Here is a 246,488-nt window from a genome sequence, read left to right on the forward strand (position 1 = left end):
TAATATCTTTTAAAAAGAATACTGTCAACTTCAGTGATTGACGATTTCACCTCATCTATCACTGACAACTAGAATTATTTTTTCAGCTGTGGATCATGTTAATTGTGGAAGCTAATAGATAGGAATGTAAGGTAAATGGTCTCAATAACTTCAATATATGTGATGACTTTACCAGACTTGCAGTACTGTATCTATTGTAACCAAAAGGACATGCCTATACTTTAAAGGTAAACAGTGAACTTCTCTACACCAGTCACACTTATGCAAATTATATACAAAAATATTTTTAGAAAAGGCAATTAGGATTCTCTCTCTTTTTAATTAATCTTGGTTTCATATGCTTCAGAAAAGGCAATCAGAGAAGATTGCAAATATCGGGCTGGAAAGCAAGGCATTTTAGTAAGGGTGAACTAAGGCTGTTATAATTTACCTTACTGACAAGAAGTGCTCTTTTCTGCAGAAAGGTAAATATTGAGGAAATTGTGAGATTCCATTGTTCATTTGAGTATTAAATAGAAAAGCAATTTCATAGGTATATGATCCTCTTGTTTTTGATGCAAGATATATATTAGTGGAAAACAGCTATGTGCTTTCAAGTAAGTGTGATGAGGTGACACTGGAAAGGAAATGCTGTTTTTGCTAACAGAATGAAGAATGGATTAATTTCTATAAAATAAATTTTTAGAGCACCAGCCTTAAAACACAGCAGGAATTGTTGCTCTAAAGGAGTTGTGTCAAAGTTGACAGGCCCAAAACGTAACCTACCATAAAATTAAACTTTTTACAATATGCCCTTTTGATCCTGAAAAATCTATCAACCTTCCAAATCCAAGGCTGTCACATTGTTAAAATACCAGATACTTTCCTGTGGACATTAAATTTAGGCTTGGTTTTGCAACATATACATGCAAGTCATAATTTTGTTCTTTCCTCCATGCTATCTTTGGGACTATGCAAGATATTCATAGCACCAGATCTTTTATTTGGGACTTTCGTGACTTAAAATTTCAGTTAGCAGCAATTTATAACAAGGCGATAACATGAGATCTCTATATTGCAAAGGTAAATGTCTCCTTAGGAGGAGGACAGTTGTTCTTATTCATGAAAGTTGCCAAACAATAATAGGATTTATTTTAATCTTGTTTGGCTTAACACATGCAAATACTTTCCAAGGCATGCTGAAATGCAATAATTATAGTTATGTGGCAGATAAAAAAAAAAAAAAAGGCAACAGTGTTTCACTTCTTTTCCCTGCCACTTTGACTTTGAAACAGAGAACTGTGATTGCAGGTTTTATTTTTTGGTATTTTTAGTTTAAATTCTAGTAGGGAAAATTGAGAAAATTAATTGTGAATTGCTTTCCTTATATTACACTCAATCATAATAAAAAGCTACAATTCATGTGTATTTTATTCTTATGTGGACAGGTTCAAAAATACATACGGAATTTTCATATGAGAGGTCATGTTTCTGTATCTGGAAATTAACCATACAAGAACTTTTCATTATAAATATGCTTCTTATCAAAAGGAAGCTTTTTTCAGGCAATAATTTTCTCCATTCCCATAATAGTAATATTGTGGGGCATGTATTACATATCACCTTTCCTCTTCACACCTTAAATACCTACTTATTTTTTTCCTATTTATCCTAAATGACACAGGACCTTTTGCTAAGCACTCTTACTGGTTTTACTATAAATCTGCCAATCAGCTGATTACAATTTGTCCCTTTTGTTTTCACAACGTTATTTGCCACAGACAGTGGATAGACTGCTAGCACCAAAATTCACATTTAAAAATCTACCTTCTCAGTGATATAAAACTGATCTCAGTTTCAGTGATATAAAAATGAAGCATTTGTAAGACCAATCGTGAGTGGGAGTGCTCAGCATGCTTGACGCACAAACGCTCATCCTATAAAGCAAAACCATATCCTAAGTAGCTAGGATTAAGCACAAACTTGTAATAATAACTAATTAATTTAGACCTGATATTCAGGCCAACCAACTCAATAAAGTTACTCAGCTCAGCCTTGGTAGCTGAGGATTGAAGAGAAATTTCTTCATCTAACATAACTCAGCAGCCCTACTTGATTTCAGGGGGCCTTTTTGACTCCAGAGACTGAAAAGGTAGAGTTTTTGTTTTCACACAGGAGATGGGGGGACTCTCTCATCCCTGTGTTAATCTAGGCCCTGGATGACTAACCCCCACAGCTGACACAAACAGATGTTTTTACTCGTTTGAACTATTAGGTCAAAGGGCTAATGAACTAATGACAATTCTTTAAAGATCTATCAAATAAGACATGATTAGTAGATTTTTTCAGTCCTTATTTATATGAGAGAAAAGAATGAAGAAAATATTCTGTATTTATAAACCAATTTCCATCCTAGTCTTGGTTAAGTGGCAGATTTAGAAATAATAAAATAATAATAATTTTTAAAAAAGCATACATACCTCAAGAGCTGAATCAGGAACCTCCAGTCTGGCTGAGCAGTGCTGCGCTTTGATCAGCTGTGTTACGACTTGCATTGTGAATATCTTTTCTACTCAAATAGTATGTGATAGAATAACAGTAAGATTATGTTGTCTCAGCAAGTTTTTAAATTTTCCCCATAGCATTCTTCTTTGCTCAACTTTTTTCGTGTTTTCCTCGGTATATGTCCTCTACCGTGTCAATGTATTTGAAAATATGTTCTAGTCATATAAACACGTCCCTCAATTTAACACTTGGGACAACTGCATGAGGATTATTCCAAGCTGTGTTCCAGCAATAAATCCACAATGTATTTCAGAAATATTTCTAGAGCAGCAACACCTTACTACAGAAATAAATCAACCAATTTTTGGAGGTTTATGTGTACTTATGTATAATTCAGCACTTACTATATAGTAATCATTTGTTTTCATCTAGAAGTAAATAACTTATTTTGAAGATTCCATATCAAGGTAATAAACGATGCTCCCAAACCAGTTAATACTGAAGAAATCCAAACTTAACAACTCAACTCTACACAGTGTTTATTTTAATTTTGTTTTTGATAGTGGAAATCATATATAAATCACAAACAGTAAAAGTTTCTCATGTCTGGCAGCTGTCCCCATGAATGGGTCAACTACTGTGTATAGACACTGTATTTTTAGTATAAAGTCAAGATAATATGGCAGTTAACTAATACTCTCAACTACAGTAAAGATACAAACTTTTGTAATATAAATTAATTGCCTTTACAAAAAGGCAACTATTAAGTAATATGGTACAAAAATCTGCAACTTCTATAAATATAATGAAATGCAAGAAGTTAAATGAAATAATACATCACAGATTTCTATAAAGCGCATGGGAATAGGCAAGCTAAGATACACATGGAACATTATACAGCAAAAAGGAATATCAAAACCCACTAAGATTTAACTTTTTGTTTCTCCATAGAAATGCTAGAAGTACAAGTACAGGACACAACATGGAAGCAGTAAAGTTACCAGATGAGAAGTGGGAGACAAAGAAGTCTTACTGACAAGTTGTAAAGCATCAGGCAGCAGACAGAAGCTTGTCAAAACCAGCTGTTGTTGGATACTGATTGATAATGTTTTCACTCTGACGGCTGAAACACTGCAGACAGCCACAGGTCTGAGAAGAAGCCCAATGTGGGCACATACACACACATACGCACCCAGAGTAATTCAACAGATGTCTAAAGAACATTAAAGCACAATATCTTTTTTTAAAAAGACAATGTTCACTCCTTAATGAACTTGCATGGAAAGTAGAACCTAGTGCCCAAGTTTATTTCACCTAAATGATGAACACATATGAAAAGATAAAAAAAAAAAAAAAAGCAAATAGGATTGTTCATCTGAATAAAAACTGCATGGTGCTCATATATTCTACCATAGCCATAGTATTCAAGAACACTTTAGACAAGGAAGTGTGAGACAGGAGTTGCTATGAACATTTTTAATCCCTCCAGAAAAAGGTGAAGGTATTTAGACATTAAAAAGTACATATCCATTTAAGTCCATCCACAACACGAAACCACAAAAGAACTACATTCAAAGTAAAGTTAAGTGTTGTTCTTAGCCATAATCAGTTATGAGGTATTGTTTCAACCTGTGGTAAGGAATGATCACTATATTAGTAAGAATAAGCAATTTTAAAATCATTCATTATGAAACAATCACTGCTCCTGTGCAGTTGGCATTTTCCTAAAGAAAAAGCATTAAGCATCGAAAGGTCCCTGTCTAGCTACATGGGCATATGCCAAAGCCATGTCTCTTGGACTAGTTGGGCCTTTTAGATGGTAGCCACGTAGCACCTTCCAACAGTGCAAAGTTGGGAAATCATAACCAAAATATGAATCAAAGAGCCTAAAATCTCTGGGCCAGACTCACTGATGATACAATGAACAGTTCCAAGAATTCAGTTCAGTTGGGATAATTTTCACTTGTGACGACTTTGGTCCCTCACTTATATATGGGAAAGCAGGGGAAAACAGTAAAAACATGTAACCTCTCACCTTCTAACTAATGTTAAATGAAAAAGCAGTAAAAGCTCTGAATCCCTCTTTTTGCCTCTCTAAACTGCCTGCCTACTCCTGGGAAACACTTTGCTCACTCCTCCCCACCACTTCTTACTTGTCACTGTCCCTAACAAGGACAGAAATCTGGGGACCTTGGGGAAACCTGGGGACTCTGTGTGTGCTCACATTAGCAAAGAGGGAGTGTGTGAACTCAAATATCAGACACAGTTCCTCTTTAAACTGAGGAAAAGGAGCCTTCTTAAGCCACACAAGAGAAACTGGTAGCTGAGTTATTTCTAAATTGTACTGAAGAAAATGGAACCAACATAGGGCTCCTCAGCCTGTATTTTAAAATGAATTATTCCAGTTCTTGGGTATTTCCAAGAGGACTGAGGAGACTGACCTGGCAGGAAAGTGAAGAAAAACAAAGCAAGAAGAGATGTCCTTCAGGCTTAGGAGCAAAGCTTTCTGGCTAGTCTATAACAAAGTTAAACAAGGAGCTTACCAGTTTTCCCAGCTTTGTTCTGACGATAGGAAGTGTGTTGAAATAGAAATTATTGGGCCATGCATTTGGGCAGATATAATTCTGAAGGAGCAAGCCAAGAAATCCATGGAAATTAAAATGTAAACAAAGAGCTATAAAAACATTTTGTTTAACAAATATTATAATTACAAATAATAGAGAAATGGCTTTTATAAGCCTTTATAAGCTGATGCTTGATTTTTTTTTTGTTCTCAGATAAACTAGTGAGAAACTACAATGTATTTTAAACTTAAAGAATAAATATTCAGAGTGAAAGGGTACGTTGCTTAAAGCCCTGAAAAATGATTTACAAGTTTAAACACATGAGAAACAGAATCTATGAAGGACCATTGGCACATCATGCGTTTGCAGACACTCGTGCACATGAGGAGCTGAATGCACAAGGCAAAACATTCAAGGCATGCACCAGTCCAGAGACCGGTTTGCACATACCCTGTTGTGACTAAGCTGTGAACCACTGACCTGGCACGTTTCTTTAACAGACCAAACTGGTTTATATGGTTTTAAAAACCAACAGAAGGCAGCCAAAAAACTGCAAACCTACAATGGGGAAAACTTGGAAAGAGTATATATGCCCTGTGTTACTGGAACCAAATGGGATTTTTCCAAATGTATTACAAATGTGGTATCCAATGAATACTATTTTGTCCTCTAAGTAACATTCAGCCCAGAGGAAGTTTTAGAGAAAAAGTTATAAACCTTTGAAAAGAGAAGCTTATAATACAAACACTGGCAGGCCCTTAATTGTGTTATAGATGCCTTGGCACTGTTTCGATAACAGTAGCCTTTAGGAGAAAATGATACAGGAGGCAATCCTTATTTAAAATCAGCCACACTTCAAGCCAGCAACAAAGCATGCCTCCTCAGCTGATTTATGAGAGGCTTGCTTTGCTTCTCCTCATGAAAAAATAGCTTCAGGGAAAGTTATTACTTTATCCCACTTCTGTATATTTTCTACAATGTTGTTACATCATCTTTTTGTCACCTATTCTTAACAAATACTATTACCTGCACATACATCCGTGCCCTAATTTCCTCTTCAGGAAAATTCCATCAAAACAATGTTTTCTGCCTTTGACAAGGTTATGCAATATATTTGAGAAGACGAATCAACCAGCACGTCAATTATATTTTCATTTAGCAAAACTCCAGACTAAACCGTGCATTTAGTCTGAAACTCCTTGCTTTTAAGGTATCATACATCAAGATTCTCAGTGGCTGTGCTTTCTAGACAGACTGTGGGGTCAGTAAACAAGCTAATACAAATTAGTCTTATAAATCCCTAAGACATTAATTATTTTTAAAAGCCAAGGTAGCAGTTAGAATTCCTCCTTTACAGACTACGTTATATTTGTGCATGCAAAATTTCATATCAAGGATGATGACAACTCAAGAAAGCAACATGCAGTGTTTAGAACTAGTGGCAAACAAAGAGGAACTCCCTATTTCAGTAGTGTAGACAATTTTACTGAAAGTAATCATATACCTGATTCACAGAGTGTTTAATTTAACAAAAGGGTATTCTGCACTGTGTATGAGCAATGTATCATAGCACAGTCTTGATACCACACCATAATTAAGCTGTGAGCAGAATGAACAGGTACAGTGATGACCGGAGAACCACTCTTCTCTCTTGCATTTCACATTCTTGAAGGTTCAAAGTCTCTCTCTTCTAGTAAGTTTATTAGAAGGGAGAAGCTGTCTTTTACTGCCTCCATATCATCCAGGGAGCAGGGTTTAAGAATCCAGCGCTTTCCACGTGCAAGTGGCTCAAGTTCAAAATATTTTTTGATCTATTAAAAAAAGAAGAGACAAATCTATTAATAACACAATGACAACATACTAAAAAAAAAAAAAAAAAGATGAGCGGGACAAAAAAAAAATCACCCGAAACCAACATGAAAAAGAGATCAAGGATACTCATTTTTAGAATCTTCTCACAGCTGTTCTTATAATAGAGGTTATATGTTGTAACCTGAAAGTGTTTTCTTTTGGGGTGAGTGACCTGCTTGGAAGCTACCATTCTACCAATACGTTTAACAGCATGGGAGGTCTGGGAAAGAATTATACACACTTAAGGCAGAGCAAAGCACACGAAGCAAGTGTTCAGAGAGAGAGAGAGAAAAAAAAAAAAGGCAAAATGGCAAAAATAGAAGTAAGAAATTTTAGGGTAGGTTTGTACTTGAACATTAAAGCTGTATGTTTCCTTGGTAAACATTCAAGATAAATAGAAAATTTGTTGCCAAAGTAATCAAACAACAGTAACTCTCAAAAATTTACAAATCTTAAACATTCTATTCACTATAGTATGGGTTTCTTTATGACTTTCAGAGAACTAGAAAAAATAAAAAAAAAATCCAAAATCAGTTATATTTTTTAATTACACAGAGAAAGCTGGAATACTAATTTGATTATATATGAGATATAATGTATTTCTATGATATTCTTCATTCAAAATCCAGTATATTCCAGGAGCTTAAACTACTTCCTAATAGGTAGCAACGGCTATAAAGGAAACCCTTTAACTTAAACTACTTCCATTTGTTTATTATGCAGCAACCACGCAGCAAGGAGACATAAGAATAAGATGCTGCCTTACAGAGTTACAAGTTATAAGGTTATTATAAACTTTGACAAAACATACTGAGGAAGATACAGTTTCTTAGAAAGATCAATCATCACTGACACTAATTACATCAAGTATCAAATCAGAAACACAGACCCACCAAAAGAATGCAAAATAAAAGGTTTTAACTTGATATCATACTCCAATCACTTTTCACATTAGCAAGCATAGTGTCAAATCTGATTTTGGATCCTGTTCATGATTCTTAGAAAAAGACGTCTGTTTGCAGGCTATTCTGATCAATAGATTACATTAAGCTGTTTTCATAAAACTTTTAGTCTTTGATAGTATTTGATCCAATAGCCTACTCATATCTGACTTGTCAAAACGCACATTTAGCTTTTATATTGAAATTATATCCATCAATACGTGCTCTTGTCAACAAAGCAAGTGAACTATTTGGTCCTAACTTAGTTTGCACATTCTTGTTCTTGCTACATTTCCTGCCAAAATATTCTTAATTTTCTCCTATCACAGACTGAGCCACAAATACGCACAAGAGGAACAGTTACTTGTATTGGGGTAGCAGCAGAGGCCTGGGACAGGCAACCGTGCAATGCTGTGTGCTGCAAACAGAAAAAGGCTTTGAAAGCTCCAGCAAACTACAAAGTCTCAGAGTATCTACACAGCAGTTTTATTTAACTAATAGTTCAATCTAATATAAAAAGATTGTGTTAACTCACATAAATCATAAATGAATTGTGACAAAAAGGTAGGAAGATTTTCTTATATTGCCTATAAAGAACTTGGATAGAGCTTCTAGTAACAGAAAAAGTGGAAAAGAAAGTTTGCTTTTGAGCTGGGAACTACTGTTTCCCTCTGCCAAGGGGCAGATGAAACCTTTTAAAAATCTATTTCTAACAAAGCAGAAGTGTCTCAAAAATGACCTGCAAACATGCAGACACTTGAAATTCGCTCCTCCTTAGAAAAATTTCCTGTGGAAATAAAGAGGTCCGACAACTACCAGGATTTAAATGTCACTGTAGCTATCCCTTAGCATCACTGCCACCATGCCACAGTAGTAACTGATACATTAGCACGGTTACATGCGACCGAAATATAAACACTAATCCACATAACGGGGATAACGTGATATCCTCTGCAGCTGAATTAACACCCGGTTCCACGCATTCCCTCTAACATGTTAAATTATCGGCGCCGGGAGCCGAGGAGCTAGACATGGGAGCGCTCCGGGCTGCAGCAGCATCCCCCTGCTCACACGGCGAGCAAAGCTGCACCGTAAGAAGGACTCGCTGGTGTTAGGCCGACAAATATGGCTGAGTAATCAGAGATTTTTCGGCCCTGTACCAAAGAGGATGCATCCACCACACCCCCCTCTACTGGAAGCCTATGGCCAGCAGCCCCCAAGCACACCGCAACCTGCCTGGCATAAGGCTATGCCATATGAAGAAATGATTAGGGAAAGGTCATTACATTTTAATGAGGCTACTTAGATTTAAAAGCATTAAGCATCTAGAAGCGCACACATAAGGAAATGAGGGCAGTAAGCACAGTAGCGCTGAGTCTTGTGCCTTGGTGAGCAAATACAGCCTTGCTTACCAAGGCAGCCTCTCGCCAAGAAAAACACAGCGGCTTTAAGCTATATTTCAGTGCCTCCAGACTCCAAGGATAATTGTTATTTCAGCAGTAAAAACAGCATCCATTTATTTGGGAAAACAAATTTTGCAGAGAAATTATTTACATGGATCTGAAATCTTGAATTTTTTTTTAACTATTTCTTGGTATGTAATAAAATGTAATAAAATCAGCAATGTGATGGCATCATTTTTCACACCTGGTCATCAGGTCTCTGCAATAAGAAGCCCTAAATGAACATAAACATGAAAAGTGATCATTAAGTGGTGGCTTTTTGAGATGGGAAGTTTTGATAATGCCGTCATAGCACAATGGTTGGTATCCACATAAGTAACAGTTATTTTAGGGTTACCTACAGAGAAAAGAATGTGCTAGATGACTTGTCTCTAACCCAAACGTAGGAAAAGAACAGCAATCGGCTCATCAGTATTAAGTAACTAAAACAGAAGTAGCACAGAAGTGATCTTCCACAGCCCAAGAGACACTTTGTGGCATGTTACTCTATTTCTTCACTTGGACTTCACACTACACTAAAGTTTACCAAATACCTGAGTTTTGCCAAGCAAACTGTTTTGAAACTCGCAGAAAGAAGTCTGCACACAGGCATATTTTCCCCTACAACTTACTACAACATCCCTCTGCCCTTAAAAACAGAAATCATTCAGTTCTAAAGCCAAAGGTAAAAAGGAACCCTCTGCTATGTGCGCGAGAGAAACAATCACACACCTGGGCACGGCCAGACGCACGATGCCGTTTGCGCAGCTGAGTTTCCCATGGGAGGTCTTGCTCCTCATCCACCTTCCTCCCCACTCCCCTGTGGCTGCTTTCTGCATTACTCACACTTGCTCCTCACTGCATTTCCTGAGGAGGATTCATGCTAACCAATCACCAAAACACCCAAAGGAAGCTGAAATTCCACCACCACTTTACCCAGGCAGTTCTTGAAAATCAGACCCTCAGTAGTAACTGTTTTACAACTTTCTTAACTGTGCCAGTACAAAAGAGGTCGGCTACAAGAGGCGCTCACTGTCTTCCTCTGTGGCATAGTTGGTGAAAAGCTTTCTGCCTGTTCCCAGATGCTGAAGCAAAACATGACGACTCAAACATACTTCACATCACCGATGCATTAGACATACATTTACATAGTAGCTTTGCATAATCACGTATTTGCTGCAAAGTTTTTAAAATATAACCTTAGCGGAAAATACAATCAATTAAATCACATTATTTTAAGATGTGTTTACTACTATTTTACCAAACCTCACTGTATGTCTTGACTCCACATGGAGGACTTGTTTTATAGAGAAGTCGACATTGTATTTTTGCCACATTTTGAAGTCAATAAAATCCAACAATACATGTTTGCAATTATTCCCACTCTTCCCACACTCCACCTTCTAGGTCATATTCTACTGGCACAATACACAAAGCATATGGCTATCAAATATTGCTTAATCTATGTGCTAGAAAAGTCAAGACACAATAAAAGGATAGATGCCCAGAACCTCAGCTGGTGTAAATTAACATAGCAGCATGGAAATGATGTTACTAAATTGATCTACGTAAGCCAAGTAACTAGTGGTGATGAAAGCTTTTGCATGTTCTGTTAGAGAACCTCATCTATCTAGTTCACAACATACACAAATACAAGACATGCAGGAAAATGTAGTGTCTCTAACACAGGATTAAAGTGTCATTTCTGGTTTTTTATTCAAAATCAATAAAATCTGTTTGGAAGTATTACCTTCCATCAGAATTCAAAAGGTCAATACCAAATTTCCTCAATATTAAAAAAAATTGTAATCCACTCTAATCTGTTATAAACAAATGCATGATGCAAACAGTACCATATACTAGTAGACTATTCAGAGAATTTAGTGGATGAAAAAAAATGCTGTTATATTGAACAGTTTTACTGGGAACACTGAAATAATAATAATTAAAAGAAAAAAGCAACAATATATGATACTATATGTATATGACACCTAATCAAAAGCAGCATAATCATGTCATTCCTAAGGCAGTGTTCCCACTGGTCTGGATTTTTCAAAGACTTTTATAGGATTAAGCAAGGATCCCTACAAGCAGGTGACTAGTGGAGATGAAGTAAACTAAAATTTCCTAATTTGCTGAGTCCCCAACCTCAACCACTAAGGAATGATGCACTCATTTCCCCCAAATCTGCATGGACAAGAAGTGCAGTAAGAATGGGAGATTTGAGTTCCCCATATGAACAGAGGAAATGTTGCATTGGATTATGATGCTGAGATTACATTTTCAGACATCACAAAAATCTGCCTTTTGGAGCAACTACTTAGAAAACTTAAGAGAAAGAGGAATTCTTTTTTTTTTTTAATACCCTGGCTGTAACAGGGATTAAAGCATGCTCATATTCAAAATAGTTGGAGAAAACAAAAACAAAAACAAATCCATTGTGTAAAATTGTTTTGAAAAGGGAAACTATATAAAATGAGGAACTTAAAGGAAATTAACAGTGCAGCCAAAAAGGTAAAATGCTTGCAGGTGGCCTAGGGGGGAAAAAAAAAGCCACATACAGAAACATAATTAGACTCAGACTATATTTATATTGCTATAGAAGACTTTAAAAGAAACAAAACCAGAAAAACAAAACATCTTTTACCCGTTGCAGTAAAGGATGGTATTAGAGGTAACAGAAGTCATGTCTAAAGAAGGAAAATAGAAAAGCAAGGAAATTCTGGCAAATTAAAAAGAAACCACAAATGTTGACCTACTAACCATAGAGTGCAACCCATTGCTTAAAACACCACTGATGCTAAAAAGTAAATTGAAATCCACTCCTGTTTATGTCAGCGTGCTGGAGAGCAAACTGCACGGCCCCAGGACCAGCTACACATACTTTTCTGCTGATCCTGCTCTGAATACAGTGACTTACAAGTGTGGTAGAACAAGTAGGTAACCGCTTCATCTTAAACCAGCTAGTCAAAAATTCACAACAAAGGAATTAAAAGCTTTCCCATGATAATGGGAATGATGTAACTGAGCTGCTTTATTGTTTTCTAAAGTATGACCTGCTGAAGTAAAAACAAAAGAAAACCCAAACTGTCTTCCTCATGATTTCTCTAGACCAATTTCAAACCCACCAGAAACCTTTTGCAGACTACCTGCTCTCAGGTAGTCATCAATGCCTTAGAAATTAGTAGTACTAATTTGTTCATCTTTTAATCTGTTTTTGAATTTGCTTTTTACAAAAGATTATCCAAAACACTTCCAGCTGAGCATTATACTTAGCTTCATAATAGACGTGGCTGTTATTTTTGGCTCACAAATCTCTACAAAGAGAAATACAATCACAGGTACACATAATCCATAAAAAATAACTTACACAGCAGTTTGTGGAACAGATGCACTTTTCCATCCTGATTATCTTTAGTGGCTACGAGACGGTACCCTTTTCAAACTGTAAGCGATTGCTTAAAGAAACGTATTTTAAAGAAGATTCGTAACTGTCTAGATGAGGAAATAGGATGCCTGGCAAATTAGCATAGACATGCTGTTCCAAATAGAGAGTATGCCATACTGGCACATGCAAGTGTGAGACAAGAGAAATGGAGAATAAGATAGGAGCTGGATGAAGAATATGGAGGGATACTTATGGGAAAATATAAAATACTGTATAATCTATCACTGTGGAGAGAGTGGAAGATCTTCAAAATGGATAGGCATTTTGTATACAGATATATAGAGATACATTATGACAGGCTTGGACAAATGAGATGGATGAGAATGATGACAGAAAAGTGCTGAAGGTCCAGAAAATACTACTGAGATTTGCAGGAGATGCTGTATTTTACGTTAAAGCAGATATAGGCTTTGGGGAGCTACTAGCGCTTATTAACTCTTCATGTAAGTCATTACCACATGACAGCTTACTAGTTTTGGTTTTTTTTTTTGTTACATTCTATTAATTTGTTCAAAATAAACAGTAAGAATCAGGTAACTAGTAAAAAGGCTTTTTATAGTCTATAGTCAATCTATATTCGGTCTTTCGTGTTTTCTTCACCCAAGAATATTCTGTTTATCTAAGCATATGCTTTTCCTAGAACTGGAAGATGTACACATGAAAATGGTGGCAGCATATCTACATAGAGAAAATCAGACGTCCAGGTCAAGATTCATTCAAGCTGTGTTAGCTGGATAGCCAAGAAAAGCGTTCACAACCTCCAATCCCATATCAAGCAAAACAACATCCACTCTGGAATGAAAAATGAAATAATGAGGAGAGGGGAGGTGTATTACATGAAGAGTACAATTAAAGGGCAGTAAAACATTTTTCCCTTAACATCTACAGCTTAAATTACTTATTTTAAAGAATTAATCAGGAGAGAAGTGGAATTCAGGCCTCAAAGCTTTAGATGCAGTATTAACCTCACATTTCTCTGCACTGGACTACACATTTTAGGCCCACAAATAACCCTGAAAATCATTGCTCCCATATCTTGACAGTTAGGGTGAGAGAGCCCTGGAACAGGCTGCCCAGAGAGGTTGTGGAGTCTCCTTCTCTGGAGATCTTCCAAATCCGCCTGGATGCCACACTGTGCCACGTGCTCTAAGTGACCTTGCATGTGCAGGGGGGTTGGACTAGATGGTCTCTAAAGATAAAGTACTTGGGGACATAACAGATACTACCTGGCAGTTCTTTTATTTCACCAATAAAGTATTAGAATAAAAAAGAAAAAAATCGAGCAATGCTGAAAATTAGCTATGGTCAATTTGAGTTATTTTGAGGTTGTCTAAAAACTCCATTTTTTGCATACTATATAGAAAATTGACCTTTTTTGACTAAGTATAAGGATAATTTTATTAGAGCACTCGACATATCCAAACATATTCTTAGATTCCTAAATTAACTGATTGAATTTAAGATCAATTTACATTTTGGATATATTTTTAAATAGCTATCATTGCACACATCTGTTTAAAAACAATGTGGAGCCTATGCAAAAATAATTTCACATGAAAACTTTTAAAAGCTTTTATTATACCACCATTCATCTCCCCTCTACCTTCTCTCAACCTGTTTTGGTTCTTTGCTACATCTTTAGTTAAATAACTTAAGGAATACAAATAGCTAAGAGAAACACAACATTTGAGACCTTTAATCAGATTTCTATTAGACTTTCAGAGTATTTGTAGCATTTTTTTTTAACACAGACTATAGATATTCATGGTTCACTTTAGAAAATTATAGCAACAATGTACATGCTGAATTCAGCAGTAAAACATGCTAGCTTTATATACAGATTTTTGGCTTCAACTAATAAAAAAACCATGAGCCACAGGTACACAAGTGCTGATTTTTATTGAAGAAAGAAAAAAAAGCTTACCTGTGGTGTCAAATGCCAAATTAAACTTTAGAATAATCAGAACTCCAAAGATCAATCCTTATTATGACACTCCTTCTGCAAATGACACGTTTTCTCTTCAGATAACAGTTAAACACTGTTTTCTGGAGAGGTTTATATGTGATGATTCATCTGCGTTTTCCTGAACATGTGTATGAATCAAGTACTTGAATAAAGAACATCTCTCTAATGTGCCCACGTTTGCAGAGCACCAAGATACTCTATGGACATGTATTCTTGTAGCAACAACTAAACACTGAATTTCTAAGGGCTCTGTGGTTGGTTTCCTATACCTACACTGCTAAAACTATTCCAAGCAAACAGCCAAGATGAATGCAGAGAAAAGCCATTTATTAACTGAAACTGTTTTTTTGTGATGTGATCTCACATACGTAAGATCAGAGAGCAGTCATGCTATGTTGCTTGTTCCATACCAGGTAGAGAGCAGGGTATGTAGAAGGCAGGATGGCTTCCACCTCCCTTTAGTTCCTTTGATGATTCTCCAGCTTCTCCAATGCTAGAGATGACTTCTACATATGAAGGTATTAAACTAGAATGTCTCTTTTTCCAAGCTCCAGTGTTATTCCTTCTATTATTATAAGCAGCAGAACATAGTTGTTCTACTTGTCTCAGAAGACATTTAATAAGACAGTTTCATGGGAAGGGACTAGTAACAAGAGCACAAAATATTCTTTGCTCACCATTTCAAGGAATCACTTGTAATACATTATTCTGACCCACACTTTAAGAAAAAAAGAAGAAATAAAAGACAGGACGTCAAGAGATGCATATACATAAAAAGAAAAATCCACTGATACTTTAGCTAGCATATCAGTCTTTACAGAAAACAAAAACAACAAAAAACAAGCTCACAACATCTCCAAAAATGTCCATATTCTAGGGCAGAGAGCATCTATGAAACTTTCCTTTAAAGGTGTTTGCTGAGAATATTATTATTGATGATGCTTACAGGAGGATCTGTAATATATCAGCTATTTTTTAATGAAGAAGTGAAATAAGGTTTGCACTTGTATGCCTAAATGTGGAGTGCATTAATGGTGTCACTTAATAGGAAAACCTCCCATACAACACCAGGCATCTGGAGAGTAGAATGTTACATCATGGTGATGCCCCAGTTTTCACAATTATATGACAAACGAAACCAAGTATTTGTCCACCGATTCCCACAGAATGGAAAAGGAGTAGCAAAAGCAGGGTTCTGCCTGCTGAGAGACAGCTGCTTCTCTCTGCCTCTGAATTTGACTCATGATTCTACCAACATATCCTAGCAATACCTTGGGTGAACTTCTTACTGTAATGAAAATTCATCAAATATATAGATGACATCATTTTTTGAATCATTTAAGATAAAATTAATGCCAGTAGACTAAGATAGCTTCTTCACACAACAGATTTTTCTATTCTCTCCACACCTCAGGCAATAACCTGTTTTTTTCAAAACTGTGGTCTAATGAAGGTATAATCGCCTCTTCAAATTTTGAATTCTTACTGCTCAAAATAAGTCTCGATTCTGCACATTTACCATTACTAATTGAGATTTCTTTAAATTAGAAATCACCATATTATAAATTTGATGACCATTGCCAATCTATAAGGGTATAGTGCATCAATGGTTTTTGACAGTGTCCTCAAAATTTACACATTTTACCACTTCTTAATGATGAACTTTTAAATATAAACACAGCTAAGAAGAACTTAAGTATTTTATACCAAGCCAAGAAAGATTCTGTACACTTAAATTAATGAGTTTAAGTAAGTCCCAAGTTCACATATAAGAAACAACCAATTATCCTGTCTGAAACACAGGCTTGTAAAACTATCAGTTACTTGTAAAATGGTCTGCTACACATGAGTAAGATGTTGTTTAAATGACTCGTTTGACTAGATGCATTCACCATGAAATGGATTCTTTTAAAGCATTATTTTTAAACTCGATGCAAGTTAACTGCATAAACTGAAAATGGGGAAAAATCTGGCATTATAAATGCAGGTTTCAGTATGAGTCTAGAATTTTATGAGGTCGAAGGTTACTTGAACGAGACACTCATCAAGAATAAACAGTCATTTCTAAGGCAGTAATTGAAAGGTTTAATACAATTAAACTGTTCTGCCATTTCCATGCCAAGATGTATAAGATCTAGTGTTACTACACTGCAGCCTGTGCAGCTCCAAAGTAGCACAGAGATAGTAAAAGAATAGATAGGCCATCTTTCAGGTACAAAGATGAAAAATAAATCAGAATTGTTACTTTTCTGAAGTATGAAATTAACACTGTGTTAGTGATATTACACCTGATACTACTGAGTTCGATTTAGCATTACAGTCCTGTCCTGCTTTTAAGCAGAGGGTGGCACAAAAAGGAGGTAACTAGCAACCGACTACTGAATATTCCTCAGTCACCAGCTCACTTGCTCAACTTTACACCGATCCAGACTTCAAAGAAAGAGAAGAAAAACCTGGCAAGAAGTCATGTTGTTGTATACATAAACACATAGCTAAGAATACATTCTTTAATAGCATTTTAGATCTGGATGTTTAGCACAGTTTTATAAATACAGACAGTAATGTTATATGTTTCCTTTCATATGAAGGTTACTGGATGACATTACTACTGGTTTATAATGAATCAATGTATTAATGGTACATTGCTAATAATTCACAGATGCCGTAATGACTTAAACTAAAAAAGAAATCTACTTGGTAGCCATTAATGCTTAAAATCTTTGTTATTGAACATTTCCATTTTTTTCTCTCAGAAACGAAATGACCTCATTTCAAGATAAAGCACTAACAACATGTTTTAAAAATCAGCACAACATAGCAAGTGCTTCATGTATCATCTTTAAAAAGCTTTCGAAGATACTATGTTTACTGCAAAACTTCTCTTTGGAGAAGAATCAAACTGTTAGATTTTAAATAAAGCATCTGCATGTTGCACAACTGTATATTTGACACCAAGTACAGTGCCATCCACCAGCCCCACTGCTTTACAAGCCCAGCTGCAGACAGATTAATAGAAAGGACAGTATCCTCATCATGCCAGTCAGACCACAGGCAGCGTGGAAGGAACTGAGAGGGGAAGTAGAGAGATGTAAAGAGATCAGCCACATGAAAGGGCTTGAGATAACTTACAAGTAATAAAACATGTTGCTTCTGAAGATGTCTGTTCCATCTCAGCAGTAATGGCATTGTACTGAAAGATAAAAATTTCAACACACCTGCTAGATGTTTGCCACCTGGAAAGCACAAACCAGCTAACAGCCTGGCTGGTGCTGGCACTGTGCTGGAAAGGTGGACAGTGCTCAGAAAGTCGAGGTGAAACACTGACATTTGTCTCAGACAACCCAAAATAGTTCACTTGTTCTTTGCTAAAAGTTAAGATACATTAACTACAGTTGTCAGTAAAAATCAGGCATAAATTCAATCAACTGGGTTCAGATTAAAGATGAACACAGGATGAGCAAGTAAAACTGGATCCTATCAAAAATCCACTGGCTGATAGTCTGCCTGCACCTTCAGCCATTCTTGAGGGAAGTGATGGATCAGTTACATTTATTTTATACAAACTACATGCAATAACATAATGTTTCTAGTATGATTTGCATATTTCATTTTTATTAAAGGTTACCATGTTTGAGTTTTATGAATTTTATGAATTTTACCAAAAGCAACAGTTAAAAGACTGTTCTTTACTTTTTAGCTTTGACTATACTTTTAAAACAGTATGTAAAGATAAAAAGCCAATTAAATTATTTGTTGAAGACGCACTGTGTTGCTAATTTAGCAAGTATGCTCACGAGTGATACATAAACCAATCTTTCTTTGAGCACATTCAGTCATTTACTTTGCACAACATATTTTCTAACCTAAAGGGGAAAGAAGAACAGCTCCATTATTTGCTTTTCATTATTCATAGTGCATGATTGATCTATTCAGTAGTTTGGTTTTCCTCATTTACTGGATGACATTTTAAACATGGCAGTAACAGACAGATAACCTATTTAAAGCATCTAACACTTGTGTTTGTGCACAAATACCCTGGATTACATGGAGCCTTCTCATTCTCTATATCCCTATCAGTAACAGTCAGAAATGACAGTAATCTAATTATCAGTTTATTTGCAGTTGATATAAGAGCACGAGAAAGATACAGGATTGCACTTGATTGATACATCAAGTACAGATGTTTGTCTACAGGTATGAAGAACATCTGAATTTGTATTATATAAAAAGAAAACTTTAAAACAGCTGCATACAAACATTCAACTTAAGCAAGAGGAGAAATGAGGAGATATGCCTTGTTAATGTCATATCCAGTACTGTTTAGTCCCATTAAGCACTCCCAACATCCTGATGGCCCAATAAAGCAGCAAAAGCACTTGGTCAATTTGCTTTCCCAAATGGTTTGTCTACCTATCAGCAATCCCAATTAGTGGGGATATGTATGCATCCAGTGTAGCAGAAATCCATTTTAGAGGAAGAATAAAATGTCTATCCTCTTATACTTTAAGTTGATATTGGCACATATTTGTGCATGGTGTATTTTTACCAGACTGCAAGCTAGACTCAAATTCATTTGTAATCACACACCTGTGCAAACTGAACAATATATACAAGTGAATGATTAATTGCATGGAAAATGTGAGGAGAAGGGAGAGAAAGCAAAACAGTTGTTGTCTGTGGGGTATAATAAAAGAATTGTTTGGAAATTAGACAATTCAAGAAGCTTTTAGAGGCCTTCTTATAGGTATTCTTTGGGAGGGAATACTGCTATTTAATTTAGTGACTCTTTTCCCATTCACACATATTTTAAGGTTACTCCTTCTTACTGATAAAAACCGTTCAGACAATAGTGCACTGAGCTTGGCCACACACTGTTTTCCTCACAGCAGGTACCCTTCCAAATCCAGAGGTGGGGAGAGAAGAGGGCATTAGCACCCCTCCTAGTCAACAAAGGGTTATTTTTATTTTTTTAATTTTTATTAACACTACAGTGCTGTAGACCACAGCAGTACATGAATCTGGAACATTTTGAATCCTGTTTTTTCACTTGAAACTGGGGATATTCAGAAACAGAAAACAGTGAAGAGAAAATTACTAGAGGAACATCAAAAAGAAAGAAAATCGCCTTTCAATACAATTGCTAGCATTAATATATTTTAGGACCAGGATTTAGGCCACCTTCTTGCAGAAGGAAATTTGCGCAAAGAAGTGGAGGTCAAGCCCAGAGTGACATGGTTCGCTGAATGTTCAAATGGAGGTTTACATATTTTCTTTATGGCTACTGGTTATGTTTTTGGCCTAGAAGCCTCTAATGAACAGAGAGAGCTCTGATCCCTTCTGTAACCATTCATATGTGATTAAGATCCAACAATACAGCACTTTGATCTACTTAGCTATAGAAGAAGTGGATGTTTCCTGAAGAAGTCATTTTGGGTGAAAGAGGAGGAGAAGAAAAGGAGGAGGAATTTTCACGATCAGGTCAATCTTACTGAGACATCACTCTTCTCACATCTAATACGCACTGTACTCTCTTGAGAGTTTTGAAGCTTTGGAGAGATGACAGATGACTGAGGTATGAAAAAGAGAAGTGAACTGTGGTTGCAGTGTCTCAAGAACAAAGAATAAATTTATCTTTTTGAAGATGGAATAGGATTCCTTTTCAAGAGAAGGAAATTGAGTTAGTTGTTGCAAGCCATACTGCAACAAGAAAGGTTATAAAAATGGTGAACATTACAGCAAATTGTTGGCATCTTTCACAGATATATTTGGACGGCTTACAGTACCACAGCCACAAATACACAATTCCTCACTCTGATAAAAAACTCAAGAGAATGAACACTTGGTTCCTTGAAAATAATCTTTCTATCTTGACACCAATATACTTCACATAACCCAAAAGAACTAAATGCCCGTTTGAAGTTAGAAGAGCATGTAACATGACACACCATTTGGAGGAGTATTTACTTTTTTCAACAGACATAAATATTAAGCACAGGTGATGGATTCAGATCCCCAGGAATGAGCAGAGGATGGAATGTCTAGACTATTTGGAAAGCATAACACAGGTGTGACAACTCTGCTCGACTATCACATTCCAACATTTTCAGTATAAACTAAGTAACTTCCATCATCTGTTGATATAAAAGCAGAAGAGGGTAAACATATTTGGCTTTGTCTACTACAAACGTCTACTCCTGATAATTTATCTTGGAAGCTTACACTCCTTTTCATATTTGGATTGGATGCTTACAAGTCCACCTGGGGATGGCTTAGCTTTCTGACTAACTAGTAGAAGTTTGGGGTTCAGAAAACACTTTAAATTCTCTGCCAATGGTTTAGCCAGATTGTTCCTATTTGTGTACCTTTTATGTGGCTGTCCCTACTGGACAGCCAGTGATTTTCAGCTCAGGATAAAATCTTCATATCTGGTGTCTAAACTTTTGCGTCTTGAATCCCTTGCCAAAGGTATGTGTACTATGTGTGTGCTATAGCATGCGTACTATGATTTCCTCACATCCTAGTGAAGCAAAACATAACATCTTTCCCCAGGTGATTATGAAAGTAAACATAAAAATAGAGATGCACAGACAGCCAACTACCAACAGCAGAAAAACAGGAGTGAAAGGAAAGGGAATCAACAAAGTGGCAACTGCAGAGCCAAGATCTACTGTCAGTATTTGCAATAAAATGGGTTTTGCTACCAATCTTTTACCATGGAAGAGGCAACCACTTACAATAAGCTACTCAATTTTAGTTCTCCAATGTTAAATGCATATCAAATAAAACTTGAACTGCTGTGCTTCTACACACAAGTAAGCCAAATTAAAATGCACCAATTACTTAAAAGAGACTATCAGAAAAAAATATATACATACATATATATGATATAGATATATATGTGTGTGTGTGTGTGTGTGTGACATTTTGCTGGTTCCATTTCTATCAGGACTTCTCCAATTCCAAGAACTGGTTTTCACAGTATAAAGACGGAACTTACTTTAAAAAGCTCACTTGCAGCTGTCCACTTTAATTGCCGACATTCATGGAATTTATGGGGGTAAACATCAATCTCAAAACAGTGCAGACCATCTCTGTCCCTGAACACTTTTCACACAGTTGTATTGGAGATAGATAGAAATTTCTGTGATCTGTAGAGTCATAAAAAATCTCCTGTGAGAAGAGGCCAGACCTTGGGAAAGAAGATGTTTGCCTGCCTAGGCTGAGCGATAAGGAGCACGAATGCGGCTGCTCAGCCCAGTTCACAGGCAGCCCCCCCTGGAAACCTGTTGAAGCTGGCTGCTCAGCCGGGCTTGTAGCCAGCTTAACCGCAGATGTCCTCCAAACTAGCTTTGGAGGCCAAATACCCGGAAATGAGGAAGAGGAGGAGGAAGGCAGGACCCTCGAATTGAGGGCTGGGACCCCCGACTGGTATGCGCGCCTGCGCACCCAGGGGGGAGAATTGCGCAACTTGAGGCGGAGTTTGTCCGCCCCCCGGCCTGCCGCCTGGGTCGTGCTGACCCTGCGTGCCAGGATGCACCGGGCATAAAAGTGGACAGTGCGGAGAGTGCGGGGGGAGAGGAGAAACTCCTCACTGTGAGGCCTACACTGTCTCCGCGGGAGCCGGTCAGCAACTCTCTCTCTCTGATCTGCCAGCTCGAGAGGATGTTTGGGTCCAGATCGGCAGGTATCACCTCGTGAGTAGTTATCCATACTTTGCTGCTTTTATGCGCTTTCACCTGAATAAATGCTTGATGTAGTCACCTCGTTCTGGCGTGATTATTGCCGAATCCCAAACCCATCCGGAACAACAGTATGGGATTTACAATACCGCAATATCAGACTTACTGAGCTTCAATGTCAATAGCGCAATACCATGTACTCTGAAATGACAGTGTTTCAAATTTTTTTTTATAATTTATAGTCAAAACAACTTTGTCTCATTATTAAATTGCAGTTTTGCTGCTTGATAGATTCTAGTCACTTTTTATTACCCTCAACAGTCATTTCACCAACATCATTTACATACTGTCATTTATAAAAAGAATTTGGAAATAATGCTTTTCCAAAGAATAAAGCAAGAAGAATACAAAATACTACTCCAAATTCAGAAATTTCTTTCCAAGTTACATCATAGTTTTCTTAGGAGACCACACAGCTTTTTGATGCATTTATTATGGAGAATTGCTCAAATATACAAAAGAAGCTCAGTTTGGTGTCATTTATTTTTAAATATATGGATCTCAGAATTGGAAACTGTATTTCTTAAACTAAGATGCTGGCTATTTATGAGAAAGCAGAAGGGTTAAAGAACCAACTAAATATCAACTGATATGGGTAAAATCTACATGTTGTGGAGCTGCAGTTCCAGAAAGGGAAATTTTACTTCTGTACAAATTTTACATCTGTAGCAATACATGCTTTGCAGAAGGCTTCTCAGTACAATCTTTTTCAATAATTAATGTTTGATTATTCATGTTCTAGTTTCATTTGTTTAGCAAAAGATAATCATTCTCAAATAGATTCCTTTAATTTTCATCAACTAATTAAAAAGTGTTAGAACACATTTACTATTTAAAAAACAGGCAATTGAGACAATTTAATATATTATATATATAAGATATATAAGATATATATATTATTATATAATATAGGATATATTTGAGATGCTTGACAGTGAGTTACTTTTCTTCACCTCAGAATACTCAGTTTTTCAGACCTGTCTGTATTATAAAACCAGCCCTCATGTAATTGCTTGACAATTAATCTTAAATATTTCCATTATCACTTTCAGAAAGTCTGTGCCACACTAACTGCTTGGTTCTACTCTAGTGAACAAGACACTTTTTATCAACATGAGTCTTCAAACAAAAAATTGCCGTGTCTTAGGTTTTGTTGTAACAGATTATGATAATCCAAATGTATGTAGAGAATTGCTATATTGCAGCTGTATGGTTATGCCCAGCTTCTTGATCAAGCTTTACCAGAACACCTTATCCTTCCTTTCCTACTTTATTTACATTCAAAGCCAAAGCCATAATGAACTTTTGACTGAACTTGGGTAGCTGCTGGTTCACCTTTGGCTCACAGTGACAACCAAATATCCAGCTGCAGCAAGGATGACTGATAAGAATTTGGCATATCTGCAACAGCCAAATAGGGGAAAGTCTACTCCAGTATCTAGGGCAAAGGATCACCTTCTTCTCTTCGGCCAACTGGAGGAAGAGGCACATTTTCTTCGCATTCACTGGCCACAAGCTCAATCTGCTTCTTTTCCAAGTCCAAAGACTTGCATACATGACCACTGGGAAGATGATGAATGCTGCAAGACTGAGGGCCAAAGGCTCTCCCCAACGCATGGTAACTGTCATTCCAAGTGTGGGATTATGTCGAAATTAAGGCAGGTTTGGTCAAAAGAATTGTTAGTGAAAGCAACTAAGGGCATTACACAAATTAGTTTGTTTTCTCTCTCCTCTCATTTAGCTCCAAGAAGAGCCTGCAGGTGGTGGGAACAGGGGGAAAAACCCCTGAAGGACAGCAGAGTCATCCAGCAGATAAAGAAAGATATGATGCTTTAGGAATGTGTCAAGACAGAAGGAGGGACACAGGATTTAAGGAAGAAGGAACTTGGATCAGCATAGTTCGTACAGCATAGTTTTGTTGCTGTACGACAACTCCATCTTCCTTTAAATCTACTCATATGCTACTCCAAATATCCCCAGCAGGTTCCTGTTCATTTCAGAAGTCAATTGAAAGCTCTCCTTCATTTAAACCCATGTTTTGGGATGCAGTCCAGAGGTACCAAGACAAACAAATAAAACAAGTAAAAAGCACTTTTATACTTTACAGATAGCGCTGAGGTGTTAAAATAATCCTACTATTGCAGATCTTTCAAGTCCACTTTAATCTGAAAAAGCTTCAACCACATGAGCAGAGTGTTTTTTTAATTCATTTTTTAACTGTGTTCAACAATGCTGCTATCAATTGCAAATCACCATCAACACAACCCCAGAAAACACAGTTAAAAAACATGGTAAAAATTACCATAATCATACCCAAGTACAATATCTGCTACTCAGCTAGCAGAATATCTAGAATCATATACCACAATTAGAGAGAAGGTAAAACATTCAAAACATGTCTTTCTCTAAGATTAAATTTCAGATGAAAAAAAAATAGCCCCTGAGCATTATGAGTTCAGCAAATTTGTTTTATTTATTGCTACATTGTTTCTTTTCATATTTAAGGGCACTTCTACTTTTGGCATCACTTTTGTCAGGCATAAATATGCTCTATGTTGATATTAATTATGATAAGGACATAAGATCTTCTCAAAACGAATCATTTCGACTTCTGTAATGTTTTTGTGTAAGAATCTCATGTGACATTAGAAATATCACTGAAGGAAATTTCATACATCTCTGCGAGCTTAGTAAGCATTACTTCCCAAGTTTTTCAGATGTGAAGCTCAAGTTAGAGATTAAAACCCTTGAGCTGGAAAGTTACTTTATCAAGTGTTTGATTATCAGCTGTGAGCAATCCCACTCAAGTGAGTAAATAGTTCACTTCTGGCCTACAAGCATTTTTTTTTCCAGTTCTTCCCTCTCACCTCCCATTAGAAAGTATCTGAAGAGCCTCAACATAGGGCCATAAGTGCTGCACAGACTGGGAAGCCAATCTTCGTTATCACAAATATGTTAAGCACCTTGGAATAAGTTCAGCTAGGTAATGGCCAGCCATAAGAAAACCAAAACTTCTTTTCAGGAACCAACACCAGCTCAGGCTTGGTCTTTTCTTTGTTTGTTCCTAAGAGAAGTTCAGGAAACACAATTTCTTCAGTGAAACAGCCTCCTCCATAAAGAGCCTAGAAAGAAGTACTTGCAAATGCCCTCTGGCAGCCCTGGATCTGGCACATCCTATGACCCCAGAAATAGAATGAGGCAGCTGAGCTAGTAAGCAGAGGTGATGTATTGCCTGATTTTCCTTAGTCCCCCCCCCAGGAAATCATGGGGAATTATTGGTGCTATTCATCTAGCTTTTCAGCAAATTCCTGCGAAGGAGTGAACGTACTCAGGCACTCACTCTGCTAACTAGCCAAAAGCTTGTCAGGCAGGCACAAAAGAAAAAGGTGGAGAGGGCTGGTATGTGTCAAAGACAAACATGTCCCCTCTTTTTTTTCATCAAACATGGGAAAGGAATAAATTAGAACAATTTGAAATTATGAAAAAAATGAATTTTTAATCTCTTCTCTAGTCTATATAATATGAATTATACCACAAACAAATGGTATGGTTCCTTATCATGTCTCAGCTTTTCCCATCATTGTGATATGTGTACATAAAGTGTTGATTTCCTTTTCCCTTCCAGATAAGTTTGAATACACAAATTCAAGAGTTTTAAAGGAAAATAAGATCAAATTTATACAAATGATGTCTTGTTGACAAATACATTATTCTTCTGGGTGAGTTTATGTAGAAAACACTACAATATGGTGAAAACATTTTGTTCCATTACCTCACATTTACAGCTGTATTAGAAGTCACAATACTTACTATGTGTTTGCCACATAAATAGCTGTTCAAAAGACAGCTTAGACTTCTGCTTGGCACAGAGCCAGGGAGACAAGATACTAAAACCTATTAACAGTGCATCATGACTGTGAATTAAAGAATCCTGTGGAACCATAAACTGTCTAGCAAGAAAATGAAAAAAATAATAAAATTTGATCAGAGGGTTAATATATTTTTTTATTAGTGCCTGGCAGCAGACTAGCAATAGACCATTTAAATGTTTACAGCCGTATAACTGTCTTGTATCAGATGCGTAGTGGTGAAGAAGCCTGCAGACAGTCAAGTATTTATAGCTAATAAAAAAGATGAACCTGACTGGACTTAGCATAGATTTTATCTTTATTTTTCCAACTGATATTATATGGAACTTGGAGATTCTCTAAAGGAACCAAAGATTATAAAATGCTTCCTGGGTGTTAGTGACAAAAACTAAATAGCAAGTATTGTTGAGCAACTAGAATTCCCTCTTTAAAATGTTCCCTAACAAACTAAAATGCTCAAAAACCCTAAATCCACTGCAGAACTCAAAATAAACAAGGTAAAAATATCTTTTCCTTGCACAGAAGCTTTGCCTCGTCTGAAAGATGAATGTCAGGAGCTAGAACTATATCTCTGTCAGTGACCACAAAAAGTACTATTTCTAGGTATGTCCATCCCATTAGTCAAGAATATATAGTAAGTCTCAGGAATAAAATGGCTACTTTTTTCCTACTAGATTATAAAATGTGTAAAAAATATTTTGCAAGTTAGCTTTTATCATTCAACACTAAATCCAAAGAATCCTCAAACACTTCAATCTGAACCCAGACTTTATGGATGTAGAAAAGTTTATATTTAAATAAAAGTTTCAGGTCCTCTTTCTGGCTTTCCCATTTATACTCTGTGATATCACAAAGCTAATATTAGTTTATTTTTGTTAGCAACACATTTAAGAAGTTCCTGGACAAAAAGCTTATGAACAACACTGAAAATTCTCTGAATAAACAAAACATTAGAATATTATTGTTTACTTGTTAAGATATTTATATATATATTCACACAGAATTAAAGATAGAAAAACAAAAAGAAAAAGGAGGGGGAAGAAAAAGGGTCTTCTCCCTCCCCCCCACTTTTCAGTTGGAAAATTCCCTTTCCTCCTCAGCTGAATGTCTTTCCTGTGCTTACCTTGCTCTGATCTTTTAAATCCACCCAAGTGGACAAAGACCATCCGCTGCAGCACCACAGCCCACAAGAACAGGAATAGTATGGAGAACCTCAGCATCACTTAGCCCACAGGCTGTTTTATCACGACTGCTGAAAATGTGTCCAAGAGCCAGGTCATACTGCCTTAGATCTCCCACAGAACAGATTGCAATGACTCAGGATCCTTCTGGATCAAAAGGAGTCAGCTAGGTCACCTGGTCTCCTTTATTCACCCCTCTTATGACCACACTCTGTGTAGCCTATTTTTGAATCATTTAAATGTGTTCTGATAGTCAGCTATGATAAATAAGTGTCTGTCAGCAGCAGACGGAAATGAAACTTTGGGACATTCAGCAAGAACAGGCATGCAATTCAGTATATCAGTGGGCAACTAGAAGCGGACACAGTTTAATAGTTTTTGTTTATTTGTGTGTGCATTGTTTTTTTTTTTTAAGCAATTCTTCAAGCTATATCAAACAAAATAATGGTATCAAGTAAATATCTTTTGTTGCATTTCTTGAGGATCTCTTAGAACAAGTACATGTGCATAACCCAGAGATCTAATGCCTTGTGGTGCTAAAGCAACAGTCATGGTAAAGATTTGACCAGTTAGTAAAGATTTGACCTTGTCAGTAAAGCCTGCACACATTTATGTGAGTTGACTCTATGAACAGACTGCAAAAATGAAACGCAGAAGGGGACCTGTTGCTGCTAGAGACAGGACATCTTTATATAATAATAGTAAGAAAGATGTTTATATACTGAGCTTCCCTTATGTCCACCTCATCTTCTCCCTGAATACACACACATACAAAAGGAGAGAGTAATCAATCAAAACACAAAAGAAACTCAAAGAAATTGCCAAACCATTTTCTTGAAAAACAGCCGGGAGTACTACCCAAAGTTTACAGAGGGCCTTTGCTATTGATATTTTACTTGGGTGTGAACTCTCCATACAAAGAGACAGCTACTCAAGAGAAATGGCACCAGGGATTTATTGCTTTCTTTGGCATTCTTTCATGTTCTCTACAGGACAGGATCACCAGAGTCCCAGGCTGGTACTGCTCTAATGACAGCAGCATCAAAGCTGCCTCTAGAATATCTAACATAAAGCAATCCAATGAGTAAACTTGGTATCATAAAGAGTTCATTTTTGCAATCAAAATTTTCTAAAATATTTTGTATTATAATTCATACCCTAAGAAAAGTTGGAGATACATGAACTGAAAAAAAAATCTCTGAAAATAATTCCAGCAGTTTCAGAAGTACTTATAAAAAATACAACTTTGCTCACTTCTAGTCAGTCTCTTGCTCAACATGTGTTTCCTTAATATAAGCAATACAGTAAAATTGATTTGTAGAAGAAAAAAAAGCAAAGAAAACAAACAAACAAGATGAAGACTCAAATCATTGCTAGTTAACCTGAACCTAAGTGTCAGGAAACACTGGATAAAACATTGGGACTCTTCATCTGGGACAGGATGAGGAGAAAAGCATGGTGCAGGTCCTATTTCAGCCAGTAACAATGTTCCACCACAGAGTTCTGTGGTCTCTTAATGCTACGTGGTACCTTGAACGACAGCAGCCTTCTCTGGGGCTAAAGAACCCCAGAGATAGAAGTTCAGTATCTGTCCTTACAGAAACAGCTAAATATCATGGGTCACATGTGAGAAATGCCAAGGCAGCATGCTGCAAGTGAGCAGGATGTGTCACTAATTTGCAGCAGGTGGAGGTTATTATGGCTTCCCTACCAGAGCAGCAGGACATGAGACCTTGCCCTCTGTCAGTCCCGAGGAACATGGAATGGGTGGGCACAAAGCAGCCAGCTGCCCAAAACCAGACAGCTACTGTGCTACCCAAGTGATCATTGCTGCATATTGGCTTCTTATAGCTAGACAGTCATATATCTAAGAGGCTGGCTATGAAACTATGTTTTAACGCTCAAAGGAGCTTGTTTCTGTTTTGAAGGCCCTGATACTCCAAAGGAAAGGCACTGAAAAAAGATTTCTGAGTCTAAGCAACTACCATAAATCACTGTGACAAGAAGGGAAGCATCATTCATAGAGACTCCATGTCCTCTCCTGCTCCCTTAAAAGGCAACTACGAGCTCAGCTCAGCCATTCACCTGGGAAGCTCTGCCATGTTCTGCTCGCCTAGACGGCTCATGGAAAGACAGCATGAGCAAGTGCAAAAGCTACCTGCTGAGGATAAAGAGCTCTTAGATGAAAAAAAAAAGAGAAATGTCAACCTGAAGAGCTGGGGATTTTCTGATGGAAATATCCCCATGGAAACTCTTCCAAGTAAGACTCTCTAAGAGTTCAGTAGGGTGATGTTAACTTTTCGCATGAAGAACAACTTGATAAACATACATATATAGGAACTCCATGAAAAAAATAGTTAGCTTATTCATTTTATAGCAGTTATCTTAAAAACGTGAGCTACTGCACTATATGACAGATGTGTTCCTTCCCCAGCTCAACCTGACTTCTCACAGGTAGCCCTGTTCAGGTGTTAACTACCACATTATCTGATCCTGATAGTTGCCTCCCTGATTTCTTCCCCTACCCAGACATTAACCATCAATAACAGTCCTGATGGCTGCATCCTGATGGGGAGATAAGGCTAACTGTGTGTACATCAGCCAACAGTCATTTCTGAATTGAAAGAATGACTATCAGTCAATCATCTTATCCCATAAATATGGGGACAGCCCGAGAGCCCATTGAGCTCTCTTTGTATGGCAGTGGGCTGCATGCTGGGATCTCCCCTTGAGCAGGGACGCCTCTCAAGGATACTCCTCGAGGTTAAGAGATCCTTCCCACTACAGATTCATGGTAAGTGACTATAGCATGCTTCTCTCTCTGAACTCGTAAACTTTACTTTGTAACTGCACAAATCCCTTAGACATAAACTGTTGACCAGGTTTGGGAATAGGACTGGATCCAGCTGCACCCAGACTCCTCTCAGAAGGAGTTTGGAAAGCAAGGGGGTCCAATCTGAAGCTTGTGACCCAATGGGAGGGTGTCCTTGGTAATTCTGTGTGTATCTTGAACCTCCATGCAGTAAATAATAAGTGACCTTGCCACAGAATCTCGTGAAACCATTGTCATTATCAATAAAACCTATTCCTATTTCTTTCCCATGAGTGAAGTGCATTGTGTCACTCACCCCCACCACCACTCATTCCGTGACACACTAAAGGACAAAATTGTCTTCTTATTCTAAATTTGAGACATTAATTGTCTGATTTGTCTAAGTTCTTAGCTTTTTTATAGCACTTTCTGGATTCAAAGTGCCTACTGTGTGATTGGCAATATTTAACATATAAAAGTTCTTTAAAGTTGGGTATCAAGGAAAGAGAACTGAAAGAGCACAGAATTAGGGAGCACTCATACAAACCTAGGTTTTAGTTACTTACTGAGCATTAGACAGAGATTCTATGGCAAAGGGACTCAAATGGAAAAGCACTGAATTACTTAAATCAGGTACATTCTGTACTGCCTTGTGGATCCTCTCATTTTGATCCTATTCCCATCTCCAAAGATCTCAAAGGATCTTGTATTTCCCATTGCGCCAGGGAACACCAAAGACCAGAATTAAGTAAAATAATAAACAAAATTACCGTATTCAGTAATGCTTTTAAGTGCATGTTGAACTTAAGTACATTGAATTCCTATTAAAAACAATGGCAGTTGGAAACACACTGAAGACCTTTAAGGAAAAGAGATGGAATTCTGTTCATCTCTAAAGATCAAGGCTTAAATGCTACAAAGTATTACTAGCTGCTGATCCCCCAAATTAGCTTTGTTGAGTCCTATTTTCCTTTACCAGAGAAGTAGCTTCATGCACTTCAGCCTGCCCGATGGGCCATTTTTGGCTTTCCATGTTTGGTACTAAGCTCCCTGGAGAACATCTTTCACATAGATGCTGCAGAGGAAGCTGCAGGAGGGAGGTGACATCCCAGAATGTCAAAAGCACAATACCACATTAGATACTAACACTTCACAAATTTTCCTCTTTACTGGATGGCCAAATTATATTATAGTCGTAATTCATACATAGATATGTTATACAACCTTCTCTGAGATTTGAATTAAAGACCATAAAACGACAAGAATAATCAAGAATGAGTTTGGGACAGATTTTTCAAGTAAGATGCTTACAATCACACTGAATGCTTAATCCAGATTCAAACGCAGGCTTGACTGCTGTCAAGGTGGTGCCAAGAACATGCAGCATTTCAACATTTTTTTTTTTTTTGGAATATGATTGTAAATCATTCAGATAAAGAAAACATTTCCATAGATGGCCAAATCACCCCACAGCTGAAATGCATCCACACAAAAATTAAAAATAAAGCAGGAATTACGCATCCAACTAACGTGTTATCTATTACAAAAAGCAAAAAATGTAGCTTACAGTGATCACAAACCATAGCATGCTTAAAAGGAAGACCACACTAGTCTACATGTTACCAACTAAGTTAAGAGCAGAAGTTACAACTACAAAACATGACCATACAAAACTCCCTTAGATGCAAGTCCGTGCAAGATTTTAGTATAACTGGTCACTGTCATTTACTGTTGATACAAAAGATTAGCAGAGAAACAGAGCTCTACAGTCAGAAATCTGCCGGAAGCCTAAGCTGCATCTCCCATGTATCAGCAAGATCCTATCTAGTGGTGTGCTGGAATCCAAGCACACAGGTCAGAACCTCAGTGCAGGATCCAAAAAGTAAATTAACTATTTCTCAAAATAATTTATAGACCAATCAGAAGCTGCAGAAAGAATTTCTACAGAACAGGAAACCATTTAATGTGGCCATATTGACCACCAACCCCCACCCCAAAATGTATGACACATTAAGATGAATCTGGAATCAGTTTAGCTTGCATGAGGGTGACGAGATGAAGGTGAGAAAATTTTCTCCTTAGAAACATTAATAGTGTAGCTAATGTAAGCAGCATTCCTTCACATTTTTCTTTATATTTACCTATGTATGCAAAAAATATACTATTAGTTTAGTTTAGGAGGGAGAGAATTTCTCCTTCACACAAAAGTGCTACCTACATAGCAAGGCAGTTTCTAATGCAGTTGAGAGAATATTCTCTCCCCTCCTACTCCTTTCACCCTTGAATGACCTATTATCCATAATACCAACTTACACATATCTATAGAGAATTAAATGACTTCATATACTGTTGTATCCAAAGACACCTGGAATGTTTGTAATATTCTAATAAATTGCCAGTTTTAGGAGAGCCCACATATTCGAACATTTGTTTCACTTCCATCTGCCAAAAATGTAACACAATGAACGTTTGGTGCCTAGCTTTATTTCTTGATTCATATTTGTAACTGAAATCCTAAATGCTTTGTTAGGAGAAAGAGCACTTTTAAAAAGTTCTTCTCTTTGGAGAGAAACAACTATAGCATTTTTTTACAATATTCTCTTTCCCCGTATTCAAGCAGTACACCTTATAGCACAATGTAGCTTAGCGGATGCAGCTTAGAGGAAAAAAAGTTAAGCATTTAAAACTAAACACAATCAGCTCAGACTGATCTAATTAAAAGAGATTACATCTTGTAAACTTATTTTTCTTTTTGCTCTTTAAGTGAAATTCTCAGTGTCTACATTACCCACACATGGTACTAACCTATGAAACACACTGCACGTAGTGTTATGGATGCCAGGAGTACAAGTACGTTCACAAGCTAAGTTGCAAATTCTTGGAAGAAACATCCTGTTAGAAAAACGTGAATGCAACTTCCACGCTCAGGAAAGCCCTGAACTAAAGGGAAGCTGGGAGAGGGGGAAGTATCCCTGTACACTTAATGAGCTCTTATACTCTTACAAGGAGAATCTGAGACCAGAGATCATCAGAAAGAGGACCCTGGAAAAAATATACTGTGCTGTGACCCAATGCAGATCTTCTATTCTTCATGCAAATGGCCAATGCAGGCATGAAATTCCAAATTAAAGTTTTTATCGGATGCGCAATCTTCTTACAAAATTAGTAAAGGTGCTTCAAGTTTTGATCAATAAAACTTATTATATTGTCCTGCAAATGAAAATGCCTATATTGTATCCACATTCACAAAATGCAATAGTGTTAAACATCAACCAAAACAAGTAATTTTGTATAATTATTTCTTAAAGTCTTTTCTAATCTGAAGTCATCTTTGCAACAATGCAAGACCATAAGGAGACATTTCTATAAATATAAATAAATCACCCATGCTTTCCGATAAAGGAATTGATGCTTTCTCTGAAAAGATTGCAGAAAAGATAGAGCTCTGACCCTGGGAACATGTGAAAATTCTCAATCAGAGAACAGAACACCTGGAATCCAGTGCGGAAAACAGTGTTGCTCAAGTGGACCAAATATCAGTTCCCATAAACAAGAAAATACAGATACAAATTCCTGTGTAGTATTTGAATATAAATTAAAAGTAACCCTTATGAAATGATGTTTTAAAAATCCAATTATTTCAGAACAAGAAGATTACACTAAATGGTAGGAGTCAAGTATAATTTTGATTGACATTAAAATGTCACCCTTTTAAAAGTGCAAAAACCCAATCAAACCATGACACATACCAAAGTAAAATTTATATTAGGAGTCACTTAAGGAACACAAATTCCGTAAAAATTAAACTAGCTCCCCTTTATACCAAAACTGACAAGTTAGTTATACTGAACTGGGAGTTAGGAATCAGAATTTATTACTTGCTTTCAAAATTTTAAGAGAAAAAAATAAAGTGAAACTTGAAAGAACTGAATAGCATGAAAGGCCTTTTTAAACAAGGAAGCAAAACGACTACTTGTTGTCATGAAATAAAAAATAAAGATTAAAAATCGTTAGCACAAATATTAATTTGTGGAAGTCACTTGCAGGTATCTACCAGCACAAATTAATTACAAAAATTCCAAAAGTGCTAGTAGGCAAAATCATAAAGTGATATAAATCCCTACGTTTCAGGGGATTGCAAGGTTGAGCTAAAACAAATGATACTGTGATAGGGTGCAGTCATTCATGAGTACTTTTGCAGGGAAGGAGGTAACATTCCTCAGTTGAAAAACTTTAGTAATTAGATTGCTACATAACCAGCGTGACAGCTTCTAGGTTTCTAACTCACAGCATTTGGCATTATCTTATTACAATTATATTGGTCAAAAAACAATAATAGTATATGTCTTACTCTTGCATTCTTGATAGGTGCCTGTTGGAGTTGACTTTCAGATGTTTTATGACTGCAAGATATTCCACATAGCATGAATAGCTGTAAATAGTTTAAACCACTCAGAGCTACCTAAAGAAATCCACAGCTGAACTACAAACTGAAGTGGAAGAATTCATGTATGCAGCACATCATTTGCAGTCAACAAAGTTCAGACCTCCCTAACTTCTGGGATTATTTTTCCCTAGCTTTAGGAAAAACAAAACAAAATGTTTTAAATTTACAGAGTGTTACTGAGTTTCTTAGCAGTCAGCCCTGGGCCTATTATGGAAAGATTATTTTCACATGATGGATAACAGAAGTAAACTAAATTTAAGTAAAGCATTATGCAAGAATCCAGGCTAAATCTTAACTTGTTTTCACAACAACAGGTTTGGGAATCAATTAGGTATAAAAAAAGAGCATAAAAAGGAGTGAGCACAGGCCATATGAGTGCTGTGCAGAAAGCATCGTTGCCAGATCAAAACACGGAATTCCTTACAGCCTTCCTTGACTATATTTCTTCCGGTTTATCACTTTTTTTTTTATATAATTTTGGTTGGTGCATGGGCAGAAAAAGTTAAGCAGACTGAAAATTCATGACTCATAGAGAGGCACAGGAATGATTAGAATGGCAAAGGGGATGGTCTGTGATATTTTTGTTTTAGATTTTTTGTGCATTAATCTTACACATTAATAGAAGGAAACAAAAAGTCAAATTAACTTTCCTTAAAAATACAAAACCCCCAAAAGAGTAACAGGGAATGCTTTCCATTCCCTCTCCACAGAAGTATCTGTTTATCAGGATGACTTAGCTGAAAATGAAATACATATTGATGGAGATAAGAGCTCCAGTTGGCACAAGTGGGTAAGCACAAGACCTGCTCGTTTCATACAATCTTAAGATGATGTTAAGAGTCCACACATTTTTCTCCACTTATTTTCAACACTTTATAACCTATTCACCATAAGTTCCATTTTACAGTTTCACATTACACAGATTTGTGAATCAAGAGCCTTTTCCCTCCAGAATTACTTTTCCAAATCATGGCATAAATACCTGTACAAAAACAAAAGCCTATGGTATTACACAATATAATTTTGAATTCAAAACTTGCAAATGGAATCATTTGAAAGGAGTACCTTGATTTTTCAGAGGTATCCTTCAGCAAAGCGTATTTGCAAGTACTCTGCATTTTAGAAGGCTGTTCTGTAGATGTAATCCATCCCGTGCCACTGTGAATTGCTTTGAATGAGTTCATTTTGCATGGTTATCCTAACCGTAGCAAAGGCAACTGGAAACTGTATTTCCCTGCCTGCAATGCATGAATAATGCTTACTTTAATCTACCTCTTAGAAGTAAAGAATAAGTTACATTCAACAAATGCTTTGAAAATTCAAAGCCCTTTAAACATAACTTATTAGAACTTGTGAAAAACAGCCACTTTTTGATATATGCTGAAATGGTACAATATAATAAATGAGTAAATGTACCATCTTCAGCTAAACAGTTAGCCTCTCGTACTGGAAAGAGTCAGTGGCATGTTTCAGGAAAATACTTTCTGAAGCCTTTTTATCACCATGAAGCATATGGCTAAGAATCAATGCAATGAGATCAGACTAAAGTTCACTGAGTTACATACTGATCTAATTTATCTTTGTTTTTGGAAGACAAGGTTAGGTAGGCTATATTTTCATATTAACATCTGCAGAGCATTACAAAATCCTGGCATAACCAATGACACTTAAGTTCCAGGTCTTATGATTTATCTTTCTCCATTACACATAAATTAGTGCATGTAGATGAAATCCTTTCACTTCGACTAAAGTATATAATGTGATATAGTTTTAGATGAAAGATTTTTTTCTTCACCTGTTTTGTTTTAAAATTAATTTACAAGTCATTATGATTTTTTTCAGCATTAAATCCATAAATATATCCACAGACATTCTACGCTCATCTATTTGGCAAAAATTAAGACAGGAAACAGCTGAATAGGAACTATAACACATTTGTTTATTAAATCTCTGAGTTCAATAGGCAAAAAAATCTATAATAAATAGTAAGAATAAAATGAGTACACATATGCATGGTGAGTTTGATCATAAAACACATAGGTTCAATCATATGCTTCTATACCTAAATTCCTATTACAACTGGGTAGAATCTGTCCCATTGTACAAGTAGGGCAACACTGCTCAAGTTTGTCTAGACAAATAACTTCACTGCAACCTTTTCATGTGAAGTGGAGACTATTCATATGTATATGTAACTCATGATGATTTTTGTTCAATTATGTTCTTAATTTGATGGCTTTAATATTCAAACTGGGAAAAATAAAAGCTTAAACAAACATATTTGTCAAAAATTGAGCTTTACCATGATGTTCCATCGAATATATTATTCCATCATATATGGAATAATACACAGCAGAGCTGAACATCAAAATACCTTCCTTTGTCGTTTATACAAAGGCCAAATACAGAGACAAATGCACAAAGTATGACATTAACCATACTGGAGCTATTAATGGGATAAATGCTGCAAAGACTCTCTGAAGATAAAAGCATCACTCTCTCCTGCCTCTGGAACTGTGTCTAAATCACAGTCATATTTTCATATTTGTCAGCTTTCTTTTTTTCCTGTAATCAAAGGGTTTCCTTTATAATAGCAAATAAAAATTGTGTCCCTTCTGTACTTCAAAGTAAAATGGTTTCAGTAATCATGCACACAATAAAGTTTGTATCTTTCTAAGAAAAGATTTACTGCTTCAGTTTCAATTCAAAAATTTGTATTGCCTCATAGTTAAAAACACTAGGACATATAATTATGCAGAATTTTGTACAAGTGAATTGGTTGCTTTTTCTAATTTCTAGCTTTATGATTGAGAATAACTATATTTACTAGTTAATTCTCAAAGAGGCTTTATAGTGTAAATATAAATGGAGTAAAATTGTCTTGCACATTCTACACTAAAACAGTGTTAAAAACTTCAATTTAAAATGTTAACTAGAGTTGGCTTTAAAATTCATTCCACAGGAAAAAGAAATTGAGCTAGAAAGGATAGTTATGTCAATCATTGATTTGACAGATTGACAGATATGCCATTTATGACAATCTCAGGTCTTATTCACAGTTTAAAGAGTTTCTGTACAAATCTCAGCTATTACTGCCTAAACTGGAAACAAACTTTAAGCAAGCTATCTGGTATAATTTTAAAAGTTGCAGAAGCTTCACATAGGAACAAGTTACTGTGGAACAAAGAGTTACTATATCTGAGAGCACCCATGCCAACAATCCGTGCAGTCATTCGCTTGAATTTGTCAAGTCCATGACAAATTCAAGATAGTTTACATCCTCTGAGAACTAAGCTCATTCAAATTACTTTGTATTTGCTAAAGGCTAAGTGGGCAGAGCTCATACTCTGATGTAACTTTTTTTCCTGAGCCCATACTGGAGTAATGTAAATTATTTCAGTTGTTAATACCCCACGACACTAAAGATACCTCTTCTATTTAAAAACCTCCATGTACTTACTTACGGATGACAATAAAGTCACTTCTTAATGTTTCATTTGATTAAGTAGGAGATTAAGCTTCTTATCTTGCCTAGTAGCAAGGGTATTTTGCTATATCTCAAATCAACTACTCTAATGATTGAATCTAAAAAGCTGTCTCTGTTTTGTTGCTGCAGAAGACCATGCAAATGCAACTTCTTGCTCTGTTGGAAACAGAGACAAAAACACTTTTGGACCTAGAAAGACAACGCTTTCTTTAGTCAAGTCAGGAATGGCATTACAGTCTTTGGTGTCCAAAGTAAGTCTTGCAGTCATCTGTTGGGGCCTTAGTAAGAATATATAGGAAAGTGGAGTTTGTGGGGAACTGGACCGACGCCTAGCAACCGAACACCTGGAGGAGAACCAATCAGCTGGGAGCCTGTAGCCAATGAGTGCTGCTCCTCAGCGCATGCCCACCTGCATGGGTATAAAGCCCTGCTACAGACAACAGCAGGGTGGAGTTGACTTCACTTCCCAGAGAGGTGTTGTTCTCTCCAGCTTGTGGAGAAGGCTTTGGCACTCGCCACAAGTTAAACCACCTTCATATTAAAGTCCTGCTCACTCTGATTTGTGGAGTGTGCCTCAACATTCGAGTGACCCTCGACATCTGGTGACCCCGACGTGATCGTGCGAGAACGCGAGGGATCTTACTGGAGAAAAGCGGATTGTGACCACGACCTGGTGAGTCAGAATGGGAATTGGCGCATCTAGAGTGAAAGTTGCTGCAACAGCAATGGAACATGATACTGTTGAACGCTTCGTAAGGCTTGCTCAAAAAACTAAGATTGAGGTCTCGAAAACCGAGCTAACTGATTTATTACTATTTTGTAAGAAGAGAAAAATCATAGAAGAAGCTTCCCAAGCATATAAATTTGAATCGTGGGAGCGAGTAGGAAGAGAACTATGGGACGGTGTACAATTAGGCTCGGAGGAAGCGTGGCGCCTCACAAAGACATTTCGTCTAATATGGCCTATGTTTGAGCGGTTAGTTGCTATTGCGTTTTGGGAAGCGCTCCATGGAGAAGAAAAGGAAAACGGGTCTGAAAGTTCTGAATGTACCAACAATACTGAGCCAATTCAGTGTAAGAAAATAGATAATAAGAGAAAGGTAACCTCACCTAAACAGGCATGTCCAGTAACTTTGGCCGAACAAGAAGTATGGGGGGGAGTGGATGAATATCTCCCCCCATGGGAGGGGGAGGAGCGACCACCCCCCACAGCACCCGAATGGGAGAAGCGACCACCTCCCACAGCGCCCGAATGGGAGGGGGAAAAGCGACCAACCCCCACAGCGCCCGAAATGGAAGTGGACCCAGTTAAAGTACCGATCCCAGATGGATCGGACGATGATAATGCCGTGGTTCAAAAAATGCGACAAGAACTTCGGGGACAGGCAGAGAAAATGACAGAATTATTAGAACAAATGCGGCGACTAGACGGTGGGTCCAAGGCCAGAGATGTGAAGGCAGCCTATAAGGCTGCCCATAGGGCTATAGTCGAAGGGTTGGAAAATGTAGACAAACAATTAGAGCAGTGGGAGGCACGAAAAGATGCTCCTAAGATTCAAAAGAAAGCAGCTGGAAGAAGTGACCCAGCTGAAGAAGGATTGTTGCCGGAGCTCCCAGCCACTTCCACTGCAGGTGGAAGTAATGATGAGGAAATGCCACCTGTTAATCCAACATTTAATGCGGGAGCACGGTATAAAGGGCTCATAGAGAATGCTCAGTTACAAGGAGAATTTGTATTTACACCACTAGCAGCTCCTGTAGTAACGGGAGCCCAGGGCCCCAGGTGGGAACCTCTCGATTGGAAATTTGTTCAAGGCATACAAAAAACAGTAATGCAGTATGGGCACGACAATAAGTTGGTGAGAAATCAGGTCTCTGCCCTGTTTAAATATTCCCATATGGTACCTGCGGATAGCAGAGCGATAATGGAGCTCCTGCTTTCCTCTACCGCTTACATGCTTTGGTTAGCAAAATGGCAGGAAAGATTAGAGGAAAAACAGTTGGAGAATCTAAATCGCAGTATGGACGATCCATTAAGGGTTGCCACCCTTGATCAACTGATGGGCAATGGGCGTTACCGGGCAACCGAGGCCCAGGCAGCGCTCCACCCCAGGATACTACAGCAATCGAAAAATGCAGCGCTAGCCACTTTTCTTGCACTACCACAAATAGGAACGCCACAGTTGCCATACACCAAAATAACACAAAAACCGAATGAGTCTTTTTTCAACTTTGTTGATCGACTGAAGGAAGCCTTGGATATGGCACCTAATGTGCCTGCGGAAATGAAAGCAATATTGGCAAAGGATCTAGCAGTTCAGAACGCAAACCAAACTTGCAAGCAACTGTTAGCTACTTTGCCACCAGGAGCTTCAATTGTCCAAATGATAGAGACCTGTGCCCGAGCGCCATTGATGGAGGAAGAACAAAAAGCAAAAATACATGGTGCGGCTTTGGCCGCAGCAATTAAAGGAGAAAGAATGTCTAGAAAGGAAGACAAGAGATTCCATGGGACATGTTTCCTATGTGGTCGATTAGGACACATGAGGAGGAACTGTCCTAATAGATTCAGGATGGAGGATATGGGCCCGAGAGGATTTAATGGGACCTGTACGAGATGTCAAAGGTTCGGGCATAAGGCAGCGGAGTGCCGATCACGGTTCCGCAAGAACGGCACGCCGATACGGGGAAACGGGAGCCGCCGCGTTGTGAGGGACGCGGCAAACAAGTATCCCCAGACAATGGCTGCCTCCACGAACTCTCCGCCGCAACCCGAGGAAGTGCAGGGGTCGACCTCTCTGTGGCAAAATCCACAGTGATTAGAGATTCTGACGTGCATATTTTAGAATCAACATGCACTGGTCCTTTGGGGAAGGGCCTATCCGCTCTGATAATTGGCCGTTCATCAGCCTCAAAAATGGGTATTTTTGTGTTACCAGGGTGCATTGATGCTGATTATTCCGGCAATATTGGCATAATGGTGAAAATATTTAATCCTCCCATCACTATTCCGGCATTGAGCAGGATAGCTCAACTGATACCTTTTCGAGCTGCAATCCCCAATCCTGGAAAGGCCCGACGGGGAAATAAGGGCTTTGGATCTTCCGGACCCCCTCAGGTTGCTTTCTGCGAAAAGATAACTGCTCAGCGGCCGACAAAAATTGTGAGCATGGAAGGACCAGGCGGCACTCGTCTTACCAATGTGGCCATGATGCTTGATACCGGTTCTGACATTACTATCATCCCTAAATTCGCATGGCCACCACAATGGGATCTGCAGGAGATTGACACCCCTGTGACAGGGATCGGGGGGCAATCTCCTACGCAGGTTAGTCAATATTTCGTGACTGTTATAGATGACGAAGGAAACAGGGCCAAGGTAAAACCGTATGTGATGTGTACCTCACTGTGGTTGCTGGGCAGGGATGTTTTAGCCCAGTGGGGTGTCACTTTGCAGTCACATTTTCCCTAGCGGCCATTGGGGGCAGCTTCCGCCCTACTTTAAAGCTAAAATGGATTACAAAGGACCCTGTATGGGTGGACCAATGGCCGCTACCGGAGGAAAAGCTGCATCATCTAAGGGAATTAGTTAAAGAACAGTTAGATCAGGGTCATATTAAGCCGTCAACAAGTCCCTGGAACACTCCTATTTTCACCATCAGGAAAAAATCTGGAAAGTGGAGGCTGTTACAGGATCTGAGAGCCGTTAATGCATGCATGGAAAACATGGGAGCTCTACAACCAGGGTTGCCCTCACCTGTTATGCTCCCACAGGCATGGAGTTTGCTGGTAATCGATCTAAAAGATTGCTTCTTTAATATACCGCTTGACCCAGAAGACAGTGAAAAATTTGCATTTACGGTGCCTACAATTAACAGGGAAGGCCCATCGGAGCGATACCAATGGGTAGTTCTTCCTCAAGGAATGAAAAATTCACCAACCATCTGTCAATGGTTCGTGAGTTTGGCCCTAAAACCCTGGAGGGAAAAGCACCCCGACTTGATCACATACCACTATATGGATGACATTTTAATAGCAAGCCCTGAAGTTTTGCCAGCTGAGCAGGAAGAGGAGCTAATTAACTGTCTAAAGGAATTTGGCCTGGTCATTGCCCCTGAAAAGATTCAAAGGCAAGCTCCTTGGAATTATCTGGGTATGGTCATCACAGAAGCCAGAATTAGACCCCAGAAGCTTAAATTGCAGACGAAAATTGACACCGTTAACTGTGTACAAAAATTGGTAGGAGACATCCAATGGATTAGAAATTTTTGCGGCATTACAAATGCGGAAATGGAACCGTTGCTTCAACTGCTTAGGGGAGCTAAAGGGCCTGCAGAAAAGCGGAGCTTAACCCCAAAGGCTGTCGCAGCCTTAGAACGAATCGAGGAAAAGATAGCAGAAACAGCGGCCTACAGGTTCCAGGAAAGATTACCAATATCCCTGGTGGTCTATAATCGGGAAAGGGAGGTGGCGATAATTATCGCCCAGATAGATGAAAAAGGAATCCTGTTTGTACTGGAATGGGTTTTTCTCCCAAGCCACTTGCGACGTACCCTAACTCAAAGGCATGAAGCAATTGGATTGGGAATTTTGAAAGCCCGGCAACGCGTACGAACAATTGCCGGCAGAGAGCCTGATAGTATTATCCTGCCTCTAAAGACTCTGGAGTTAGTTGAAGAATGGTGTTTAAAAAGTGCAGAATTTGCTCTAGCTATTCAGGGCATTAAAGTGGACAATCATTATCCCAAGCATCCTCTCTTCCACACCTCTTTGGAGCTGGAAGAACGAGAAATCCAGAGTTTAAGACCATTATCGAACGCGATTACTGTATTCACAGATGCTAGCAGCAAAACCGGGAAATATGGGTACGCTTTCCGGGAGTCAGATCGTTGGAAAACTCAGATTCGACGGGAAACTGCATCCGTGCAGGTTCTAGAATTAAAAGCGGTAATTTGGGCATTTCTAACTTTTCATGATCGGCCCATGAATATAGTTATTGACTCTCTATATGTAGTAGGCATCGTTCAAAGAATTCATAGGGCAATTATAGGACACGTAAATAACCATAATCTTCAAGCTTTGTTCGTTCAGCTATGGAACATCATTCAACAAAGAAAGCATGCCTTTTGGGTATCGCATATTCGTAGTCATACTGCATTACCGGGCCCTTTAACAGAAGGTAATGCAGTCATAGACAGTGCCGTGTCAGCAGCGGGTATTTCTTGTTCGGCGGAACAACAGGCATCAACGTCTCATTCATTCTTTCATCAATCTGCTCGAGCGTTGCAACGTGAATTTAAAATTTCCCGAGCGGCAGCTCGTGCTATCATTGCTGCCTGTCCGGATTGCGCAAGACTGACCCCTTTACAGGAGATGGGTACCAATCCAAGAGGACTACAACCGAGGCAGATATGGCAAACAGATGTTACGGAATTCACTCCCTTTGGCCGACTAAAATATCTACATGTTACGGTGGATACCTGCTCAAAGGCTCTCTGGGCGACCCCAGCCACTTCTACAAACGCTAAGTCAGCCTGCAAACACTGGGCTCAGGTAATTGCTGTTTTAGGGAAACCGGACATCATAAAAACAGATAATGCACCGGCGTATAAGAGCAACATCTGTAAAAACTTTTTTCAGCAATGGGGAATAACCCATCAGATGGGTATCCCGTATAATTCGGGTGGTCAGGCCATCATCGAGCGACACCATCAAAATTTAAAACAATTACTGTCTGTTTTGAAAAAAGAGGGGGAGATGGGTCCCTATGAGTTAACAAATAAAGCATGCTACGTTTTGAATTGGCTCAACCCTAGAAATGATGATAACGTACCTATTTTCACTCATTTTTCAAAAAATTCAGCTGACCTTTCGGGAAAGAAAGTACAGGTGGAAGTCTTTTGTCCACAGAAACAGATCTGGGAAGGTCCAGTTGAGTTAGTTACATGGGGACGAGGATATGCGTGCATACTTGGAAGAGACGGAGCGACCTGGGTACCAGCCAAGTGGGTACGACCGTGGTTGCGAAAGGACAGAAACAATTAATGGACCATGAATTATAGAAATTGTTACACTTATGCGTAACCAGAATGGTTATATTTATGCTTGCAACTATGTTACTTTGTTTTTGTTCATAATATTTTGATGCATGGTATTGCCAATTTTTGTTTTTTGTAAAAAGAGGGGAAATGCTGAGGTTTACAGCTATGTTAATTTGTTTTTTGTAAATGTTGCAATGTTTATTGCTAATTTTTGTTTTTTGAAAAAAAGAGGAGGAGATGTTGGGGCCTTAGTAAGAATATATAGGAAAGTGGAGTTTGTGGGGAACTGGACCGACGCCTAGCAACCGAACACCTGGAGGAGAACCAATCAGCTGGGAGCCTGTAGCCAATGAGTGCTGCTCCTCAGCGCATGCCCACCTGCATGGGTATAAAGCCCTGCTACAGACAACAGCAGGGTGGAGTTGACTTCACTTCCCAGAGAGGTGTTGTTCTCTCCAGCTTGTGGAGAAGGCTTTGGCACTCGCCACAAGTTAAACCACCTTCATATTAAAGTCCTGCTCACTCTGATTTGTGGAGTGTGCCTCAACATTCGAGTGACCCTCGACAGTCATCACTGCCCAAGGAAGTTGGTTGTCTTAAGGCAAAGCTTAAGCAGCAGAGAGAAGATATAAAGGCTGAAGTTACAAACCTCACCTCTCTTTATGCTATGTTATGTCTTACCGTGATTGCACATCAAGTTAAATTATATGCTTGACTGCTATTCTTCATTTCCTAACTAGCCTCTCTGTTAAAAAAAAAGAAAAAAAAAAAGAAAAAAAAACAGTAAAAAAAAAGTATTGCCTTTTCCACATACAGCAAGAGTGAGCTATTTTCCGTCCTCCCACTCTCACCCAGGAGCAATGTCTGCTTGTCACTTAGATAGCTGTTCAAGAGGGATATAAGTAGTAACAAGTTGCTGATTTCAATATTTAATTTATTGTCAAGAGTAGGAGCAATAAGCAAAATTCTATTTGACTATGAGCAGTCAGCAGATTAAATACCACCACAAACAAGCCTGCACCCTTTAAACGTAGCTTAACCACACCTTAGAGCTCTTTAGCTTTATGCCGCAAGCCTTGACATAATGAATGTCTAATGAAGCTGCAATTTCTCTACATTGGCCTAGATACCTCAAGCACTTGACATAATACAGTTAAACTGCTTCTGGCTTGCTAATTCTTTATTTTTTTAAATTATTACTAGCAAATTTGGAGTAGATTTGGTGACACACTGTGGCCAATGCTCACTGAGCTGGCACAGAGCAGGGTGCTCTCTTGCTCACACACTTTTCTTTTGAGCCTGCAATCTCAGCTGAAGTCAGTTCCTTCCTTTGAGCTACAAGTGTGAAAGGACTTCTGAGGTCTCAGAAACTGGTAGTAGGTATCTAAGTGCGTAAATGCAGGGCTTGAAAGATGTGTACTACACACTTGGAGAGGGATTATCAACAGTTCCACACCTCTCAATCCCAGAGCTTCTGTGAGGGACGTGTGATGTTAATCAGCCTCAAAAAATGAGACTATTTACAGCAACAATTAATTAAGCTTTGAAAATTCCTTTAAAAGTCAAGGGTGCCTTGACTGTATTTTAAAACCATTAATTTCTCATGATATCTGGAAGTTATAATCTCTTAATGGATACTATTTTTGGTCTGAACCCAGAGTGAAATTCATCTGAAACTACTTTTTCTTAGGCATATGTTTCCATACTAATTGTACATTTTAGTAATAAACATGAACCTTCTGAACTGAAATTCCATTTAATCACAGTGATCTCACTGCAATTCACAAAAAATGCATTAAAGCACATTTTCACAGCTGCCTAAGGCTTTTGATTAATACTAAGATCTTTAATCTTATTTGCATAATAAAAATATGCCATAGACATGTACCTAAGCAAATACATATTTACTGCTTTCAATCTGTAGAAATTTTCTGCAAATCTGACATGAAGACAGATTTAGAATTGCTAATGATATATACTTCTCAGTCTAGCTGTAGGAAAACAAAATTGAGGTACCTATAATCCCTGCAAGTGTGCCTAATTCCAGAAATAAAGCCAGTAAGATAAAAACAAGGGCAAAGCGAAAACAGAAGCTCAGTATTGATGGAACTTTGCCAGTAGCTCCTTTCCTTTAAATTGAGATCTTTTGTTTGAGCTCCCCTGTTGATCACCACTGGAATAAAATGCCTAGACAAGTTTCAAGCCTTCAGGTGTTCTATAGGCCAAAGACAATATTTTAAATACCACCCCAATATAACAACAGCATTACTAACTTACGATTTTATCATGAGTCTCAGGATATTTGTTGACTTTTTTCACACCCCGTCTTCCAGAGTCAGGCAGTGACATGAAAAACTCACCTGCTGTATTAAATGAAATGTGTCGTTGCTCATGAATACTTAAACAAATTTTCTAGCAGCTTTCCTCAAATTAGAACCACTATTTTTTTTTCTCCTCTTGCGATGGAGCTTCTGACAACCAACTTTTGTGAAACCACCAGTTCTCAGGATAGTGTGACAGACAGCTCAGACCAGCTTAAAAGAAAAAAGCTCATGTTGATAGGACTATGACAACACCAGGTCTGTAGCTCTCTATTTCTGTTGGATTTTGATGCCAGGAGAGGGCCCCTAAGAGAAAAGTATTTCCTTAAATTGCCTGGGGGAATGGTTCGCAGGAAAGGCATATTTGAAGGCAGATTTGTCCACTGAATTAACAGTGCTAAGAGTCTGCTCAAACACTGTAACAAACACATGAGGTACAGCACAGCCAAGTAACGTTACTTTATAAATCAGATCATTTTCATTTCCTAAATTCATAACCACAGTGATGCAATAATGGAAACTTGCATGTTTATAAGTTAGATGTCCCACAATCATTCCCTGCAGTAAGCGCCAGTAATTTCTGACCATTAAAATAATTGCTATATTCTATTGCTATGTTTTGCTTACCATCGTAAGCCAGTTTTCTATTTAACAAACTGTATTACATTGGTAGCAAGATTTCTTACCTTAGCCAATGGTATTGGATGTGATTAATTTTTAACATTTTTTTTTAGAAGTCAAAATAAACATCTACTCAATTTTCTTTGTTTGCCATCTCAACATCCTAAGTAGGCTGGCCTTCTCACAAATTCATGTTGGTTGTCCCTAATTAACTTTTTCCTCTTAAAAATGTTTGAATTACATCCAGTTAAATTCTTTCCCTTCAAAATCCCTTTCACCTAACATGAATCCCCAATTGTTATATTTCATTTAAATGACAATTCCACGTTATTATTTTAAATTAAACTTTCAATTAAAACAGACCGTTCAGATTTACAATAAAAATCCTTCATGTGGCAACTGAAAAAAAGGAAAAATGAGGCTACTTTTTACAGTACTCTGTATACATACTATTGTACAATAGGATCAGCTCTTAAGACATGGCCACATCTGATCAAAAATCTAATAAGGTTTTGGAATATTTAGAGCGATTGCTTTGGGATATTATTTTGTAATCATATGCTTCTTTTTAAGTTACTGTCATCCCAATATTCTTGGGATGCTCTGGTTAGATGTAAAACTTAATTTGCTTTCTTAGCTTCTGCCATAAATGCCTCACCTATGTAATTAGCAAAATGGCTGAAAAGATCATCTTGCAGATTTTCTCAGTCTTCCTCTCAAGTGAAACAAATCCATGCATTTCTAGAGTAACACACAAGTTAGCTGTGCAAGTTTGATTTTGTTCTGTACACTGCACACTATCTAATATTCATGTATTTCCTTCACACCTTCAATTTAGTAGCTGCTTTTCAGAGACTTGAAGAAAACCTACGATCTCTCGCAAGACAGACCAAACTACTAGTGTCTTTTAAGCAAAATAACCACAGAATGGTTTGCTGGAGGTAATCACATTACGAGGCTCTACAGATGAGATGCAATGAAGTTTTGTCTATACAATCTGCTTCATCCATTTCTTTCATAATTTACCTTTTATCTTCACATCCTATGCCTCATACTTAATTTAATTGGTTGAAGTCTAGTATGGCCTCCAGCTGTCTAGACCATTGAACAAAGAATGCAATCCTGCACTAGCTTAAGTACTCTGCCCCAATTTCTACTCTTGGATCTTTAGATTATCAGTTATTCACACTGCTTTCTAGTTTGTCTTTGTAAGGTATTTCCTGTTCTACTTGTTTTATTCTATCCAAGAATTACCTGACTACTAGCATATTTACCATAAATATACATCGGTTTTGCCCAATTAATTTTTTTTTGTGTGTGTCTATGTAGAACTTCCACCATTCATGTTTTAATTTCACTTACAAGGTACTTTTTATGTTCTTCCATCATATTAATTTTCTTAGATCAGCCAAGCTAACTACATTATTGCATAGACTTGCCTCCATACAACTAAATACATCCTTCTTTCTCTCTTCTCCCACATCATACTTTTTCTTCATTAGGGGTACATGACTCCAGCCTCATCTTAACTTTTCTGTCTACGTCTGCTGAAAATTTAGTATGTGTAACAATTCTCTACAGACAGTTCTTTGTAGCGCTAATGTAAACAATTATTTAACCTAGATGTCTAAGAACCTTGGTGATTGTACAACACCCATTGCTACAGGTGTTGTTTTTCTCGGTCAAAACAAACATTCTTATCATAGTTCCTAAAGAATTTCATTTGTTTTTCCACTTCATAATGCAGAAAACACATTCGGGCTGTGTACTTGTGGCACTGGGTGTATGATTCAACATTCTCACGGGTTTCGTGCACAATTTACATCTACCAATAATTACTCTGAAATGCCAGCCACTGAACACTTAAAGATGATTCAGTGATAAGGATCTAAGTCAAATTAGTTGTCTCATTCTGCCTCTCTCTGCAGCAGAAGAGAGACTTGGTGCATTAAGAGATGTCATCTGTCTGTCTCTGTCCCCCTAGTAATTTGGCACAGGGGAGGTGTCTCCAAATATACTGAACTTTTGAGTTTTGTGAAAATGAACAACTACGAAGACAACTGTAATCCCATTAATGGATCCACTCCTGAAAAGAATGCAGCCCCAATCCAGTCTTCATTAGAAACTGGAGAATCCAAACAGGAATGTAACAGAGTACATACTTCAACCATGGCAAAGCCTTGGACAACGTTCAGATCAACTGTAAGACTCAAGCCCTCCAGAACCCTGTAGTTTATGGGACACTTCTTTCCAGAGCTTTTCTTGTCTTTTCCTTTTTAATTTAGAATCTGAGGATTGCGTATCTCCCTTCTTGTTTCCATCCATTTTGTCTGCTATCTATATTGTGTAACAATTTGAAACTTTGTTTTCTTGGATTTGTATATCCATGAAGCCAGTTACCCTTCTGTATGCCTCTCCTTCCATTACTAAGCAGTAAAACCTCAATCAAGTTTTTAATCAGTTTTCCTTCTGCTTATTTTTTCCTTTTGATTATATCTGCCAGATCTCTTTACATCCCTTTTCCCCAACTCCCCACAAGTTAGAACTTCAGTTTTATCTACATTTTCATACTTCCCAATTACATTTACCAGATTTAAAATCTATCTTTACATGTCCCAGAAAACCCATAATTTTTTCTTCCAGCTTATTCTTTCTATTTGATCCTTCCCACTCTTCCGTTATCTCCATACATTGTCAACATCTTTTGGACAGCCTGTAAAGGGGTTACTCACTTTCATGACATTGTTATTTCTACTTACTTAAAAGTACAAGCTTACCACATGTTAATTGTGCAATCCTCCCCCCTTCAGTTTTAGTCATCTCTTTTTTCTTTCTTGGGTCTCTGCATAGAATTATTTCCTCTTTACATTTTACATGATCTCCTTACTAATTTAACTAAATATTCAGACACTACCCTTAAATAAAACTAACAAGACATGTCCCATGTCTGTTAAGAAAAAAATTTCAACCTACAACCAGCATCGTATCCAAGAAAGAACAAATTATTCTAGTGAAGTTATTTCAAAAAAAAATACTGACTGGAGAAAGTTTGTCTCCATTAATATAGACAGAGGTGTAAATCTGCGCATGTTTATGAATACGATCAACCAAAATGCACAAGAAAACCTAAATCATGTACACATGATCATTAAAAACATCTGAGTAGGAAAAGAGCTCTTGAGCCTCCTATTGTCCTTGTGCATAATTACTCTCAACCTTCCAGAAGCTTATCACTTATTTTCAGAGTATCTGTCTTCATATATAAACAGAGGGAGAAAAAAAAAGAATCTCTTTAATCGATCCAAAGAGGACAGGAGACAAAGAAGTGGTATGCAAAAATTCTAAGTCTCCACCTTTGCATAAACATCACACTTGATCAGACTTGATCAGGAAACTGACAGGGTATTTGGAATTGTAAAGAAACTGATGAGAGGAAAAACTGGAAAAATGTTTGAAGTCAGCCTATGGCAGTATTGATAAAGCAGCCAAAAAAAAAAAAATACAGACCAAAAGACTCACATTGATTTGTTGCTTCGTTTTTCTAATAATTACAAATACTGAACTAGCAGCTAGCCACAATATCTACCTCAGACTTAATGAATTATTATTTAAATGAAATCATTATAAGAAAGAAGATACACATGTATTGCATAAGAAAAAGCTATGTTCATTAGAAATTATGCTCACAGTATTTGATGCATTTAACTGTAACAGTATAGTCCTTGCTAAGAATGGTTTCTTTCAAAAGATGATAAGACTTTAAAATGCGAAGGCTCGAAGTGAAACTATAATGGTACTCCTAATGCTTTCCAAAATACTAGGTCATTATTTACACTGAAAATATGAAATCTGTAGTCTGATTCAAGCCCAAATTTTGAAAACTGATGGGAGAGATTGATCTGGAGCAACCACTTGATTACTATGTGAACAAATAGAAAATCTATGATCCCAACAGCCTGCAACTTCTATTATGGCATGTAAAAAAGGACAGAGGAAGGAGACTTGTATTTAAAGAATGCGGCTGGTAATGTGATATGAGGTTCCCAAGCTTTCAAGAGAACCAACTGCAAATGTGGAACACGGGGAAGGAAACAGCAACTACAAAAGCCAGCATACATAAAAATGTTCAGACAGTGAAAGAGTTTGCCTGCCTGAATCACCAAAGCAAGAATAGTTTCAGGACATAAAATATTGTTGGCATGCACATCCTATAGCTCTGAATATTACCACCACCCTTTGAATTTTCTTTGAATTAGGGGTGACTAAGTGGCAGCTTTTCAAGACTGAAAGTTTTATTTAGTTGTGATAATTTTCATGCATATTTTAAAGACATTTGAAGTCCCCTGAGGAAAAACTGCCAAGTATACTACCAATACATAATCTGGGCTCTCTACCATATGGAAATACAGATGAACTCTAAATGGATAACTTTCTCTCCAACACTTTTGGAGTTGGTTGTGAATAGTAACTAACTATTTCTGATTGTAATGCTAAATGGAATAAAAAAAATGAAAGCAGAAACTGCGAAAAAATGGTATCACCAAGCCTAGGACTAACAGCCTAGATAATAGTCCAGAACTAGTCCAGTCCATGTTTTCAGTAGCCAGGTAGGTACCACCTACCTATATTTTTTGTTCAGATCTAATTAATATTTTCCAATTTAACAACCTGGCAATTACTTTGGACCTTCTGCAGGTTTTGCTTAAGCTAGTACACATTTGGACCCAGTAAAATATTCTTCTCTTTTTACTGAAGCCAATTCCTATTCAAAACAACATTATAAACCAGAAAAAAAATCCAAATATCAAATTGGAAGACAATGATCTGCAGTAAATATTACAGAGACTTTAGTGCAGCTCAGGATAGTTAATTGTTATCACTTTTCTTTTCTGAAGAGCTGAAAGTAGCTAGAAAAACAGTATGATGCATTTATTATGAACAGAAGGAACATAATCATCACTCTCTAATCTTCAAAGAGGAATGTGTTGCCCAGCCACTTTCTATGGCTCTAAAGTAGACATGAAAAGTTGAGAATAACTCTATCTACTAATATTATTTCTTTCATAAATATGCATGTTACAACAATTCAAGGTGGTGGGTGTAGACTTTTTTTTCTACAGATGGATAAAGCTTATGGACCTCATGAGAAGTTAGCATTTAAATCTAAATCCTAAATGCTAAGACATATGTTTTCATTTTGAATTTTTTTCCCTCCCTCCCTGATTCAAAGCACTGGCAACAGAAATCGCATCAAAAGATTTTTGGCATAGCCATGACAGATCCCACATTACAATGAAAGAAAATCCTCAAAAAGTGTGACATTTTCTTTTTGAGATCAGTGAAAGTCCACTGTGTCACAGCCATGACGTCAGATTTCCAATATTACTGAATCAAATGCATAAACCCAAAGTGTTGACGTGCCTGCTAAGACTACAGCCCTAATATTTAAGATTCAGAGATCATCAGATCAGCTGATTTGACAATCTGCATAATGCGCAGCAGGCATTTCAGACTGTGTTTCATGTAATCACTACAATGACATGTAACTTGTACACAAACCTCCTTGTGTAGGCAGACAACCGGTACAAGAAGACGCAGGCAACACATTCTGTTTCTTCGAGGTACAAGCAAACACTGTCCAAAAGTGCTAGGCGAGGGGAGGCTGGAGAATTAGTAGCATGAAGGACAGAATCATACTTTGGCTTAATTTTATCACCTCACATGAGCACACAGTGCAAACACAAAGTCATATTTTAGGCTGCCATGGTAACCAGCACCAGATGAGAAAATTTCCACCAGATTCATTTTTTTGTTTGAACACAGAAAAAAAAATCATGATTGTCATGAATTTCTGGGTCTATTTCCTATACCACATATACAGAAAGCCAGGTCAGAAAAGACATTAAAACTTTGCACTGTATATACAAATAATCCGCATCCTCTTTCTAAAACACTTAGTCTGACCTGAAAAAAAGACAAGCTGTTTAGCTTCTCAAATAAAATTCTACTGTTTTACAAGTGTAGTAAAGAAAACAAAAGGGATGGGCACCTAGGAGCCTCTTTCAGTGCACAAACAGCATCTAGAAAACCTTCTTAAAGTTGTAAGAAAAGATGGATCAGGACAAAAGGTGTATCTGAGAAAACTGTTTTACATGCATCATTCTTCATTTTATATAGTTTAAAAGGGAATTAGATTTTAAGAGTGCTGACTAACACATAGATCTGTTCATTTGCATGCTACAGTGCTACTTTACATTTAGTATAAGGATAGTAAAGTAAGCAGATAGGTTAAGTGGATACACAAACAGATATTCACAGTATGGCAAGATCGGTTCAGGGCTGTAAGTTGAAGGTGACTAAACAAAATTATATTTTCAGTATGCCTGACAAATTATTTATCATGACAAATGGATAGAAAATCTTATCTTAAATGACAAAATTAACTCCGTAAAGTGACAATTATGAATAAGAAATCCTTAAGAATATCTTCACATCTAGCACAAAAGGACAAGACTCTGAAAACTTACTTTGAAAAGTTTTATCAAAAATGAAAAAAAAGGAAAAAGAACACACACACAATAACCATGTGTGCAACACACCAATAGCTATGTGTGCAATTTAAGTAACATTAGTACAAGATGTACCCCAAAGTATTTTTCTGCTTCAAAAAGTAACCCTCACTGAGCAATTCCTTGTTTGTATACAACAGTCTCTAGATGCAATTTATTCAGTTTGTAATCATGGGCTCCAATTCTGAGAAAATGTCTGAGAAATGAAATATGCTTCATTTTTTTATGCTCTATAATGAAATAGTAGTCCACTGAAGCTAAGATTTCAATCTGAAAAATCCTATCAAAGAACCTCGGATTACTTAAAATTCAAAAAGGTAAAAGAGCAGACATGAGATGAAGATGCCAGTAATGGAAACTAAGAAGGGAATTTGATGCTTAAGTACATTTTGTTCTTATTATCAGTCAGAACATTTGCATATTTCCTACGATGCTATGCAAAAGTGACCCGAGTTTGGTGGTACAAATGACAAAATACATAGTTTTATGTTGATAGTATAGAGCCAACAGGAAAAGCAATCAAAGAAAACATTTTATTACATGGGCAAGCAGATGCAACTCTCAGTACAAGGAATGGATCTGTTGAGTAAGGTGACATTTTTACATAGTCACTTTTCAAAGTAGAACTACATTTTAAGGGCTTTTGCATATGTTTTACCTAGAGACCTCTGTGATGAAGTGCCAATATCATCTTCCCCTTCTCTTTAGTTGCCAGTTTTGATTTCTTTCTTCAGATATGTGCCAACCAGTTTCACCTTGTTCAACAACATTTTTTTTAAATCAGCTGCCTTGCTGGAATGCTGAACTAATGAATGTGTGGGTGTTTATAATACATGCAAAAATACATTAAAGCAATATAAAGGGTCTGGTTTAAGCCTATAAAAACAAAGAAATTAAGCATTAAGGCAAAAAACTGGAGCAGGCGCCTCTTTACATATCACGATAACTTACAAATACAACTACCTAACTTACAGCGAAACTGTGAAAGTGGAAGTTCATTTAACACTGCTGTGGTTTATATGGTTGAACTGCAAAACTAATGGAATATCATATGCCATTATTTTCAATGGAAGAGGTTGTGTTTGCAAAATATCCTCAAATATCATAACATGCAATTATGTAATACCATATATCTGAAGATTATTATTCTGTATACTAAAATGAAGTTCTTTCCAACTAGATTATTTAAGAAAATGTTAACAACATGAGTGTAACAAAGGATTTGAGACTTGAATATACTATTAAAGCTATCAAAGAAGTATCCTGATTTGGAGAGGTGTTAAGATTTCTCATTTGAATGAAGTTATCTTTAGGCTCAGAATCTTGGATATTTCAGTCCTTGGTCTTTAAGTTGCCCTAAGTCAGCATTTAGACATGCCTTAGGAAATTTCACTTGTGATAACCAACCCTTATATATTATATTGTAACACAAAAATGCTTCAAGATAGAGATATTTCATAAATCCTCATATAAAATGATACGCACACTGCCCCAGTAGCACACACCTCCAACTAATATCAGTGTTCACACTAACGTTAAAATTCTTCTCCTTAGCTCAGTATCTAATATTCTAACAAACCTTTAACTATACAGCTCCTTGGTTAGCTCTTATTTTACAACTACTCTGTAGCTCCCACAGTGATAGACCATGGAATTTGATGCAATATTAAACAATAAATATTAAGGTTTGCCTTGTGAAACGTTGGAGAAAGCAAGGGAGAGGAAGAGCATGTGCGTTAGGACTGCTAACTGCTTAACTGCTATAAAACTGATGTTTTTATTTAATCTCTTCATTTTTACAGGACCTATGGGGAAAACACAGGCTTTAAATATCTGGATGATCATCATCTTTCCTCTAAACAGTAGCTATTTGCCTAACTCTTACGATTTGTGCCTTCAAGTCCTGTAGCATGAACAAGCTTGTTTGCAAAAATAAGCACAAGTGTTTCCCCCATCATAAAAAGAGAACTATTCAAAAGAAACTTCTTTTTATGACACTTTTCTGTTGTCTGAATATTTTCACTGTAGGTCAATCATATGCCTATGATCTTCAATGTCTCTGATTTCTACGTTTTCCCCCAATATTTTTATGCAGCAGCTGTCTGAAAGAATTATGCAGTTTCCTTTGTTGCATTAAATGAATTGCCTCTGTTTCCACAAATCATCACTGATTTCACTCACCTTAAGTGTTTAATGATTTTTTCAAAGGATCTTGCTTTTCCTAAACACTGCTTGACTCTTCCTTATGTGAAAGCAATTAGCTTCTTTAAATTAAGCACTTTCAATATGTAGAGGAGATCTTGCATCAAAAACATTTTAAGTCTCCTCCAACTCAGTTATTTTGCTTGCCTATTTTTACCTCACTAGAAGAGTGAATTTGAAGGGAAAATGAAAAGATGTTTCATCTTGTCTAAGCCTTATTGAGGACATATGGACAAAAGAAAATGGTGGCTGGTGGGGTTTTTTTAAAAAAATATTTCTGTATTTTTGCCTTTCCTGCCAGTCACTCAACAGCGGATCCAGAGAGCAGTAACTTGAGCTTTTGCTCATACTGCAGCAGAAGTTTCTGCCACACGGATTTCACAGAAAAGTCGTGGGGAATGTAAACCAACTAGCAGTTGGCCCAGATTGGCCCTTCACGCTTACATGCCTTCCTTTTTTAAAAAGATAGAAAAGTCTACCAAGCAACCCTTAGTGACTTCAGGCACCAGCCTAGCATGTTGGAAAGGTAATATGCCAAGAAATGAAGCACGAACCATGCAAAGCACAACTCACTGCAAGGAGGAACTGGCAGGGCCCATTAACTGCTGAACAAGTGTCAGGGGAGTTGAGCTTTATAGTCTCAGCTAGCTCTAGCACCGACTTCTGCAGCACCTTGGAAATCTTCCTGTCAATTTGACCACCACAATCTCCCTTATACAGCTTGAATGCTTTCTGTGTCCCTCCAGCATGTCTCACCATCCCCATTAAAACCTATTTCTCCACTAACTACATTTCTTTTTCCAAGCAATATGACCATTCATCTCCTTCTTAAGTGTTAGAGTAACTGAAACCAGGCTCAACATCTCTGCTATTGAAGAAGTGTCATATGTAGATAGTCACATTTTTAACCCCACAGCAGTATCTGAAATCTTATTCTACAAAAATGCTACCTAAAATAATCCATTTAATTATTTCTATTTTACTACCATTACTGTAAAGGATACAGCTCTGACAAAATAAGATTGTACAATTCTGTACATAAGAACTAAAAAGCACATTTGATATAAAATAGAGAGGAAGGTTTCATATACATTCTTGTACTGATAATGTCAGAGTTAAATTTATGTCAGGGCTAGTGATATATGAAGATGCTTTATCATATAACATTTTTGCTAATTAGTTTTTTGTTTTAATGTAATTATAATGAATGAATTGATATTAAAAAGATCAACTTATTCTTTTCTTTATTACAGATTATTTCTAAAATAAATAGTGTGTTTCTAATAGCGTGAACAATTTATGTCAATCTGTGCTTACTATTGTCACATAAAATATACCTATTGAAATTACTGAATAATAAGAGGGAATTTAAATCCTCAAATAATATAACAATTTAATTTTTATAATGTATATTTCTACCTGTAAAATAGCTCATGCATTAAGTTTAATACATTTTTAAAAAGCTTGTTTTTTCTAAATAAAGATATGTTAAGACCTATTTTAGCATTCAGTTTTGTTGGTCTCAAAAATGAATGCCAGGCACTTTAGGCAATGGCTTTTCTTTTCTTAACAAGTAAATGATAGCTCCTATTTGCCTCCATTGATACCTTAGTTCTGAAAACAAAAAATACTTGTGATTTCAGCAGAAGATGGCAGACACTCAGGAACTTTATTTCTATTATTTAGCTGTCCACAGCTGTACACTTATTTTTTTAAGCTCTGGTTGTTCTTATTCAAACATTATTTGTCTATGTGGCAAATATATTGAACAACATCCTGAAGATTCTTCAGGGTCACACAAAAAGAACAGCATCATGGGTTTGCTAAAGAAAGAAATATTTGAAAAAAAAAAGAATGCAGAAAGGAGCAAACAACAAAAGGATAAAGGAGGAAACAACCCATAAAACTTCTCTGCATAAATAAAACAAGACATACTTTTCCATGCCGAAACTCACAGCACTTCTCCTGCTTAAAAAAACATTGATATTTTAGTTCTGGCAGAAAACTTAATAAAACCAAACAAAATAGGACAAGCCTGAGATCAAGATAATAGGCTCAGATGTGTTTAGAAGTCTGAATTTTAGCTAGCGGTCTTTTAAAAGGGGTTGCTGCTTAAAAAGTGCATTAAAGAGTGTGTTTTCCCCTGAACCACAACATCCTGGAAACATATCCTCAAAATTATATTGGAAAGCATTCATCCATTTCATTAGGAGAGCAAATGGTAACACAAAGAGCTACAGAAATATTAGTAGTAGGTGTTTACCAATGAAACAAACCAAAACAAAATCAAGGTGCCCTGGGACAGAAGGACCTGATGATCCTTTCCCATTACTGCAAGTATCAGTAATAAGAAAAAAATACTTCGTCTCACAAAGAATGCTGGTTACCACCCTGTTCTGTTTTAATTTCACAAATTGAAACAAAGACTGAACACCTACAGTTTGGTAATTTGGTGGAATTTCAGGGCACATTCCAAGGTATTACTAAATTCAGTTTAAAAGTCCTCTCCTTGTTTTTCACTGACAGACCCTGGCTGCTTAACCAATTTTAAAATTATATATATTTAATTTTAAAAAAATGTTCTTTGGTTTTCAAAGACAGACAACTTATTTTTGGGAAGACTAAAAATCTAACTGCAAATGATCATTTATATTTTAGGTAGAGGATTAAAATAGTGTCCACATAATGATACAAATGAATCTTTTTAAAGGAAACTTCATCAGCTGTGGCAAAAATGCAGAACAAAACACAGGTTATAAAAAGGAGAGCAGGGCAAGCGGTGCCGCTACCCAACAGCTTCCCATGGGCCTGCGTGTGAGGGCTGATGACATGACCTGTCTGGGACAGCAAAGGCAAATGGAAAATTTTACTGTCATGTGAAAGAATCTATGGAACGTCCGAGGCAAAACCATCACAAAAAGGAGACAAAAACAGAAAGTAACAATTACGCGGAATATCCAGCAAGCAGAAGAGCTTTCTTAGCTTTCCCAGGACCAAGGCAGGCAACGCAAGGAAGAGAAAAGAAGGAGCTAAGCCCAATTCAAAGGACAAATCACTTCCCATACATTCAGCTTTAAGTTGACACTCAGAGGCACGTATGGCGGAATAACAGGGCTCACAAGGATGTACATGTCAGTGGCTTGATAAGCGTAAAGGAAATAATACAGAATTTGTATTCATGGTATCAACTAATACATCTTTAAATAAATCACATAAAATCTAAAATACCTTTAAAAAACAATAGAAAAACAAAACAAAGAATAGATGCTGTACTCATTAGCATTAGACAACTGTCCACACTTGCAAGCAGCAGCATGGAAGAAAGCTGGCAACAGCACTAATACAAAGTCTATTTAAAACTGAAGCCAGATCTCCTGGCTTGCACGGCTGTATGAGAACTAAATCAATCATCTCTCAACTCCTCATCCAAGTAACCCAGCCTGGAACAATACAAAGTCATGCAAGAATCGGTTTAAAAAGAACAATCATTCCCAACTTGGAAAAGAAACAAATTAAATCCATATGTCACATAAGAAACAAGTGGTTCCATAAGCTTGAGAATCTTCTCCTATAAAGCACAGATTTGCGTCTCAGAGATGACTTCCTTGCACCGATTCTCTGGTATCTAGCATAGGCTTTTCTGCCACAGTGATGATATTAATAGAGTCCTTTCTATATTTGAGGAACCTGCACTTTTCTCAGGAGAGCGCTCAGAGATAATGCTGAAACTGGACTACATTCAAAAGTTATTGCTAGTAGACACACGGGTGGGCATATCTATGCAGAAACAACAGCAGCCTTGTCTCCTTAGGAAACTAAGTTTAAAAACAATTTCTCAAAGGATATTTATCTTAAAATAAAACCCTACCTGGGACATAATGTTCCTAAGATACAAAGAAATATCACTTACGTAGTTCTTTAAAAATGAATGTTCTCACAAATTCCTGGAACAAAAAAAAAAATCTAAAAAAAAACCTCTATTATTAAATTGGTTTAAAGAAGAAAAAGAAAAAAAACAAAAATTGGCATGACATTTTTAGGGCCTGAAGAATTAAATTTCTGAATAGAGAAAGCATAAAAAAATATAATTATTTTACCTATTTAAATTTATTTAATGATTTAATTAATTTAATTATAATTATTTTAGTAACCAGAATCTAAATCTTTTAAATTAACTTATCTGAAACTCCTAATTTCCTCTGTGGACTAAATTAAAAAGGATTGTACATATCAAAAAAGTTTTAAGCAAGAAACTTCTTCACTGCTCCGAACTGATTCTTTACTAAATCTCATGCCTTCATTATCACACTTTCTGTAATTAAAACTTTAGTCACATTGGGATTTTTATATTCATAGAAGAAAACAAAAATCTATATATCACTGATAGATTTCACCAATATTTACTCCATAATGTCTCACCTACTGCACAAGTTAAGGGATATCAAAAACTTTATAATATTTCTTTCAGGAACTAGAATTTCTTCTTATTTCAGTTAATACCAAATTTTGGAAAGCTTACAAAAGTTGATTCAAAACTTGTAGAAGCTTCTGCCACAAAACTTGCATTACTAATTGGTTTTGAAAAATAGATAGCTTTAGGCTTTTGGTTTCAAAATGTAATTTTTCAATTATTATTTAAATATTTTTTTCAACTTCAATATTATGTTACTAATAGTGAACATTAGAACAATCTTTTCAACATAAAATAAAATGTTATGCTTTTCAATAGGTAAGAAACATTTAAACTTAAAGGTTCCTACAACATATTTCACTTTCAACAGAAGTTCATTTGTTAACAAAGCACCATTCCAAAATAATGTTTTTTTTCCCCTTCAACTTTATCCAAGACCGAAGTAATTAAACTTGATATTACTCCAGTATGGTGGCCAAAATGGAAGAAGAAAGAGCATACAGTAGGTCCAATGTATTAGTTGAAAAGACATCAGCCATGTGGATGTTTAAAAATAAGCCTAAAGCTGCAGGCACAGTTCCTAGATTACAATGACACATTTAGGCAGGGTTCACTAGCTGCCAATTAATTTTAAATTATTTATATCAAAAAGTCTCTTAACAAGATAGGTAACGTGAAAATAGTAGTTTAAGACTGCTAAAGTATAGATTGTCACTGATTTAAATTATGAATAATATGAAAATTAATATTGTTTAAGGTTTAATCAGTTTCTATCTCACAAGAATCAAAAATGTGCATGCGCGCAAGCTCTCTCTCTATATATGCATATATATATAAAGGAAGAATTGTATTTGACAAAAAATAATTTATTGCTTTTTCATCCTAAAGAAATAAGTCGCCAGTGAATGGCAACGATAGTAGCCATTAGTGAAAAAGATATGCCTCCGTAAACTTATGCAAGCTCAAGACATTACCATAGTGATAAAAGAACCTAAATTGATAAATATATATATAAAATAAAACATCCAGTAGTTACAATCTGAAGAAGCCTGAAAAAGAAACTAGACAGTGGCACCATCCATCCTAACCCAAGGGGAGGGAATCATTCATTATAGGAGATACAGCAGCACCAACAGCTTTGGTGCAGGCTTGACTCGGGAGTCAGCTGTAATTCCTGCTCCTCACAGCTTGTGCACTCAGTTATACCAGCAATTGCTTTCAGAATATGCTCCATACATACACTTCATAGGACTGTGGTCCACACAGAACATGTGTGACATTTCTTTGTTGTTATTTTTAATAGATTTTTCTTATTGTAGAGACTACTTTTAGCTTCTGGCAGTATGTAGAAGTCATTATTGTCGCATGTTTCTAATTTCTGAAAATTAATCTTTTTAAGATAAACATGGAAAGAGAAAACTCTGGACATTTCATTAACAGGAAAGTAGTTGAAGTTCTACCATAGGTGCTTATGAAAAACTGTATAATAGTTTGGCCTCATACAACTTTCTTGGGAATTCAAATCCTTGAATAAGTAATAGTAGTTTTCTAATATTGTGATAGATGGACATGCTTGTTATGTAAACATAGTTACTAAAGATACCAGGATGCATGTGTTTAATGCTATAAATCGAGCTTACTTGAGCATAACAACTGCTATGGTTATGGTTGTTCTGCATAGAAAATGAGATTCAATCTACATTAAGAAAAGTTTATGGGTTGATTTTCTATGATCAAGTACTTTGCAACTTGAGACACCAGGCTTAAAAACATGTACTTGAGACAAAGGCTTAATAAAGGTCAAAGATTGAGTTAAATTATGCACTCAGCATAAGCATTAGTTGTATTAGAAAGTATTCAAAAGGACTGCAGTTGTTATGGCTAGGGGATAAGCTTATTTTTGCTAATTGAGATGGAAAACTTTTGAGGCCCAATTCCCACCTTAGGCTGCTTACTAGGTAATTTGCCAATCTTTAAAGCTGTTACAACTAGGTTTCTATGACTTTGCCAAACAAAATACACAAAGAATTAACTGAAATGTTCACAAATGTGTTCTTTTTTTTTTCAAAAAAAATTTGACTTACCTAGTTTGCCAGAACTATATTTAAAATAGAACATCTACCAAGAGTTTTATATGGCCCCCATAATGGCTGTGCACCTATCTGAAACCAATTAAAACAAGTAGTAGTCTATTTAGGAATATGGTTGGGAGATATTTTAATCTATAAATAATATATGAAACTGTCTAGGGAGGATTTTAAAAAGGGATTAGTTGACATGGGTAAGAAATTTTGCACTAGCGAATAGAAACAGTTGAAAACAATGCAATTTTCTTTGGATAATAGATCATTTTATTGCCCAGTCTAAGTATTGTAAAGAAAACCAAAGAGACTCAAATTATTGGCTCAGTTTAGAAATTATAACATCGAACAAATCAAAGTTGAAAAATAAAAGCCCAAAACAATACTGAGAGATGAGAGGTCTGGTCAGGTTTTAGACAGACTATCCAAACAACTGGAAAAGATGTTGATTCTCTGAGGGAAATTTGTAATGTATTTGACTCGTTTTTGTGGAGCTGTGGATTATCCTGAGGGGTTTGAAAAAGAGAACATATGCCAAGAAGTTAAGAACATTATCTGGAAAATGATAGTATTTTACTAGTTTTCCAATATAGCCAGCAATAGAATCTAAAGATACATTAAAAAAAAAAAAAGTTAAAAAAATAGACGGATGTGATGGTCAAAATGAGAGATTACCTTTTGATGAAGGGGATTTTTTGCTGTGGTTTTACAAAATACAAATAGGCACATGTTTTCAAAAAGTAGTCTTTCATTTCAAAAAATGCTTACAAAATTAAATCACTTTAAAAAAAAAGATAACCCATTCTTTCCTGACTTTCACAATTATTCCATTTATAATCTTTCAAATGAGATATAAAACTCATCATTAATACAGCTCACACCTACTTTTTCAAGTCACATATGTACTACATGCTATATGTGACAGACTACCCTTAACGCATTACACTGTCTTCACAAGCAAAGCTGTTTTAAAATGATTATTACTTTACAAACTACTTATTTTTAGAGATTTGCAGTATGCTTCCCTCACCATTTTGAAGTACTTTATGAAACTGGTAATTATGGAGAAGTTTTGTTTTGTTCTGCACTTCCATTTGTTCCAGAGGCAGCTTTATACCATTAAGATAGGGCAAGAATGGCCGACGCATCGTTTTTCCAGGTGAGCTTTGCTGCCTTCCCTTAAAAACAGCAGCTGAATTTTGTGAGGTGTCAATCTGAGGTGAATAGAGCACATCTGTAAAGTTAGTAATAAAAGTAAATACTTGGAAACTAGTGCAGGTTACTACTACTTGTTACAGTGATGAGGTCTGGGGGTTTTACTTCTGTTTACGTGATCCAGGAAATAATGAGGGATCCACTGTGGCCTTATGCACCCCACTGGGAAACCAACCTACAGGCCCAAGCCCCCGCTTAGCCCGCAGAGAGCTGAGGACAGCAAGAGAGACCATGATGGCATGACGGCAAGTAGCACCGAGATCAAATGCGTAAGGAATGATTAATCCTCAAGGATTCGCAATTCTGCGATTCTTGCAGAATGAGGCACTCAACAGATCTCGGGCCATGCTGGAGCGAGATGTGCATTCTTTTAATTTTTGGTAAAAGATAAAAGTTAATCAAGTCATCGAGCAAGCCAAAAGTTATCCTTGCTCATTAGAAATGTGTATTCCCTTTTAGTAAGGAAAGCCTACAGCTGTATCTTCCACCACCACGGGTGCACTACCAACAGCAATGAGACTACTACACAGACGGTATCCTGGCAGCTATGGGCATTTTAACTGGAAGAGAGCTAAGCATTCTCTTAGCTGGTATAGCCATATTGGAGGCTCAATGACCACTTGGCCTGACCAATTCTGACAAAATTTAGAAAAAATACACAGGCTGAACGAGGTTATAAGAGCCTGATTCTGTTCCCAGAAAAATTCGAAAGCATTTTTTGCCATTAATTTTATTTGGAAAAGGATACAACTCTGCAGAAGAATAATCAAGTTCCAATTGTTTGCGAGTTTAACAGTTTTAAGGCTAAATGATGAACACATCTAAACCTTCAGGGAAAAATTCTACTTGCTCTTTTAGTCCAAAAATGACAATCAGCTTAAGCGGCACAGTTGAGCAGATCCAAACACCAATTTAAAATTCAATCCAGAATCCAAAACATAATAGCCAACGTAGAAGTATCTGGGGATATCCAGATCAGTCCAAAGAATTTATAACACAAAAACAGCATTTACTTAATAACCATAATAAATGTACAAATGCATGCTAATATGAAGGCCAAAAAAGTCATTATATTTAGAAGCTATTAAATTCTGACTAAATTCTGTAGCAGATCTGTTAACTTGAAAAAGGTAGAATTTAATTTTCATTACGCCTTGCAAAAAACCTAGTCAAATAAACAACAGAAAATTAATTCTGAGCAGAAAACTAGCATCAAACACAATCAGAATGCTTCAAGAAGGACAAGATAAATCTATTTGAAAGTCTTTTATTTTTAAAATAACACTACAAGAAAGGCTCACTGATTCACAAAGAAAATCTTTCAAAGTAAAACCTGTTTTGCTTATGCTCTTGATTTAAACCACATCTCAGTTTTGGATCTATTACAGAAGTAGAGGCAATTAAAAAAAGAGTTTAAATCCTTATGCACAAACATTTCTGTATTTTACTAGTAAAACGGGTCTGTTTTTAGACAATAAGACGTGACAGGTAACACATTTGTGGGCGATCAGTGAATCCCTTGGTTACCCAGCAAGATGCAGGTCTAAAGGCAGAGTGACATCAATCAGTTGCGAAGTGCAGTAGCTCCCTGGGACAAGCTGTCATGTCTTATTGTTGTTATGAAAGAAAAATGGTAAACAAGGAAGCCAGTCTGCAATTATGAACTTACAGACGTGTGTTAATGTGCACCCTAGTCAGACAGCTCCTTTTGGAGCATTTTTCAAATTTCACAGGCCATTTCAGAAGCTCCTTCAAAATTGATCGAAAATGCCACCATCATTAGAGTATATGAGAAAACACAAGCTGTACACAAATACAAAAGTACCAAAAGAACCCAAGAGAGCGAGAGCACCGCATACAAGAGCACGACAGACCACAAGAACACGCGAGCGTGAGAGGGAGAGAGAACGAGAAAGGGGACAATTTAATTCATAAAGGCACAAAAAGAACGACTAAAGAAAAAGACTCAAAGGAGCAAATTTAATATATTTCTGGTTTAAACCACACAGACAGAAATGAGGTATCAAAAATCACGCATTGTGATTTATGCTAAAGGAATCCTTCATAAAACCCCCCCAGACAATCACACAAAAAGATAATGAGGATGATACAATTTAAATGCAGATCACCCAGACAGATACCCTCTCAGTCATTTAGTAAGTCCAGACAGATGGTTCTTGCAGCAGTTCTCTTAACCTGACTATCCTTAAAATCAGGGTAAGACATTGGATGGAACATAATTTAAATGCAAAACCTAGCAACAGTTTTGAATACACACACATATACACATATACGCACTATATATGTATATAAATATGTATAAATGCATTTCTCAGTATGAACTTCAGGATTAAAAAAAAAAATGCAACTGGAGCAAGAAGATACTGAGAGAAAGGAAAACACTTGATTATTTATAATGAGTGCTGGTACCAGTTATGGGAGTAGGTTTGTGATGGCAATGGATAAGCAGTTCATAAAAGTGTCTTGGGCTACAGGTCATATACAATATAACACAATATCTTTTTTATGGGAGAGATTTAATTGCATGTCTGTTTAATCCTTTGCTGAATGCCTTGGTATACATACTATTTTTAAGAGAGCCAGTACAGCCATGTTTCATATATGGTGTTTAACACTATCCAGGAACTATTTTGCAGTTCAAGTTTTATTCCTGAATAGAATGTTTCCCCTAAATAAAAACCATTCTTTCCATGACTTTTTGAATAGTAAACCCAAACATCCACTAAACTATCTGAAAAATTCTTAAGAGCATTCTGTGAAATAATGATGAGTAGACACAAGGACAGCACTTCTTGCAATAAGCTAAGATCCGACTAAGTAAACAATTTTTGTTTGAAATTGCATTTCATTTGAGTTATGAGAAAGACTGTTATGTTACTAATCATTAATATTACGCTTGACTCCCTGCAGATTAATCCAGGAGTTGCATGTTGCAAGACTCGGAACGGTTTCAGAGCCGCATGTCAGTGCGTTAGTAGATTTGAAGACATTCTGGTCTGAGGACACGAGAGGCTCCATTTCTTCCTCCGTTTAGTATTTCACTTTGAAAAGTCATAAGCAGGAGGGGGAGGATGACATTGCAGCTGCAATATATTTCCAGTTACTGGTTATTTCCAGTTACTCTCCCTCTTCCCCCAAGCCCGTCTCTGCAGACCCTCCATCTAACAAGCTTCCTAGCAGAAGGAAGGCGCCCGCGAGCCGAGCCGAGCTGTCCTTCACAGCAGGGCTGTGCTCCTGGCTCAAGCAATCGCACTGGCTCCGAGCACGCCAGAGGAGCGCCGAGCACAGACACAGCGTGAGCCTCACAGAGCAGTGGAGCAAATCTCTGCTCTATGTTATTTTACACATCCAGGTCACCAAAGCTGCCTTCACTCAAGCTCAACGCGTTGCAAAACCTCGTCACCTTCCAACGTGCAGACGGGTAAACAGAAACGCCGCTGCTGGACATAAGCTACCCACTTGTGCATGGCTTGTAGTAACAGACACCCTGCTGGTCTTCTCCCCAAATCCTGGCAATACTCTGGACAGATTTATGAAGGGGCTTATTCACAGTCAGGTAATAATTGATCCTCTGCTTCACATCATAACTTAGTCTATATGTCCCATAACAGTCAAACTACAGGAGAAAAAAACCTCAAAGTCTAAGGTTAAAATCTAACAGCACCCTTGGGAAAGATAAAGTATTCCTCTTTAACATAATAATTTAGAGGACAGCACATGACAATATCTGTCTCTCTCAAATTCCAGCCTAAGAGTTTTTAAAGGTTACTTCTGAACAAACCACCTACACTAACACAAGCTTTGTAGGTCACAGTCAGTCGTCACAGATATGACTAGGCATTCTTAGAGACTCACGGATGAACCTGGCTGTACTCTTCAAACGCGTGGGGCATGACATTTTGCTGCACAACTACTCGCATTTACTCATTTTTATGAAAAACATCTGACACAAAATGCTTATTGTTTCTAAACACTTGTGTGCAGAACTAGCATAAGTGACCCAGAAATACTAGTTCATTTTCAAAAAACACTTTCAGTTACATAATCAGAGTAAAAACATGGTGCACTGCACCATGAAAAAAAAATATTTAGAGTATTTCAGATGTAATTATATGAATTATCATTAAAGCATAAGAGGGAATCCAATCATATTTTAAATAATAGCATTTCCTTTAGAAATAAAATTACTAAGAATGACAGGACCAGGGATCCTGTATTTGTAGGATGTCATTTTATAATGCTAGGATGTGGCATGTTCCTGCTGTTACACAGTATTTGATGTAGACACAGAAACAGATATGGAGGAATCAGTATTTTCTTGCTAACAATACACAAAGTTACCCCGCTGCAGATGTTTTTACTGCCATTCCCCCCATCAGACACTAGAACAAGATAAAGAAGGTAATTTTGTGAGCTCTACTACATTTCAGTCCAGAGGAAAACAGGTTAGTTCAAACTGTCTTCGTGGGTGGATTACACTAACACATTCTACTTTGCTTGGAAAGTAACGAGAAGAACTCACTGATGGTTATGTCATCTTGGTTCAGGGGACTGTAATAAATGTTTTGTAGGTTAACTTCAGAAACCACTTGTGGCTGTTTCACACAGACTGACTTGGCTCCATTCTCATTTTGGTTGTTGCAATTACATTCTCAAGCTGTAGATAGCAAGAATGAAAGATGGCCCATTTTTACTAGAACAAATTCACTTTTTTTTCCTTGGTGCGAACAAATGGCGCACACATGCTGTTGTCAAAAAAATAAAGTTATTAAAGGAACATTAACAATAACATTCCTAAAAGGAAGTTCTAACCATATTTCATTTCAGGAGTCTTATCAGTCCAAGATTTTAAATAAATGAAGTTAAGAGTCTGAAACTCAAGCAAAAAACTCTGCACGCAAGGCACCAATATTTCTCCTAATACAAAATTGCATTTTCTTCAATTGCTGGTATTCACTTTATTAACAGCCTCCACTGATGCTTGCCAAGAATCATTCATATTGATTTTTATGGTCCCTATAAATCATGCTCTACAATGGTAAATGTGCACACAGTGTAGGGAACTTCAATTCTATTGTCTTGAGAAATACTATAGTTAAAGAATTTCCAGGAAAGTGGGCGTTTTTTTCCTCTCAAAGCAAGCAAAAACATTGCAGAAAGGTAGGGGGTGCGAAGGCAGCCACTGCGTGACCTTGTAATTTAAATCAAAACCTTTATTCTTGCCTCCAAGAGTGATGAACAGCTTGCTGAAGGCATGGAGCTAAGGACTCGAGACAAACTTTACCGGGAAAATCTGCTTCTGCAGTTTGTGATCACTTTGACTTAAGCTACGGAGAATGTTCTTGTCAGAGATGAGCGGGGCTTTTGCAGACACCCAGCACCCTAAGAAACAAAAGGGCAGCTACAGAGCAGGAACTGCCTAGACAGCAGAAACTTGCTTGAGCATTAGCAGGCGGCATCAGCATGCCTCTGAGCCCTGACAAAGGAGGATTTTGCTCTTTCCCTAGAGAGCCTCCTCTCAAGCATGGCTCCCACCTAAGAACAAAATGCAGAACCACTCTGAAAGCTTCTTAGCTCTCTTGTCATGTGTTGCCTACTGTGCAATCTCAGGCTCCGTGTGAATAATCACATCCCGATTTTGAAGACACTGACACAAGCACTTAAAATACTGATACTGTGTACCTTGTCTGCTATTATAGCAGCATGTACACAATAAAGGAGAGGGAAGCAAATGGTTCTAGTTTCACATCCAACCTTTGCTCTTGTTTGGGATGTGGGCATAACATTAAAATGAGCCCTGAGTGTCCTGAAGAAGGAAATCTAATTGCATCCTAAATTCTCTAAAAACTAAAGAGTCAGGTTACTTCAGCTGCAATGGTCGTGTTTGTTCTATAACAAAACTGCAAGTTAATAACAATAGAAGCATATGGAAGTATACTGAAAAGAATGTTAATCTTAAAAATCTTTAGGCAAAGAAGTATAACTTGTTTCTATTTTTATTTTGGCTCCTCTTATTCTTTTTTTTTAATTAAGAAAAGGCATTGGGTTTTCATGAATACATTTCTTCTGCAAAGTGATTCTACAGATGTTTATAATTTCTTTTAAAAAATAAAGTAATATTGCTACAGATCAGGCTTGGGAAAAATCATTGTAGACTGTTTTCACCAACTGCATCACAAAAACATTTTAATATTGACCCTTCACCAACTGCAAACTATGGGAAGTATTGACTGTATTTGCTATTTCCTCCTGCTGGTACCTCAGCCTTGAACATTAAGTGCACTAACATGACAGTCAACTGAGTCTACAAAAATTGATTTTGGTAGATTACTCTGGTGGTATGAACTGTATTCAATAGATTAGTATTTATGTACATTAGCATAATATTTAAATATATCCAACTTGGTTTTCTTTTAATCTGAAAAACTCAGCAGCTCATTACTACTGGCAGTGAATGTGATTGCAGGCTCAGTGGCAGCGTGCCCAACTTCAGGCGCATCGAGCAAGGTTCGCGCTCAGCGCTGTGTCCGGTGGGGACAATCACAATTGTGCTGATTGAGAGGAAACTACAACTAGGATACAAAAAGGTCACCACACCTAAACAAACATTGTGGCTGAAGGCAATTTAAAACTTTCTATGTTTTGTAAAGCACAAAGATTTTTTTTTCTTGAAAGGAAAAACAAAATGAGATTCATCTTTTATTCCATTTAATTTCTCTTAAATCATCTGGTCTTTCTAGTATTTATTTTTCATGCTCTGCCAAGCAATATTATAATTTGCAGGAGTTTTTGCTGATATAAGAAAAATGGAAGTCCTCTCCAATGCCAAGTGACAGCAGTTTAGAGAGTTTAACTGGCGAGTAATGCACTGATGCAATACCACAATGCAATTTTTTTTCAAAATATTTAGGACTTGGAGATTAGTTGCAGAAACGGTGATGTTTCCTAACAAATCAAGTGTTTCAAGAACAGACCACCCAAATGTATTATCATAAAAAGATGTCAGTTACTTAATTACATAATAGGACAACACATTTCTACTTTTTTCTCCCTCTCCCCTCCCCCTCTTTCTTAAACACAAAACGTATCCTCTCTAGAGAGTAAAATGTTTACAGCAGGAGGGGGGGGCTGACTTAACTTTGCTAGCAACCAACTTCCTCATGTTCCAATTATCTTGGAAATAGTTTAACTTGAACCATGATAATGTACATATAACACAAGGGAATGAAAATATTACCCCTTTTCTGCATCTGAAATGGCTTTACAGAGACCACCTACAGTGACTTAAGCTGTGTGTACTTCCAACTAAATTTAAAAATATTTGTATTCTCCAATTATTATTTTAGATGATTTCAGCTTACTTGCACAGATTGGTCAAGAACTTCTGTATGTCCATGTCTGTACAAAAAGTCAGCCATTTTCTTGGGGTATTTCAGAAATTTTACAACAGGTTGCTTAAATGATACTGTAAACTACTACCACTTCAAGAAAATATACAACAGAACATTAAGAAAAATGCAAGCGAGAAATAATTTGCATCAAAACTAACCTGTGCCATGATGCGTATTCTTTATTTACATCAGTTTGCCGACAAGTCAGCCATTCAAAATAGCACTCCTAATTATTAATGCAAGTGCAGTTCTTAATTATGCAGAACATCTTCACAAATATTGTTTTAATTTACACACACATTACTGAGCTTCCTCTTCATATCTTAATTCTCTTATTTAAAAAGAGTAAAAATATTTGGCTAAAATGCATGCAGCAGTAGCGTGCCTAAATGTTTAGTGTGGTATCTACTAGCAACATTCTTCACACACCTGGATATCCTAGTAAATATTAAACAGATGCAGACTGTATTTTTCTATTCAAGAGCAAAGTGCTGAAACAATTACTTTGTACTTCACTACCTATAAGCCAGTATTCTGTGTTCATCATCATTTTACTGGATAGTAAAGTCTACTAAAGGGATCATCAACATTTGATGAGAACGCAATATGTATTGGCAATCCATTAAAAAAGGGTAACTAAAGGACAAAGTATTTAAACGATTGAATTTCACAGCAGATAACTTTAGTGGGTGTCATAAAATGTGCTATATCTGTAAAAACATGAGCATACTGAAGGGGAGCATGGAATAAAATTGGATCAGAGGTGCTCTGGCAGAGAAATCAAGTAAAGAATAGGGATTTTGTAAAAGAATTCAGCCTCCTTTTCTAGGTGATTATTCTACATGTCCTTTTGGGGTTGTGACAAGTTGTTGTTGGTTTTTTTTTTTTTTTTCCTTTCTTTCCTTGGTTTCTTTTTTTTTTTTTTTTTTTTGCTATAGACCTACCTTTTTTTTCAAATATTCAATGTATGACTCTACACATTTCATGGGTGGCTGTCCCACAGTTGTACCTTTTACATGAATCTGAATTAGACAGGACCTCATCTGAAAATAATCTACTGTGTAAAGAAACTTCTATTTATCTCCTCTCTGCACTAAAGCTGTTTAAACCAGATGTGTCAAAGTTATTCTGCAAAAAAAAGGGATCTGAATTTCATTTTTAATTATGCCCCATGGAACAGGTCATAAACCTTGTGCTATCACTGACAAACTGTTTTTGATCCCTCTTGAAGAGAAGCTGCTTTGGCCCAATGACTAACTACAGAAAGCAGACCTACACAAATTAAAAAATGCTTTAGACTAGCTTTGTAAACACACTGAAAATAATCTGGGGAAAAAATGGTAAGGTATCACTGACTGGAACACTGGGAGGCAAACAGTTGGATAATATAACTTGATAGGAAACACCTACCAATGTAGGAACAGAACTTACTCCAAACTTCACTTTTCAATAGGTCTCCAGTTTGCTGCTTGCTGCAGTTAAGGGACTGAGAGAAGCTCCAGCCCTTTCTGTGCAAGAGCGCAATGTGGCTGCACTGTGAAGGGGACCATCAAACCACCCTAGAGCAGAGGTCTCCTCTGAAAAGACGTCAGGATGCAGGATAGGGAGAATTCCCTTCACAAATTCCCTTCCCTTCAGCAAAGACCCCTCAACAGCTGTGTTTCTACAACTATCAAGCACTGCACATTTGGAGGTTGGGAAAGAGAACAAGCAGCCAATGAAAGGGCTTGGGGAAGGGGAAGAAGAGAAAAAAAAAAAAAAAAAACAGGCTTGCTTGTCAATGTCAGTAAGCAACTGAAACTTCTCCATCAACCTTTTCCACCCATGCATCACTTAAAATTGTTTGAGAATTCTTCGTGCCTCGCTACAGTACATCAGCTAATCATGGCTGCTTCATACCTTATTTGCTGTTAACAGCCTCCCCTAAAACTGTGCTTATTTCAATTTATTGTCTGGTTCACAAAAAAGATTTGCGCAGTGAATATGTCTGTTCCTATTATCTGTACTACAGTGTCCAATGAACATATGAACGAAAGACAGTCCACCCAGTCAAATAAATTGGATAAAGTTTACATAGTTAAGATATAAACTTTAGTAACCCAAGTGCTGTCTATTGTAATGATGAGGTCTGCTTGCAACACATCTTCAGGTAAGAATTCCACCCTCCTAGTTTTAAACACTTAAGATTTACATAGGGAAAAGCAGAACGGGCATGTCGACTTAGCTTTAATGGTATCCATTTTTGAGGCACTACTAAAATCCAGTAGAAACTGGAATCTATTTAATAGAGAGAAAATGGTTGTTCAAATACTATAATCAGATAAGCTCATATGTTGAAGCAGCTTTGAAAGTCCTAGTTTGCCTATCCTGTGAAAGAGACAATCCTAGGTCTCAAAGTCACTCCACTTTCTACCAGTCATTGGGGAGAATGTAATTGTTTTTCCTAACACTAGTACTTTGCAAGATCTTGGATCCTAAAATATTCCTTTTGCTGCTTACTGAACACTTTACTACAACAAGCCCTTTGACTTGGACCAATGACATTTAAAAATCTCCTGTATTTCTGAGAGCTTTCTGTAGACCTTTCAGAGGCAATACTGCCTATCTGAATCCTTATTAGGCACCTAGATAGAAGCCCTTTGTTTTTTACTGATTAGGGCACTGTGTCATGCCATTCCATGTTGTCTAGTTTCACTGTTTTACCACAAGCTATTCCCTGAGACATTCTGTTAAGAGCAGAAAACAACTATTACACTACAACACTGAGCCAGAAAACTAGAACAGAGGTAAATGGTCATGTTTCAGAGAATAAGACGTATCATCGTGGCAGAGTACAAGGACACGAGAGACTTAGCAGCAGCAGAAAGCACACAGAAGCACCATGTATTGCAGTGTTACCTCAAGAATTAAGCACTGTTGCCTTATCTGCATACCTATAACAGAACCCGTTGCCCAAGCCCAAGAGTGCCTTCAGTATAGACTGAAAGCTTTAATTATGATTCCCCAAGGCAAGGCACCCCTTTGCCTGCAAATCGTTATCCTCTCCTCTCACATTCCACAGCTAAACTGGATCCGTCTGGTAGTTGCCACAATTCCTTGGCATGCCTTCAGCAGAAGATTTTGCCTATAATTTATTGCAAGGAATGGGAGGTCTCACAGAGGTCTTCCTTACATGCATTGGAGGACACCAGCAAGGAGCCACAGAAACAAGACCTCTGGAGATCACACAGTCCAAGTGCCTGTTTGCTAGACTATTGCCACCACCAGGTCAGGCCAGCTGTGGCTTTACCCAGATCAGTCTTGAAAGCCAACAAAAAGAGAGAGCACCAAACCCCCTCTGTTTCAGTCCTGCACTATTTGGCTGGTGCAGATCCCCTTCCAAGCCTCAGCTCCTGTCCATTACCCCTTCTGATATCACCAGGCTCTACCAAAGAGAGATTGGCTCCGTTATCTTTGTAACTGCCCTTCAGGTAGGCAGTTATTTTGATCACCTTTTAGCCTTCTCTTTGCCAGACTGAACAACAAACCCAGTTTCCTCAACCTCTCTTCCCAGGAGAGGTAGCTACAGGCTCCTGGCCACCTTGGCAGCTCTCCACTGGACTCTCTCCATTTTCTCCAAGCTCCTGTTGAACTGGGGCCCTTGCACACTGGAACACCACAGTATCTACAGACAACTGCAAAGGACATAACAACCTGAATATGGCTCTACAGTGCTGCTGCTAACACCCAAAATAAAAAATGGACATTTAGCTAATGGTGCTAATCACTCGTGCAATCTGTGCAATCAAAATGTAACCAGAAAGAGAGAGATCCAGATGGTAGTGACTAGAACTGAAATCTAATTAGTTCTGTCAATACAGTAGTGTATTTTTAGATCTTCCGCTAGTCAAAAAAACAAGAGATGCTGCTCAAGGAAACTTAACATTGCTTAAAAAAAAAAAAGGAACGATTGCAAAAACTGTATGCATGTTAATTCTATAGAGACTTTTCTGACAACTTAGGCAAGAGCTGGAAAGCATATTTTAATTCATACAATGAATAAAAGTAAAAGCAGTGCCAGAGAATATGATTTGGAACAATTCTTGGAATACAGAGGTTCATCTGTTTTGCAAAAGAAAAAAATCAGAAGCACAGAAGTATAAGCAGTTATTTTAAACTTGCCTATTAAGCAAGGACACCAATAGCTAACAGATGCGCTTATTTGCAAATTATTTCAACAAAACGTACATAGGACACGACAAGCCTTTTTTTCTTTTTTCAAACCCAGATTGAATCCTGTATCCTGGTACAGACATGAGGAAAACACAAGCCTGCATAGAAAGTCAGCATTTGTCTGAGGAATGTAAGACTATATAGTTAGTGTTATGGTAACAATATCTTTCAGATGATTTCACTGCAAAGTTGGAATATAAAAAAAATTAATCTAGATGGTCATTTCCCAGAACAATTGAAACCATTTGATAGATACCTGCTTTTGTTGGCATTTTTCAGTCTGGAGTAAGAAATAACCATGCAGACTTGGAAGGATCTCTCTCTCTTTAAAAACAGACCTAGTTATATGCAAATACAGGTTACACTACCCATGAAACTCAAACCTTAGCAAAGTGTTTCTAGCACTATAACTTTGATTATCATTGACACGTAACACCTATCACATTATTCGGGTCTGTTTCTGTTTTGTAGCTGCTACACAAGCATGTAGGAGTGAAAACGCAAAAGGAAAGCATATTATGTGGCAGGAAAAGAACCAAAATAGCGAGCAGCCAGTAACAACTCCCTACTGGAGGTCTCTAGCTGCATAACAGGCAAACTGCAAGTGCCAGCAGTCAGGTGGGAGCGTGGGAACCTCGGGAAGATGGGCAGCTAAACTACCCATCTCCAGAAATGAGCCAGCACAAAGAAAAGTAGTGCAAGGAGACATTCTCATCCCTGAGGCAAGCAAACTGGTTAAAAGCAAGGTAAGAGCTTCCTAATAAGAAAACAACTTATAAAGCTCTAAATTTTAAAATAAACACCTTGACTTTTCCATTTTACATGTTCAGTTTTTACTTTGCTGTACTTAGGATGCCATGAGAGCAACACCGACAAACAAAAAACAAAACAACACAACAGATGGGGCCCCTAGAATATCAGGCAAGGCAGTACGGAGTTCTGTCTTTCAAGGATGACCTAGGGTAAGCCACCCTAAGCCTGGGTAGATTTGGTGTTATTTGCCTTTTGGTGATTAGAGAGCTTCAATGGAGTGGTGAAAAGTCCCATTGGCTCAAAACAGAGCAATAGCCAAAGTGACAGTGACAATAGCACTTTAACAGCTCCAGCCCACAGCAGCTTCTATGACTTGCCAGTTGGGTTTCAAACACATATCAAAATGGCATGGCAACCTGACCATTAAAATTATTCATTCACAACTCATTTGATTGTTTTCATGGGGCCAGTATTAAGAACATGAATGATTATCTTTCTTCTTTAAAAAAAAATTTTTTTTTGAAAAGTTATAAACCCTTTCACATGCAGTTTGAACATAAGATTTTTTTTTAATTCATGCAAACATTGTTCAAGTTTTGAACTCATATTTTCTCATACTGGTTTCTCATATTTGGGTTTCCTTCTTTCCCTCAACAGTTGTAGGAAACACCCCGAGTTTCTGCCACCTTCTACCCACATTGAGCAATCTGAGATTTGAACCCGGGTAGAGTTTTCAGGCTGAATACAGCGTATTCTCCACTCCCCTAATCCTGCAGAACCTCCTCCGCCTCACATCTGCAGCACTGGAGCGTTGCCAGTGGCAGGTCTGCTCTTCGCGGCACCGTTCCTGCTCTGCCTGTAGGGAGTTTGCTGCGCAAGATAATTCTGACTGTATCTTACTAAAAGTTGATGCCATTTGATGACAGCTTGATAGCCTGCCCAAATTTAATCAAGAGTCTTGCGTAATTTCTGGAATAGCTAGTGTTCTTGAGAATAAAGAAACAAACCCTCGATTCACACTGCCATAGTCAGGAGTGAATTTTGGCAGGCTCAACTTTCCGACCCAAGGCTGGAGTGGCATAGGAATACTAACAAACTCCCCTCATCCTGCAAAATGACTTGGACAGATAACAGGAGGAAGACTGTATTGAAGGCTGCCTGCTCTGGGCAACTTCTGAGTCTAAACACATGGCAATTTCCAGGACTATGAACCACCAAGTTTCCACAGATTCTCAACTGAGTTTAAAAGTTCATTTGCAGGTCCAGAAACTATACATATAAACACTTATAGCATAAAAAGGGCTAATCTCATGTTGTATGGCTGGGATATCGCACCTGAAATTCCTCAGAAAGTATGCACTTTTCCTTAATGTAAGATTAAGTTTGGGTGGAACTAATATATACATTTCAGCAGAACCTCAGAACTATTTCTTCTTGCTAGACACTCTACCAAAGTGTCACAAAAATTATGTTCTCTACACCCACAGAGTTTAATTTTAGGATCTAAAGGCTCTTGAAAATCCCAAAGGAGCCAACAGGTGACTCTTGTCTTCCTCCAATAGCAAGTGGAAAGATGGAAGCCCTAAAGCAGCAGCCCTAATGTTGTAACTCCTCTATGTCTCTTTTCCCCTGCCTTCCCAATGCCAACTCCCTTAAGCCGAGTACATTTGCTGTCTCTGTCTCTTTGCTGCTGTTGGAAGGTAATCATCTTTGGAAAAGTTCCTTCACTTTAGCTACTGTCACAGATCTATCTTAGATTACTGATTTTTTTGTTTGTTTGTTTTTGCTTTCTGTCAGAATCATACAAGAACAGATCCTAGATTTTGAAGCATAAATTCACTTTTTAAATACTGTTTGTGGTTACTCATTTTTTTTCTGCAATATTATCATATTCCAGGCTTTAGCTGCTGCTCCATTTCTACCAGATGCTGCAAATCACTAGGGAATATTCTGATTAATATTTTTGTCATATGAATAATAGAAAAAAAATTAACCAGTTCCCATGCTTCATCTTTTGCACTTTTTAAAAATAAAAATTGTAGTATTTCTGTCAATTTGAGCATATCCTCTATTTTAAATGAGAAATAAACAGCTCTCGTATTAAAAGTACAGGCATTAAAGGTACTAAAACAACAATTTTGGCTGAACTGATAATAGCTAAATAACTATTTTCTATATATCTGCATAAAAAGACAACACCCTGATACTAAACTGTATTTTCAAGAAGATTCCCCTGTATTATTTTTATCATGGTAAAATTTACAAACCCCAATAGAGCCTGGGGCCCCACTCTACACTGTGCTGTACAGGCATCTATTAAGAACTCAGCTCCAGCACGAGCGAGCTCACAAATCTGTGTTTCTCCTACAGCTGACAAAAATATGGTGTGGCTGTTCAGTTCTCCAGGACTAGCCTGGATAACACACTTGAGAACAGACTATTAAACAGTGACTGTTCTTCTGAGTTCGATTAGAGGTAATATTTTAAAAGAAGGCAAGGTATTGAAATACAGTATTCATGCTTGGTCTTCAGACAGCAAAAGGCAGACCTTAAAATTATTTCTCCAAATTATTTACCTCTTGCTGTGTGGATAGGTCTCAGGCAATAGGCATAACTCAAATCAGTTTTCTTACTGTCATTAACAGTCGACTAAAAATCACTTTATGAATCACATAATCCCAGAATGGTTGAGGTTGGAAGGGACCTCTAGAGGTCATCTAGTCTAACCCTCCTGCACACGCAGGGACACCTAGAGCATGTGGCACAGGGCGGCATCCAGGCAGGTTTGGAAGATCTCCAGAGAAGGAGACTCAACAACCTCTCTGGGCAGCCTGTTCCAGGGCTCTGTCACCCTCACAGGAAAGAAGTTCTTCCTCATATGGAGGTGGAACTTCCTGCGTTTCAACTTACACCCGTTACCCCTCGTCCTGTCACCGGCCACCACAGAGAAGAGCCTGGCCCCATCCTCCCTACAATCACCCCTCAGGTACTTGAACATGTTGGTCAAGTCTCCTCTCAGCCTTCTCTTCTCCAGACTAAACAGGCCCAGCTCACTTAGTCTGTCCTCATACGATAGATGCTCCAGTCCCTTAATCATCTTTGTGACTCTGACAAAGATGTGACATTAAAATGGAGGACTGGTGCAATTATGTGAATCCTCATTTTGCTTATCTAGTTATTACAGTATTTATTAACCCCTATAGCCAATTACATATACATACAGTGCAGCCATGCAAAAATCAACCTTTTTTTGTTTGTTTTGTTTTTTTCTTTTTTTTTTGCATTCTTCTTGTTGTTGATTTTTTTTCCTAATTGAGTGGAATTTAGCTTAAAAAAAACATCAAGGAACATGCTCTTAAAAACTAATGCCAATGTCAGATTGACTCTGGAACTTTAGAAAGTTAAACCCTACTGAAAAAAATCAGGCAACCTTATTACTGCTAAATAGTCAAAAAGCAGTGCTTCTGGAATGGCAAACTTTTTTCCATATTGGAAGACGTGGAGTAAATGTTTCCATCCACCTTTGAACTGAGAGAAAACAAGCAAACACACCATCCCTTCATCCCTTTTCTCATAGTATCAAGAGCACCAAAGGGAACACCAATTCAGTGCTTTTTTTTTTTTTTTTTTTTTTCTAATTCACTCATCTCATGGTATTTCTCAGTGCTGCACATGAACTGTGACGGTGGTTTGTGTGACACAAACCACTTGTCCATCGCTTGGGTTTACTGCTCTGCCTGCTGTGCAGCTGTTGCCTTTTACTCGTTGTAGTGGGTGCTGTATATACAAGGCGGAAGCTCAGCCCCAGAGCCTGCAATGTGAGAAGAGCACAGGCAGATGGATGCAGACAGTCCTCTTATTTTCATGAATTCACTTACTTAAAAGCTTCTTCTACTCAAAATGCATATGAAGCTGATTTCCATTACTGTGTTAGCAAAATACTATTTTTTGAAATCCATTGTTTTTAAATGCTTAAATTGGTATTCAGCGTTCAGTCTGATTTCTATTAACTTGTCTGCAAGTGTAACAATATCCTTATCATTTTTAAGCTGTTTGAATGTGTTTTTTTTTTTCTTCCCCCCAGAGTTTTATTTAAAAGTTTAACTGGCTGTCTTATAATTTGTCACCTTTTGTCTTCTTTCAGCGGTATGTCGTTAAGTCTTTAATTTGGCATTTCCTGTCGTCTGCAGTGGGATATATGCTGTTTTAATTCCAAAGGAGTTCAGACATAGATGGTGGGTAAAAATCTGTGAACCATAGTAAATTCTTATAAGGAACATACAAAAAAAGATTGTTCTTCAGTCAGACTTAAGCCATTACTTTCTTCAAAAGAAGAAAAGCCACAAGTTAAGAAAAAGGTACCGCCAAAGACCTTCTGCCCAAATGTGCATCTTCATGAAGTTTCCTGCTGAGTGCATATGAATGCACTGTGATCTGGGAAAAAGATCCAAATAGGATTTCAAACATCCAAAAATTTTAACTCAAACATTTAGGTATTTCACCATGCTGCTACTCATTCATTCACTGCTTTTTTTTTTTTTTTTGTCTTAATTTAAAGAGATGTTAAACAAAAGAAGAGCTCTACATGTATTTACATTCCAAAACTAAGCTCCCCTCACCATCCCCCTTGTCTGTCATCCCTTCACTAAACTGGTGGAGGAGTGGGCTCAATTTCTTACTATTTTGGCTCAGCTGAGCTCTTTGTTCTTTGACAATTTTTCAGTCATTAATAGCTGTTCGTATCCTATCGCTAAGGCTGACTGCTATGCACAAATGATAAACTTCGCAGAATTATTTTGCAAACGGAAATGAAGGGCATTTTTGCATGGAAAAAGTGGCAGAGAACTGTAAGAAATGCCCCAGCCAAGGGGCTTTTGGAGCCCTGGCAGGCCCCAGGGTGCTGCAGCCTGGGGAGCCCATGGGGACCCTTCCTGCAAGCAGGTGGGAGCTCAGGGCAGGTTGCACGGCCCAAAGCCTCCAGCTCCATCCCGGTGGCCCAGCCAGCTGCTGTGGTGGTGGCCATCCCCTCAGGGTGCCTTTGCACCAAGCGCTTTGTAATTTGCCAGCATATTGAGGAAGTCCCAAAGGTCCCAGCCTTTGTGGAGGTCCCTTTCCCTTTGTCCCTTTCCCAAGGAGCCTGGACTCCAAATAAGATTAAAAAGGCACCACATCCCACTAGCTCGCTCCAAACTATTTTCTGCCTGTGCTGAACACTTGGAACAGGAGCTTTCTGCTGTTGAACAGGTGGGAATATCCCTTTGGAAGCAGGGAGAACATTAAGAACAAAACAGCAATGAGCTACTGGAATAACAAGGAAGTTCCTTTAGGCACAGGAGAATAGATTTAAGTGACTATTTTAAAAAAATCATTATGATTTATGTTATCTACTGTTTGTGCTTCATATTTTGAACCTTCACCATAAAATGCACAGTTGAAAGCTTTTAAGCATAGGATTTTTACTATAAAGCAATTAAACCTTGTCAATATGTAAAATGATACATTGGAATAATATATCCACCTAACCAGGTTCTGTTGATGGAAATGGTGAACCTGATTCTTGATGCACTTAGAACATTTTGGAATGTCAGAAAGATCTGTTGAGACCATAATGACATGGAAAAGAAATTGAGTTGCACTGCTCACAGCTTTAGTTCCTCGGGTGAGCCATTACTGATCACCAGCTTGTTTTTGCTTTCTGAGCATTAAATGTGCAGTTGTACTTCTTTTAATGGCTGGTGCTAAAGTGTATTAGGCTACTGTTTCCAACCCTTTTTATGGTATGTGTTTTACTTTGTTACTGAGACTCAGCCTTACGGGCTGGAGAATTTCAGGACCTGACTTTTGAACCGGCTTATTTGAAAAGTTTTGGCCTCTTCCATGCTAAAAGAATAGCAATATTTGAAAACTGGGGCTCCTTGTATTCTGCTTTTAAGTGTGTGGTAGAAATTTAGAACCAAAATTACCAGAGCATTTTTAACTATTCATGCCCAGCTTTATTTTAAGTTACATTCCTATTGTTTCTAAGAGGCTTCAATTATCCCTTAATTACTTCATAAATACAAAGTTTGAGCAGTTGTATGCTGCTGGAAACTCAAAATTCTCATAGATGGTAAAAAAATAAAATCAAATAGGGGCAGAGAAGGAGTGGTCATAACTCTTCTATAGTTTGTCAATACAAAAATGTAGAAATACAGTAACGATTCTATCCTAAACTCTGTGGACATTCTTATTAAAAGCCTTTCTTAAGGTTTAATCTACAGGCGTATTGAGGAGCAGGGTCTCTGTGATGGTGAGCCAAAGACCTTTATTTAGGGTTAAACACAACTTATATAGTTTCCGATCCGGAGCAGCCCCTGCCCCGCCCGGCAGCACGCGGAGCCCAGCAACCCAACCAGCCAATCAGCGAGATGATCCCATGCCGACCACGCGCGAGGCCGCCCAATGAGCTGCCTGGTCACACGCTGGCCGCGTGGCTGCAGCTCCCGCCTCTCCTGCTCAGTCCCTGTCTGCCGAGGAGACACTGCCCAGCACCGGCCCCAGGCTGACTGCAACATTAATTCACTTTCAAAATGGACTAAAAAAGACTCTCTTAACATCCACTCAGAAAGCTACTGTATGATAGCTATTCTGTATACTAGCTCGTCTGGATTATTTCTCCATGCAGACAAGCCGTAAATGACACCTATCTTGGCAGTATTTCTTAATGTTACATCATGCACCATGAGGCTTCACAGCCTTTTGGAAACAACTTTGTGGGTAGATCCAGGTATTCTGCATTCCAATTCCTGGAAACTCTTCTGTACTTCTAATTTATAGAAGGCTTGGTATATAGAAGTGGGTTTTCATCAAGCATTTGAACAGGAAATGTGAACATTTATCTGTTTCTGTTCTGAAGGTTTTCCCCATTATCCTTCCATCATACCAGGAAATTTTCCATCCAAATTAAGAAGAAATGTGCCAGACTTGTGTATTTTTTTTTATACAACAAGCATTAATAAACTTGCTGTTCTAATTTTTGAAATGATACATTTAGAATTTCAGAAACATTTACAAAAACTTTTAGGTCTTGACTTAAAATCATTCTTTTCTCTCACCTCCGCAAGAGGAAATTAGTAATTTCGATATGGTAGTTACATTACTTATCCAAAACCTGTGCATTAAATCTACTCTGTGATGATACAGAATACATGTAACTCTGCAAATGCATCCATCAGGAGAGAGGCATGCAATAATTTTAAGAGTAAGGAACAGCAAACCTTGGACTCTCAAGAGAAAAAAATATTCTATAATAATCCACTTTATCAAAAGAATCACTGGTGAATAGGTACTCAAAATCTCTCTCCCTTTACAAAAGCTTAAGAAATTCTGCCAGGCAGTGAACTCCAGCCAGATACAGAAAATTATCACTAAATAACACTCATTTGTCATATAATAGCCCAACTTAACTGCCAACGTTATCACCATAAAAATCATCTTATTTCACTTAATTTTAAGTTTAAAACTGTTGACATGGGATTGCAATGGTTACTTGTGTTTCAGATATTCCATCAAATACGTTGCTACATACATTCAAAAAAGCAACACAATCAAGGTTTCCATCTCTCCATAAACAAATCTAAGACACCCTGGCACATCATTATTATTTTTGCACACACTAACCTAAGTTTGATTACACAAAAAGCAGGTCTGCTGGGAATGAATTATTCAGTCTCAAAGGATGGTAAGGCCAAGAAACTAAAACAATTTATTAGAAAAATGTTCCCAACATGACAAGAAATGGGGCACTGCAGAAAACGAGAAGCATCCTGGACATCATCACAAGGCTCTTCATGACCTGGTTAGAGAAGATGCTCAGAGTCATGACATGGGGAGTCTTGAAAAATACGTGGAGTCATGCTCAATGGCAAAGTGATTATTTTCCTGGTCTGTTCCAGCCTGCATGATTTCCATCTGCTGTTTACTCATTTGCTTCACCTTTATCTGCTCGTTCACATTTTACGAGGAATGGACAAATTTCATTTCTAACTGTTCAAGTTAACTGGTTCAAATGTTGTGCTAATGTTTAGTGATTTTGGCAGCAAGGCAGGAACACATTGTACAAAGCAAAAACTAGATGGGCAATGACAATTTTCAACGGCTCATAACTTGTACGAGCCTCAGAGTTTTCAAGGGGCCAGAAAAGAGACTCCCTCATACCCATACTACTTTCCAGTCTTCTTTTGCAGGAAGGGAGTAACTGGAAGGTCCTCACAATTATTCAAACCAAGAACTATAGCCACATAAAGAACTACCTAAAACACAGCAACCTGGCACTTTCCCCAAAAAATTTGGAGATCTCTATGGTAAAGTATTTTCTAAAATCCTCACAATAGCCAGCTATCATCCTGGAAAATCCTCATGAATATTCACCTTGTAAAATCCCAGTTCTATGGTTCTGACAATGCATTTGTAAAAATACCAGAGGCTTTTTAAAGGTGAAGGACTTCTAAGGTGAGCTTATTTTGCTGGTAATAAAACTATCCATCAAGATAACAACTTAGAACAACTAACTACATACGGCTACTCACAACTACGAAGAACCACACACAGTAGATTAAAAACAGGGCTTACCCTCCCTATCTCACTTTATGTATTTAAGGGAAGAACTCCATCATATAAACAGCCAGTTAGATACTTTCGCAAGGCATCTTAATTAAGAAGGAGGAAAAAGTATCCATTAAGTTACAGTAGTGGCCAGCTGGATGACAAGAGATTCATTACTGTACAGTGACCTATAACCATTGGCCAAGCCATCATATTTTCAAAAAATGTTTTCTCTATATAAGCCTTGATTTGACCTAGTTAGAACCTTAAACAGATCTGGAATCCTTCTGTAAACTGGTAAAGGTCTTGCCTGCAGAAATCGGCCTGCACGACTGATATCATCGCCCTAGAACTGCATCTAGGCCAAGCTATAACAAATTGACGAATGCTGGCAGTAAGTGTTCCAGAAAAGACACTTGTTTGTTTAGAAGTTTCAAATCCAGGTAGTTTAATTCCCAGTGAGGGCACAATCTTAAGCAGTTTGGGAACTCGGAACTCAGGCTTCTAAAGAAAGCAGTGACAAAGGCTGAAGATTTCTATAGTATGCAAAAAAGGGTTGCGAGAAAGCAACTGCCAAGAGAATTCAAGCTCTGGACTGATCCCCAAGGGAGTCCAATCGACTGACTTATCGGTCTTCACAGCTCTCCCATTTAAAAGTAAAAGACAAGAGAGCATATATTGCTCAAAGACAGCACTTAAGATTAATAACAAATATTTCAAAATCTGTGTTGAGCATTTAGTTCCAGACAAGATGCAAATTTCCTCTCATGTTTCTAATTTGGCAGGAGATTAAGCACCGGCAATATCCTAACACCTGTCTCACATAATTCAGTTCTTAAAATGGGCTCCTGTTATGCCCAGCAGCAGGTAAACCAGTCTGGTTTTATTTTCATTTTCCCTTTTTTTCTTGAATAGACTATGACAAGAGCTCTCTAAACAAAAAAGCAAAACAAAACACGGAATAAAAGCCTGAAGCACTTTCATGCATTTCTCCTATTCAGCTTCTTATACAGAAGCAGATGAAGAAAGAAGCAGGAACCTTTCCTGAAGATAAAAAGATAGTAAACAAATAACTTGTGGGGAAGAGCCTGTAATGTCAGAGGTTTCCCTAGGAGAGAAAAGGGCCATGATACGATCATTGGATAAAGCTCTGAGTTTACAGTCAGCTACCTATATTGATGTTTATCTCCTTTTTCTGATAATTAATCTATTTCCCAATAGCCTGTATTGAACATAAAGTTCTTTTTATTCATTCAAAATCTGACAAATTTATTTACAAAAACATATTGTGCCTTGAAAATGCAGCTCCAGCACAATATATCTGTCTTAACTCTGTGAACTACTCGGCAACAATATCCTGTTCATCTCAATACAACTTTAGTCTTACAAAAAGCAAACAATAAAATTGGTTTGGGGGGAGGAGGGGGAAAGAGGGAGACGGAAGGGAGAGAAGGGGGAGCTGCATCCCATCTTGCCCTAACCAGTCTGAAGCAATTCTACATGGGGAGATTCCTCTGGATATTATTTTGGCTTCCTTAATGAAATTCAGGTGTAATCCCTAAGGCTTTATAGCAAAGAGTATCTTTAGCTCAACTACAGAATATAGTATTTGCCAAAAGGGGATTAGTTACGTTTAGATGTATCTACTATGAATACCAACAAGTCTAGAGCCACTATTTAGAGCACATCTTGAAAACACACTCTGAAGACCTTAACATTCAGTAAGGAATAAAATATAAACAGTTTAGAAAATGCAATTGGAAGTATTCTTTAAGATTAGAAATACTTAATAGGAGTGGTAATCAGTGGCACAGAGTCTAGTTGGAGGCCTGTGGTTAGCGCTGTCCCCCAGGGGTCAGTCCTCAGTCCTGTCCTGTTCAATTTATTCATCAATGACCTGGATGAAGGCACAGAGTGCTGCCTCAGCAAGTGCTGCCTCAGCAAGTTTGCTGATGATACCAAACTGGGAGGAGTAGCCGATAGGTCAGAGGGCTGCGCTGCCATCCAGAGGGACCTGGACAGACTGGACAACTGGGCAGTGAAAAACCTCATGAAATTCAACAAGGCCAAGGGCAAGGTCCTGCACCTGGGGAGGAATAACCTCCAGACACCAGTACAGGCTGGGGACTGACCTTCTGGAGAGCAGCTCTGCAGAGAGGGACCTGGGTGTCATGGTGGGCGACAAGTTGACCATGAGGCAGCAGTGTGCCCTGGTGGCCAAGAAGGCCAATGGGATCCTGGGGTGCATTAAGAAGAGCGTCTCCAGCAGGTCGAGGGAGGTGATCCTGCCCCTCTACTCAGCCCTGGTGAGGCCACATCTGGAGTATTGTGTCCAGTTCTGGGCTCCACAGTACAAGAGGGATGTGGAGCTGCTGGAGAGAGTCCAGCGCAGGGCCACAAGGATGATCAGGGGCCTGGAACATCTGCCCTATGAGGAGAGGCTGAGGGAGCTGGGCCTGTTCAGCCTGGAGAAGAGAAGGCTGAGAGGGGATGTAATCAGTGTCTATAAGTACCTCAAGGGAGGCAGTGAGGAGGATGGTGCTGGCCTCTTTTCACTGGTGGCCACTGATAGAACTAGAGGGAATGGCCAGAAACTGAAGCATCAGAAGTTCCACAGGAACTTAAGGAAAAATTTCTTAACAGTGAGGGTGACAGAGCCCTGGAATAGGCTGCTCAGAGAGGTTGCGTAGTCTCCTTCTCTGGAGATCTTCCAAACCTGCCTGGATGCAGTCCTGTGCCACATGCTCTAGGTGACCCTGCGTGTGCAGGGGGTTTGGACTAGATGACCTCTAGAGGTCCCTTCCAACCTTAGAGCATTCTGTGATTCTATGAATAGTTTTATGAAAATCAGTGATAATATGATCACCTACTCTTGCCCTCTTCCAGTGGGGATGAAATTGAAATTTTCTATGACATATAGTGAATGCCAAGCATAAACATATATGATCAGTTCATTGAGATAGAAACAGATTCTAAACTTAAATATTAAAACACTTTTATACGCTATGAAAAGCACAAATGGGGAGCAAAAGCCTCCTTTGTACTGCTACATCGTCCACAAGGCCGTAGTGAGGCACAGGTTTTCCAGTAGTGCCCAGTGGGTCCTGACTAGTGTTGGTCTCAGCTTGTTCTTTCTCCCATCCTTTTCTTGAGGAGAGACTTTTATGCAGGAATACCAGGCTTTGTTTCCTCAATAGTTTTCATACAGTCCAGATTAGGTGCAAAGCAGTCATGCCCTATATCTTCTTTGAGCAACAACATATTTCCCAGCAGCTTCAGTCTTCAATTTTGCTTTTTCTTATACTTCAGCCTGTCAATCCATCCTCTCCCACCTGGGATTGAAATGTACTCAGAGCATTCCACCAGTCCATGGGGTCTGAGACTGTTATTTGTTGCCAGACAGAGCATGTGTGTAAGTCAGAAAAGTAAAAATATTGACAAAATGAAAATAGAGAAATAGCTCTAAATGTAAAACTAAGTGGACATTAACCTAAACATCAGCACTTCTTTTGTTTCGGTAAGATGTTGTACATGCTATGTAATTCAGACAAATATCATCAAAATCAGCTGATATTTCACAGATTCTAAAGTCCTAAAATATTGAGGCATTCTACAGTTAACTGTTCATTCTTTAGAGAGAGATTTATCAGGGGACTGGTAAAAGGCACAAACAAGACATCTAAAGAATAAGCTAAGCCATGTCTTCCTGGTTTTTTTTTTTGTAAGAAAAAAATACTATCATTTTTAAAATCAATCTAGAACTTTTCCAAGTTTTGGAAATTAGCTGTTTTATTACACAGACAATGAAAAGGCAGAGACAAATTTCCAAAGCTAGCTAACCAGTATTATGTTCAACTAAGATACAAAATCCTAACACTCATTAAGTCCCAATTGTATTCCTACATAAAGATATCCAGATTTAAAAGGTTTAAAATGGCAGGGGGAAAGACAAAAACAAACAAACAAAAACCCAGAAGAATCAGTGCTGAAAAAACTTAATATTTGTTGTATAGACTACACATTCATAAGCTCTTTATGCCTTGACAAGTAGCAACAATGTTTTCACTTCCCTCATCAATTTAGTATCTTTATTATCCTTTTGCAAACACTTCTGATAAAATCTGCTTACCTGACTGTAAATTGTATCTCCATGAAGGGTGAGGAGGGGTTAGTTCAAAAGCAATGGAGTGGAGCAGATCAAATATTTCGATATGTACTATGATGGTGAAGAAAGTCTAATTTAACATTGAAATGTGTTTTAAACTTTGACCACAAATCCTTCAGGTTAAGTGAAGTTATGTGCTGCATCTACATTTATAAGACTAGCAAAATCCTACACTTAGAATATTTCTAATTATGCAGACCAGAGAAGTCTGACTGAAGTGATGCCTGTGCATTTTAAATTTTATAACAGTATTAACAACAGTGTGTTGCTTACAATTAATACAAATCAATATTCCAAGTTAACAGTTGGACTAGGGAGTACTCCAAAGCCCACCTGCTTTTTTCAACTCTAACAGTTATCTCACTGCAAAACTTGCCTTGCTATAGACTTTCAGGACTCAAAGACACACAGCTCCTTGTGCTGGTAATGGCTTTTGTGTATAATGAATAGATTAACCAATCAATTCAGGATTATATTTGATGAAAAAAGGGCAACAATACAATTCAGGTCCTTTTACTTAACTACCAGGATAAAATATTCCCAGGCACTCTGTGATACAGACTCACAATGAAAGCAAACAGATAAGAGGTCTGCAGAAAAACATGAGGAATGCAGCAGCTCTTCTCCCTCTCACTTACGTATATGAATGCACACACTGCATTCTGCTGATAGAAATATATTTCTCAGCTCCCGTGTCAATTCTATAGCCAAACTGCCAAGTTCTAGAGGGAGCAACTTTACATGGATCAAAAAGCAAGTCCCAGTTCAGTGTTTACCCAAACAAGGGTGAGCAAAAGGGTAATACAGTTCTGCTTCAGCACCACAGCTATGGAAAAGGGCACCTGTAGTGACTGATGAGAGAACCAGGTGACAGAAAGCAGCCTCGTCTCTGCTCTCTTCAAACAGAAGTCCAGAAATAGAATCATAGAATCATAGAATGCTTAGGGATGGAAGGGACCTCTAGAGATCATCTAGTCCAACCCCCCTGCATACGCAGGGTCACCTAGAGCACGTGGCACAGGACTGCATCCAAGCGGGTTGGTCTAATTCATGCATATGCTTGAATGCCAAATCCTGCAGGCCAGCATAATGCATAAAATACACATATGTTAGTCTAATAGCCAAAACCTTTTAAAACTAACAAATTGGTAATAAATCAAACTGTCAAATGGCTATTAGAACGCATCATTTTTTAATTTTTAAGTGGACTCAGAGGAAGCTTTTGTCACCCAATTCCTGTATCAAATATGTTTTAATTTAGCAGCTATTCTGATGGCTATAGTGTGTCCCAGCTTGCTAAATAAAAAGCTCTCACAATGTAGCAAATAAGGATGGACATATTTACAAATTGGAAGCAATAGACACTACCCACACAGTTCAAAGAGTACAGCCAGTAAAAGTAATTAGACAATATTGTAGTATGTTATACACAATAGTAAAATGTGTTACAATTATACAATAATATAAAATGTTAAATGCAACCCAAACAGTTTTGAGAGTTGCAAGACTTGATTTTTTTTTAAACAGATTTTGGCTCCTTATAGCCAGATCAATTATAGTATTTTATTTTCTTTTTTTTTTTCCATTTTTTTTAAATTTTCATTTTTCATTTCATTTCATTTTTTTTCATTTCATTTTTCATTTTCATTTTTTTCATTTATTTTCATTTTTATTTTCATTTTTGTTCCAGAAACCTCCCCACATTTGACAGGATTAAGCTTGGATTTTCACAAGGTGTTTTTGATCAAGACACATAGAGCAATAAGCAGTGAGCATTTGAGATGGATTCCTATAGCATGCCACAGTTTATTAAAACTGCAAAGAAGCCAACAGAATCAGGAGGCTTTTGCAGAAGGCAAGCAAGCCTAAAAATGCCTCCCCCCCCTCCCAGACACAGTGTTTGAGGAACACCACGTCCATGCTATTATGCAGTATGTTCTGTATTTTGAATTTTATGTTCTTTCCTATAACTCTAGGACCATACATCACCATCTGTGTCTGGAAACAAGAGTATCGAGCAATTAAAGGGTTAATAAATAGCTCCTTTTAATTTATGTTTTAAAGCATCTTCTTTTTGCCAAGTCAATAACAGCAACACTCCAGGCTTTTAAAAAGATTGTCCTAATTTCTGCCATTTTAGCTAGAAGATCAGGCCAAGTAGGTTGGATGGGAGAGAAAAAAAAAAAAAAAGGGGGCAAGGAAAGAAGTTGGAAGATGCAACTCTTTAGGGGAGATAGATACAGGGGAAAAGTTTCAAAAGTTCCTTAAACAAAGATGTCTAAAGCATATTTCTCTGCAAGGTATTTAAGACGACATCCAATCCTGGTTGTTCTGGGGGCAGTGGACCTTGCAAGACCAGGTTGCCCATGGCTGCTCTCAAGGGCACACACAGACAGTCTGCACAGTTAGGAGGCGTGGTGAGCTTCGGATTCCTTCCTTTCTTCCTAAGGACCCGCATGGTCCACTCAGCTGTTTATGTTCACAACGTGCACAGCAACTTAGTTCGTTTTCCCTGAAATCTTGCAATCTCTTTTGCATAAACCAAACAAGATTTAAGTTCGGATTCAGATAAAAGCTTAGCCCAACCAGAGGGATGTATATTGACATGTGAGCATGTCACATGCCTGCAAAAGCCTTTGCACCAACTCAAACCTCTTGTCCAGTCCATTTGCTCTTATTTGGATAACTACAGCAAAGTACTTTCTAAATCTGGCCATCTTGACACTACACAAACATCCTGCAGCCAACATCCTACTCCAAAATCATACCAACGTAAAAAATATAGGACCTTTTATCTACAACTTTTTACATCTTTACCTCTTCTTATCAATTTGCATTTTGTCTTTCGAAAAAGCAGAGGTGAGAAAGGAGGAGAGTTTCCACTTTCTTCCAATAGTTTTTTTGTCAAGGAATGAACTGGAAATGATAGAGAAGAGTGATGGTTTTTATCTACACATTTAGAAAAGAGTTGCTGCTATTGTGCAATGTGTGTGTCCCAGCAAAGTTATAACAGCGTAGTGCCCCAGCCACACTGTTATGTATTTGGCTCTGTATATGTAAAAAGACTAATACCATGGTAGCACAACACAGGAGAAAAAAAAATCTGTAACCTAGTAATGAAAAACAGTGAAATAGTTAATTTTGATAGGCCTTTCGGTACTGTTCAGGCACTTGTATTCAAATAGCAACCCAAAACAAAAATATGCTGTGCGGATATGTCTTTAGGCACAGTGAAAGTTCCCTCCCTTTCCAATCAGAATGGGCCAGAAGTACTGTTTTTTTTTTACTGTGTTTTGCAGACACCTTATGGAGTTTCTTAAGCTCAACACGTCATACAATCAATTATTCTCCTTAACCGTGATCGCTACAGAACATAGATACAGGAGGAGACATCCTCCCTATCCTGGGATCTTGGAATCTATGACTCTATAAACACTTCCATAAAGGAGCTTCTTTCCTCAGGGAGGATACTTTATTGACTTTTGAACTCAAATGTTTGATTCCCTGCAGAATTCAGTCTTATATATCTACTGTTCGGTCTTCCTGTAATTTATTTAATTCATGTTCTTATTCAAAGTTCTTTTATTTCCCCCCACTGACACTTTGTTAAAGTGTGAAAGGCTTTCTATTTTTACAATATGCATTTAAAAATAATCTCTACAGATTATCATTAAAAATTCATATTATAGTTATTATAATTTATAAAAAATATATCTTTGTAAATGAAATTGTGAACTGACACCTCACTTTCCATGTTGCACATGAAAATTTTAGTCATTATATAGACTGCTCTGTTTCTGGATGCTGAAGCAGTGATCACTGAATTCCTAAAAAACCAGCTGAACACATTCATCATGATTTTGAAATGATTCCACCCTAATAATTATGCCAAGTGAAAAATACTTCTAAGATCTCTGAAATAGAGAGATAAGGGGGGGAAGACTTCATAATTTGTGTAGTAGATTCTGTATAAACAGGAATTTTAAAAATATTATCTATCATACAATGTGATTTTTTTTCAGTAACACACTAAAAATGTTTGTCATAATAAAATGCTAGCCTGATATAGTAAAGATGTTTGAAAACAGCAATTGAGATGTTATCTTAGCAACTCTGTTGATACTCTGCTATGGTATCTCAACAATATAAAATAGGACAGCTTTTGGAACAAGCTAATGTAATTTTTTAGATCTGTTTTTCTTGTTTGGAAAGACACTGGGCTAATCTGACCTCTTCCAAAAAGCTTGGCATAACCTAAATATATCCTTATAATGCTATGTGTCTATTTATTTAGCTGTTACAAAACCTGTCTACCATCCTCTGCTTGCTTTCCTTTTTTTTAGCACAACTGAATGCAGTTCAGTGACAGCTTTTGATAATCTTGAGTAAGAACTGCATAATTTGATACAGAGATACTTCTTAATCTTGGCTTTAAGAGATAAAGCTCAAGTCTCAATTTTTTAAGCACAAAGTTTCATATGAAATATTTCATTTAAATGACAGACTAGTGATGAAAAGCAGAGGGGAAAAAAAAAAAGCTAGCTATATATCACCAGCATCCTGAGAACTATCTATAATATGCTAAAATATTATGAAGGACAGTGCTTGACAATGCTAACTGCTAGAGTGATATAATTAACCTCATTCCATGTGTGTGTGTGTATATATATATATATATATATAAATACGTGTGTATATATAACATTGTGTCAACTCAGTCACTAGATATTTGAGATTTCCCTTTCTATAACAAAAATACACAGCCTTTTAGAAGTTTTGCTTAAATTTAAATAACTGTACAAAAATGCTTATTTCTATGCAGAATAGGAAATCAGTATTCAAAGAAAGAACTGCCATCCCATTCAACATGCACTTAACTAAATTTGTTATCCAATTGTGGATAAAAACATTCTTCCAGTTTATCAGACATCATGAGATGCAAAAGTGAAACAAAAAGGATAGTTCAGAACTGACAGGACAGAAACAAACTGTTCTCTACTACTTTTTGCTTTTCCAGAAAGCTGAGGTCTTGAGAAAATACAAACATGGACTAACCTATGCTTTTTATGTCTTAAAAGCAATAAGCACATGATACTATCTCCTAGTTGCATCTGTTTGTTACAGAATATCTTTTGAGCCACAGGTAAAGAATTTAGCATCCTTTGTAAAATTATTAGGGTGATGCAACCTGTGTCTGTCATTCACAAAGCAGAGAAGAGCAGGCAGTAAAATATTTACCTCATTTGAAACTAATATGAGGTTAAAAAGAAATATATGGGATTGATTTGAATATATTTTAAAAGTATGATCACTAGAGAATTATGCAAAGATTCATTCATATTGATTCATTTTTTGATTATACAGAGTATCTGGCTATCATACTGAAGACAGAGATTATAATAAAAGGTGGTGCAAACTGAGAAAATGGCAAGAAAGTGGGGAATGTAAGGCAGTTGGATACATGTGAATGAAAAGCTTTTAGGACAAGATTACTAAGTCAATAACACAAGAACAAGTTACACCATGAAGGTGTAGGTATACTATCGAGGAAGGTAACAGTTGATGAAGGAGGAGATCTGTTGTCTAAATCTAGTTGTTCACAGCAGTTGAAAAAAATCTAAGCCTTCATATACAAGAAAGTGAGCTTTTTAAAAAATCATTCTTATTAATGGAAATCTGAGTATATATTAAAACCATCAAAAACTAAATATTATATTCCAGAGCTAAGGCATGGGGATTCATTTGTTAACTCAGACAAGAAAGCATTTAGACATATGTTCTATGGTACTCAACACATCCCTTGTCACAAACAAATGTTTTCCTCTTTCTGTCATAATTTTGACAGACTACAAAAACATTCTATTATTCTCCCAACTATAAAGAAATACAAGATGTAATTTTACAACAACATATAGCATTAAATCGGAAAAGTTTGGGTGGGAGGGGAATGATATTTGCATATATTCAAATAAGTTTTTCTAGACATTCTTCTTTCACTCTACTTATAACACCACTTCCTAAAACAGAATGAATATAGTCAGACCCATTTCCTTAAGTTCACCAAAATATTCAAGATGTTGCCAAAAGAAATAAAAAGAACGCAAGCATATCACCCTTACTTCTTAGGAAAATGTTGCCATTGGTGATAAGGAGGTTTCTTGGTAACACAGAAAAAGAACTTCATTGAGAAAGAGCACACTATTTTTCTAAATATTTTCTTCCCTATGTTGCTCTTAATCAAAGCCTTCAGAAGTGTTTTTCCATAAAACTGGCTGTCATGAAAATAATTTTGAGAACCAAAGGTGTCATTAAGACATAATTCTCAGCAAATTTTGGATGAATAATCCAGGGAGTGTCTTGCTGGAATCATGCCTGCTTTCTTGCCAGTTTGCCAGACCACTTAAACTTGAGTCCTTCAGAACCAGTGGGTGCACAGCACCCAAACATGCTCCCCACTGAGGCAGGGAGAGCTAGGGCTTCCCTAAAGGAAAGTTCCTTTTCTTCCAGGAAAAGACCTGCACAACCACCTCCTTCCCATGATTTGGGAACCATCCATTTGGAAGTTTAATTTACTAGTGGGATTTCGCCCCAACTATATGAAGCTGGAATGTTGTAAAAATCGAAAAGAACAATTGTAGCAACCATTGACTGCAACTAAGTCCTTTCTTTAGAATGAACTTTCTTTAGAAAACCCAGTATTGCCATGGTTGCCACGGGCTCAAAAATATATTATCATTTAGAAAACACTATTTCCATGTCGAAATGAAATTTCAGAAGTTTAGCATTATGCCTTTTTCCCAATCCCCTCCCAATCTATCTTGGCATTCACCCCAGTTTGAAGGGAAGAGTTTTCAATTCCCTCACAAAAGCAGTGGGATTAGTTTTTATTTTTAACTTTTATCTTTAATGTGGAAAAAAAGACAGCAAAAATGGTTCTCCAAACATTTACAGCAAAGTAAGCTGAAGAATATATTTCTTTGTGCCATCTTCCTATTGCAAGACAACTTACAGTATAATTTTATAGTTCTCGTTCTTTTCCCACTCTAATTTTAAAGGTTGTAATTCTTGGGCTGTCTATCATTTCTCTTGAGATTCTCTCTGTGTCCTTTGAGAGAAGAATCTCTCAAAATAATTATAGCACTTCATACACGGTTTTCCTTCTTTTGTTCAATGTCATCAATATTAATTTTAATCACTATATTTATCAGAACAATTCTTTGCTTCCTTAATACTACTCTTCAAATATTTACAGACAGCTGTATCCTTCTTAGTCTACATTTAGCTAAGCTGTATATATTAAGTTCTATTACTCATTCCTCACAAATCAGTCCCAGAATGCTCTCTAAAATGGGCTCCATTTGTATGTAAAATGCAGGTAGTTATCGTTCTGGTACTGAAATGTTTGAAAGCATCTGGGCAAGATGTGCAAGCTGATCCTGAATATTGTTGCTTATTGTTGATTATACTTCATTCTTGAGTAGGCCAGACATATTTTACTTCCTTATTACTTTCTATTAACTTTTTATAGACCAAAGTGAGACTTATTGGCAGCAATTGCTAGGGTTTTTCAAATACTTTTGAAGGCCTCAAGTATGTTTGCCTTATGTTAATACCCCCCCCCCTTTTCCAGATTCTTTAAAGCATCTGTTCCCCAAAGTTCATTAGCCGTTCATTCATTCATTAGTAGTAGCACTATACTTAAACAAAAAACAAAAACATACTCCTAAGGACTAAAAAAACCTGACTCCTTCAGAGAAAGAAATACTGATATAGGTGATTTTATATATATACTTTCAAATACTACTACAGAAAAGTCTTTTCAATGTACGATGCTTCTAGGACAGACAACTATATTACTACATTAAAAGTCATATCTATTATAGAAAATACACCTTTTTAATAGGGCACTTGTGTTGATCAGATAGTAACAATTGAATAACTGATTATTAAAACATTTCATCAGCATTTAACCCTTTAAGCCTTTAATAAAATATCATAGAATAGAATCATAGAATCATAGAATGCTTAGGGTTGGAAGGGACCTCTAGAGATCATCTAGTCCAACCTCCCTGCACACGCAGGGACACCTAGAGCACGTGGCACAGGACTGCATCCAAGCAGGTTTTGAAGATCTCCAGAGAAGGAGACTCCACAACCTCTCTGGGCAGCCTGTTCCAGAGCTCTGTCACCCTCACTGTCAAGAAATTTTTCCTTAAGTTCCTGTGGAACTTTTGGTGCTTCAGTTTCCAGCCATTTCCTCTAGTCCTATCAGTGGCCACCACTGAAAAGAGACCAGCACCATCCTCTGCACTCCCTCCCTTGAGGTACTTATATACACTGATTAGATCCCCTCTCAGCCTTCTCTTCTCCAGGCTGAACAGGCCCAGCTCCCTCAGCCTCTCCTCGTAGGGCAGATGTTCCAGGCCTGCACCTTTTGACAGCACCTTTTGCACCTATCTGCACCTATCTGCACCTTTTGACAGCATTTTATTTTGGGGAGTGAATAGTTTCACTAGAAATGAATAAAGAATTAAACTGAGAGTAGTATAAACCATTTTAAGTATATATGCTATCCTTCACTTATGTGATCCATAAGCAGGTCATTTTCTTCCCCTGTCAGTTTACACTTCTTCCTCTCCTGGATAGCTTTCAACTATGTGACAACAAAGAAATCAAACACCAAAATAGCAGCAGCTACATATCCTCTGCATGACAGTGTAATTTCTTCTGCCTCAAGGCAGTGTCTAGCACTTCAGTCATAGCCTGTTTACTTCTAACTGGTGCTATATTACACCAAAAACTTTTGCTTATATAAAACTTGCACAAAGACCAATTTATTCACAATGGTCCTATTTAGGGTTTGGAGTCCAAACCAGCGCTTCCTTTTACAGCCAAGACGGTGACAGTAGTTGGACAGAACTCTAGGCCTCATACAATAGTAGAGAGGAGCTCAGGCCCTAGTGCTACTTGTATTTCTATAAATAAAAAAAATGAAAAGCAAATGTGTCTACACGTCCACCCTTCCCTCCCCCATTCAGAAGCTGTTTAAAATGTCTTAAAAGCAGTTATCGTCTAGAGTTTATGCTTTTGCCTGAAGTCAAATTTATCTGCAACAGAACTTTCATGTGTTAACTGAAAAGTAAACATTTGTATGAAGGGGTATTTGTATGCTCATCAGAACTGGGATGCATGCCTTCTGAAAACCATATGAGCGCCAAGGAGGAAAAAACAGAACTGAAATGAGATATTACAACTTCCAAAAGGGGAATTAAAAAAAAAAAAAGATATTAAGCTGCCTGCATTCTGAGAGCCTCCTCAGCTTCACAAGAGAGTAGCAAATAGAATGAGATTGGCAAGAGACAAGAGCCTTAATGCAAGATGGGTGAGCAAAGCAGTCCTGCATATGCAGTTCCACATGTAACAGGAGAAGCTGCATCCATGCTCGCTGTGCCCTCTCCGTAGCATTCAGGTGATGTTGCTGGTGACTACCTGCTCATTAGCACTAAAAGTCTGGAAGAATTTCAAATCAAATTTCAACCAAAAGGCTTCTTTTATAACAATTTTTCAGATACATCTGTAACAGTAAGTTAAACATGTCCATGAGTATTCCAGGGAGCTGAGGCCAACTGGTACAAAATGACACGTCTAGGGTGGTAAACTCCCCTAGTCTGCAAAACAGAGTGGCCTCACAGAAACTGCCTTTTGGGAATGATCCCTGGAACACTGATCCCCAAACAGTGTCCAGGAATTAGCTCACCAGTTCTGTCATCGAGTTAATCAGGACATTTTTCTGTAAAATTTTTAGTTTGGACATAGCTGAGGAAACGCAGAATATTTCCAGGTCTAGCTTGCATCCACACCAAGAGAAACTGCAGCCCCATCCAACCATTTTCAGTTGGTACAGGGGAAACAGGTCAATGCCATATTAATCACAACCACACAAAACTGAAGTAGAGAGCTGAGGAATCCAGTACTACTTTGGTACCCTAGTGAAATGGCAGGTAACAGTTAGAGACTGTTCATGTCTCTGAGGGTATCAATAGCACATATCAGACACACAGCTATCATACAGCCTTAGCTAAAAGAGACAACTGCCATGAAAAATCTGGTTAAAAACTTTAACTTATAGTTCACACGCTGAAGAGAGGCAGTGAAAGGTTCTGTCCTTATGCTCATAGTACACATGATTATCCTATTTAACATCATTACCCTCCTCCCCTACAGAACACAACATGAGCATCCTACTTGAGAGGAACTACTCCATCCTCCCCTATTTCCCCAGCTGGACAGTGAAGTCTCAGGGACCAGCTGGGATAAACAGTGCCCAATTTGCCATCTGAAAACAATTAGCAAATCATCACGATCATCACAAGTTACAAGGACCAGAGGAATCCCCAGCCCAGGGTATCCCTCATGTCTCATTGTCCTGTGCATACAGTAAAAGAAAATACTAATTAAAAAAAGTTTGAACACATTAAAATAAAATACTAATTTAAAAAAGTTTGAACTGCAAAGCATGCACTTCAAAAAACTGTGCTTTGTGCATGTAGCTTAAGAGTGTTACTTGGGCCATATTCCACAATATTCTTGCAGTATGATTGCAGTATTTTCATGTGCAATTCAGAGACAGAGCAGAAACATACATACCCAGTCTAAATACGCTACAAGACTGATAGTGATGCTAGAAAACTCTGTTGTCCTAATTTAGCAAATCCCTATTTTGCCATTGGTTATAATCTATTTTACATAAACTGTGCTCAATTAGGCATACATAGACTTTGTTACATTAGGCTACCTTGCACTCTCGTAAGGCAAATTTCATCAACTTATTTTTTAACATTTAAAAATGTCTTTTAGTGATATCCTTTATCAGTTATAACTGCTGGAGAATAACTTTCTGCACAATAGCCCATACTATCACTACTTGTTTACAATTAGTCTATGCAGGTGTTTTGCTATTGCCGGCCATCTTAATATGTATTGCCACCTAGTATTGGAGAAATCAACACACAAAATATATTTTTACATGTCCCAGTAAAACCTATTGTTTTTCTCCTCCATGTAGTTATTTTGAAAACAAAACCCTCATCTTCTGTAGGTGTAAGATGAATAAACAACATCTGTGTATTAAAATTATCTTGAAGCAAGCATTGATTTTATGGCATATTTCAAATTTTCAGACTAACAAAATATGCAATGTATATTTTATTGTACCAGAAAATTAGGACTGTTTCCATAGCTAGCAATTTGGTCCTTTAACTGAACTCTTGTCAATGAGCATTGTGAATGTTTAACTCTTGCTTCTCCCTTTTTAGGCAAAGAATCTTTTTCCTTTATACTTTTAACACAAATGGTCTCACAAACATAAGTTCAGAGGTCATTGAGTCAGCATGGATTCACCAAGGAGAAATCACGCTTAAGCAATCTGATAGCCTTCTATGATGGGATTACTAGCTGGGTGGATGAGGGGAGAGCAGTGGCTGTTGTCTACTTTTGTCTTCAGCAAGGCTTTTGACACCATCTCCCACGACATCCTCATAGGCGAGCTCAGGAAGTGTGGGATAGATGAGTAGATAGTGAGGTGGATTGAGAAATAGGTGAAAGGCAGAGCTCAGAACATGATGATCAGTGGTGCAGTTGGAGGCTTATAGCTAGCAGTGTCCCTCAGGGGTCACTACTGGGTGAAGTGCTGTTCAATTTATTCATCAATGACTTGGATGATGGGACAGCGTGCATCTCGGCAAGTTTGCTGATGATGCAAAAGTGGGAGGAGTGGCTGATACACCAGAGTCATGCTGCCATTCAGAGGGATCTAGGCAGGCTAGAGACATAGGCAGACAGGAACCTCATAAAGTTCAATCAAAAGTCAGTGCAGGGTCCTGCACCTAGGGAGGAATAACCCCATCCCCCAGGCTGGGGGCTGACCTGCTGGAGAGCAGCTCTGTGGAGAAGGACCTGGATGTTCTGGTGGACAAGTTGACCATGAGACAGCAATGTGCCCTTGGAGGCCAAGAAGGCCAATGATGTCCTGGGGTGCACTGGGAAGGGCATTGCCAACAGGATGAGGGAGGTGATAGTCCTCCTCAACTCAGCCCTGGTAAAGCCACATCTGGAGTGCTGTGTCCAGTGCTGGGATCCCCAATACAAGAGGGACACAGAGCTACTGAGTCCAGCATAGAGCTGCAGAGATGAGCAGGGGAGTGGAACATCTGTCCTAGGAGGAAAGGCCGAGAGAGCTGGGCCTGTTCAGCCTGGAGAGCAGAAGGCTGAGAGGGGATCTTATTAATGTGCATAAATACCTTAATGGAGGGTGCCATGAGGATGGGACCGGACTCTTTTCAGTGATAAGACAAGTGGCAACAACCATAAACTGAGGCACAGGAAGTTCCACCTGAATTTGAGGAAAAACTTCTTTACTGTGAGGGTAACAGAGCATTGGAACAGGCTGCTCAGAGAGGTTGTGGAGTCTCCTTCTCTGGAGATCTTCAAAACCCACCTGAATGTGATCCTGTGCAACATGCTCTAGGTAACCCTGCTTGTGCAGAGGATTGGACTAGATGAACTCCAAAGGTCCCTTTCAACCATAATCATTCTGTGATTTCCAAGCAGCAATGCAGTTCCTCACAGCAATAATCTAAAAATAACTGTTAAAATAAAATCTTACAAACATGCTTTCAAAAATCAGAATCAATAAAAAGTGCTCTTAGTGCTGCCTCTCTGGAACAACTTTATCCTTTGACATTTGCAGTGAAATAAAATCCCTCCAAAACCTGAAGCCCCATCAGTCTGAAGTATCTCACGTGGCCAGCTCTAATTCAGCAAAGTCTGTCTATTTTAGGGAAGGGAGGCTACAAGCCTCATCAGACAACCACTGTCAACTTCAGACCTGCAAGACTAAACTTTGCTAGCTAGTATGAAACAATTAAGCTTCTATAAAGAAACTAAAACCACATTAAAAATAAATCTTAATTCAAATCACCAGGCCAAAGACAGCAAAATGCTAAGTATCATCAGTAGTTTCCAGTAAAGGTGACCTATAATCTTTCCTTTTCATATTATAACAACACTCATTCTTTCTCAAGACCATTAGTTTCTATATTTCTGGGAAATATCAAACCCCCTAAACTCCCCCAAGCACATAAACGTTTTCAATCACAATAACTACTTGGGATTGAAAGTGTTCCAACTTTTATTTCAATTAATGGTTCTGATAATTGAAATCTGACACCAGCTTATAGCAATCATTAACATTCACATTATAAAAATAACAAATTAAGAACTATGAATAGGGACAAGTTGCTGATGCCTTCATTTATAAAGTTTTGCTGCTCAAATGTATAATGTTAGAATAAAATTGTACTACAAAAGCTAATTTCTGAATTTAAACTGTGCCCTAAGCATAAAATGAGGGTGCCATTCTTCAGGTTTTATTCTGTGCTAAGTATAGCAATATTGAACAGAAACGGTGATACACAAAAAAATTAAAAAAAAAGTTTGCAAAATACCATGGCAATAAAAGTTCCTCCAACAAGATCACCTTATTGTTAAGTCTTCCTTTTGCTGGGTCACAGGACTCAGTAATCAACATCAAGGGTCTGACACTGAGTAAAGCCACAGCTTTCGTCTATTTCAGATGATCTTTTCAAAGCTTCATTTTAAGATTTACTTGCACTAATTAAGAGCAATCTGAGTCAATTAGCTATTTGTAGGCTGCATATCACATGACAAGACGACTACGGTTGCAGTGATGCTGCATGACAGCACAGATCAATTAACAAAACACAACACTAATTCTCTCTGCAGAATGGGTTGCAATGGCTGCTGCCCGGTGAGGATTGGGATAGAGATTGTTTAGGCAAACTGGACACCCATGAATCTATGGGCACAGATGGGATGCACCCAAGAGTGCTGAGGGAACTGGCAGGAGTCATTGCTCAGACACTCTCCATCATCATTGAGAGGTCATGAAGGGCGGGGGAGGTGCCGGAGGACTGGAAGAAACCAACATCACTCCAGTCTTCAAAAAGGGCAAGAGGGAGGAGCCAGGAAACTACAGGCCGGTCAGCCTCACCTCCGTCCCTGGAAAGGTGATGGAGCAGCTCATCCTAGAGACCATCTCCAGGCATGTCAAGGAAAAGAAGGTGATCAGGAGTAGTCAGCATGGATTCACCAAGGGAAAGTCGTGTCTGACGAACCTGATAGCCTTCTACGATGAGGTGACCGGCTGGCTGGACGATGGGAGAGCCGTGGATGTTGTCTACCTTGACGTCAGCAAGGCTTTCGACACAGTCTCCCATAACATCCTCATAGAGAAGCTCAGGAATTGTGGACTGGACAAGTGGACAGTGAGGTGGATTGAGGACTGGCTGGATGGCAGAGCCCAGAGGGTGGTGATAAATGGGGCCGAGTCTAGTTGGAGGCCTGAGGCCAGTGGTGTCCCACAAGGGTCAGTACTGGGCCCGGTGCTCTTCAACTTGTTCATCAATGACTTGGACGAGGGCACAGAGTGCACCCTCAGCAAGTTTGCAGATGACACCAAACTGGGAGGAGTGGCCGACACCCCCGAGGGTTGTGCTGCCATTCAGAGACCTAGACAGGATGGAGAGTTGGGCAGAGAGGAACCTCATGAGGTTCAACAAGGACAAGTGCAGGGTCCTGCACCTGGGGAGGGATAACCCCAGGCTCCAGTACAGATTAGGGGTTGACCTGCTGGAAAGGAGGTTTTTGGGAGGTTTTGCTGGAAAGGAGGGACTTGGGAGTCCTGGTTGACAACAGGTTAACCATGAGTCAGCAATGTGCCCTCGTGGCCAAGAAGGCCAATGGGATCTTGGCCTGCATCAGGAGGAGTGTTGCTAGCAGGTCGAGGGAGGGGATCGTCCCCCTCTACTCAGCTCTGGTGAGGCTGCACCTGGAGTATTGTGGGCAGTTCTGGGCTCCCCAGTACAAGAGGGACGTGGAGCTTCTAGAGAGGGTCCAGTGGAGAGCCACGAAGATGATTAAGGGACTGGAGCATTTGTCATATGAGGAAAGTTTAGTCTGGAGAAGAGAAGGCTGAGAGGAGACTTGATTAACATGTTCAAGGACCTGAGGGGTGATTGTAGGGAGGATGGGGCCAGGCTCTTCTGTGTGATGGCCGGTGACAGGACGAGGGGTAACGGGTGTAAGTTGAAACACAAGAAGTTCCACCTCCATATGAGGAAGAACTTCTTTCCTGTGAGGGTGACAGAGCCCTGGAACAGGCTGCCCAGAGAGGTTGTGGTGTCTCCTTCTCTGGAGATCTTCCAAACCCGCCTGGACACCACCCTGTGCCACATGATCTAGGTGTCCCTGCTGGAGCAGGAGGGTTGGACTAGATGATCTCTAGAGGTCCCTTCCAACCTCAACCATTCTGTGATTCTGCAAGGTTTTGGTCACAAATATTGTCAAGGCTTCTACACACAGCATACGGCAAATTGCAATAACGTTCTTAAAGTGGTGTTTGTTTTTTTTTTTTTCCTAATCTTAGTGACAACTTCCAAGAATCACCCTGGAAAAAAATGATTAAAAAAAAAAAAGTATTCCTTTACGATTCCAAAAGTAAGGATCAAGCTTAGTTGTTTTTTATCTCCATTTCAGAAAGTACTTAAGAGAAACTGAACAAACCTGAAGTAAATGCTAAAATAATTATCCTGTGATAACCCCTCTACAGTGTAGCTTCATCTTGAAGCTAGGCTGCGCATCAATAGCTCAGTACCAAATCCTGCATTCAGACCACAGAAGAGTTTCTCTTGGCAAGAGATTGCACTGTAAGTGCTGAGGCAGCTCTGTCATTCATCTGCCACTTCTGAACTTTGCAGAATATTTGTTTCTCTGAATACAATGTAATCTTATGTTCTCTATTAATTACAGGCTCAGCAACCAGTAGTAGAAAAAGTCTCTATGCAGTATATAAAGCTAATGATGTTAATCAATCACCTATTCCTTCAGTTAAGCCAGAACATGCAAAAATGAAGGTCATGTGCCTCAATTCTGCCCCATGAGAATATGCATAGAAATATAATCCCAAATTATTTATTAATGTATTTTGCATATACAATACATATATAGATTATATATAAAATATGTATTATGAAATATAAGTGATGATATCTTGATCATAATGCAAGTTGAGTAAATTTATTTAAGTGTTGATACAACATTAACATATATGTAAGTAATCTTGAAAACAGAAGGAGCAATGAGGTGGCAAACTTTGCACCTAAAACAAAAACATATGTTAGTAAGGAGAGGAAAGATCTGAAGGACAATTCAGAGAGATCCAGCCAAAGTAAACAAAGGGCAAATATGTCTTCAGTTACAATAATTATATGTGAATGGCTTCCAAGGGGAGTAAAATTAATTACACATATACCTTACTGAGCTCTAAATAGACCGTCAACTTCAGAACTAGCTTAGGAACAGAAGACTACATGGAGCCTGCTAGGCTAATCAAGCACATTCCTCTTTTCCTGCAGGCATTGGCAATCTCTGTCCCAGCTCTTAAAGACATAGTTTCATCAGCTTTCAAAGTAGTTTGCTCTCTTGACCTGATTATGATTGTAGGTTTATTAGCCTAAGACATTTGGGAAACATTGCATTCATATACAAACATTTCCATTCTTGCCTTACTAGCCAAGTCTCGTTCCAAGGTTGGATCACACAACTTTTCTGACTAATCTAAGCCTGACAATGACACAGATCATGCCTACACTGCTTTCTCTGTATTTCCTAGAATAATGCTCAAAACAAGTGGACAGCTCAATGAAGACTTCTGCTACATCTGTGATTAAATAACAAAAAGAATTGTTGGGAAAAAAAAAATCCCCCAAATACTACCTGTATGCCATAATTTGCTAAGATCCTATTCAAAAAGAGTGGTGTTTAGCTTATTGTCTATCTCTGAAGAAGGCTTTCAAAAGTAACATATACCATAGTATCATACATATCAACAAGTAAATGTCATATTGGACTTTAAACAGAATGTAAAATCCTAATTAATTATATTATTTTCAAATTTGGGATCTCAGGTGCCAAGCCATTAATTCGTGTTTAAAAAATGTCTCAAAAATAGTAGTGCTAAGAAAGCTTTGAGAAATATGTGAGAGAAGGATCAGGGACATGGCAAAACCCGTATATACTAGTAAGTGAAATTAAGGATCTCATGTTTGTGAGAGATGAACAAGTATGCAGTATTTTTTTTTCCCCAAAAAAGAAAAGATTGAGATGGATAAAATGAATAGGGCCTTAAATGGAGGGGGTATTCTATTATTTAACAAATTCTAAATCCATAAAAATAAAGCTCATGAAGGCTTTCAAAAACTCAACAGATATTATTGATCTCTTCTTAACATGGTAAGGGCTTTTCTTCAGAAAACTGAAACCTCAAAGCCCACCTTGCATGGCAGATTCCAGGCTAGGGGTTTTTCCTTGTATTTGCAGGAAAAGGGTCGGCTGATGGGCTTGGTCACATGTGCACCATCTCCCTTCCCATGTCTACAAGAGGGGCCGGGTTGCTGAGAAAGAGCTTCTACAAGAAGCCATCCCAGACGTTCAGACAGCTCTGAGGCTCAGATAACTTCGGGCGGCTGGGCTCCTCGATTCCAGAAAGAAAAGGAGCAGTATGAAGCAGAGAGGAAACAGAAAGTACTTATGTTTCCAAGGCTTTGAAACCCTGCTGGATTGCAAACAGCTGCACTTCTTTGCCTTGCACTTTTTATTTTAATAAAGCTGAACTTGGAGGTGTTTAAGCATATTTTTTCCTGTTTAATGGAACTAGCTGTGATGCCAGGTATTAGTTATAAAACTAGATTCTTTCTCCTTGATGACAACTAGGGAAATTTAGTAACCTTCAGTAGCATTTTCTCCTCGGACCACTTTTACATTTTACTTTTCAAAATTATATATCTGTGGCAAGAAAATGCCCATTATGATCAGCACCTTTTTGCAATATCAAGGAAAACAAGCATGAGGTATGAAAAGTTATTTTATAAACTTGAAGAACTTGTGCAACATTTTCTCCAAAAGCATTTTGTGTGAAGAACCTGACAAAGCTTTTTCCAGTATCTCAGAAAGGACTCCCTGCGCTGGGCTGCACCATGCCTCTATAAAATCAGGCAAAGCTGCGCTGCAAGAGGTTCTTAAGGGAGGAGGCAGAAGGAAAAGGAAAAAATAAATAAAAGACAACTAAGTGAAAATTTTCTTCAGAAAAGTGGTACAACTTTGGTGCTGATGCTGCCCCCTTCCCTGAACACAGCTAATGCCTTTTGAAAGCAAAGGACATTCAATAAAAAAGCAAAGATATGGTAAAAAAATGAGGAAGAAGAGAGAGGGAACATGGGGCTAGGGGAAGAAGCACAGGGTCAAAAACAGCACAGGAAACCCTGTTCCTGCCCATATATTGTCACACACTAAATAGCAATCAGAAGAACAAACTATTTTAAATGCATTTTTAAACTGAACTGCACTGTGAAAGAAGTCAAAGATGTGCAGCAATGAAACTACTTTCTTGAAAAGCTTGCTCTGTGCCTTGACCACCAGCCCTGAGTTTGCATTTTTTTTTTTTTTTTAACCCCACTCTCGCCCTTGTGGAGGAACCGGTAATGATGCTTTCCCAGAGGCTTCTCCTCTGCCCCACGCCAGCCGAGCAGAAGCTCCCTCGCAGCCACAGAGCTGCAACACCTCGGCTCTACTGGGCTCTTCAGAGAACACCAACTCCCCTCCCTACCATCTCCTGCACCCTGAGGCAAGCAGAGACCTAGTGAGAGTGTTTTACTGCACTTTCATAAGCCTTAAAAGTAGTTCTGAGAAACACCTTTGAAGAGTAAAGGTGTTTTACTTCCATAGTAAGTGGCACTAAGAGAAAGCAATACTATTGACAATTGGAGTAAAGTACCACCAAAAGATAAGGTGAATCTTTTTCTGAAGTTTTTTAAATGGGCCAGATCACATTCACAGTTCTGGAAATCATGATTCAACTTCCATAATTCATTTCTGTCATTTCCATCTCAATGCATAATCTTGCTCATTTGGCCAAAGTCAGCAGTTCTCTACTGAAGTAAGGAGGATTCTGAGGTCTCGGGGCTGCAGTCATGGAAGAGCATGACCATTGACTGGTCTTTTCTGTCCTGAATGTTTTGATAACATTAGCCTTTTTTAAAAGATAAAAGTGAAATGCATACTTCCATTTCCATTCCTTGGAGAGAATGGATTTTTTTTCTACTATAATTAAAAATAAAATCACTATAATCATTGGAAATCTCTGAGAAGAGATACATGAATAGTCTTTTTTTTCCCTTAAATGTGATTGCTATAGATTAATACTCCTTTTGGGTCTCTTTCTCCTCCTATTTTCCCTTCTATATTATTTGGGATGAGCAGTTTAGCTAATGAGTCCTCAAGCATCCTCTTAATCCCCTAAAATCTCCCATGCTTTTCAAGTCCCTTTTTTCTCTGCTGGCTGTCTTGTCCTCCTTCCGCATAAAGTAGGAAAGCAGTTTTCTTCCAGATGCCATGATGTTAAATAATCATGTACTGGAATTAGAATGGGATTTTTTCCCATCAGTAGCTGATTTAAAAAAAAATAAAACAAAACAAAAAAACCCCACCTTTTTTCTGGCATCATGAAGACACTAGCATTTAATGGAATATTACTTGAAGATAAAAAAAAAAAAAAGACTGATTCCCAGAGATAAATAAATGAAGTCTGAGATTTCTCTGATGACTTCAGAGCTACCCCTTCTTAACGACCTCTCCCTCACTCAGAAAGGAAAGATTTAAAGGAGATGAGTCACAGGGTAGACTGAAGTGATTCTACCCAAAAGTTTTTGCTCCAACTATACAATCCTGCACTGAAATCAATTAAAATGCTCAGCCTGCATGTGAGAAAGGAGCAAGACAACAGCATTTCTCCTCAGAGTTAATTTGTGTCCAACAATTTAAAGCATCTGTATGTCATTCACTCTCTCTTGCATCTTGATTAAAATGAAGACATTTACAGAAAAGTGGATCCTTTCCAGTATAGCAATCGAAGATGTTAATCTCAAAGGCAATCAAGGTTTCCTTACACTAAACAGCAGATTTCCTTGAGTAAAGTGAAAATTCATGAAGACCAGTATGAAGACCAGCATGAACATTTACATTGCAGCACAGATGCAACAACAGGTTTTGTTATAAAATCATAGACTTTTTTTCAGCACATGAAAATTGATGCCACTCATAAAAACAGCTTAGGCCTTCATTATAATCTATATCTCCTTTAACTCTATGAGGCCACATTTTTTTCACACCATGTTATTTGTATATCTTTCAATTCTTCTGCCACTTTTCACTTCTCTAGAAGGATATTATTTTCCAAACATCTGGATCTGTTCTTTTCTCCATAATCTAATGAACAATATTTCATGGGCTGTATATTTGTATAGAAATACTGTATATGTCTGCAGTTACATACACTATATTGAATGTAAGAGAGTAAAAGGTATTGCTTATGTTCTCTCTACCTGATTGTGTTTTATGTTTCTCGTGATGAAGACCAGGACCAGCAAACTCTACACACACTGTAAAGGCCTGTTTAAAAACTACTCACCTCCTGATCTAAACTACTTGCAATAACACATTATCTAATTAAAGGTTCCTCTAACATAAGTAGATAAATTTATCTATCTTGCCTACAGGCATAAATGAGAGCGCATCTGCAAGCTTACAATAATGTTTATCTATGGGTCTCTTTGATAGGTCAATAACATAAACTAAAGAAGCATTTGAGTAAATTCATCTGCCTTTTATACTTTGAGGGTGTGGGGGAGGAGGAGAAAATGCAGACATCTCCAGTTTTCATGTAAGCCAACAATTTAAAAGGGGTCTATTACAGTACACTTGGCTCCTGACAGAACTACTTGAGAACCTGTCATATGGCATGACAAGTTCTTTTAAACTCTCTGAACAGGTTTATTATTACTACTCTACAAGTCTGCAACAAGTCTTGGCAAACCTACCACTCAACGTGAGGAACATTAGACCAGATGTGTTTAGAATTCAAAAGAGCAAAGTTGCCATTTTTTACAAGTCACCTTTAATCTTTTAAACTAACCTTCCAAACTATAGCCAATGCAGGGTCTTGTCTACTTTAGCAAGACAGATACATGGCAATGTAATGAGGCAGCGCAGTTGTCAGGCAAGCTCTTCTTTGGCCAAAACACATTTCTACTGAGTTAATTAGCCTTTTAGTAAATCACAGAATGTTTAAGGCCGGAAGGGACCTCTGGAAATCATCTAGTCCAACCCCCCTTCACACGCAGGGACACCTAGAGCATGTGGCACACGGTGGCATCCAGGCAGGTTTGGAAGATCTCCAGAGAAGGAGACACCACAACCTCTCTGGGCAGCCTGTTCCAGGGCTCTGTCACCCTCACAGGAAAGAAGATCTTCCTCATATGGAGGTGGAACTTCCTGTGTCTCAACTTACACCCGTTACCCCTCATCCTGTCACTGGCCACCACCAAGAAGAGCCTGGCCCCATCCTCCCTACAATCACCCCTCAGGTATTTGAACATGTTGATCAAGTCTCCTCTCAGCCTTCTCTTCTCCAGACTAAACGGGCCCAGCTCGCTTAGTCTTTCCTCTTAAGATAGATGCTCCAGTCCCTTAATCATCTTCATGGCTCTCCGCTGAACCCTCTCTAGAAGTTCCATGTCCTTCTTGCACCGGGGAGCCCAGAACTGCCCACAATACTCCAGGTGCAGCCTCACCAGAGCTGAGTAGAGGGGGACGATCCCCTCCCTCGACCTGCTAGCAACACTCCTCCTGATGCAGGCCAGGATCCCATTGGCCTTCTTGGCCATGAGGGCACATTGCTGACTCATGGTTAACCTGTTGTCAACCAGGACTCCCAAGTCCCTCTCTGCAGAGCTGCTTTCCAGCAGGTCAACCCCTAATCTGTACTGGTGCCTGGGGTTATTCCTCCCCAGGTGCAGGACCCTGCACTTGTCCTTGTTGAACCTCATGAGGTTCCTCTCTGCCCAACTCTCCATCCTGTCCAGGTCTCTGAATGGCAGCACAACCCTCAGGAGTGTCGGCCACTCCTCCCAGTTTGGTGTCATCTGCAAACTTGCTGAGGGTGCACTCTGTGCCCTTGTCCAAGTCATTGATGAACAAGTTGAAGAGCACCGGGCCCAGTACTGACCCTTGTGGGACACCACTGGCCTCAGGCCTCCAACTAGACTCGGCCCCATTTATCACCACCCTCTGGGCTCTGCCATCCAGCCAGTCCTCAATCCACCTCACTGTCCACTTGTCCAGTCCACGCTTCCTGAGCTTCCCTATGAGGATGTTATGGGAGACTGTGTCGAAAGCCTTGCTGACATCAATGCTGACATCATCCACGGCTCTCCCATCGTCCAGCCAGCCAGTCACCGCATCGTAGAAGGCTATCAGGTTCGTCAAACACGACTTTCCCTTGGTGAATCCATGCTGACTACTCTTGATCACCTTCTTTTCCTTGACATGCCTGGAGATGGTCTCTAGGATGAGCTGCTCCATCACCTTTCCAGGGACGGAGGTGAGGCTGACCGGCCTGTAGTTTCCTGGCTCCTCCCTCTTGCCCTTTTTGAAGACTGGAGTGACCTTGGCTTTCTTCCAGTCCTCCGGCACCTCCCCTGCCCTCCATGACCTCTCAAAGATGATGGAGAGTGTCTGAGCAATGACCCCTGCCAGTTCCCTCAGCACTCTTGGGTGCATCCCATCTGGGCCCATAGATTTATGTGTGTCCAGTTTGCCTAAATAATCCCTAACCCAATCCTCCTCGATCAGCGGAAAGTCCTCCTCTCTCCTGGTTCTCTCTCTTGTTTCCAGGCTCAGTACATGGGGACTGGCCCTAGCAGTAAAGACTGAGGCAAAGAAGGCATTTAGTAACTCTGCCTTCTCTGCATCCTCTGCCACCAAGGCACTCTCCCCATTCAGCAGCAGGCTAACATTTTCCCTAGTCCTCCTCTTGCTGCTGATGTATTTGTAGAAGCCCTTCCTGTTGCCCGTGACATCTCTCAATGCAGGGTCTTGTCTACTTTTGCGAGACAGATACATGGCAATGTAATGAGGCAGCTCAGTTGTCAGGCAAGCTCTTCTTTGGCCAAAACACATTTCTACCGATTTAATTATCCTTTTACTAAATGTAACAGGAGACTAAAGTAAATAAGTGCTGCTGGGCAATAAAAGAATAGCGTACAGATATTTCTGTTGAAATTCACTGCAGCAATGCCTGGAGGATGTATGTAAACATACATGCCCACCTCCAGTTTAATTTTGAACGATCCCCTCCCCTGTTTTCCCCCTTTTCATGTACCTACCAGATATCATCTGGAATGACAAAACTATCGTGTTAGAAGTAGCCAGCGATGCTACTGATACTCATTAGATGACCAGCTATACAGTAGTTTCAAAATGCTGCAGTCCTTTAAGTTTCTGAAGGTATTACCACATTCGTTAAACTCGTTGCATTTGTATGCATTTCCAGCTCCCAGAATTGAGATAGAAACAGTTATAAGACAGAAAATTAAAAACAAAAATTCCAAAACATAACTTAGGGTGCTCGTTGTTTGCCACAAGTAAATGCAGTGTACAAGTAACCTGAGCAAAAATAAGCTTCTCATATAAAGCCATATATGTCAACAGCCAGTAGAGGCTGAAAGCTTCTCAGAAGTTTATTAAACTAGCTAAGCTGTGCATAGCAGAAAATTATCACACTATGGCAAAGTGCAAGAGTAAGTATATATTTTAAGCTTCACATGAGCATTTTCTAAAGAGAAAACAACTATTTTCTCACATAAGAGTCTTATTAAAACATTGTTTTTTATCAATTAATTTATCTAAGCAATCAAATAAAGAGTGCATCTCAGCAAGTTATTATAAAACAGAGGTGGGGTGCTATTCTGAATCCAGATTTATGTTGTGAATTAATGCCTGAAATACCTTGCCTGAAAGAATACAATCAAAAATTACTTTTCTTTCTTAATAAATAAAAAAGTAACAACACCCATGCTTTTACTAAGGGTTAGAACACAGAGCCCAAGGAACCAATGATAAACAAACGTGCTGAATATTCTACAATCAATTCTAAGTTTTCAAATACGTGGATTTACACTATTGAAGAAAACTGGCATTAGACTACAGACATTAGACTAGTCTGTTTTAAAACAGCAGAGCCTGGTACAGTAGCTCTAACATGACTTAGAGGGAACAAAGTTCAAGCAGCTAAAACCTGTGATCAATGAGCATTTTAACTAGTGACTTTACAAGAGTCTGAACTGCCACCAACACTCAACTCTGAAGAAACCTCCACGCTTCATACTGACTAACAGGATTTGCCTGAGGACATTCTGCCAGACCATATCCATGCCACCCAGAACTGCCCTTTAACTACAGCAGTATAAAATCTCAAAACATTGAATTAGTTTTTGCTAACCATTGGGATCACATGTGTGTTGGTCAGAGAGTTAAGTGGAACTCTAAAATTTTAATGTACAAATAAGAAGGAGGTAGCATTATTCTACCATCTTCACAATGATGGATGCAAACAGGATGGCAGCAAAAAAAATGCATGCCAGATTCCTGTGTTTAGCACAGTGGCCTAATTTCAGCACATAATCTTCCCTTGTGCAAGCCAAGATGAGTTGCCCAAATCAAGGTGACTTTATATTAATAACCATCACGCAGTCAGGCCTCGCAACAGCTTAGGTACACATATTCTCGTCTTTATGACAAAGATCAGCAGTTGGAAAGGTCACGACAGACCTCCCAGGATGATGAAGAGGAGCTGCTAATCATGCCACAAGTTATGCAACTGCTGGGGGGAGTGGATTTCAACAACCAAAGCACACTGCTACAAAGACAGGCCTATGTACAACAGATAGATATCTATATAACTGTAGGGATAAATACTTACCTGTATGCACAGGCACATCAGATAGAGCCAGACACCCTTCTCCTCAGGGGAAAACACACAGCCATGAGATACTAAGCGTACTTTGGTCTACATGACCACCACACACCTCCTTATAGGCCTCAGAGATGAATCTGGGAATCTGACTCAGAGACGGATGAAAGACAGATTAACCTCATTAATAGTGTGATAACAGTACGCTAATGGAGTGAAAGAATAAGCATACAGGAAATAAGGGAATATTTCTGTGGATTGGTGCTTCCTTTGTAAAGGAAATTTGGGGACTGCAAACTGCTGGGAATGAAAAACTGCCTGTATAAGAGTTTTTTCACTCAGGTCATGCAGTAAAAGTAATCAATAAGTAACTTAAAGAACTGTTGAATAACACACACACAATGCTGTAAAACAGAGTTGTTTCTTCTGATGATATAAGGAAAACAGACACAAGCGTCCTTTTCCAACTCACTATGAACATACTGCCAGAACAGGTTTGGTTACTGCTTGTCGAGTTCATTTTCTACTGTCAAAAATCACCTTAAAAACAAAACAAAAACCAAAACTCTTCCTAATTATTGTTGTTATTCCTTAGCAATTTCTTTCACACTGTCACAACAAAGATCTGTCCCATTATAACGAGATTACGTAAATATATATAACACCATCTAAAATGCTCTTTACATAAACTTCTTTATCAATGTTTTTTCTGAATATGCATGCCTTTTGGACGATCAAAAATCCAAATTTGCATTCTTTAGTTTTAAAAGGGCTGTTTTTATGGTTTTGCTGCTGTGTAACTCCTTAAATAACTTATTAGCATTATTCAAAAAGATAGTTGATAAAGAACATTTAACTGTTTAACAATACTCAACAGACAGTTGATTATAGAAAGACATGTCAGTGCACATATGGCAGACGGATAAATTATGCACATCTGGATTACTTTTGGCAAGAAACACAGCTAAGTGTCTAAAGCCAAGTTTAGCAATCTGTCACTATCAATATGTGCATTTATTTAAAAGACATCAAGGATTCAAATTCATATTTTCTATTTCTTCATAAATGTTCCAGTTCTTCATGAGATGGCAAAGCAGGTGACAAAACACATTGCTTAAATTGCCAAAGGCTGTATAAACAGGGATAATTTTGAACTCACTATGCACATAGGAGTAGCCAAATTCTCAAGTCAACTCTATACTTCAACAGTTTATACTAAAATCCAATATACAGTCAAGACCCATAATCAAGTTCAGCATAGCCACCCTTAAAACTTAACAGAAAATTGTTAAAATAATTTCATAATTTCTAAGAAAATTAACCAAAATGAAACTATCCTTAAAACTGCAACCACAACCAAACTTATAGCAATAATTCTTTATGCTTAGTGATAGCTCAATGAGAAAATACTCCACCTGAAAGCTAGCTTTCCAGACCAAAATAAAACAACAGATACTAACTTACACCATGTAATGCAATTATAAATCTGGAGGTTCAGAAGTCACACTTGCTCATAATTTAAATCTGACATGAGGAAACAAAACAGACATACTAAGATAAAGACCTAATAAACTTAACAGGTATTAACATGCACATTGGGCATCAATAGCTATATAACAGCAAATTAAGTGGTTAAGGCAAATCTGTTTTTCTCAAATAAACAGTGAATATGACCAACAAGGCCTTTATAAAGCCAAAAGTATTAATAAATATATAAAAAAAACGATTTTGTGGCAAAACTCTATAAGTTTTCTTTGATATTAAAACCATTCAACTAGTACAAAACCACCAGGGTGGGGGAGGAAGGGGCAGAGAAAACACTGCCTATCACTTCCCATTTTTAAAAAAATAAAAAACTACGGAAGTATTTTATAAGAATTCTAAGACTTCTCATCCTATAAGAGAAATTGAAAATCCCTTTGGCAGATATTGTCCCTTTTTTGGCATAGGTACATTCATCCAGGTTTAGCTGAATGATCAACCATGCTTATTAATTTCATTAAATTCATCCACACTCCTGTTATGATTTATATTTATAGAGGAGAGCAAGTCCAGTGTCCCATTTACACAGGCTATATACACACAGACACAGCATTAGTGTAATTAAGCAAGCTAACATTCAGTGCTTTACTACAATAAAGTTATTTGCTGTATATTTTGCATGCAAGGCTCACAGCAACTCATCCTCTTAGCTCTGTATTAGTATATAAATACATGCATATAATGGATAACGGATATATACAGGATTTGACTTACAGTTATAATTGATCTTTAATTATATTCATAAGAAAAAATTATTGAAATGGATTATAAAATTTATTCCAAGTATTTAACATTTGCCACACCAAAATTATTTATTCTTAGAATACATTTCTCCACCTAAAACCCTGGTATGCATTCTATGAAAAGAAGATACAACTTGCATTTTATTTCACACGAAAAGGTAAATAACCATGCACAACATGCATTATATTTTAATATTTACTGATTCATCATCTTATTGAACACTAAATCTGAAGCTGAACATTTTATTTCTCTCCTGCTTTTGGGGAAAAAAATATGAAAAGATTATGTTGAAGAAAATCAGAAAACCTGGAAAGAAGCAGCAGACACATTTATTTTCCTGACAGGCTCTCTCTTTTTGGATGAAGGGAAAAGTAACACACAATGTCAGGAAAAAATTCACAACATGTGCAGGGCAAACATAAAACGGAGTAGGAATTCATGCAAGTCCTCTCTACAGATTCACTTAAGATGGCTTTTTTGTTTGTGTTTCCTTGGTGGTTCACCTTTGAGTAGATCATTTTAGGCATTTCTGAGCATGAACATTTATTTCCGTTTTCTCTAGTACCCCTATAATTTTCATTCTTCTTCATGAGTATCCAAAGGATACACACAAAATTTGGTACAAACTTTTCCCAGAAGAAAGAAGTACCTGACAAATTCTCTTGACAGGCATACATACAAGTATATTGTAAAGTAGATTATTAATTAAACTGAACTGAAAGAAATCTTTTAAAAGGGATAAGCGCAAAGGGCTGCTAACCAGCACAAAGCTACTAACCAGCACTGAAATGGGTAAATCACAAGCTTAGTCGTGTCGCAGCTTAGGTAGAAGATAAATTGAGAATATAGCACACATCCTCTATTGGATACTTGGTGTGAATTCCTTATGTGTCAGGGTTGAACTGAATAGACAGGAAACTTGATAACTTCCATTGTACTGAATTTCATTTCAAATGTTTAGATTACTAATAGTTAAGATTGTATATCAGCAGCTTTTTTATTGCATAAACCTGTTCGCACTCAACTGACTATGTCAGTGTCTCAAGACACTGCAATGTCTGGAACATGAAAATCTCTGCCAGCAGAGGGGGACCTCTATTGTGATTTCTTCCTTTCAATGCACTCAGAAGGCCGTCTTTGCAATCCATTATTTAGCTTCGAATGCATTCTTCTTGCAAAACACATATACAGGACTTAAGCAAATATTCCCATTTCCCATGGTCATTCAGGGCAGAAAACATAAATTGACTGATTGTTCACGTTGCTTTCATCACACCATGGGACAGCATTTTCTAAAGCTCCTTCTAAAATTCCAAAGTACACTGGCATGACTATATTTTAAGAGAACTGTGTTTCTTCCAACTGTACTTGGGTCTCCTCATTATTCAAAACTTCAGATTGTCATTATAATCCCAGAGTTTTTATAGAATTTCTCTACACAGGCATAAGCTGAAGGGCAGAAGTGACTTCCACAAAGTTATACAGCACCTTTACAACAGACAGTAAAGGAACCTGAATTTGCTAACATCTAAATCCACTCCAGAGCAATTTTAATGACTTCTTCCACTGTAAAATACATTTATTTCTCATCTCAATTTCTCTCCCCCCCAAGTGTTTCTCTTTCATTAAAGCAAACCACGTACAGCTACATGAAGAAACTGAAATTATAATTACCTTTTATGATGAATTATATTATATTTTCAAAATAAGATTTTTCTGCAGAGAGTAGAAAATAAAAACAATTAGCAATTAAAAATCCTACTGCATAAACATTTTGAATTTTGAAAAATGTGGGTGATGGGCATTTAATGATTTTGCTGGATAGTCATCAAGTGCATAAATTTACAGAAGCTTTTTACTTTATGTGGCATTGCCCCAGACAAGCAGCTCTAGATGGATAAATATTATGAAATCCAAAAAGCAGAATGCAAGAAATAGAGATCTAAAACAATTCAGGAAATAGTTTCTTTTTATTTTTTTTTTTTGGGGGGGGGGGGGGGGGGGTTGGTGGAGGGAAGAGAGAGCTGTTCTGTTTGTTTTCAAGAGCTAAAGTTACAAGTAATCTTAAAAGCCAGCCCCAGGTAAAGCATATTGCCTTAAGGTGCAAACCACTTTTGTCCCTGCAGGAAGCTAGCCACATAGGAAAAAATACAACTGAAAAACAAGTGATGAACTTTGCCAATCCCTAATCTGGATGCTTAGCCATGCCACCGCGTTGTGCTCAGACAAAACTTTGATCATAAATTCCTTTATGGTAGGGCTGTGTGGAAAAAAGCTTTCAATAACCACGTCAGCTCCCAGGGGCTTTAATTTGCTTCTGTGGTGGCCTTTGTCTTTATCTTTAAAGAATTCAGTAACTCCACGACACACATGCACCTATTTTTTTCAGTATTCTTGGGCAAAAATATAATTGCTCTCAGACACACATTTGTGCAGTACAGCGATCGCCAAAATAGATTTGCAGGACACCAGACAGGTGAGGCTCAGGCCTCTGGCACTAAATTTTCAATGCTGATATTTTCACATAACAGTTGGCACAGTGATTTTTTTCTTGGAGTCAAAGAGGCAAGCACAGCTCATTTTCTGCTTTTTAGCACTCTTCTGCCCACCTAATGCTAGGTGGCATTAGCTGGTATACCTGGTCTGTAAATATTATTCTTGCTGAAGAATAAGTTCCATGGAGAAAAAAAATTAAGATTATTTTTTTTCTTCATCTCTTCTCCCTCATCATTTGTCTGTTAAAGATAAGATGATGAAATACCTGGTTCTGCAAAGATAAGCAGGAGATTATTACTATAAAACACAAAATAAACAACTTTTTTAACAATAGCCTCAGAGATGACGTATGAGAGACATGTAGCTTGGCCCCTCCAAGACAACATCTTAGCTACTATGTGTACACAGTAATGCTATCATGGTACAATGAAATTAAATATATACATAATAATAATAAGCTTATATGGCCCTAAAATACAGTACTGTGGCACAATAAAACCTTGCAACACAGAATTTAAAGGGGAAGTACTATGGGGTTCTTAGAAAGCTTCTCATATTGAACGAAGACTGGCAAGGAAAATCACAATGATAATATAAGTTTTATTTTGCTGATTGGCCTCAACACTTCCAAGCTCCTGTATAAGAGCATGACTGCTTGTGGCATCTATAACACTTCTGCAGAAAAAGCTCTACTAAAAGGCTGTGTATAGACTCAGCTTAAACTCAGAGGGAGTTAAAATAGTAAGGTGACAAACTCATCAAATCTTTTTGAAGGACCACTGTTTCCAATGGCCAAGAATTAGACAGCTGCTCAATAAACCTTCTCAATAAAAGACTTCATTTTCCCCTCCTATCATCAGGAATTGAGACTTTCAGAGTGCTTTCAAATAAGAAAAGCGTAACCATTATGGCGATGAGTAACATTTCATATCTGTCCCAGTAACAAAAGCTGCAGCTTAAATATATATATATATACACATTTCTTTGATCATTGCACAGAGCAGTCATCTAAGAAAAGTCTGAAGATGCAATAGAGAAAAATTTGATAGAAGCTGCACGCCTCATGGTCCCTCACAGATCCAGCTCCGTTGAAGAGGGAGGGCAGTTGCCCAGAGTGCAGTCAGCTGAAAAATGCTAAATTTATGGAATCCTGTGGTGTTCTGCAAGACTTTGGCAGAGTTTTTCTGCATTTTTATAGGACTACATCGGTTTCTTGCTGTGTTTTTTGTGGAGCTAAAGCTGCAAATTCTGTATTAAGTACAGGATTGCCACACTTTTCAGCAGTAGCACTTTATACCAATCTTTGCAAGTCTCCCATAAAATTGACTCCTGAAGAGCCACATCATTTTGAATTGAAAACAAAATAACTGATGAAACAGCAATTAAAGACTAAAAAAGAACAAGGAATATGATTCAAGGATTTCATTTTCTTCTTTGGAAACGTGCAGGATTGCATTTCAAGAAAAAGAGCCTGCAAACCACTCTACTATGCAAACTACCATCAACCTTTTTTTCTTTTTTTTCCCCTCCCTATTAAAGCAAGTATAAGGAATCTTTGATCTTTCTAAACTATTCTATGGGTAGATTTTTTTTCTTTTTCTTTTAATACACAAAACCACCCAAAGGTGAATGCAAACACCAACAAGAACATGCAGTTAAACAAGGGAACCCAAAATTATTAAAATAATCAGGATCAAAAGATAACAAAACTTTTCTAATAACACATAACTAATTAGGACATACATATTACCTATCTATTAGGGCTAACTCAGGGATGCCATTTCAGAATTTGACACTGCTATATTTATTTTGAATTATCACAAAAGAAGAGAATCCAAGCTGATAAACTGCTCAGCAAAGTCTTTTTCAAGGGTTGTGACACCAGGCTCAGGTGTCAAAGCAATACCATTACCTCTGTAAATTAACTTGCAGCTGCTGTTGTCAAGCAAGTTACAAGTTGACACGTTATGTAAATAGTCTAAAATGCCTTGTATATAAAATCAAAATGTAAACTCGGCCTCATAAGTGCATAATAAATTTTAATTAAAACAATTATGAGGTGCATTAAAATCAACTAATGATTTCCGTGGATAACTTTAGCACATTTTTTTCAGCATTTGATCACTACTTTTCAGAGTACAGAGAATTTGAAATAATTTACTAGAAAACTGTCATACTATTTTACTACTTAAATAATTCTTATAACTGCTCCAATTAGAGGAGACAATACCAGGACTATAATAACAACATATGTGCAAGTTCAGGATACCTTATGACTGGAGTTCTTGTAATTCATGTCACCATTCTTTAATTTTTATCTGTCAGGCTTCAGCACATATAAAGGTGCTAGGATGTTGACTGAATTACAGACATCTTGGAAAAGGAGATAAAGAGAGTATAGAGTGAGAGCACCAGCTGGGAGACAACAGTCTCCTCAACATGTTCTCCTTGATGCTTCTCCAATCTTTTGCACTAAGCTGCCTAACTCCTACTTTAGATCCAAACTTCTATTTGAACCAACAAAACTAGATGGCCATAAGCTTCATGGTTGTAGACAAGAGTCCACGTATGCTTAAATTCATCTAAAATGAATTTGAGGCTGTTTACCTACCTAAAAGACGTCAAACATATATTAAACACTGAGATGTTAAAATACTCCACTGTGTTAAAGACTTAGGTCTCCTGAGCAAGATGCATGAGACAAGCAGCCGAAGAAAGACACAGTGCAGTCCTAGGTGTAAACCATTCTCTTGTATGAAGATTTATAGCCTAAGTAGATGATTTATAGCCTCAGCATACTTTAACTCAGTTTTTGTGTGTTTTGTGTGTCTGAACTTTCCTGAGGACAGTCTTGCAAAATGTTTTGCATTCAAGAAGTCAGAGTTCTAATCTCCCTTCAGCCATGACCTGTGCTAGGACATTACTCAAGTTCCTCCTCTTTGCAATCTTTGTTTTTGCCCCTCTCCAACCCTTCTCCATCTCATTCTCTACATCAGTATTTCAGTACACTGTCCTTAGCTACCCCATCCGCACAGGGTGCCAGTTACGGCTGCAGCTTCTACATAACACTTTTGATCTAGAGATACTTAAAACATACCCCTCATTTCACCTTCAGAGGCTTTAGAGAGATTCAGATACATGCATGGCCTACACATAGGAGTGGACTCAAAATAGAGCAAATAAATAGAGAGAGAGGTTTCATACACCCCGCTGCTAGACATCCTGGACTTCTAACAATCTTATGGCAAGGCTCTATCTAAAACAGAGACATCACTTGGTTGACCTACCCTTTAACCACAGCTCCCTTCTGGATCCTCGATCCCTCTGCATATGGGTCAGAGACTTGATGATCTGCTGCCTTCCATCTGCACAAAACACATGAGCCAGATCCCAGGCCTTGCTACCCAAAAGAGGAGACCCCAAGGCTTTTACCGGGGTGGGAGCAGCAGCCTCCTTCCTAACCCAACCATGCTGCCAAGTAAACAACAAACACACAGCAAAACAAAGAGCTGGATTCAATTTTCCCAATCTCAAAACAGGCAGTTCCTCAGACAATAATCATTCCTTCTATGCTTACATGTAAGGGAGAGGTGACTAACAGAGACAAAAAGACTTTCTGAATGCCTGGAGAGCTTGGAAAGAGTTTGGAAGGAATAAGCTTGCCAGAAACTGCTGGCAAGCACAAGCCCTACAACAGCAGGCAATGGGATATCCAAGTATGCATTTTTGCTTCCCTTCCCAGACATAGTATTACCACCACCACTTTCTAATTTATGCAGGGGAAGAGTGGCATTGTTGTATTCACTATCTTCGTTAAGCAATATTTTTTTCCTGTTGCACAGAAGGAATAATTTCCAAAGGAAGAATTAGTCAAATATATCTGGGGAGTATTTTAAGCCCATTTTATAGTTCTGAACTTTGAACTGTTAGACTTCATTGGCATAGCAAAACACTTCATTTTCATGCAACATATCAGGCTACTTCATTCCCAGTTTAGAACATTTTGGAGATGTGTTCCAAGATATAGCCTGGAGACATAAGAAGTGACTTAAGAGAAGTAAAAGAAAGCACACCCATTTTCGTTAGGAAAAGAGCACCTTCAACTACTTTTATATTTTGTTTCTCACATTTTACTAGACATTACTGTTTCCATCTTGTCCATGACATGACTTAAATCACAACTTTACGACATGGAAGATTTGTTTTTAACTAGTTAACCTGCAGCAGCTGTATCTTCGCCTCAAGTATCGCATTTTGCTGCAGGTTACATATCATGACAGACAACATGAACAGCAAAACCTTCTCTGTTGCATTTCAGGATATGAGTTAACCTCTCTACTTTTAAAGAAATGTTTCTTAAAGAGCAATAATGAATCAGAAGCAACATTTTCTGAAAACCGTAATTTGGCAATATCTCCCCTCCCCCCTCAGTTTTCCTGAACTGAGCAGCAATACATGCCAAAAGAGATTGTAAAAGTCTTTTCATACAATAGATAGTGATTTATGAAAAAACAATTTTTATAGCAGCAAACTTTTATTTTTAAAGAAAAACAAAAGAGCTCAGACTGCAAAAGTTATCCATATCTAAATACATTTTTATATATTTCTATTGCTTTTCTAAATTCATCAAATGGGGTAAGGAATACCAACTCTTTTGTTATCTGTGAATTGCAGTATTGGCAAATAAATCTACTCTTAGATTCACTTCTGGTTTTAAGCCAAATTTGAAGTACTGTTCCAGTGTCTTGACTCCTAAAAAAAATTATATATCAAAATTTTAATTTTAAATTAATTCTACAAACTAGGACTGGCATATTTAGATAGAAAGATGTTTGTCTTCTAACTTAAATTATAAGAATTTTCCCCTTTAATACATAAATCACTGGAATACTTCAAAGTGCCAAAATTGCTCAGAAGAAAGATAGTTAAGAAACACAGCATTGCATACAAAGTGTACTGTGTGTTCTATGTTCAGCTGTCACTTAAGTTTACCAGGAGATAAAACTGAAACATACATACAGTGCAAACAAAAGAGAACAAAGACAATCCAAAAATAATCTAGTGTCACATAATAAAACAAAGTCAAATGCAATTACTAAACAAAATCCAATGTTCAGTGTAATTAGCCAGACATATGTTATGGTCTTTGGTTTCCTTTAAACAAAGTAAAGACACTCCCTTAATGTCAAGGAAATTATTTGAATGAACCAGAAGAGCAAAGTTCCTAAAGTCAGGTAATAACAGTTATCTCACTTATGGTGAGTTACTTTCAATCATTTAGTTTTGTATATTTACTAATCTTAATGAGACACAGAAAGATCAAGACAACAAACAGTCCCTGTAGGATAATCTAAAAGTTAACACAGTTGTATGCCAATTGTGGAAAAGTGATTTTTGACAGCCAGCAGGAGTAAGAATCAATTACTGAAAACTTCTGGTAGCAGACAGAAAAAAAAGTGCCTTACCCCACCTAAGACCGCCCATTTGTTTTATTACCTATTGCTTCAATGCACAATGATAATATAGCTAAAGGTTGCACTTCCATTTCTACTAATGCTTGCCAGATCAGAAATAGCAATGGCAAGAGTTTGCTATGAGTTAAAGACTATCAAAGCAACAGAGTGAAAGCATATTCAACATGTTAGTTGTACTCTTCAAATCACCGAGGTTCAGGCCATTGCTAATTAAGAAAAGGAAAAAGGAGTAAAAATAAATTCAGAAAAAGGTAGCACCAACTTCTTTTCACAGTTGCAAAGCAGCCATAAGAAATACACAAATATTAACAAAGACAATGGAGTATATTAGCCTGTCTTAAAGACAAGCTGTCAAAGTCCGATTCACATGTCATGAAGCAACATTCACTCTTGGGAAAATTGTTTCTTCAGAATAGGAAGACTTTTTTTTTTCCTTTTTTTTTTTTTTTTACATTTTTAAATGTAAGATAAATTCACATTCATACAATGATCAATTTCATGAAGTCTAGTCTGGCATTTCATGTTCATGTGAAGAAAAATTATAAGGGACACGAGGAAAAAAAAAATCAGAATATACTACAGATTAGAAAACCACATTCCTAGGCTACCAGTGCTAGAACTTTTTATATACATACACACACACAAACATATACATATGTTTGTACCTATATGAAGTTTATATATGTACCTATATAAAATTTTTATATTATACAAACACACGCACACATACACTCTATAGCTCTCAAAATAAGCAGCACGGGCACATAATTAAGGGATCCCCAGGGCTCTCAAAGAAAGTGCAACGACCTTGTTAGTGTTTGGCCTTTCTTTAGCACTCAGTCTCATTGTAAAACAGTCAACCATGAAAGTACTTTAAAAAGCTGATTTTATATTTACAGCATGATTTTATAATGTAACTTTCATGTTTGAAAGAAGCTGGTACTTTGGTATATCTTCCTGGCAAATTCAACATGAGCCACAAACTTTCTAATTTACAACTTTCAGAAATCTGAATGCTTTTGAATACCGGGATTTTCAGCTTTGCAATTTAATGATAAGCCTGCCTTTGGCCTTTGCTGACCTGTTGTGAAGTAAATCAGGCACACTAATGTGGGCTAACAAGTCTTTTTCACACTGTTCGATCACCCTGCATCTTTCTTCTCCGCAGACACCGCCTCTCTCCCACTCCCTGTCTAGCCATCCTCCTTCAAAGCAAACAAAATGGTCACTGTAACCCTGCATTACTGCTCATTAGATCACAGGTTAGTCAAGTGGAACTGCCCAAGGTTTCCAAAGGAGAGCTATACTTCAAAAATCTGTCCATGTCAAATGAAGAAAAAACCCCTGAGCATGGGGTCACCCAGATCAATGATCAAAAGAGACTGAGAATATTGGAGGGAAAAAAAGAAAAAAAAAAAGCCCTTTTTGTTAAAAAACAGCATTCTGTATAATAAATCAGAATACAAAGATACTAAGCATTTTCTTCCCCTTAACAACACTTCATTTTCATTTTAAAATGTAGCAACTTATTAAAAAAAAAACTTTTGAAAAACAAGATTATTTTGCAGTGTTAAGCATGAGGTTTTAGTAAGACCCAAAATTGTCTTCACAAAATTAGCAGTCTCAGCAAAAGAAAAAATCATGGAAAATACTAGTAATTTTCTCTCCAAAATATAAATATTTAAATACTAAGACACTTAATTTTTAATTCAACTATGATTTTAGTTTAAACAAATGCCTTCTGAACTTTATGAGAAATCATATAGGCAGTATATGGACTCCACAAAAAATTAGTCATCTAAAATTATATAATTTGAACACTTCTAGAATATGACAGACATACCAGAAAGCTAATATTTGGGGCAGGGGGGAAGGAAGTGCAGCACTTAATCTGTAGCCACAGTTTAAAAAAATGTAAAGATGACTAAAAAAATGGAGAGAAGTTCCCAAATATACATATATATATATACATATATATATATATTTAAAAAGGAATGACTTTATCTGTATGTACTTTTGACATACAGTGCACATCCAAATAGTCAAGGAAGAGTATTGGCTGTATAATGAAATTTTGTGCACACATGCTTTTGAACAGCATATAGTCTTTACTTATACATAAAGCATGTGATATGGTATGAAGAAGAATTGACCTAAATAATGCATTGTAAAATATCATAGATAATAATTAACTCATTTTAAATAAGCTTAGTTAATTGACAAATATAGTGCTGCATCATAAGGGATCAAAATATTTTCTGCAAAACTGATGATAGCGCATCTTTGCATTTAAAACTCTAAAGACGTTTATTTTTCTATACCTAAGAGTATTATAAATTTCACTCTGCCATGTCCTTTCTCCTCAGTCATGAGTAAAAGCATGATTAGGTAAGAAAAAAGGTATCCAATCTGGAAGACAATATTTGGTAGTATTATAGTTAATATATGCTGTGTTCCAAAAGTAGTACAGCAATAAAACAAAGCTATGGTAAAGCAAAGGAAAGAAGGAAAGAAATCCTTAAAATACTTCCAAGTGTTTCATACAACTTCAATAAAATAATTTATTAGCTTCTATTACCACATAGAAAAAAAAAAGTCACTAGTGTAGTGATATTTTATATAAAAACATATCGTGAAAACATTACAGAACAAACCTATATCAACAGGAAGATAGACAGGACAAGATAATTTTAAGTAAAAATGGTACTGTAGCAAAAATATAATAGATCCATTAAATGTAGTAAATTCAATTATTCTCTTATATATGTATGTGAAGACAAGATGAAGTGCTTATTAAGAAAATCATTCACTAATGCCGTGTTAAGTTTAAGTTTGTTGATGCCTCACAGTTCATATGAACACTTGAACATGGAACTTCAGAACTTTGTTAACTTTAAAAAGGTTTACACTCATATTTTCAGCTTTTACTTTCAAGATATTTCTGATGCTTGCAATTTGCAACATGAGCAGAATTTGAACAATCAAAGATAACAGAACATTAGAAAAGCAAAGATTTGAGAAATTGTGTGTATACACTGGCATACATTATTCCATACACTGTTAACACTCTGCTACTTAAATAGCAGACAAAAACAATTTGAAGAATGATCTCGATAAACCTGAATACAGCAACACATCTTTTCAAGGGAATATTATTTCAGCAAATATTTTAATAAGTTCTCTTATTTATTTGGATGTTCCTTTACTAATAATTCTTTTCTATACAAATTTAAAATTTCAACATGCTCAATTCCAACAAAACAAGTGTACTGCTTCATGTCAGACTGCTGTAATAGACTTTCTAAACATTTAAACTATTTTGAGAAAACATTTATGCTTATAAAGATTCCAGAATGACTAATGATATCCTGCAGTATCGACAAATCATCATTTGAATAATGTCATTATATTCAAAACTCTGCTTCTAGTTTTATAAAGAAGATTGTTCCCAGATGCTAGAATGTAGATAATTCATGTTTCTTCAGGGGGTATGTCTGCATCTCCTGTTGAATCACTGGAATAAGCTGATGGGAGAATGGTTTCCTCTTTTTGAATCAAATGCCATTATGCATTTGATTCAGAAGAGATTTCTGAAGAAATAATAGATGCTGTTCTCAACATGCATTACTACAAAAGAAAGCCTCAAGTGAACTGCTCTAAGCAAAAACTCAGGAGTACTCCATCCTCATCCTCCCTGACCTGTAGGACCCTTCACCACTGTTGAACTTGCTGAACTTCTCTCCATTCTTCATTTCCATTTCATCCCCAGATTCCTCTCTAATTATCTCTTCTGCTTTATTCCCAGTACAGTTTTGAAGGTGGCAGGAATTCAGCAGCACAAGATTTGTCATTGGTCCTTACTGCTACTCCTTATCTCTGGGCTATCCCACCTCACAGACATTCTTCTGTGCTGATGAACCACAGATCTACTTTTAAATCCATATCAGAGATGCATAACAGTTATTACCTCAAGCTTAGCATGGCTAAATCAAAACAAACTGAGCTCTGAGCTACCTCCCTTCTTTGCTACTTTTCAGCCATTTTCAAAAACCACAATGTTCTGTGCAACACTCAAGCTCATAGCCTGGGAACAGTCTTTGACTTCTCTCACACCCACACAGAACCTCAGACTTTTGCAGAGACATAATGGCTCAAAGATATCCAGGACAAAGAGATCGGGAGTGTGAATGGAGAGGGACAGCTTCCTCTTACCTCACAATGTGACAACATTCTTTCTTGAGCCTTGACAACAACTTTGTTGGGTGACATCTGTCCAGAATGGTGATGCAATGACGAACCCTTCCCAATCTTACCACCCAAGCATGTCGCTGCTTGGAACTGTTTTGTAAAGTCTCAATCATAGGTCATCTCCACTTTCAGAGCTGCATGGTTGATTCCCTGTGATAATCACAGGAATCCTATGATCACCTATCCAAAGCTCTGACAAGCCAGCAATGCATCAGTTTTCAGTTTTGCTTTCTCTCTTTACTACTGAACGGCAAAGCTCAGAACATTGTGAACAGTGGTGCAAAGTCTAGCTGAAGGCCTGTAACTAGTGGTGCATCTCAGGGGTCAATACTAGGTCCGAGTTTGTTCAACTAACTCATCAGTGGCCTGGATGGTGAGACAGGAGCGTGCCTTCGGCAAGTTTGCTGATGATGCAAAACTGGGAGAAATGGCTGATACACGAGTGTTGCCATTCAAAGGGACCTCAACAGGCTACAGAGATGGATAGAAAGGAACTTCATGAAATTCAACAAAGGGAAGTGGAGAGTGTTGCGCCTAGAGAGTGCACAGAACTGAGAACACAGGCTGGGGACTGACCTGCTGGAAAGCAGCTCTGTGGAGAAAGATCTGGGAGTCCTGGTACACAAGCTGACCATAAACTAGCAATGTGTCTTTGGGGCCAGCATTAGGAAGAGCATTGCCAGCAGGGTGAAGGAGATGATTCTCCCACTCTGCTTCACATTGGTGAGGCCATATCTGGAGTACTATGTCCATTGCTGGGCTCCCCATACAAGAGAGACATGGAACTACTGGAGATAGATAGCCCAGCAAAGGGTTCCTAGGATGATTAAGGAACAGCAGCATCTGTCATTAACTGGGCCTGTTCCGGATGGAGAAGACTGAGGGAGCAATCTTATCAGTGTATACACTGATTTTCAGGGAAGGTGTAAAAAGGATGGGGCCAGACTCTTCTCAGTGGTGCCCAGTGACAGGACAAGGGGCAACAGGCACAGACCGAAACACAGGAAGTTCTGTCTGAACATGAGGAAAAGCTTCTTTACTGTGAGGTTGACAGAGCACTGGAACAGGTTGCCCAGAGAGGTTGTGGAGTCATGATGCAGATGCCATGTACTAAGTGATCCAGCTTGGGTCAGGGGGTTGGACTAGATCTCCAGAGGGCCCTTCCCACCTCAACAGTTCTGTGTTTTAGGTTGCCACTCAATGTGAGGAGCAAATACTCTTAAATACCTTCAAAAATAGCTCAGGGCCTTCCTTCCCATTCTCCTCTGAACACTTCTTTTACACAATGTCCACACGATTTTGTGATTGGGTCCTGCCTAGCCATAATTATTGCATAATATATTGATCAGTACTGTATTTTACTTTTTTTCCGGTGCATTGCTATCTGTACTCAGCAATTCTCTCATGCCGTAGCATTCACACTGTTGGTCAGAGCTTCCTTTCTTCTTGAGCATGTCTAAAACTCCTGGAATCCTGATCCAGAACTATCATGCTAGTTGATACAGAAATACAATACAATACAATACAATACAATACAACAAAATAAAATAAAAGATCTCCCCTCCCCTGAACCCAAAGCCCAATTCTTGAGCACCTCAAGATTTATATGGGTTTAAGAACAACCCTGCATACACATACTCCTAAAAATTATTTCAGTTGTTCAGAAATATAGACAACCTTAATATACATTACTTTGTAGTATAAGAAAATTCTAGCCACATCAGCTGTACTATTATTCATATATGTAATTAAATTCTAACCTAAATTTGTTATAGGAATATGAAATAGATAATTTTTGTCCTACTCAGTTACCCTTCAACCTCTGTTCTGGCACAACCAATAAAAATGATGATTATGATGTTCCATAAATGCGAGCATCTAAACCCCACAGAATGGACAGAATCCAATCTTTCATACGTGTCTACTATAATGTATATATATACCTGTGTGATCACAAAAACCTGAAAACATTTTAAAAATTGACTCATCTGCTCAATCTTAAGTAACAAAACCAAATTATAAAAAAGTTTAACTACACAAAATTATCAGAGTCTCTTGCCGTGCTAAACAATTATTACAACGTATTTCCCTTCCCTTCAATCAATACGTTATTTAATGCTAAAGACATTGATACTTTATTTTTAAAAAATTGGAAAGATATGAAGTCCTCTTCTTTTAAGAAGAAATGCTGCAGCATTCCTGCATTCAATAATTCATTTTACTAAAAATATAAAAAGTATGTTTGAAAGGAAATAGATCCTGTGTTATTTTCATATGCAATAGCAGAGTTTGTAAAAACTTGGGCCAGTGCATTACTAAATGCTTTGCCATTCATTTTCAACTGATCAGGAGATTTCCCACCCTCCTCCAGTTGCTGTAGTTTTCTATTAGGACAACAGTTCTATCGCCCCTGGTTTGTTCCGCTTGAAGTATGTCTGAGGGAAGTCATCTTCTGCTCATGCAAAATGTCTCAAGCAGTAATTAAATTTCTGAGCACTCAAGAATTACTCTTAACAGCTGTTTCACAGACTTACAGATCCAAAAGGATCATTAACATCATACAGTCAAGATTTGTATCCAGCAGATTTCATTTAATAATTCTCTAAAGCCCCAAAACTTGTAATCTAGCAAAAAAAAGAAAGAAATTGCATATAAACCTCAGTTTTTCTCATCTACAGCAGTCTTTAGGGAAAATTATATAAGCATAAGTAAAACATATTTATGAAAAATATTTACTAAAAGGCAAGATCTTTGCATCTGAATGCTTGTTCCACTTTGCTTTTTATTTATTCAGACAATGCTCCTGACTTTGCATTCAGTAGCACAAGATCGAACATTTATTTCCACAACCATAAGTCATTCTCTTTGAACAGAAGTTTCTTTGGTCCTGGCTAGGATCATGATTAGGACGTTCATTTTTCAATGCACATCGTGAAAATAAATGGGATTTTTTTTCTTACTTCTCCCTCAATTTGAGGAATACTATTTGCACACCTATCCAAAAGTTTTCGTTGATAAGGAATCTGGGAAAGAAGTTTCCTTAATTTCCTGCATAACCTTCCTCAAATGAGATTCATTCTAGTGGAACTAGTCAAAAAAGTGAAAGAGAAAGATGGTGAAGAAAAGCTCCAAGTCTTAGTGCCATTTTATAGGGTGGATCTTAAGACAGAAACTCGTAACACTTTCTGCACCAGAACTAATTTCAGGAACTTGCACTCACTCTCACATTTATGACTGTGCACCTACTTGCCCAGTTGTGTTGTGAACAGATTCTGTTTAAAAAAAAAAAAAAGGCACAGAGGAAGGAGGAACGCATTAAGTAAATCTTAACTGCAATTCAGTTCATCGCAGGGCTACAAGGATGATCAGGGGCCTGGAACATCTGCCCTATGAGGAGAGGCTGAGGGAGCTGGGCCTGCTCAGCCTGGAGAAGAGAAGGCTGAGAGGGGACCTGATCAGTGTCTACAAGTACCTCAAGGGAGGCAGTGAGGAGGATGGTGCTGGCCTCTTTTCAGTGGTGGCCACCGACAGAACTAGAGGTAATGGCCACAAACTGAAGCACCAAAAGTTCCACAGGAACTCGAGGAAAAACTTCTTAATAGTGAGGGTGACAGAGCACTGGAACAGGCTGCCCAGAGAGGTTGTGGAGTCTCCTTCTCTGGAGATCTTCAAAACCCGCTTGGATGCAGTCCTGTGCCACGTGCTCTAGGTGACCCTGTGTGTGCAGGGGGGTTGGACTAGATGACCTCTAGAGGTCCCTTCCAACCTTAAGCATTCTATGATTCTATGGCCACACAGATAGCTGGGCTGTTGCACCTGAAGAGACAGGAGAGAATGGGGCCAGCATGTAAGCCAATTCTGCTGACAAAAAAAAAAAAAAAAGTCACCTGATCTATGTAAATATATTTACAAGAAACACTTGCAGACATTGGCAGGCCTTTAAAAATGAAGTTACTGATATTGAAAAGCTATGCACAGCAATGCCCTTCAAAATTTACTTCAAAACATGTACCTTTTTGTAGAATTGTATCACAATATTAGCTGCAAGTGCCACTTAAGTTTTCATTATTTGCACACCTGTTTGGTGCCATAAAATTGGTGTATGGGAACAGTGCCTCCATTTATGTCTTGACTACTCTAATTCCCGTTCTTCTGTCTCCTGCACATTATGCAACATGTGCACAACTCAAAGCACTTTTGTCTGTACCTTTAGGAGGACCATTTCAATTCAGAACTTCTAAATGCACTCTGTCAGCTCAGTCCACTGCAGACTTTAAATTCATCAAGAAAACTATATTAGGAATTTATTATTCAGCGATTTTTGTTTCTTTGTGAAATTAGGCATGTTTATTAGTACATACTGAACAGTTATTTGAAAGCAGAATTATTCACTTAAGAAGTATTAGCAAGTCCAAATCATCTTTTGATCTGATGACAACATATGCAGGATCCTATCTGTCAGGACCTTATTATGAAACAGTAATTTTTTAAAAAATCCATATAAATAAAGGCTCATATTTACTGTTTGGATTCCACATGTCACCTTTTATAAACGGTTTCACAAGAGGTAAAGACTTTCTATATAATTTCTTAATCTTTAAAAATAGTTTACAATTCATTTCATACTGTCTTCATTTCTTCTTTTCTCACTATTATTTCCATCTATGCCAGTGGCTTAAAGAGAACAGATAAACCTAGCTTCTTCCAAGACTTGAAATTTCCCATTTTAAGATCTTTAAAAGGTCACTTACATTTTGCAGCAGTAAATATTTACTATGCAACTCACTATTAGTGTAATCAATCTAGCTTTGCAATGATTAAAGCAAACACTACTCACTTGCTATTTACACTGGACACAAATTTACACTGGACACAGAATCTTCATATCTAGGTACAAGACTTGCTTCACGATGTAGCAATAAAATTCTCTACTGTTTGATTTGCTAAGTACAGTAAAAGCCATATACATATATGTATGTATGCCAGCTTAAATTTCAACAAAAAAGCACAAAACAGCTTATCTTTTTTATGAACTTCTTGTGTACTCTCTCATAGTGTGACAACTTCCACATTAAAAAATAATAAAAACCCCAAATCAAAAGCAGTAATAAAGGCATTTATAAAGTTAATTTAGAGCAGGAGCTGGTTACACCAATGCTTCAGGGTCTTTATTATCTGCCACTATTTTCCTTTAAGTGCGAAGAGAACAATTTTAAACCCATATAGCTTTAAATGGTTTGTAACCTAGCTACCCGAAAGATTACTGCTTTTTACAAACAGCTACAGTTAAGACAAACAGATTTCTTAAGCCAGAGACCCATCATTTAGGATGGAAAGAGGTCACAGGCAGGACACACCCTATTAGATTATCTCCTACTTTAGAAATTCATCATTCCTAGTGGCTATATGGAAATCATTATTAGGATTTTCTGTAGACATCAATTTAAGAAGCCTTTGCTTAATGGCTGCCAGGTGATATCAAGTCTGCTAAAACAATGTTTATTAATTCAAATCAGATTTTTTTTTAAATATATCTAACCAAGTCATATTAGTAACTTTTTTTTTAGGATCTACTTATATGTAAATCATCTTAACAGCTCTGAAGAAATTCTTTTTTTCAGAAAAGGACTTCCTGAGAGACATGTGAATAGAAGTCATTTCTGCATTGCTTTAAACATAGCAAGATTAATAACTGAAATATTTCCTAAACATCAGTTTAATAATGTCCTCCTCTCCTGCAAGCATGTTCATAACTGAAGTCTGACAAATAATTTCAGTGTCCCCACAAAGGCCATGGCTGTGAAGGAAGCAGCCAACACTCAAAATAGCAGCATCCAGTTCCAAAACAATCTTCAAATCTCAGGGGATATACCTTGGACAAGAAGAGGTCTTTGCAGTGAGGGGATTGCAAATATTAAGGTCATTAAGGTCACAATTATCTCAAAACAGGATAGGAAACCATATTTTGGCTATATGCTGCACTAATTTGAAGATAAATTATTTCAAGAATAGCTTATTAGGAACTAAAAACCTGCCCTCAATTTAACTTTGATATAGCTGTCCCTGTGATAAAAGACACAGATTAGCAACAGCTGCTTTAAGTCTTCTCATAAGTAAATTTGGGAGGCCTGACCAGAATGAGAATAGGTCAGAGTACAGACAGTACTTCATTTTCAGTCTTGGTTTCAACCTAAGATTTGCCTTGCTGCTGGATGCATCATCTGTTTAAAGCAGCTGAGATATGGCATATTCTCTGAAGCTTAACCTCCTAGAAGGACATTGCTTAATGCTTTTTTTCAGATTGTTAATAATATCTATAATTAGATTTGCCCACTGGTAAGTTGATGGGGTTTCCAATGAAAAACTACTTTCCCTTAGCTAGCAGTAAACTAACATAGGGATGAACTATAACAAAAGCTTCTGAAGCTGCTGAACCCCTGATTTTAGTACTATGGTTCTGGAATTAAGTCTTACACACGCAGGCAACTTGCATTTTAAAGCATCAGGGACAGAACGCTCCAACTTCTCATCAGGAGAAGCCTCTGCTGATTCCAACTACCTCATCCATCTTCTGAGATGCTTGTTAAACTTTCAGACACTTAAACATCGAGAAACTGGCAGGACTGGCATCACTAAAGGTGGCTCTTTCATTGTGAGAGTCAACCTCAACTGTGCACTATTCAGAAATCAAATACTTTGAAATAGTCCGAAATAGTCCAAAATAGATAAATACATCACAATCTATATAAATGTGAAATCATTCTTTTACATTTGCTGAGAACATTGTTTGAAATTCAAAGAAAAAACAATGAAAAAAGTTTTCTGCAGTTTCCTACACCAATCGTCTTTAAAGTAGGGTCTTGTATAGACCCACACTTGACAACTCACAACATATCATTTTACTTTCCAAGGGGTCTCCTGCCAATAATATTTGAAATGCTAAAATAACTTAAAAAAAATGAAAATGTACTTTCATTCCATTGCCTTCTCATTTGTAAGTCTATATAAAAGTTCTACTATTCCTCAAAAAGGTAAGTTACATGGTATCTTTAATGATTTCCTGCAGCGCTAATGGTCAGCAATATTTATGCAAGAATGAAATGCATTAGTCACATGCACTTTTGTATAACAAAAAACAGAAAACACAAAAGAGACAAAACCCTGGAAGATTATTCTTTAAATGACTTCACATACAATCTACAGTCTTAATTAAAAATAAATAAATAAAACAGAAAACAAAGAAAAAACTCCAAATCCCAAAACCAATATGCCATCACCTAAATATGTAGCTGTTTCACCACAGAACTAGCAAAGCTTCATTGCTTGATTGGATTTTTACTTTGAATAGTTCCTGCACAGCTTTTGTATTCAACAAGCGTGGTAAACAAGCAATTTTGCTTAGAAATCTAAATAGTGCCTACTAGCCCTCAACATGCTTCAGACTTGCTCAGCAGAGCCCGTTCCCAAAGCACCCTGGCTGCGGACACCTTCCAAGCCCTCCTACCTGCGACTCCTCAGGGCTGCTGTGACTGTCAGCTTACACACTGCTTCAGATGTACGAATCCGCTGCTTTAGCCAATTTCTGATTTTACTGTGCAAATAACGCAGATTCCAAAATAAAAATCAACAAGCCGGCAATCACAGTAGCTTTGCTCTTCACTTGCAAAGAACTTTGAAATGCTTTCTTGCCATAAATCTCCTGCAACATTTAGTCCGTCAAAAAAATCTGACTAATCAAAAGCACTTGTCTGCAAACAAAAGCATTTTTTAGAATGGAAAACCAGAAACACTGTCAATAAAAACTTTATTAAAAGTTATAATTGGGTAAACCGTTCTGGAATTGTACTCAGTATTTTGGAAACAGTGACCAAATACACAAATCAATATGACACAATTAGTCTACCTTCCCATCTGCATCATAACTACATTTATTTTTCACTTGTAGCTGTTTATATTTACTAACTGAGAATGAATCCAAAACATCACCAAGAACTGACCTACACTTAATTAATTCCTCATTATTATAGTTTTAATCTGAAATCTGGATACTCTGTAACATACCTATTGACTCAAATATAATTGTCTGAATATTACTTTCTGGTTAATATCTGCAGTTTTTATTTCAGCATGACCTAGCTGAAATCACTCCATAGCTATTTCAAAATACTTAGATAACTGCTACTGTTACAAAAATGTCAAAACAACTTACATATCTTTCACATTGTAAGGCAGAATAAATACAAGTTGACACAACAAGAGTTATTGTATTTAAAATGACATTGTAATTTACAGTTTCCAGAGGATAAGGGATAAATGCATGTTTTTTGGTTTCTTTTGAAAATTTAAATAACCAGGAGGTAAACTAGCCAATCAACAACTGAATATAGGAAAATAAGATTATGTTTATGACTGGTATTACACCTTAGCTTATTCTATAATTTTCCCTGATCATATAATATTAAGTATATTCTCCAGTTATGCCTGTAAAACAAATTAGGTTCAATTTCATTGACAAAATTCTCATTATAGTTTTGAATTTAGCTATTCATGGCATTGACCAACACTTAAAGCATGCAACTTCTAAAATATTGCTTTTGTCTATGCCATAGATAGAGAAAAAATGTTAAAAATTGTTAAAAATAAATTGTAAAATTTTGGAAAAATTAAAGCATCCACACTTCTCAAGATTAAATATAACTAACATCTGCTACAGAAACTGCTTGGTACTTGGTACAGTTTTTCTACAGTCCCTACTATTCCTACTCAACTTTGAAATTTTATTTAATTACAACTCCAAGGGGTGCTTTAACAATCATTAGAGAAAAGCAATATGTTATTTAAAAGAACACTTACGTTCTTTTACATTTCAACCACTGTTCATTCATCTTATGATACACATAAGAGGTAAGGCAATACCTGCACTTAATGCCCCTGGTTCTACAAAAACATTTACCAAATGCTCATATTGCTCAACACACACGGTAAAAATATTAAAAATGCTCTTTTTGAAATGAAAATGGTCCTATGATGATTCAAGCATTTTATTTTCATTTCACATTTCACTAGTGAGAACAGAGGCATGGCAAAACATTTAAGAAAGAACCCTCTCCCCCCCACACACATACCCCCTCTATTTTATCATCTTCAAAATTCATGGAGTTCCTACTTTGCAAGTGCAAAGTAGGTTCGCTTGCAAAGGTTCCTACTTTGCACTTGCAGCAAAGGACATCATTTTTCCAGGAACAAAATACCCGCGGTAGTATTTGACGGTCTCCTTCAGCTAATCAAAATACTTTTTTTGTAATTTAGTTTTTTTATTTTATTAAATAAGTTCAGTACAGACATACACCAAGCTCTTGGTTTGATTCCTTCCCTCCCTCCTGCTTCCCCTCTCCAAAACGTACATAAGCTGTGCACATTTATCAAAATTATTGGATTCAATATTTCATGTAGACTCAAAAGAGTAAGACTTGTTCATCATAAAAATAAACCAAAAGTTTTTTTTAAAAAAAAACATGCAGTAGAAGCATATTCAAATTTCTATTATGTAAACATGTAAGGATCTTTTCCTCTACTAAGATATCAAACAATTGGTAATGATGATCATCACTTTTGTTATTAAGAGTGTCAAGGTTTAATATCCGAGCCTAGAAAGGGATAAAGAGAAAATGAGAGTCCTTTCAATAAAAGAAATGCTTGCTCTTAAATTGCAAAGCATTCAGTATGAACTCCCAAACCCATCTGCATGGCCATAGCTGCAAAATGGAGATACTGTATCTATCTGCTGTATTGCAAAATAACTGGTGTATTTCGCATGGCATACAGAGAGTGTCCTCTACATTTGCTATTCCTGTGAAACCAGAGAGGAACACTTCTGAAGTAAAATTTCTAACTGAAGTCTTGAGTTAACTTTAAACACAATTTGGTCATTTTAAAAAGGAAAAAGACAATGAACAAAAAAAACATATCATTTGATTTGTAAATGGAACTTCAAACTGTAGTATTCTTCAGAAAGACTGTATTTGAGATAAAAAGAACCACATCTAAGATTAAAAAAAACAACAAAAAAATCAAAAAACACACACAAAAAAAAAACAAAACAAAAAACACACACCAAAGGAACAAACACAGGGCAAGATGTTGAAATGGTTTTGACTACACTGTAATGAAAAACACCATTCACAAGACAAACAGGAGATTTCACAGTCTTTAACATGAGGAGTCATTTAAATAACCTTTACATATGAACAGAATGACACAACAAACTATACGCCAGCATAAAAAAATAATTTCTTCCAACTTCAAAAGAATGAGTTTCTCAAGTCAGTAACCTTCAACGTTTCCTCAAAGATATAAGCAACATATTAGAAATGTATGTAAGAAGAATTTTTCAGAAAACTAAGAGCACAAGGTATACTGAATGGAAAAAATGTTTATAACTATGTGATACTTGCAAATTAGACAAAGACATCACACATTAAAAGAAGAAAGTGAGAACAGAATAACAGCTTCAGAACAAGAATTGCAACTTTGCCCTCACACCAGTACACAGCAACTAAGAAAAAAGCTTTTACATAAAAGGCTACTCATGGAAAGAATAATGGGATAGTGCAAGATCAAAACTAATAGCAAATAAAAACAATCAAAACAAAAAACACTCCAAACAGCTTTTGATGAGTAGTTAAAAACATCTCTCTCCCTTAAGCAAAATACGGTGAAAGCAAGAAGAACTGTGTTTACTGGTGTGTTTTTCAGGACACCCAACTGCATAGAGAGCACACTGCACCGCCAGGTCTTAGGGGCAGGGGCTGCACTCGGGCTATGCACTTTCAGAGAACGTTAACTGAGGCTGTGCCTCAACTAGGATGTCAAGGAAAAGTCATAGTGGGTCAGCAGTGTGCAGAGAGTAAATATAAACAAGCAAGATGCTGCCAGGTCAACATACCTCTTGTACGGAGCGAGCTGCTGGCTTGTCTTGATGATTGGCCAGTATTAAAAATGGCAAAGTACATAACTGTGGGTGCTGGAGAGCAGAATGCAGTTCATTCCTAGCAGTTTCTAGATCATCTTCAGAGGAGGCACTGTCTAATACGAATATTACTCCTTGGGATCCTTGGTAGTAACGACTCCAGTATTTCCTGATGTTGTCAGCCCCTTTCAAGACAATAATAAAAACTAATCAAAACAAGCATAATTAAACAGATTTAAGCAGACTTAAGACAGAATTAAATAGACCCTCTTGCTTGGCACAATCAAAAAAAGGATTTTTTCGTTCCTTAATATACATTATTGAAAGAGTAAAAGGAAAATAATCAATTCTGGCACATACAGACATATAAAACCAACATTTTGGTAAGGGAAGAGTCTGATTGACAGTTACTCATCTCTGAAAGCTTCTGCTCCATTAAAGAGCACTGGGGAAATATTATGCTTCTAGTGTTATGTAGCCTAATTCTGTATCTTCTTACAGAAATATCCTGTTATTAATATATGTCATCCTTTGCCCACTCTCTTTTCCCTAGCCCTACAGCTCATTGCTGTAACTTGCCATTTCCATCATGTTGTTCCTTTCTGACCATGATCAGGTCTTTCAGTTCACCTCCAAAACACTACACAAAACACTCCATCATTGGAGAAAAGTATCAAAAATTCTACTCAAGCTGTAAATGCACATTTAACGAGGAGAACTGGGATGTGAGGTGAACAAGGAGATGCAGTGATAACTTGCATAGACACGGCAACTAATTTTGCTCTGGCAACCATGCTAAAGATTCTGGAAAAGTCCAACAGAGCAGACACATCAGTGACTGCACAGGTTTATGCATCACAGTGATATTTAGGACACAGTTCAGCAGCACTCAGCCAACTCAACACAAGCCAAGCAATAAGGTTATTGATGGAAAGCTTTGTCTCCTCTGGAGAGCAGCATATGTTAAAACACTGAGTTAGAAAAAAAAATCCTACTTGACAGCTGTCAAACTACAGTATGATTTGGCTATTCTTTGTCTGAAAATGGTACTACACTCATGGGGACTAACATTAAAAAGTGAACAGCAGCAGCAAAACTCTAGCATAGGAAGTGATGTTTCTGTAATAAAGATAGTGATTTAAAAAAATGTGCTAAAAGTATCTTTTACATGTACTATTCTTATTTTGAGAAGGGGAGAAGTGAGACTAATGTAGACGCAGATACAAAGTACTGAAAATAAGTAAACTCCGTTTTTTAGTGAAAAAACAACTACCCACAAAAGCTCTGACCATGAGGCAGGCATGAAATGAGAATTTAATGCAACATGATTACAATATCATTGATAGAGTATTTAAAATATTAACTTAATTTGTGCATTGCGCAACAAAAAAAGGGACAGCCATTAAACAAAAGTAAGAAAATCTGTATTTGAGATAGAATTCATACCATATAATGTAAGCATCCAACTCAGAGTACTCACTCCATGGAGTTTCTTCTGTATACTAACTACAGTGAGACCTTACAGATCGAGTTCTTATCTTCTGTACCTAGCACAATTTAGGTGGTGAACGGAAGTTGTGAGTGTTCATTTAAAAATACATTTTCTTACAGAGAATACTAAAGATGGAACTGAATAGTATTTTTCTACAAGTGGCCTAAAAGAGAGTTGTTACTTAAAGGTAGATGATCAGGGCACTTAGACATGACCATGCTTAAACTTTCTACTAATTCAGCCAGACTGATAAAGTAACAATGCAAAAAGAGGTGATTTTATGTATTTTATCATCAGTTTATCAAGTTGAACATTGCTTAAACAGAAAAGGGGTTACAGTGGAACTGAACTGTACGTTGCCATACCACTCAAACTTCTACTAATTCTACTTGTAAAGAACTTCACAGCATCTATTAGATGCCTGTGGAAGAACTGTTTGAAAGTGGGAACTGAGAGGAAAACTAGGGCCTAACAGAAGTTTTGGCATTACAGAAGCTTGCTTGGGGTGATACACAGTTGCCACTTCCAGGATGGTTGGTACGCACGGACTCTGCTCCTCCACGGTTCCCTAGGCAACACAATCTGCCCTCCTCGCAGCTGCAAAGGGGAGTAGCGGAGGCTGGAGCGGAGTGAAGACACCGCAGCCAAACTCTGTTGCACTCCCTGTGCTGGGCCGCTGATAAGCCACACAGTGGCTGTCTAATGGGAGATATACAATAACATGTCCGGTGCTGAGCCAGCAAAGGTGGCAAATCACTCCTTTCGGATGAACTTTGCTTGAACTTTTCTCATTATAAGCTCATTATAATGTCAAAACACACCTCCATCCCAAAAGTTACCCGCCTCCGAGGTACGACCACTCCTCACTGAGCATGCGCTCTAGATTTTCGATTGACTGTACCTTTAAATGAAAGTGAGAAACTTTTTCACCAATCAATAACAATATTAAGTATGACTCTAGTCACTCAAGATCCACCTGAATGTAAAGAAAAGTTTAAAAGGTGAACTAAGGATGAAGAGGAGGAGGGAAGATTCCATCGTAAATTTTGGATCAGTCAATGTGCTGATCCCTCTTTCCTCCCCTCGGGTTGGGACGCTGCCTGAGGAGACTCGAGACTGAGAGCCCTCTCCCATCTTCTGGGGTGAGTGATGATTGCACATTTGTACATCAGAGCTAGCTAAAAACCCCACGCTCTAGTAGAGAATTTCCTGTACTGACATCCGAAACCTGCTTTGTAAATGTTGCATTTGAATAAATCATACTGTTTGTGAACTCGGCTACTTGTTTGGGGGGAGGCGATCGGACCTACAGTTGACGGACTGTTCGTGAATCCGATGATACTGCCAGAGTCGAACTTATAGTTGATCACACTTTGGGAACTCGATTCGCTCCTAGGAAGGCGATCGGACCTACGGTCCACAGACTGTTTGTGAATCTGATACTGATTTGATATCTCCTTCCCCCCTCCACCACCACTATGGCTTTCAAACTGCAACATTTCAGCCAGACTGATAAAGTAACAATGCAAAAAGAGGTGATTTTATTTATTTTATCATCAGTTTATCAAGTTGAACATTACTTAAACAGAAAAGGGGTTACAGTGGAACTGAACTGTACATTGACATACCACCAAAACTTCTACTAATTCTACTTGTAAAGAACTTCATAGCATCTATTAGATGCCCTATTCTTTCCAGCTCTATGTCAGTCTCAATATAACAAGTTGCTATAGGAATTTTCAGCTGCCTACAGATATTATTTGCATGGCCATACACAACAATATCACAGCCACAGAATCCAAGTTATGACATTACTTCAGCACTGGTAGAGAATCCTTCTTCATTTACAGAAAAGCTAACACCACAATCAATTCTCTGAAAGTCTTTTCTTCTTTGCTAGCAATACAACATCCATCTTACCTACTTGAAGCTCCAGCCAGCTACTTTTCAACCATATGTTCTTGCTTGAGCCTCAGAAATCTTATCTCTGTAACAATACCGATGATTTCTAAGAGAAAAACTGTCTGAACTGTAGAGTGCTTGACCTCTTCTGTCCAGGTACCCAGGACAAGGCAGCACAGGATCCTTAAATGAGACACTGGAGCCAGGAAAGCAGCGTGTTCAATTTTTGAGCCTATGGTCTTTTTGGTTATTACAACCTGTGGTTTAAGAATAAAAAACTTGGACTAAGCAGACAAGAAAGAAGATTGGGAATGTCTGTACCTCAGGGTGCCATTTTAACTCATGTTTCTGGCAAATGCACTTGAAAAAGAATTCCTGGCATCAATAAGCTATCGACAAGTGGAAATCACAATTTCTACAAGACAAATAATCTTACATTCTTTGGGCTTAACTCTTTATACAGGGAACATAATCCAACCCCAACTTCTTTCTCCAAGGCATTACGTAGTACGTGTTAGTGCTACTCAGGACAACGGCCTGTGAATAACGATCCAGCAGTTGAACTTCTTGACAGGACAAATGCAGTCTTACAGAACAAAAAGTTGTTTTCAAAGGTGTACTTTAGCACAAACTATCCCATGAATTAATGGGTTCCCCTTTTCCAAAGATTTTTAAGATAAATAATTTGAAAGTATGAGTCTTCTACCAATCCTGATTCCACATGTGCCTATGAGCCAGCAACTTAGTTGGTACCCAAAAAGTCCTATCAAAAAATATTAATATACACTATAAGCATTTAGTTTTGTCAGCCTAATGCATGACTCTAATAACTTTGCAGGTTCATTTCTATTTTCAGTTTTGATCTAATTTGCGCATAAACTAAATTACAAAGTTTGTGCAAAAACTCAAAAACATCACAAAAGCTTGACAACAATTCACATGAGATTTAAGGAATGTGGTATGTGGAAGGTTTGCTAAAATATGGCATTTAATATAATAGTTTTCTCAGAGACAAGCAAGAGGCATGACTCATGCCCAGGCATACAATTTGTTTCCCTCATCTATGAAATCATGAGTGCCAAAACTCCTGTGATGTGATTAGAACATTCTATTTACATATAAATTTAAATGAAACACAGTCCTGCTACTTATAGAGAAGCAAAGATAGTATTTAGTCAAACACATTTGAATTACTTTATAAAAGGAGAAGAAATAACCTTTATTCTAAGAAAGAAACTAAAGGGGTAGTATAATTCAAAAGGATACTTATTCAGCATTATTATGAGACAGGAATCTGTCAACTAATTGTTCAAAATTAACAAAAATCCATTTTCATATTTAATTTTGGAAATATCAAATTAATATTTTTTGTTAACCAAGAGTACAGTGTGTCCATATTCACCACAGTTTATGATTTTTTTAATCACTGCCAATAGTATCCTTTCAAATATCACTTGAAAGCTAGAGGGAAGAGTTTATGTAAATTATGTGTCGTTTAATACGTATCCAAAACAGGTTGCACAATTGTTCACTCCAATAAATATTATATGAAACGCACAGCTGCAAATCTTCCTTTTAACTATTAAGCTTCTCTCTAAATCTTCATTCAGGGCTGTTTTTTTCTTCCTTTTCAATAATTCCAGCAGAACCAAGCATAGCATTACAGAAAAATTTCATTTGATATGACTTTAAAGATGTCCAATTTGTTACTTGTCACACTTAAATCTCTATCAGGAGGACAAAGAATGTCACACACCTCCTGCTTCAAGATAGTCTAGCCTGTGTATGCTCTTATTCACCTCAAAATAGTCTGAAGGATTCACATCACAGCTGTGGAGAAGTTATGTTTCCAATCCAGGGAAGACCTTTATTTTTTTTCCTCCACATCAAAAACACTTAACCTGGGGCCACAATAGAAAGCAAGTTGCAACCAGTTTTGCTACAATGTCAAATATAGTGTCAAGTCACATGAGATAAGTACACCTACCTATTTTGAAGGCTAGGTAGTTGATAAAAAGTTATACTGCTAATTTTCCTGAACTGCTATTAAATAGAACATTTCTAATTAGCAAAACCAGGAAAAGATGACAAAGAACATGTCAATGGTGCCACAAAATCTTTTTGCCTTTAAGGGTAGCTCATATGCAAGGAAGGAGGAATGGCAAAGTAAGGAAAAAAATGTAAATATAAATCAAGCTTAGGAATTAGTTTTGAAATAACTGTTGCTAAGGTAGGATTTATTAACATGTAGCCCATCATTGCTTCACAAGACAAACTGAGATGTCTCTTACGTGACCAGAAGATGCTTGACATATTACACACATTAAGAGATCTGTCTGTTCCTTATCTAGCTTGATCATACTCACCATTTAGATTTCCCAGAAGGAAGAAGCAGAAGAAAAACAGCCTTCGGATTTGTTTTATTTTTAAACTCAAAGTATTCTTCAACCTCATTTGTAACAAAAAGAATTAAAGTTAAAGAAGTTATTAATCCTAAAATGTAACTGGTTTTTGTATGTACATGTCCATATCCTCAACATATCCACATTCACAGCCACATCCACACACAAAAGTATAGGTGTTTCCTGTGGGTGTAATGTCAGTCACACATCAATGGCTACTTTGCATCAATACTGCTTATCTAGAAAATAAGCAGCAATATTGATGCTAAAGCAAAGCCTTTGTAAAAATTCAAAAGTTTCAAGCCTGGTATTTCTAGATCCACAGATCACTGTCACTGTTTTCCCTAGTGTTTCAGTCAGAAGCGCGAGAGAAACGCATTGGCTTTTTTTTTTTCTCTCCCCTCCCTGAAGAGAACTCTGATTACTAGAACAGTTGTACTCACTGCAGTAATTCAATGACATTCTGAAAAAAATAGCAAAAGATACAACCTGTGTATTCCAAATATACAAAAATAAATATATATATATAATTTATTGTGTTTGTTTACATTTTCAGTACTAAATTGCCATTTCTGAAAACTAGATCTGTCATCGCTTGCCTACCTTCCATTTTGTCCCAAGGTGATTAATCTGGCATGTATATTTTACTGTCATCCTAAAAGAAACATGCACTGTAAAACAAATATCTCCTGTTCAGGAGAAACTTATATCTTTATCTTTCTTTTAAAATCATCTATGATTGCCATGCAATACGCTAACATTTTCAAACCCTGAACTCTGAAGTGTCAATAGCTTGCAGCTGGTGGAACATCACACTGGACTCGATTTCATGCACAGCAGCAAAGACTGCTACTAGCACCCAGGTTCTAGTAGGTACCTGGGTAGCTTAGAGGTACCTTTAGCTAGAATCACACCTTTGGCTACAATATCACATGGAAAGGTCTTTATTCATCTCTCTCTACCACACTAGTAGAAATATGCAGAAAGAAATTCCCCTATCCCAGGTGTGTATTTCTGTCTACTTGTCCCTTCTGCTGAAAGGCTCACAAAAACTTGAATCAGTTTTTGCCTTTCAAAGCATCAAAGCCTCCTCTGACTAAAATAAAGGGAGGAAGAAAAAAAAATCTAGGCTACTATACTTCATCTTTGTCTGGAGAAAAGAGCCTGAAGAAAAACTAGTTTTAAGATTTGTTGGAAACCAGTTTGCTAAAAACACTGCACTTTTACCACCAAAAAAAAAAAAAAAAAAAAAAACCACAAGCAGGATGGCTTTTTTTTTTTATCAGATATGCAATGGGTTGTCACACAGCAAAAGACTAATGATGGAAAAGAAGGAGGTTTCTGAAGAACACAGCAAAAATTGTTAAATGCTTATTTGAATTTCATCGGGACTCAAGTTCATATGATCAGGAAAGATGAGAAAGTGATCCCTCTTATCTATGAGATGAGGAAACCATGTGGAAGAGCCAGGGCCTAGATACCATTTGAACAGAATGCTGAGTATGACTGATAGCAAACAGATCTCTAATACTTTTGGAAGCTGAATGTCTCTGTGCGCATCAGCTTGTATAGTTCATCAGGGTCATCTAAAATTTCATCTGTTAAGATGTTACATAAGCTGCTAGATGCAGACATGTGTCAGATGACATTACATGCACTCACTCCATGACCAGATTTTGTAGAGGTGCCAATTGCCTTTTAGAAAAATGCAGTAAGGAAATTTTATTGCTTTATTTTAGTATGCCCCTGTACGGATGGATTTAGGCTGGTATTTACGTGTGGGATCCATTTTCCGATGACTAAACAGATGAGATTGTTAGCTGCTCTGACAAGCTATGTTGTTGGAAGGTTGTTCAGTACTTCCTCCTTTCCTATAGGACACGGAGGAAGGGTGGTTTTCCCATAAACAATTTAATCATTAAATTCTAATTCATAAGCCAACATAACTTTCTTCCTCCTTCCTCATTTTTTTTCTGAAGGTAGATGCTACCTGACATCTGTTGAAGTTTTCCCCAGGGGTTCATATTTTCCATTCAATTTTGCTTGCATGACAATGCGAATCTCTTACACTTTAGTCTTTTGTTCTTTACTTCCAAATTAAGACAAAATACACATGCTATATTTAACCAGGTCCATTTAAAGTTATTTGCTCTGGAATTTTCACCTAGACAGTTAGCTTAGACAGCTTAAGAGCATTTACTATGCTGGCCATGAATCTTAAGGATAAGCAGGAGTGGAGAGGACAATATTTTTAGCTCTCTCTTCCTAGGAATGCTCAACTGAATAGAAATGAGGTTATTCCAGATATTAACCACTCTGTTCTCACTAAGTGGTTAATATATTTTGTCTTAAAAGAAATTTAAAGGATGACTAGACAACATGTTGATTCTCTCTGCTTGTGGAAAAGGTCTTTGTCAGATTTTAAAAAATCTTGAATATATAACAATGTATAGGACAGAGAAAGTTACTAAATGCTATAACAGGTTAATATTTTTAAACTTGGTAAGGTAAAACAGAGCTAGCCACATCTAAACTCATGCCAACAGGCATCTCAACAGTAGTTTCTAAGCTTTTATTAACAATGTGGCATATTTTAAATAATTTATTCTGCCTTAAAAAAAACCTATAAATTATTAGATCTGTAATCTTGATTTAAACCTGAATACGTATTCACATTACAACAGACACTATTACTTAGCGTTCCATTGACCACACTGCAACAGCAAATGGCAGAATAAACCTACTGATAAATGACAGCTTCAGGTTTTGTGTCTCCAGGTTGGAAGAGACCCTTTTAATAATCAAAGGAAAAGCTTCACCTTGTCATTGCCCCTGCATTATCTGTCTTGAGATTAGACTTCAGCATGCAGTACCACAAGCCTCTTTCAGCAAAAACCTATTAAACACTTTCAAACATTAAATGTTAACATCTACTTCATTTTTCCAGTCTTTCCCCACTTTCTCTTACATTCATTACCCACAATTACAACCCTATTTCCTAGAGATTGCTGTACTGTAACAGGAAACAATTCGGTCTATTTTCTTCCTCTATGATTACTAAATTAGAGTAATACAGAAATATTTCAATCTATGCTGATAAGAATACACTTTGAAAGCAAGAGGGCTAAGGCATGACACATTCTCACAATAATCTAAATCACATATTTTCTTTTGTAAAAAAACAGTATTTTTTTCATTTGTCTGATAGGAGGAAAGAATTAGTGATATAGCAAAATAGAAACTTGGAGAATGGGAAGTTAAATTTGATCAGTAAATAAAGCAAGTGTTACTTTTCAAGTAACTCAAGCCTGTCTATTTTATTTGAAAGCCATATATACATACACACATGCATGCACATTCTCACTGAATCAGGATCTAAGTTTACCTTTTTAAACAAAGCTTTTAACTTTGTGAAATTGGATAAAACAGAAAGCTCATCTTCTTATAAAAGAGATATATTAATCCAATAAAAAGTACTAAGGTATAAGTCACCACAACAACAGGAATTCATTTTTGGTTTTAATATTTTGATAGCATGTACTTGAAAGCAAAATTTTTGCTAAAGAGCACAACAAATTTTATTCCAGTGCCTAGTTAATCCTAAAGACTGATGAAGGGATAATCAGATCAGAAAGAGACAATAGAAAAGTGACTTTTCTATACGCTTAGCAGTGAATTTTTTAATCCCAACAGGAATGCAGAAACAAAGTCCTGGCTTCATTAGCAGCTCCAGAAGGCAAACGGCAAGGATACTACCTCAGCCAAAAAAAAAAAAAAATACTACACAGTATCTGTTTCACATAACTCCTCGGCCACTGAATGTAAGACCTTAAAGGCCTTTTGAATAACAGGTGACAATGAATAGTGATCATTGAAAACAGTGCCTTTCTCTTGCCCTCCAAGTTTCTAAGAAAAAATGCCTGGACAAGATCTCCATAGTAGAGAAAACAAAACTTGGGTAACAAGACTTTAAAAAAATGAAGGAAAAAAAAAAAGGAGTAAGACCAAAACCATAGGTTTCTTCCTGCACATCAAAACCCAAACCCCCAGAATAAAATTTAGCAGTGAAGTAAATAGAAGCATTATTAAATGTCAGATTGATTTCTACTTTTTCAGAGAGCACCAGAGAAACCAGATACACTCCAGAAAGCTCAGACTTTACATTGATCACACACAAACAACTTTTTCAATTAGAAGATTAAGTACTGAACAAGAAGTTAGGAGACTTTTGGAAGTCTGGCATAGCTCTCTTAGATACAAGGAAAAGTCTATCAAAATTAGCATTTTTCTACACTAGCATCTTGTGGGAAAAAAAAATGACACCATCTAAGGATGGACATGGAAACATTCATAGTTAAAGGGAAAAGAAATGAAACAGTCAAGGAAATCAAATTTCCTGGATTCCTCAAGGACATCCTGTCAAATCTTCATTGAGATAAGGTTTTCTCAAGACACACAAAGTAAACTTTATATGATAAGCTTAAGCACAATCTAAGCAGCAGACTTCGCTTACTAAAGCTGCATTTATGTATCCCCATTATACAGTGAGTTGCAGAGATAACAAGATGTGCAAATTGGGCTGCAAATGATTTGTCCTATTTCAAAAAACAAACAAAAATCACAGAAGTGTTTGTTACATACTTAAAACCACCACTACACATGAGCTGTGCTTTATTTACTAGAGAAAACTTCCACTTTCTTTATAGGATACATAAGCAAACAAGCATACACGGGGACCAACAGCAGTAAAGAGGAAATGCTCTCCTTTTAATGTATGTTTATCTGGACGACTCAGATAAGAGTCATCGTAAAACTTTATTTTATAGTGAAGTTTCCTTTGAGAACGAACCTAATGTCTTCCCCGGAGCACCTTAAACAGGTTTAATCCTTCTTTAAAATCTAATGAACATCCTCATGAGTCCTTCTACTGTATTTACGTAGAATGTAAAGAAGATCTACCAAAGTTTTAGTATATAAAGATGATTATACAGACTCCACAACTAGTGCGTTTTCATCCTTTCCTTTTAACAGCTACCTCTTGACTACTTAAGACTCAAGCTCGGAAACTTGCTAATCAGCCTCACAACAAAAAATAAGAAGCAAACCAGCATGTCTGCATGAAGATGATATGTGTAGAGACATTTCGTAGGGCGTTTATGTAGGGATTTTTTGCTTACATAGCTGTTTCTCATTTTGTGTGTGCACATCTTTTACATGAATTTGAAGGAGCCATAGTATTTGGCAGTCAAAGAGCTTATATGAGTAAAGACATATTAAAAAAAAAGAAAGAAAATCCAGCCACATGAAAATTTCCTAAACCAAATAAATACAAGATAATAGTTTTCAATTAACATATAATCGGCCAACACAACCAACTTCCAACTATCCTTGTAATACTTTTAGCAGTGCATCAAAGAGTTTGGTTATGTCAAAAATACTTCTATGCTCAGAGTTTGCTTAACAGTTGTTCCTAAGAAAAAGCTCATATGCACAATAAGTACTGGGAACACTTTCCTGAGCTGCCATATGAACCATACTACAATTATAGCCTCACTGTGCATTTTTGCATGGCCTAACCTCTGCAGTTGAAATAAGATACTCAACAATATCTGCCTTCTACTCCAACTTTGTACATTCATTTTCTCTAAATCAGAATTGTTGCATTTTTCTCAAACTGCCATGCTATTATTTTTAAATAAGGTCAAGCCACCCTGATCCATCATTTTTATATTCTAAACACTAAACAATTTGATAATTTCAGTTTCTTATAATTAAATGAATAAATGATTACGTATAATACCTCCAAGTTCTTTTACATTCAAGATGGCATTCTGGAATGGCACTGCTTTTATGTTAAAACCTAAAAACAGAAATAAAGAATATTAGTATGTTATTTGTTAAAGAGGACATTTGAAATCAGTTGCATACAATCAGAAAAGCCTACCTTGTTCACCAGGATTTTGCATGAGAAAGTGTCAGAATAAATAAGATGGTTAAACTTAGCCACAGAATCACAGAATGCTTAAGGCTGGAAGGGACCTCTAGAGATCACCTAGTCCAACCCCCCTGCTCCAGCAGGGACACCTAGAGCACATGGCACAGGGTGTCATCCAGGCAGATTTGGAAGATCTCCAGAGAAGGAGACTCCACAACCTCTCTGGGCAGCCTGTTCCAGGGCTCTGTCACCCTCACAGGAAAGAAGTTCTTCCTCATATGGAGGTGGAACTTCCTGTGTTTCAACTTACACCCGTTACCCCTCATCCTGTCACTGGCCACCACCAAGAAGAACCTGGCCCCATCCTCCCTACAATCACCCCTCAGGTATTTGAACATGTTGGTCAAGTCTCCTCTCAGCCTTCTCTTCTCCAGACTAAACAGGCCCAGCTCGCTTAGTCTTTCCTCATAAGATAGATGCTCCAGTCCCTTAATCATCTTCATGGCTCTCCACTGAACCCTCTCTAGAAGCTCCATGTCCTTCTTGCACTGGGGAGCCCAGAACTGCCCACAATACTCCAGGTGCGGCCTCACCAGAGCTGAGTAGAGGGGGAGGATCCCCTCCTTCGACCTGCTGGCAACACTCCTCCTGATGCAGGCCAGGATCCCATTGGCCTTCTTGGCCACGAGGGCACATTGCTGACTCATGGTTAACCTGTTGTCAACCAGGACTCCCAAGTCCCTCTCTGCAGAGCTGCTTTCCAGCAGGTCAACCCCTAATCTGTACTGGTGCCTGAGGTTATTCCTCCCCAGGTGCAGGACCCTGCACTTGTCCTTGTTGAACCTCATGAGGTTCCTCTCTGCCCAACTCTCCATCCTGTCCAGGTCTCTCTGAATGGCAGCACAGCCCTCAGGAGTGTTGGCCACTCCTCCCAGTTTGGTGCCATCTGCAAACTTGGTGAGGGTGCACTCTGTGCCCTCATCCAAGTCATTGATGAACAAGTTGAAGAGCACCGGGCCCAGTACTGACCCTTGTGGGACACCACTGGCCTCAGGCCTCCAACCAGACTCGGCCCCATTTATCACCACCCTCTGGGCTCTGCCATCCAGCCAGTCCTCAATCCACCTCACTGTCCACTCGTCCAGTCCACGCTTCCTGAGCTTCCCTATGAGGATGTTATGGGAGACTGTGTCGAAAGCCTTGCTGACGTCAATGCTGACATCATCCACGGCTCTCCCATCGTCCAGCCAGCCAGTCACCGCATCGTAGAAGGCTATCAGGTTCGTCAAACACGACTTTCCCTTGGTGAATCCATGCTGACTACTCTTGATCACCTTCTTTTCCTTGACATGCCTGGAGATGGTCTCTAGGATGAGCTGCTCCATCACCTTTCCAGGGACGGAGGTGAGGCTGACCGGCCTGTAGTTTCCTGGCTCCTCCCTCTTGCCCTTTTTGAAGACTGGAGTGACCTTGGCTTTCTTCCAGTCCTCCGGCACCTCCCCTGCCCTCCATGACCTCTCAAAGATGATGGAGAGTGTCTGAGCAATGACCCCTGCCAGTTCTCTCAGCACTCTTGGGTGCATCCCATCTGGGCCCATAGATTTATGTGTGTCCAGTTTGCCTAAATAATCCCTAACCCAATCCTCCTTGACCATCTGAAAGTCCTCCTCTCTCCTGGTTCTCTCTCTTGTCTCCGGGCTCTGTAGTTCATGGTGACTAGCCTTAGCAGTAAAGACTGAGGCAAAGAAGGCATTTAGTAACTCTGCCTTCTCTGCATCCTCTGCCACCAAGGTACTCTCCCCATTCAGCAGGGGACTAACATTTTCCCTGGTCTTCCTCTTGCTGCTGATGTATTTATATAAGACCTTCCCGTTGTCCCTGACATCTCTCACTAACTCTAATTCCAAATGGGCCTTGGTCTTCCTCGTTGCACCCCTGCATTCTCTGACAATGTTCCTATATTCTTCCCATGTGGTCTGGCCCTTCTTCCACATTACATACATGCTCTTTTTCTCATTAAGTTTATCCAACAGCTCCCTGCCCATCCACGCAGGTCTCCTGCCCTCCTTGCTCGACTTCTTTCTTATACGAATGCACCGATCCTGAGCTTGGAGAAAGTGGTGCTTGAATATCAGCCAACTCTCCTGGACCCCCTTTCCTTCTAGGACCCTTGCCCAGGGGATTCCTCCAAGGAGCTCCCTGAAGAGGTTAAAGTTAGCTCTCTTGAAGGCCAGGGTTGCAATCCTACTTTTTGTCCAGCTTCCTCCTCGCAGGATCGTGAATTCCAACATCTCGTGGTCACTGCAGCCGAGACTGCCCCCAACCTTCACATTTCCCACTAGACCATCTCTGTTGGTTAGTATCAGGTCTAGCAGCGCCCCTCCCCTTGTTGGCTCATCAACCACCTGCATCAAGAAGTTATCTGCAATGTTCTGCAGGAACCTCCTGGACTGTCTGCTCCTAACTGTGTGATTATCCCAGCAGACATCAGGGTGGTTGAAGTCCCCCATAAGGACCAGGGCCTGGGATCGTGAGGCTTCTTGCAGCTGCCTGTAGAAGGCCTCATCCACTTCCTCTCCCTGGTCAGGAGGCCTGTAGTAAACTCCCACGACTGTGTTGCCCCTGTTGTCCTGCCCTTTAATCCTCACCCACAGGCTCTCGACCCGCGCTTCGTCCTCCCCTACGCTGAGCTCCATACATTCCAGTTGCTCTCTCATGTAAAGAGCAACTCTGCCACCTTGCCTTCCTGGCCTGTCCTTCCTGAAAAGCCTAAAGCCATCCATGGCCACGTTCCAGTCATGAGAGCTGTCCCACCATGTCTCAGTAATTGCGATGAGATCATGGTCCTGCAAATGCACACGCATCTCCACTTCCCCTTGTTTATTCCCCATGCTGCTTGCGTTTACATAGAGGCATTTGAGTTGGGCACCCAACGTGCCTCTCTTTCTAGCTGGGGCAGCTGGAACTTGACCATGTGGGCCTTCTCTTATTTTCCCATCTCATCTCTTCAGGCTTAGGGTGCCCTACACAGGCTATGGAGTTAGGCAGCAAAGAGATCAAAGTTAGGCAGTAATAAGAGATCAGATCAGTAAGAACTATGACATTAGCAAAGGCACTTTTAAATAGCTGTAAAATATTATAATCAGCATAAAACTTTAATCCAAGCTATCCACCATTTGGCAGGGATTTTAGTATTAAGTACATCCTTATAAAATCACCTTTTAATGAGTTTGTAACTGAAGTTTAGATTTAACATTACCAGTAATACGAAGTGATCTTTCCACAATTTTTAGGAGACAGGGAAGACACCATACGCTTCTAATTACCACTTTCTTATATATAACATTGCAGTTTTCAGTTGCAATTAGAGTATTAAGTATTTCTATAGATATTAACAACAGAAAGAACTTTCTACATATCTGAGTGGTATGTATAAATAAGGTTACAAGGACTTAGAAGTATCTCAATCCTCTATTATTATTTTATATCTTAAACAAAAAAAATTATAAAACACTTCACAGTTTTCCTATAATTGAAGAGTGTGTCATTGAAGTATGACATTATAGGATTATTAGCTTATAGAAATTTAACAGAAACAAGGGACTTGTTCACCCATATCAGACCAATATGATATTCTAGTGCTCTAACTCCAACCCTGGTCAGTCCTGGATGCTGTAGAGGAAAGTGCAAGAAAATCTGGAGGGAATAATTATGCAATAGCTTGTTTGTTTCTTTCTTAAAAATGAATCCTAGAAAGAAGTAAAAACTGGGATGGACTTCAGTGGCACTGTTGAGAAATGCAAAAATATAGGTTACATTTTGAAATCGGAGTGGAGAAGCTGCCACATTGGATTCTTCAATTTCTAATGATATCTTTTCACATAGCATTTACCAGTACAGACAGGTGGATTTACTATGATAAACTGCATCACTTTGGTTTGGATGTTGTCTAGCTTCCTCCAAAGTCCATTTTCATTTCTCAAGTTGCATAACAATACGATAGTTTCAACAAAATACTATCTAGAAGCATAAGAAATGTAATTTGGAAATTAATCATATTTGCATTATTGCTTTTGAGAGCTACATTGCTCTTTATATTAGGTTAGTAAACCTTTCAGGGTCCAAAGCGTTAAAAGTTAATTTGCACTAATTTCAGCTGAACTTTACAGATAAAGCTAAGGAGGGAAAAAATGACCGAATTGCTCAGTGATTTCTTTCTAACCTTTCAAATTTGGTATTGACATCTTTTCCACACAAAGAAGTTTCAGATCTCTTTAGAATTCGTAATAATGCAAACGTGAAGACAGTGAGCTCAAGGGGTTAATTATGCATTGCAGAAGAAACAGTATTTTCTTTTACCTGTTGCACTTTGTTGACTTACAGTTTAATAGCCTTATGTTCCTGTAATTTAAAAGATACTCTGAAAACCAGTTAGGGTTGCTAAGGGACAATCATAAAATTCAAGCCCACGAACCATAAGTACAATATAAAGCCATATAACTATATACATAAATTACTCACACAATACCCACTATCTTTTCCCTCAGCAAATCAACCATACTAAAATCACTGTAGACACACAAACATATTTCTTCCATTTCTATAACCTAATCTGTCCTCTTTCTGAACTTTGTAGCCAACTACTTTTTGCTCACTCTTTTTTTTAATTGTTTTTTTTTGGGGGGGGGCAGGGGAAAGTGAGAGGGAGTGGAGGAAGAGAAGGAGAAAGTGGTGTCAAAGTTTCATATTAGGCATTCTGGTCCATCTGTATCAGTATGCAAACTTAAGCTTTTTGCACTTAAGTGCCTTTAGCTGTGGTTAAGCCTGTTTTTATTTATCTTCTTGAAACCACAATAACCTCTTGTAAAATCCTCTACTCTCAGTCTGCCCTTACTACATAAACAAGTCCCGTTTTGTATCTAAAAGAAAAGATTATCACCAGAAATAAACACTGACATTACATTTACTCTTTTGGTTGCTAGCATACACCACAAAACAGTACTGACCAAGTATGAAAAGACCACCCTGTTTTATATCACATTACCTCCTCTTTTCTGTTTCTATAACACAAATGCTTTAAAAACAGAAGTAATAAATAAATAAATAAATAAAACCTTTAATGGTTCCATGGTAAACTCATACAGTTCATTTTCAAAGGTTCTACTTTATTACACCATACTGTATATTCTGACTTTCAACATACTGCAAACTATATGCTTTCATGAACATTCCTCATTGTATTAGCAAACTCTGAACAAGTAGAGCTATTCAATCCAAAATAGTGAATTATATCTTTTTAAAAATAGGATACAAAGCTGCACATGCAACATGCTTTTAAAGCTACCCACATGCAATGTTACAGCACACCACGGAATAAAGGCAATCCTACCTGTGGTGGACACTATATTCTCTGCGCTTTCGCTGCAAAGCTGTGACAGGAGACTTGTCTTGCCGGAGCCAGTGAGGCCTATGCAAACCAAGTCATATTCAGGTCGTGGTGGTGGTGGTCCCTTGCAGCAAAGTGCTCTAAAACACTGTCAGGAAGAAAAAATAAATAAATAAAGGAAGATGTGGGTTTTTTTGCCTATCTTTTGCTAACAAGATTCTGAAAGTCAAGTTGACAAATTTAAAGGTGCTGGAGAAAAACAAATTATCATTCCAATTTATTATTTTAGTACTATCAACAACTAACAGCAAGATCAGCGCAACCAGAATTCAGAACGGTTTTATAAGACAACATACATATATATTTATAACTTTTCATCTAAGCCTTATATAACTGGATTGAGTAAAGCAGCTTAGATTTTCTGAAAAGCATAACTAGCACACATATGGTGAGAGAGGTGCCTGCTCTACTCGTTCAGGTGGTTGGGTATTTCCTATGTCTGCTTCCAGAAGCAGAAAACCCCTATGCTAGTCTAAGGCAACACCTATTCTGAGCATCAAAGCAGCTTCTGAACATTTGCTGGCAAGCAAGGAACAGAGAACTTTGCTCCACTGATTTGAGCCACCTTCCCAGGTTTGTTCCATGTTCTGAAAGAACACCTCATCCTACCTTATTAACACCAACTGCTAAGAGTACAGCTTTTAAAGAAATGTATTTTGTTGGACATAGCTTTAGTCATAAAAATGGAGGTACCATGGCACTATGTTTCTTGCTGTTCCCTAGAGAAGTATAAATTAATCACGATATAAAGCATAAAAAATCACATACACAAAACCTTCTTTAGAGTTATGCTCATGTCTCTTAAAAGTACAGCCAAAATAGGCCAAGCCCACCCAGCAGGTCCCTTAAGTCCTTAGGGAGGTTCAGTAGACCCTTCTTTGCAAGTTATACTGAAAATTTTTATATGGAAATGTAGAAGATTACCATTTAGGGAAAGCTAGCAACTTCACATTTGAAATATGGAGTTCAATCAGGTGCTAAAGTCTGTAAGATATATACATATATGTGTATGGAATGAAATGTATGTGCATATATCTGTATACAAAAAATATACATGCTGCACCTACCCAATATCTGCTACCTTCACATACCAATAATAAATCTGTTGTTACAAGGAAAAGATGACATACTTGTGCACCCTTTCTCACCCATACACAGGCATATTCTGCATCTTTACATAGTGACAACTTCTAGAACCCCCAGGAATAGACATTTGAGTTTCCCCACCTAAACTGAAGGTGCTATTTAGATAATTTGGTCTGTCTTATCCATAAGCCAACAAGAGCAGTGGGTAAAGAACACGAATCTTTGCATAACTACTTAGCTACTCTGGGGCTACTTGAGGAACAGAAAGACAGAACTGAAGTTAGCAAGACACAATCACCTGCCAAGAGCAGGTTCAGGGTCTGCAAGCAAGTCAGTAAAAGAGGACATGATTACAAGACAACAATTACTGTGACTACAGAACTTATACTGGATTTTTTTTTGGTTTCAAAGTTGTATCTGAACTGTAGGAGTGTTAACAGCATGACTGAGGTACTTCTGGAACAAATTCTTCATGTGCGACTCCCAGTTATTTTAAACACGTCAGAGACTGAGTTTACATGCATATACACCAATTTGAGCAGGTGATAATTTGTCCATCTGAAGACAGGTTTTGGCAATAATTCAGTCTTGTTAAATATTTTGTCTTGTCTATGCCTGCATAAAGATTAGAGTTCTGCAAAAGGATAACATGCACAATTCCTGTGAAAAATGCCACATCCAAAAACTTGTTCTACTTCCCTATGCAATGCTGTTGAAACAGCACTTGAATTAAAAAAAAAAAAAACAAATGATAAGTTCAGGGAAAAAGATAAGTCCATTAATACACTAGAAATAGGCAAAAGAAAATATTTAGGAGTTAAAGCATTTACTATAGCAGTTAAGCTGAACAAGGGCAATAAATATTAAAACTAAGACTTTTATTTCTGTTAAAACTTAACCCTGATTTTTTTTTCCAAAAGTTTGAGCCTTACTTTGTGTTCATAGCTAAGTAAACATGCCTTCTAATTTTATTCACTGATGTCAGTTGCTATTTATCCCATAGACACAGACTCTACAAAGCCATTGCAAATATCGGAAGTTCTGGTACTTAAGTGAGAAAGGACAATTAAGTTTATTGCACAATATTAGCTCCCTAAAACAAAGTTTCCACATAACAGAGATCGGACTGAAGGCCACTAAAAAAAAAAAAAAAAAAAAAAAATTCTTCCAACCTCCTACAAAACTCTGTGGCTTAATTTCAGGTCCCTTCCAGACAATTTTTGAAAGAGTCAATTTGTCAACCATCAGCACAGAATATCTCCAACAGGTATCACAACACACTCTTGAGGCCATATTGAGAAAGAAAGAAATGGATGTGCTGATGGTTGTCTGTGGACACTATGCCAGGCTTTGTGTAACCAGACAACCTTAAAAAAACAACCTTAATCTTTAACAACCTTAAAAAATATTAAGATGATCACTAATCCCCATTCTGTCAGGGACCATCACCCTTTATATGCCATATAAAAAAGAAAGCCTCCACAGACGGTCTTCATGAACTTAGGACTGGTGCCTCAAGTCTAACTTAGTCTGTTAGTGTCTTCATGTGCTGATGACTAAATGCATGATATAAAATACAAGTCAACTTGCATGTCCAAAACCTCCACCCACTCACTCATTCTTCATCAGTAAACAGTCAGAAATGAGATTCAATGAATGCAGATCCACTAAAGCCAGGAAAATTGTTTGATCCAGACCACTTTCACATTTTATTCAGCACAATTCTACTATTTTCTACAACATGCACATTTTTGTCCCTGTGAATGGCTAGCTTCCATCAGTAGGTTTTCTTGTTATGCTAAAATGAAATTCAAGCTGATGTACGATATTTACCACTAGCTAGCCTGAAAAATCCTACAATTCCTTTATTATCAGCATGTTTTAGGGGAAACCTGTAATAATAAACTTTATAAACCTGTTCTGCCATCTGTCACGCTCAATGAACAACTCATCCATCAAAAACATCACTGTAAAAGCTGTATGATCACTGCCTTCCCACTCCTCAGCAGCTTAAAGTTACTTGGCCTCTAACAAAAACTGAAAATTCATCATGCTTTTTACTATGGACAGGAAACGCATCCCAAGGTATTTTGTACAGCATGGAGTAGAGTCGCAGTTTTGCTAAAGATGTCATCACGCTTTACAGTGCAATAGGAAAGATACTGAACTGCAAATAACATGTTTAAGTCATGTTAGTAACAAAAGAACTCATTCCTGAATTCCAAAACAACACACAAATACATCAAAATTATTAAGAGTTGGTCAGTCCACAGTTAGCTCATGTTTTGGGACTGCCAGGGTCATGCATTTCAGCCGTACTACCAGCAACAACAAAGCACATTTTGGAGCTCTATGGACAATCATACACTGTCTATAGATAAATTCTTATGAGAGATATGTCAAATAAAGTGTCAGTTCTCAAGCTTTCTGAGAACATTACTCTCAATTTGTTATAGTCTTTGAGTGCTGGGCAGAGGGGCAATCAGGGGTTAAATAATTTAAAAGCAAAATGAAAAGAAGAGCAGATTTGAAAGTACTGAAAATAAAACAATACAGTATCTTGAAAAAAATCATAGAATCATAGAATCATAGAATGCTTAGGGTTGGAAGGGACCTCTAGAGATCATCTAGTCCAACCCCCCTGCATACGCAGGGACACCTAAAGCACGTGGCACAGGACTTCATCCAAGCGGGTTTTGAAGATCTCCAGAGAAGGAGACTCCACAACCTCTCTGGGCAGCCTGTTCCAGTGCTCTGTCACCCTCACTGTTAAGAAATTTTTCCTTAAGTTCGTATGGAATTTTTGATGTTTCAGTTTCCAGTCATTTCCTCTAGTCCTATCAGTGGCCACCACTGAAAAGAGACCATCCCCGTCCTCTGCACTCCCTCCCTTGAGGTATTTATATACACTGATTAGATCCCCTCTCAGCCTTCTCTTCTCCAGGCTGAACAGGCCCAGCTCACTCAGCCTCTCCTCATAGGGCAGATGTTCCAGGCCCCTGATCATCCTTGTAGCCCTGCGCTGGACTCTCTCCAGCAGCTCCACATCCCTCTTGTACTGTGGAGCCCAGAACTGGACACAGTACTCCAGATGCGGCCTCACCAGGGCTGAGTAGAGGGGCAGGATCACCTCCCTCGACCTGCTAGAGATGCTCTTCTTAATGCAGCCCAGGATCCCATTGGCCTTCTTGGCCACGAGGGCACACTGCTGCCTCATGGTCAACTTGTTGTCCACCATGACACCCAGGTCTTTCTCCGCAGAGCTGCTCTCCACAAGCTCGGTCCCCAGCCTGTACTGGTGTCTGGGGTTATTCCTCCCCAGGTGCAGGACCTTGCACTTGGCCTTAAAATGTCTGCATTTGGCTAGATTTGCAAAAAGAGTGTGCATTTACTGAGTAAACTGGGAATAAAGTGCTGCAGCCTGCAGAAAAATGTACAATATTCAACACCACTATTACTTTTATTTTATGTGTGTATATCCATAATCATGTGCTAAGAGAAGAAGTTAGTCAGTCCCACTCCCACTTAGGGATTTCTATCCCAACCAGATTATTCCAGTTTTAGATGGATCAGCATTTGTGCTGACAGTCCTAGACAGCGGCGCTTTAAAGCCCTATGGAGGTTTCTTCTGGGAAAAGCATTAAGTCTATAGCAGGGGTGGCCAAACACTTCTGACATATGTGCCGCTCAGAGATCACGGATTGAAGCTCTGGGCAGCGAAGGTCCTTGAATTACTGCTCTCTCCAGCACATTGCATGGCCTCAGGCCATTGAGTTTGTCTTCATCTACTCATTGCACTTCTCGCTTCACTCTTCTTTGAGGGGTGAAATACTCCATTATTTCTTCTTTGTTCTGCACCCATCTTCTGTCTGTTTCTTTTACTACTGCTGTTTAATAGGGACAAACAGATGTACGGGATGTCATGCTTAAACACACATACCCTTATGCAAAACGACTCTAATTTACTGCAACATAAATGCTAGCAAATCAAACATTCAGAAATCCTGAAATGCAGAGTTAGGGCTGAAGGCTCAATAAGAATTTTGCTCCCCTCCCCTTCTTTCTTACACTTTAAAATATGGCCTCCTTCTACATTTTACTTTTATTAAGACATCATTGAACAAATGGACTTCCAGTACCAAACAGATTTATATCCAAAGAACTGGATATCATCCAAAGTTATTAACAAAAATCTCAAGGAGATTATTAAAAAGGTGTCAAAGTTGCAAACGGCAGGCTCAATACTTCTAGTGTCATATGAGATCACAGAAGCACAAAGGAAGCTCAAACATTTAAGAGATAATGTGAAAGGTGGGAAAAAAAAAACACAAGGAGACAGTTACAATATTAAAGGAAACTAGTAGGGAAATCTGGGGAATAGCTAGACGCAATTCATAAAATGCATTCAAGGCATTTGAATGAAGTAATACACTGCTAATAGACAGAAAAATAAAAACATATATAGTAAACTAATTTTTAACTGTATGAAAACCTTAACAATAAAGCAGTACAATATACTGTATGCTTTTGTGTGAATTGCAGCTGTAGACACTTCAGTTTCTATACTGCTGCACAGGTAAAAAAGGGGGCATGGGGAGAAGAGGGAATAACTACCACACAACTAGTGATGCTGTTTCATGTTTTCAAAATGTAAGATTGAAAAGATGCATCATCTTATCTGAGTAACAATAAGGACAAAACAACAGATTTCCATTCTTTTTGTGTCTGCCAATACAAAAATATGCACACAGCCACTGCCATCCTTAAGTATTCTCTGGAACAGATAGAAGTACTAAAAATCAAGACTGTCGTGATCAGCCACTTTCTTTGACAGGCCGGAATTTCAGTGACCCTTCTTTTCGAACTCCTCCACCATGATGCAGACCATGAGCCAGCCTCAAACAGATGGACTCCAGCTCCAAGTCTACTAACCTATCACTATAATCCATCCACAGTACAAATTAATCCTCTCATTTAATCAGGCTGATCTTTATATGTGTGGATTCAAGCAATGGGTGTGCCCGAAGAGCAGTGCTTACACACATCTTCAATTTCTTTATCAGCTTATGCCGCAGAAGACAGGAATATGGCATAAAAGACAGGCTAATATAAAACAGAAAAAAAAAACTCTAGAAAAGGAAGCAATTTCACAGAGTAAACAGAACCTTAGTTAAGTCCTACCTCATAGAGTGCTATAGGACACTAGAAGAGCCAGCATACTGCTTGGAGAAGGAATCTCAAATTCTTCCTCCAGATGTGATGAGGCCAACAAGGAATGGTTGGACTTGATGATCTTGAAGGTCTTTTCCAACCATAATGATTCTATGAACACATCCGCTATCAAAAGCATCTCTGTATATCAGAGAGGCTACAATTCTGGAGTCTCAACAGCAGCAAACACATTTCAAGTCATTTTCAACATCTATATGTGCCAGCTGAACAAGAGAAGAAGCTCAAATACCAAAAATAGACAAATGACATACTATTCGTTCTCTGATATATCTGACAACCCCACTTCCAGCAGAGGCGTCTTGGAGGAGGAAGTAGAAAGAGATGGCTAACTTCTGAAAAGCCAGATATGCTATTGCTCCTCAGAGTACCTCACTTTAAATACAGAGTCAGGATGCATCAGCCCCCGTGAATGAAGACACTAATCACGGTTGAGTGAATTCTGTCCATAAGCCAAAACGACTTTAGGATTTCTCAAGAAAACCAAGTCTTTACTATCCCAAGAATAAAGAGCTTGAATTTATTTATGGGGGTCAAGCTACAGCTTGCCACAATGCACAATACCTATGGATGAAGCATATTGCATTTGTGTTTATACAGTAATTGAGCAGGAGGGATAAGATCCTTTATCTTTACCTTCCAGTCAGAGAGACTGCTCTGGGCTGAGGACTTCAGCCAGAAGTTCAGGGCTTTAGCTGTGAGGAAGGTCCAAAGGCACAGTTATGTGTGTGCATTACAAATATGGTACTTCCTTGGAAGAAGCTGCAAAGTATCAGAGGTGCTTCCCCTGGAAACCATGAACTACAAGTCACAAGACCTTGTATCTGAAATGGAAAATGTACATTTCTGACCCTAACCTCTCACCACATATACAGACACACACGATAAATAAAAATAAGCACAACCCACTCCATTCACACTGTGCTTGAAGAAAGCACAAAGAAACAAACATCAAGTTCCTGATGAATACGTATCACAGGGGTGGCCAATATTCCTGATGAATACAGATATCACGGAAAGCAGTAGATTTAAAAATCTATATAAAATGAAATAGTACGTGGCTGTGATAAGCCAAGACTGAGCCAGGAAAACAGTCAAACACACACAGAAGTGCTGCTCTGAACAGAAGACCATCACTCATTTCAGTGCATTGTTGAATCAAGCTTGAAGGCTTCTCTCAAACTCCTAGGTTTTATCACATGTAGAAGTGCTCAAGTTCGGCCTCCTCTCCTCTCTGAGGGTTTGCTTTCCATTTATTTTTCTGCTCAAGAATAACAAGTCTCTCAACCCATCAGTCCATTCAGGTTTAACAGGAAGAGACAAAGGTAATGAACATGATGAATGAAAGCCTTTGCAAACAGTTTGTTTCACAACCTGGGGAAATATAAAACTAGACTGAAAAAGCCCTACAAATCATTGAAAAGGGGAAGAGGGGGAGGCAGTAGCAACACCATTTGGGATTAGAAAAGTGCAAAAGTTAAGGATGTGGCATCACCTGTCATTTCTAATTTCTACTAAGGATGAAAGATATATACAGATTTTTTCAAAAATAGCCTAGAGCTTTCAGGCTTGCTAAAAGCCATCATTTCACGGGTTCTGAGACAAGTCAGGAAAAGCTTTTCAGTGATTCATGTGTGCTACAAGGTGGGTTATAGAACACACTTTTGTTCAGCGTTGCAGGAATAATTACTCATGTTCTATACTCACATGGGATCACAAAAGCCAGAAAGCAGCATACAGACCACTTGGTGTTCTTTGATTTTTCTAATTAAAGCTGACTGCATGTCATCCAAACTGCACACTGAACAATGCAATTGCACACTTAGTTTTCTGGGAGAAGAAAGAAACAATTTGACACATGCAGGTTCCTGAACAGCTGTGCTCAATATTCATAATACTACTTCTGTAATAATATAAAAAAACAGGTTTGTGGAAACAGTGTAGTAGTATATCCAAATGAGCAAAAGAGCCTCAAAGAAACAAAATTAAAGTGAGAAAAGCATTTCAGATGCAAAGAGAAAACCAGGTGTATACTGTTTAAAGAGGAAGTGTAAAATGAAGACCTGCATGGAATTCGGACATTTACAAAGCAGAAGGAGTGGGAGGGAAAGAAACTGAAACAGGGAGGGAAGTTCAAAGTATATTAAGAGAATAACAATGTCTCAATCTTCACAGAAAATCCCTGTCAGCAAGTGTGGAGTAGGATTTCTGTAAATCACACTGGGATGTATGTGATAAGAGTGTCTGAAAAATATCAGGTTAAAATAAGCAGAAAAAAACATTTTAAATATAGTTGGAAGAGCACAGCAGGTTAAGAAATGACCAAACAGAAGTGCGCAGTAATGCACTGATAGCCCCAAGATCTCAAGGGGGATACAGGAGATGGCTTAATACATCACTGACACAAGTAACAAGATGAGTTTTCTTCCATCTACTCTATCAGTAACATTACAGAAATAGATAAACTCTAGAGAGTCTTTTCCACCCAGCTTCAGCCCACACTTTCAGAATTGCTGTGCATCATAATTTTAACTAATTTTTTTTTTAAAACCCTAGGGGCGGTGTAGGGGTATATGTTAACTTATTAAAAAAAAAAAAAAAAAGAGCACGAATAAGAGTAAGAAACTCCAAGTACATTTCTGAGGCCAAAGACGCAATGCCTAATGCTTACTTGAGGCTGTGTTTCCTATGAGATTAAGTGCCAGGATAAGTCTTGTTCTTTCTTATGAAGATGTCCCTTTTGATTAAAAAAAAAAAAAAAAAAAAAAAAAAAAAAACTAAACGAGAGTATTTAAGCTATTTTATAAAACAGCAGAGCGCTGTGTTTTAGAGCTTGTTAAACAAGATTACAGCAGTGTGACAGTGTACTCAAAAGGAAAATACACATTTCAATTGTCACTTTAAACCTGTTTGCTCACCTGGTCCCAGGTAATAATTCGCTTTGCTTGTATCGTATGAGCACTACACCATAGCAGATTTGGTCACTACACAACCAAAAAGTTAGTAGACCAATGAAGATTTGCTTGCCTTAAAGACATCGGGAGGCAAGAGAAAGAAGAAACCTATAAAAATTGATGCAAAGCAAGGATAGCTTGATTTTTGTATGTGCAAGTCTCCCAACCAAAGAATACTACTTTTTGGAACTCAAAATTAGACTAACTTTCAACATTAGAAAATGCAACATAAGGAATATTTGCAAGGAGACAAATGAGACCTAATGAATAGAGTCTATTTATCAGTTCATGGCATTATCAATCTCCAGCTTTAGATTTTAAGCATTAGTGTTGAAGGCAATCAGTATCTCCTCTTCTTTAGGCTCTCAAACATTGCCATTCTTCCTGCTCTTTTCATTTTACAGTCACAATATAGAAACTATTCCAGCATGCTATATTTATAAAAATAAGAACCTCTGACCAGATAGATATTTGACCAAAAGATGTAGGGAATAGAAAATATGTGGCTAACAGGATCTTCTCATCCCCTTTTATATGGCATAATAGTTTTACTTGGCTAGTAGAGCACATTACTCCTGTAGGAGGAGACAGCCAGGAGATCAAAAACAACATGTGTGATTAGAGGAAGGCAAATAAATCTGAAGTACCATTAAAATTCTTCAACATTTAAACAATGAAAACATCTTTGAATGTTAAACCTCTACCAAACTCTTACTGAGTTAGGCTAGAGAAACTTTAGCCATTTAAAACATACAATGTTCCAAGATGGTCATTTTGCACTTTCTCTAGTTTTAAGCCTGGCTTTCCTTTCTGGCTAAACATCTACATCTCCAAGCAAGTTTCTCAGTTTTCACCAATCCATTTTCTTCTGAAGAATGTACTTGGGATGTTCTCCTAGTATGGAAAAGTTAGAACTGTTAAATTTTTCACTGCTAATCATGTACTGATCAAGGACTAGGGTCTTTAAACTGTCTCCAGATAAAACCAAACAGGTGCTCTGCAGGTCCTTTAATATTTGGGGAACATAATTCAACAGGAGAGGGGGCTTTTCAGCTGATAGCAATGAACAGACCATATGAAGCAAATTCAGTAGCAACAGGACAACTATAATTAAGCTGTGTTCATATGCTTATATACTTGTACTGGTTAAAAAAAAAAAAGCCCCCAAAAATCACCTAATTTGGAAGAAAATATCCTTTACTACTCTTCAAACAAGATTTTCTGCTTAAGAGATATTAATCAAAACCTCTTTATATGACTTAGAGAATAGGTAAAGAATATTGTATAGATACATTCTGGACACTTACAGTTCAAATTGTCTTTGAAAAGGCACAGCTGGATTTTAACTTGAGGAGGGGGCAGAGGAGATGGGAGATGGCAAGATATATCTTGCTATATATCTATCTATGAAATAAGCAAGATATACCTTGCTTAGCTGCGAGGCAAGCCTTGCCCTCAGGACAGCTTGCCATGAGCGATGAGCCAACCCGCCATGAGCCAACCCGCCCTCCTGTCCTGCCACGCACACAGCCCACACCAACAAGCTGCTGCCGCCGATGTAACTACAACCACTGCTTGTCAGCTCAAAGACATGAACTACTTCAAGCCACAGGAAAGTATCACTAAGACAGATTTTTCTTTTTCTTTTTTTCCCCTCTTCCTTTTTGGGGCAAAAATTTGCTTTTGTTCTTAGAGCTCTTGATTTTTTGAGGCTATCCAAATTGTCCATGTTTTCATGGATGCAGCATACAGGCACTTAGAGAAAATATGAATTTTTAAAGAGAGCAAAAGTCCTCAGTCTGAAACTTTCTCAGCTATTGCTAAAGCAATGCTACTGCTTTCCCTGACAGTGTGTGTTAGGTTTCCATTCTTCAGATAATTATTAAATAATAGTTCCAAAAAATCTGTAGGTTTAAAAAAACTATTAGCAACAGGTTGTTGCTTAAGAATATGTCTTAGGCTGATGAAATATGATCAGAAATTCAAGCAGAAATACCCTCAACATGCAATTCAGATAACTGAGAACAGCTTTGGGGTGCTCAATCACTGATCTGCTTTCAGGCACAGCTGTAAAATTTAATGCTTATCCTAAGGAGGTTGCATATGCCTCAGTAAAAAGTGACTCACTTCTCACTGGAACAAAAATTTAGCATTCATTCTAGATCAGCATAAATCTTGTCAGGCTAGGAAACTCCTCCTTTTGCTATCAAGAGAGGAAATTTCAAAGCCTAAGGAAAAAGCCATAATGATGAGATTCAATCAGTGCAACATAAGCAATCTGGAGTTGCTGGCATATTCTGAAGTGAGACAATGAATAAAAAAAAACAGACTCAAGAAATGGAAATAACTGACTTTTAGAGACTGGACATCTAATACTTTTTTTTTTTTTTTAAACACGCTTCTCTAGTTAAAGACTAATAAAACTTATACGATTTATACTTTGAAGATTTGAAATTAATAACTAGAAGTTAGGATTTTTGCAATATGGGACTCCAGTAACTGCTTTTTACCTGCATATCATATGATCAGTATTATTGAAGTGTAAGGAATGTATAAAAAGTATGAGAAGAGATGCACATAGTTCTCCTCATGCTATAAAGATTTTTCACTTAAGAGGAAGCTCAGTAGTATTTCTCCACAGCAATTTATAACAAAGATAAGATGTGAGAAGCCACAGTGCATGCCATATAATTTTATATACGGATTAAGGAATTCAGTATAGTTTATGTTACAGGTAATAAGATTCAGAATGTAGGTTTTAAGAACAAACTATCTATGATAAAATAAGTGGTAGTAAAAAGCAAAAGACTGTTGTTTATTATAAGAGGACACAAAGCTTATAAACATCTCACATGTGACTCCTGTCCAAAACCAGGAATCAAAATGAACTATTAAGCTGCAGTCTAAATGTTTGAAGATTTTTCTGCTGGGGACATTATCCAGCCTTAAATGGTAAAAACAATAAAACCTATCAAAAATTCTCCTACAAATAAAACAAAAGAAAGTTTTACCAGACCAGAAACCCATGTGGGTGGGTGGGTTCATATAAAAAAAAAAAAGTACTGACAGCAGTAAGACAAGTGTTGAATAGCATGAAACCAGGTAAATACTTTAGCACTTAATGTACATCTGGAGTCTATTGGAACAACATTAAAACCAACTTGACTTCCAAGCATACTAAAGTATTTTAAGGGCAAACATATCATCATTCTTCTTCCTGCTGTCTCCTGCTTTTCTCTTCTTGCTAAACCTTACATTCCAGCCTAACGGCAACATACTTTCTACTCCAATCAACCATAGTATTCACTGGTATTTCCTAGAAAAATCGTTCTTGTGTCAAATAAACACAGAAGAAAATCCTTCAGGGACAGTTTGATAGACCACAGATTCTAGTTGAAATAATACTGAATCAAGAAATTAAGATTTTCCTTAATAAGTCTACCAGCATGGAAAATGGGGTAAAAGCATAGATATTTTAGCAAAATTTACACTGTATCAAGCATATGATGTGGCATTCACTCCATAATTTTAAAACTATGTGAATTCAGAAAGAGCAGAAAAGTCATGCTGTGCAAAAAAAAAAACCCCACATCAACAACAAAAAATATTGCAAAAAAAAAACCCCACATCAAGAACAAAAAATGAATAAAAAAGAAACTGGAAAAGTTCAGGTATAACACCACAAAGAGGCATTATTGTATTACATGATCATGTATGCTTCATTTGGAAATGAAAAAGCAGCTCAAATGTGGAACTTTAAAAGCATGGATTAGCTTTCATAATTTTTCTAGATAAAAATCATTTGGTAGTACCTGACCAGAAAGAACGTAACTTATTTTGTCACAGCTTAAATACAGCACAGAATGCAAATAAGGTTTAAAACTACTGTATTTTCATTAACTATTAAACATCATTAAATCAAGACTGCACAGAACTCACCTACTAGTGTTCTCGTATAGTTCTGTGCTGCCCACATTTTCAGGAATTAGATTTTAAGTTTCCCCATTTTTAAACAGATATAAAGAATTTAACATTATTAGATTGTCATAAATGAGTTAAGATTTTTGGCAGGCCATCTACTGTAATAGCTTTGAATTTCCCTTAAGTGCTTATTGTGGATGACTTATTTTAGCAGGAATTAACACTACCTTGTGGCTCAGGCAAAAATCTAAACTCTTAACTCCTTTGCATCACTAACATGTTAAGTGAAGGAATATGTGGTATTTGCTTACAGTAAATTATGGCACATTGCGCATTACAAATATTGGACATTGTTTTGATCTCAACTTGGAACTATTAATGCTTCTAAAACAGCATAAGCCTGTCTCCCTATGTTTGATCCATGAGCTCTGTATCTCTGCTCAACTCCAGAGCATTTTAACAGAAATACTTTGCCAGAGACAGCAGGGTTAAAAAAAAAAAAAAAAGGCAGAATTACTAATATTGGCAATTCCTTAAGTGCTACCTATATTTGAAAAGTTATACCAGGCCCATACTGTATTTTGACTTTCTGCAATATTCATCAGTTTTAGTGTAAGAAGCATCACAAGCAGAAGACTGATTGGCTTGTAATGTTTCCTGTGCTAGTTATACCGTAGATTTACTTAGTTACTTTAATATATAGATGAATTTAATCAATCTTCCCAGAAAGAATCTCAGCAACTGGAATTATTTCAGTGGCTCATTAGTTGCCTATTGAAAATAATCTTCATGACTGATAACTTCGGACAGTGAAAACAAAACCAGACTTCATTGGTTTATTATTAAAAGAAAAGATATCAGCTTTTACACTATGAATTGATATTAAAAGTTGCCATCAAGTAAAAGCAGCATACTTCCTTTCTCAATTCTTCCACTGGCCATGGAAAAATGCAGAGGAAAAATATCGTTCCAGCTAACATTGGCAGAATCCTCTCCTTCCAATGAAGGCAAGAGATGAAAATTTCAAAAATAAGTAAAATCTTACGTTTTCTATTCAGTCACAAGGAGCAATCTCACTGCATGCTTTTCAAACCATACTTTGCCTCTCAGAAATAACCATGAAACTGATCTTGCACTTTCCAGCCACTTTATCTTGTTCAACCAGCTCATTGTGTAGCCCAAATTTCAGACCTATGCTCTATATTTCCTATGGACTGGCTTATGCATTCTCCTCATGTCTTGAATCTTAAACTTCACCTCCCAACCTTGCCCATTCCCAACACATGGGAATGGGAAGCTGGGGCAGGGAGGAAAGGTTCACTCAGCATCTTAAGCTTTGGAGAATTTCAATATCATGATGCTAAAGTGTTTTGCAGAGGCTTTCCACACATCTGCTAGAGATTATACCTTTATCTCTCTCAACTAAGACAACATTCAAATAATTTCAGCATTTTTAATGCACAATTTTGCAGAGGAAGATTTTAAATCACTGCAGAAAGTTAATTGTTTCTTTGTATTTGTAGGTAACCTTAGAAGACTACACACCTGAGAACACAGGAAAATGTGTGTAATTTACTTCAGGCAATGCTTTCACCCAAAGAAAACTGTTTCATTATTGAAAGATGGTTGTTTCCCTGTTCTGCTGATCCTGAAATCACAAGATAAATTTCTCAGCTCCTTGGGTAAATTCCTCTGCATAAATTTCCAGCTCCTTCTATAGATTTCAAAATTTACTTTAAAAATTATTTTGATGACCTGAAGTTATGGCTATTATGTAAAATTAAAGATATAAACATTTTCATTATTGAAAATATTTGATTTATGCAATGCTCCTACAATAAGGTTTGTCCCAGTTTGCCAGACAGTTTGCTCAGCAACCACAGCAAAACAAATCTGAAACCAAACACATTATGCCGTTTTTAAGTTGCTTAGCACGGTGAGGGCCAAGTTTTATCTTCAGTGTCAATACAGTGTCAATACATGCAATATATTAGTGGTGGCCATCAAATATGACCATATATGTTAGAAAGAACAGAACCTGACCTTTTTTTCCTCTGTTTTTTGTTTTGTTTCATTTTTTGCAATCGCCAATTTTTGGTAGGTTAGGCTTCCAAGTCAGACTACTAAGACTTGTGTCAGACTGCCCGACACACCCTGCAATACTGCAAAGGGGGGTTGTTTTGTTTTAATCGGGAAGCAATTGTAGTACTCCTGGATGCTTACATAGTAACAGTAGCTAAAAACTCTTGCCATCTTTGGCTGTCCAGGAGACTGCACTCCTTCCCAAGGAATATGGATCCAAGCATAGCAATCCACGTACTCATCCCCTCCAGGCTGAGCCCTGCCACACGCTGCACCCGAGGGACAAGACGTTCCCATTGACTCAACATGCAGAGCTCTATTCAACACGTGCAGATTGCTCATTCATACCCCGCTGCTGGCTCCGCTACTGGATTCTTTCCGAGATCTGGTGCTTGATTTCATGCTAATGAATGGGAGTGCATCCATTTCTCCCTGACTCTCAGTGATGATGGCAGTTGAGAGAGCATCAATATGGGCCAAATGAGGAGAGGGATCATCAACATCATTTCCCTGTCCATAACAGCACACTTCAATGAACACTCATGGAGATGCCACACCACAAAGGTTATTAGTTCAGCAAATTTCCTTTGCGACGACGTTGTGATTATAGGAATAGTTTCAATGGCTACAAAGAAAAAAAATGAAAAACACCATCTTGTTTCAGAGCACTATATCCAGTTTCACTGGGCACTCGTATAATACTACGACTTATATTCTACATGAATGCCTTGAGCCTGAACAAGGCTGAACCTTGTCTGAACAAGAAAAGGTGTTTAAAAACCTTGTTGCCTATTTCATAATCTTTCCCCACAACTGCTTCCTCACATAGAAGTAAGAGTGGGCAGGGGGAGAAGAGGAAGCACCCTCTTCCTGTTTGCAAGATGGTAAGTAGTTGATAAAAAACAACAACAATAATAAAAAGATCATTTTACATTGTAGGTTCTCCACATCTTTCCTGTTCCAGCTGGTCCTAGTTTTCTGCTCTACTAGAGAAGCTATTCGTTTTTTAGATTGCACTTTCTGTTAGGTCTTGCATAAAAAAATATTTTGCACGCAGTCTTGCTGCTAGATTTTTAATATTTGCCTACTCATATGCAGCTCTATGCATCAAGAATGTTATTGTGCCACTGCAGAAAAACAATTACCTAAGGCATAGGCTTTAAAAAGCAAATCACTGTAGATCCTGTGCAATATAGCAAAAGCTCCAGGGCATCTGGACCAGGGAAAGGAAGTCAACATAATGTTGACCTTCTCAATTATTTTTTCTAATTAATAAAAACAAATAATGTATTTTAAACAGCTTTAAGATTGGTCAGTCTCTCAACTCAGAGCCCTAAACACAGGAGCATGTGAGAAAAGTTTTCCAATTTCCCTTTGTTACTTCAAAAAACACTCTCCGCTTACAGATCAAGCATTTGCTAATGCAAATACATCAGGCATCACATTTTTTCTTTATATGTAAAAGTACACTATTGCCAAAAGTTCAGATTTGTATTTAAATTTATTTTGTAGTTGTTCTGCACGTAGCATATTGAATGTGCCAACTTTCTCTCTCTCAAAAAAAAAACACACACACACACGACTGAGTTGTACTCTCTGTTAAAAGACAACTCACTATAAAAGTCTAAAAAGACCACATCAGCATAAACACAGAACAATCTCTTTGAGACGATTTAGAGCAATTGAGATATCCAGAGGCCTAACAATAAACCTACTGAGATTTTTTTAAGATGCTTACAGCTATAAATTGTGTGAGCACAAGGAAAAGGGGGAAAAAAAAAACAAAAAAATGGATATCAGAAAATACCTCTTCCTCATGGGGGACAGTGGAACAGGTTGCCCAGAGGGGCTTGGCTGTCTACATCCTTAGAAAATTCTTCCCCTTGTTTTTTAAGGCCAGAAAGGATACAGTCCTGAGCAACCTGGTCAGCCTCCAAGCTGACCTGCTGCAAGCAGAGGCTGGACCTCCTGTGACCCCTTCAGCCTGAACTGTCCTGTGAATACAAACAGACTCCAGAGAGCTCTTTTCTGACCTATCTTGCCTTTACAGAAGTCCTAGACAAGAAGAGGTTTCCAACACACACACACACACACACACTTTGTAGGCTGTTTACAAAGCCACCAACACTGAAAAAGAAGAAAGAAAGAAAACACCCCCCACAACTTATTAATTTGAGTAGATCTCCACAGTTTGCTCCAACGTAACCACGTTCTCATTGCCATTTCTGTCCAGGTGCTCAAACCCAAGCACCCACCTTTGCTTAGTCACAGGCTGAGTGGCCACTGCCTGAGTTAGCTCCTTCACCAGAGAAAGCATTTCTGGAAGCATAGTGCAATGAGGCTCGTGTTTTGTTTTCCTAGCAAGGGTGAAAGAGAAGCCTTTCCCATACTAACTGGAAGGGAATTGCTGAGCATCTGTCTGCTTCTGGGGGAGCTGTGGGACAGCTCTGAAGGACTGCCAGATTTACTGTGTATCCTCATTTGCAAGGCAGGCAGGTTGCCAGCCCGAGTTAAAACAACATCTGAGGTCTAGTTTATATTCCCAGCTGGGACAGCTAGCTGGGATTTAAAACACTCGTAAATTTGGGTGTAAGGGCTGCGTGTGTGGACAAGGGAATTAGGCCATGGTTTTGCAGGCCTTTCTGTGGATGCAGCATCAGCTCAAGCACCTCCGCTCTCCCCAGGGCTGAGCAGACACCCCAGGTGGGGCAGGGAGTTCACCCAAATGGGGAACAACCCCATCCAGCTCACAGGGAAAGGATAAGCATCTCCACGGGGCCATGGCAGGTACTAGGAGCACCTTTGGACTGGCAGCACTGGGTCTCTCCTAACAAATCTGCCCCTTCCCCCGGCAGCCCCCTGCTTCTCCTGCCCTCCATCTCTCCCCCTCCACAAACACCAGCTCCAAAGTCACTTCCCTCCCTTTTCCTCCTTGCACCCGAATTCCTTTCCTCTCAGCCTTTGCAGAAAGGGGCAGACAATGCTACACTCTTCCTTAGTTAATTACCTGTCAGCACAGTCTTCCCCCCAAAAGACAACATTTATTCCCCAAGGACAAAGCCCGACAAAACATCACAAACCAGGCAGCTACTTTCAAAGCTCCCGCACTAGATAACCCAGCGGTGCCACCGAATACCCCACGACCGAGCAGCTCCGGTGCCCATGCGGGAGCAGCCAGCGCCACCTGCTGCTCATGTAATTTTAGGTTGCCCCAAAAAAAAGAATTTGGGGAGCAGGAAGGGGCTACACACAAAAAGAGGAAGAAAGAAACCAAAAACAAACACATGCATTTTGCCTCTCTCTGCTAAAGCTCATGTAACAAGCACCCAAGTCATGTTAAGAGCACTAAGACATGTCTGTTAAAGAGGGCAACATATATAAATATTCCATTGTCTAGCTGTATAAGTAATGATTCTTTAAAATTTAAACTGGCCATATAAAGTCTTTTAACTGACTGAGACAAGTTAAGACAGCAAGAAGTAGGATTTCACCTAAGGTTTCCACCATATCAGAATAAAAACAGAAGTAAGCTTAAAGAAAAATCTGAATTCCTAAGCATAAAAAAACCACCCATCTAAAGGGGATCTAACCTTCCAAGGCTGCTCGGTTCCTTCTTGCAGGCTCGGTTACTTCCCTGAAATGCCTGTACACCAATGCACGAAGCATGAGGAATAAGCAGGATGAACTGGAGATCTGTGTGCGGTCCCAGCATCATGATCTCATTGGAATCAGAGACATGGTGGGATAGCTCACATGACTGGAGCGCTGCCATGGAAGGCTATGTGCTCTTTAAGGAAGGACAGGCTGGGAAGGCGAGGTGGTGGAGTTGCTCTTTATGTGAGAGAGCAACTGGAATGCATGGAGCTCAACCTGGGAGTGGAGGATGAGCGAGTTGGGAGCTTGTGGGTAAGGATTAGAGGGCAGGCTAATGTGGGAGACACTGTGGTGGGTGTCTGCTACAGGCCACCTGAGCAGGACGAGGAGGTTGATGAGGCCTTCTATAGTCAGCTGGATGTTGCCTCACAGTCACAGGCCCTGGTTCTCATGGGGGACTTCAACTACCCCAACATCAACTGGAAGGACAACACGGCCAGGCACAAACAGTCCTGGAGGTTCCTGCAGAGCATCGACAATAACTTTTTGAGCCAGGTTGTGGAGGAGCCAACAAGGAGAGGTGGGCTACTGGACCTCGTGCTAACAAATAGAGAGGGACTTGTAGGAGATGTGAAGGTGGCGGGTAGCCTCGGCTGCAGTGACCATGAGTTGGTGGAGTTCAGGATCCAATGAGGAGGTGGCAGGGCTGTATGTAGCCTTGCAACGATGGAATTCAGGAGGGCCAACTTTAGCCTCTTCAGAGCCCTCCTCGGAAGAATCCCATGGGCTAGAGCCCTAGAAGGAAGGGGGGCCCAAGAGAGCTGGTTAGTTTTCAAGCAGCACTTCCTCCACGCCCAGCAACAGTGCATCCCTGTGTGTAAGAAGTCAGGCAGTGGGGGCAGGAGTCCTGCGTGGATGAGCAAGGATCTTGTGGCAATGCTCAAGCAGAAGGCGACGGTATACAGAATGTGGAAAAAAGGACAGGCCCCCTGGGAGAAATACAGGAACGTAGTCAGGGAATGTAGAGATGCGACAAGGAAAGCTAAGGCGCGTTTGGAACGCAATCTGGCAAGGGACGTTAAAAATAAAAAAAAAATTTCTTCAAATATATTAACAGCAAAAGGAAGATCAGGGAAAACGTGGGTCCACTGGTGAATGGGGTGGATACTCTGGTTACAAATAACACAGAAAAAGCAGAGTTGCTGAATGCCTTCTTTGCTTCGGTGTTTACCAAGGGCAGCCCTTTAGAGCCCCAGGCCCTAGGGACAAGAGAAGAAGCCTGGAGAGAGGAAGACTCGCCCTGGGTAGAGGAAGATTGGGTCAGAGAGCACCTAAGGAACCTCGATACGCACAAATCCATGGGCCCTGATGGTATGCACCCCCGAGTGCTGCGGGAGCTGGCAGAGGTCATAGCTAAGCCGCTCTCCATCATCTTTGAAAGATCCTGGAGAATGGGGGAGGTGCCGGAGGACTGGAAGAAGGCCAATGTCCCGCCAGTCTTCAAAAAAGGCAAGAAGGAGGACCCAGGCAACTACAGGCCAGTGAGCCTCACCTCGGTCCCTGGAAAAGAGATGGAATGGCTCATCCTGGCCGTTGTCTCCAGGCACGTGGAGGACAAGAAGGTGCTCAAGAGTAGTCAGCATGGATTCACCAAGGGGAAATCTTGCTTGACTAACCTGATAGCCTTCTAGGATGGAATGACCGGCTGGATAGACGAGGGGAGAGCAGTGGATGTCGTCTATCTCGACTTCACCAAGGCTTTTGACACCGTCCCTCACAACATCCTCCTGGGCAAGCTCCGGAAGTGTAGGATAGATGAGTGCACGGTGAGGTGGATTAGGAACTGGATGGATGGCAGAGCTCAGAGGGTGGTGATCAGCAGTGCAGAGTCTAGTTGGAGGCCTGTCGCTAGCAGTGTCCCCCAGGGGTCAGTCCTTGGTCCAGTCCTGTTCAATTTATTCATCAATGACCTGGATGAAGGCACAGAGTGCTCCCTCAGCAAGTTTGTTGATGATACCAAACTGGGAGGAGTAGCCGATACCCCAGAGGGCTGTGCTGCGATCCAGAGGGACCTGGACAGACTGGACAACTGGGCGGTGAAAAACCTCATGCAAGTCAACAAGGCCAAGTGCAAGGTCCAGCACCTGGGGAGGAATAACCCCAGACACCAGTACAGGCTGGGGACTGACCTTCTGGAGAGCAGCTCTGCAGAGAAAGACCTGGGTGTCATGGTGGACGACAAGTTGACCATGAGGCAGCAGTGTGCCCTCGTGGCCAAGAAGGCCAATGGGATCCTGGGGTGCGTTAAGAAGAGCGTCTCCAGCAAGTCGAGGGAGGTGATCCTGCCCCTCTACTCAGCCCTGGTGAGGCCCCATCTGGAGTATTGTGTCCAGTTCTGGGCCTCCCAGTACAAGAGGGATGTGGAGCTGCTGGAGAGAGTCCAGCGGAGGGCTACAAGGATGGTCAGGGGCCTGGAACATCTGCCCTATGAGGAGAGGCTGAGGGAGCTGGGCCTGTTCAGCCTGGAGAAGAGAAGGCTGAGAGGGGATCTAATCAGTGTCTATAAGTACCTCAAAGAAGGGAGTGAGGAGGATGGTGCTGGCCTCTTTTCAGTGGTGGCCACCGACAGAACTAGAGGTAATGGCCACAAACTGAAGCACCAAAAGTTCCACAGGAACTTAAGGAAAATTTTTTTAACAGTGAGGGTGATAGAGCACTGGAACAGACTGCCAAGAGAGGTTGTGGAGTCTCCTTCTCTGGAGATCTTCAAAACCCGCTTGGACGCAGTCCTGTGCCACGTGCTCTAGGTGACCCTGCGTGCGCAGGGGGGTTGGACTAGATGACCTGTAGAGGAGGTCCCTTCCAACCTTAAGCATTCTATGATTTTATGATTCTAAAGGGCTTTCTGATGATCTGTGAGCAAGGAACAAAAAGTAACCAAGTGTAACCTGGTCTTGAAAAGTATTGTCTGTGTTTATTTCACACAGATAAACATTTCACATCATCATCTGCTTAGAACCAGAAGCAGCCTATATATTCTATAGTGAAACTGACCTACAGTGAAGATACAATGCTTACATAACTATTTAACATTAAGTAGTATTAGAGTGTATTTCAAATTTACTTAAAAATTTACCTAGTTAATTCAAGTATACATTGCTCAAAACAATATATACTTATTACAAGCAAAATCAGAATGCAAGATAGAAAAGCAACAATCAGAAAAATCTATCCTGCTCTGCTGACAGTCAGAAAATGCTGCCTTCCCCACTCAGACATTAAAAGATACAATGTGGAGACAAAGTTCAGAAAACTATTTTTCCCAGTAGTCAGAGATAATATCCATAAGTAAAAAGAAAATTTTCCACATAAAGGAAAATAATTCTTAGGCTGCTGTTAGATTTGTTTCTCTGACATCTTATATTCTTTTCACTAAAGTACTTGCACAGAGGAAAGTTGTGCAACAAAGATGTTCAAAACACATAAATCACAAAATTTTGCCAATAAACTAAGATTACACCATCACAATCTCTAACCGTGGAATTGTGAAGCCTAAACCAGCTGAGTTTTCCAAGACCCGCTGCTGCACACACTGCAGGGAGGATGAGCGCCCCAAAAAGTGAACGCAGAGGCACGTTGTACAGGGATTGAGGTGAATGGCCCCTGCAGAACCAGCTCTGCTTTCCTGGAGCTGAATCTGCTCAATTACACACCAGTCCTAGTGACTTTCTTCAAAAGTCACAAGGCTCCTTCAAGCAACAAAAAATAGGTAGAACAGAGCAAGAGCGGGGCAGGGGAGGACTATCTATAAAACAGTTTTATATCTGATCAACAGTTGTTCTCATCCACGATCAATAATTATTATTCTCATTCTTAGCAGCAGGGGAGAGATGGTCCAAAGCACATGCCACAGAAAGCCTAGCAAATTAATTCAAGTATTTTGCAAAACTGTTTCTTCCTGAAGTTGTATCCTTCCCTGAATATACAGGTCACCATAACATTTGGATTCTTTCATCATCCCCTTACTCCTTTTGCCATTCTGAAAATATCCTTAGTACAGGGAAACATTTTCAAAATATGCTCTGGCATGTTCCACCCCCAAAGATGAGCACTATAGTTCCCTGTTGAAGTTTACACCACCTCTTGTTTGCACCATCAAATGATACACGCTTATCTTTTAATTTAAAATTTCCCCAGGACTCCAACTTAGCAACTGCACGCAAACTCCTGATGCCCCCCCCCCCCAAAAAAAAAAAAACAAACAAAAAAAGAAAGAAAAAAATGTTTGGCTCATTTTTTAGATATTCTCTTTGCAAAATCATCTCTTCCCTGGTCAGCCATTGGTGGTTCTTATATTGCATAGTAGTGATGACCTCTGCGTTTGAGGTGGCACGATCAAAGAGGCCCTGGCTAGACTTGGAAAAACATTTCCACTAAGAATGGACATACTGCCTGTCAAAAGGTTATTCCCACTGCGTATAGGGAGCAGCTCATATTACTGTAGTGTAACGTGAAAGCACAAAATCTAGCCGTAGTAATCCACATACATGTTTTTCTTTCCAAAAAGGGCATATGGGAGACACTGACTGGAGCAGCACATCCGTATTATCATTTGAAGAGAGGAGGGAAGGCTTCCTTAATCAATCCAGCTGTAGGAATCAGACTCTATTAAAAATGTTTTTAAAAAATCTGCCTTTTCCTATAGCAGTTACTTCTCTTCAGTTGATTTCCTCTCTTCTATTTAAAAATTTATATATGCAAATATACATCTACGTGTAGATAATCACATACATACACACGATCAGACTTTACATTCTGCGAAAGACAAAATAGCTTTGGAGGCGTAAATCTTCATGTCAATGACAGGAAGGCTTTGGTGAACCATTACCATAAATCTGACAAACACTAATTTGATGGGTGGCTGTATCTGTCTGCTGCAAGACCAGTCTAGACAGTCTATTGAGAAATCCTAAAACACAACTTTTTGTTCCCTGTAACACCATCTGGTTATGGCAATAAGAGCCGACCCAGTGCCATTCACACATGGATCAAAGCACATGCTAATGCCATCATGAAGTCATACACATAAAAAATTCAATCTGAGAACTCTATGCAATTTTCCTAAATCCTCAGTGAAGAAACCTCAGACTTAGCACAACTCAAGCTAAGTGCATGAAGAGGGGGAGGAGGAGGGAAAAAAAGAACAGAATATTTAATGAGCTTGGCCTTCCAGAGGAATGTTAGGCCACCCATTGTATTGGAAAAGGCTCATGTCACACTTCAGTCATGGCACCCATCAGGGTGCCCCTTTACAAAAATTGATCCGAGGGTTTTTGTAATTACCTGTTTCAAACTGAAAGAGCACCCAGAAATAGGAGAAGACTTCCAAGGTGTAAACCTTGCATTTTAGTGTTTAAGACGGAGCTGGCAGAATTTTCAATATTGCAGACAATATTGAAAACTCTTCTCTCTCTAAACTGCACTGTGGCGCTAGATCAAAGCACCAAGGGCCCCCTATTGAACTTCTCCAAATATTACAAACATAAGAGCAAGTCTGGCTATGCAGAAACTAAAAGTGAAGCCAACTTTTCTTCTACCTCCAAAACCATGCCTTTTCATGAGATAGTGCAAAATGATACAAATGGTACTAAGGAACTATATTGCAAACTTTACGTTGACAAAGCTTGATCTGCCTCTCCACAGTCCCCCACGATAAAAATTTAGTGATGTTTACCAGCAGAGCAACATTTTCTAGGGTGCTTTCAAAACTGCCTTAAGAGATACTTCAATTTTTAGTTGATGTAATGCATTATATAACAATTTCAACAACCTGCACAAGATATTTGACTTTGTCATGAAATTAGCCTTTCTTTTTTTTTTCTGTGAAATGTCTAATAATACAAAGCTTTCAGCAACTCCCAGCCTTTTGACCGCTGAGCCTGTATACGCCTTATTTCTCATTTAACTTTGTTTTCTCTGGTTGTATGCTTCAGGGTTGTAAAAGCAGACTTTATTTCTGGAAAGCTTTATTATGAAGCCAGCTTACTGATACTGAAATTAAGACTGAAAGCAAAGACAGACTTTCAGGGCCATTCTGATACAAACCCCATTTTAAAAATTGACAATCATCTCATTTAAAAGTCTTTCTTTAACCTGTTCAAAACAATCTAAAAATTCACATATAAAGAGGTCATATAGAAAACATTTGGACAGGACCACAATTTCAGCTCTTTAAATAATTTTCTTTGGAAAACCAAAGATGACAACTTGAAGAATTAATTTCTGCCATCATGAACATCAACCTGAATAACTAGAAAAACACTATATTTTGTACAACAGTAACAATTTTTATATTTTGATGCTAGCAATTTTTGTTTACAGAAAAAAATGCTAACATGAATAGCATGTCATCAACACTGCATCCCTAATGCAACGTTTCATTACACGGTCACTGTAGAAATATAAGCTATATTCTACCGTGGAAGATGGAGAAATCTTTCAAGTGTACACACACACAATCACATGCTCAACTACCTAAATTTCCAAACATATAAATAGTTTAATGAATACTTACAATCTAGCTTGAAGAAATATATACTTGTAAGAACACAGTTATGAAGTTACAGCAGGTAGATTCTGGTGCATCATCCAAATAACTGTTTAAAAAAAACTACACTCTCCACACCTTCCTCATGATATTCTAACTCATTTGAGTTAGAATATCTGTGGAAATTTCTGTGGACATTTTAAGTTTTAAGACAATTATAAGATATAAGATCTTTACAAGGCCTTTAATAAAAACATCAGGAGAGTAACCCTGCCTTCCCCTCCATCTTCCCCATCTTTCCACCTCCCCTCAAGAAAAAAAAAAAAAAAAACCCACGGGGGGGGGTCATTTTTTGCAGTCAGATGACTGTCTTTGCCAAATAAGGATCGATTAGGCTTCCCATTCAGCACACACTCATGGATGAGCAGAAAAAAATCTCTCCGAAGATTTCCAGTACTAGACAAGCCAAGAGGGGCCGGCTGTGGCTTAGGACCCAAGAACTGATAAACTCCTAGTTATCAGGTTTGCAGAACGTAGGGATGTGTCAACAAGGGGGAAATAGGAAGTTTACAAGAACACACTGCACATCAAGCAACAGTTGTTTCTGTAGAAACTAAGTAATTCCCCTTGAGTGAGAAAACTAAAACAGATGGAAAAAGGAAAGTTAGGAACATAAACATGCCAATGCCTTCTCCTTACATTTGAAATAACATTAAGAGGTATTATAGTAGCTTTATGCTCTTTTATATCCAAATCACACACAAAATAGATAACCAAACGATACATATGCACTAAGCACCTCTTTATATGTAAATATCCCTATGATACCCCCTCCTGCATGGATGGCAGCCTTCAGAGAACTGACCTAATTCTAGGTAGAACAATATATAACCTAAGCATGAATGTTTCAGCAGGAGCTGTGTAATGAAGTGTTCCTTTTGCAGGATTTAAAACTCCGGCTAAATCCAGCATGCACCCTGCGATGGATCAGCACTGCCATCTGCTGCTCACTGCCCCGCAGGAGCCTTGCACAGCTCCCGGAGAAGCTCCTCACACCTGCATCACTGCTCCCAAACCTCTCAGAAAAGAGCAAGGCAGCACCGAGCCTGGAGATGACAAATAGCCTCATATATAGTTACCTGCATCCATAAACTTTCCTAGTAAGCTTACAAAAAGAGAAATAAAAGGGGGAAAAAAAAGCACAGAACTAAAGGGGAGCACTGAAAGTGCCGTAAGCGCATCCAGCCACATGCGAGAGCCAGGCCCTGCCCGCTCCCGCTTTCCTTGCCAACACAGCTGCACCTTCGGGCCAGCGCACACAGTGTCCCCGGGACCCAAAGCCTACGGTTGGCAAAGGACTGAATGTTATATGTCAGTAATAAAGTTTGCTTTATTCTGGAAAGCTCACGATGTTCATGCGCACACACACTTTTCAGAGACACCCAAATTACAGTGTTGCAAATGCAGCAGTCAAGTATTCTCAAGTTTTGCCACAGCAAGTTTACTTCCATTATAAGTTATATACTCAAATCATACCTCCATTTAACAAAGACTGCAAATACCAACAGCATATTGACACATCCATTTCATTTCAGATGCAATCTTGATATGATAAAGAATTTAAAGAACCAATTTAAAGAATTTAAAGCACAAGGATTTGTGCAGTTGACTTCCTTATTGAAAGGGAAAAGTTTGAGATGAAAGATGTGTTAAGTTTTACAGGTAAAATGTGCAAATTTGGTAATAAAAACGCTTTTCAAATTAACAAATACGGACCCCTAGGAGCCACTGACACACACTTTAAAGAACAGAGATATGAAGTGTTTTATTAATGGAGTACATTCCATACAACGTAATTTAATACTGAGACTTCTAAAACATATGCAAATATGCTGAACACAGACTGAACAACTCCATTATGAAAAACAGTTATCATTATTTTACATGGTACAAACAGTCATGTAATTATATCAATCACAAGGTAAATGCCATGCAATTATGGTACACAATCATTTACATCTCACAGATTACATGGCAATAAAAGCAGATTATCTGATACCATATGTAGCGATTTGCAATTGATGGTGACAGTTGGCAGATGTTGAAAACAACTTTAAGAGGGTCAGAATAACTGTAAAATCTATAATTACAATATTATAAAGTTACACACACAGAGGGTTGGGGTATTTTCCCCCTCTTTTACTGGGCTCTTTTCCACAGATTCTATCAGAATATGACTGGCTTTTCAAAAACCACAGGGGCAGTTTGCACCAGATCTGCAAATTCTGGGGGGAGAGGAATAAGGAGGAATTGGAGTATGGGGTCCTTTTTAAGGGGGAATTTTCTAAAGAAAATAGTATGCTATCCAAGCAAAGCTAATATATCAAAAATTACTTTTTACACTGCTTAAAAGAGCCAAAGACATTCCAAAGACTTTGCCCTCAAGCTTTATTGGTGCCTTTACAGCCAATGGGAGGAAATAGGCACTTCCAAAAGTGAGAGTCCTCCCATGCTAAAATGGACACCTAAGCAAGGTCTAACTCGAGGCTTAGAGCTAGGAGAAATTAATCCCACCTGTACAGCCACTATAAGGAAGAAATTGTTATCAAAGAGACACTCATATTGAAGATTTTTGTTTGGCAAAAAATATTATTTCATTCATGACAGTCTGACTAAAATCTTCTCTTTTCATTAAACAGCTATGAGTTGTCCCCTCAACATGAGTCTAGTTCTGACTGGAAGTTAATGCTGCAAAAGAGAGTTATAAGTAGCAAAAGAACAGAAAGAGAAACGAATGACTAGAATCGTTAGAAAAATAGTTTTTTTTTAATTTCCATTATTGGATGGAAATTGTAGAACTGCTGACAGTTACATAGAAAATCAAGGGTCAGGCACATATCTGCCTGAGAAAAATCAAATAACATCTGTATTATAATGATGGAATAACTTCTATTACAACAGTTGTAGGACCCTGTGCAAAGAGGGGCCATATAAGAAGTTAATAAGGTTGAGGTGACTAGGTACCTAATTTCGCTATTTGCTTCTGTGAACATAGCTTGCTACTTATGCTGAGTCACCGTGCTCTTGCTTTTCGCTATCTGCTTCTGTGAACATAGCTTGCTACTTATGCTGAGCCACCCTGCTCTTGCTGCAACCATGAGATAAGATATCAGCCATGAAGAACTGGTAACTGCAAATAACGTATGAAGGAGTTGCAGCTGTCTATAAAAACACGAACTTTTCCCAAGACGGCGCGGATCTCAGGCAAAGTGTAAGAGGTCCGCCGCCGGCTGGCTACTAAAAGCTTGCTTTTCAACCCACCAGGTTGAGTGTGCGGGTGATTATTGGGATTACGGACTAACACAGTAACTCAAGAAGATGTTAAACGGTAGCTACTAAACTGGACACTTTTACATCAGCAGAGCTGGATAACTTGTATCCAAGAATGTTGGAAGAGATAGCATAGGTATTCTGTAGACTAGTAACACTTATTTTCATTACGTCGAAGAAAACTGCAACTGGAAAAAATTCAAAAGAGAAAAAAAACCCACAAATGCTATGTCAAAGTTTCTAAAAGGTAAATCAGATGTCCTAAATAACCACAGGCTTTTCAGCATGAAGTGGTGTGGGATGAAGCGAAGATCCTCATGGGGGATTTTGATCATGAACAATTTAACTAAGTTAAACAATGAATGGCAAGCAGGTCAACACACACAACAGTGTTTTTAATAAGTTAAATTGTGTTTCTTTAGAATAAATGTATTTGATTTAGGAGCTTCAAGATGGAGCTCCAAACAAGGAATCTTCATTCTGTAATATGTCTCTATGTGGATCTGCCCATGCTACCTGACACTTAACAGCCCCAAAGAGGGGCAGGGGCGAGATCCCCAGATGCACTCTATGCCCTCCCCCCCCATTGATTACCAATTGAGAGAAAAAGAAGGATAAATAAGGAAAAAGACAGCAGACAGCTCACCCATACATTACTAGGTTATTAGTAGCACAGCAGTATCACTTGACGTAGGAACTGTGGGAAAAAGCAACAGAAAGCGATCCTGTTTTAAGTGACTGAATGTGCACTGGGTTTCTTCAAAAAGAAAGCAGGAAAGCAGCAGAAAACGAATCACATGCAGTATCCTGTATTAGATGGCCATCACCTAGCCTTATCAATAAATTCAGTATAAATAAATGTGTTCAAATAAGTAGAAAAATAAAGTCAAAGAGGTAATGGAAGAGTAACTAGAATGATCAAAAGATTAGAAAAAAAATCTGAAAAACAAGGCTTGAGGATCTTATTTACATTATAAAAAGACCACAGAAAACCTTCCTCAAGACGGAGATGGGGATCAAAAAAGCAATAACCATTCATTAGTGTTTAGGTGTGTCTCATTTAGACTATCTTACCCAGATTACTACAACCTTTCTACTACTAGAAATACTGATTTTTGATATTTAATATTTTTTCTCTCCCTTAAAACATGCTTTAGTATAGAAAAAATCTATGGGCTCAATTATGGATGAAAATCAAGGTAATTAAAAACATACCTTCTGGGTTTAAACCTATTCATGGTTGATCAATAAACTGATAATAGGTAGCAGGTGTCCTTGAGATGAGTATTTTCTGCTCTCAGTTCCACAAGTGCCCTTATGGACTCTGACACACTTACATATTGGCAGATGCCTGTATTATGCTGAAGCACCCCAGATATGCAAGATCAACTAACTATTCAAAGCAGAAGTAACTCTAATTGGGACAACACAGGCTTCACTAAGTTGCAATTGCCATGAGCAGACTGCTCAAGTTTGTGTATTCACCAATAAGGGGATTCCCCCGCAGTCTGGCTGAAGAGCAGGACAAAGGGAGGGGGGAGACTGAGCGGAGCCATGAGCGAGTGGGACAAAAGAGCATCTGCCAAGAGGTGGGGGCCTTTACAAAGGAGGGAAATAGGGGAATTCCCCCACATTCTTCAGCAAGGGGGACAAAGGAGTCGGGTGACCTCAGGTGAGAACAGATGGCAGGAGGCAGGAGTTGGGTGTAGGCAGGCCGGGAAGGCTGTAACTTCTGAGTACCTCGGCCAATGGGGAAAAGGAGAGGGCGTCCCTCAATTGGGAAATTAGGATAAAAGCGGGGCCGCGTCCTCCAGCAATTTGAGAGTCCCCACAGGGATATGCCTGGTGGACTCTCCCTTTATTCGAATAAAGTTTTAGGACTCCTCTGTCTCCTTTTTGGACATTCAGTTCTTGACAGCAAGATTTTCCGCACAGCCACAAGCTGAATTTGGCTCATCATACTTAAAGGAGTTCAGACACAGCAAACAGCACAAAATATATGTAATTCATCATTTATAATACAGAAGCCCAATCTTCTCATTGCTCAGAAAAATACTTGTTTCAAGACACCTGTGCATTGCAGGCACAAGGAGACATGCTAGGATTTCTCCTGGGGTAAAGCAGCAGGACTGCTTCCTCTCTCTCTGGTCAAGGGGACCGCAAAACACAAGAAAGCCGCAATTGCTACTGAAGGGCACCCTCCTCTCAACTCTGTCTCCTGCCAGCAGGGTGAACACCTGCAGATCTCCTGCCTTAGGCAGGATGCTGCTGCTTCTGCTAGCATCCCCAGCATGCCCCTTGATCCCTGCAGCTGAGTGCAAGCAGGGAAGCATTTTGCTCTCCTACTCCTGCAGGCCAAATGCAGTAAGGCTGCCAGGCAGAGCATTGTCTATCACAAGGCAGGTCCTTCTGCCTTCAGCATACTCATCTGGCTCTCCACTTCAGAAAAACTTTTGTAAGAAGATAAAGTTTTTTTCCATGCTTGCTGCATCTCACTTTTTTTTTTTTCCCCTCCATAAAAAGAAAATACGGCCAGTTTTCTGTGGAAGACAGACAGCCTTGCTTTCAGGCATCACTCCAAAAACCTATCAGATCCAAAAGTAAGGATGTGCTGTTCACCTCTCTTATGTCAACAAATATAAAGGTCCTCCAGGCTAATTTATGCTACTGGTCACATTTATGCAGTCCCTCTGATTTCAACAGACTCAGCCAACTCTCTCTGGAATTCAATAAACTGTTCTGGGAGTGCCCAGAAAGGCACAAACCTCCAGCATCACCATCATTGCAGTCTAGGGTGACTCTACAGAGGTAACAGGACAGAAAAGCAGTTAGAGTGTTTTACTGAGTGAAGCAAGCAAAACCAACTCCAAACACACAGAAAGCAGTTAAAAATGTTAGAAAGTATTAATTATCTTTCACAGGTTCCATTTTCAGAATAGAAGCAACAAGCCATAAGTTTTCCTGTTTAAATCAAAAATACTCCATGCATGCATGCAAACAAGTCTACAAAGTCTGCACTAATGTATGTGTTGCACTAACATACATTACAGATAAAGTGATCTTTGTATGTGACCATTACTGGGCAGCACTGCAGACAGTTTTTCTTTAGCCCAATGAACTAGAGAAAGTTCACCTTGAATGTGACAAGATTGAAAGGAAGGACAGTCACCGAGTTGTCATTCAGAAGAACGACAAGATCAGTTCCTGCCAAGAACATGTTCCCTCTTCCCACTTGAGAATTTATTACAGGGAAACCTCACAATTGAGAAAAGAGTCAGAGAAGAGGGCATATACACACCCACACTGGAACAGATACCAATTGTTCGGCTAGTGAAGGCAAACCTATTTCTCTAAAGCAAACCCCTCTCAGGAGGGAAATCTTATGCAAACAATACTTACTAACAACCAAAACATAAGATGTCAAGAGCTTTTTAGTTTGTTATGCTATTTAGTATCAACTTTGTACCAGACACAATGTGAGAAGAAAAAAATATATTGAAGAATGCTCAAACTTGTTTGGAATGGTATTAGGTCAAATTCAGAACAGCTTAGTTGGAAAAGTCTGGAATGATTCTGAATTGTGGGAGGCCTTTGAGAGTCTGAGAGATGTTCTCATGAGCCAAACAGGCATTAAAAAAACCCACAAACCTTAAATGCAAGAGTATCTGAGGTTAAAGTGAGCCAATGTGGATTTAAATAATAATAATAAAAAAAATCAAAGCAACAGAGCCCAATAGAGCATGAAGCTCTCGGCAAGCCAAAATACAAATATTGAACTAGATGCACAATACAGTACTCTTGGAGAAAATTTCTTCCAAAAAAATTCATTTTGCATTAACATATATAGTTAATTATAAAAATTATAAACTTAAACATCTTAACTAGAACAATTTATCATCAAATTTAAGTAAACATATTTGAGATAACAGCTTGCATGACAGGACGTGTGCTTTATACTGTTTTGCCTGACTGTCTAGGGAGTATTTAACACAGTCCCAGAGAATGTTCTTTAGTTCCCACGCACAAAAAAAAAAAAATGGTTTGGAGTATGACATTTGTCACTTGCTAATCTGAAAGGACAGACTAGTTCATGATATGTAAAAAAAAAGTAATGTCATGAAATGTAAGTAAGTGACATGAAATCAAAATTTAGCATATTTTCTTTACAAAATATTTGCCCTGATGACTAAAGGGGCTTCTAGACACAACAGTCCTGGTCAAGATTGGGCTCTTTCATTAAACATGAATGAACCCAAATAAAAATCCAAAGGAAAAAAAAAATCAGAATTTCAGCAATTTCTGTTGAATGAGGTGATGCAGAGTTGGCAATTCTCAATGGAATTCTGCCTTGATTAACATCCTGATTTGGACCAGATGCTTTTAAGTCCAGCATCAGTAGTGCATCAACTCCACATAAACAGTGAAAATAACCTTTAACATACAGACAACAGGTTTTTGGAAACTACTAGAAGCAATGAAAGAGCATTTATGTAGAAGCCTCATGAACATCACATTTTAAGAGTAATAGCATAAAAAGTTTTAGAAGGATCCTCTGGAGGGTGAATATAACCTTATGAGAAAAGGCTTCTGTTGTAAAGAAGTCTAATAAGTTTAGTTAAACAAAGGTTGCCAAAAAAAAGTACAAGGCAAGGACAGATACAGAACAGATTACTAATCCTGTATCTCAGTGAGGTGTAGAAATCCGAAGATCTGAAACATGACAAATCTGTAAAAATGAAGAAAAGCAATGCTTCCCTTTGGCTAGCACTATGCTCATATAAGTAATTCAGGAATCATAAGCAGCAAGCTAACCAGTGACAGAAAAGGATAAGTTTTCTAGGCTTAGATCTTTAGCTTAAATTAGCTCTCACATCAAATCCTTACCTTTTATATTTTGCTCTTTCTGATTTTTTTGGGACCAGTCAGCAACCAAAAGGAGCTGGGAGAGAGGTGATAAGGGAACACATAGGAAGAATCCAGAAAAGGTAAGAAGCAAATAAGGGCTGTGTCAATGCAACATGATGTTGGTTCTTTAAAGCCTTCACTGGAGGTAATTTTATAATCTCTCACATTAAAAACTTCTCTATTCACTTTTGTAGAAAAAGGAGGAGTTACCATTCAGTACATTTTCCACAGAAGCAGGGAGGGGGGAGAAAATTGCCCCCTCTTCTTTCTTTTCTCCCTTCCCATCTCCTATCCTTCCCCAAGGAGGGAACTGCCCATCCAGAAGAGATTTCTATTGGTGCTCTTTTCAAACCACACAAATCTATCTTCCAGGTCTGTTTCTGGAGTGCCTAGTAGCTTATTCAAGATAACAGAAGTGGCAGAAAGGCAAAAAGAGATGTAAAGGTATCACAGCCAACTTTTCTTTGCCTCAATAATCCTGTACCTACTTCAAAGAATTAGTTAAGGAAAAACAGCCCTGCTTTATAAAGTCAGTAACAATTTCATTCTTTCTATAGATACTCTATAATCAGAAAATAGAGATAAGGAACTTTTTCCAAGGAAAACTGCTCAATGAACTAGAAACAAAGCAGCTGTGAGAACAATGAAAAACACTAGTTTCTTCAGGAAGCTAAGAAACACGGCTTTTTCAAAAACTACAGTTATTTTTCCACTCAACACAATTGGACAACAAAACCCCACTGTCATAGGATACTACAGAAGTCAGTCATTTGACAAGAATGAAACAGGTTCTAGGCATTTTTTTTTTATAGCAACAACATATTCAGGAGCTGCAATGCTGGGATGGAAAAGAAAACAGAAGTGATTGCAAGGAAAACAAGGTTTTTAGAACAAACCTTTAATCACTTATTACATGATACCCTCAAACAGGCAGACTATCCCACATCTGGTGGCACTTTTTGTGCCTTTCCTGTTTGAGATGATGCTTTCAGATGGATCACAGTTTCAAAGTACAGCAATTTACATTCCTATCACCTACACAAGCAGTACAGGTAATAAACCCATTACTGAAATGACACAGACAGTCTTCTTTGGAAAAAGTCAAACTGAAAAAAGTCAAATTGAAAAAAGCCAACCACAACAAGACTAAGGCAAACAATATAAGAGCATAACAGCTGTACCAAGTTTTGTGGACCTCTGCCAAAAAGGATTCCTCTCTGTCCTAGATCCTATGTCTCTTAGCCAGGATGATAGTAAGAGTTACTTTCTCATTACAATCACATATCTCACATGCCTGGCTCAGGCCCAAAACTTCCTTTATTCGAAAACTACCTAATTTTCCATTAGATGCTATGCCAAACTATTTTAAGTGCCTCGGGAACTGACCTATCTCACACTTTCTGCCAATTTGATAGCACCAAACAGCTACCTCTAGCTTCACAGCTTCTCTGCCCTTAACTTATGAATCCCTCAATATGTTTGTTCCCCCATATCTACCACGCAAACCCCCAATTTTTAATCTCTATTCCTTGTTCCTTGGAGCTTCCTCTAACTCAAACCATATGATCTCCAGCAACTGTTCTGGATGATCATAAGTTGCCTGGCTTGTAGCTTAACTGTCCATCTTACTGAGGGCAAGAAAAGGCCGGCGGGGGGGGGGGCGGGGGGGGAGGGGGTGACCCACAACACACTCACGCTCTCCCTACCCTCCAAATCCCCTCAGCTTCCAACATCCTTCAGAGCTCACTTTCCTAAACCTACACCAGTCTCTTGCATCCCACTCCTTCTACTACATTCCTCAGTGACAGGGATGCAAAAATCCAGTCATTTCGTGTAGAAATGGGAGTTCCAAGTCTTAAACTACACCTTAAAATACGGTCTGTCTGTAGACAATGATTTAATAACATGGCATGCAAGTTTTTCATTAAAACACTTATTGCTACCTAACTACAGCTTCAAATGCTTACAGTCAGCAGTATAGTTGTACCTGGACTGTATCTACATAACCATATTTTGCCAGTATTAAAAGTAACCTTAATGTATATGTAAGCAACCTTAATTAATTTGTGGGTAAATTGTAAGCAGTAAATTGTATTGATGAACTAAAAGTAGAGGTGCTTTCCTCCATCTTCTTTTTCTGATGGGTATATTTTAAATAGACTGGGTAATTCATAGAAAGATCAGACCTGTCACCACTTATTTGAAGCTAACTATCACATTTCTCAGTCCCAAAACAGAAGATTAAGTGCACCCTCTGGTGGTGCACTACCGCACAGTGCTTGCTTTGCACAGCAAGCAAGCACCCTAATTACATTTTTAAAAAATATATAATTAATATTAATATAAATAAATATTAAATAATAAATTAATATTTCTAGAAAGCTCTCAGCACGTTTACTTTGCTCCCCTCTTGATGTTCTTTTGAGAAAGGTGGGGAACCAAATCAGAGCATCACCTCAAGCATGTACCTTCCCTCCCCAACCCCAACGCGAGCAACCTGAATCCAGAACAATTACTAAAAGTACTTTTGTCTTTCTACCTGGTATTTCAAACTTTTCAGCTTTTCCAAAACCAGCTGACATGCCCCAGGATGAGCTTTGAAAAGAACACACCTGATTATTCACAAGAATACTGTGAATCACAGAAACTGATTATTCACAAGACACAGCAAATACAAATAACACATTTAGTTAAGGTGGGGAGAGACTTTGCAGGCATTAACAATTTTAAAAAGCTGATTTTTATAGACTTAAAATAACATCCTGAAAATGTATAAGACAAAAGAGCATTTTGCCAAATAAATTCTGAAGCAGTTCTCTAATTCGATTGTTTTCTAAGCTTTTCTAATAGAACAGCTCTGACTAAAAATAGTGATGAATTCTATAGCCGACCATAAAAATTCAAATTAACCTAGCAGGATGCTCAAGGGAATTCAAGACAATCAAACAAACCTAGATATCATATATACACCAGAGGAAGTACTTCTCACTTTATTAATGCAGTAACTCACGTAATGCAAGTATTTATAACATACCTCCTAAAAATTCTTACTCAATCTCTTGAGTGTTACCTGCCAATACCAGGCAACAAACTAAAGTTGTCTTCCTGAGAAAAGAAAGAAGTTTGGAGGATCTAGTAAAGACCCAGGCTTTCACTTGGGATGCCTTGTTGGGTTTAAACAAGCATCTGAACTGGTTACACACAAGTCATAGTTAATGTTCTGGAATTTCCAGAACATTCTTAATTTTAACCTTATAAAAACGCTCAGGGAATTTAAGCAGTGTTTAAAAATAAAATAAAAGCTAAAATCTTAGTGTTAAAAAAAATGTTTGCCTCTATAATGCTCTTCAGTTTCCTCTGCTACCCTCAAAGTTTAAGGAGCTTAATCCTTTTACCCTTAAAAAAATAACAATATTGTCCTCACTCTTGTGAGGAGATCTCTCGCATAAACGAAGATGACCCACAGACTGTACACAAGGAAAAAAGCTACGAGCAGTGCATGAGGACAGAGTTGAGGGATTATGTGACAGACTTCGACCCCCTACAAATCCACAAAAGCAGATGGGCTGCACCCATGGGTACTGAGCAAGCTGGCTAATCAAAGTGATCACTGAGATGGGGGAGAAGGTCCCCGATAATTGTAAAAGGGCAAATGTAGCACCCATCAAAGAGAGACCAAAAGTTTTATCCAAGGAACTAGAAGCCAGTCAACCTCACTTTGGTCACTGCAAAGATCAATGGAGCAAGACTTCTTTTAAGACCAGAAGCATAAGAGTTCCCATGGGTAGACACCAAGATGGATGAAAATGGGTTGGATGATTGGGCTCAGAGGTAGCAATTAATGACTCATACCCTCTCTGTAGACCAGTAACAAAAGAGGAGCACTGCAAACCTACCCTGTTTAGCACCTTTATCCAAGATCTGGACAGGTCACTGCTCAGGTTTGCAGGTGATGCTAGAGCGGGGGAGCTGGCCATGCCCTTGAGAGCAGAGCTGCTGTCCAGAAGGACCAGTGCAGGCTAGAGGAGCAGGATTTGTATAGTTCATCCTGGACCAATGCGAGGCCCCATCCCTGGGAAGGCAGAGCCTCGACAGCAACCCAGCCTGGGCAGGGACTGCCTGGGAGCAGCTCTGTGCAAATACCCTGGGGACCCTGGGGAGACAGAAAGCTGCACAAGACCCAGCCAGAGCCCTGGCAGCCACAAAGGTCAAGAGCCTCCCAGTATGGGTGAGAAGGGACAGGAGAGGGAGGCAAGTGAGTGTCCCCCTCAACTCAGTACTACTTAGACCATACATAGTTACTGCATCTTCCAGTTTAGGGCTTCCCAGTACAAGACAGATGATGCCAAAATGGAGCAAGTCCAGGGCAGGGCCACCAGGATGCTCAGGGCTGCAGCACCTGCCCTGCAAGGAGAGGTCAAGGGAGCAGGATTCCTTCAGCCTGGAGAAGAAAAGGTCTGGGGGCACCTCAGAACAGCCTGTACCTAAGAGATCGAGAAGATGAAGACAGGCTCTGTGCAGCAGTGCAGGGCAGCAGGACAAAAAGCAACGGACATAAGCCAAAATCAGGGGGTTTCAGACTGGATAACAGAAGCCTGTTTTTCTCCCCAGTGGAGCAGGTTGCCCAGAGTGGCTGTGCGGCGGGGGTTTAAGATCCAACTGGATAAAGCTCTGAGCCACATGGTCCAACCTCTTAGCTCATGCTGCTTTGAGCAGGAGCTTGGATTAAAGATGTGTTCCTAACCTGTGATCCCTTTCAACCTGAAACATCCTATGAATCTGAGTCTAAACTACAGTCAAAAATTCCATGTGAAACCAAATCTAGAAAGCTCCTCTCTAATCTTTTATTTACAGAATACTTTTATTAGCTTAAATAGTTGACAAGATTTTACAAGTCCAATCTGTTAGCTAATGGTGTCTTTGCAAAACCATCATCACAGAAAAAATATAGAAAAAGAAGTTTGGAAAACCTTATTTGGATGCATAGGCTTACATGCTATCATTTTCTATTGGGGAGGGGGAGGAAGGAAACAGGAAGGAGAGACTTTCACAAGTAGTATTGCACTGCCTGCTACATACACTCAGAGGTATGAAGACAATTACACGTCTTCAAACATAATAGTTTATGTTTGAATAGTTTATGTATATGTGCTGAAGTCACATGTTCCAGAACTCAGTTCTGCTCCCCCTGAAGTCAGTGTAAAGCACAAGTTAAGAAAATCACAACTGGATTAATTTAGGTTTAGATTTTAAAAAATCATTCCTTTAAATGTATGCCATTCCATAAATCAGATTTTTAACAGAGTTGGAAAATAAATAAGAAAAACTGCATTCATCTGTAACAGAGAAAACAGGAAGCAGATGTGCTGCTGGCATGTAGAGTGATAACAGAGCCCTGGTATTAGCAAATGAAGCTGCCAAAGCAGCAGAGAGGTACATCAATTCAAATAACAACGCAGAACAAGTTTCCTCAAAGAGAGTTTCCTCGAAACACCCAACTCACTAGTAGAATAGTTGTATTTGCTTTAAAAGAGGTCTGCTGTGTGAAGCCCTCGTGCCAGGGATTACCAGCAATGGAAGATTCTTGTGTAAGTAAACTGATTAAAACTCCTGTAGCGTGCATGAAGTTCTTTGAAAAATGGCATATGAAAGAGCCATTAATCCATCAATCTCCTTAAGAGTGAGGGTAAGTTCAGAGTGTGCAACCAGTTATAACAAGCCTGCTCTACATCACAGTCAGATGAAGGGATGCAAGAAAGTTCATGGGATTATGAAAGGTCTGTAAAAGCCACAGGAGTCTCTCTCATTTTAAGAGCAAGTAGAAGGGATTGTACAAATTCCAAATATCCTATGACCCTTAATAACAACTTTGAAAACTCCAACCCAGCTTTCCTGTAACAAATGAGTCCAGTTTGAGAAAGGCTGACAAAAAGTATCAATCCTAATTAAGAAGAGAGAGGTCATTTAGGTTTATCACTTACTGGACCTTATTTTCCCACTGACACACATTCCAAAATATTCAGAACCACCATCTCCTCTGGTTATACCACGCTCATCTGCAGTATCCCAGAAGCAGAGGAACAGCAACCAGTGATCAGCCCCACTTGTGAGTCATCAAATTGAGCTTCATCCAAGCTAAGGTACAGTACTTACCCTACATCCATCACTAACAAAACCAGATGTTACAGGAAAACTACTACAGGGAAAAGTAAGATTTAACCAGCCTTCCTGATCTCTACTTAAATATAACCTATCTATACATGGCTTTAGCACTCTACCCAATTACATCTGCAAAAATTGCAAGGAACTGCAAAGAAAGCCTTTCTGTGAGGTATAAGGTATAAGGTATCTTTCATTGTTGTGCAGAGTCTACACACATTGCTGTTCATGTCACACTGCCAGTTATTTAGCCTACACTGAAAGAACCTAAAAAGCTAACTTCTGTAGAGATTTCTTCTTTGCCAACAGAGGAGGGAAAAAAAAGCAATCGTTGCTCCAGGTACATAAGCACCTGGAGGACAGAAGATCTACACAAATATATAAGGGACCATTCCTACAAATTAGTCTAACCGTATAAATAAAAACCTAGAGAGCAAGTAAGTTTTCTTCTTCCTTTTCTCTTCACCATTTTTCTTCCTTTTCTATTCTATTTTCGGTAAGTTTTCAGGCACGTAAAACATACAGATGCTATTCAAAACAACAGCACACATGGTGGAAGAGCTTTACATATGGCAATACTGGAACGGTAAAAAGCCTTCGGTGCTGTAATTAATAATTACGGAATTTCCTTGCAAAGATTGAAACCAGGATTTCCCTTAATATTGGTCCTGTTGTGCTTAAAAAAAAAAAAAAAAAAAAAGCTCTCTCATTCCACTTCCTTCCACTTCCACCCTGTTAGCTATAATGCAAAAGGTTTTAATTTAATGTCATTATGTAAAAGGAAATTGTTTGCCATTAAATTACTAATTAGACAACGGAATGCCAGGATTTGTTTCCCCCCCCCCATTTAAATAAACATAAAAAACTACTCCTCCCCTTTAATAAAAAAAAAAAAAAACTCTTCTCTTCCCCATCCTGCCTCCCCATCAAGAAATGCCAGCATGAACAGAAGCATGAGGGAATGCTACTGGTTTAAGGGAATTTCCATTTGCCTCCTTCCTTTCTCTTATCTATTCCCTTCCCCTCACTCCTTCCTGTAGAGCAGATAATTGAAGCACTATATTTTCAATCATAATTTATTACTCTTCCACAGCTGCAGAATTGCATCAGGAAAATCCTTCTGACTGGCTGAGCTGCCATGAGCTTCTGTGCACACCCCAGCATGTGTTGATTGCTAGTGAATGGTGGAGACCATAAGGGTGTCACTTCAGGATGCCAGGGCACAGAGACCAAACTCAGTTTTCCCCTTGATACGCATAAAATTGTGTGAACACTTTGCCTTTTTCCAAGCACAACTTTTCCACTACATTTGAACAGGGTGAAAGAGTGAGAATTTTCTGTAATACTTTTTGTATAATAAATTTTACTTTCTGCTCTCCAGAAATTAATTTCAACATGTACAAAGAAAAAAAACCTCACACTCTCAGAAAATGGACATGTGAAGTTCAAATTGCAAAAGCACAAGTCATCTACCCAGTGCCAAGACTGGCACACAAATGCACAAAAAACTGCATAGTCAGTGCTAAAGATTTTTAAATGGCACGTTACACCATGGCATTTTTGGCAATATTTCATTACTTTGATCAACGTGTTTATTCCTAGCCTGGGCTAGAGAACATACAATGCTGGATGGTGCCAGAGGACCAACATAGAAGCGGTTGTGTCAAACACCAACTTCAGATTTTGAAGTGACAAAGAAACATCTATGGCAACAGTTTTAATTTTCCTTCTGGAGAAGCAAACTGATAATGAACAAGCTCGAAGCTACATTTTTAAATAACTAGCAATTGAGAATGCCAAGCCTTATTGCCAGAGAGTTTTGCGGCCACTAAAGGATCCTACTATTGATGACATGCTAAAGCGTGCATTAATGTTGGCTCTAAACTGTATGAATGCTCTCTGATGGCTGAGGGGTTTGCAACAATGCCTATGAAAAATCCCTGTTTTGCTTGTGGCCGATTTGGGCATATTCATAAATATTGTCCAAAAACACAAGCAAACAAAGGAGGAGCACCCGGAATATGTCCACGCTGTCACAAAGGACAACAGTATGCTAATCAGTGTCAATCTAAACTTGATAAGGAAGGTCTACCGCTGGCCGACCTTTGGGGAAACTTCAAGCAGAGCCTGGCGAGGGGTCCCGCCGTGACAGCAAATCACCCCTCGGTGTGGCCCCACTGGGAAGCAGCCAGCAGCCGCCACCTGTGCGCCAGCACAAGCAGCAGCACTGGGGTGGACCTGGCCACCACAACAGAAGTGATAATTACTGATAATTCCCACTGGCATCCACAGCCCCCTGGGGCAAGGAATGGCAGCATTGTTAATCAGGCGATCTTCAACAACGAGAGAAGGGCTATTTGTGTTACCTGGAGTTATCAAAGGAGAAATTAAGATAATGGCATGGACTCCGATACCACCATGTACTGTGCCAGCGGGGAGCTAAATAGCACAATTAGTATACTTTTTACCACAGACGTGGCACAGGCTCTTTTGGGTTCACAGGACAACCTGAGATTTTCTGGACTCAGCAGATAACTACGAATCGCCCGCAGATATCCTGTACGCTACAAGCAGGAATGATAAAGTTTAATGCACAAGGAATTTTACATAGCGGAGCAGACATTACAGTCACCACCGCCTCGCAATGGCCCAGCAGTTTACCGCTAATGAATGCACACGCATCGCTTTCGGGAATTGGTGGGCAGAGTACCCCAATGCAAAGCAAAAGACTGATAAATATTATTGGCCCAGAAGGGAGAACCGCAACCATTAGACCATTTATTATTGCCTGGATCTGTCACCTTGTGGGGGAGAGACTGTCTGAGTCAATGGGGCATGGAGTTAAGCACGGATTGTTCTTAGGGGCCACTATCCAGCAGCAGGTCCCACCCATGATCTAGAAAACGGACAAGCCGATGTGGGTAGATCAGTGGCCCCTTCCGCAAAATAAACTGCTGCAATTACACAAGTTAGTAGAGGAACAATTGCAAGCTGGACATATAGTTCCTACTACAAGCCCCTGGAACACTCCAGTTTTTGTAATTCAAAAGAAAAATAATTCCTGGAGACTGTTACATGACCTTAGAAAAATCAACGAGGTCATCGAAGATATGGGAGCCTTACAGCCCGGACCCCCTTCTCCAGCAATGTTACCTCAAACATGGACTTTGATAGTAATCGATTTGAATCGATTTACCATTCCACTTGCACTGCAGGATGCACCTCGGTTTGCATTTTCTGTACCTTCTATCATTGCTATGGAACCGCATAGCAGATACCATTGGAGAGTTCTGCCACAAGGCATGAAAAATAGTCCTACATTATGTCAACAATTTGTGGCAGCAGTCTTAAGCCCAATACGCAAGTATTTTGATAACGTCCTCATCTATCACTACATGGATGACATATTGATTGCTGCAGAGCAAAAGGAAACAGTACAAGAGACCCTGCGTCACATTACGCGAGCAGCATCGGCTGCAGGACTAAAAATTGCAGAAGATAAAGTACAGGAAACTCCGCCTTGGCGATATTTAGGATGGAGAATTTCTGATCATCAAATTTGACCACAACCATTGACCCTAAAGATAGACATAAAGACTTTGAATGATCTTCAAAAACTTTTGGGAACTATTAATTGGAGCCGTCTCTCCTTAGGGTTTTCCACAGAAGAATTACATCCTCTATTTAAGCTTTTAGAGGGAGACGCAAGTTTGACATCCCCGAGGAGGCTAACCCCTCCCACGCGAGCTGCGCTTGACAAAGTTGTGGACAAATTAACCACTCAGACTGTTCACAGACGAAAGCAGAATCATCCTCAGTCTTTTTGTTTTTTATTCTAGCTTCCAACCTTATGGCCTATTAGCACAATAGATACCACAGGACGCGTGTCCATTAATAATCTTAGAATGGGTGTTTCTGCCTCATAATTTTGGCAAAACTGTCACCACCTCTATTGATATGATTGCTTAACACAAAACAAATAACCTTTTTGACTCACCAGTCTCTTGTTTTTCAGTGTGCCTTGGCAGATTATCCAGGACAAATAAGTATCCACTTTCCAGGACATAAAATCATACAGTCTTTCAACTCTCTTTCTCTATTACCTGCTTCCCGTTTGAGCCTTACGCCAATACCCGACGCTCTTACAGTATTTGCTGACGGCTCAGGTAGGACAGGTTGTGCAGTTGTAGCTTGGAAAAATGATGAAGGGCACTGGGAGCGCAACATACATGTCGTCACAGGCTCACCACAAATAGTGGAATTATCAGCAGTTGTCCGTGTCTTTATGCGACAAGGGCCCTCTGCAGTTAACATTATAACAGACTCTGCCTATGTTGCAGGGTTAGTCCCTAGGTTAGAACACTCCTTTTTAAAAGAGGTTTCAAACGAGACCCTCTTTGCACTTCTCTGGAAGCTTAGATGGCTATTAAACAGAAGGATTTATCCGTACTTTATCCAACATGTACGCTCGCACACCTCGCTGCCTGGACCTATTAGCGAAGGTAAAGCTCAAGCAGACAGCCTTGCAGGAGCTGTAGTTCTGCCGGATCGCTTTGCACAAGCACGCTTGTCGCATTACTGTTATCACCAAAACGCAAAAGAGTTACAGAGGTTGTTCCAATTGACTCGGGAACAAGCTAGACAAATCATACAGTCATGCCCAGACTGCCAGCGCATTTTACCAGTACCATCCATCGGAGTAAACCCTTGCAGTCTTTCTGCGCTTGAAATTTGGCAATCAGATGTAACGCATATCCCTGAATTTGGCAGATGTAAATATGTACATGTTTCTGTTGATACCTTCTCGCCTTGTATTTATGCCTCAGCACGTACGTCAAGATGCTGGTTTCAATATTTTGGGGAATCTTTTGGGGAATTTAGGATTAGCCATGTGGATTAAGGGAATATTGAAGATAAGATTGATATGTTTAATAATCTTTGTTTGCCTTTTAATTTGCATCCCATGATTGTTAAAAACAATTCAATGTTTAATAGACCATGCCTTGAAACAAGCATTCTTTATAAATAAAGAAGGGGGAGGTGTGGGGGTCTCAAGGGCAGACTCGAGAGTGTTGGTGGAGCGACCTTGGGAAAAGGACACTGTTATGCTTGTTGGAATCAAACCATGGGAGTAAACGCGACAAACTAAACAACCTTTTGCTTAGCCATATTAACGCAAAGTTTCTAATTTTTGTACTAACTGTATTTTGTTCATTTGTACTAACTGCATTTTCTACTAACTGTATTTTGTTTATTGTTAGTGTCTGCTTTGTTTCTTATTATGTGTTCAAGGAATGATTGATTGATCATTTAACTAAGTCATGGCTGTTCAACTAAAAACAAATAAAGAAGGGTGAGATGTGGAGGCTCACTTCAAAGATAATAGTACCTTGTTAGTAATGTTAGCAGATAGTTAACTGCAAGGATGTCAGTCTTAGCAGATCACAAGGATGTCAGTCTTGTCAGAAGAAACAAAGCCAGGAAAACAAGATATTTACAACCTAACGGGTGGCAAGATGCTGATTGGTTGTAAGCTTTGCAGCACTTGTGTTAAGAGAGTATAAAAATAAGTTGGTTTGAAAATAAAGTTGTCTCACTCTGCATCCCAGACTGAGTCCATTCCTTCACAAGCTGCAACACTTTTTCAATATTTTACCTGTATGACACTTCTTTTGTCTCTTGCGAATAATTGTCATTGTAATATTGTTTCAGTGACAATTTTGAACTCTATTGATTCATTTTAAAATCCTGTTCAAAGGTTTGTCATTAGGAAGTAGTCTGACAATGAACAGAACCTAATCTGTAGCAATAAGAAGGGAGATAACCTAGTTAGGATTTTTTTAAAATCTGTCTCATGTCTATATGTAACCAACACCAAGCAAGACAGTAGAGGCGTAGTCCAAATTACAGCACAGTGACGCACCACAAGCTAATATACAGGTTGCTACAGGGAGCTGCTGAACTCGAATGTTTGGGACTATGTTCAAAAAGCCACGTAGGCACCTAATTCCCAAACTATGCACTTAAAATACCCTACTCAGACACCACTCAGTCCTGGAAGCTTCTAATTCCATAAGCACCTATCTTTTCAGGTTTGAGCCCTTGAGGTTGTTACGGGTGCCCTTTGCACCACCTGCAAATTTGCTCAGGTCTTCATAGTTCAAGCAGCTCATTGCTTAAAGTGCATGTAGCACTCATCAGCACAGATTAACCTGGCGTTTCTCTACCTGACTTTCTCAGAGTTACAGAGGATAAGCTGAACTGGACTGCAGGATTACTTTTCACAAAATGCACTGATAGTTCCCAATTTTAGAAGTGGCCTGCAGCACCATGCCACACATTTCCATGTAAAATTTGCATACAGGTAATGCTGCAATAGACCGATATTGGAAACCTGATTAAACGGAAATAATTTATTGAATAATTTCAAAATATGAGCATTTTAGTAAACAACATCAGCCTGTTTAGCTCTAACAATAAGCTCTGGCATCTTGTCACTGCTGCGGCTGAACAAACCCCATATTCTCCCTTAGATTCGAATAAAACATAATGGAAGTCTGGTTGCATCAATTTCTGTTGGAAAAATAGAGTCTGAAGGAAAACAAGATCTAGATTAAATATAGTACTTAATTACCTGCAAGGTGAACTCTAACACTCTTTTTCTAGGCATCTGATCCCTGAACACAGGTTCTAGAAACTGAAACTCTGTCTTAGGTACCTGCACTTTCATAGAATCATAGAATCATAGAATGCTTAAGGTTGGAAGGGACCTCTAGAGGTCATCTAGTCCAACCCCCCTGCACACACAGGGGCACCTAGAGCACGTGGCACAGGACTGCGTCCAAGCGGGTTTTGAAGATCTCCAGAGAAGGAGACTCCACAACCTCTCTGGGCAGCCTGTTCCAGTGCTCTGTCACCTTCACTGTGAAAAAAATCTTTCCTTAAGTTCCTATGGAACTTTTGGTGCTTCAGTTTGTGGCCATTACCTCTAGTTCTGTCGGTGGCCACCAGGGAAAAGAGGCCAGCACCATCCTCCTCACTGCCTCCCTTGAGGTATTTATATACACTGATTAGATCCCCTCTCAGCCTTCTCTTCTCCAGGCTGAACAGGCCCAGCTCCCTCAGCCTCTCCTCATAGGGCAGATGTTCCAGGCCCCTGATCATCCTTGTGGCCCTGTGCTGGACTCTCTCCAGCAGCTCCACATCCCTCTTGTACTGTGGAGCCCAGAACTGGACACAACACTCCAGATGGGGCCTCACCAGGGCTGAGTAGAGGGGCAGGATCACCTCCCTCGACCTGCTGGAGACGCTCTTCTTAACGCACCCCAGGATCCCATCGGCCTTCTTGGCCACGAGGGCACACTGCTGCCTCATGGTCAACGTGTCGTCCACCATGACGCCCAGGTCCCTCTCTGCAGAGCTGCTCTCCAGAAGGTCGGTCCCCAGCCTGTACTGGTGTCTGGGGTTATTCCTCCCCAGGTGCTGGACCTTGCACTTGGCCTTGTTGAATTGCATGAGGTGTTTCACCGCCCAGTTGTCCAGTGTGTCCAGGTCCCTCTGGATGGCAGCGCAGCCCTCTGGGGTATCGGCTACTCCTCCCAGTTTGGTATAATCAGCAAACTTGCTGAGGGAGCACTCTGTGCCTTCATCCAGGTCATTGATGAATAAATTGAACAGGACTGGACCAAGGACTGACCCCTGGGGGACCCCGCTAGCTACAGGCCTCCAACTAGACTCGGCACTAGACTTTCCACGCAGACTTTCCTCTTTGGTCAGCTCAGAGGGATGAGACCCAAGACTCACATGTCACTGGATGAGACACAAGACCCCCCACATGGAGCCTAGAGCCTAGTAGGAATTTCTAAGCACAAGGTGCATTTGAACTCACAGTCAACTAAAAATGCTTGTTTGTTTGTTTTCCTGTAGACTGTCTTTGGACTGAAGACAGAAATAATCCTGAAAAAAAAAAATGTAAGTAGATGTCAAGTCCCAGGAAGTGGCCTGCTCAACAGAAAGGACATGAGGGATGAGCTCTCGGGACGTGTGAGATGTGCGCTCAGAGCACTTTGGCCCCGTGATACCCTCCCTGCTTGTGCAGGGGCAGCATTTCCCACTTCCTGGATCCCAGCCGCGTTTAACAGAACCTAGGAGCTTCCAGGCCAAAAGGAGGTTGATTTCACATGCTTTTGAGATTAAGCTACTAAGCACAGAGGTTCTTGAAGCACATTTTCTTATTACCCAGCTCAAGTCAGTCCAAGATCTTTTTTGTTTCCACCTTCGGGCATCAGAGGAAGTTGCTGAGGGAAGAGATAAACCATTTGTTTTTTTAGGTCCCTGCTTTGAGCTTCTTTTCAGTTGTGAATAATTATTTTGCAATGGCTGAAAAGTGCATTGATACCCCTGGCAGGGTCCCCTCGGGCTCCCACATTAGCATGCTGAGACCCAAGGAAGGATTCAGCCGGCTTGTGGGGCCCAGGAGACACCTTTGGGAATATCTGTAGATGTTCAAAACACTGGATTTCTTTGGAGAACAGTTCTCCCCAGCTGCCTGTTCTCTGCATAGAGAAAAAGGATGTGTTTTTTGGTGGTTGGGCACTCACAATAATTAAATCTCCTGCTGTATGAAACATGATGTTACCAAGTTAGTTCCCACTCTTTCAGTTCCAAGATAGCAAATACTTGTATCAGTTTTTACTTCCTTCTCAATTCACCTTCCTGAAAAATTCACCTTCCTGTTTGCCACAGAGCTCTCCTTGTGGTGGCACCAGTCATCTGAGTGTAAATGAGATTCAGACTAAAAAAGACCTGTAAGATACAATATGTTTATTGGCCAGCAGGTCACAGCAATTACAAAATGAAGATGGGTTAGGGTAAAAATACAAACTGTAACAATAATTTACGCTTTTTTCGTCTCTTTTAAATGTATGATTTTTCCTTTTAAGATACTACAGGGTTAATTATGGACATATTTTGAATTGCATTCTGCCCATGGCAGTGCTGTGTTACTCTGGGTGTCTCCAAGCTCCTTGCTAAAGCCTGTATTTGTTGTCCATCCAGCATCAGATATCTACTTTCATCCAACGCTAAAACAGAGGTTGATAGGTATATGCCTGCTCAGTTTTTCCGCATGTTTATTCAGCAACATAGGTTAGGAAAGTGGCACCCTTTGCTAAAATGAAAATATCCATTTTGACAGCAGGATCTGCCAGCAATGCTTTGCTGGATATTTATTACCCACATTGCCAGTAGGCAGCAGATGTACAGTATGTTTATTATTGACATCTCCTTTAAAAAAAAAAAAGAAAAAAAAAGGTTTAATAAGAAGAAAATATGATGAAGTATCTTCTCATTCAGGGTTTTTTTTTTTTCTTTTAACCAGAATGCTAGACATTAGGCAACATGTCAGTATACCTATAGCCCTAAACAATGTGGAATTTTAAGCCATTTTATTCTTCTTCTCTGTTAATGGGTTTGCAACTGACAGACTTTGAAGTAGTGATTTTTTCTCTTATCACACAAACTGGAAAAGTGCCCAAAGCATTAGCTCATCAACCAGCCATTGGTACCTGCTGCTCACTGTCTGCTAGCACTAAATATATGCTAATGATGCTATCTGAATCTTGGGAGGATCAGGATGAATTTGTAAATTGTGCTCATGCCAGGAAAATGAATGCTACTTGCAAAGACAACAAAGAAAGCAGCTGCTTCTTGATGAGATGAATCACCACATTACATATTACTCTTGGGTAATAAATTACATTTTCTCCCTTGAATTCATTTTTCGGAAGTGTGTGGTTATATGGCAACTATTGCATGTCAGAAACCTTTCTCAGATTTTCACTGCATGGATTTTAGTACAATCCAGCAGGTTAAAAAGACAAAATGAAAGCAGATACTGTAAGGCACCTTTTTGGACTAGGAAATCTGGACAAAGGGGTCAGCAAACATAACAGAAGATAATAAAAAGTAGGTAAAATAGGTAAATAAGGAATCCTAATCCTAATGCATCCATTCCCCTGCCACTGTATCTCCCCCTGTTTCAAGGATGTCTGTCTTTTCCTCCTTGGGAGTCAGCCCTTCCCCAGACGTCCCTGCATGCGGGGCAGTTCCAGACCAGGAGTTTCAGAGGACGGACTCTGCTTCTGTATTTTAGGATCTGGGTCCTGGCCACCTCAACTGGAATTTCCGCTTCCCAGTCACACATCACAGCTGGAAAATGACATTTGGTGATATTTTAAGTCTCAAGTGAATTTATTGCAATCGTTATGGAAACACAGTTATCTCCAGAGACAACAGTATTTTGTTGCAAAAGGAGATGAGCCATGAGCAAGATGCCATAATTTGCTATTGATATGTTGTTCATGGCAGGATCCTGTAAAATTGAGTGGGCAGCACCATAACAGATGTAGTTATCTACATGGAGGCAAAGCCACAATTCACGACAAACCCTAATGAGCTGATGGGATTCAAGCTGGCCACTATAGTACCCAGGATGAGATCTTGTGTTATAATGATCCCATGAAAACTGCAACTTAGTGCTTTGCTTGGCTTATCAAAAATAGATCAAGTGTTTGAGATATGGAGCATCACCAGACCACTACATAAATCCACGTTCCAACCTTATATCTAATATTGTTTAGTATTACTCCCGACATCAAAAAGGAGAGCTGGAAAAGGTCCCTAAAAAAATACAGAATATCAAACTATGAAAGAGCTTCTGTTCAAGAAATAGCATATATAAGCTTAGATTTTTTTTGGTCTAGAAGAGATCATTCCTGGAAGACACAACAGATTTACAAAGTCATAACTGAGTTGCTTAGCATGCTGATTTCAAGTGACTTTTCATTGTCTGTTCCAGTACAAAAGACAAGAGCTATTAAATCAAGCTAACCAGAGCAAAAAGATAGTTCTTCATGTAATTGGTATATCACCTGAAGAATCCATTGCTGAAGCAACCTGTTCATTTCACCCAACTAAACTAGAAAGTTGGATGCACTCAGAGGAAAATTCATTGATCTTTAAGTGAATAAACTGCATTCAACTCAAAAAAAAAAACCATCAAAGCTGAAAACTGATGGATACAGGGAAGATATAATTAATTGCTACTGATCCCTAATAATATGACCATTTTGTGTTATCTTCAGAAGGTTCAAATAGTAGAGAAAAACTTAAGGTAACAACACAGAACAATAATTGAAAGGTGAAAGAAAAAAAGTGTTAACAGAAGCTAATTAAAACTACCACCACCCATCCTGTGCAGTGAATGACTCATGGGTCCTATGGGGAAAGGGAGAGGGAAAACAAATCTATACAAGTAATCAGACAGCACTGTATCACACATGAAATAGGGAAAGCGAATTAAGCACGATTAAAATTCTTGAACATACCTCACTATAACAATTTGGCTTTGTGACCATGCATCTCCTGCATACAAGTCTCTCTTAAAATGCATAGGTAAGTACCCAATGATCTGAGGCAGTTTGACACATAGCCTTTTGATCAAGAATGCTATTCACTCTTTAGAATCAATGGAACACATGAGTCTCATCACCTTGTTTGGAAAAAGGCAACTAAGCTGTCAAAGAAAGTGCTTTAAAACAAAGTGACTGACCTTGTACTAATGCAGATTAAGAAGCCCTCGTTCACTATGTTTCAACAGACTCGCTGTACCTGACTCCGTCCATTCCAGGTACATTAGAAGTGTGCATGACCATATTTCTAAACGTTACCAAGTAAGCAGACATTGTCAGATGTCATCATATTGACACCCAAGTGTTTGTCATCAGTGCTGAAACACCATACACCTCTCTGTCGGTTAAATAACTGCAGCAGTATCAGCCTATCTTCTGCATGGACCAGAACCAGAATGATGACTCATTATCTGTTAAACTGCACTGAGTTTACAAACACTTATTTAGGTAAGTATATGCGTAAATGGGTGAGTTTAAAAAACACCACCACCCACACTTGGGTTATTTTTCCAGCTTCCAGTTGAGCGTTTCCCACTCTTCTGCCTGTTTGTCTGGCTCTCACTTGGTTCAGCTGCAGTATCCTCTTTTTGTGCCTCATCATGATGTCTTAGCACATCATGCAAGACACCACAGAGGAAGAGCTGTAGGTCCTTCACTCCCATGCCTGAACTCAGACCAGCATAGTTGTTCAACCTACACACCACCTCAGCTCCAAGGAAATTCCCAGTATCTGACAGCAGCGTGAGCAGTTCAACCAGAACCTTCAGGAGAGAGCAGTAAGTGCTGGGCAGGGCCAAGTCAGCACACAAACTGCAACATCACAAAAGCAGAGTGCTTTTATGAATAGAAATATTAGGGATATTAAAAAGGGGAAGGGGGCAGGGGTAAAAAGTTAGTTTCCATACCAGTTTCTAGTGCCTGATGGTGGTTCCTACAAGAAAATACACAGAGTAATTGTACATGTATAGGATTATGAAATATTATTTATCAGTTGTAATGTTAAACCAGGACATTTAATAACTTCTCTAAAAACTGTTGCTGTTCAGTGAAAATAATTTCTAACTTCCCATATAAATATTTAATCCTACATACGCTTATTAGCCTGATTCCAGGAACACCTTAAAGTATAATGTCCCATAATTTAATTACATGCAACAAGGAAGTTTAATATAAATTAAAAGAAAAAAAATGTAGCAACTCCTTGGCTTTGAAAAAGGTTATCCAGTAGCATTTAATTTTATCTCCTTTGCACAAATTCTTGTTTTCTTCTTTCGTGGCAGCCTAAAAAAAAAGTCACAGAAAAAAAAGTTCAAGTTCCAAATTTTGCAATGGTCTCTAATGTCAGATATTCTGAGATTTAAAATATATATGCATATGCTACTTCCACAGCATTTTGAGAGAAGAGATAGAAGACGACCTCTGTCATGGTTTAGATAAAGGAACAGCAGTTAACTATATCGTTATCAATTTTTGGCACCTCCGTTCACTTTCCTAGGGGGAAAAAAATTAAAGACAAGCTTTTCCTAATTATAGCTGTCTCTTCTGAGTAATTAAAGCTTTGTTGCTTTCTACTTTGTACTTTCAAGGATGTTACTCTGACATTTTAGAGTTTCACTCACAAAGAGCAAGATTCTGACCTTTGCTCACGGTCCCCTCATTCAACATGCCTTCATTTTGCATCGTTAGTGTTTGAGACATTCATTTTTTGAGTACAACCGTCTCCTTTAGAAACTAGAGAATCTATTTTAGTTTTAATAGTGACACACCCCATTTCAGACTGTCATTAGCCAAATGAATTTCACTACTGTCTAGATAATCTCTTTCTAGATGCAGTTATATTCAGCTCAATTGATTTACTGATATAAAGAGCAAGTCAGACCATGTTTTTATAATACTAAATTCAAGGTCATTGATAAGAGCCTACTTCCTGACCTGCATTACAGCATTCAAATATTCTACTGACATTATACTAATATCATAGCTTATTTCACCTAGGTTTAAGATTCCATATAGCCACCCATTTAGTGTCTGAAAGGCTAGATACCGTTTTTAATATGAATTAAGGTAACAATACTAAGATTTAAAGCACACAAAATTCACAATATATCTACTGAAGGGTTTACATTATCCAGGGAATAGTTAACTACCTTTTGCTGGCTCAGACACCAAAACAAGATAGTGAACTTTTAGATTTACATACAAAAGTTGCAGTTGTTTCTCACGCACCCAACGAAGGAAACAAGCTGCTACAAGCTGTTCACAATTAGCTAACTAACCATTAGCAATGTCAGCTCTTACTAGACAGAGCTAGGAAACTGAGATGATTGTTTGAAGACAGATAAGTACAAAAGACCACTTGAATTTGTGGTTTGAGAAATACTGGTATAATAAGGCAAAAAGCTAATTGTTTCTTTTACATTCTCTCAGAATTTCTGGAATAGACTCGGAGATACTAAAAAGAAGTTGTTAATAATTTAGTAACCATATGTTCATTTGAAAGATAATGGCAGGGGAAAAAGAAAAAACAAAAAAAAGCACACACACACACACACACAATATCCCAATATCAACCAATACTCCTGGAAACAAGAGGACAATCATTAGGAAATTAACAGCCTACAATCACTCTCTCAAATTCAGCATGATTTTTCTTACTACTTAAGTGAAACCACACACTGTTAGTGGGAAAAACTCTGCAGATCTAGTAAGCAGACTGCTCTGCAGACTTAGCATGTCACACAGCCTGTCAGTATCCTCTTATTCTAGCGGCATGCCATCTTCCCGCAATCGCTCTATAGGAAGTTTTTGATGATCAGTCATGCAGCACACAGTGAGCAGCAAGGCAACTGAAGCAGATAGCAAACAACAATACATGCTAGGAAACAGTCAAATTAGCACTGCCCAAGCATTAGCCAAAATAATGACCAGAGCTCAGGCAGAAAAAGAGATCGTGTTCAGCTGAATAATTTGCTTATAGCAAGTAGCTTGACTGCTTCTAGTACTAGCTTTCTAAACAAAGTTTAATTATACCCTAGCTTCATAAAACTGAAAAATAGAAAGGATCAGCAGAATACTCAGTGCATTAACCTGTATGCCATTACCATTACCCAAATACTGCTATAAATCTGACTCAGGCAGTTCTGTTACACTCAGGTGCTACAGTCTCCTGGTCATATGCTGCAAAAGGAGGTTCATAGACAAATGCGGTTTAGCTTGAACATGACAAGAAAACTTTTGCTTAGACATTTTCCACAATTCTGTAAGTAGAAGGCAAAGCCAATTTAGCTTTGCCAAGCAAAAAGTCCTTCCCATCACTGGGAGAAAGGGTGATTCTAGGCAGAAAGGATGATCCAAGCTTTGCTCAAGAAATCAGGTATTTTCAGATCTAGATGCAGAAATCATAACACCTACCTCCTTGTCAAGGCTAGTTCACTTCGGCTGAGACAGCAAGGCCCACTGCAGAAAGAATCACACTAGAAATGAGCAAACCTCTGTAGTTAGCCAAGCACGGTATAGCTGTGAGAATGATGCACCCAGATGGGGATGCACCCCAGAGTGCTGCAGGAGCGGACAGATGTCATAGCTAAGCCGCTCTCCATCATCTTTGAAAGATCCTGGAGAATGGGGGAGGTGCTGGAGGACTGGAAGAAGGCCAATGTCACGCCAGTCTTCAAAAAAGGCAAGAAGGAGGACCCAGGCAACTACAGGCCAGTGAGCCTCACCTCCGTCCTCGGAAAAGTGATGGAATGGCTCATACTGGCCGTTGTCTCCGGGCACGTGGAGGACAAGAAGGTGCTCAAGAGTAGTCAGCATGGATTCACCAAGGGGAAATCTTGCTTGACTAACCTGATAGTCTTCGAGGATGGAATGACCGTCTGGGTAGATGAGGGGAGAGGGGTGGATGTCGTCTATCTCGACTTCACCAAGGCTTTTGACACCGTCCCTCACAACATCCTCCTGGGCAAGCTCCGGAAGTATGGGATAGATGAGTGCACAGTGAGGTGGATTAGGAACTGGATGGATGGCAGAGCTCAGAGGGTGGTGATCAGCGGTGCCGAGTCCAGTTGGAGGCCTGTCGCTAGTGGGGTCCCCCAGGGGTCAGTCCTTGGTCCAGTCCTGTTCAATTTATTCATCAATGACCTGGATGAAGGCACAGAGTGCTCCCTCAGCAAGTTTGCTGATGATACCAAACTGGGAGGAGTAGCTGATACCCCAGAGGGCTGTGCTGCCATCCAGAGGGACCTGGACAGACTGGACAACTGGGCGGTGAAACACCTCATGCAATTCAACAAGGCCAAGTGCAAGGTCCAGCACCTGGGGAGGGATAACCCCAGACACCAGTACAGGCTGGGGACCGACCTTCTGGAGAGCAGCTCTGCAGAGAGGGACCTGGGTGTCATGGTGGACGACAAGGTGACCATGAGGCAGCAGTGTGCCCTCGTGGCCAAGAAGGCCAATGGGATCCTGGGGTGCGTTAAGAAGAGCGTCTCCAGCAGGTCGAGGGAGGTGATCCTGCCCCTCTACTCAGCCCTGGTGAGGCCCCATCTGGAGTATTGTGTCCAGTTCTGGGCCCCACAGTACAAGAGGGATGTGGAGCTGCTGGAGAGAGTCCAGCGGAGGGCTACAAGGATGATCAGGGTCCTGGAACATCTGCCCTATGAGGAGAGGCTGAGGGAGCTGGGCCTGTTCAGCCTGGAGAAGAGAAGGCTGAGAGGGGATCTAATCAGTGTCTATAAGTACCTCAAGGGAGGGAGTGAGGAGGATGGTGCTGGCCTCTTTTCAGTGGTGGCCACCGACAGAACTAGAGGAAACAGCCAGAAACTGAAGCACCAAAAGTTCCACAGGAACTTAAGGAATATTTATTTATTTATTTATTTATTTTTTAACAGTGAGAGTGACAGAGCACTGGAACAGGCTGCCCAGAGAGGTTGTGGAGTCTCCTTCTCTGGAGATCTTCAAAACCTGCTTGGATGCAGTCCTGTGCCACGTGCTCTAGGTGACCCTGCGTGTGCAGGGGGGTTGGACTAGATGACCTCTAGAGGTCCCTTCCAACCTTAAGCATTCTATGATTCTATGCCAAGTTTTAACTAAAAAGGATAATAGGTTGAAAAAAAAACATTTCAGCAAAATGTTTCAGAATACAAACTGCTCTGCTGATGAAAAGATATCTGAAGAGGATCACACTTGACACTGAATTTTAAAAAAGCACCTGGATGGAAAAAGAAATTTCCAATACCTAAGCACCTAAAAGCACCAAGATCTTAACTGCAAAAGCCATTATAACACAAGGCCAAATTCACTGGCAGTGCATTTTAAGTAAAGACATTCCAGAGAATCAAGACTAGCTTGTCTGAACAAGAGGTAAAATTAACACTGTGTCAACTACATTGGGAAAGAAATTCTGGTCGTTTTCACGCAACAGTATTTCCTAAACTCACCCATGATAGTAAAACAGGAGATTAGCTATTTCCTCCAGAAAGTTACATCAACCATATCCTCCTTGGTAGGAGGGTTTCTCCAAGATGGAGCTTAAAGAAAATCAGGCACGTAGCCAGAACTGGAAGTGGTTTCACATTCTGCCGCTGCACTCGCATTTCTCCTGGATGATGGCCTCAGAAGGTAATTCCCTGTTGTGATGCTGAACGTTCACCATAAGAAAAAGTAGCTGTACAGAACAGATTCTGAAGAGAATCATATACAATAAGCTACCAAACAGGTAAATCTAAAGAAGGAGGGGGAAGAAAAAGTTTTAAAGTATGTCACAATAGATGAGCCTGCATTTTTGCAGGGACCACTTAAACTGACCCAGTGTTACCTGTAGAATAGGAATGCTTTAAGAAAGGACTTGTAGCTTTGTTAACTGTATTAGACTGCATATATAAATTAATACTGAAAACCACTTTCTTGCACGGCCATTCGGAATAGCATTCAAAAATTTGATTTGAAAAGCTCTTTTTAACAGCACCAAATTAAGAAAATATATATATATTAGAAAGCCAGGCACTTCTTAGGTTTTTTGCTTCAGTGAAGCTTACATATGACCTGTATCAGGGGTCCTCAAACTACAGCCCGCGGGCCGGATACGGCCCCCCAGGGCCCTCAATCCGGCCCACCGGTATTTACAGAACCCCCCGCCGGGGGTTGGGGGGGGGAACCAAGCAGCCGCAGATGACTTCCTGCCACTTAATCCGCGCGCCGGCCTCCGCAGCCCCCAAACACCCGCCGGGACTGGGCTGAAACCAGCGCCTCGTCCTCGACCTGCCCCCCCAGGGGGCGCCTCTCGGCTACAAACCGCGCCTCCTCCTCCTCCTCCTCAATGCGCGGCAGGCGAGAGGCGCGGGCATCTCCTCTGCCGGGCAAGCTCAGTCGGCAGCCTCTGGACTGCGAGGTCCAGCCAACTCGGGCAAATCGCCAGAGGCCCGGCGCGGCAAAGTTCCTTCAGCCCCTTCTGGCCACCCTTTCCGAACTGCGCGGCCAGGCTGAGGAGGGGGGCGGCGGCATCAGCCAGGTGGGCGGCTCCCCCGTCTCTCCCTCCCTCCCTCCAGCTCCCAGGCAGGACAAGCAAGCCAGCACCAGTGGGAAGCATGCGCACCATCATGTCAAAAAAAGGACAAATTGACTCCGAGTGCAGGGTATTCCAAGAAAAGTGGACTTCTGATTTATTTTTTCACGGAGTACAAAGAAAGAGCTGTTTGTCTGATATGCCAGAATTCGGTGTCTGTGTTCCAGGAATACAATTTGCGTCGACACTACGAAACTCAACATAAAGATAAATATGATGCTTTGGTCGGACAAGTGAGAAAAGATAAAATATTAAGACTGAAACATGGATTGACAACTCAGCAAAATACTTCTGTGAAGCAAAAGCAGCTCAATATATCATCACTTCGAGCAAGCTATCAAGTTGCCAAGCTCATAGCGCGCATTTGCAGAGCATTCATAGAGGGAGAATTTGTTAAAGAATGCCTTCTTTCTGTTGCCAAAGAGCTGTGCCCAGAGAAGGCGGATTTATTTAGTACAGTGAGTTTTTCAGGACCTACAATTACACGAAGGATTGAAGAAATGGGGGAAAATTTGAATCTGCAGTTGCAAAACTCCTCAAAAAAACGTTGCTATTTCTCATTGGCACTTGACGAAAGCAATGATGTTCGTGATTCTGCGCAACTTGTAATTTTCATTCGTGGGACAAATGATTCTTTCCAAGTCACAGAGGAGCTTGCTGCACTGAAAAGCATCAAAGGAACAACTACAGGAGAGGATATCTATGAGAAAGTTTGCCAAACTATGGATGATTTGGAGCTGGACTGGGGTAAACTACTCAGTGTGACAACTGATGGTGCTCCTAGCATGGTGGGGTCCATGAAAGGAGTGGTTGCACGCGTTAACAAAGAGATGGACAAACGCAACCATTCACATCCAATAGCCATACACTGCATCATCCGCCAACAAGCACTGTGTTGTAAATCACTGAAGCTGGACTCTGTCATGAAAATTGTAGTTTCTTGTGTTAACTTCGTTAGAGCTCATGCACTAAACCACAGACAGTTTCAGGAATTTCTGTCTGAGCTAAATGATGCCTATGAAGATAGTCTGTACCACACAGAAGTCCGTTGGCTGAGTCGAGGGAGAGTTTTGAAACAATTTTATGACTTACTTCCACAGGTTTATGATCTTATGCTTTCTAAAAACAAAGAAGTACCAGAGCTCAAAGATGCAGAATGGAAATGGCACCTTGCGTTTCTGACAGATGTAACAGAGCTACTCAACAATTTCAATGTCCAACTTCAAGGAAAGGGGAAGCTCATCTGTGATACGTATTCACATGTGAAAGCATTTCAAGTCCAATTAGACCTGCTCATTAACCAAGTAAAGGAGGAAAACTTCTGCCATCTCCCCACAACTCAAAACCTGTCTGCAGAAAAACCAGCAGTTGCATTCCCAAACAAAACATGTATGGATGTACTAGAAATATTGCAAAAGGAGTTCCAAATTAGATTTAAAGAGCTTCGTCTCCATGAACAGGACATACAGCTTTTCCGGAACCCATTTTCTGTTGACATTGAAACTGTTGATCCGATTTACCAAATGGAATTGGCCGAACTACAGACTTGTGACTCGCTGAAAGATGCGTTCAAATCAAGCAGCCTTACTAATTTCTAAGCATCTCTCCCCTCAGAGACATATCATAATCTCAGGAACCATGCACTCAAAATTGCAACCATCTTTGGCAGCACCGATGCCTGTGAGCAGACTTTTTCCCAAATGAAACATCTGAAATCTCCAATCAGATCCAGACTAACTGATGAACACTGGCGTCACTTGCTACGACTAGCAGTGACAAATATGGAACCTAACGTTGACCACCTCATTAGCCAAAAGCAGGCCCATAGTTCACATTGAAATATTATTTGTTTTTGTTGATTACAATTGTTCTTCATTTTAAATATTGCGTTCTTTTTCCTGTTTTTTGTGCACTACTACAAATATGTGCAGTGTGCATAGGAATTCGTTCATTTTTTTCCAAACTATAGTCTGGCCCCTGACAGTGTCTGAGGGACAGTGAACCGGCCCCTTGTTTAAAAAGTTTGAGAACCCCTGGCCGATATGCATATACGTGTATACATAAGCACATATGACCTACTATTGCCTTAGAATAGGTATGCAATGTAAGAATTACAACCTGGTTTTACATAACAGTATGTACTTCATAGTTTCAATATAATCATAGAATGCTTAAGGTTGCAAGGGACCCCCTCTAGAGGTCATCTAGTCCAACCCCCCTGCACACGCAGGGTCACCTAGAGCACGTGGCACAGGACTGCGTCCAAGCAGGTTTTGAAGATCTCCAGAGAAGGAGACTCCACAACCTCTCTGGGCAGCCTGTTCCAGGGCTCTGTCACCCTCACTGTCAAGAAATTTTTCCTTAAGTTCCTGTGGGACTTTTGGTGCTTCAGTTTCTGGCTGTTTCCTCTAGTTCTGTTGGTGGCCACCTCTGAAAAGGGGCCAGCACCATCCTCCTCACTGCCTCCCCTGAGGTACTTATAGACACTGATCAAGTCTCCTCTCAGCCTTCTCTTCTCCAGGCCGAACAGGCCCAGCTCCCTCAGCCTCTCCTCATAGGGCAGATGTTCCAGGCCCCTGATCATCCTTGTAGCCCTGCGCTGGACTCTCTCCAGCAGTTCCACATCCCTCTTGTACTGTGGGGCCCAAAACTGGGCACAACACTCCAGATGGGGCCTCACCAGGGCTGAGTAGAGGGGCAGGATCACATCCCTCGACCTGCTGGAGACGCTCTTCTTAATGCACCCCAGGATCCCATTGGCCTTCTTGGCCACCAGGGCACACTGCTGCCTCATGGTCAACTTGTCGTCCACCATGACGCCCAGGTCCCTCTCTGCAGAGCTGCTCTCCAGAAGGTCAGTCCCCAGCCTGTACTGGTGTCTAGGGTTATTCCTCCCCAGCTGCAGAACCTTGCACTTGGCCTTGTTGAATTGCATGAGGTTTTTCACCGCCCAGTTGTCCAGGTCCCTCTGGATGGCAGCACAGCCCTCTGGGGTATCAGCTACTCCTCCCAGTTTGGTATCATCTGCAAACTTGCTGAAGGAGCACTCTGTGCCTTCATCCAGGTCACTGATGAATAAATTGAACAGGACTGGACCGAGGACTGACCCCTGGGGGACACCGCTAGCGACAGGCATCCAACTAGACTCTGCACCGCTGATCACCACCCTCTGAGCTCTGCCATCCAGCCAGTTCCTAATCTACCTCACTGTCCACTCATCTATCCCACACTTCCGGAGCTTGCCCAGGAGGATGTTGTGAGGGACGGTGTCAAAAGCCTTGGTGAAGTCGAGATAGACGACATCCACCGCTCTCCCCTCGTCTATCCAGCCGTTCATTCCATCATAGAAGGCTGTCAGGTTAGTCAAGCAAGATTTCCCCTTGGTGAATCCATGCTGACTACTCTTGAGCACCTTCTTGTCCTCCATGTGCCTGGAGACAACGGCCAGTATGAGCCGTTCCATCACTTTTCCGGGGACGGAGGTGAGGCTCACTGGCCTGTAGTTGCCTGGGTCCTCCTTCTTGCCTTTTTTGAAGACTGGCTTGACATTGGCCTTCTTCCAGTCCACCGGCACCTCCCCCATTCTCCAGGATCTTTCAAAGATGATGGAGAGCGGCTTAGCTATGACCTCTGCCAGCTCCCGCAGCACTCTGGGGTGCATCCCATCAGGGTCCATGGATTTGTGGGTATCGAGGTTCCTTAGGTGCTCTCTGACCCAATCTTCCTCTACCCAGGGCGAGTCTTCCTCTCTCCAGGCTTCTTCTCTTGTCCCTAGGGCCTGGGGCTCTAAAGGGCTGCCCTTGGTAAACACCGAAGCAAAGAAGGCATTCAGCAACTCTGCTTTTTCTGTGTTATTTGTAACCAGAGTATCCACCCCATTCACCAGTGGACCCATGTTTTCCCTGATCTTCCTTTTGCTGTTAATATATTTGAAGAAGCTTTTCTTGTTATTTTTAACATCCCTTGCCACATTGCGTTCCAGATGTGCCTTAGCTTTCCTTGTCGCATCTCTGCATTCCTCAACTATGTTCCTTTATTTCTCTCAGGGGGCCTGTCCTTTTTTCCACATTCTGTATACCGCCGCCTTCTGCTTGAGCATTGCCACAAGCTCCTTGCTCATCCACGCAGGTCTCCTGCCCCCTCTGCCTGACTTCTTACACACAGGGATGCACTGTTGCTGGGCGTGGAGGAAGTGCCGCTTGAAAACTAACCAGCTCTCTTGGGCCCCCCTGCCTTCTAGAGCTCTAGCCCATGGGATTCTTCCGAGGAGGTCCCTGAAGAGGCTTAAGTTGGCCCTCCTGAAGTCCATCGTTGCAAGGCTACTTACAGCCCTGCCTCCTCCTCGTTGGATCCTGAACTCCACCAACTCATGGTCACTGCAGCCAAGGCTACCCCCCGACCTTCACATCTCCTACAAGTCCCTCTCTATTTGTTAGCACGAGGTCCAGTAGCCCACCTCTCCTCATCGGCTCCTCCACAACCTGCGTCAAAAAGTTCTCATCAGTGCACTGCAGGAACCTCCAGGACTGTTTGTGCCTGGCCGTGTTGTCCTTCCAGTTGATGTCAGGGTAGTTGAAGTCCCCCATGAGAACCAGGGCCTGTGACTGTGAGGCAACATCCAGCTGACTATAGAAGGCCTCATCAACTTCCTCGTCCTGCTCAGGTGGCCTGTAGCAGACACCCACCACAGTGTCTCCCACATTAGCCTGCCCTTTAACCCTTACCCACAAGCTCTCAACTCGCTCATCATCCACCCCCAGGTTGAGCTCCATGCATTCCAGTTGCTCTCTCACATAAAGAGCAACTCCACCACCTCGCCTTCCCAGCCTGTCCTTCCTAAAGAGCACATAGCCTTCCATGGCAGCACTCCAGTCGTGCGAGTTATCCCACCATGTATCTGATTCCAATGAGATTATGATGCTGGGACCACACACAGAGCTCCAATTCATCCTGCTTATTCCCCGTGCTTCGCACATTGGTGTACAGGCATTTCAGGGAAGTAATCGAGCCTGCAGGTTCCCCAGGAAGGGTGAAAGAGGACCCTCTATAATCATATCCTATCCTCACTTCCCCCCTACCACACTCCCGCTGGATGCCATCTGACCTTGGCTGTGTGGTACTGGTTGCCCTGTCTGTGTGACACTCCCCTTCCCCCCTTCTTGCCTACTTTAAAGCCCTCCTAACCAGGTTTGCCAGCCTTTTGATAAAGACATGCGCCCCTCTTGCTGAGACGGTTCCCCTCATTCCCCACTAGCTGGTGGTCATAAAAGAGAGTCCCATGGTCATAGAAGCTAAAACTCTGTTGCCAAGCCCAGTGGCGCAGCTAGGTGTTAATCTGCCATATCCGCCTTCTCCTCCTTGAATCCATTCTTCTCATTTGTAAGATACGGGAGCCCAGGTAGCGTTCTCCTCTACCTTTGACAGCCATCCCTAGGGCTCCGAAATCTCGCTTGATATCCCTCAGTTTCCCCGTGGCATCATTTGTGCCCATGTGAAACAGTACCAGTGGGTAATAGTCAGACTCCTGGACAAGCCTTGGGAGCCTCTCTAACATCCCTTATTCGAGCCACTGGTAAGCAGCAGACCTCTCCGGATAAGGGAGTCAGGTCTCCATATTGGTGCCTCCACGCCCTGCAGCAGGGAGTCACCCACGATGATCACCTGCCACTTCTGAGTGCTCCTTTTTTCCTTAGGGGGAGCAGCCTCAGGGCATGGACCTGACTGCCTCTCTGCAGACAGCCCCCTACTGGGCCTTGGTTCATGACCTCCTCTGATCCCCAAGTTCCAGGGCCTCATACCTGTTGGATATGGTCACTGGCAGAGGCGAGGCGGGCCGTGGAAGGGTTCTCCTGCCACCTCGAATAGGGACCTGTTTCGATTGTTGATCGTCCCTTGATACTGTTAATTCTGCCCCCTCTGCCCTATGGCAAGAGGGTACTGGATTTACAGACTGAATTGGGGGGTTCTCTGAGTGGCTTTCCTGGGAAGACTGCAGAATGTAGCTCCACCAAATCACTTATTTGAAACACTACTGTTAGTAAGTGAAATGTAACACTTGAACCTTGGCACTTTCCCCCCTGCTTCATAAGGGTATGAATCCTTTTCAAGCACCGCCCGGAAGCTAACGAAAGAGCTTTTTCTAAAAGGAAACTAGATTTCTCAACATACAAGAAACTGGGAGAAAGCTTCACCAAAATAAGTTTGTATTGAATTATTATTTATATCTACATCCTGTTTAGCCAGTTTGGAAAAATAGTTTAGTTCATGTTTTGTAGACCCTTTGTGTAAAGCTTTGAAAAGACTTCTGCTAAAAGAGGGAGGGCCCCAGGACTTATATCCTCCAATTCACACTGTGTGGGAACTCAGAACCTTCAACCTGGATTTCCTAAACAAAAATAAAGTCGTCCTTATAATTTCCTCATGAACTTTAAACAAAGAAATATGAATAAAAGAAATATGAAGGTTGAACTGTGAGGAAAAAGTGTTATAGTTCTGTAATTGCACTGACATTTTGACTAAGATAGAAACAAAAAGGTCACGCTCACAGGGCTTTGCGCATGTTTCCAAGAATCATACACTTTGAAAAAGGTAGGACTGGACAGAGAAAGAGTTACGTCTTTTCTGGCTTAATTTACAGCAGCACTGCCCTGAAACATAACTGAGCTTTGATTGCAACTTGGATACCTACCCACACTGATGAAAGGTGTTCTGTCTGGCTTACACTCAGATGCTGCTAATCCTCAAGCTGGTTATGCAAGGGAAGTACAAGCTTTCATTCTGCCTTGCAAGGTGTTCCAGCACACATGGTCTCTCAAGAGAAACTGAGAAAAACCTGGATATTATCGCTTTTAGAGCTCAAACTAAGCTAATTACACAAGTTATCCTTCAGTGAGCATACATGCCTCCCTTTTATACACAATCCTGAGTGTACATGCAGTTGGGTCCTTGTGAAGAAGGAGAAAGCAGAGTCCACACAGAGCACAGCAGATGAAAGGCACAAATGGAGACTCTTCTCCTACACTGAGGAAGCAGGGAAAAGGAGCTGCTGGCATGGAAATAAACTAACCAGCTAAATCCAGCACAGATTTAGTCATACTTCTTGAAACTCCAAGACATTAAGCTATGGAGGCTACTACCACTTCCATTTCCTACCACATTCCAAGAATTCTGGATAAGATGACAAAAGGAGCACTAAGCATTTTTATAGCACAAGTGATACAGACTCTGCATCTAGAGTACTGCTATCTGGAGTATTTCCCTACTAGGGTGGCACCTTTCTGGTCCCTGACACCATCGCTTTAATTTATCTGCATGGCTGCATGACCAAGTGCAAGGTAACACACTGGACTAATCCTATATTTCACCATGAGAATATGATCTTTAAGTGTATAATTGCTATACTGTATTCCTACTGGAGACCAGTAAAACAAGCATCTGGCAGAGTAGAGAAAACACATCCCTCCCCACCCCTCAATAAACAGTATTTGCTCAGAAAACAAACCAATCAAAAATTCCTCGTAACAACTGCTAACATCTTTTTAATTGCCTCAATATTACTATCACTGTAAAGTGTGTTTACTTTTTCTAAACTTAAGTTCTTCAGTACACATTCTCCTTTGAGGCTTTAAAGTGTGTGACATTTCTGTCCAAGTTAGTTTTCTTTCATAATTACAGATGTGCTTCTACCTAAAAGCAATAAAATTTAAAATAGCAGTCTGCTTAAATTACCAGATAAATTTCTCACTTGACACCACACTCTTGTCCAGTCTATTTTCATTTTAAAGATGCCATTCAAAATTAAAGATCAAAGCATAAAAGTTGATTATGCAACAATGAATTTCATCTCTATTTTAACTCTAGTGAACAGGAACAAGCCAAAAAACATAAGCATTACATTAATAAAATGGTCAGCAGAGGCTTATTTCATTAGTGGGTGTTTTTTTTTTTTCTGGATTTGTTTTTACTACTTGAAGCATTAATTCCATGCACACTATTATTGGGATTAAAAAAAAATGCATATTTTTTTCTTCTCCTGAAGAACTTGCTGCTGTTTCTCTTTGCTCATCTTCATTCCACTTCTGGTTGGTGGTTTGTCTTTTCTTTAAGAAAGGGAATTAACATTAACCTTCCAGCAAAACATAGTCCTCAAACATTAATTCCCCTACATAAAGTAGTTCGGATCTTTTGCTCAGAGACCGCAATATAGGCCTTTTCAAGGCAGGCGTTTCTAATCCAGCTGCATAACCTCATCTCTCCTAAAACATGCCGAACCAGCTGGTGTCTCAATACCAGCTGGTGTCTTAATGACAACACCAAAAACCATGTTCTTTGACAACTGATATTTGATTCTCCATCTCACAGGAGCAACCCTAAACACAGTAAGGGAAGTTGAAAGACTGTCCTTCAAGGAAAAATTAGTATTTAAGCTTTTAAAAGATTTTTAAAAATTATTTCTACTAATTCAAATTCAATAGATAAGTAGGAATATGTCATTAAATCACAAATTAATAAAAAATGCTATTTTAAGCGCTAAAATTTATTACTAATTTTCATGAAATAAAATTTTGAAGAACAGAAAGGACCACCTCAAGATCAAGAAATGTGTGAAACATAACATCTAAAGATTAACACAAGATTTTTAGCAGAAAGCCCTATATAACCACATATATTTCAGCACCCATGACTTGTAGCTGAAAGGTAGATTCTGATTATCTTGATAGAAAGAATGAAAACTATCAGCTTTGTAGCTTCCAGTAAAGTCAACACAAATGCACAAGTATCCATTAATTCATCTCTTTCACAAGCTTTAAAACACCCATTTAATTAGTTGGCTTAAATACACACCCTCTTTTCACTGCCATCTCTCTTTATCATAGAGCAACATAGCATTACTGAAAGCTGAAGCCAAACGTAACTACAATTTTGATAACCATCAGGATAAACTTGTCCTTCAAACTATACACCTAACTATTCTTTATGATAAAACTTAACCTTCGTATTATTCATTTTCACAGTACCTTATGGTATTCTGATGGTTTTGCCTGATTCTGTAGGACCTATGGTTACTGAAGGTATGTGTATTCATTTATTACACAAAGTGGTGTGTGGGGAGGGTGTTTTTTTCTTCAATTGGAATGCAGATTTCTAAAAGCTATGAGAAACTACCAGCAGAGTGGTTTTTGGATAGACTCCAAAGCAAATAACAGAAGAGAAAATTATAAGACTACAAATTAGTCTAAACAGAAATTTGCACATAACAATAAGTAGAAAAGCAGCCACCTTAGTAAGTTTGAAGTCTGTGCTTTGTTTACTCTTTCATATACAGCTATACAATAAACTGATGAATTCATTTTATATGCAACAAACATCTGAATCATTTAGATGTAAAATTCCAAGTACCATAAGCATATTAATGCTTATACACTAAAAAATGAATTAACCTGACCCCCTCTAGTCTTCTACTGACTTAGAAATCCAACGAGTAAATTGCCTTGAATCAAGTGACAAGAGTCCTAGAACTAATAGCCAGTCACTGGCTTTTGCTATTATGCAAGTAGCACACAACTGCATACAAATTTCCAAGTCTTCAATAGTAACTTCCAATAGTAACTTCTTTGTTGTTAAATCAGAAATAGAATGAGTTTTCTCTGTGCAAGACCAGAGCAAACAGCTGTGCTGCAGTTAGTTAGTGGATACATCTATAAGTAATGCAAAAAGTTGAGTTATCAGGTCTAGCAAGTTTCAAAGCAATTGCTGTTAACCAGGGACCATCCAGTGAGGGCAACATTTGCAACACTTTCATTCAAAGCAAGTGCTGGCTCATAACAGGTAAGTCTCTTGAGAAAGACAGGGGAAAAAAAAAAAAAAAAAGTTTCATAGCTCCATCCAGTGTTTTAGGAGCACACCAGCATATTTATGCTATTTCTATCACCCAATCAAAACAGACATTAACATTGGTCAGACTAGTTCTAAGAGTCTTTCCAGGCACCATACACAGGAGATTACATATTCCATAAGTGCTCCTCATCAAAGAATTTAATGTGTTCAGCATGAAAACAGTAGACCGGACAATCTCTGTTTCAGTAGGCAATTAGGAAAAAAAAAAAAAAAAAAAAAAAAGTGTGTAGAAGAGTAGGGCTAACCGAGCACAGAAAGAGATTGTCAGAAAAGATTAGAGAAACTTATTTATTCCCCCCCTCACTTTCACAAACTGTGGTGGGAGCTGGTAAAGGCATGCCTCATTCTGCTTCAGGGCCAGGGATAAATTAGATGACTCTCACTCCTTTCAGCCCTATTTCTTATGACTATTGTGTGAACATGAAAACCCATCTGGAGTATTGTGTCCAGTTCTGGGCTCCACAGTACAAGAGGGATGTGGAGCTGCTGGAGAGAGTCCAGCGCAGGGCTACGAGGATGATCGGGGTCCTGGAACATCTGCCCTATGAGGAGAGGCTGAGGGAGCTGGGCCTGTTCAGCCTGGAGAAGAGAAGGCTGAGAGGGGATCTAATCAGTGTCTATAAGTACCTCATGGGAGGCAGTGAGGAGGATGGTGCTGGCCTCTCTTCACTGGTGGCCACCGACAGAACTAGAGGAAACAGCCAGAAACTGAAGCATCAAAAGTTCCACAGGAACTTAAGGAAAAAAATTCTTGACAGTGAGGGTGACAGAGCACTGGAACAGGCTGCCCAGAGAGGTTGTGGAATCTCCTTCTCTGGAGCAGAGACTCCACAAAACCCACTTGGACACAGTCCTGTGCCACATGCTCTAGGTGACCATGCATGTGCAGGGGGGTTGGACTAGATGACCTCTAGAGGTCCCTTCCAACCTTAAGCATTCTATGATTCTATGAAAAATGATCATTTGTGCATCAAGGCAGGTTCTCTGCTCCTAAGGCTACATATATCTTACCAATCCATGTAATGTAATCTTGCATTTCCAACAGCAATACATTAATCCATTAATTCAGCCTATAAAGCTATTTCCTCAATTAAGCACTCCTTTAAAAAGGGAGGCATTTAAACCTTGACAAACACCAAAGCAGTCACTGAAGAGCCATCTGTTGAAAGACTTTTTTGTACCCAAGTAATCCTTACAAAGCTGTAAACAAGAACAATAGCAAGCTTTTCAAAGAAAGAATCAGTTTTCAGTATAAAATACAAATATACTCATCATGAAGTAAGAGAAGTCAGTTTAAGAGCTCAGGAATAAAAGCCCTGTGCTTACTGCAGGTTTTTGTAGTGCTGTTTATCTCAGATTGAGCATTTAATACTACATTTCATAGACATGCATGTATATAAATGTGCACATATATAAATACAGGCTAAGTTCTGGCTCTACATTTGCTATGCACTCCCCTCTATGGAATTCTTTTCCCTTGCTGCCAGAGAGCCTTCTGCCCTTCGCAGTTGTTATGGTAAGCAGACAATAAACGAGCTGAAATATAACAGAAGTGGTTTTAGCAAAAAGATTGTATCAGTAAAGAGAACAGTGATCAAAAATACAAAAGCCTGAATGTTGGTAATGCAGACTTACCACAGTTGACACCTAGAGAAAAAGTGGTTACTAAGATCAGAACTGTATGCCAAAGTGGGAAATTAGCTCACTTGGTAAACACCTATGCCACCTACAGAAATCACAGCCTGAAAGAGGACAGAAAAGTAGCAATATGAAACTTAGTGTTATTCTTTCCATTATTATTCAGCAGAGAACAACAACTCCCTTTGTCAGAGAAGAGCTTCCTAATAGAACACAGTATTTCAAAAATCCCTAACTCCTACAAACAAGCCAATCTTTCTCAATCTCACACTAAAATTCCCAAACAAATGTGCAGTTGCAACATATTTTTACAACATAATTATACTCTAACCTCAACAATAAAAATGGTATATGGCTAATTAAATGTCAGATTTCAAGTACACAGATATCAACAGATTGAATGCATGTAGCAGGTGCCATGCAAGGCACCATGATTCATAACTATTAGACTCTTCCAAACCTTGTCTAGAACTTGCTTATGGCACAATCAGCAAATTGCTTGCACTTTACACCCGTTTACATTGTTATAAAGCTCTTATTTCATCATGTAGGTTGAAAGTTGAGCCGCTAGCTGCAAGATTCAGGAATGCAGACCAGCAAAACATAAGTGTTATGAAGAGTCCCACAGCCACTTGAGAATACATTCAGACTTCACTCTCACTAGGAGCTTTATTGAGGGACAGGCAAGCACTTGAAGGAATGTGGGCAAGCAGGGAAAACTGAGATGACCACAACACTGATTTTCAAAGTAACCCCAGCAAGCAGCTTATACATCTATTTGAGAGTTAAGTAGATGAGCAAGAAGTCTGTCATATTGGAATCATGCAAGAAGCGGTCGGAGACTGTTCTCGTAATGACCCCCAAAACCACTATTCCAGCGATCACTTATATAATCCATACCTGAAGAGGATTTACTTTCTATTAGCAAGATTTTAAGCGCTGACAACATTATTAGTAGAGGGTAGTAGTTTACATAAGATTAATTCACCTTACATTATAGACTCTGCTGAATGCATTCCTAAAACCTCAGTTTCTTCTAGTGTGGTTTCCTTGGTCATTATCAGATAGTCCTAGAGCCTCCTATTTCTAACTAGCTCAGCATAGTTCATGCCACATACCTTTGTGTATGTGGAGGGCAGGGGGAAGGAGAGGAAGAAATTTTGACTCTCTTCCTCTTGGGGCATCAGTATTTAGAACTCCCTTCTATGAATTTAATGTTGTTCTGGCCTGAAAGGCAGAAGTCAAATATTTGGTATTCTCGTGCTACTGTAGCCTTTGCTTTTTAAGCTGGTATAGAGAAGAGTATTTTCCCATTCTGCTTTCTTTTGGAATTACCTTCTTCAAAGTTAAGAGAGATACTACAGTGAAAAGCGTTGTAGAACCTTACAAACTGAGCATCTTCCCTCTGACATGCCAGAACAATGTAAGCTAAACTGCTCCTGGGACACTCTCTCTCCTTGGTAGATTCATTCTCTACCATAGTCAATAAACTCTTGAGAACATGAATGATCAGTAGGAAAAAAAAGCATAATGCTGATAAGCAGCAAAACAAAAAGCATCTGAAACAAACCTTGATGACCACGATCAAAAGTTTATGGTCAGTTTTTACTCTGTATTGTCACTGCACCTTACCTATATTGATTCAACTTCTTCACGAGAAACATGCCTTGTCCTTCACGTTTAGACAAGGAATAAACATGGGACTGAGTCTGCGTGGCTTCCAACACTCTGCTGGTTTGATACATTCCCTATCTGCCAGAAGTCAGCTTGTCATAACAGCAGAGCCCCAACTTACACTTGGCCTCCAAACGACCATATACAGATGGCTTCTTATTAAAGGGTATACAACTCGGACTAATGCATTGGAGTATCTTGCATGTAATTCAAGATGATAAAAGCAAGCAAGTCTTAAAATAATCTCAAACTATTCTGAGGATAACAAGAGAGAAAAAAAAAAAAAGACCACTCAAAAAACATCCGAGCAAGTGTTTGACACCTTATTGAGGATAAAAAATTGAATACTAAATAGAGATAATAGGGAAATTAGGGAAAAGGTTTTCCTCCTCAGTGCTTCCTGAAATGAAACCATTCCATTTGACATATTTGATTAAATTGATTTGAACTACCACCAACTTGTATGACCTCTTCCTTTAAGAGGTCCGCCATTTGTTCAAGAATAGGTATCTTTAGAACACAGAACTACTTACAGTAGTTATCATAATAGTAACATGTATTTCAGGGATGCCCTCAGGAAATACAAGCAAATTTGTAAGGAAAAAATAATTTCTCAGTCTTGAAAAAAGACTCTCAGACTGAGAAAAATAATTTCAGTCAGTTTTGAGCTCAGATCAAGTCTAAGACCAGATGAACAGACTGATAGCACTTTCTATGCACAATCCCAGTTTTGTACAAAAACTTCACTTAATTGAAAAATCTATTCCAATCCAGTTTGTTCCCTTTAATATTCCAAAGGATATAGCAAATCACTGGACTTGTAATTCAACATGCCCCACTGCTACTTTTCAGAAGCCACGGGTTAGTTCAAATTTCAATCACATTTTATTTTTGTTGAGATGGTTGATTAGGATGTTGTAAATTCCTAAGGAAGCATAGGTGTTCACTTCACATTTTAAATCTATAATCCAGTTAAGATAATTATTCTTCATTTTTATAATTGAAGGAGTGACTTTGCCAACTACATTAGGAAGGGATGCTCAGTAAAGGTCATCAGGAAAATTCCGCAGTTCCAGAATAAGCCTCTGAACCACTTGAGCCTACAGGAGTAGTTTATCTTGCATGCGGACCAGCCACTGTAGGCAAAAACATGACTTCTTGCCAACACATTTTGCACAACTGTTTTCTGGAAAGACAGCAACATTGCAGCTGAGGCATCCTGATTTTCAAAAAGAAAACGCAGAACAGTGTTTATATACAAGATAACTAAGCACATGCCCTTGATAAATACAAACTGAATGGCAATTTGCCTGAGCAGAATAGATTTGAGACTCTTGTACTGTGGATCTGGGCTTTTTATTATTTTTTTTCCCCCTAGTCCTGCCTGCTGCCTGAAGTTAATGATTTGTGAACCAAGGCCAGAGCTTTCTAGAGCAAGGAGATCCTGAGCAGTAAGCTCAACTTTGAAAGATCTGAGAAGTAACTCTGAAGAGACAACTCAGATGAAACAGAACTTGAGGTTGCAATTCCCCTAATTCACAACAAGGGCTCTGTTCCCATCTGAAAAGTTGTCAAACGGGCAACACCCCATTCTGACAAAATGCAACAGGCTCACTAATTTGTTAAACCATATATTATCCAATAAATCCATTACTCGTCATCACAGGTTCACGAGAAGCTATAACAAAGTATATCAGTTAACAGGTCAGGGAAGCAATGTTGTTGCTTGGACCACATTGCTGAACTCTCTGGCAGATAAGGGGAGCTCTGACCCCAGGGAGAGGCTGCTCAGCTAATCAAATATAGTTTACATTATAATAAATTGTATAGAGAGAAAGGGGAGAGAATTCTCATCCTCATTCCTGGCCACTTTGTCTTAATTTCCCCCATTTTAAGGTCACAATCCTCTCTTCCCTTCAGAAAGTACACATGCATCTTGGTGTTCATGTGCATCACAATGTTCTCTTCCCCCTGTCTCTTTCTATTTCTGCTGGTTGAAGGGGGAAGGAGATTCCCTACCACCATGTCTCCAAACAGGTCACTGGCAAGACTCTGGAGATAGCAAGCACATTTTATTTAAAAATCAACATCAAAAACTTTTGTAACTTTCCTGCAGTCTACTCAGAGAATATCAATAGGGCTTATGAATGGAACTGCCCCCATTTCCCAAAGGATAAGGCATAAAAGGACTTTTCCTGCTGCCTTTTGTGCCTTTGTTTTGCTGTTCATGTCAAGGACACAGCATGGGAAAGGTAGGAGTAGACAGGATAATGCTATATGAGCCCAGCTAATTTAACTTAGCATTTTCCAATAGGAAACCACAACAGGGAGGAGAGTCTCTCACAGGAAGCTTTCCATACTGTAAGTCACAAGCTTGCTCCTGAACCTTTCCAAATGTGCTCCTGTGATTACCTCCTAACCCACAATAACCTCTCCACCTTAACTGGCTTCTCTTAAGAGTTCCCCCTCTAACGCTTCACAAATAAACATTAATTCTGTTTTGTCCTAGCATAAGTAAATTCTTTAGCACACCAGCTGTTTCCAGTCAAACTAATTGAAAACATGAATTTATCATTATAAACAAAGACAAATGCAAGTTAATCCAAAGTAAACCAGAGAATTAAAAGCACACATTTGCATCATTCACTATACTTACCATATATAAACTATAGTAAGTACAGTTTTTAAATACATCATTTATTTCCACATCTCATTGTGGAAATTCAGGCCAGCCAGCTGCTCGTACCAAAATACCCATTACTCATCGCTTTCAGGAGGAAGATGCCAATGCTGCTCGAGTGCATTAGTTTTGCCATACCTAACATCTAGGCAGAAAGCTCTAGAGAGGTTTTTGTTGTCCATATTGTTTTATTTTTTAAAAAATGCTTTATAACCATCTATTTATTCAAACTACACACTGCAATCAAGGAAAACTTACTTTCTAATTTCTTGAGATGCGAAAGTGCTTTTTCCTAGGATTTTTCTTCTTAATGGATGTCAGCCAAGAACCACACTTCCAGTAGGACTTCTTAGTTTTTCTGCATAGTTCTTAGAACTGCAGCAGCTTTTGTCCTTGCTTTAACAGCCTGCCTACCAAAACAACCAGCAAGATCACTAGTTTTTATCTTTCCAGGAATCATATGGGGGGGGGGGGGGAAAGAAATCACAGAGATTACCCTATTAGCACTGCCTCAAAAAAAGCTTATCATACGCTAAAAGTTTAGAAGAAAAAAAAAATCTGAAAGCCCAATACAGAGCGTTAGAGAATTTTCCAGAGATGTGTACACATGCAAGCATGCACACTATTTCAGAGGTCAAGTCCTGAGTTTCTATAAAGGTAGCAAATACCTTATTAATAAAACTGTCTTACAAGAAAGTCAACAAATTTCAGATAACTTTTTCCTCTTAAATTCACATAGACTAAATTTTCCACTGTTATTTCATTATTATTTTAAGCTAATTTTATATCTATATATATAGATATATACACACACACACGCATATATACACATACACACACAGAACAAAAAAGGAAGTTAACAGCATGAGCTCCTGTCAGACTTTGCCATGAGTTCTCACACACTTGCAACCTCCATGGCCATAGATACACTAGTAGCAAATCTTCCACCTTTTCCCACACCTCAAACTGAGGCTTCCCACTCTGACACCAGCAGGGTAGAAGCAGAAATATACAGTCTGGAAAAGATGTTATTTCTGCCAGAAGGTACTAGTTGTGTAACGCTGATAGAGGAAATTGTCATAAACCTAATGGAAACTATTGGGATTATTAGGAAAAAAAAAAAAAAAAACAGTGTTCTCATTTTTTAGGATATACACAGTTCAGCTTCATATCCTTACGATACCTTTTCAGTTTTTATATTAACCACCTCCATTTTTCTACACCCCTCTTGGCTTGAGGACATGCTTCTAAACAAACGCATCTGGTTTTATCATCCAAAATAGGCAGCACATTTATTTCCCCCTCTTAAAGACAAGTCTTAAGACTCAAGACGCCAAAATTTTTTACTCTTAGTCATGGTAAGATATCAGCTGGTGAAGCAGGTAGTAGATGGTTGCTGACAGTTGCTTTTGTCATAGGTATCTATATAAACCCTTCCTCCACCTTGTAGTCCATGCAGTAAACCCTTCCTCCACCTTGTAGTCCATGCAGGTCTGAAAAAACAGGAAGCCTATTTAACATAATAGTGCTGCTGAATTAATGGGTGCTTGAAAGCATCACTGATGAGCACCTTGATAACAAAGCAACCATTGAGATTTCAGTAGTCCAATGGACTAAAGTCTATGCAAGATACTTGTGGCTCTGTACAGAGAGGACAAAAAAGGAAGCACCCAAATAACACAGCACAAACTCAATATATGGTGCTGCAAAGGGCTGGCATGTCAGAGACTACTTAGCTCTGGATTAAGAAAAAAAAAAGTCAAAAGGAGGAAAAAAAAATCACTTAAAACGGAAAAATAGCATATAGTAGAAAGCACAAAATACAAGCTGTAGTGAAGTTGGCTAAGAGGGGAGCATGTGTTGCAGCTTTGTAGTTTGCTTCTCGACTATCAGTATAGTACACTAAGCTTGCTAGCTGCCAGCTTACCATATACCTAAGGAGCAGGTCCAGTGACAAGAGACTATTCATGAGACTGAGAAAGAACACATCAGAGCATGGAGAGAGCAACTGCTGGACTTCATTTCCTCATAGCTCCCACTTCTGCAGGCCTCTCTCCCTTAGCTCTCATACCAAAGCTGTTCAAAGCCGACCCTCCTATCCAATCACTGGAAACTTGTTTTTCTAGTGACAGGCTTTTCTATATAAGAAAGTACTTTTTTCATCCAGTACTTTACAAAATGACTATTTTAGCATTCACATACATGTCATATGTAATGTACATCTTACTACACTGTCACCACCAGGGCATCTCTGGATGCCCTTAAGTCTATTCATCACCCTCTTGCCTGGTCCTTCCTTTGTAGCCTCAGCAGCTAAGGAAATCAGTTCCTCTCATTACTCCCATGAATAAAGCTCATTATTTTGTTATTTAAAAATGCTTGATGAAATTAACAACAACAGACCATCAGGACACAATACAGCATCAGTCATCCAACCATTCCTACGACTGCAGCTGCCATAACTTAACAGTGAAACACCATATAAGCAACTTGTTTCCATTTCCATGGTAACTGCCTCATGCAGGTATTAAAACCAGCTTTTGTTTCTAGAATTAAGCTCTACGCAAGATTTAAGCTTTGGGATTCTGCCCCAAGGAAGAGTCACTGGCAGTACATTGTTCTCATCACAGGTGTTTGGAATTCACATACCCTTTTCCATTCTTTTAGGCTATATGTTGTCAGAAAGGGGTATGTACTAGACTTCTTGAAAGATGTTAAGTGGAGGAAGCACTTTCACTTCAAGATTTGAAACATAATCTGAGATATAGTGAATGAAAAAACTAAGCACTACTTGCTCTAAAAACCTCTACAAAATTTATCTATCTGTTCACATTAATACAAGCAACAATGGAAAAGTTTTTTTTTTAATCTTAGTGTATTTAAGACGCATTTTTGAAGTGGCCTTCATTGTTTTTATATAACTTCATTAAAATTTGGAAGTCTTCATTTAATAGCATTACAGCACTCCACACAAAGCTACAATGATGTCTGCATATAGCTATTGTGTTTTAATATGACTTTGTTCCAGCATAATAGATATTTAAAAGCAAAGGTATACAAGCCCTTCAGTAATTATATTGGTCAAAATTCTCAGCAACTGATGCTTAGAAATGTCACTTATTACAAGATGGCTGAATTTTTCTTCAGTTTAATTAATACAAAGGCAGAAGGTGCTCTCTAATAAAGCTTTGACAGAATAAACCATGTTGTAGCCTGTTTACATAAACTAATGTGGTAAATCCCTTGCTAACAGCATTATTTCATCCTGATCCCAAAAAACTAAATAACTTATTTTGACTAAAATGACTAACAAAGAGTTATTGTAGGACCCTGTGCAAAGAGGGGCCATATAAGAAGTTAATAAGGTTGAGGTGACTAGGTACCTAATTTCGCTATCTGCTTCTGTGAACATAGCTTGCTACTTATGCTGAGCCACCCTGCTCTTGCTGCAACCATGAGATAAGATATCAGCCGTGAAGAACTGGTAACTGGGTTAGGTTTAGGGTTTTCCTGCAAACCTATGTTTGCAGGAAAAACTAGAACTGAGCTAGTAGAAATTGCTCAGAAAGTATTTGATAGTCGAGATACACCCAAGGATGCCTTGGCAAAAAAAAAAAAAAAAAATCACCAAGGCAACGATAGCAACAGTGGCAGCTTTACAAGCCACTCCACCCCATCATCCTAGATAGGAAGTTTCCCCAAGGAAGGGAAAGAGGGGATAATATGGGGAACCCCCCCAGACGATCCATTCTTGACCCAGATCAGTGCACGATTTGTAAAAAGAAAGGACATTGGAAAAATGAGTGTCCTTACCAAAAAAAAAAAAAAAGAAAACAACTGACGGGGCCGGGGCTCTGACAGCCCCAAGAGCCCAGGGTAACTTTGAAGGATGGCAGCAGTTACGTAAAAGACGGAGTCTGGTATGCAGGGGCCGCAGTGGGAACACAAGAAGGCCGAGTAATATGGGCCCAGTCGTTGCCACGTGGCAGTTCGGCACAAAGAGCTGAACTCATTGCTCTGACACGAGCGCTACGATGGGCAAGAGGAAAGGCGGTAAACATCTATACTGATAGCCGGTATGTCTTTGCCACTGCCCATGTGCATGGGCAGATATACAAAGAAAGGGGACTATTAACATCAGAAGGAAAAGGCATAAAAAATAAAGAGGAGGTCTCAGCCCTACTGGAAGCTGTGTGGGACCCCTGAGCAGTAGGCATTATCCATTGGCCAGCACACCAAAAGGGAAATAGTCCCCAGATACAGGGCAACGCTCTAGCCGATAGAGAAGCAAAACAGGTGGCTCAACAGCCAGTGGGGCCATTACAAATATTAACATTAATGCCTCAGACCCAGTGGCCTGAAACTACGGGACTTCCACTCCAGCATGCACCTCTCCCCTAAAAAGGCACTTGAGTTGGTATGACCTCACCTCTGGACGTCAGGTCTACGTCAGAAGTTGGAGAGGATCTCTGCCCGATGTGCTACATGTGCTCAAGTGAACCCAAAAATATCCTCACCAAACCAGGGGACTAAAGAAGTGGGGGACGCACCGGGGGTTTACTGGGAACTAGACTTTACCGAGATAAAACCCAGAAAGTTAGGATATACGTATCTACTGGTATTCGTGGACACGTACTCGGGATGGGTGGAGGCTTACCCAACAAAAACAGAAACCGCCGCTATAACTGCGAAAAAGCTCATGCAAGAAATAATTCCTCGGTTTGGTTTACTACACAATTAGTAGCAAAAGCTTTGGAAATCACCTGGAAATTGAGGTGTATCTACCACTCCCAGAGCTCAGGAAAGGTAGAAAGAATGAACTGTACCTTAAAGGAAACACTTACTAAATGGAATATTGAAACAGGGGCTAAACTAGGTCAATTTACTCCCAATGGCACTTTTACGAGCACAGTGCACCCCATATAAGATAGGACTATCCCGCTATGAAATACTCTGTGGGAGACCCCCGCCTTTGTTGCAAAAAACCATGAGCATTACTAACAGCTCTCCAGTGTTCCTCCAGGCATTACAAAAGGTACGAGAGCAGATACACCGAGGCTTGCGAGATCACTACGAGAGACAGAAGCCTATACAAGAACCAGCTCACCCATACCAACCGGGGGACTTGGTGTACATCAAAAGGTTCCGAACAGCATCATTGGAACCTTGGTGGACAGGGCCACAGTGGTAAAGGTCGCCGGAAAAACTGCATGGATTCATCACTCCCATGTGAAACCAACTCCTCCTCAACTGAATCCAGATTCAGATAAGTGGACTATTTCCAAGGACCCTAGTAACCCGCTAAGGGTCACAATATGGAGAAAATGAGTAGACAGATATGGGGAGCCTGGTTAATTTTAAACAGTGTGTATGCAAACTTTGGGGTTAAGATATGAGCACAGTCCTTATCGCCCCATTAACTGGAAATGGGAAATTAGGGATACTGTAAATGGGAAGCACAATCCAGTCAATAAGCACTAGTGACGCCCCTGAAATAACAATTGATTTATGCAAAATAGGGATACCCATACGACGAGCCTCGGCAATAGGAGGAACAGGGTACCAAACAGGGGGTCAAGGGCAGCAGCGGCTCAGGGATGTGGTCCCCATCGTGGGGGAGGAATTACTACAGGAGGTACAATACTACGTATGCCCTGCTATAGGAAATCCTGGGTGTCAAGGGGATGGCCAGTTTCACTGTGCCCAATGGGGTTGTGAAACAGAATCCTCCTGGGGGCGTCACGACCCTTTCATAAGAATAGAGCGGGGTCCGAAGGGTAAATGCAGTATACCCGGAACCTGCAATCCGATCCTTTTTAAACCCCAGTATTGGGGCCGATATGGAACAACCTGGGATACGGGCAGGACGTGGGGACTACAGCCGTATGTCCACGGGTCTGACCCAGGGGTCTCCCTAACAATACAGAGGCATTCCCCTACTTTTGAGAAAGATTGCTGGCTATGCCTAGATCCGAGACCCCCTTACTACATAGACGTAGCTACTGAAGGAGTACCTGTTCCCAGGAAGCACTCAGACAAGCGTACATGGGATCACCCCAGATTGACCCTTGGGGATGTGCAGGGAGCAGGACTATGCTTGATCGCTGCAGGGCGAGAGATACCCTCCTTGTACCAGAAAAATTGTAACCGAACATTAAGAGTTAATGTTACGAGAACCAGGTATTATGAGGCCCTGACAGGGGCGTGGTGGGCCTGTATGAGCGGGCTGACTGACTGTGTAAACACCCAGCAACTTGAATCCTTGGGCGCAGGGCCTGATTTCTGTGTATTAGTATATATTCTACCCCAAGTGTATTTGTATGGCGGGGATAACGGAAGAGCCCACCTGAGCTACATTGAACATCATCATGGGAGAGAGAAAAGAGCAGCCCCTATCTTAATTCCATTACTGGTTGGGGCAGGAATAGCTGGCTCCACCACGGTCAGGCCTTCTGCGTTAATCACTCAAAAACAGGGATTGCAGGACTTAAGCTCATGAGTAGCCCAAGATATGGGATATATGGAAGAGACAGTGGGAAGATTGGAAAATCAAGTGGACTCTTTAGCTGAAGTAGTCCTCCAAAATAGAAGGGGACTAGACCTTCTCTTTATGAAGCGAGAAGGCCTATGTGTAGCTCTTGGAGAAACGTGCTGCTTTTATGCAAACCAGTCAGCAGTCATTAGGGAAACATTAGCCATGGTGCGCAGAAATCTAAAAGAAAAATATTACCACGGGACACAGGAACAGAATCTGTTCCAGTCGTGGTATAACTGGTCCCCATGGCTCACCACCCTAATGTCCGCAATAGCTGGTCCCATAATATTAATTCTTATTTTTATGATCATTATCCCTTGCATCTTAAAATGCATCCGCACTCATATCGCTAGTGCAATTTCACAGGCAAAAATAATGGTCACGAGGACATACTATAACCCACTCCCAGGAGAAGAGTATTACCTCAATGGTTTGAGGTAGGGGACAACAGCCAGCGGGGAAACGTAGGACCCTGTGCAAAGAGGGGCCATGTAAGAGGTTAATAAGGTTGAGGTGACTAGGTACCTAATTTCGCTATTTGCTTCTGTGAACGTAGCTTGCTACTTATGCTGAGCCACCCTGCTCTTGCTGCAACCATGAGATAAGATATCACCCGTGAAGAACTGGTAACTGCAAATAACATATGAAGGAGTTGCAGCTGTCTATAAAAACACAAACTTTTTCCTAAGACGGCGTGGATCTCAGGCAAACTGTAAGAGGTCCGCCGCCAGCTGGCTACTAAAAGCTTGCTTTTCAACCCACCAGGTTGAGTGTGCGGGTGATTATTGAAATTACGGACTAACATTATTTAGTTAGAACACTGGCTTCTCATGTAAATGCCAATTCTACAGACAGCAAATGAGAGCTGGATTTATTTAGACCATGTCTCAATGTATTAAAGACATTACCAAAAATTCAAGTCATTCTCCCATCTCTCCCCTCCTCCCCCAAGAGGCACCTGATGGTATACTAACATGCTTTTGCTGTAAAGCTGTACTAAGCAAGGTAAGAAAAGTGCCATACAAATTCATATTATTCAGATACTATCTTTCATATAGAAGCAGCTGCTAGCATCACTGCACTTACTAATATATTTCCTTATAGGCCTCAAATTACTCTGTGCTCCTCAAAATGCCCATATACCACATTAACATTTTCCATGGAGTCTTTCAGATGCATTTAATCGGCTTTGGTTTAAAAACAATCTGCTAGAGACATCCTAATAAACTGATGTGCTTTATGTCTTCGTTGTGGTACTTAAAGAAGCTTCCATGTTTAAATATTGCGTTCCTCTGCCTACATCATTCAAGTTCTTTTCCTCTGCATTGCAAAGTGGTATGTATATCTTGATACTCCTATATTTCTGAAATCATACTTCTTGAATTCCCTGAGATCTCATGTTTAAAAGCTCCTTATTATTCTGAACAATTTAACCTAATCTTTCAGCTGTCAATAATATTAAGTTTTTACCCTGAACTTGCTCAACTTCCAATCTGTTGTGATGCCACAATTTTATGTCTTCTGGCAGTCACCCAGAGAAGCCGATGATGTACTATGAATTTCTGACAAAACAGATCAGAAAGACTTTCTTTAAACAAGCATAAAGTAGTTAGAAAATAAATATAACTCCTCCCACCAAACCAGACCTTTTGGAGGCTTGCCATTTTTGATAGTCAAGCACAGCAGAACAGGCTTACAGTGGACTAGGACAGGAATCGAGGGATTCTTCTCACAGTTGCTTTTAACTTTTGCCCACAAAGTGGAACATTTTTATCACATGTTTATCAGGTTCACACATCACCCACTCATACTTTACAAAATGAAGTGCTTGATACCACAGGTTTCAAAACAGCATCCACGAAAATTCTTTTTTGCCTCTACTTTCTACTCCCACTCTTCCTCAGAAATTGGCAAGTGAATTATCAGTCAATTGCAATATAGATTTTAAAAGTTAGGAGAGCAGCTTTTATAGCGCATACAATTAAAAAAAAAAAAAAGTCTTTTGCAGTAACTATATTATAAACAAGAAATGTCTCACTGAATTGTATAAATATCAGGATGTACAGCACAAATCTGAAAACAAACCTTTACTTACCAGAAGATATTATCACCAATAGGGGAACGCTGTTTCAAAATGCCATTTAAATTGCCAGCATATTTCTCTTTTGTCAGCTTTGAGAACAAACACCCTGTTCTGTGTGTTTTGCATTCCAGTTTTCCCATAGGGGGGAAAAAAGCTGAACTGAGAAATCTTCGATTACCCAAATTGTGGAGGTGGAGTGTAAGCATAAACTGTACCCAGACTAAACATGACAGCATTTGTATACCTTGTTTCAAAGGTTCCAGTGAGGACTTCCCCAAGCAATATAATTCAGTGCTTCATTATCCCGATAGAAAGTTTCCTAATGTTTGAGTCTGCTGCAATTTAAGCCCTTACTTAAACATAGCAAGACACATACATTGATCTACATTTTCAGTATTTTTCAGGGCAGATTCTCTAGTGATGGAAGATCGATGATTATATACACAAAGTAAAAGATTATTTCTGGTTACAAAGAAATAAGTGTTGTGCAGAAAATCTCGCTGTCAAGAACTGAATGTCCAAAAAGGAGACAGAGGAGTCCTAAAACTTTATTCGAATAAAGGGAGAGTCCACCGGGCGTATCCCTGTGGGGACTCTCAAATTGCTGGAGGACGCAGCCCCGCTTTTATCCTAATTTCCCGACCGAGGGACGCCCTCTCCTTTTCCCCATTGGCCGAGGTACTCAGCAGTTACAGCCTTCCCGGCCCGCCTACACCCAACTCCTGCCATCTGTTCTCACCTGAGGTCACCTGACTCCTTTGTCCCCCTTGCTGAAGAATGTGGGGGAATTCCCCTATTTCCCTCCTTTGTAAAGGCCCCCACCTCTTGGCAGATGCTCTTTTGTCCCACTCGCTCATTCTCTCCCCTCCCTTTGTCCTGCTCTTCAGCCAGACTGTGGGGGAATCCCCTTATTGGTGAATACACAAACTTGAGCATTCCGCTCAGTGTGCAGCGGCAGTATACCACTACAGCTTCTCAATATAAATCATTAATTTTTATTCTAGTCAAGCACATACAGTATTGTAAATTATTTTCCTTTTTAAATTTATTCAAGACATTCAGGCCTTACTGAAATATATTTTATTCATAAGTGAACTAAGTAGCAGTTCAGATTCCACAGTGGATACTGTGGACCATTGCAGCAGCAGAGCTAGCTGCATCATAGTTAGCTTGCTTGCGCATTGATGGGTTTGCTACTCGATTTTTTGAGCTAACAAGCTAATAAACTAATTACAGGCAAGAGTTCTAAATTACCTCATCTTCCTGCCATCATCTACAGTATCAGTGAATGCTTCCCCCATCCATTTCCCAACGGACACTAAGCTAACTCCATTCCCAAGCCTCCAAGACAATACCCATTTATCTGCAACCTTGGGGAGGGAGAAGAAAAACATAACCCCCAGTATGTTCCTGGTAATTCCTGGGAAGTACCTGGAATTCACTTAAATAATTACATTGTTAGAGGCAATCATACAAGCTACCACTCTTATCACATACATAGACTGGTTCTATGATCATCTACTGCATCTATAGCAAATTGTAGTCAGATTAGGAAAGTTAACCTTAACTGCCCAGGTTTCATACAACACATAATATGGATTTTTATGAAGACATTTATTCCTGATATTCATAATCTTTCAGTTCGCAACTCATTTTGCACTACGCGACTGGGGAATAAAACAGTTCTTGGAGAATTTGCATTTCATTTACTTACAGTTTAGCGTTGCTTTCTGAAATGGTCTTACATGGTAAGCATAAGAGTAAAAGGAAACATCATTTAAAAATATATCTATAAAGATACCTTGTTTGAGCCAACTCTGCAATGATTTATTTCTGATAAAAGTCACCTAATATATTGTGTGAAAAAATGCTTCAGGTTGATAAAGTCAGATAAAATAAACATGCATCCCTGTCAATACACGCATCCTTCTGCTTAGGCAAACAGTAACTTCCACCTGGAAGTTAAACTTGCAGCTAACAACTGCTACTTATATGAATAAAATAACTAAAGTTTTGGAAAATGTTTTAAAAATGTGGTTTCATAATGACTTGGAAATATATGCCTGCATTGCAGCTGTGCAACCTTTCCTTCCCCACAAGCATTTCTTCTGCCCATATTTCAAACATTCCACTAATTCTGAAAACTAGTACAAAACAAGATTCATTATATGGTGTTACAGAAAAAGCTCCTACAGCTCAGAAACAGGCACACATTAGCTTGCAATACGCAAACTCATTGTGTTAGTAACTATCTGTATTTATTAAATAGAGAATGAAGTTCCTATCCGTAATATTTACAAGACAGCAAATCTCAAAGAGAGCAAGTGCTACATGTTCCACTACTGAGCACTCAGAGTTGAAACCACTGGTCAAGCACTAGTCTCAAGATCCTAGATAGGCAAAGGACCCTACTGAGGGGGATCTTAATTAGCTTCTTGGGAAAGAAAAGGCTTTACATCCAACAGGGGCTGAAGGGGCTAGTAGTCACATTTTGCTCACCAACAGGAATGTTCATCTAGATCTCAGTTTGCTTGGCCATAATCCTAAATAAGTTATGAAGTACTCAGTTCCAAGACCACAGAATGCAATGAGAAGAAGTTTTCATGGCCACGTTCTGCTTTATCAAAGATTGTTATGTCCTTCTATTAATTTACATGAAAGATCTAGAAAAATTCTCAGAGGTCACAGGTTTTGAAGAATAACATGTAAATGCCTGAAAGCGCAGACCACTATAAGAGATGAGACATTATGAGAGGTTGATACCAGACACAACAAGCATTCCCTAATCAAGAGACTCCACCTACAGTGTTCCAGGTAGGTTCTTCCCAGTAAGAAATGTTGGCTTGTTACAAATTGAAGGCATCTTGGATTGCCCCTGAGCTTCAGCATCCTGTTGGAGCCATAATACCCAGCTCCCCACTTTCATCACTTACAAAAGGCAGCCTTGCTGGTTTGTAGTAACCATCACAAAATAAGATGCCTTTATGGCCCCTACAGTACTATATGCAATACATGTGCCATGAGATACATTAGGCCTTGAGGAAGTCTCCTTTCACAGATACTCGCAGATACAATAGAAGGGTTAAACAAAAATTACAGCAAGACTCCTATCATTGTGCTGAAGAATTACAGTTTTAGAGACTGAAAAAAAGAAAGCTGAAAACAGAAAAGTGCAAAGGAAAAAAAAAACACAAAGGACAGAGGAATAATTAGTAAGGCACAAAGCAAGTTTAAAAACAGTAAAAGAATAAGAAAAGGCAAAAAGAATTAAAAGAGCAGAGGTATTTAACCTCCCCCCTTAGTTACTATGAAAGCATGCCCTCAGTTTTTGAGGGATTATTAAATTTATTGTTCTCTGACCGGTTGGCCTTTGACACAACAGCCTGTAGCAGTCACAAAGGTTAACGTGAGCATTTCGGGAAGCACCCAGGACTGCCAATTTCATCTAGATACCAGCTTATAAAGGAAAAAGCTAAGGAACAGCCCCAGGCCCTCAAGACGCTGCATTGGGCACATGACAAGTTTATTATCATTATTTCATTAACTAGGTCTTGGAGAAGTTTACCTGCCAATTCCACCGCAGGAGCTGACTCTCTCTTAGAGAGAGAAGACAAACAGACCTTTCAGTATGAGCAGAACATCCCCCCAACTAAAAACCTGAGGTTCAGCTCAGGCAGCGATAATGCTTAAATATTTAGTGTATTTCTGGCTTCGCTGGTCTCCCGGCCCGAGAGGAAGGCTCTTCCCTGCACACAAGGCAAGCCCCTCCGAGCCTTCGGCCAGTGCATCCTCGCGGCGCTGCCCCTGCCCGGTTGCCTCGTGCGGAGCCACTCCAGTCCCAGAGCCCTCTTCTGCCCCTTCGACCGGCGTCGAGGCGGGATGCACCCACGCCCCCCAAAAAAGGGGGGGGAGGGGGGCGAGGAAGGAAGCCTTGACGCGGAAGAGCCTGCGGGCTGCGCGAGCCGGGGGGCCGCGATAGCATCGCGAGCTGCGCTCATTAAGGAGCCATCGAGGCCCGCGCACACCGCGCCGTGCCGTCCCGGGCTGCTCAGCGGAACACAGCACGCGCAGAAGGTGACTCCGCCGCCTAATAACAGCAGCCAGGCCAAATGAGCGCGGCCGCTGCCACTCTGCGCGCCGCTCCACCGCAACAGCGGCACCTACCAAGTAATCCATGTAACCGCGCGCAGCTCTGCCGCGGCCAGCCAGGCGCCCGCCCGCTGCACGCCTGCAAAGGATCCGTGCACGCGAAACTATCCGCAGCACCCCCACGCAGGACGGGTGGGAGGGGGGCAAAGGAACGGGAGGCCGAGGGCGACAGCACCTACCCCCACACGGGGCCACAGGCAAGGCAAGGCAAGGCAAGGCAAAAGGCAAGACGGGGCGGGGCAACCCCACCCCGCGAGCACGCGCCGCGTCACCTTCAGCTGATCGCACACATAGGGCGAGCGCGGCAGGCCCTTAAAGGCGCCCGCGCGATCCGCCTCCTCCCCGGAGCGGGAAGGGGGGGGGGAGGGAGGGAGGGGGGAGGGAGGGGGGGAGGAGGAGGAGGAGGAGGGGAAGGAGGAGGAGAAGGGGGGGAGGAGGAGGAGAAGGGGGGGAGGAGGAGGAGAAGGGGGGGAAGGGGAAGGAGGGGAGGAGGAGGAGAAGGGGGGGAAGGGGAAGGAGGGGAGGAGGAGGAGAAGGGGGGGAGGGGAAGGAGGGGAGGAGGAGGAGGTGGGGAAGAGAAAGGAGGGAGGAGGAGGAGGAGAAGGGGGAGAAGGAGGGGGGAGGGGAAGGAGGGGAGGAGGAGGAGGCGGGGAAGAGAAAGGAGGGAGGAGGATGGGGAGAGGGAGAAGGAGGAGGAGAAGGAGGGGGGAGGGGGAGGAGGAGAAGGAGGGGGGAGGGGGAGGAGGAGGAGGGGAGGAGGAGAAGGAGGGGGAGGAGGAGGAGGGGAGGAGGAGAAGGAGGAGGGGAGGAGGAGAAGGAGGAGGGGAGGAGGAGAAGGAGGGGGGAGTAGGAGGAGAAGGAGGGGGGAGGGGGAGGAGAAGGGGGGAGGAGGAGGAGAAGGGGGGGAGGAGGAGGAGAAGGGGGGAAGGGGAAGGAGGGGAGGAGGAGGAGAAGGGGGGAGGGGAAGGAGGGGAGGAGGAGGAGGTGGGGAAGAGAAAGGAGGGAGGAGGAGGAGGAGAAGGGGGAGAAGGAGGAGGGGGGAGGGGAAGGAGGGGAGGAGGAGGAGGGGGAGGGGGAGGGGGGAGGGAGGGGGGAGGAGGAGGAGGAGGGGAAGGAGGAGGAGAAGGGGGGGAGGAGGAGGAGAAGGGGGGGAAGGGGAAGGGGGGGAGGAGGAGGAGGAGGGGAAGGAGGAGGAGAAGGGGGGGAGGAGGAGGAGAAGGGGGGGAGGAGGAGGAGAAGGGGGGGAGGAGGAGGAGAAGGGGGGGAAGGGGAAGGAGGGGAGGAGGAGGAGAAGGGGGGGAAGGGGAAGGAGGGGAGGAGGAGGGGGAGGGGGAGGGGGGAGGGAGGGGGAGGAGGAGGAGGAGGGGAAGGAGGAGGAGAAGGGGGGGAGGAGGAGGAGAAGGGGGGGAAGGGGAAGGGGGGGAGGAGGAGGAGGAGGGGAAGGAGGAGGAGAAGGGGGGGAGGAGGAGGAGAAGGGGGGGAGGAGGAGGAGAAGGGGGGGAAGGGGAAGGAGGGGAGGAGGAGGAGAAGGGGGGGAAGGGGAAGGAGGGAGGAGGAGGAGAAGGGGGGGAGGGGAAGGAGGGGAGGAGGAGGAGGTGGGGAAGAGAAAGGAGGGAGGAGGAGGAGGAGAGGGAGAAGGAGGAGGAGAAGGAGGGGGGAGGAGGAGGAGGGGAGGAGGAGAAGGAGGGGGAGGAGGAGGAGGGGAGGAGGAGAAGGAGGAGGGGAGGAGGAGAAGGAGGAGGGGAGGAGGAGAAGGAGGGGGGAGGGGGAGGAGGAGAAGGAGGGGGGAGGGGGAGGAGGAGGAGGGGAGGAGGAGAAGGAGGGGGAGGAGGAGGAGGGGAGGAGGAGAAGGAGGAGGGGAGGAGGAGAAGGAGGAGGGGAGGAGGAGAAGGAGGGGGGAGGAGGAGAAGGAGGGGGGAGTAGGAGGAGAAGGAGGGGGAGGAGGAGAAGGAGGGGGGAGGGGGAGGAGAAGGGGGGGAGGAGGAGGAGAAGGGGGGAGGATGAGGAGAAGGGGGGAGGATGAGGAGAAGGGGGAAGGGGAAGGAGGGGAGGAGGAGGAGAAGGGGGAGGGGAAGGAGGGGAGGAGGAGGAGGTGGGGAAGAGAAAGGAGGGAGGAGGAGGAGGAGAAGGGGGAGAAGGAGGAGGGGGGAGGGGGAGAAGGAGGAGGGGGGAGGGGAAGGAGGGGAGGAGGGGGAGGGGGAGGGGGAGGGAGGGGGGGAGGAGGAGGAGGAGGGGAAGGAGGAGGAGAAGGGGGGAGGAGGAGGAGAAGGGGGGAAGGGGAAGGGGGGGAGGAGGAGGAGGAGGGAAGGAGGAGGAGAAGGGGGGGAGGAGGAGGAGAAGGGGGGGAAGGGGAAGGAGGGAGGAGGAGGAGAAGGGGGGGAAGGGGAAGGAGGGGAGGAGGAGGAGAAGGGGGGAAGGGGAAGGAGGGGAGGAGGAGGAGAAGGGGGGGAGGGGAAGGAGGGCAGGAGGAGGAGGTGGGAGAGAAAGGAGGGAGAGGAGGAGGAGAGGGAGAAGGAGGAGGAGAGGGAAGGGAGGGGGGAGGAGGAGGAGGGGGAGGAGGAGAAGGAGGGGAGGAGGAGGAGGGAGGAGGAGAAGGAGGAGGGGAGGAGGAGAAGGAGGAGGGGAGGAGGAGAAGGAGGGGGGAGTAGGAGGAGAAGGAGGGGGAGGAGGAGAAGGAGGGGGGAGGGGGAGGAGAAGGGGGAGGAGAGGAGAAGGGGGAGGAGGAGGAGAAGGGGGAGGAGGAGGAGAAGGGGGGAAGGGAAGAGGGGAGGAGGAGGAGAAGGGGGGAGGGGAAGGAGGGGAGGTGGAGGAGGTGGGGAAGTGAGGTGGAGGAGGAGGAGAGTAGGGGGAGTAGGAGGAGGGGGGAGGGGAAGGAGGGGAGGAGGAGGGGGAGGTGGAGGTGGGGAGGGAGGGGGGGAGGAGGTGGAGGGGTAGGAGGAGGAGATGGGGGGAGGAGGTGAGATGGGGGGGTAGGGGTAGGAGGGATGGAGGAGGTGAAGGGGGGTGGGGTAGGTGGGGAGGAGGTGGTGGGGAGGTGGTGTTGGAGGGGGTGGAGGAGGTGGGGTGGAGGAGATGGTGGTGGGGAGGTGGAGTTGGAGGAGGGGAGGAGGTGATGGTGGGGGAGGAGGAGATGGTGGGGGTGGTGGTGGTGATGGTGGGGGAGGTGGTGATGGTGGGGAGAGGGGGTGGTGTAGGGGGTGGTGGTGGAGAGGGGGTGACGAGCGAGGGGACGAAGACAGACGGGGGGGGGGGAGAGTGTGCACAGGAGACACAGACAAGAAGAAAAGGAGAAGACAAAAGAGAAAGAAGGAGAAGAAGAAAAGAAGGAGAAGACGTAGAAAAGAAGGCGACGAAGAAAACAGAAGGAGAAGACGAAAAGAGGAGACGCAGAAAGCAGACGAGAAGAAAGCAAAGACGAAGAAGCAACAGAAGGAGAAGAAGAAAAGAAGAAGAACAACGAAGGCAAGACACAAGGAGAAGAAGAAGGAAAGCAAGGGAAAGGAAAAAAACGGAAGAAGAAGACGCAACAAGGCGCAGAAGACGCAAGGAACCAAAGACAAGACACAGCAAAGAGAAGAAGAA

The 246,488-nt window shown here is 39.5% G+C and overlaps 1 protein-coding gene across 1 annotated transcript; it reads right to left on the minus strand.

Annotated features, from left to right (window-relative positions):
* Positions 1-3,006: 3,006 nt before the first annotated feature.
* Positions 3,007-242,963, minus strand: LOC104577384 (ADP-ribosylation factor-like protein 15). The gene is made up of 5 exons (XM_088519948.1): positions 242,922-242,963; positions 156,354-156,498; positions 150,830-150,889; positions 139,210-139,418; positions 3,007-6,859 (listed from the first exon to the last, which is right to left on the minus strand). The coding sequence occupies exons 1-5, from the start codon at positions 242,931-242,933 to the stop codon at positions 6,707-6,709; spliced, it is 579 nt and encodes a 192-aa protein (XP_088376074.1). The 5' UTR covers positions 242,934-242,963; the 3' UTR covers positions 3,007-6,706.
* Between the last annotated feature and the right edge of the window lie 3,525 nt (positions 242,964-246,488).

Source organism: Tinamus guttatus, unplaced genomic scaffold (genome assembly GCF_059628265.1).
Source record: "Tinamus guttatus ecotype Peru unplaced genomic scaffold, ASM5962826v1 Tinamus_guttatus_pri_ptg000077l, whole genome shotgun sequence".
In the NCBI taxonomy this organism is placed as follows: Eukaryota; Metazoa; Chordata; class Aves; order Tinamiformes; family Tinamidae; genus Tinamus; species Tinamus guttatus.

What these genes read in the sequence shown, in the direction of transcription:
- LOC104577384 (XM_088519948.1), bottom strand. An exon ending in GAATGTAAAAGAACTTGGAG is followed by an intron (nt 139,419 to 150,829) that starts GTATTATACGTA and finishes TTGTCTTGAAAG; the next exon opens with GGGCTGACAACATCAGGAAA. An exon ending in CAGCTCGCTCCGTACAAGAG is followed by an intron (nt 6,860 to 139,209) that starts GTATGTTGACCT and finishes TTTTTTTAATAG; the next exon opens with ATCAAAAAATATTTTGAACT.